Source organism: Pongo pygmaeus, chromosome 1 (assembly GCF_028885625.2).
Source record: "Pongo pygmaeus isolate AG05252 chromosome 1, NHGRI_mPonPyg2-v2.0_pri, whole genome shotgun sequence".
Lineage (NCBI taxonomy): Eukaryota > Metazoa > Chordata > Mammalia > Primates > Hominidae > Pongo > Pongo pygmaeus.
In genome coordinates, this window is record NC_072373.2 from 99,661,586 (window position 1) to 99,924,020 (window position 262,435).

The following is a 262,435-nucleotide window of genomic DNA, read 5'->3' on the forward strand; positions in this document are numbered from 1 at the left end:
GGAGAATCACTTGACCCTGTGAGGCGGAGGTTGCAGGGAGCTGAGATCATGCCACTGCACTCCAGCCTGGATGACAGAGTGAGATTCTGTCTCAAGAAAAAAAAAAAAGAAAAAAAGTTAGATAAATTGGACTTCTGTCAAAATTAGAATTTTTTTCTGCACCAAAGGACACTATTAAGAGAGGGTAAAGACAAGACAGAATGGGAGAAGATATCCACAAGTCATATATCTGATGAAAGAATTAATATCCAAAATATGCAAAGAACTCCCACAACTCTACAATAAGAAAAATTTAAAATGGGCAAAGGACTTGAATACATATTTCACCAAAACCGACATACAAATGGTGAATAAGCACATGAAAATATGCTCAGCATCACTAGCCTATAAGGAAATGTAAACCAAAACCATAGTGAGATACACTTCATACCCATTAGAATGGCTATTACAACAACAACAACAACAACAAAAAACCTGGAATATAACAAGTGTTGATGAGGATGTGAAGAAACTGAACTCTTGTACATTGTTAGTGGGAATGTAAAAGGGCGCAGCTGCAGTGGAAAATAGTGTGTTGGTTCCACAAAAACTTAAACATACAATTACCATAGAATCCAGCAATTCCACTCCTGGGTTTAGATCCAAAATAATTGAATGCAGGGATTCAGATACTCATACACCAATGTTCTTAGCAGCATTATTCACAAAAGCCCAAAGGTAGAAACAACCCAGTGTCCATTAACAGATGAATGGATAGCCTAATGTGGTAATATTCTACACAATGGAATATCATTCAGCCATAAAAAGAAATAAAATTCTGGCTGGGACGGTGGCATGCCTGCATAGTCCCAGCTACTAGGGAGGCTGAGGTGGGAGGATCGCTTGAGCCCAGAAGTTTGAATCCAGCCTGGGCAACATAGTGAAACCCCATCTCAGGTAAAACAGAAAGAGAGAAGAAAGAAAGAGGCCGGGCACAGTGCCTCAAGCCTGTAATCCCAGCATTTTGGGAGGCTGAGGCAGGTGGATCACTTGAGGCCAGGAGTTGGAGACCAGCCCGGCCAGTGAGGTGAAACCCTGTCTCTACTAAAAATACAAAAATTAGCTGGGCGCAGTGGCTCATGCCTGTAATCCCAGCTACTTGGGAGGCCGAGGCACAAGAATCGCTTGAACCCTGGAGGCAGAGGTTGCAGTGAGCTGCGATCGCGCCACTGCACTCCAGCCTGGGCGACAGAGTGAGACTCCATCTCAAAAAAAAAAAAAAAAGACTTTATTATTTAGCCATGTGATTCCAAATCAAATATTGCTCAATCATTTTGTTGTTATTCTTCTCTACTTCTCTTTTGGTCCATATTAGCAAATTCTGTCCCTGCCTCTTCAAAATATAATATGAATCTGGCCATTTCTCTCTCCCTCTACCATGAATGACCACACCGTTTCAGTTCCCTTTGTTTCCCCCTAGTCTTATGTGATAGTCCTCTAACTTCCCTACTTCTGCACTACACTCTGCCCTACAGTCTGTTTTTCCTTGTACAAAACTCTCCCATTACTGTTTCATTTATTTAACAAATATTAAGCCTCTGCTATGAGGCAGGCACTGTTCTGGTAATTCAACAGTGACAAAAATTCATGACCTCATTGGGTTTATATTTTAGTGAACTTAGAATATAATACAGAAGTCTTAAGTGGCCTACAAGCAGCGTGATCTGGTCCCAGGCTGTTTTTTTTTGTTTGTTTTTTGAGATTGAGTTTTGCTCTTGTTGTCCAGGCTGGAATGCAATGGCATGATCTCAGCTCACTGCAACGTGTGCCTCCCATGTTCAAGCGATTCTCCTGTCTCAGCCTCCTGAGTAGCTGGGATTACAGGTGCCTGCCACCTTGCCCGGCTAATTTTTGGTATTTTTAGTAGAGATGGGGTTTCACCATGTTGGCCAGGCTGGTCTCCAACTCCTGACCTCAAGTGATCACCCATCTTGGCCTCCCAAAGTGCTGGGATTACAGGCGTGAGCCACCAGGCCCGGACTTTTTTTTTTTTTTTTTTTTTTTTTTTTTTTTTTGAGACAGGGTCTCACTCTGTCACCCGGATTGGAGTGCAGTGGCACAATGACATCTCACTGCAGCATCGACCTCCCGGGCTCAAGCGATCTTCCCACCTCAGCCTCCCGAGTAACTGGGACTACAGGCACATGTCACCATGCCCAACTAATTTTTGTATTTTTTGTAAAGATGAGGTTTTGCCATGTTGCCCAGGCTGGTCTCAAACTCCTAGACTCCAGTAATCCACCTGCTTCAGCCTCCCAAAGTGCTAGGATTAACCAGCGTGAGCCACCATGCCCGGCCCAGGCCACCTGTCTGACTTCATTTCAGTCTGTGGTGTTATGGAAAGTGGTTATCTAAACAAAATTAGAATGCCGTTAGAAATGAGTTGTTCAAGAAATGCTCATGCCTGTATAAAAGAGTGCTTATCAACACCTCTTCCCCAGAGACAACCCAGGGCCTTACTTGGTTACTGTGTTCAACTCTAAGACCAAGATTTCTGGCTGATGATTTCTTTCTCAAATTTGGATATGGCTCCTTGAGGCCTGGCAAGCAGATGCTTAATATTTGTTAAATAAATGAAAGAGAAACGGGAGAGTTTCGTACAGGGGAGTGATGTGAACTGGGGTACAGGGAAGAATAGACTGTAGGGCGGAGTGTGGCGTGGAAGTAGGGAAGTTAGAGGGCTGTTACGTAACAGCGGGGAAATGGTGGGAACTTAAACTGTGGTCATGGTAGAGGGAGAGAGAAGTGGCCAGATTCGGTTATACTGGGTAAAACTTAAACTATCTTAGCCAATATATCTTTAAAAAAAATGGAAAGGAACAGAGTAATTACAATGAAAACTCTAATTCTGCAAAGAGGAGAATGGATGAAAAATAGCACACAGTTATTGTTGATCTGTAGCATAAATTATGTCCTGCTAGGCAGGAATATGGAAGACTCCCTGCCTGGCAGTAGAATGAGTTCCTTGGCGAGGTAACTGGGAAACTCGAGGCTCGCTCTCTATGGGGATCTTCTTTATGGTCTAGCATGGCTCCTGCTTCTTCCTGCTAGAGGATCTTACTTGTCTCTTATTCTCCATGGCTATGCCAGAGATGGGCACACGGAAATGCCCTTTCTGGGCATGCCCTACTCAACTTTAGTTGTGGTACAAATTGGAAACCTAGAAAATACAATAGATTGCTGGGCCTGGGGTTTCTTTGGCAATACGTTCCCATAAAAGCTCAGTAGCTTTTGGTCTGAGTTGTCACACCCAAAAAATGTTTTTCTAGATAAAATGTTTAAACCTGAGAATTTCAAACTCCTAGGAATCAACCTCAGTGCTGTGCCATCCCCTGACCTCCATTTAATGGTACTTGTCCTAAGTAGCTCAAAATAAAAGCCATAAGAGCAGATGTATACCCATTATCTGAGCTATGCCCTCTTTTCTGGGAAAATGCTTAGCTGGAGGTACATGACAGAAGCCTGGAACTCTGGTCTTATTTCTTGCTAAATCTTTTGCCTCCTTGCCTCTGCATTAAGTTTAGTTTGGTGCTTTTTATTTTTATTTTTTTTGAGATGGAGTCTTGCTCTGTTGCCCAGGCTGGAGTGCAGTGGTACAGTCTTGGCTCACTGCAGCCTCTGCCTCCTGGGTTCAAGTGATTCTCCTGCCTCAAAGTAGCTGGAATTACAGACTCCCACCACCACACCCGGCTAACTTTTGTATTTTTAGTAGAGATGGGGTTTTGCCATATTGGTGAGGCTGGTCTCAAATTCCTGATCTCAAGTGATCCGCCCACCTCGGCCTCCCAAAGTGCTGAGATTACAGGTGTAAGATTACCGCGTCCAACCAGTTTGGTACTTTTTCTACCCTATAGGGCTCTAAACTATGAGATTTTATATTGCAGGCTATAGGCAGAAAGAACTTCACTTAGCAAAGCGATATATTATTCTCTCTATGCTTTTATATAGAACACTTTCAGATTAAGTAACTTTCTTGTATTCTTTGTTTTTTTTTTTTTTTTTTTTTGAGACGAAGTCTTGCTCTGTTGCCCAGACTGGAGTGCAGTGGTGTGATCTTGGCACACTGCAACCTCTGCCTCCCGGGTTCAAGCAATTCTCCTGCCTCAGCCTCCCAGGTAGCTGGGACTACAAGTGTGTGTCACCACACCCAGCATGTATTTTGTAGAGAAGGGTTTTGCCATGTTGCTCAGGCTGTTCTCTAAATCCTAGGCTCAAGCAATCCACTTGTCTATCTCCCAAAGTGCTGGGACTGCAGGGGAGAGCCACTGCGCCCGGCACTATCATTTCTTCTCATACCACACTCCAGTGGGCCTGTGGTCTTACCCCAAAACAATAGGCAACAGATATTTCATGAATTCATAATTTCCAGTTTGGACTAGAGTCCTCATTGCCCTATCCCCACGCCCTCCATTCAGCCAATTCCACATTTTAGAGTTTGTAACTTCTACCAAATTCTGAGTCAGCCAAAATCGACTAGTCTTCTTTGCAACAAAGAACCTCGTGATACAGGTCTTGCAGGCTGTGATTGTGTCACATGCTCATTCCCCAACCAGTCATTGTAGCCGGAGGGATACAAAGCTTTGACAGGCTGGCCTTGGGTCCTATGCCCACTCTTGAAGCTAGGGGCAAGATTGGTTCTATCTTAAGCCCAGGAGTGTCGGGGTTTCCCCATTTTAAAATCAGGGTGCTGTTACCACGAGAAGGAGGAATGGAAGCTGGTGAAAAAAAAAGTATACTTCCAACATCTTTTAGCTTAGCTATTCTCAACTTTCCCATATTACTATACAGAAGACAGATGTTGTTCACATTTTTGACACACTTCCATGGACACGCTCACAAAATAATATCAGTCGTTGGTAGCTACCCATAATTCTCCCCTTCTCTCTCCCAGAAAGCATACTGGAATGCACATATATCAACATAATATTATTATAGGGATAATCTGCTGAATTGGCTCTAATTGTTAAACATATCACTTTCAAATGTTGGTACTTTTTTATTAGTAACACATTTCTCGTGACTTACCTTGTAATTAATTGTAACACATCAAATGTGTCACACCAATTGTTGTTATTCATTTGTTAGGGGAGGGGTCTTATCATTGGCTTCTAGAGTACTCCCTAATTATGTCTTATTTTGTTCTCTTGGTAAAATTAAGTTCCTTCTTTGAGCACACATTGCTAGGTGACAGGGAGTACTTGTAGGATAATGGGGGATGTCTACTAGGATCAAATAATGCACCAAGCAGATAAGCTACACAGAATATCAGAAAGAATATATATTTTCAATTCAGAACATTCCTATTTTCCCTAATGACTCAATAATTCTGTTTTCTTTCTTCAGAAAGTTATTGCATAATATTAACATAAATTGAGGGGGAAACTCAACATTATGGTAAAATTCTCTTTTCTAGTCCCATATTCTCCTATAGTCCATGAAGGGTATTCCCCACCTCACCTTCGTGCATTTCTTGGACAGTGAGGTCAGTAAGAAGTAAGCTATTTTATTATGAAAATAATGCATGTTATTAAATTCCTAGCACACTTGGGTAAATTAACAGAGACCAGAACTAGTATTGGAATCATCCTAAAATTCAAAATCCTTTTCTTTAAGACTAAATAAGGGTAGGGCGCAGTGGCTCACGCCTGTAATCCCAGCACTTTGGGAGGCTGAGGCAGGTAGATCACCTGAGGTCAGGAGTTCAAGACCAGCCTGGCCAATATAGCAAAACCCTGTCTCTATTACAAAAAAAAAAAAAAAAAAAAAATACAAAAATTAGCCAGGCATGATGGCGCGCCTGTAATCCCAGCTACTCAGGAGACTGAGGCAGGAGAATTGCTTGAACATGGAGGTGGAGGTTGCAGTGAGCCGAGATTGTGCCACTGCACTCCAGCCTGGGCAACAGAGCGAGACTGTGTCTCTCTCTCTCTCTCTCTCACACACACACACACACACACACACACACGCACAGACTAAGACAGAGAAACTTGAAGCAGCTGATTTTCAGGGGGCATGAAGCTAAGAGATGGTGACTTCAAAAGCTGGAGAAGGCACAACTGTAACACGTAGGGACAAAGCTTCCTTATTTTGCTTTCATTTCTCCTTTTCCACGTTATTCAGGAGATGTTGCCTCGTTTGTGATGAAAGGGAGTCTGCATTCCCGATAAGACTTAGTGTTGTGCAGCATTCTGGATAAGACTTAGTTGTTGCGCAACTGTTGTGCAAAACATTTGCCTTGTTTTTTTGTTTTCAATCGCTACTGAAATAAATTTGCAACAACAAGTGTGCCCCATTTCAGGGCAATTTACAGCTTTGGAAAAATCCAATTTACAGCTTTGGAATGTCACAGGATTATGTGTAAGTTTATAAAATACCTTAAGTGATACAAGGATAGATAACTAATGACATGTTCCCCTAATGTATTCAAACACTGTATGTGTTTACAGACTTTTGCATACCAGGAGGAGATTCAAAGAGAAATCTAAAGCTTAAAGCCTCGGAAGCCACTGCCAAGTCATGATGAACCAGAAATGAAGACAAACCATGTAGAATATTATAATTAGGAAAAGTTAATTCAACGAATGTTTATTGATTATTATCTAAATATATGTTAAGCCACAGTGCAATACAAAGATGAGTAAGACAAGATCCTGTGTTTTCAAGTTAGCTAGTGAGATAAAACTATCTTATGTGCTACAAATACAGAATCAGAATTTCGTGGTACAATTTGTGTCATGCAAGTATATCTAGAGGGAATAAGAGTTGGGGTAGTTAGAGAAGGCTCTGTGAGGAGGCAGTACTTGAAGTGGATCTTGCAGAACAAAGAGGCCAAGGAATGGAGAGAGCCATTCTAGAAAGGAGGCAAGAATGATTGGGCAACTGGGGAGGTCCATGGGACCAGCATGGCTACATCAGAGGCTGAGTTTTCAAAATCTGGGGTTTGGTTTGTTTGTTTGTTTTTGTTGTTGTTGTTGTTTGAGACTAGTCTTGTTCTGTCGCCCAGGCTGTAGTGCAATGGTGCAATCTCAGCTCACTGCAATCTCCGCCTGCTGGATTCAAGCGATTATCGTGCCTCAGCCTCCCAAGTAGCTGGTACTACAGATGAGGCACTAATTTTTATATTTTTAGTAGAAACGTGGTTTCACCATGTTGGCCAGACTGGTCTCAAACTCCGGGCCTCAAGTGATCCACCAGCCTCGGCCTCCCAAAGTGCTGGGGTTACAGGCATGAGCCATCAGATTGCCTGAGCTCAGGAGTTCAACACCAGCCTGGGCAACACGGTGAAACCCCATCTCCACTAAACTACAAAAAATTGGCATGGAGGCATGTGCCTGTAATCCCAGCTACTCGGGAGGCTAAGGCAGAAGAACTGCTTGAACCCGGGAGGCAGAGTTTGCAGTGAGCCAAGATCGTGCCATTGCACTCCAGCCTGGGCAACAGAGTGAGACCCCCTCTTTAAAACAAAAACAAAAACAAATTGAGTAAAATGCTCAGGAAAGGGGGCCAGAGCATGGGGAAAGAGCCTTGGAAGGCAGGGGCGCAGGACTTCATGCAGCAGGCAACAGAAAACATTTCTAGAAAATAGCATGATAAAAATGTGTTTTAGGAGCACAGTTTGGCAGTGATGTGCAGGATGAGATTCCACAACAGACTGGATTGAAGGTGCTGAAATAATTTAAATCATCAGAAAATATTTATTTAGTGTCTGCTGACCATCGCATCATATACTGTGGAGGATACGAAGAAGAGTAGGAGCTACAGGGTCCCTGTACTTTATGGGCTAACAGGTAGTTACATAAGGCAAAAATACAAATAATTATCATATTAGGCAGAAAATTAAGAGGATGGTTTTTCTGCACTCAGTCTATGTGTCTGCCACAAGGAGCCTCAAAGCCTCAAAGCTTGGCAGAAGCTCAAAAAGTGACATCAAGTTGGGGATAAAGAAAGGTTGTTTTTTTTTTTTTTGAGACAGAGTTTCACTCTTGTTGCCCAGGCTGGAGTGCAATGTGCGATCTCGGCTCACTGCAACCTCCAACTCCCGGGTTCAAGCAATTCTCCCGCCTCAGCCTCCCGAGTAGGTGGGACTACAGGCATGTGCCACCCCACTCGGCTAATTTTGTATTTTTAGTAGAGACGGGGTTTCTCCATGTTGGTCAGGCTGGTCTCGAACTCCTGACCTCAGGTGATCCACCCGCCTCGGCCTCCCAAAGTGCTGGGATTACAGGCGTGAGCCGCCGCGCCCGGCCGAGAAAGGCTTTTTGTAAGAGCAGAGATGGGCCATGAAGGAGGAGCAGAATTTCAAGAGGCACAAATGAGAAAAGGAAATTCCAGAAAGGCAACATAATAATTTTGGGAAAGCACTACTTTAAAAACAAGATTGGTTCACTTCTAGGTCAATGGACAGTTTTGTCCTCTTGAACAAGTTAGTCTCTCAGAAGTTTAACTTCTCCTCTGTAAAATGAGGATAATAATATCTACCTTATAGAGTTGTGAAGATTAAATAATAATGCACAAAGAGTCTAGCACACTCATTGGCATATAATTGGCATCCAACTAATGTTAGCTAGGACTATTATGATCATTAAGCAAGTCAACAGTTCAGAGGGTGACAAGCATAGATGATCTGGAAATACGAGGAAAACTAGTTGCTTAGAGTATAAGGTTCTTGTGTGAGGACAGCAAAGATGAAACTGCAAAGATAGGGCGATGCTTTTGTTTTGTACAGCATCTGAAATACTGGAATAAGGACTTTGGTTCAAATTAGTAGGCAATATGGAATTATTGAAGAGTTTTGACACAGAAAATATTTTTGTTTGTTTTTATTTTTTTAGAGGGAAGGTCTTAGTCTGTCACCCGGGCTGGAGTGCAGTGGCAACCTCCTGGGCTCAAGGGATCCTCCTGCCTCAGCTTCTCAAGTAGCTGGGACTACAGGGGTGTACCACTATGTCTGGCTTTTATTTTTTGCAGAGACAGGGTCTCACTATGTTTCCCAGGCTGGTCTTGAGAACTCCTGGCTTCAAGGGATCCTCCCTCCCTTGGCCTCCCAAAATGCTGGGATTACAGGTGTGAGCCACAGTGCCGAAACAGGAAATAGATCTATAATTATATAATAATATATTTTAAAAATATTATTCCATATCTATAGCTATATTTATCTCTATCTCTATCTATCTCTATCTATATCTTTTAAGACAGAGTCTCATTCTATCACCCAGGTTGGAGTGCAGTGACATGATCACGACTCACTGAAGCTTTGACTTCCTGGGCTCAAACAACCCTCCTACCTCAGCCTCCAGAGTAGCTGGGACCACAGGCGCATGCCACCACACCCAGCTAAATTTTGTATTTTTTGTAGAGATGGGACTTTGCCATGTTACCCAGGCTGGTCATGAACTCCTGGGCTCAAGCAATCCTCCTGCCTCAGCCTCCCAAAGTGCTGGGATTACAGGCACGAACCACTGCACCTGGCCAAAACAGGCAATCTTTTGATCAGAACTCTGCTTTTGGAAAAGCGATGAGGGCTTAGACCTGTGTGGTCTAATACAGTAGCCATTAACTGCAAGAAGCTATTGAGCACTTGAGATGTGACACTGAAAAGTTCAAATTGAGATGTGCTGTAAGTATAAAATACAAAACTGGATTTTTTTTTTTTCTGAAACAGCTTTTTATTAAATGGCAAAGCAGAATTGCAGCACAATTTAAATGTCTGTAAATGAGGTCACAAAAGGGATACAAAATGTTTGCAGTTTGAATATTCTAATTCATACAGGTAAAGTCATTCATCAACTCTTACACCAATGCATAAGATTATTCCATGATTAAAAGTAGCCCAAATCTAATAACCATAGGCTATATTAGTGGATCTCTTTTCCTATTATAAGATTTTAGCATTACTTCTGATACTGATTTCTTTACCAAATGGAACCTATAAATTTTTAAAATTTGAGGCCAGGCTGGGCGTGGTGGCTCATGCCTGTAATCCCAGCACTTTGGGAGGCCATGGTGGGCAGATCGCTTGAGTCTAGGAGTTTGAGACCAGCCTAGGCCACATGATGAAACCCCGTCTCTACAGAAAATAAAAAAATTAACCAGGTGTGATGGCATGTGCCTTTAGTCCCAGCTACTTGGGAAGCTGAGGTGGGAGAATTGCTTGAGCCTGGGAGGCAGAGGTTGCAGTGAGCCGAGATTGTGCCACTACACTCCAGCCTGGATGACAGAGGAAGACCCTGTCTCAAAAAATAAATAAAATAAGATAAAACTTGTTAAAGGATAATAACAAAGGATGACTGCAAATCAAGTAGTTGAGTTGACAGAAAATTCTGAGAGAACCAGTAAGATAAAATGCTGAGCAAGACTGTCAGTAAGCATATATGTGAAACACTCCTATTTAATTCACAATTCTAATACTACTGCACTGCAAAGGAATTTTGCAAAAGTTGATCTGCTGGGTACAAATAAATCTAGAGACCAAACTCTTTGTAACTGTTCTCTTCTAGATGTGGCTTACATAAGGTTAGTCAAACTTAATCCACTTTCATATATATTTCCCAAAAGATCTACTCTGTGCCAGAGATAACAAAATCTGGAGTGAAAATATTTACAGTTCGTCACTACTGTTTACCAAGTACTTTTTCACCCTATTTCTAGTTTTCCTCTAAATTTTGTAATGTAAACATACACATGACCAGCTTATCTTTCCAGATAAGATGAAGTGAGTTACTTTGTGCAAAAACAAATTTTTAACAACAAATCTTCCTAAGTTGACAATTCAGCCTCAAATAAAAATCTTTATTTTTATAGCTTCCCTTTGTTTTAAATGGATTAAAGAGAAACCAGCATTCCTGTCTTAATACTAAATATAAAAAATGACAAGCGCTAGCTGTTTCTCAGATACAGACACTTTCTGTATCTTATTTTGGTTAAGTTTCAACAATTAAAGTGCAGGTTACTCTCTGAGATGATTAACTATTAAAATGACTTTTACAAATGTGAAACCAATTCTTTCCTTCGAGGAAGGTAAAGAGGAAGAGGCAAGTGGAGAAGAGGCATAAGATGACGGACAGGGTACATGAGGCTGCGCATTCAGTGCATGATTCCGGTCAGTTTTTCACAACATGTGGTTATTTTTCTTGTATATCTTAGTAAGCCTCTAATAAAAGACAGTGCTAAATCTACAAATCAAGGAAAATTTGATAAAACATTCATCTTTAAGTTTCATAAATATATGCAATTCTTTCTTCTTTTTTTAAATGCAGTCTCGCTCTGTCACCAAGGCTGGAGTGCAACGGAGCGACCTCAGTTCACTGCAGCCTCCACTTCCCAAGTTCAAGCAATTCCCCTGCCTCGGCCTGCCGAATAGCTGGGATTACAGGCATAAGCCACCACGCCTGGCTAATTATTTTGTATTTTTAGTAGAAACGGGGTTTCACCATGTTGGCCAGGCTGGTCTCGAACTCCTGACCTCAGGCAATCCGCATGCCTCTGCCTCCCAAAGTGCTGGGATTACAGGCATGTGCCACTGCACCTGGCCAATATGTGCAACTGTAATGATAAAGTTTCTACAATTCATTTGCATGTTTTCATAGACTAATATAATATACAAACTTAGGGAAGTCTCCTGTTAATGCTGTTAATTTTGCCTCCCCTGACATTTTCTTCATAAATATTCAATGAAGCCACAAACAAAGGTGCTATAACTTTTTGGAATCTGTCCAAGTTTAAAAGAAAAAAATTATCAGCAGCAATTCTGTAAAACAGAAGTGTGTCAATTCCTTACTTTCTTTTGCTTTCTGTGTCAGTTGTTTGAAAAACACCAAAAGCTGACATGAGATTTTCTATATGTTGTCCAACAACTTGGTTTTCTGATTTTAGCTTCAGATTTTCTTCCTTACCTGCATTTGCTCTTGCAGAGAGATCTTCAAGTGTGTGTTGGAATTTCCACACTTGATTAATGAGTCACGTTTTTTTCCTCTAGTTCCACCTGATTTTCAGCATCAACTGCATCCATGTCAGCACTCATCATCTTGGGTAACAAACTTTTGAGCCTTGGACACAAAATGCATGATGAATGTTCTTCCAGTTTGAGGGGCCAGGAGTGGGAGGGTTCGGGCAGATGCCTCAGACCTGGACACTTGGACCAACTGACAACGGTGCTCTCCAAAACTGAATTTTGAAGATGATACCAAAAATAATCTCATTAATAATTTATTGATTATAAATAGAAAGGATAATGTTATGGATATTATCATTGAGTTAAATAAAATGTGTTTTTCTTTTTTCTTCTTTTTTTTCCTTTTGAGACAGAGTCTTGCTCTATCCCCCAGGCTGGAGTGCAGTGGTGCGATCTTGGCTTACTGCAACCTCCGCCTCCTGGGTTCAAGCGATTCTCCTGCCTCAGCCTCCTAAGTAGCTGGAACAACAGGTGCGCACCACCGTGCCCGGCTAATTTTTATATATATTTAGTAGAGACGGGGTTTCACCATATTGGCCAGCCTGGTCTCGAATTCCTGACCTCGTGATCTGTGATCTGCCTGCCTCGGCCTCCCAAAGTGCTGGGATTACAGGTGTGAGCCACTGCGCCTGGCCTAAAATGTGGTTTAAAATTAATGTTATCTCGCTTTTTTGTTTTCCTTTTTTTTTTTTTTCAGATGGAGTCTTGCTCTGCTGCCCAGGCTGGAGTGCAGTGGTATGATCTCGGCTCACTGCAACCTCTGCCTCCTGGGTTCAAATGATTCTCATGCCTCACCCTCTTGAGTAGCTGGGATTACATGTGCCCACCACCACGCCCGGCTAATTTTTGTATTTTTAGTAAAGACAGGGTTTCACCATTTTGGCCAGGCTGGTCTCAAACTCCTGACCTCAGGTGATCCACCCACCTCAGCCTCTCAAAGTGCTGGTATTACAGGCGTGAGCCACCGTGCCTGGCCTGTGTTTTACTTTTTAAACATGGCCACTAGAGAACTTAGATTTACTATGTGCCTTACACTGCATTTCTGTTGGACGGCGCTGTTTCAGAGGTCGTGGAGGATGGTAAAATCATGAATCAGGGACTCAGGGACTTGCCCTTCCAGCATGGTGAACTACATAATTCAAACCAGCCTTCCCACTGAGGGCAAATAGAAAAGCTGGAAAATACATCAAAAGTATCTACTTGAAGCCCTCAGAGACTTAACAAAATAGCAAGGACTTACTGGGACAGATTGAAACCTTACATGGCATTGCGGTTTGAAGTGTAATGATGGAATATTTAAGTAACCAGGGAAAGGCTAGCATCTTCCTAGCCTCAGTAGAAAATTCCATCTGCATCTTTATTTTATTGTTTTCATACCTGCTTCTGGATACCATGTGTCTTTCTATTGAATACCTTCTTACTCTAGCTATCATGAAAGTACACAAATTAATTTGTAAGACCCCCATCACTCAAAGCAGTAATAATTTATCACTTGCATTCAATAAAAAAATTCTGAGTATCTTCTCTATAGAATTGCATGATTACCTGCCACACCAACACACTCGAGAATTACTTTCCCTTTCCTCTCTATTGAATTAAAGGTTGATATGAAAGAAGCCAATTATATTTTAGTGAAAGGCAACATAACATAGTGGTTAAGAGCATGAACTCTGGTGCCAGGCAGCCTGGATCCTGATTCTGCCTCTTCCATTTACTAGCAAGGTGATCTTGAGCTAGGGTTAGGGCTTTTGTAAAATAGAGAAAAGAATAATACCTACCTCGCAGGATTTTTGTGGTGATGAAATGAGTCAACATATGTAAAGTTCTTAGAGCAGTGCCTGGCCAGAGTCAGAATGTCTGCTACATGAGAGTTGGCTACCACTGTTGAATCAGTGGGAATGAAATTCAGGCTCATTCAATAGAAGCCCAGTCTCAGGAGCTGCTGGAACAAGTCTAATTGAGGTCAAGTCTATTATGTTTACAGCAATATTTCTAGTACTGTTTTCCATTGTGTACACATAATTTTTCAGCTACATTATGGACTAAATCATATGAATTTTTATTGACATGTTTAAGAAAAAAATAACCACTTTATAATACTTCTTAAGGAGAGTATATTTTTGTTTTTTTTTGTTTGTTTTTGAGACAGAGTCTCTGTCGCCCAGGCCGGAGTGCAGTGGCACCATCTCGGCTCACTGCAACCTCTGCCTCCCAGGTTCAAGTGATTCTCTTGCCTCAGCCTCCCGAGTAGCTGGGATTACAGGCATGCACCACCACACCCGGCTGATTTTTGTATTTTTTGTTTCACCATGTTGGCCAGACTGGTCTTGAACTCCTGACCTCAGGTGATCCACCCACCTCAGCCTCCCAAAGTGCTGGGATTACAGGCGTGAGGCACTGCTCCTGGCCTCTATTTTTGGTTTTAAACAGCCTCTTTACATGTCTTTTAGAACACAACCCTTTTGCAAGTTGGAAACTGCTTGTATGTATAGGACTTAAAATACACTGGTTAAAGAAGGCTATTACTGGCCTGCACTTGAACTTTACAAATAAAATGAAGCAACTGTCACTCATCTTCAGCCTTAGCACCACCTTGGGTATCTTCACTTCCTCTGCCTCTTCTGTTATTGCTGCCATTGGTAACAGGTGCTTCTACCAAAGGGCTGGGCTGACTTACCACGTAGATGTAAGAAGGAGAAATGACTTGAAGGAAAGTTGTTCTGTGCTCATGTTTCGTGTTTTTAATGTTTGTGGCACTATGCCCACACTTCCACCACTTCCTTCCGCAATGATCTTGCTTAAGCCTCCCTAAGTTCCAGTTTCCTCATCTATAGAAGAGGGACACCGCTGCTACCAACACCGTCTCATTGGTACAGTTACAACTGATGTTTTCAATGTCCCTGACAATACAGTTAAATAGAAGCTTCAGAATCCTGCCTCATCATCGTACGTTCAAAAGCTTTCATTCTCATTGGTTCTGCAGATTCCTAGGGAAAATTAGTGAACCATGAAAAGACTCTCCCATTTCTAGCAAAGGCATTTCTAATATCTTGAATAAAGGCACTACATAGTTCTCTTAAAAGTAGAGCAACTAATTTGATATTAGTTGTCCTTGAGATTAAGCCATGTTTAGGCATCCATCTTCTATAACTCCCAACTAGATTTTTGCAACCTAAGATAGGATTTGTGCACTTTTTCTTTCATATCTTCTTAAATACTTCAAATATGTTAGCTGACTGACTAGCTAAGATGCCAAGTTGGGTAGCTTACACCTCTGGTGGCCAAACTTTAATCACCAGATTCCTGCAAATCCTTCATTCTTTCATTAAATATTTACTAAGTGCTAGATATTGTTCTAGGTGCTTGAGATACATCTGAACAAACAAAAATCCCTGTTTTGTGGGATATTTGTCCCTGACAGTATTTTCATTAGTCTTCAGTTAAATGATTAAAATATAGACAATGGAGTGAGACTTTTTTGTTCTGTTTTGTTGTTTTGAGACAGGGTCTCTCTCTCGCTGTCACCCAGGCTGGAGTGCAGTGGTGCCATCATGGTTCACTGCAGCCTTGACCTCCAGCGCTCAGATGATCCTCCCACCTCAGCCTTCTGAGTAGCTGGGATTACAGGCACACGCTACCATGCCCAGCTAATTTTTTGTATTTTTAGTAGAGACGAGGTTTCGCCATCTTGCCCAGACTGGTCTTGAACTCCTGGCCTGAAGTGATCTGCCTGCCTTGACCTCCCAAAGTGCTGGGATTACAGGTATGAGCCACCACACCCAGCTGGAGTGAGTTTTTAACAAAACTAAATATAATCAACATCTAAATTCTGAGATTATTTCCTTTTTATCTTTTTTTGGTGTTAAAATGCTCCTTCAATTTTGAAATGATGATGAGTGAAGATAATACATTTTAAATATCCTTATTTGATAAACTAAAAAAAAAAACTTAAGTTGGCCCTCTAATATTTTCTTCAAGTTTTACTATTCTGTAAAATCTGAAACTGAGAAACTATAGTAATTCAAGCCAGTATTGCGACTTCTTACAATGCCAAGTCTTGAACAAAATAAGAAAGATTCAAAGAAAAGGAACTTAAGCAGATGCTGTGCCTTCTGAGTCCAGCCCAGTTGCATGCTGGTAAGTGTTTAACAACTGGCTCTCCAGATTAAAACAATAAATAGGCTGGGCGCAGTGGCTCAGATCTGTAAACCTAGCACTTTGGGAGGCCGAGGCAGGCAGATCACTTGAACTCAGGAAGGTGGAGACCAGCTGGGCAAATGTGGTGAAACCCCATCTCTACAAAAAAATACAAAAATTAGCCGGGCGTGGGCTGGGCGCAGTGGCTCACGCTTGTAATCTCAGCACTTTGGTAGGCTGAGGTGGCAGATTACCTGAGGTCAGGAGTTTGAGACCAGCCTGGCCATTATGATGAAACCCTGTCTCTACTAAAAATACAAAAAACTAGCCGGGTGTGGTGGCGCATGCCTGTAATCCTCAGCTACTCAGGAGGCTGAGGCAGGAGAATTGATTGAACCCTGGGGACGGAGGTTGCAGTGAGCCGAGATCATGCCACTGCACTCCAGCCTGGGCGACAGAGTAAGACTCTGTCTCAAAAAAAAAAAAAAAAAAATTAGCCAGGTATGGTGGTGGGCAGCTGAAGCAGGAGAAGCACTTGAACCTGGAAGGTGGAAGCTGCAGTGAGCTAAGATCACGCCACCACACTCCAGCCTGGGTGACAGAGTGAGACTCTGTCTCAAAAAAATAAATAAATAAATAAAATAAAATAAAATAAGGGAGACCTGATTTGTAGAGTTTGCTTATTTTAAGCTACCAATGCAATGCTACTAAAGATGGCGTGAGGATGAAGTGGGTATAAGTAGCTTTCGTGAACGAGTGTCAATACAAGCCAGCTCTGAGACACCACTGCTCCAGCCTGGTATGAAATACAATATCTAGCCCAGGCATCAAGGATGTTGAAAATGGTGTGGACTTCGAGTTTCAGTTCCACCACTTATTTCCACAATGGTTTTAGACAAGGCTTTCTAAGTCCCAGTTTCCTAATCTATAGAATAGGGATACTATTGCTACCGCTACCACCTCATATGTTGTTGGGAGGATCAAATAAAATAATGGGCAGGAAAGAGCTTCAGTGCCCTGTACAATGCCTGGCACAGAAGATGCATAATATCTGTATTTAATTCATTAAAACATGTTGATTTGGGTATTTCCTCTTTTCCATATTTGCTAGAAACTTCCTATTTTGAAAAAAAATAACAGAGTTTGAGAGTTCAAAGATAAAATGCACAACTTAATATCATTTATTGAAAGCACAATTTTGCTGCAAGTGCTTTTCTAAAAAGAGTACTGCCAGAGTAGCTCAACAGTCTTTATTTAGTCCAAAAGATGGCCAAGTGCGGTGGCTCATGCCTGTAATCCCAGCACTTTGGGAGGCCAAGGCAAGTGGATCAACTGAGGTCAGGAGTTTGAGACCAGCCTGATCAACATGGAGAACCCCCACCAACTCTACTTAAAATACAAAATTAACTGGGTGTGGTGGTGAACGCCTGTAGTCCCAGCTACTAGGGAGGCTAAGGCAGAAGAATCACTTGAACCAAGATTGCAGTGAGCCAAGATTGCACCACTGCACTCCAGCCTGAGTGACAGAGTGAGACTCCATCTCAAAAAAAAAAAAAAAGGCGGGAAATACAGAACATCAAAACATCTCCTCTGATGTTCTTCCCTTTGCTTCTCGAGGTGGCAGCTTAGACCACTGATTTTTAGCCATTCTTCTTTTCTTTTTTTTTTTTTTTTTTTGAGACGGAGTCTCGCTCTCGCCCAGGCTGGAGTGCAGTGGTGCGATCCCGGCTCACTGCAAGCTCCGCCTCCCAGGCTCACGCCATTCTCCTGCCTCAGCCTCCCGAGTAACTGGGACTACAGGCGCCCACCACCACACCCGCCTAATTTTTTGTATCTTTAGCAGAGACAGGGTTTCACCATGTTAGCCAGGATGGTCTTAATCTCCTGACCTCGTGATCCGCCGGCCTCGGCCTCCCAAAGTGCTGGGATTACAGGCATGAGCCACCGCAACCGGCCTCTTCTTTTCTAATATATGCATTAAAAAGTTATAAATTTCTTTCTAAGCACTGGTTTAGCTGGATCTCACACATTTTTATTTGTCATTTAAAAAAATTATTGCTCAGTTCAAAATATTTTCTAATTGCCATTATGATTTCTTCTTAATAACCATGTTATTAAGAAGTATATCACTTAAATGGGAGGTTTTCTAATTACCTTTTGTTATTGGGCCTAGCTTAATCTCACTGTGGTCAGAGAACATACTCTAAATGACTTGAATATTTTATGGCCCAGCACATACAGAGTCAATTTTGTTAAATATTCTATGTGCCCTTCAAAATAAATATTCTGAGCCCAGTGCAGTGGCTTGGGGTTGGGGTCCCAGCTACTTGGGAGGCTGAGCTGGGAGGATCACTTGGGCCCAGCAGTTCAAAGCTGCAGTGAGCCATGATCCTGCCTCTGCTCTCCAGCCTGGGTGAAAAAAAAAAGAAAAAAAAAAAAAAAAGGATTCTGTTGTTGAGGACAGGCTCTAGATATCTTAATTAGGACAAATTCATTAATCGCGTTATTCAAATCTTCTGTATCGTTATTAATTTATTCCATTTGCTTATTCTACAAGCTATTGAAAGAGGTATCTCAAAGCCTCCCACTATGATTGCAGATTTTGTCTATTTTTCCTTTTAGCTCTGGCAATCTTTGCTTTATGGGACTCTGAGGCCATGTTTTGAGGAGCATACAGATTTAAGATTGTAATCTCTTCCTGGCGGGTCTCTTTATCATTTATTTCTTTATCATTATGAAAGTTCCCTCTTTAGCCTCATAATGCCTCTTGCTTTAAAGTCTACTCTGACTGATATTTGAATAATTATACCCACATTTTGCTGTTGCTTGCGTTTGTGTGATCTAGCTTTTAGCTTCCTATTATTGTCAACCTTTCTGTGTTTTTGTATTAAAGATGTTTTTCTTGGCCAGGCGTGGTGGCTCATGCCTGTAATCCCAGCACTTTAGGAGGCTGAGGTGGGCGGATCACCTGAGGTCAGGAGTTTGAGACCAGCCTGGCCAACATGGCGAAACCCCGTTTCTACTAAAAATACAAAAACTAGCCAGGCGTAGTGGCATGCATGTAATCCCAGCTACTCAGGAAGCTGAGAATCACTTGAACCCAGGAGGCAGAGTTTGCTGTGAGCCAAGATCGTGCCACTGCACTCCAGCCTAGGCGACAGAGCAAGGCTCTGTCTCAAAAAAATAAACAAATAAATAAATAAATAAAAATAAAAAATGCCAGGAGCATTAGTATTTCAAATGAATATCCTAAATGGTAGCACTTGCTCATAACCATCTATCTTAATCCTGAGTACTTTATTAGAAACTTGTTCTGCAAAAGGAACGGACTCAGGAATAATTAGTTGGAACTGTAAAATCTTACCATCTCATGGAGCGATATTATAATTACATTCTACTGCTGGTGTCTTCCACTGTTTATTTGCCACTAAGTCAGCATTTCCATACTTATGCATAGGGAAAGTGAGCCATGGGCATGTTAACTCACTTGCTCCAGGCCTTATAACCAATAGATGGCAGAACCAAGACATATGCAAAAGCTTTTAAGCTTTTTACTCAGCCCACGTCCTGACAACAGAAAATACAACAGCAGTTAATATGTCACTTGTTCTTTTTCTCACAAAAGGTAATTCATCTCTATTCTCCCTGCCTTCCATAAGTAAAATTTTGGTTTCTTCTACAACCTACATATTAACCAGGGGTCATGTATATCAGACAAATAAACACAGTCTATGCTTACTTACTGAGTCCAAAGGCAGGCTGGGAAGAAGTGGGTCTGTCCCTGAGAGCCCTGTTTCATTTTGGGACCAACTCAACTTAGTTTCTTGGTAAATCTGGAATTAATTTATGGATTTAGAAATAAACAAGGGAAGACATTTAGATGGCCGCTGCCGTCCTGAATCCGGTTTAGAGTACCATTAGAAAACACAATTAACCCCCAAATTTTTTCCCACTTGGTAGAGGATTACCGGAAACAGCTAGAGACATAATTTCATACACAATTCCATGTAGGCAATACCCAGGAATAGAGGCAGAAGGTGTGCTATTGCCTAATCACCACATTTATGCTCTGTACTGAGTGTAGATTTATAGACCTCATCAGACAGAGAAATAATGACTGGAAAAATACATGGTCCCTTGTAAAAGCAGTTGTCTACCATTTTAATCTTAATGGAAAGAAATTTGTTCCTATGCTAATTTCTCATTAAGGAAATTGAACTATCTATTTCTGTGGATAGAAATACATATGAAGGTATCAAGGCTAAAAGCAAAAAACATCAGGTATGAGATCAGATGTGTAAAGAAGGATAGAGAAGGCAATCTGAAATTATTGAGAGCTCCACAATAGCTTTCTTCTTGAGTTTCCTGTGTTCGCAGCCTGAGAAAAGCACCTTCCCCATTCTAGCTTCTGACACCCCACCCTTGCTTTTCCAAACGCAACACGGCTGTGGATGACAATACTGGGTTCATCTATCCGGGTACTACAGTTTATTTAAAATGTGCAGGAAGCAGCCGGGCGCGGTGGCTTGCGCCTGTAATCCCAGCACTTTGGGAGGCCAAGGCGGGCAGATCACCTGAGGTCAGGGGTTTGAAACCAGCCTGGCCAACGTGGCGAAACCCTGTCTCTACTAAAAATACAAAATTAGCCTGGCATGGTGGCGCATGCCTGTAATCCCAGCTACTTGGGAGGCTGAGGCAGGAGAATCGCTTGAGAAACCAGCCTGGCCAACGTGGCGAAACCCTGTCTCTACTAAAAATACAAAATTAGCCTGGCATGGTGGCGCATGCCTGTAATCCCAGCTACTTGGGAGGCTGAGGCAGGAGAATCGCTTGAACCCGGGAGGCAGAGGTTGCAGTGAGCCAAGATCGTGCCATTGCACTCCAACCTGGACAACAAGAGTGAAACTCCATCTCAAAAAAAAAAAAAAAAGTGCAGGAAACTCAAAGAACCTATGAAAGGCCAGAAAGTAGGTGAGGTTTGTTTATTGTGTAACCACAAACATCACCAAAACCACACAGAGAGGACTGCTCAACCTATGATGCCACTGAGCAGACACAATATTTGACATAAACACTACAGTTTGAACAGGTGACACTGGGGACCAGATGTTAGAATATCTGCTGCTGTTCCTGCTCCTGCTGGTGCTGCTGCTGCTGGGAGACATCTCTACTGCCATTCTCACCAAAAGGAGGATTTTACATACTCCTGGTTCCTCACTTACCCACTTGCAAAATGATGTTCTATACAGGTGTGCCTGACTGGCAAAGGCTAGGTCTCATGTCTGTGCCTTAACTGCATTGGAGCCTTGAAGATGGAGTTTTGGCTTCAACTTGGAGAAGCAAAATTTATAATGTGGGAAATTCTCCAAACATGGGAATATTGTTCAAAAGATGCTAGGTGGCCATAAAAATAAATGAACACTATATATACTACTGTGGAGTTATCAGGATTTAATTGCTATAGTTTCTAAAAAGCTGAGAACAAATATACAATGAACGCATCAAAGATTTTCTTTAACTCATTAATTAATAAGGGATCAGTAAGATTAAAGGTAGTTCAAATAAGAATTTGAGGCCGGGCATGGTGGCTCATGCCTGTAATCCCAGCACTCTGGGAAGCCGAGGTGGGTGGATCACCTGAGGTCAGGAGTTCGAGACTGGCCTGGCCAACATGGTGAAACCCTGTATCTACTAAAAATGCAAAAATTAGCTGGGCGTGGTGGTGCGCACCTGTAATCTCAGCTACTGGGGAGGCTGAGGCAAGAGAATCGCTTAAATCCGGGAGGCGGAGGTTAGAGTGAGCTGAGATCCAAGATTGCACCACTGCACTCCAGCATGGGCAATGAAGTAAGGCTGTGTCTCAAAAAAAAAAAAAAAGAATTTGACTGACAGAGATCTACGTTCTCTATTTCTCTATTCAGTAAAATCTACAATACAAAACTTATTTGCATTGCCATGTATAGGGAACATTTGCATAGTTATCAGTTTTTTACAACTTAACTCTAAAAAGAATCAAACAATTCCTGTAAAGGTCCACTAAATAATACCCAGCACATCACTGAAAGGACACCTGCTAATCTCTTTCGCCTGAATAATTTTTCTTAATAAAATGTTAAGTGATTGACTGAAATAAAAAAAATGCTAAGTGAAAAAACAAGATAAAGTATGTATAATGTTAAGTGTTCACTTAAGATGAAAGAATATTAATATATAGGCATATTTGCATATTTTTAAAAATAGGAAGATAAACCATAAATTGTTTAAATGATTACCAATTAAGGAAAAAAGGAAATCGTGTAAAACAGACAAAAGGAGAGGCTAGAGTTCTTTGAATATACCTTATTGTGTTGATTTCACTTTGGATCCACATAAATGTTTTACATAATTATAAAATGAAATTACATAAGTGTAAAAAGCAATCCCTAAAAGGAAGAAGTGAAATGAAACAAATAAACCTGTGCATGGAGGTGGAGCATAACCATACAGGGAACTATTCCAGGTGACTTCAAAACACAGTAGTTCACTTACATCGTTAGCGACATTTGGCTTAATGGAGAAAAACCTGTCCCCCTCCACTTAAAATCTCTAATTTGTTTTCATTAATAATCTTATTGGCGTAGGCTTGTTGTTGTTATTCTGCAATTTTACAGGATAAATTAAACAAGTACTTGAGTTGATATTTTAGAGAACCCAGATTTTTTAAGCATGTTTGAAAAGAACTGCAGATATAAGATTGATGGGGTGAGTAAACCCTGTAGTCTTGAATTTGAATTTGAATTAGTGTCAGCTTGTGATCTATTTAATTTTTTTAAAAAAGATATTTCTTAGCTCTGTCTACTGAAAAGGCTTAGCAACAATGGTCAATCCGCTATCCCAAACACTGTTAATTCCTAGATTATGGTATTTAAACATTGTTTCCACTAAAAGGAACCAGAGCTCCTTGGAGAAATGGCTGATTCCAGGTCTGGGGCAGGAATTGTTCAAGACAAACCTGCAATAGCCTGTCATATTAGAAAGAAAGGGAGCTTTTAACGAGTACTAATATTATGCCAAATATACAAACTCTGTCTGCACTAAAGAGCCAGTCTGAATAAATTCCTACAGACCAAAAATGAGACAATATGAGTATCAATAAGGATAAAACTGGAATGGATTGAAACACATCAAATATGTTTAAATCCATGAATTCATAATGAAATAAACATAACTCAATGCTTTCACAATATATGAAGCTTATTTAAATCTCAATTCAAACAAACTATTAAAAAATGTATAAGACAGTCCAGGAAATGTGAACATTGATAGGATGGCTGATGACATTAAGAAATTATTGTCTTAATTTCTTATGACAATAAAGTGGCTCACATCTGTAATCCCAGTACTTTGGGAGGCTGAGGTGGGCAGATTACCTAAGGTCAGGAGTTCGAGACCAGCCTGGCCAACGTGGTGAAACCCCATCTCTACTAAAAATACAAAAATTAGCTGGGTATAGTGGCACATGCCTGTAATCCCAGCTACTTGGGAGGCTGAGGCAGGAGAATCGCTTGAACTCGGGAGGCAGAGATTGCAGTGAGCTGGGATCACACCACTGCACTCCAGCCTGAGCTACAGAGCGAGACTCCATCTCAAAAAAAAAAAAAGAAAATTATTGTTCATTTATTTTAGATGTGATAATGGTATTGTGGTATTATATTTGTTTAATAGTCTCTGTCTTTTAAAGACACACTCAGGGACATTTACATATGAAATGATAGAATGTCTAGAATTTATTTAATATAATTCAGGTAGTGGGAGTGGGAATATAAATAAAATAAGATTGGCCATATACTGATCATTGTTGAAACAAGACAATGGTTTCATGGCAGCTCATTTTACTACTATCTTTACTTTTACATGTGTTTTAAATTTTCCATAAGAAGTATCTTTTAAAAAAAACTGTATGGCTACAAACACAAACATGTCTACTACAGCTGAGATGAATCAACATTATAATGATGTTACTTCTCCCTAAATTTATGCATATATTCAAATAAAAAGTCTAATAGCCAGATGTGGGGGCTCATGCCTGTAATCCCAGCACTTCAGGAGGCCGAGGTGGGCAGATTGCTTGAGCCCAGGAGTTTGAGGCCAGCCTGGGCAACATGGTGAAACCCCTTATCTACAAAAAACAAAAAACAAAATCAGCCAGGCATGGTGGTGTGCACCTGCAGTCCCAGCCACTCCAGAGGCTGAGGCAGGAGGGTCACTTGAGCCCAGGAGGTCAAGGCTGCAGTGAGCCATGATTGCATCACTGCACTGCAGCCTGGGTGACAGAATGAAACCCTGTCTCCAAAAGAAAAAAGCAAAAAACTAACAGAGTTTTTCAGGGAACTTGATAAACTGATTCAAAAAAATCATATAAAGAAGAGTTAACAAGTACAAAATGCAGACAATGTTTAAAAAGAAGAACAAAGATAGGGTGGCCTAGATGACTTGCCTCACCAGACATCAAGACATATTACAAAGCTGTTTTAATTAAAACTGTGTGATACTGAAGTAGCAAAAGATAAAAAGAAACAGCTTCATGAGCTCAGAAACTGACCTATCTATGTATGAGAATTTGGTGTACGATAGAGGTAGAATCAAAATTGGAAAACAAAGAAAATAAGCTCCCTACCTCATACCATACACAAAACTAAATTCCAGGTGAATTAAACACCTAAAAGCAGTAGCCACAGAAAAGATAAATAAAACACTCTCTGAAAGTATAAAAACAAGATGAGTGTATCTTTATTACATTTGGATGAGGAAAACTTTCTTATACAAAACACAAACAGTATAGATTGATTATATGGAAAAGCTGAATAAAATGTTCTACCTCAACATAAAAAAATTTCATATAGAAAAACTCACTATAAACAAGGCTAAAGGACAAGTGGAATTTCATAGGCTTATTCAAAGGAAGAAAAAATAAAATAAAAGACAAATGGAAGACTAAGGGAAGATGTTTTTAAGGGTATATAACTGTCAAAGATTAGAAGCCAGAATATATTTTTAAAACACATACACCTTGGCTGGGCACGTGGCTCACACCTGTAATCCCAGCACTTTGGGAGGCTGAGGTGGGTGGATCATGAGGTCAAGAGTTCAAGACCAGCCTGGCCAAGATGGTGAAACCCTGTCTCTATTAAAAATACAAAAATTAGCTGGACATGCTGGCAGGTGCCTGTAATCCCAGCTACTTGGGAGTCTGAGGCAGAGAATCGCTTGAACCTGGGAGGCGGATGTTGCAGTGAGCCAAGATCGCACCAATGCACTCCAGCATGGGAAAGAAAGTATGACTCCGTCTCGGAAAACACAAACACACACACACACACCCCTCCCACAAATCACTAAGAAAATGCAACAAGAGAAAAATGAGCAAAAAAGATGAACAGGAAATTCACAGAAAATTCAAACGGTCAATAAATGTGTGAAAAGATCCTCAACCTCATTAGTAATTAGGAAAATGCAAATTTAAAAGATGATAGTTCATCTTGCTCCCACCCCACCCAGGTAACCGTTCTCAATTGGATATATTTGAGTGTATCCTTTTTTCCATGAATATACTAACACACACACACATGCATATTACTAAACTATACATATAGTATATATTAATAAAGACATTTTGAGTTGATGAACGAAGTAATGGCTGAGTGAGAACCAGACAATATCAGATCATGAATGAGTTGTGTTAAAAGCAGTAAGACAGGTTCTCCTAGGAAATCATAGAAGGAGCTGGGATTTGGGGAGCTTTATCTTAATTTCTTTATAACTAAATGTTTTCCATGTAAAAGTTGGTGTTTTTAAAATTTAATTTAATTTTTTTTTGAGATAGGGTCTTGATATGTCATCCAGGCTGAAACACAGTGGCATAATCATGGCTCACTGCAGCCTTGTACTGCTAGACTCAAGCAATTCTCCCACCTCACCCTCCCTCTCAGCTGGGACTACAAGCATGCACCACCATGCCCAGCTAATTAAAAAAAATTTTTTTGCAGAGACAGGGTCTCGCTATATTGCCTAGGCTGGTCTTGAACTCCTGGCCTCAAGTGATCCTCCCGCCTCAGCCTCCCAAAGTGCTGGGATTATAGGCATGAGCCACTGGGCTCAGATAAGGGCTCTTCTTGATGGCTTACTGTATCCACTTTGTCCCCAAAACCATAGGGAAATGACTAGAGGTGACTGTACTAGCTAGATTTTAAACGAAACTGAAATGAAAGTTCACTTCCTCATTATGAGTACCTCATGTGACAAGTTCCAATTTCTTTTAAAGTCAATTTAACTGAAATCTCCTTGTTGCTTTGAAATCTTAGAAGAGAGCCCACTAATTCAAGGACTCTTACTGTGGGAGCACCTGCTGGTTCTATCACGTATGTACTGTTTGTCCTTTTTCTCCCATTTGGTCTTCAAACACTCTGTGTTTGTAACTTGTTCTGCCTGCTAGGTTTTAAATCTTTGGTTTCAGGAAGTAAACTAAAAAATTGTGTCGTTCAATTTGCCTCTTCTCTATTTTTAAAAAGTTAATGTCTGCTTGAGCATCTAAGCATCTAAGTTGAGACTGAAACATGGCTTTCTTTGGAATATAATGTAAAGGTTTACATGTTTAAAATTCTAGATGTTTTCAATTAAAAAGAAATGGAAAAGAAAGTAGAATCCAGTTTGAGGGAGCTAGTCGCTGAATTTCTGTTGAAGTCTCTTGAATTAAATACAGAAGTGGCATTTTAAAGAGTAGTTAATTGCCTCATTTGAAACAGATGTCTGATCGTTAAAAAAAAAAAGTAAAAAGGAAAATTACCTACCTAAAGATGTGAAAGCAATAGATGAGAATTGTCTTTTAACTATCTGTAAAGACTGTGGATATTTAAATAGGTCAGTTAAGAAGAGCCCATGTATTCAAAAATTCAGGAGATAAACTGATTTTTCAGAGGTTTGTCTCTCTTAAGGATTTTTTTTTTTTTTTTTTTTTGTGAGAGAGAGAGAGAAAGAGATTTCCTTTGATTAGATTTGTTGGCAAATCCTGGAAAGTCCCTGTTTTCTAACCCTCTAGATGTGTTTGGTTTACCAGATATTGGGAAATTCCTGGAAATCACTTTTTAAAGTGCTACTAAGCATTGGAAGTAGTATTTCAGACATAAATCTGCAGCTGTTCCCTGTGACTATATATCCGAGGAATTTTCCTGTATAATTCTGTTTATAATAGTCTGTCCCTTTGATAGACTTTGCATTGTTATTTTCTCTTATGAAAACATGTGGTCACAACATATGCAGCTAATAGCAACACTTCCTATATTACCTTTCCTTACACAGAATGAAACAGCTGGTTTGTGTGCTCTTGGTGTGCTCCTCTGCAGTGGCGCAGTTGCATAAAGATCCTACCCTGGATCACCACTGGCATCTCTGGAAGAAAACCTATGGCAAACAATACAAGGAAAAGGTAGATTGGATTGCCACTCGAGCGATATGCTTTTAAAGGAGTACTGATTTCTACCTCTCAAAATTGTGTTCTTACAGGCAGTGTTTTCAGTAAATATTTAGGCTAGGTGTGGTGGCTCGCGCCTGTAATCCTAGCCCTTTGGGAGGCCAAGGTGAGCAGATCACCTGAGGTCAGGAGTTCCAGACCAGCCTAGCCAACATGGCGAAACCCCGTCTCTACTCAAAATATAAAAATTAGCTGGATGTGGTGGTGGGCGCCTGTAATCCCAGCTACTCGGGAGGCTGAGGCAAGAGAATCGCTTGAGTTGGGGAGGTGGAGGTTGCAGTGAGCCAAGATTGTGCCATTGCACTCCAGCCTGGGTGATAGAGTGAGACTCCATCTCAAAAATAAATAAATAAATATTATGTACTTGTTTTTGCCAGATACTGTTCTTGGTACCATACAGCAGGAATCAAAACAAAATTCCTGTTATGGAGCTTATATTATAGTGAGAGAAACAGGAAATAAGAAGATAAACAAGCAGATATGTAGTATGCTAGATGGTGATAAGTGTTGTAGATAAAAATAACAGAAGGCATGGAGAGTAGGAAGTGCCCTGAGTGGTGGTGGTGGTAAGAAGTTTATCTATATGACAGGAGGGTTAGGGAAGACCTCACAGATAAGGGTGCCATTTGAGCAGAGAATTCATGGAAGCCAGGGAGCAAGCAAAATACATAATAGAGTGAAGGTCTCAGGCCAAGGGCAAACGAGCAGAAGCTTCTGAGGAAGGGCCACATTTGGGATGGCCGAGGAGCGAAAAGGCGTTATTACCCACATAATGTGGCCAGATATTGTTTCTTGACTATCACTTCCCATTTTGTACTTTTGTTTTTATTTCAAAGCACACTTGCTGATGTTAAGACCTTAACCCTACTGCTTTAAATAACTAAGTCCTGTAACTATGTAATATTTCTGTTTGTAAGCTAGCATCATATATTTATTTATTTGACATATTATTTTGCATAAAAATGACACTCTTAGGTCATACACTCTAAGTTTTATTTTTATTTATTTATAATTTAATAATTGTGTATATTTATGGAGTACAATGTGATGTTATGATACAAATATACATTGCAGAATGATTAAATTAGGCTAATTAACATATTCAGCACCTCACATACTTATCCTTTCATTGTGATAAGAACATTTAAAATCTACCCTTTCAGTAATTTTGACATATAAAATACATTATTATTATTATCTGTAGTCACCATGCTATGCAATCGATTGCTAGAATGTATTCTTCTTGTCAAATGAAACTCTGTACTCTTTGCCTAACATCTCCCCTTTCCCTGTCTACCCTCCTCCCAGCCTCTGCTAACCACCATTCTACTCTCTACTTTTATGAGTTCAACTGTTTTAGATTCCACATGTAAACGAGATTATGCAGTATTTGTCTTTCTGTGCCTGGCTTATTTCACTTAGCATAACGTTCTCTAGACCCATCCATGTTGTTGAAAATGACAGAATTTCCTTTTTTTTTTTTTTAAGGCTAAATAGTATTCCATTATGTATGGAACACAATATATACCACACTTTTTTATCCATTCATCTTTTAATGGACACTTTATAAGGTTGATTCCGTATCTTGGCTATTGTGAATAATGCTGCAATGAACATGGAAGTGCAGCTACCTCGTTGACATACTGATTGCGCTTTCTTGGGACATATACCCAGAAGTGAGATTGCTGGATGATATGGTAATTATATTTTTAGTTTTTTAAGGAACTTCCATACTGTTTTCCCAAATGGCTGTACTAATTTACATTTCCACTAACAGTGTATGAAGGTTCCCTTTTCTCCACATCCTCACCAACACTTATCTTTCATCGTTTTGATAATAGCCATTCTAACAGATGTGAGGTGATATCTCATTGTGGTTTTACTTTACATTTCCCTGATGACTGGTGATGTTAAGCATTTTTTTCATATATCTGTTGGCCATTTGTATGTGTCTTGCTTTGAGAAATGTCTATTCAGGTCTTCTGCCCATTTTTAAACAGGGTTGTTTTCTTGATAGTTACTTTGAGTTCCTTCTATATTTGGGATATTAGCCCCTTATCAAATGTATGATTTGCAAATATTTTCTCCCAATCTATGAGTTATCCTTTCACTCTGTTAATTGTTTCCTTTATTGTACAAAAGCTTTTTAGTTTGATGGAGTCCCGTTTGTCTATTTTTGCTATTGTTGCCTGTTCTTTAGGGGTCATATTCAAAAAACCATTGCCCGGACCAATGTTGTGGAGTTTTCCCCTATATTTTCTTCTAGTAGTTGTATAGTTTCAGGCCTTATGTTTATGCTTTAATTCATTTTGAGTTGATTATTGTATATGGGGTGACATAAGGGTTCAATTTCATTTTTCTGCATTTGGATAGCCAGTTTTCCCAATACTATTTATTAAACAGACTATCCTTTCCCCATTGTGTGTTCTTGGCACCTTTGCTGAAAATCGATTGACCATAAAGTTGCAGGTTATTTCTGGGCTCTATATCCTATTCCATTGGTAAACATGTCTGTTTCTATGCCAGTACTATGCTGTTTAAATTACTATAGTTTTGTAATACATTTTGAAACCAGGCATTTTGTAATGCCTCCAGCTTTGTTCCTCTTGCTAAAGATTACTTTGACTATTTAAGGACTTTTGTAGTTCCACATGAATTTGAGGATTGTTTTTTCTATTTCTGTGAAGAATAACATTAGAATTTTGGTAGAAATTGCACTGAATTTCTAGTTTGCTTTGGATAGTATGAACATTTTAGCAATATTAATTCTTCCAATCCATAAGCATGGAATATCTTCCCATTTATTTATTTTATCTTAAATTTTTTTCTTTCTTTTTTCTTTTTTTTTTGAGATGGAATTTTGCTCTTGTTGACCAGGCTGGGGTGCAGTGGCGTGACCTCGGCTCACCGCAACCTCTTCTTCCGGGGTTCAAGCAATTCTCCTGCCTCAGCCTCCTGAGTAGCTGGGATTACAGGCATGTGCCACCACACCCGGCTAATTTTGTATTTTTAGTAGAGTCAGGGTTTTTCCATGTTGGTCAGGCTGGTCTCAAACTCCTGACCTCAGGTGATCCACCTGCCTCGGCCTCCCGAAGTGCTGGGATTACAGGTGTGAGCCACCACGCCTGGCCTATTTTGTCTTCAGTTTCTTTTATCAATGTTTTATAGTTTTCAGCATATAACTTTTCAACTCCTTGGTTAAGTTAACTCCTAAGTATGTTTTAAATGCTGTTGTAAATAGAATTGTTTTCCTACTTTCTTTTTCAAATAGTTGTTAGTGTATAAAAATACTACTGACTTTTGTTATGTTGACTTTGTGTCTTACAACTTTATTGAATTCATATATCAGTTCTAATAGTTTTTTGATGGAGTCTTTCTTCTCTCTCTCTTTTTTTTTTTTTTTTGAGGCAGATTCTTGCTCTGTCACCCAGGCTGGAGTGCAGTGGCGCAATCTCGGCTCACTGCAACCTCTGCCTCCCAGGTTCAAGCAATTGTCCTGCCTCAGCCTCCTGAGTAGCTGGGATTACCGGCACAAGCCACCACACCCAGCTGATTTTTGTATTTTTAGTAGAGACGGGGTTTCACCATGTTGGTCAGGCTGGTCTCGAACTTCTGACCTTGTGATCCACCCATCTTGGCCTCCCAAAGTGCTGGGATTACAGGCATAAGCCGCCTTGCCCAACCTTCTTTTTTTTTTTTGAGATGAGATCTTGCTCTGTCACCCAGGTTGGAGTGAAGTGGTGTGATCATAGCTTACTGCAGCCTCAAACTCCAGCTCAAGTGATTCTCTTGCCTCAGCCTTCCAAGTAACTGGGACTGTAGGCACATGCCACCACACCTGGCTAATTTCTATTTTTGTTTTTTGTAGAGAAGGGGTCTTGCCATGTTGTCCAGGCTGGTGTTGAACTCCTAGATTCACACAATCCTCCCACCTCAACCTCCCAAAGTATAGGCATGAGCCACCACACCTGGCCAAGACTTTCTATATGATCATGTCATCAACAAACAAACGCAATTCCACTTCTTCCTTCTCTTATTTGGAGGTCTTGTATTTATTTTTCTTGCCTAATTGCTCTGGCTAGGATTTTCAGCACTATATTGACTAGAAATGGTGAGAGTGGGTACCCTTGTCTTTTTCTGATCTTAGCAGAATGGCCTTTAAATTTTCACCCAATTGAGTATGGTGTTAGCTGTAGTCTTGCCATATATGGCTTATTTGTGCTGAGGAACATTCCTTCTATATGTAATTTGTTGAGAATGTTTGTTATGAAAGGATGTTGAATTCTGTCAAATGCTTTTCCTGCATCTATTTAAATGATCATATGGTTTCCTTGGTGGTGATGAATTTCACCCTCACCCACACCCTTTATTAACAGGTTCCTCATTTCAAGATTGACTGGAGTTAGATGTGCAATTAGCACCACTATCTGGTTAAATGAATGCTATCCCTCTGTTTAATAATTCCAGTCCCTCAGGAGGAATGAACCTGACTTTTGATTCATATCCTACCTTTATAATTGATCTCAAAGTGCACTTTTTTTTTTTCCTTTCTTGCACTTAGTTAGATTTGTTTGCCTTTATACCATTGCTTCTCATCTTGTGGTTTGGAAGTAAGCCCATCACGCATGCCCATTATGTCCATTACTGGGGTAACAGTAAAACCTTGCTCCAAGGGAAAGAAACCTGCATCCAGACTTGCTACCCAGTGCCTCTGGGCCTGGGCTCACTCGCTCAATGAAATGAGGCAGAACGGAGTTGTTGCTGACTGCTCCCTGGGGTTCTAGCTTATTGGAAACTCTGGCTTCAGCTACTCTAGGAGGCACTATCCACCTTGCCTTCTACATCATTGTATTCTACGTAAATGAATCTCCTGAAGGACAAGAAAATCGTAGGTCAGCATGTAAATTCACTCTGAATAAAATTAAAATAATAGAACCAAAAATGAATTTTCAAAAGACTATATATAAAGGAATAATATGCACACTAATGGCCAAGAAATAAATCAGAAATCTTGAAAATAAAAAATATTGTCATTGCAATAAAAATCAAAAGGATTTCCAGACTGGGAAGAGCTGGATAGAATCAGTAATCTGAAAGATAGTACTGAGGGATTCACCCAGAATGCAGCACCTAGAAATAAAAAGAAAAATATATGAAAATGCAAGTAAGAGAGATGAAAGAGAGTTTGAGGCTCCAAAATACTTCGGATAGGAGTTTCTGAAGAAGAGAATTAAGTGGAATGGTGGAGAAGCAATATATGTGGAGACACTGATTGAGAATTTTCCAGATATGAGAAAAGGTCCTGAGTCCTCCAATCAAAAGCACACAGCTGAAGGTAAATAAAGAAACCGACACCCAGATACATGTAACGAAGTTGTAAAACATCAAAAAGAAAGAGCAAATCATAGCTGGGTGTATGGTTCATGCCTGTAATCCCAGCACTTTGGGAGGCCAAGGGGGAAGGATCCTTTAAGGCCAGGAATTTGAGACCAGCCTGGGCAACATAGGGAGACCCTGTCTCTACAAAAAAAAAAAAAAAAAAAAAAATTAAAAATAAGCTGGTTGTGGTGGTGCAGGCTTGCAATCCTAGCTACTTGGGCAGCTGAGATGGGAGGATAGTTTGAGCCCAAGAGTTTGAGGCTGTAGTGAGCTGTGATCATACCACTGCACTCCAGCCTGGTGGGCAACAGAGCAAGACCCTGTCTTAAAAAAAAAAAAAAAAAAAAAAAAAATTGCTGGGCGCAGTGGCTCACACCTATAATTGCAGGACTTTGGGAGGCTGATAGGGGAGGATTGCTTGAGCCCAGGAATTCAATATGAGCCTACAACATAGGGAGACCCAGTCTCTACCAAAACAAACAAACAAAAAAACTGGCTGCAGTGGCACACACCAGTGATCCCAGCTATGCAGGAGGCTGAGGTGTGAAGATTGCGGGGTCCCAGGAGGTCAAGGCTACGGTGAGCAGTAATCAGGCCACTTCACTGCACTCCATCCAGCCTGAGTGACAGAGCAAGACTCTGTCAAAATAATAATAATAATAATAAATTTTAAAAAGAGAAGGAAATTCATGTTTATCATAAAATAATATTAAACCATCAAAGCAGTTAAGAGCAAGAATTAAGATTAATATGTGAAGTTAACAGTTATACTGGATATATTTATGTATTTGCATGCTCTCAGGCAGATCTACATTTGGTAGAATGCTTCAAAAGTGCTATTTTTGGGCGGGTGCAGTGGCTCACACCTGTAATCCCAGTACTTTGGGAGGCCGAGGCAGGCGAATCCCCTGAGGTCAAGAGTTTGAGACCAGCCTGGCCAACATGACGAAACCCCATCTCTACTAAAAATACAAAAATTAGCTGGGCGTGGTGGCACAGGCCTGTAATCCCAGATACTCGGAAGGCTGAGGCAGGAGAATCACTTGAACCTGAGAATCGGAGGTTGAAGTGAGCTGAGATCGTGCCACTGACTCCAGCTTGGGTGACAGAGTGAGACTCCATCTCAAAAAAAAAAAAAAATGCCATTTTCATCATCAAACACTTATTTGTCCAGGATGCAGTATGACTATGTTCGTCTTCATTATGTTTCAGAATGAAGAAGCAGTACGACGTCTCATCTGGGAAAAGAATCTAAAGTTTGTGATGCTTCACAACCTGGAGCATTCAATGGGAATGCACTCATATGATCTGGGCATGAACCACCTGGGAGATATGGTAGGTACATTACAAGGAATCCCACTTTCATGTCTGGGTAAATATCATTTCCTTTCTGTCTCCCCAAAAGCAATTTGAAGGTAAACAACAATAACAAAGGAATGTATAGTACAAAGTTGGAAAACAGTAGAATTTAAGGACATAAGAACTTGTACAGAAATTTCTTACTTAGTTCTATTTTGACTGCTTTCTTTCTTTAACAAATCACTTCTTTAGAGGAAATTTTAAACTCACAGACTACCATTTTTTTTAAAATAAATTCTAGAAAGTATTACCTAAAGACTATTGACAGGCTTTTATAGAAAGTTGCTATACTTATTTAAGTCTAGATTGACAATTTAGTATGATCCATCTGCTTTCTTAATGGGAGCATGTGAGTATTTAATATCACAAATAATCCTCTGTTGGTTTTCAGATTCTGTTCTGTCCTACAAAACTTTACCACTGTTGCCAAAGTGAAGAAGGGAACGCCCTAGGTAGACTAAATTCCTTCTTAAATGCAGGAATCTCCTTTGTCATTCTTTCTCACATGGGAAACCAGTTTAGTTCACTTTTTAGACAGCCCTTTTATAAAATTCTGCCTTACTTTGCAACAAAAATCTGCCTCCCTGTAACTTCTAGTTTTTACCATTCTCTTTTTCTCCTTCCCCATGAGGGTGTCTAACTGGGATGCTAGTGCCAAGAATGAAACTAAACAAACCCAGGTAATTCACCCCACCAGATCCTAACGGAACCTGTGTTGGTCACAACTATTACTGGTTTTTCTCAGTTTTTTTATTCCATGGCAGTTTTTAAATATATTCACAGTTACAGTTATTAGAATATTAGAAAGTAGGATAGGCTGGGCACAGTGGCTCACGCCTGTAATCCCAGCACTTTGGGAGGCCGAGGTGGGCTGATCACCTAAGGTTGGGAGTTTGAGACTAGCCTGACCAACATAGAGAAATCCCGTCTCTACTAAAAATACAAAATTAGCTGGGTGTGGTGGAACACGCCTGTAATCTCAGCTACTTGGGAGGCTGAGGCAGGAGAATCGCTTGAACCTGGGAGGCAGAGATTGCAGTGAGCCCAGGTCACGCCATTGCACTCCAGCCTGGGCAACAAGAGTGAAACTCCGTCTCAAAAAAAAAAAAAAAAGAAAGAAAAGAAAGAAGGATATAAGTGAAAGAGATACATAGTCATGTGTCATATGCATTTTAGCCACTGATGGACCACATATACCATGGTGGTCCTTTAAGATTATGATGGAGCTGAAAAGTTCCTCTTGCATAGCTAGTGATGTTGTAGCCACCATAACAATGTAGCACAACACAGTACTCACTTGTCTGTGGTGATGCTGCTATAAACAAACCTACTGCTCTGCTAGTGGTATAAAAGTATAGCACACAAAATTTTGCACAGTACAAAATGCTTAATAATAATAAATGACTATGTTACTCGTTTATGTATTTACTATACTATACTTTTAATTGTTATTTTAGAGTGTACTCCTACTTATACTTTTAAAAAGTTAACTGTAAAACAGCCTCAGGCAGGTCCTTCAGGAGGTATCCAGTAGAAAACATTGTTATCAGAGGAGATGACAGCTCCATACGTGTTGCTGTCCCTGAAGACCTTCCAGTGGGACAAGAGGTGGAGACGGAATGCAGTGATACTGATGATCCTGACCTTGTATAGGCCTAGGCTAATGTGTGTGTGTGTGTTTGTATTTTAGTTTTTAACAAAAAAGTGTAAAAACTTTTAAAAAATTAAAAACAGAAAAAGCTTATAGAAGAAGGTGATAAGAAAATATTTTCGTACAGCTATACAATGTGTTTGTATTTTAAGGGGTTACTATAAAAGACAAAACATTTAAAAAATTAAAAGTTTATTAAGTAAAAAAGTTGCATTAAACTAAGGTTAATTTATTATTGAAGAAAGAAAAATGTTTTAACAAATTTAGTGTAGCCTAAGTACACCGTGTTTATAAAGTCTACAGTAATGTCCTGGGCCTTCACATTCACTCTCCACTCACTCACTACCTCACCCAGAGAAACTCCAGACTCTTCATAGTAAATGACCTATATAGAAGTACCATTTTTACTTTTTTTTTTTTTTTTTTTTGAGATAGAGTCTCACTCTGTCGCCCAGGCTGGAGTGCAGTGGCGTGATCTCAGCTCACTGCAATCGCCGCCTCCCAGGCTCAAGTGATTCTCCTGCCTCAGCCTCCCAAATAGCTGGGATTACAGGCATACACCACTATGCCCAGCTAATTTTTGTATTTTTAGTAGAGATGGGGTTTCACCACGTTGGCCAGGCTGGTCTCGAACTCCTGACCTCAGGTGATTTGTCTGGCTCAGCCTCCCAAAGTGCTGGGATTGCAGGCGTGAGCTACCATGCCCAGCCCCCATTTTTACTTTTTATACTGTATTTTCACTGTACCTTTTCTATGTTTAGATATATTTAGATACACAAGTACTTCATATTGTTCTACAATTGCCTACAACCTTCAGTACAGTACCATGCTGTGCAGGTTTGTAGTTTAGGAGCAATGGGCCCTACCATACAGCCTAGGTATGTAGGCGCCAATACGCTCTAGGTTTGTGTAAGTACATACTATGGTGTTTTCACAATGACAAAATCACCTAACAATGCATTTCTCAGAACATATTCCAGTCATTAAACGATGCCTGACTGTATATTTGCTTTGTAGACCAGTGAAGAAGTGATGTCTTTGATGAGTTCCCTGAGAGTTCCCAGCCAGTGGCAGAGAAATATCACATATAAGTCAAACCCTAATCGGATATTGCCTGATTCTGTGGACTGGAGAGAGAAAGGGTGTGTTACTGAAGTGAAATATCAAGTGAGTATTGCCATCCCAAGCCTCTGAACCCTAGGTAGAGCTCTTTAAATGCTTAGTCTAGCTACAGAATTTGACAATGAATCTTACAGTCCCATGTGTTACTTTCTAATTATTTTTGTTATTCTTGTCTTCCCAACTAAATTGTAAGTTCCTTAAGGGCAAGGATCACATATTTTTTTTTTAATTTAATTTTATTATTATTATACTTTAAGTTTTAGGGTACATGTGCACAGTGTGCAGGTTAGTTACATATGTATACATGTGCCATGCTGGTGTGCTGCACCCATTAACTTGTCATTTAGCATTAGGTATATCTCCTAATGCTATCCCTCCCCCCCCCCCACCCCACAACAGTCCCCAGTGTGTGATGTCCCCCTTCCTGTGTCCATGTGTTCTCATTGTTCAACTCTCACCTATGAGTGAGAACATGCGGTGTTTGGTTTTTTGTCCTTGCGATAGTTTACTGAGAATGATGATTTCCAATTTCATCCATGTCCCTACAAAGGACATGAACTCATCATTTTTTATGGCTGCATAGTATTCCATGGTGTATATGTGCCACATTTTCTTAATCCAGTCTATCATTGTTGGACATTTGGGTTGGTTCCAAGTCTTTGCTATTGTGAATAGTGCCACAATAAACATACGTGTGCATGTGTCTTTATAGCAGCATGATTTATAGTCCTTTGGGTATATAGCCAGTAATGAGATGGATGGGTCAAATGGTATTTCTAGTTCTAGATCCCTGAGGAATCGCCACACTGACTTCCACAATGGTTGAACTAGTTTATGGTCCCACCAACAGTGTAAAAGTGTTCCTATTTCTCCACATCCTCTCCAGCACCTGTTGTTTCCTGACTTCTTAATGATTGCCATTCTAACTGGTGTGAGATGGTATCTCATTGTGGTTTTGATTTGCATTTCTCTGATGGCCAGTGATGGTGAGCATTTTTTCATGTGTTTTTTGGCTGCATAAATGTCTTCTTTTGAGAAGTGTCTGTTCATGTCCTTCGCCCACTTTTTGATGGGGTTGTTTGTTTTTCTCTTGTAAATTTGTTTGAGTTCATTGTAGATTCTGGATATTAGCCCTTTGTCAGATGAGTAGGTTGCAAAAATTTTCTCCCATTTTGTAGGTTGCCTGTTCACTCTGATGGTAGTTTCTTTTGCTGTGCAGAAGCTCTTTAGTTTAATTAGATCCCATTTGTCAATTTTGGCTTTTGTGGCCATTGCTTTTGGTGTTTTAGACATGAAGTCCTTGCCCATGCCTATGTCCTGAATGGTAATGCCTAGGTTTTCTTCTAGGGTTTTTATGGTTTTAGGTCTAACGTTTAAGTCTTTAATCCATCTTGAATTAATTTTTGTATAAGGTGTAAGGAAGGGATCCAGTTTCAGCTTTCTACATATGGCTAGCCAGTTTTCCCAGCAAGGGATCACATATTATATTTTATTTATACAGTTGGCCCTCCATATCCACAGGTTTCACATCTGCAGATCCACCAACCATGGATCAAAAATACCCAGAAAAAAATGAAAATAAAAAATAGGCCAGGCGCTCATGCCTATAATACCATTACTTTGGGAGGCTGAGGCGGGCGAATCACCTGAGGCCAGGAGTTCCAGACCAGCCTGGCCAACATGATGAAACCTCGTCTCTACTAAAAATACAAAAATTAACTGGGCCTGGTGGCACACGCCTGTAATCCCAGTTACTCAAGAGAGTGAGGCAGGAGAATCACTTGAACCTGGGAGGCAGAGGTTGCAGTGAGCTGAGATCACACCACTGCACTCCAGCCTGAGCTACAGAGCGAGACTCCATCTCAAAAAAAAAAAAAAAAAGTAAGTAAAGTATAAGGGAGGGCTGGGCGTAGTGGCTCATGCCTGTAATCCCGGCACTTTTCCAGGTCAAGGGAGGCAGATCACTTGAGGTCAGGAGTTCGAGACCAGCTTGGCCAACATGGTGAAGTCCCGTCTCTACTGAAAATACAAAAATTAGCCTGGCGTGGTGGTGGGCGCCTGTAATCCCAGCTACTCGGGAGGGTGAGGCAGGAGAATCACTTGAACCTGGGAGGCAGAGGTTGCAGTGAGCTGAGATCTTGCCACAGCACTCCAGCCTGGGCGATAGAGTGAGGCCCTGTCTTAAAAAAAAAAAAAAAAAGCGTATAGGAGGATGTGTAGGTTATATGCAAATAGTCATTTATATAAGGAACTTGAAAATTCTTGACTTTGGTATGCTCAGAGGTCCTGGAACCAATCTCTTGTGGATTCTGAGGGACAACTGGATTCTCCACAGTGGTTTTTGTTTTGTTTTGTTTTGTTTGAGACAGGGTCTCCCTCTGTTGCCCAGGCTGGACTGCAGTGGTACAATCTGGGCTCACTGCAATCTCTGCCTCTTGGGCTCAAGTGATCCTCCCATCTCAGCCTCCATAGTGACTACAGGCACACACCACCACTTCTTTTTTTCTTTGTATTTTTAGCAGAGATGGGTTTTGCCATGTTGCCCAAGCTGGTCTCAAGCTCCTGAGCTCAAGTGATCCTCCCACCTCCACCTCCCAAAGTGCTGGGATTATAGGCATGAGCCCTCGTGTTCAGCCCCCACAGTGCTTTTCTAAGTGATCATAGAGCCACCTACTTAGACAAACACTGAACTAAGCAAATAGGTGTTTAACACAGACTTTTATTGCTCACACTACGCATTGACTGCACTGGACTCTCCAATAAGCCAATTGCTTGAGAAGCAGTGTTGCGTGAGAGAGCCCTGGTGATCAGGAAGTTTCTCCATTTCACTTGTGAATTTCAAAGTTGAAGGAGAAGAAAGAACTAGAGCTAGAGTGGTCTATAAATTGAGCCACTCAAGTTAATTCATGGCTAGTCTTGCATCGTTAGAATATGAAATATGTGCCTTGTAAAATTATTGTTCCTATGCTGTTGTATTTTCCTTTAGTTTGCTTGTTTTAAAAAATTGCAAAAATCCTAAATTAGTTAGAGGTAAAACACATGTATCACCATAGAGGTCAGGGTAAGTGAGAGGAATCAAAGCATTCTGAGCAGCTACCCCAGCTTGTGATCAACGAAGAAAGTAAAAATTTATTAGGAAGTAAACGGTGGCCAGTCACAGTGCCTCACATCTGTGATTCCAGCACTTTGGGAGGCAGAGGCAGAAGGATCGCTTGAGCCCAGGAGTTAGAAACCAACCTAGGCAATATAGTGAGGCCCTGTCTCTACAAAAAATAAAAATAAAAATTAGCCAGGCATGGTGCACTCCTGTAGTCCCAGCTACTTGAGGGGCTGAGATGGGAGGATCGCTTGAGCCTGGGAGGTTGAGGCTACAGTGAGCCATGATCACACCACTGCACTTCAGTCTGAGTGACAGAGGGAAACCCTGTCTCAAAACAAACAAAAAAAAGAAGTAAGTGGTACTGCTAATCTCTTATTCTTTTCCGCCTACATATTTTTCTTTCAATTAGTTTTGGATTTCTTACCCGAGGTTCTCTAAAATAACAGCTTTTAGAAGACCCAATAAACCACATATTTAGATGTTAACTCTGAGTAAGTTAATGAGCTCCTTTCTCTGGGTGCTTGCATTTTAATGAAGAATTTTGCTTCAATCAAAAGCAATGTCAGTTTGCTTCCTTTGGGTGGAGAGCAAGGTGGGAGGAGGGAAGGAAAGAGAAAGAGAATAATTATGATGGGGCTCTGGACACTCTGCCCCTTTTAAAACTAAAGCAGCTTTGCCTTTGTTTGTTTATGCCTCCTTGTAAAATATTTTTTGATCAAAAAAATTCTGAAGTTAACAAAGGTTTGAAAAATGCCAACCTAGGATTAAACTTCTTATGTTTCAGGCATCATTTGACAGGAGAAAGGGTACTTTAGGTCAAGGAAATCATCCTAGCTCTCTCAAAATCTCATTACTGTAGGCAACTATCTCCCTTACTTACGGGAGAAAATAGGTGCAATTTGGTACATGCTCAGTGAGTATTGTTTCTAAGTATATTTGAATATGGCCATTATGTTCTGAGCTTGGCTGATTGCAAATCTCTATCAAGGTTGGACCTTGCCTAGATAACAATCGAGTTAAATTTAGTCTTCATTCCCATTGTTAAAGACAGAAGGAAACTGTAGTGGGGGAGCTCTTTCTGGGAACTAGGGACAGAATTGATGTAGCTGAGCGTTGTCCAGTTTGGGTTATGGAAGTCATTCCGAATGATTTTCTGTGATTTGCGTTTGTGACCTTGTATCTGTTTTAGGGTTCTTGTGGTGCTTGCTGGGCTTTCAGTGCTGTGGGGGCCCTGGAAGCACAGCTGAAGCTGAAAACAGGAAAGCTGGTGTCTCTCAGTGCCCAGAATCTGGTGGATTGCTCAACTGAAAAATATGGAAACAAAGGCTGCAATGGTGGCTTCATGACAACGGCTTTCCAGTACATCATTGATAACAAGGGCATCGACTCAGACGCTTCCTATCCCTACAAAGCCATGGTGCGTCTTAAGCAAACTTTTTGTGCTGCCCCATGATCTCATGATCTCTGACTGACTGCACTGGGCTTGCCACCATGCCAATTGCTTGAGAAGCAGTATTGTGTGTGAGAGAACCCTGAAGAGGAATTCTTAAATTCTCAAGAGTTCTGTTTCTGATGAAGTACTCTTCTTAATATATCAGTAGTACAAATAAGCAAGTAGCATTCATGCTTAAAAACAGATTTTAATGACTGGGCGTAGTGGCTCACACCTGTAATCTCAGCACTTTGGAAGGCTGAGGTGGGTGGATCACCTGAGGTCAGGAGTTTGAGACCAGCCTGGCCAACGTGGTGAAACCCTGTCTCTATCAAAAATACAAAAATTAGCTGGGCATGGTGGTGCATGCCTGTGGTCCCAGCTACTCGGGAGGCTGAGGCAGGAGAATCGCTTGAACTCAGGAGGCGGAGGTGCAGTGAGCCAAGATCATGCCACTGTACTCCAGCCTCGGCAACGGAGCAAGACTCCGTCCCAAAATGAAACAGATTTTAAGCAAACTATCCTTAAAATTATTTCTCTGTATTTAAACTTTTTCTTCTGCAGCCTCCTATGCTCAGCCTTATTCTCAGTTCATTAACTACATCATTCTTCCACCCACTGAGAAGCTAAATAATGCTCTCCTCTTCCTTGCAAATTCATTATACATTTTGATATAACGATAACCTAAGGATTGTGTCCATGTTACAGAAGATTTTAAAAATATAAAAATATCACTCAAAAACCTTCTACCTTAACCACTATTGTTTTGGTTTATTTCTTTCAAGTTATTTTCTTGTTAAGCACTTAAAAAGCATAGTTGGCCAAGTGTGGTGGCTCACGCCTGTAATGTCAGCACTTCGGGAGGTCGAGGTGGGAGGATTGCTTGAGCTCAAGAGTTTGAGACCAGCCTGTGCAACATAGTGAGACCTCACCTCTACTAAAAATCAAAAAAATTAGCCAGGCATGGTGGTGGACACCTGAGTAGCAATTCCAGCTACTCAGGAAGCTGAGGTGGGAGAATCACTTGGCCCAGGAGTTGGAGGCTGCAGTAAGCCATGATTATGCCACTGCACTCCAGCCTGGACAATGGAGTGACAGCCTGTCTCAAAAAAATAAATAATATAAATAAATACAAAACATAGTTGTATATACAACAAACATGAATTTGTAACTTTCCTTTTCCCACTTGAAATACACTTGTGTTTCCCATATTATATGGTCTTTATATACCATCATTTTAGCTGCAGATCATCTTGCAGGCATCAAAAAGATTTTAAAGCTCTCATCTACAGCTTATTATCTCTATGTAATATTTCCCTACAGTCCACCTCAAAGTCTGAGGGGCCATTGTCCTGGCAAGTTTTGCATGTATGAGGATGTTCACAATTTGAAAGAACAGAATAGTTCTGTATTTCCTCCATTATTGCTGAAACCCGGGACTGTTAGGATTTGGAAGATTTGCAAAGGAAGGAGCCTTAGACACATGAAAAAGTTAAAGAAAGGAAGGAAGACGTTTAAAATCCAGGCTTAGGATGCTGGTGATTTATAAAGGAGTTGAAGTATACTTCTTTATCTGATTTATACTTCTTTTTGCAGGATCAGAAATGTCAATATGACTCAAAATATCGTGCTGCCACATGTTCAAAGTACACTGAACTTCCTTATGGCAGAGAAGATGTCCTGAAAGAAGCTGTGGCCAATAAAGGCCCAGTGTCTGTTGGTGTAGATGCGCGTCATCCTTCTTTCTTCCTCTACAGAAGTGGTAAAAAAAAAATAAATAAATAGAATTTAAAGAAAGAAAGAAAGGATTTTGGCTGAGCACGGTGGTTCATGCCTGTAATTCCAGCTTCGGAGGCTGAGGTGGGAGGACTGCTTGAGCCTGGGAGTTTGACACCAGCCTGAGCAACATCGCAAGACCCTTATCTCTACAAAAAATACAAATAAAAATTAGCCAGATATGGTAACACTCACTTGTAGTCCCAGCTACTTGGGAGGGTGAGGCGGGAGGATTCCTTGAACCCAGGAATTTGAGGTTACAGTGAGCTATGATCATACCACTGCACTCCAACCTGGGCAACAGAGTGAAAACCTGTCTCTAAAAAACAAGGAAGAAAGAAAGAAAGAAGAAAGAGGGGCAGGGCAGGGCAAGGCGGGGTGGGGCGGGGCGGGGAGAGGCGAGGCAATTTTAAACCTCATGAACCAACATCTGCTGGCTTCAAACTTTTCTTCTGCAGCTTCCTCGCCTCTCAGCCTTCTTACAATAGAAGAGAGTTAGGGTGTTGTTCTGGATTAGGTTTTGGCTTAAAGGCATGCTGGGCTGGCTTACTCTTTTATCTAGACCACTCACATTTTCTCTGTATCAGCAATAAGGCTGTTTCACTTTCTTGTCATTTGTGTGTTCAGCAGAGCAGCATTTTTAATTTCCTTCAAGCACTTGTCCTTTACATTCACAGCATGGCTGACTGTTTGGTACAAGAGGCCTAGGCTAGGTTCTGGCCTGTCTTGGCTTTCAACATGCCTTTCCCACCAAGCTTAATCACATCTAGCTTTTGACTTAAAGTGAGAGATATGCAACTTTTCTTTTTATTTGAACACTTAGGAGCTATCATAGGGTTATTATGTGGCATAATTTCAATATCATTGTGTCTCAGGGAACAGGGAGGCCTGAGGAGAGAGACAAGGGTGTGGCCAGTCCGTGGATCAGTCAGAACACACACAACATTTGTGGGTTAAGTCTGCTATCTTATATAGGTGTGATTTGTAGCTCACCCTCAAAATTATAAAGTAACATCAAAGATCATTGATCACAGATGACCATAAGAGATATAATAATGATGAGAAAGTTTGAAATATTGTGAGAATTACCAAAATGTGATACGAGGACACAATGTGAGCACATGCTTTTGGGAAAATGGTACCAATAGACTTGCTAAATGTAGAGTTGCCACAAACCTTCAATTTGTAAAAAATGCAATATCTAGCTGTGTGCAGTGGCTCATGCCTATAATTCCAGCGCTTTGGGAGGCCAAGGCAGGAGGATGACTGGAGCCTAGGAGATTGAGGTTACAATTAGCTATGATCATACCACCTGTATTACATCCTAAGCAACAGAGCAAAACTCTGTTCCTTAAAAAAAAAAAAAAAAAAAAAAAGCTAATATCTGCAAAGCACAATAAAGCAAAGCACAATAAAATAAGATATGCCTGTATACACAGAGAATTAAAATAACTGATTGTATGCAAGTTTAAAAATACTTAGAAAAAAACAAAAAAGAAAAGAAAAAACTTAGAAAAAGGTGGTGTGCTTATCAAAGAAGGTTTCTGGGGGAACTATGATTGGAGTGATGCTAAGCTTGGCAAGAACACTGACAAATACAGCATTGGTGGCAAATAATTATGAGCCCTAGTTTATGCATGAGAGTATATGTCCTTAACTTTTTTTTTTTTTTTTTTAAGATGGAGTCTCGCTCTGTTGCCAGGCTGGAGTGAGGCGGCACGATCTCAGCTCACTGCAACCTCTGCCTCCCGGGTTCAAGCAATTCTCCTGCCTCAGCCTCCTGAGTAGCTGGGACTACAGGCGCGTGCCATGACGCCCAGCTAATTTTTGTATTTTTAATAGAGATAGGGTGTCACCATGTTGGCCAGGATGGTCTTGATCTCTTGACCTTGTGACCCGCCCGCCTTGGCCTCCCAAACTTCTGGGATTACAGGCATGAGCCACCATGCCTGGACATGTCCTTAACTTTTTAAATTAACCTTGCTATGTATCCAAAGCAGGCTAATAAAAAGTAATACCGTTTTAAAATGCCCTTTATTATCCTATAGTATTCACTCTTTTTTCCCACCCATATTTGATTCTCAGGTGTCTACTATGAACCATCCTGTACTCAGAATGTGAATCATGGTGTACTTGTGGTTGGCTATGGTGATCTTAATGGGAAAGAATACTGGCTTGTGAAAAACAGGTAATATATTTACACTTTATATTTAATTGGAACCAGGAATTTGAGGGAGTTTCAGCAAATACTCTCATGATTTTGATGATGATCATTATGATCACGATATTGACAATGATGAACTTTATAGCTTCTTACAAAGTGACATTCTAAATTACTCAGTGCCCCCATCTTTTCACTTACGATTCTGCCTTCATCGCTTTGTTTTCCTGGTTTATCTTCTGTACTACTTCTCTGATTATTCCTTCTCAGCCTCTCTTATGAACCTATTCCTCTCCTCTATTTAGCCCAAAAATGTTAGTTTTCCCCAGGGCTCTATCCTCTGCCCATTCCTCTTCTTACTTTATTTTTTCTTGGGTGCTATAATTCCACTCTTAGGACTCTAGCTATAACCTTTATATGCCAATAGCTTTTGAATCTCTAGCTCTAGTTCTGACATCTTCCCAGAACTTCAGACTTATCTGGACACACCCACTTACATATATCTTAGTCTCTCCAAACTCAATACATCCAAATAATTCAGTACTCTCTCCCCCATACTGTTCCTCCTTCAGAATTTCCCATATCAGTAAAGGGCCACACAACACAATCACCCAATAAGATATGATGGATTCATCTGAGACCTCCCCAAGTCCAACCAAGCAACCAATTAGTCAAACCAATTTTACCTCATCTATGTCCTTGATTCTGTTCCTTCTCTGTTTCTTCTATTACGGCTCTAGTTCAGGCATCTCTAGTGTGGACTATTGCTGTACCCTTCTAACTGGTCTCCTTTACTTTCTATTTTCTTCCCCTTTACCCTCAAATCCATCTTTCATACTGCTGCCAAACTTATTTGTCTAAAATATGAACAAGTCTGGGCTTATAACTCTTCTACTGAGTTTCATTCGGTGTAAAATTAATGTTCCCTGACAGAAGACAAATCCTATAGGCTGTGCTCCCTGCCTTGCCAGCCTCACCTCCTGGCATTTGTTACCTCCTATTTTCACTCTGGTTATATTGCACTATCCACAGTTGTAGTTCCCATACATTCCACTTTATCTGTAATACCTTCCTTCATATCTCGGTTTGTGTTCCCTCTGCCTAGAACATCCTGTCTTCTCTTTTGGTTTACTTCTTCTTTTCTTCAGAAGCAGCTCAGGCACAATCTATTCAGAAAGTCTGTCCTGAATCCTTGGGCTTAGCAAAATGTCTTTTTTCTATGCTGCCAAAATGTCCTATGCATACTGGATCACAGCATTTTAGGCATTATATTTAAATTGTATATTTACCTGTCTGTCACTCCAATGTTCTGTACGTGCCTTTGGGGAGAGATTATGTCTGGTCTTCGTATTCGCAGCACAGACTAAGTGGGTGGCACCTAAAGGCCCCTCAATATATGCATTGAACTGACATCTATATCACTCATAAACAAAAGGAACATAACTTCTAGAGGGAAAAAATGGAGGAAATATGAAGTGTTGAGACTTTGGGGCACACCTGGAGTTTCTCTTTGTGTTAGTTTGCTATGGCTACCATGACAAAGTGCCACGAACTGAGCAGCTTAAATGACAGAAATTTATGTCTCCCAGTTCTGGAAGCTGGAAGTCTAAGATCAAGGTGTTACTTCCTTCTCACGCTGTGAGGAAGAAAATATTCGTGGACACAGGAAAAAAAAACAACTGTATGATCTTACTTATATGTGGGATCTAAAAAAGTCAAACTTACAGAAACAGACAGTTGAATGATGGCTGCCAAGGACTGGAGGCTGGGTAAATGAGGAGATACTGATCAAAGAGTGTAAACTTTCAGGTATAAGATGAACAGGTTCTGGGAATCAAAGGTACAGCACAGGTGGAGATGGATGCGTTATTTCATTTGATTATGGCAATCATTGCACAATGTGCACATACATCAAGTCATCACACTGTATACCTTGAGTTTATACAGTCTGTCAATTAAATATGTTCTTTTAATTAAAAAAAAATATGTTTGATGCCTCTCCCCTAGCTTCTGAAAGTTTGCTGGTGATCTTTGACTTTCCTCAGCCTTTAGAACCATCACCCTGACCTCTGCCTTCATTTTCACATGACATTCTCCCTGTATGCATTTCTGTCTCTATTCATAATTTTACTTTCTTCCCCTTTTTGAGACAGGGTCTCACTCTGTCACCCAGGCTCGAGTGCAGTGGGGTGATCAATGTTCACCGCAGCCTCAAACTCCTGGGCTCAAGCAATCCTCCCACATCAGCCACCAAAGTAGCTGGCACTACAGGCATGCACCACCACACCAGACCAATTTTAATTTCTGTTTGTAGAGACAGTATCTCTCTATGTCTCCCAGGCTGGTCTCAAACTCCTGGGATCAAGTGATCCTCCTGCTTTGGTCTCCCAGAGCACTGGGATTACAGGTGTGAGCCACTGCGCCTGGCCAATTTTCCCTTTTCATGAGCATCGTCCGTGTTGGATTAGGACTCACCCTAATGACCTCATCTTAATTTAATTAATTATGTCTACATCAACCCTATCTCTAAATAAGTTCACATTCTGAGGTACTGGAGGTTAGGATTCCAACATGAATTTTGCGGGGACACAATGCAACCCATAACACCCCTTAAATCTTTACTTGAAGTACACAGTCTACAAATCAAACAAAAGGTGCCTTCCTACCCTTTTCCCATTGTGGCACACATAGAAGATGATGATATTTGTATGGCCCATGGGGAAAGTAGCTGAGGGGATCAATATCTTGGTTCACTGATAACCTATTCACAGCACTGATCAGCTTGGGTGTAGACCAGTGATAGCTTTTTAAAATGAAACCATTTCCCTCATATCTTATTGACTCTCTAAGGAACTCCCTACAGCAGGTGTTCTAAATTCCCTTCTCTACTGAAGTTGCTCTTGAAGATCATCTATAACTTTTAGTGTTGAAATTCAAATCTGCTTCTCTTCACTCATTCATTCAACAAGCACTTACTAGGCATCTACAATGTGACTGGCATTATCTAGGCCCTGGAGATACAAAAAATAGTAAGAAACCATCCTGTCCTAAAGGCACGCACAATCTAACATGAAGAAAATATATATTATATATTATATATACATACATAATATACATCATGTATGCATACATGATATATATTATACATACTATATAATACATAATATATAATATATAATACATAATATACATACATAATATATAATATATTATGTATACATACATATAAATCTCTCTCTCTCTCTCTCTTTCTCTCTCTCTCTCTCTCTCTCCTCTCTCTCTCTCTCTCTCTCTATATATATATATATATATATCCCAGCCTCCCAAAGTGCTGGGATTACAGGCGTGAGCCACCACCGCACCCAGCCTAGATATATTTTTAAACGATACAAAAAACACATCGTGGTATAATGATACATGTCTAAATGGCTATGGGACTATTGAAAAAGAAATGCCTAACAGCCTAAACCTCCACAGAGAAGACACTATTTGCATCAAGTTTTCAGATGTATGGAATTGTTCATGTATTGGAGGAGGAAAGTGTGTTAGAGGTTGGAAAGTTGCTCTCAATGACCCAAAAAACATATGCAATGGCACATTTCTCACTATCTTGATTCATTTTGCTACATCAACTTTAGCCTCATATCTTACATTATTTTATCCACCTGTCTGTTACATGAGTTTGCTATATCAAAGCAAACTCATCTATATCAAAGCAAACTCATCTGCTCCTTCAGTTTCAACTATTGCCATTATGCAGATGATCCCCAGTTCATAATCTCTGAAAATGACCTCCTAAGTGACAGACTTCCTTGTCCAGCTTCCAATTTGGCAGCTCTCCTTGAAAAATCCAAACTCCCCACCTACATCACTCTACTACCAACATATACACACTCTCATACTCAATAAGTTTACAATGTTCTTCTCTTCCTTTCATCCCTCATCCCTGAAAAGGATTTTCAAACAAGCTCAAGGGAAAACTATTCCTTACTTTGGGTAATATATTACCATCTTCAGATTATTAAAGCCTAAGCATCATCTTGGCCTTCCCCTTTTTCCCCCTCAACCCACACAGCCCTATCCATTTAGCCTGTGAATCATATTTTATATGTATTTTCTCTTTGCCATCCCCAATGGCGCTGCTGTAATTCAGATTCCATTCTACCCAGCTATAGAGGTATCTTCTTAAAATATAGATCATGTCAACTCCTGCTCAAAAATTCTGAATAGTTCACCATTGTCTAAAAATGAAGTCCAAACTCCCGGCCAGGCATTCCAGGTACTCCATTATCTAGCTTTTAACATAACCTTAGACATTTCTTCCACTATATTTTCATATACCCACAGTCATACTCTGGCCACAGTGTACTTATTCATCATTCCCTAAGTTTACAGATACATCCCTACCTCTGTTTCTTTATATATGCTGTATCTTTCTGAAATGCCTGTGAAGTCCAATGCTGTCTACAGAAATCCCACCTGTCTTGGTGAAATGGGCATTCTTATACAGTTTGATGGAAAAGTAAGCTGTATTTATTCTTTTTTCTTTTTTTTTTTTTTTTTTGAGACGGAGTCTCGCTCTGTCACCAGGCTAGAGTGCAGTGGCATGATCTCAGCTCACTGCAACCTCCGCCTTTAAGGTTCAAGCAATTCTTCTGCCTCAGCCTCCCGAGTAGATGGGACTACAGGCATGTGCCACTATGCCCAGCTAATTTTTGTATTTTTAGTAGAGATGGGGTTTCACCACGTTGGATGGAGTTTCACCATGTTGGCCAGGATGATCTCAATCTCTTGACCTCGTGATCTGCCCACCTCGGTCTCCCAAAGTGCTGGGATTACAGGCATGAGCCACCCTACCCTGTCTATTCTCTTTCTTGAAAGCAATTTGACAATATGATAAAGAACTTTTTAAATGTTCATATTCTTTTTCCCTTTTTTTTTTTTTTTTGAGACAGAGTTTCGCTGTCTCCCAAGCTGGAGTGCAGTGGCACAATCTCAGCTCACTGCAACCTCCGTCTCCCAGGTTCAAGTGATTCTCCTGCCTCAGCCTCCCAAGTAGCTGAGATTACAGGCACCCACCAAAACACCTGGCTAATTTTTGTATTTTTAGTAGAGATGGGGTTTCACCAGGTTGGCCAGGCTGGTCTACCAACTCCTGATCTTGGGTGATCTGCCTGCCTTGGCCTCCCAAAGTGCTAGGATTACAGGCGCAAGCCACTGCGCCCAGCCAGTGTCCCATTACTTTTATTTCTTGGAATCTATATGAAGAAAATAATCCTAAATATGGGAAAACTTTCATATACAATTTATGTGAATTGTAGCACTATTCTTTAATAGTAAAAACTAGTAAGTAGCCAAAAACGCCTAACAATAGGTATATGATTAAATAAACTATTGTATTGATTAAATAATCAAACTATTGTATTGATTAAATAATCAACTCCATGCATTAGAATTATTCAGACTATTATTAATAACCTAAAAAAATACTTGGAATATATATTTAAATGAAAAAAGATACACATAAATACAAAATTTATATGTAGAGTAAACATTAGTTGAATGTGGTAAGCTCATGCTTATAACTCTAGAGCTTTGGGAGTCCAAGGCAGGAGGATCACTCGAGGCCAGGAGTTTAAGACCAGCAACATAGGGAGAACCAGTCTCTACAAACAAATTTAAAAAATTAGCTGGGCATGGTGGCATGTGCCTGTAATATCAACTACTCCAGAGGCTGAGGTAGGAGGATTTTTTGAGCTGAGGAGTTTGAGGCTACAGTGAGCCATGATCACACCACTGCCCTCTAGCCTAGGTGACAGAGCAGGACCCTATCTCAAAAAAAAATTTAAGTTAAACACAGTATGTCCAACCAGGCTTAGTGGCTCATGCTTGTAATCCCAGCACTTTGGGAGGCTGAACTGGGAGCAGGCATGGTGACACACACTTGTGGTCCCAGCTACTTGGGAGACTGAGGTGGGAATATCACTTGAGCCCAGGAGGTTGAGGCCGCTGTGAGTGAGCCATGATCATGTCACTCAACTCCAGCTTCAGTGACAGAATGAGACCCTATCTCAAAAAAAAAAGGAAGGAGGCCGGGCACAGTGGCTCATGCCTGTAATCCCAGCCCTTTGGGAGGCCAAGGCAGGTGGATCACTAGGTCAGGAGATCAAGACCATCCTGGCTAACACGGTGAAACCCTGTCTCTACTAAAAATACAAAAAAAATTAGCCAGGCATGGTGGCACATGCCTGTAGTCCCAGCTACTCGGGAGGCTGAGGCAGGAGAATGGCATGAACCTGGGAGGCAGAGCTTGCAGTGAGCCAAGATCACACCACTGTGCTCCACACTCCAGCCTGGGTGACAGAGCGAGACTCCATTTCAAAAAAGGAAGGAAAAAAAGAAAAAAAGAAAGGTATTAATTTTAAAATGAAAAAAAAAGTCATTACAAATCCTATTCATTTTTTAAATCCTGCCTCAAATACTATCTCCTTCATACCCCATTCACTTAGAATTGTTTCTCTAATTCCTAAGCTTTGGCAATGCTTTATGAATTCTATTATAGTATTTTACAGATATCCCTTGTGTTATAGCTATTTGTGCAAACCATGCTCCATTCACTAAAATGTAAACTTCTTCAAGGTAGGATAGTCTCTTGTTCATTTTTGCATCTTCATTTGGACACTGATTCAACAAACATGTATTGAGTACCTACCACGTGCCAAGCTAGGAACTAGCGATTGGAAATGAAAAATGCAGCTCTTCTACCATACCTCAAGGTACTCATAGTCTAATGGAGTGAAGGAAACAGGCAGGTGCATGTGTAGTCCATTGCAACTCAATGTGATAAATGCTAAAATCGAGGTGGCATAGGTTGCATGGGAGGCATAGAAGAACTTCGGCAGGTTATTTAACTTCTTTAATTTTAGTTTCATCAGCCTTCTTACAGTGGAAGAGAGTTAGGGCCTTGCTCTGGATTAGGTTTTGGCTTAAGGTCATGTTGTGGCTGGTTTGCTCTTTTATCTAGGCCACTCAAATCATATCAGCAATAAGGCTGTTTCACTTTTTTCTTTCTTTACTTTTCTTTTTTTTCTTTCTTTCTTTTTTTTTTTTTTTTTCCCGTTGTTGTTGTTGTTCAGACAGGTCTCACTTTGTCACCCAGGCTGGAGTGCAGTGGCACAATCTCAGCTCACTGCAACCTCCGCCTCCCTCCAAGTAGCTGGGACTACAGGCATGTGCCACCAGGCACGCATAATTTCTGTATTTTTAGCTTGTTGCCCAGGCTGGTCTTGAACTCCTGAGCTCAAGTCATCTACCCGCCTCAGCTTCCCAAAGTGCTGGAATTACAGGCATGAGCCACTGTACCTGGCCCGTTGTTTAGCTTTCTTATCATTCATGTGTTCACTGGAGTAGCATTTTAATTTCCTCCAAGAACTTTCCCTTTGCATTCACAACATGGCTAACTGGTTCAAGAGGTCTAGCTTTCAGCCTACCTTGGCTTTCACAAAGCATAATCATTTCTAGCTTTGATGTAAAATGAGAGATGTATAACTCTTCCTTTCACTTGAACACTTAGAAGCCACTGTAAGGTTGTTTTTTGTTTTTGTTTTTGGTTTTGTTTTTTGAGACAGTCTCCCTCTGTTGCCCAGGCTGGAGTACAGTGGCATAATCTCGGCTCACTGAAACCTCTGCCTCCCAGGTTCTAAGCAATTCTCCTGCCTCAGCCTCCAGAGTAGCTGGGATTACAGGCACGCACCACCACACTCTGCTAATTTTGTATTTTTAGTACAGACGGGGTTTCGCCACGTTGGACAGGCTGGTCTCGAACTCTTGTCCTCAGGTGATCCACCTGCCTCAGCCTCCCAAAGTGCTAGGATTACAAGCGTGAGCCACCGCACCTGGCCCATTGTAAGGTTATTAATTGGCCTAAGTTTAATATCATTGTGTCTCAGGGAAAAGGGAGGCCTGAGGAGAGAGAGAGAGATGGGGGAAGTGTCAGTTAGTGGAGCAGTCAGAACACACACCACTTATCAATTAAGTTTACCATCTTATATGCACGTGGCTCATGGCACCCCAAGACAATTACAATAGTAATATTAAAGATCACTGATCCCAGCCTGGGCAACATAACAAGACTCTGTCTCTACAGATAGTTTTTTTTTTTTTTTAATTACCCGGGCATGGTGGTGCATATCTGTGGTCCCAGCTACTTGGGAGGCTGAGGCAGGAGCCTGAGCCCTGGAGGCTGAGGCTGCAGTGAGCTGCGATTGTGCCACTGCACTCCAGCCTGGATGACAGAGTGAGACCCTATCTCAAAAATTTAAAAAAAAAATCACTGATCACAGACAACCATAACAGATTTGCTAATAATGAAAACAGTTGAAATATTATGAGAAATGCCAAAATGTGACACAGGGACACAAAGTGAGCACAGGCTGTTGGAGACATTGTGCTGATGGACTTGCTTCATGCAGGGTTGCCACAAACCTTCAATTTGTAAAATATGCAAAATTTGCAATGCACAATAAAGCAAAGCACAATAAAACAAGATATGCTTGCACTTCTCAATACCTCTACTGTTACCATTAGAGTTCAAGCCACCATCCAATCCATCTCCTGGTCTATTGCAATGATCTCATAACTGGTAGCTGCTTCCCTCTTGTTTGCTTGGAATCAATCCTCTACACAGTAACCAGAATTATCTTTTTAAAGCATAAAGTAGATTATGTTACCCTTCTACCCCAAACCCTCTAATGGCTTTCCTTCCCACTCAGAATAAAACCCATGACCTGAAAAGCATGACATTATCTGGCCTTAGCCTGCCTCTCCAACTACCTCTCCAACTACTCTCCCCTCTCTCACTCAGCTCCTGGCACATTAGCCTTTTTGCTATTTCTTGCCATGCCCTTTATCCAGGTCTTTGCCTCACTTGCATCTTTGCTCAAACATCCACTCAGCGAAGCTTTTCCCGACCATTCCACCTAAAATTGAGCCCTGTCTCCTAACACTCTGTATCCCTTATCCTGCTTTATTTTTCTTTATTGTACTAATCATATATATCATCAAGTATTTCTTCGTTTATTGTATGTTTCTCCTCTAGAACCTAGGCTTTAGAAAGACTTTGTCTCTGCAATCCTTATGCCTAGAAGAGTGTCTGGCACAGCCTAAGAAGCCCAGGACTTCATTATTACAAAGGAAACTGGCATTGATTTTAGAAGGAATAATAAGTTAGTAGCCTTATAATATGCAAGGAGAAGGTAGGGTGATCAACTTTCCCACTTTGCTAAGGGCTACGAGGCTTTCTGGGACATAGGACTTTCTTTTTAAAAACAGGACAGTCCCAGGCAAACTGGGACTGGTGATCACCCTAGAAGAAGGCTATATATTTTTTTAAAAGTAGACAGACTCAGCCCGGCTCGGTGGCTCACGCCTGTAATCCCAGCACTTTGGGAGGCCGAGGTGGGAGGATCACCTGAGGTTGGGAGTTCGAGAGACCAGCCTGGCCAACATGGAGACACTCCATCTCTACTAAAAATACAAAATTATCCAGGCATGGTGGCGCACGCCTGTAATCCCAGCTACTCAGGAGGCTGAGGCAGGAGAATCACTCGAACCTGGGAGGTAGAGGTTGCAGTGAGCCGAGGTTGTGCCATTGCACTCCAGCCTGGGCAACAAGAGTGAAACTCCGTCTCAAAAAAAAAAGTAGATGGACTCTACTTGAGTCCAATCAGATGTACTCATACCTGGATAATAATAAAAATAGCTACCTTCACTTAGTAAGCATTGGCTATATACCAAATATTGTGTGAGTACTTTAAATATATTTTCCCATTTAATTTTTAAAGTACTCTTATGAGATAGGCATTTAGTTAACAAACTTACCTAAAGTTGAACAGTTTGAGTGAAAGAGCTATAGAATTAATAAAAATATACAACTTGATAAGTACCGAAATGAACATTTGGGGCAGATCTTGTATAATTCTGAAGGCAAGACTTTGTCCTCAGATACTTTATTTAGCTTAAGATTTTTTTTTTTTTTTATCAGTTTCATTGTTTAAGGGAAGTTAGCAGGACTCAGTCAAAAAGAGGTCTGGGATCTTTTGCAAAATTGGGGGCAATTGATCTTGGTCAGTAAAACTGAGAAAAGTAAATTGTCTAGATGTTGAATGGGGTCTGGGATTCCTTGGTCCCACTGACTGAATTCATACTGCTAGTACTAGACCCTCAATTCAATTTTCATACTAGAACTCAGGTCCAAATTCAGTTCACCTAAAATGATTTATTTTACCTATTATTTAAGGCAGTGACCATAGTAGGATATAAATTACATGAGATCCTAGATGTACTGGTCTGAATTTCATTCCCCATATGACTTCACTCACAGAGATAACTGTAGGGATTGGCATAGATAAAAGCTTGAGTGGGCTTTGGAATGAATAAAATAATCCTAGATTTGAACTCCGGCTTCACAATTTACTATCTACGTGACTTTTGGCAAGCTACTTTACCACTCTGCCCTTCCGTTTTTTTCTTTAGTAAAAGAAGATAATATTCACCTCACAGGATGATGATTAAATTAGATAATTTATGTTAATCTGTTTGGCACAGAGTAAGTGCTAAATAAGTGGTGTCTATTAATATTAATAATAGCCTGGCCAGATTATTGTTATTGCTTTTGCTTATCAAACTAGATACTAAAAGAGCATTGCTACAGCCTGGGCAACATAGTGAGACCTCTTCTCTACTAAAATAAAAAATTGGGCTGGGCGCAGTGGCTCACGCCTGTAATCCCAGCACTTTGGGGGGCCGAGGCGGGCAGATCACAAGGTCAGGAGATCGAGACCATCCTGGCTAACACGGTAAAACCCCATCTCTACTAAAAAATACAAAAAAATTAGCCGGGTGTGGTGGTGGGCACCTGTAATCCCAGCTACTGAGAAGGCTGAGGCAGGAGAATGGCGTGAACCCGGGAGGCGGAGCTTGCAGTGAGCCGAGATTGTGCCACTGCACTCCAGCCTGGGCCACAGAGCAAGCCTCCATCTCAAAAAAAAAAAAAAAAAAAAAATTGGCCAAGCATGGTGGTATGCACACGTGGTCCTAGCTACTTGGAAGGCTGAAGCAGGAGGATTGCTTGAGCACAGGAAGTCGAAGGTGCAGTGAGCTGTGATTGCACCACCACACTCCAACCAGGGCAACATGGTGAGACTCTGTCAAAAACAAACAAACAAACCCACTACAGCCATTGGTTGATTAGAGGTGACGATGGAGTTTGAATTTTATTGTAAAGGCATGGAGAGCCATTGACAATTTCTAAGCAGTGGAGTGGCAATTAAGTGAAAGGAAGTAAAGAAAGGAGCTCATGAAAATGTTTGAGAAGGAATGACCAGAGACAGATAAGAAAATCAGAACGTAGTAATGTCTTGAAGCCAAGAGACCAGTAAGGTGGGAGTAGACAACTGTGTTAAATGGTACAGAGAGAAAAAAATAGGACCTGCAAAATGTCCAGTGAGGGCTGATACATAGAATATTTAAGGCCTCTTAAAGCACAGTCCTTTTAAATGGTGTCATTTGTCTTCCAACAATAAACCAGCATTTCTTAGGTTCTCCGCTGCATGCAAAAACACAACCTTTGAGTCCCTGAGCCAAAATTTATAACAGCTTCCCTTTGCCTTTGTAATTGAAGTACATGTTCCTCCACCTGCTGTTCTGTTGACAACATGGCCCCAAACCAGCTTTCTATCCTCTTTTTCCACTATTCTACTAAAGATATCCAGTTTTCCTTTCAACTAAATTTCTTACTGCTCTCCAGACACACTAGGCATTTTCTCAATTTCACACTTTTATTTGTATCCTAGAGGACTTAATGAATTTTGCCTTGTATGATATTTATATACCTACCACTATAAAATCTCAGAATGATAAAGAGCTTCAGAAATCATTCCTCTTACAAGGATTTTCTAAGTTTTTTCATCAGTCTTGGTAAAGTAAGAAAAATAAGAATATTTTGGTGACTTTTTCATTAATCTAAATTTATTTACTCAAAAGACTATCCTTAAAATAGAGATTATGTCTTTGGATTTTTTGCTTTTGGTGTTAAAATGTATTTTCTTTTACAACATAATGGTGACAGTAAGTAGTATGGTTTTTATTTATTTTCTTTTTTTGAGACAGTCTCACTCTGTTGCCCAGGCTGGAGTGCACAGGCGCAATCTCGGCTTACTGCAACCTCTGCCTTGCCTCCCAGGTTCAAGCGATTCTCCTACCTCGGCCTCTTGAGTAGCTGGGACTACAGGCTCACGCTACCATGCCCAGCTAATTTTTGTGTTTTTAGTAGAGTCGGGGTTTCACCATGTTGGCCAGGCTGGTCTCGAACTCCTGACCTCAAATGATCCGCCCATCTCTGCCTCCCAAAGTGCTGGGATTACGGGCGTGAGCCACCATGCCCGGCCAATAGTATGCTTTTTAAAAAAATGTCCATACAGTCGGGCATGGTGGCTCACACCTGTAATCCCAGCTCTTTGGGAGCCCGAGGCGGGTAGATCACTTGAGGTCAGGAGTTGGAGACCAGCCTGACCAACATGGAGAAACCCTGTCTCTACTAAAAACACAAAATTAGCCATCGTGGTGGCACATGCCTGCAGTCCTAGCTACTTGGGAGGCTGAGGCAGGAGAATCACTTGAACCCGGGAAGTGGAGGCTGCGGTGAGCTGAGATTGCACCATTGCACTCCAGTCTGGGCAACAAGAGCGAAACTTCATCTCCAAAAAAAAAAAAAAAAAAGTCCATACATGCTAATTTTAAAATTGATAACTGTATATCGATCTGTAAAAGCTTTCTGAACTCCTCTAAGTCCATTAAATCAAAAAGTGAAACACTGATCTACTCGAACCCTAATCCGACCCATGATTTCTCTCTGCAACATCTCTAACAAGTAGCCTCCGCTTGCTTGAACACGTCCAGTGCCAGGTAGAAATATTCCCTTTTTTTTTTTTTTTTTTGAGACAGGGTCAGGCTGGAGTGTCAGGAACGCAGAGGTGCAATCATAGCTCACGGTACTCTCAAACCCCTTGGCTCAAGTGATCCTCCCACTTCAGCCTGCAGAGTAGCTAAGGAATACAGGTGCATGCCACCATGTCTGGCTAATTAAAAAAAATTTTTTTTTGTAGAATCAGGGACTTGCTATTTTGCCCAGGCTGGTCTCAAACTCTGACCTCAAACAATTCTTCCACTTCAGCCTCTCAAAGCACTTGGATTACAAGTGTGAGCCCCCATGCCTGGCTCATTTTTCAATAGCTTTAATTATGAGAAAGTCTTATCTCAGCTCCACTTCTAGATCAAAAAGCTCTTTCAGAGCTGCATTTTTGTTATTTGCTTTAGAATTCCCTGCCCTATACCTTTTTCATAGTAGTCACTCAAAAATATTTCTTAATTGACATTCTCTAGAGGAATTTAAGTTTGATAGAAAATCATTACACATGATACTGTTATCAAAAAATTTAGAGATAAAGCCTTATAAAGGATACTAATACTCTTTCTTTAGAGAAGGCATATTTGCAAAGTAGGAGGATTAAAGGACTGGGATGGATCTTACTATAGTTTTCCTTAGGTATTAAGTCTATTTATCAATATAGCACTAAAGCTTTCCAAACCATTATTTTGAGTTGCCTGAAATCCCTGGAGAAATTATTATATTATTGCATTCTAATTTTGTTTTACGGCCTTTCATATGTAATCACTTATAGGAGAAAAACTATGAGATAAAAAGTTGATAACATGATTTGATTGTAAGCATTTCTAATTTTGTGTTATTTCTTTTTCTAAAGCTGGGGCCGCAACTTTGGTGAAGAAGGATATATTCGGATGGCAAGAAATAAAGGAAATCATTGTGGGATTGCTAGCTTTCCCTCTTTCCCAGAAATCTAGAGGATCTCTTCTTTTTATAACAAATCAAGAAATATGAAGCACTTTCTCTTAACTTAATTTTTCCTGCTGTATCCAGAAGAAATAATTGTGTCATGATTAATGTGTATTTATTGTACTAATCAGAAAATATAGTTTGAGGCCGGGCACGGTGGCTCACGCCTGTAATCCCAGTACTTTGGGAGATCAAGGCAGGCATATCAACTTGAGGCCAGGAGTTAAAGAGCAGCCTGGCTAACACGGTGAAACCCCATCTCTACTAAAAATACAAAAAATCAGCCAAGCACAGTGGTGCATGCCTGTAATCCCAGCTACTTGGGAGGCTGAGGCACAAGATTCCTTGAACTCAAGAGGTTGAGGCTGTGGTGAGCTGAGATCACACCACTGTACTCCCGCCTGGATGACAGAGTGGAGACTCTGTTTCAAAAAAACAGCAAAGAAAATATAGTTTGATTCTTCCTTTTTTTTAAATTTGCAAATCTCGGGAAAAAGTATGCTAAGTAAATTAGTAATGTACTATAGATGTAACTGTACAAAAATTATGCAACCTAAAACAATCTGTCATTGCTCATTGTTTTATTGTATACTCTTTGTCTTTTTAAGACCCCTAATAGCCTTTTGTAACTTGATGGCTTAAAAGTACTTAATAAATCTGCCATTTCAAATTTCTATCATTGCCACATACCATTCTTATTCCTAGGCAACTATTAATAATCTGTCCTGAGAATATTAATTGTGGTATTCTGGTGATGGAGTTTAGCAACTTTGATGGGAGAAAATATTAGGCTATAAATGTCCTAAGGACTCAGATTGTATCTTTGCACATAAGAGGATTCAAAACGCCACGTGTAGTGGCTCATGCCTGTAATCCCAACACTTTGGAAGGCTGAAGTAGGAGGATCGTCTTGAGCCCAGGAGTTCAAGACCAGCCTGGACAACATAGTGAGACCTTGTCTCCACAAGAAGAAAAAGGAAACTATCCAGGAGTGGTGGTGTGTGCCTGTGGTCCCTGCTATGCAGATGTCTAAGATAGGAGGATCACATGAGCCTAGGAGGTTGAGAATGCAGTGAGCTGTAATTGCACCACTGCACTCCAGCCTGGGTGACGGAGCAAGACCCTGTCTTAAAAAAAGAGGATTCAACACATATTTTTATATTACGTTAAAGTAAACAAATGCATAAAAGACAAGCACTTTGGAAGAATTATTTTAATGATCAACAATTTAATGTATTAGTCAAAATTATTTTTACCTAGTCATCAACAATTTGACCAGGGCCTTTTTTTGGCAAATAACTGAGCCAACCAGAATAAAATAACCAATACTCCACTACTCATATTTTTATCTAATTCAGATGGATCTTCCTTACAACTGCTCTAGATTAGTAGATGCATCTAAGCAGGCAGCAGGAACTTTAAACTTTTTAAGTTCATGCCTATGACATGAACAATGTGTGGGATAATGTCATTAATATATCCTAAATTAACCTAAACTAATTTCACTAACTCTGGCTCCTTCTCCATAAAGCACATTTTAAGGAACAAGAATTGCTAAATATAAAAACAGAAATAATACCGTAATACATGGCTATCATCAAAAGTGTATAGAATATTATAGGTAAAAAGTATTTAGTTGATTACTTTTCAGTTTGGTTTTTTTTTTTTTTTTTTTTTGAGATGGAGTCTCACTCTGTTGCCCAGGCTGGAGTACAGTGGCACCATCTCAGCTCACTGCAACTTCTGCCTCCCGAGTTCAAGCGATTCTCCTGCCTCAGCCTCCCAAGTAGCTGGAATTATAGGCATGCACCACCATGCCCAGCTAATTTTTGTATTTTTAGTAGAGACAGGGTTTTGCCACATTGGCCAGGCTGGTCTCAAACTCCTGACCTCAGGTGATCCACCCATCTCAGCCTCCCAAAGTGCTAAGATTACAGGCGTGAGCCACTGAGCCCAGCCTACTTTTCATTTTTTAACATAATTTTTGTTTTATCCACAACTTTTCAAGTATTGAAAGTAGAACAAAAACATGGGTTCTTAGTCTTTAGCTATCTGATAAAGCCTATGAATGCCTTCTCAGAATCATGTTTTTAAAGCATAAAATATATAGGATTACAAAGGAATCTAATTATATCGAAATACAGTTATTAAAATGTTAAAAGATAAGTTTGTTATACACTAATATGCATGCTTCTTTATAAGTGCATTAAATAAGAGTTAATAGCTATCCTAAATTTGAAATAGTGATGAGCATAATGAAAATAGATGCAAAAAAGTAATGTGATATGAAAATATCTGGGTTTTCTTTTGATGATGAAGTATTGCTAATATTACTGTGGTTTATGAACTATGTTCAGAATTGAAGAAAATCCTAACTTTCAGTTAGAGGTTAGTGACGGGGTTCAGGACACCCTACACAAAATATAGCATCTTGACATATTGAATATTTTAAGCTGAAGGCATTTGAGGAAATTGCAGAAGCAGGAAGGTGACTCTGACCTTCTGCTTGCTGTTCTCCCCAGAAGCAGCCATAAAACCTGGGAAGGATTTTCTGACCTTCCCCTGAAGTAGATCGTAAGACTCTCATGTAAGAGGTGCTCTCCTGGCACCCAGAGAAAAGGAGTATCCTTACCTCCAAAAGCACAGGGACACAAAGAGGAATCTAAACAAACAGGCCTGCTCAGTTTCCCCCAGTTTATTACATTTAGCTTGTTCACACTTTGCCCTATGACATTTCTCCATCACTGATTGCTCTTCATCAAACCTACTATAAAAAACATTCAAGTTCAACTGTTTCTTTCAGCATTTATTTCCTTACGGAGGCCCTTGTGTCACGTAAAATTTATATTAAATAAATGTGCATGTTTTTCTCTTGCTAATCTCTCTTTTGTTATAGAGATCTCAGCCCTAAACCTAGGATGGATAGAAGGAAACATATGTTTTCCCCTACATTAGTAAAAATAAAAATGGAATTTTTTACCCATACAAATTCATAAATTCCCTGAATTCTATCCAAGGAGACTTTGAGAGTTGTGGCTCTCAAGTAAAGAATGCCTGAACTAAGCAAGTAGAATAATAAAATATTTTTAAAAAATCTTCACTGTATGCCCAATATAAAGGGAAATTATTAACAATAAGTAATTTCAAACTTATAAAAAATTATCTAAAAATATAAATTTAAAACAAAAACATTTAGAACTTATTCTCGAACAATTTCTAGACAGTAGTATGCAAGACGATTTGAAGAAAATTTTTTAAAAGCCAGGTGCAATGGCTCACACCTGTAATCCCAGCACTGTGGGAGGCTGAGGTGGGAGGATCACTTGAGCCAGAAGTTCAAGAGGCTGGTCTCGAACTCCTGGGCTCAAGTGATTCTCCTGCCTCTTGTTATGAGCACATAAAAAGATCTCCATCTCTACAAAAAATAAAAAAGTTAGCCAGGTGTGGTGGTATGTGCCTATAGCCCCAGCTACTAGGGGAAAGGCTGAGGTGGGAGAATCACTTGAGCCCAGGAGATTGAGGCTGCAGTGAGCCATGATAGTGCCATTGCACTCCAGCCTGGGTGACCTTGTTTCAAAATAAATAAATTGGCAAATAATAAAATAAATAAAATTTAAAAATGAGACAACCTAGTCTGGGCGTGGTGGCTTACGCCTATAATCCCAGCACTTTGGGAGGCCAAGGCAGGCAGATCACTTGAGGTCAGGAGTTGGAGACCAGCCTGGCCAACACAGTGAAACCCCGTCTCTACTAAAAATACAAAAATTAGCTGGGCATGATGGTGGGTGCCTGTAATCCCAGCTACTCTAGAGGCTGAGACAGGAGAATTGCTTGAACTCAGGAGGCAGAGGTTGCAGTGAGCCGAGATCATGCCATTGCACTCCAGCCTGGGTAACAAGAATGAAACTCTGTCTCAAGAAAAAAAAGAGACAATCTAAAAGATATTCTAGTGGTCTATATGTGTGGTGATAAAGCCCTAAACTAACTAAATATATCATTTCTGAAAACAGCAAAAAAATAAAAATAAAGCAAATCTGGGAGCCATCACAGAGTAAAAGTTGACAGAATTTTAAAACGTATAATAAAAGTAAAGAAACAGTGCTCGCTTTGGCAGCACATATACTAAAATTTGAATGATACAGAGAAGATTAACCAAAAAATTTGAAAAATTATATTAAAAAAAGAAACAAGAAGATTTAAATATTCCAGAACTAGGCATCCATGAGACAATGCCATTAAAACATGTAACATAAATATGACAGATACTTAGTATTTCCTTTCTCTTGTCTTTTTTCCTTTCTTATCTTTTTTTTTTTTTTTTTGAGACAGGGTCTCGCTCTGTCACCCAGGCTGGAGTGCAGTGGTGCCATCGCTACTCACTGCAGCCTTGAACTCTTGAACTTAAGCTATTTTCTCACCTCACACACCTTCCCCACCCCTCCAGTAGCTGGGACTAGAGGTGCAAGCCACCATTTCTGGCTTATTTGTGTGTGTGTGTGTGTGTGTGTGTGTGTGTGTAGAGATGGGAGTCTCATTATGTTGCCCAGGCTGGTCTCCAACTCTTGGCCTCAAGTGATCCTCCCACTTTGGTCTCCCAAAGTACTGGGATTACAGGCATAAGACTTATTATTTCTTTGAATCAAATTATTATTTTCTGACTCTTCTCTTCTTGATGATGCTTCAAGTATGCATACTCTAAGTTAGCAGAAAGACTATAAATCAGAACATGTAACAAAGGGGGCCAGGTGCAGTGGCTCATGCCTGTAATCCCAGCACTTTGGGAGGCCAATGCAAGCCGATCACCTGAGGTCAGGAGTTCGAGGCTAGCCTGGCCAACATGGCAAAATGCCGCCTCTACTAAAAATACAAAGATTAGCCTGGCGTGGTGGTGGACGCCTGTAATCCCAGTTACTTGGGAGGCTGAGGCAGGAGAATTGCTTGAACCCAGGAAGGGGAGGTTGCAGTGAGCCAAGATCATGCCACTGCACTCCAGTCTGGGTGACAGAGCAAGACTCTGTCCCCAAAAAAATGAAAATAGGCCTGGCATAGTAGTTAATGCCTGAAACACTTTGGCAGGCTAAGGCAGGAGTATCACTTAAGGCCAGTAGTTCAAGATCAGTCTACATAACATAGCAAGACCCTGACTCTACAAAAAAATTAAAAAGTAGCCGAGAGTTGTGGCACACACCTGCAGTCCTAGTTGTTACAGAGGCTGAGGAGGGAGGATTGCTTGAGCCAGGAGTTTGAGGCTGCAGTGAGGTATGATTGCACCACTGCACTCCAGCCTGGGAGACTGAAAGAGACCCTGCCTCTAAAGAAAAAAAAGTGGCTGGGCACAGTGGCTCACGCCTGTAATCCCAGCATTTTGGGAGTTCAAGGTGGGCGAATCACCTGAGGTCAGGAGTTCAAGACCAGTCTGGCCAACATGGTGAAACCTCGTCTCTACTAAAAATACAAAAATTAGTTGGATGTGGTGGTGCATGCCTGTAATCCCAGCTACTGGGGAGGCTGAGGCAGGAGAATCCCTTGAACCCGGGAGGTGGAGGTTGCAGTGAGCCAAGATTGTGCCACTGCACTCCAGCCTGGGCAAAAGAGTGAGACTCCGTCTCAAAAACAACAACAACAACAACCAAAAAAAAAAATACACACACAAAACAATGACTTAATTATAATTCAAAATAATTATTAGACCAAGATTTTCACTATTTTTAATCCTAGTAACAAGGTTCTAGTCTTCATTTTTCTCCTAGTTGAATGACTTTGGGCAAATCTTTTCATATCTAGTGGCTGTTTTCTCCTTTGTAATGAAGATATGTCAAAGTTTATGAGTACAGGCTTATCTTGTTTTATTGTGCTTTGCTTTATTGTGCTTTGCAGATATTGCTTTTTTTTAATAAATTGCAGGTTTGTAGCAACCCAGCATCAAGTAAGTCTGTCAGTGCCGTTTCCCAACAGCATATGCTTACTTCATGTCTTTGTGTCACATTTTGGTAATTCTTGCAATATTTTAAACTTTTTCATTATTATTATTATCTGCTATGGTGATCTGTGATCAGTGATCTTTGATGTTACTATATAATTGTCATAGGATGTCAAAAACCGCACCCATGTAAAATGGCGAATATAATCAATAAATGTGTGTGTTCTAACTGCTCCATTTACTGGCTGTGTCCCCATCTCTCTCCCTCTCCTTGGGCCTCCCTATTTTCTAAGACACAACAATATTAAATTAAGCCAATTCATAACCCTACAATGTTGTCTATGTGTTCAAGTGAAAGAAAGAGTTGCATGCCTCTCACTTAAAAGCTAAAAATGATTAAGCTTAGTGAGGAAGGCATGCCAAAAGCCAAGATAGGCTGAAAGGCCTCTTGTGCCAAATAGTTCACCAAGTTGTGAATGTAAAGGGAAAGTTCTTGGAGGAAATTACAAGTGCTACTCCAGTGAACACATGAATGATAAGAAAGTGAAGCAGCTTTATTGGTGATATGGAGAAAGTTTGAGTGGTCTAGATAGAAGATTGAGCCAGCCACAACATGCTCTTCAACCAAAGTCTAATCCAGAGCAACGCCCTAACTCCTCAATTCTAGAAAGGCTGACAGAGATGCAGAAGCTGCAGAAGAAAAGTCTGAAGCTAGCAGATGTTGGTTCATGAGGTTTCAGGGATGAAGCCATTCTCCATAACACAAAAGTGCTGAGATCGCGCCACTGCACTCCAGCCTGGGCGACAGAGTGAGACTCCGTCTCAAAAAAAAAAAAAAAAAAAAAAGTGCAAGGTGGAGCATCAAGGGCTGATGTGGAAGCTGCAGCAAGTTATCCAGAAGATCTAGCTAAGATAACTGATGCAGGTGGCTATACTAAACAGCACATTTTCCACATAGGTGAAACAGCTTTGTGGAAGAAGATTCCACTGAAAACTTTCATAGCTAGAGAAGAGAAATTAATGCCTTCAAAGCTTTAAAGGACAGGATGAATTTCTCATACGAGGATAATGCAGCTGGTGACTTACATTTGAAGCCAATGCTCCCTTAACATTCTGCAAATTCTAGGGCGGTTAAGAATTATACTAAATCTACTCTGCCTGTGATCTATAAATGGAACAACAAAGGCTGGATGACACCACATCTGCTTACAACATAGTTTACTGGATATTTTAAGCACATGGTTGAGACCTACTGCTGCTTAGGAAAAAAGATTCCTTTCAACATATTACTCATATTGCTCATTGTCAATGCACTTGGTCACTCAAGAGCTCTAATGGAGATGAACATGGAGATTAATGTTGTCTTCATGCCTGCTAACAAAAAGACCATTCTGCAGCCCATGGATCAAGAAGTAATTTTGACTTTCAAGCCTTATAAGTTAAGAAATACATTTTAAAAGGGCTGTAGCTGCCATAGTGATTCCTCTGATGGATGTAGACAAAGAAAATTGAAAACCTTCTGGAAAGGAGTCACTATTCTAGATGCCATTAAGAATATTTGTGATTCATAGGAGGGGGTCAAAATATCAACATTAGCAGAAGTTTAGAAGAAGTTACTCCAATCCTCATGGATGACTTTGAGAAGTTCGAGACTGCCATGGAGGAAGTAACTGCAGATGTGGAAATAGCAAGAGTACCAGAACTGGAAGTAGAACCTGAAGATGAGAAGATGGGACTGAATTGCTACAATCTCATGACAAAATTTGAACTGCTGAGAAATTGCTTCTTTTTTTTATTTAGATGGTGTCTTGCTCTGTTGCCCAGGCTGGAGTGCAGTGGCATGATTTCAGCTCACTGCAACCTCAGCTTCCTGGGTTCAAGCGATTCTCCCACCTCAGCCTCCCTAGTAGCTGGGATTATAGGTGTGCTATCACGCCTGGCTGATTTTTGTATTTTTAGTAGAGACGGGGTTTCACCATATTGGCCAGACTAGTCTCAAACTCCTGACTTCGTGATCCACCCGCCTCAGCCTCCCAAAGTGCTGGGATTACAGGTGTGAGCCACTACTCCCAGCCGAATTGCTTCTTATGGATGATTGAGGAAAGTGATTTATTGAGATGGAATCGATGGAATCTACTCCTGGTGAAGATGCTGAGAACAAGGTTGAAATGGTAACAAAGGATTTATTTAGAATGTTACATAAACTTAGTTGACAAAGTAGCAGCAGGGTTTGAAAGGACTGACTCCAATTCTGAAGGAATTTCTACTGTGGGTAAAATGCTGTAAAACAGCATCACATGCTACAGAGAAATCTTTTGTAAAAGGAAGAGTCAATCGATGTGGTGAATGTCATTGTTGTCCTAATTTAAGAAATTGCCACAGACATCCCAACATGCAGAAACACTTCCCTGATCAGTCAGCAGCCATTAACATCAAGGCAAGACCCTCCACCAGAAAAAGATGATTATTCAGATGATCATTAGCACTTTTTAGCAATAAAGTATTTTTAAATTAAAGTATGTGCGTTGTGTTTCTAGACATTATGCTCCTGCACACTTAACAGACTACAGTAAGCATAAGATATGTACAATAAATATATTAAGATATTAATAGTGTAACTATAATTTTTTTTTTTTTTTTGAAACAAGAGTCTCACTCTGTCGCCTAGGCAGGAGTGCAGTGGCTCAAACAGGGCTCACTGCAACTGCAGACTCCTGGGCTCAAGGGATCCTCCTGCCTAAGCATCCTGAGTAGCTGGGACTACAGGTGTGTGCCACTACCTCTGCCTAATTTTTTTTATTTTTTGTAGAGACAGGGTCTCACTTTGTTGCCCAAGCTGATCCCTAATTTCTGGCCTCAAGCAATCGTTCTGCCTCAGCCTCCCAAAGCGCTGGGATTATTGGCATGAGCCACCACATCCAGCCAACATAATCTTTATACATATGGAAAACTAAAAAATTGTGTAATTTGCTTTATTGTGTTATTTGCTTTATTGGATGGTCTGGAACTGAACTTGCAATATCTCCAAGGTATGCCTGTAATTGAATGTTTACACTGGTAAGAAATGTATTTGGATATATAATAATCTGTAAACTAAGAAGCTTGTACTACTGAATAATCTCCAACTATTAATACCTACCCACTCTGATTTTATTTTATTTCTAAATGAGACAAATTACATTCAAAGCTATCCATTGTCCCCAATGACATAACACAGTGGAAGTGGCTAAGTAGAAGACTGCTAAAGCAAATGGTTTCCTGAAGATACAGGAAAGGTGGGAATGCAATTTGTGGTAGTTCCAATAAGAAAATCAAAAGTCAGCCGGGTGTGGTGGCTCACGACTGTAATCCCAGCACTTTGGGAGGCCGAGGGAGGCAGGTCACCTGAGGTCGGGAGTTTGAGACCAGCTTGGCCAACATGGCAAAACCCCGTCTCTACTAAAAATACAAAAATTAGCTGGGCGTGGTGGCGGGCGCCTGTAATCCCAGCTACTTGGGAGGCTGAGGCAGGAGAATCACTTGAACCCTGGAGGCAGAGGTTGCAGTGAGCCAAGATCATGCCACTGCACTTCAGCCTGGAGGACAAGAGCAAAACTCCGTCTCAAAAAAAAAAAAAGAAAGAAACAAAATCAAAAGTCAGAAAACGATCAGAAATTCAGTAACTGCACATGCAGTTACTTAACCTTCCCCCTTCTGTCTGGCTTTTCTCCTCCCTGAGACGTGGAGCTGAGCCTTCCCGTGTCTGAGGCTCCCAGTGCGCCTTGCGCTGCGCTTGGCGGGAAAGGTGACCTCGACCAGGGATCAAAAAGCCACTGTCGCGCCCCAGCGGGTGACCGTTGAAGGAAAGCGCATGCGCGTCGGGCACAGCGCGTGCAGCCTCGTGCAGCTCTTCTGGTCTCCGGCGCCCGCCCCTCAGACGTAATGTAATATATATTAGTGTGTATATATGTGTGTGTGTGTGCGTATATTTTACTTTTTAATCTCTTTGTCTGTCAGCTTCCCCCTCCTTTTAAGTTTCTTAAGGTCTTAGTGGTAAAACATTTGCGGTAAAAATGTATACCCACTTACTTGTCAACAGAGGTTCTTGAGATGGGGTGAGTACAGACGGCGAATTCAGGATTTGTCGGGATAAATTTAAACGTTTAACGTAAATAGGTTCTTCTATGAAGTTTGCCTCTTTAGTAAACTCTTCCAGCTGAATTGTCTGATTAAGAAAAGTGAAATTGGGGCCGGACACGGTGGTTCATGCCTGTAATCCCAGCAAGTTGGGCGGCTGAGGCCGGAGGATCATTTGAGACCAGCCTGACCAACATGGCGAAACCCCGTCTCTACTAAAAATAGAAAAAAAATTAGCGGCCGGGCACGGTGCTTCACGCCTATAATCCCAACACTTTGGGGGCCGAGGCGGGCAGATCACGAGGTCAGGAGTTTCCTGGCCAACATGGTGAAACCCCGTGTCTACTAGAAATACAAAAATTAGCTGGGCGTGGTGGCGCGCCTGGAGTCCCAGCTACTCGGGAGGCTGAGGCAGGAGAAACGCTTGAACTCGGGAGGCGGAGCTTGCAGTGAGCTGAGATCGCGCCACTGCACTCCAGCCTGGCGACAGAGCGAGACTCCGTCTCAAAAAAATGAAAAATAAAAAGAAATAAAACTGAAAAAGTTTAGAGGGTTTGCCAGGCAATTTTTCATTACTGAATACCTACCTGTACAATGTTATCATTGTTTGAATATGTATAGGGAATAAAAATAGGAAGATTGTGCCTTTTTAAAAAGTTCTCTTAAACAGTTTCTTAATAACCCATTTGTTTGAGACTTGCTAGTCAAATGGCTTCAAATCAGGACCCTACTCAAAATAGTTCTACTGCAATATCGACCTGTACGTTTTTGAAGACTCTATTTTAATTAAAGAAATTCAAATTTATTCACATAAAATTGTTTTGAATTTTATATGTGGTAAACTGAAATGTTAGAGGAAAAAAATGAGCTCTAAGTTAAAGCTTGTATTTGTGTCACAAGGTTGAATTAAAGAAAATACTTTATCAGAAGAAGATGGCCACTGCCCAGTTGCAGAGGACTCCCATGGTATGATTTCTTGTATTTTGGTATATCTTAATATAGCTGCTTTTATTGTTTCTTGAAGTCTCAACTACTCTGTTGGAAGTTAGGGCTCAACTGTTTGAGGGTTTTATGATACCAGGAAACTACATGTTTTAAGAAATGAAGATATTTGCTAAAGTATTTTGAATTAATTGAGACTTCTATTGGATGTTTGCTGCATTGCATTAAATTGCTCATTCACATTTAATTTACATTAGGTATTAATGAATACTGCTTTATTGCTTTGATTGTTGTTCATAGCAGTCCACCTCCAGAACATGAATGTTCAATATATAAGCAGAATAAAAATAAATAAATAAGAAAATGAGGCCGGGCACGGTGGCTCACGCCTGTAATCCCAGCTATGAAGGTGGCTGAGGCAGGAGAATCACTTGAACTCAGAAAGGGGAGGTTGCAGTGAGCCGAGATCACACCACTGCACTCCAGCCTTCTTTTGAGACTCCGTCTCAAAAAGAAAGAAAATGAATGTTTGTAACCCAGAGACAAATATGCATTGCTATATTTGTATAGGATTTTGCATTACACTTAACCTCTGTTAAACCTACTCAGTGACCAAAGAGAAAAATCAATGTAATCTATCCATGTGTTATGCATTTACAGACAGTTAATCTGCAAAGGGATTCTTAAGATTTTTAGGTACTTTTTGAGCTGAGACTGAGGTGAGAGGATCGCTTGAGCGCAAGAGTTTGAGATCAGCCTGGGTAACATAGTGAGATCTCATCTCTACAAAAAAAAAAAAAAAAAATTAGCCAGGCATGGTGGTGCATGCCTGTAGTTTCAGCTGCTTTAGAGGTTGTGCGAGGATATATGAAATGTCATATATGAAATGTCTAGAATAGGCAAATTTATAGGGACAGATAGGCTAATGGGTAGGACATGGGATGGGATAAGGGACAGGGAGTGATTGCTAATTGGTATGGGTTTCCTTTTTGGGATGAAGAAAATGTTATGAAATTGATGTTGATTGTTGCACACATATTTCTGTGAATAAACTAAAAACCATTAAACTGAAAAACACTTTATATGGGTGTCCCAAAAAGGCGTTTTTAAAATACCAGCCACTATTAACATTTGTTTTATTCATCCTCAAAATACTAGCATTTGATATATTTGAATATAATCTGAAGAATTATATAATTATTATATACTTTTTTTTTTTGAGATGGAGTCTCGCTTTGTCACTCAGGCTGGAGTGCAGTGGTGCGATCTTGGCTCACAGCAACCTCTGCCGCCTGGGCTCAAGCAATTCCCTGCCTCAGTCTCCCGAGTGCTGGGATTACAAGAGTAGCTGGGATTACAGGCGCCTGCCACCACGCCCAGCTAATTTTTGTATTTTTAGTAGAGACAGGGTTTCACCATTTGGCCAGGCTGGTCTTGAACTCCTGACCTCGTGATCCACCCGCCTCAGCCTCCCAAAGTGCTGGGATTACAGGCGTGAGCCACTGCACCTGGCCTCTACTTTTTTAATGAAATACTTTGTGCCCATCAACTTGCATCCAATGGAGGTTGTAGGCAGCTGTGATCGTGCCACTGCACTCCAGCCTGGGCAATAGAGTGAGACCCTGTCTCAATTTTTTAAAAAATAAAAAAAAATTTAAAAGATTTTTAGGTACTTTTTGCATATGTCCTTTAGGCTATTACCCTAGAAATACCCTCACATTTTACATGCCGCTCTGACTTTTTGGGGATTACTAACCAATATAGGGAGGAATTCTTGGGGCGAGTACTATGCTTATACAAAATTGGATCTATGTTAAGTCAAGAGAAACTTTATTTTTAATAAATTTAAATAAAGTGTTCTACTTTCCCTTGAATTTTAGAGTGCACTGGTATTTCCCAATAAGATATCAACTGAACACCAGTCTTTGGTGTTAGTGAAGAGGCTTCTAGCAGTTTCAGTATCCTGTATCACGTATTTGAGAGGAATATTCCCAGAATGCGCTTATGGAACAAGATATCTAGATGGTAATACAATATTTATTTTAAAGCTTTCTTTTAAAATGGTATTTTTATTTTTGCTTGCTCTAAAACTATAATTTTTGACTTAGAAATTTTATTTTAATAGAAGCTTTATTAATACAATTCACATAACTGACAGTTCACTTGTTTAAAGTGTACATTTCAATGATTTTTTTTTTTTTGAGACGGGGTCTCGCACTGTCACCCGGGCTGGAGTGCAGTGGCGCCATCTCAGCTCACTGCAAGCTCCGCCTCCTGGGTTCACACCATTCTCCTGCCTCAGCCTCCCGAGTAGCTGGGACTACAGGCGCCCGCCACCACGCCCGGCTAATTTTTTGTATTTTCAGTAGAGACGGGGTTTCACCGTGTTAGCCGGGATGGTCTCGATCTCCTCACCTTATGATCTGCCCGCCTCGGCCTCCCAAAGTGCTGTGATTACAGGCGTGAGCCACCGCGCCCGGCCCATTTCAATGATTTTTAATAAATTAACAGATTTGTACAACCATCACCACAGTCAGTTTTAGAACATTTCTTCATCCCAAAAAGAAACTCCATACCCCTTAAGCTACTATGCACTTCCCCTCAACCTTCCCAGTCCTAGGCAATCACCAATCTACTTTCTGTCTGTACAGATTTACTTATTCTGGACATTTCATATAAATGAAATAATATAAAATATGGTCCTGGCCGGGTGCAGTGGCTCACGCCTGTAATCCCAGCACTTTGGGAGGCCGAGGCGAGTGGATCACAAAGTCAAGCGATGGAGACCATCCTGGCCAACATGGTGAAACCCTGTCTCTACAAAAAATACAAAAATTAGCCAGGCATGGTGGTGCATGCCTGCAGTCCCAGCTACTTGGGAGGCTGAGCAGGAGAATCGCTTCAACACGGGAGGCGGAGGTTGCAGTGAGCCCAGATTGTGCCACTGCACTCCAGCCTGGCAACAGAGCAAGTCTCAGTCTCAAAAAAAAAAAAAAAAAGTGGTCCTTTGTGACTGGCTTTCACTTAGCATGTTTTCAAGGTTCCTCCATATTGTAGCATGGATAAGTGCTTCATCCCTTTTTGTTGCTGAATAATGTTCTATTGTATGGCTGTACCACATTTTATTTATCCCTTTATCAGTTGATGAACATTTGGGTTCTCTTTTTGGCTATTATGAATAATGCCGCATTGATGTACAAGTTTTTGTTTGGATACCTAAATGGTTTTAAAATATATACATATATATATTCAATACCTTTAGAAGCACTTAATCATAAAATTTTTCCTCAGTTTCTCAAGTATAATTTTACCTGAAATTATGCTTATAATGATGAAAGAAATCGATAGAAAACATACAGTAGTAGTGTATGTTCTTGTGCTATTTTAAGGAATTAAAAATAATACAGCCAGGGCCAGGCATGGAAGCTCATGTCTGTAATCCCAGCACTTTGGGAGGCTGAGGCAGGAGGATCACTTGAGGCCAGGAGTTCAAGACCAGCCTGGTCAACATAGGGAGACTCCATCTCTATTTTTTTAATTAAAATAATAATAATAATACAGCCAGTTTATTCTACAATAATAACTTATTTCTCAGTACATTATACATGCATACTATTGTACACCAGTTATGTGCTGGGCAATATGGTAAGCACTATGTTATGTACGATATCTTATTAATTCATGTAACAGTCCTACAAATACCTGTTTTTCAATTAAGGAACCTGAGGATATGAGATATTCTCAGTCTTTTCCACTGTGTTACATGTTGCTTCTTTGCAGGCCTCTTTGTTTTTGATAGCCAGTTAACTTCTTGGCCTTTACAAGTATTTTACTGGGATAAGATTCTAAGATTCTTGTATAACAATGGCATGAAAGCAACATATCTAATTTCATGGATTCTATAATTTTTTTACGAAATATTTTTGTACCCATCAACTTGCATCCTAATTATCATGATGGCATCTTATAATAAATATTAAAAGACTACTTTCATATAACCTTTCTTCCTTTAATTACATTAATAATATTAATTATTGCTATTAATAATTTACCTATGCTGGGCAAGGTGGCTCATGCCTGTAATCCCAGCACTTTGGGAGGTTGAGGCAAGCAGGTCACCTGAGGTCAGGAGTTCGAGACTAGCCTGGCCAACATGAGGAAACCCTGTCTCTACCAAGAAATACAAAAATTAGCCAGTCATGGTGGCGCACCTGAAGTCCCAGCTACTGGGGAGGCTGAGATGGGAGAATGGCTTGAACTTGGAAGGCAGAAGTTCCAGTGAGCTGAGATCATGTCACTGCACTCCATCCTGGGTGATAGAGTGAGACCCTGTCTCAAAATAATAATAATTATAATAATAATTTGCCTGTAATACACAGCTGAAGAAAATAAACTTCATTTAAAATTTCTAGTTGTTTACTTTTCCTAAGTAACTATATTTCATCATTTTTGTGTTTAGATCTTTGTGTCAAAATACTGAGAGAAGATAGAAATTGCCCAGGATCTACACAGTTAGTGAAATGGCAAGTAAAAGAATACCTAAAGAGAGAAAATTATTTTTTTCTCATTTTACTTTTTTTTGTACCTTGGATACCTTTTGGTGTTTAACCAAATTTTAGTGAATCACCCTTTAATGCTAGATAGCATTTTTGTAGGTCATTAAATTTTCCACTGAAGTTTTCCTCTCCTTGAAGTCTGGGTATTTGGAAGAATAAATTTTAAAAATAAATGTTTCTTTATTTTATGCCCCATGCAAGCAGGCGTTATTTATTTTATTATCGTTCCCCACAAATAGCTATCAGATATTTTGTATTTTCCCTTCCATCTCTATCATCATTTTACATTTCTGCCACATTGTTTTTTATGTTGTCTTGTTTTAAGCTAGTTAATAAGAAGGGAGCTTTAATAAGACATTTTTGTATTATTTAGTAATGAGATAATATGGAAATTTATGAAAATAACTATTTTCTGGAAATGCATTCAGTCTAAAAATGAATCCTTGATTTTTTTTTTTTTAGGATGCTAGGATGTTATGATGCTTTACAGAAAAAATATGTAAGTCTTGCAATCTCTTTATCCTTTTTTTCTATAGTTTATGATCTACAAATATAACTGGAATTATCATGTAGTAAAACATTCATTTGAACTAACTTGAGTGTAGGTCAGTCTGAGTTACTGAAAAGCCTGAACATTTGAATATTTTAAAGACTAATCATCAACTCATTTAAAGCTAATGGAATTAATACTAAACAAATTTTTCCAAGCTATTTTTTTAAGACTTATTTGTATTAATAACACATGTTAACTTATAAAAAAATTAATGAATTAAAGAGTCTTTTCAAATAGTTTATTCATTAGTTTCACATGCGTTCTACAAGCTTGTTTATACTAATAATTTAATAAATTATTTCCTTGTTAGGGTTCAAAAATAAATTTCCACATAATCTAGGTTAAATTGTCACAAATTCTGAATTAGCAAAATTAAGAAGGTTTTAAGATGTATTGTAATCCTTTTTGCATACTTAGTATAATTTAGTATCAACATGCACAATGAAGTCCAGCACTAGGCTAATTGTGAAGAAGATGAATTTTTTTTTTTTTTTTTTTGTGTTGGAGTCTTGCTCTGTCGCCCAGGCTGGAGTGCAGTGGCACCATCTCGGCTCACTGCAAGCTCCGCCTCCCAGGTTCATGCCATTCTCTTGCCTCAGTCTCAAGAAGATGAATTTTTATTCATGGTTCCTAACCTTCCCCCTTAAGGCGTAGTAAATATTGAGCACCTGTTATGTGCTAGGCATCTCTTCTGGGTAGGAACTGGGTAAGCTAACAGTGATCAACAAAACAAAAAGGGTCCCTTGTATCGTAGGAAAACAAGTAGTTAATAAAACAAATCATATATTTTTCAATAATGTTAAATTGCCATTAAAATTTTTAGCAAAAGTATGTGGTAAATGGAAAGGTGAAGTAACTTTAGATGGGATGGTCATAGGAGCTTCTCTGAGGAAGTGACATTTAAGAGACCTGAATGAGAAGAAACCAGCCAGGCGTTGATTTTAGGAGAGAATATTCCTGGCAGAGCAGCAAATGCAAAGAATTGGAAGGAAGTTTAGAGAGTTCCAGGAACAAAAAGAAGGCCAATATGACTGAGGGCAATTGTGCAGTGGGGGAGAATAACATGAGATGAGCCCGGGCAGATAAGCAGGGCCAGAGCACTCAGTGGCTTTTATTTTAGGTGCAAAGAAAAGCCATTCAAAGGTTATACATACAAATGTAATATTTGATTTACATTTAAAAATTGTTTTAGGCCAGGCATGGTGGCTCACGCCTGTAATCCTAACACCTTGGGAGGCCAAAACAGGTGGGTCACCTGGGGTTAGGAGTTTGAGACCAGCCTGGCCAACATGGTGAAACCTTGTCTCTACTAAAAATACAAAAATGAGCTAGGCGTGGTGGCGTGCCTGTAATCCCAGCTACTCAGGAGGCTGAGGCAGGAGAATCGCTTGAACCTGGGAGGTGGAGATTGCAGTAAGCTGAGATCATGCCACTATACTCCAGCCTGAGTGACAGAGTGATACTCTGTCTTAAAAAAAAATTGTTTTAAATCACTTTCCCACAACTTAGAGAATATGCTGTAGAAGAAGAATAAGATTGGGAGTAAGGAGAATAGCACCTAGGCCATTACTGTAGTACTGGTGAGAAATAATGGTTGCTTAGACCAGGATAGCAGAGAGAGGAGATTCAGGATAGATTTGGCAGTAGAACTGATTGGATTTGTTGATGGACTGGCTGTGTAATACAAGGAAAAGATCAGAATCAAGGTTGACTCTTAGATTTTTGGCAGATCACTTGATTAAATTATTTTCTATGATTTTATTTTCCTATGGTCTCCAAAACTTCCTCCCTCTGTTAAATTCATAGGGCCCTCAACTCTGCTTTTTCTTTTTTCAAAATCAGTTCTCATTGTTTTCAGTATAACACATATATTGTGTTATTTCACAATATATATATTTTTTCCTTGTAACTGGCAGTAATGTCCTTTTTGCTTAAGTCAATGAAATAAAGTGCTGACATGAATTTCAATCATCAGTAATTTTAGTAGCAATAGATATTTCAGGGGATAGGGAAGCATATCTAAGGTACTGCGTTATAGGCATTGATCTTATGCAGTCAAGATCTGCAATGATTATTTGTTATTAGGAATACATGTTGAAATAGGACAAAGAATTCTTATGATTCGTAATGAAAAAATATTTTACAGACTACAAGTAAGATTTTTGTTCTTTGTTGTATTTCAGCTAAGGATGGTTGTTCTGGCTGTAAGTATTTTTAAATTGTGTGTTCTTTTCTTAATACTGCCAAATTTGGCCTTGCTTAATTAAATGACACTAAAACTATCAATTGATTATGTCACATTATTCAAATAACTGATCTATTCAATGGAATGAAAAAGTAATATTTTGGGTGGTCATTTTTATTTGTTTGTTTTGCTGAGTTCACATGAAGTTTAGTCTAAACATCTAATTTAGTTCTTGAATACTTAGCCTTAGATAACTCAATTGTAAATTGTTTTTAAATAGGTATACACAAACCCAGAAGATCCTCAGGTAAGTGTGCTTGAGTTACTAAAGAAACATAATGCCTCTAATATCTAAAAATAACACGAAACATAATATAAGAATATCTTATGCTTTTAATTATGCTTTAATCAATATACTTTCATATATATTTTCACATTTGAACTTCATAAAACTCTTCTGAGGTAAGGCAGGGCTTGGATTGTTACCTTTAAACAGATTAGCATGACAGAGATTATATGACTGATCTTAGGCCACAAAGCTTACAAACTGTTAGAAATAACTTAAATCTCCTGACGTCTAATTCTTTACAGTATTTTTTATACTATATTTTAGAATTATGAAAGGGCTTGAGTTTTAGGAAAGTAAGAAGGTCATCCTTAGACTTCGAATATTCATCCCAATCCATTCATAGCTACCTATTTATCTTACCATTAAAGGAGAGAAGGGAGAACATGGAAGGGAAAACCAGAAGATAAAAAACAAGGGGGAAAGATCTACTGAGTGCTTACTTTATATTAGGCTCTGTTCTTTGGGGCTTTATGTGCATTATCTCATTTATTCATCCCAACCTTCATGAGGTAACCACTATTAGCATCTCCACTTCACAGATTAGGAAATCTAAGTACAAGGGGTTTCTTGCCTAAGGTCATAGTGGCTGAAGTGGCAGAACGAGGTTTTTGAACCTAGGAAGGCCAGTTCACAATTTGGGTGTTTACCCATTAGGCTATAGCTGTTACAATATAATGTTTCATTTAGTCAAGCAGAGGTAGATTTAAACTGGTGTTAAAAATAGATGTTTAAAAACATCACTATGTAAACAATGAAATATAAAGAAAGCAATAAAAGTATTCACGCTTCAGGAGGGCTGAGAATGTGTCTTTTCTTTGATACTCACACCTGCAATTAATGCTTAATATGTGTCCATGCTGACAAAGCAGATCATTTGGGTTAAGGCTGTGAATTAATAGATTGTGTTCAGAAAACTAATTGATTGTTCAGAAAATGTTCATTTATTTTCATATGTTTTATAATTGTGCATTTTTTCTATCAGTAAATTAGCAACCTTGTTGATACAATAATAATATTTATTGAATGTTTACTATATGTCAGGCACTTTATAAAGTACCCTGTATAAATTATCCCATTTGTGAATATTTATTCATAACTACCAATGAGATATGTACGGTCTTTAATCTCTTTTTTAGCTGGGGAAACTAAAACTTAAACTAAGGCTTAAGTGGCTTGCCTGTGGTTACAGTATAGCAAAGATTTAAGCCCTGTGTTAGCCACTCTGCTGAGGTATGTTGCCTCCCTTATCTTCCTGCTAAGGAGTTCCTTCCATGTGGTATAAATAACTGAAGGGGTGGCCTGCCCCTCCACACCTGTGGGTATTTCTAGTCGGGTGGGATGAGAGACTGAGAAAAGAAATAAGACAGAGACAAAGTATAGAGAAACAATAGTAGGCCCAGGGGACCGGCACTCAGCATACCAAGGACCTGCACCGGCACCGGTCTCTGAGTTCCCTCAGTTTTTATTGATTATTATCTTCATTATTTTAGTAAAAAGAAATGTAGGAGGGCAAGATGATAATAAGGAGAAGGTCAGCAACAAACATGTGAGCAATAGAATCTATGTCACAATTAAGTTCAAGGGAAGGTACTATGACTGGACGTACACGTAAGCCAGATTTGTTTCTCTCCACCCAAACATCTCAGTGGAGTAAAGAATAACAAGGCAGCATTGCTGCAAACATGTCTCGCCTCCCACCATAGGGCGGTTTTTCTCCTATCTCAGAATTGAACAAATGTACAATCGGGTTTTATACCGAGACATTCAGTTCCCAGGGGCAGGCCGGAGACAGTGGCCTTCCTCTATCTCAACTGCAAGAGGCTTTCCTCTTTTACTAATCCACCTCAGCACAGACCCTTTACGGGTGTCGGGCTGGGGGACGGTCAGGTCTTTCTCATCCCACGAGGCCATATTTCAGACTATCACATGGGGAGAAACCTTGGACAATACCCCGCTTTCAAGGGCAGGGGTCCCTGCGGCTTTCCGCAGTGCATTGTGCCCCTGGTTTATTGAGACTAGAGAATGGCAATGACTTTTACTAAGTATACTGCTTGTAAACATTTTGTTAACAAGGCACGTCCTGCACAGCCCTAGATCCCTTAAACCTTGATTTCATACAACATATGTTTCTGTGAGCTCCAGATTGGATCAAAGTGGTTGGGTCAAAGTGGCTGGGGCAAAGCTACAAATTAACAACATCTCAGCAAAGCAATTATTTAAAGTACAGGTCTTTTTCAAAATGGAGTCTCTTATGTCTTCCCTTTCTACATAGACACAGTAACAGTCTGATCTCTCTTTCTTTTCCCTACAATAACATACATTACAATGAGTTGGGAAATAAATGTCTCTCCAAGACTGAAGCCCCAAACCCAAACCATGAAAACTGACTATGAGGAATCAAAAGCTTCAATGGATCAATAGGGATTAATATAGCAGAAAAAAGTATTGACTAAATGTTGAGTCATACAAAACAGAATATAGCTATTTAGCAGCTAGTACTGAATATCAGAAGCATAACTGCAATATTTTCTATTTAAGACAATTTCAGAATGTTACCAATTCAAATTCAAATACACCAATAATGGACCACTCATGGACTTCATAAGGTATTGTTCTGTAGTTTTTTGTATTACAGATTGCCACTTATTCATATTAATGCTATATAGCTAAACTTCAGGATTTATTCTGAAACTGCGGGGACATCCCCAATTAACCATCAAGCTGTGGCTATGCAAAATGGAGTGGTGGCTTGGAGTAGCTTCAAGCCAGGATTCTGTGGCTAATAATAAGCAATTTTAATTGTGGAAAGAGAACTTAGGTGATTAGAAATATAGAAATATAATTTTAAAACATCATTTGCTTTCTTTAAACACTTCATATAAAATGCACTTAAGTAAAACTAAGTTATTATTTATAGCAATGATATTAATATTAAAATTTTATAATAGTAACATTAAAACACAAGGTAACTTTCAAGTTAACAGCTTAATGCTATAATAGAAATAAGAATCTCAAATAGTTAAAATGTAAAGTTATGATATTAGAAGCCACAGGTTTTATAAAATAAATTAATATGTGATTCTCTTCTAGTAAAAACCAAAGCAACGAATCTAGCATGTCATCTACTGACACCAAGAAAGCAAGCATTCTCCTCATTCGCAAGATTTATATCCTAATGCAAAATCTGGGGCCTTTACCTAATGATGTTTGTTTGACCATGAAACTTTTTTACTATGATGAAGGTACTATTTGCAGTACATCCTGTTTCAGTTGGTACCTATGTTTTATCATTATTGAAACAATTGGTTTCCATTCCAAATATTTTTAGCACCTAAATTTTTTGAAATTATAAAATTTACACTTAATATCACTATTCAAGAAAGAAAGATTTGCAAAATTAAGCTTTAAAATAGATGCTTCTCTAGTGATAGGAACATATCCATGTGAAGTATAACCTCACTCAAATTTAACAATGAGTTAACAGTTTTCACTTATCGGATTGGTAAAACGTGTTAATCCGTTATTGATAAGGATGTGGGGAAACAGGAACTTTTTTTTGTTTGAGACAGAGTCTTGCTCTGTCTCCCAGGCTGGAGTGTAGTGGCACAATCTTGGCTCACTGCAGCCTCCACCTCCTGGGTTCAAGCGATTCTCCTGCCTCAGCCTCCTGAGTAGCTGGGACTACAGGCACTCGCCACTATGTCTGGCTAATTTTTGTATTTTTAGTACAGACGGGGTTTCACCGTGTTGGCCAGGCTAGTCTTGAACTCCTGATCTCAAGTGATTCACCCGCCTTGGCCTCCCAAAGTACTGGGATAACAGGCGTGAGCCACCACACCCGGCCGAGCAGGCACTTTTATACACTCGAGGGACTGTATGCAGGTGCAACATTTTTAGAGGACAATTTGGCAGTATCAAAATTTTAAATGCACATTATCTTTAATCCAGAAATTCTATAATGAGAAAAATATATTGAAAATATAATTGTGCAAATATGCAAAGTTATATAAGGATTTTGATTATAGCATTGGCTAAAATAGGAAAAAAATGGAAACAGCTTGAGTGTCCTTCATTGGGGAGTGAGTAAATAAATTATGATCTATCTGCATAATAGAATACTACACAAGCTGTTAAAAAGAAGGTGCTGATAAATTACGTTATCCAAGATATATTATTAAGTTAAAACCAGCTAGGTATGGAACGGTATGAGCTCATTTGTGTTTTTTAAGGAATTTTATATATATTTCCTAAAACCTCTGTAAATATGAAATATCTTTTATTATATGCATGTCTTCTAGAAGAACATAAAGCAACAAAAATAACAACTAACATTTATTGAGTATTTACTATGTGCCAGTTCTGTTCTCAACATTTTACAACACTTTATTTTATTCCCACAATGACCCTATGAAGTAGGTACTATTATTTTCACCATTTGACAGATGAGAAAATCAAATCAGGGATGATGAATAGTTTACTCAAGGTCACAGACAATCAAAGAAAACAAAGCTTACCTTTAGGGAATAAAATGGGGACTTGGACATAGTAGGAGAGTAATTCTTATGTTTTACCTTGAAATACCTGCAATCTGCATGTGTTTTTATAATAATAATAATATTTTCTTTAATTTCATGAACAGCACAGTTTACACTTACTTTTTTGCAGTTACACCCCCAGATTACCAGCCTCCCGGTTTTAAGGATGGTGATTGTGAAGGAGTTATATTTGAAGGGGAGCCTATGTATTTAAATGTGGGAGAAGTCTCAACACCTTTTCACATCTTCAAAGTAAAAGTGACCACTGAGAGAGAACGAATGGAAAATATTGATTCAACTATACTATCACCAAAACAAATAAAAACACCATTTCAAAAAATCCTGAGGGACAAAGATGTAGAAGATGAACAGGAGCATTATACAAGTGTAAGTGTATTTCAAGAGTTATAAAGAACAATAATAACAAATGTTTGACTCAATTCTGAAGATTTTTCATAGCTCCCATTAACGTTTGTGTAAATTCTGTGTTATAATCATAAACTCAAGGTTGAAAGGGACCTTAAAGTCTAGGCCTATGGTTTTAAAACTTTTTACTTAGCCCAAACAACATTGTACTAGAACTTAAAAGCACAACTATTCTGGTTGAAGTAGGGAATGTTCCTGGAGGCTCTGCCACTCCCTATGTCACTTACCTTCATAGTGGACTCTGAGGAAACCCCTAGGACTCTAGGGCATAATTTGAAAAGCATTGCACTAGTCTAACTCCTGGCTAATGATGGAATCTTTTCTACAACATGTCTACTAAGTGTTCAGGTAGGCTGTGCTTGAATTTCTCTAGGGCCTGGAAAGTCACTGTTCTGAAGCAGCCTGGAAGTTCCTGGAAGTCAGGAAAAGTGTCTCATTCAACTTTTTAATCATCCTGTGCCTAGCACTTGGATTTCTAGTTAGTGCGTCCTAAGTATTAGTCGAGTGAATGGATGAATAGAAGTATAAAAGAGTTTTTTTGTTGCCTCACTTCCAGCAATTGTGAAAGTCATTATTGCTTTAATCTTTCAAGCATTAACATTATGTTCTTTAATCTCACCTCTCTTGTATTCTCTGTCTCAATTTATTCTAAATTATGACTACAGTACTTATGTACAGAGATTCACTATTCTGATTAGGCTGTCTTACCACATCTTTACACATGGAAAATTCAATCAATTTTCAACCAATTCAGTCAAAGAAAAAAACTTTTTTCTAAGACCTAAATCCCAGTCTTGCTTTATAACAAATACAGCTGAGGTGTTTGTAGCATTCTTTAAAATATTTAAATCTCTTTCACATGTATCACAAAGGGAACAATAATTGTAATGTAGACATTAAACCTGTTGCAATTTCTACCATAACATGACTGAGCTTATCCTTCAATAACTCTCTGAAGAGTTTTTGTTTATTACTTTTTTCTTTGAGACAGAGTTTCACTCTTGTTGCCCAGGCTGGAGTGCAATGGCACGATCTCAGCTCACAGCAACCTCCTCCTCCTGGGTTCAAGCGATTCTCCTGCCTCAGCTTCCCAAGTAGCTGGGATTACAAGCATGTGCCACCATGCTTGGCTACTTTTGTATTTTTAGTAGAGACAGGGTTTCTCCATGTTGGTCAGGCTAGTCTCGAACTCTTGACCTCAGGTGATCCGCCCACCTCTGCCTCCCAAAGTGCTGGGATTACAGGCATGAGCCACCACACCTGGCCGAAAGTTGTATATTTTTATCATTTGTCCTTAAAGCAACCCTGCAAAATAAAGAAAAATAGTATTTTGTACTTTATTTGGATTAATAAATTGCCTTTTGATAGAAATTCTAGGAACACTTTTATTTCTAGCAAGCATAAGGTAGTTGTAGGTTTTTGGGGTTTTCTGGTTTGTTTGTTTTGTTTGTTTTGTTTTTTGAGACAGAGTCTTGCTCTGTTGCCCAGGCTGGAGTGCAGTGGCAGATCTTGGTTCACTGCAACCTCTAGCCTCCTGGGTTCAAGGTATTCTCCTGCCTCAGCCTCCTGAGTAGCTGGGATTACAAGCGTGTGCCACCACGCCAGGCTAATTTTTGTATTTTTAGTAGAGACGGGATTTCACCATGTTAGCCAGGCTGGTCTCCAACTCCTGACCCCAAGTGATCTGCCCACCTCAGCCTCCCAAAGTGCTGGGATTACAGGCGTAAGCCATTGCGCCCGGCCTAGGTTTTTTTGTTTGTTTGTTTTTGAGTCAGGGTCTCGTCCTGTCTCCCAGGCTGGAGTGCAGTGGGATGATCACGGCTACTGCAGCCTCAAACTTCTGGGCTCAAGCAATCCTCTCACCTCAGCCTCAGGTGACAGAAACATGCCACCACACCTGGCTAATTTATAAAATTTTTTCATAGAGATGAGGTCTCATCATATTGCCCAGGCTAATCTGGAACTACTAGTCTCAAGCAATCCTCCCTCCATGGCCTTCCAAAGTGCTAGGAATACAAGCATGAGCCACCATGCCCAGCCAGTAGTTTTATATTGTATTTAGTCTTCACATGAAACAAATTTGTTCATAAATGCTTTCTGCTCAGTTGTTTTAATACCTTTTTGAAATGTGTCAATTTTTTTCTTCACATAATTATGTAGGATGATTTGGACATTGAAACTAAAATGGAAGAACAGGAAAAAAACCCTGCATCTTCCGAACTTGGAGGTAAGAAGTTAATGAAAATGTACATTAACTCGCTTCCAACTCAATTTTATACCCGTGTAACTTTTTTTTTTTTTTTTTTTTTTTACAGAACCAAGTTTAGTTTGTGAGGAAGATGAAATTATGAGGTCTAAAGAAAGTCCAGATCTTTCTATTTCTCATTCTCAGGTATAAACTTGATAGTTCCATCTCACTTTTGTTTTGTTCACAGGACAGTTGCTTATATGCTATTTTTTTATTTTTCAGATTTTCTTATTCCAGGTCTTTAGAATAAAATTCAATATTTAGAATGCTTGTTATTAACTAAATCTGGAAATTATATGTTGATGAATTTTGAGTATATTACTGGTGGATTTGTTTAGTAATAAACCTAAATACTATTGGTAGAATCTGAGAATTTCAGAGCTGGATGGAATCTTACGCAGTTATTTATTCCGCCCTGCTTTGTATTTATAAGTGGAATATATAACACATTTGTGTTGCCTTGGAGCATACATGTTTTATTTTGCTTTTCAAATACAGTAAAATCCTGAAATAAGAGATTTAGGTAATATGAACTTGGAAATAATATGATTGATGATTGATTGTCTGTATTCCTCTGCCCAGCCCATTTCTCAAATAAGTAGACTAAATTTCTTGTCTTCTGGAAGGGTGGTGCCTGGTAATCATTTGGTACTTTCTCAGTTCAGTGGTTGGCCAATTATGTAAAGTGTCAGTTTCACTATCTTTAATTTGTGCTTTTTGAACAGTATGAACCAACTCAAAATTATTGGTTTTAACTTGACAAGACCCTAAATTTTATGTGGTTAAATTTTTGGACCCCATTTATTGTGTTATGAAAAGGTTTTATTATACTAAGTTATATTTTTTGTAATTATTTTCTTTTTTAGGTTGAGCAGTTAGTCAATAAAACATCTGAACTTGATATGTCTGAAAGCAAAACAAGAAGTGGAAAAGTCTTTCAGAATAAAATGGTAAATATCCCTTTAGGTTTGTTTTCCATTGTAACCTTGCAATTCTCCCTCATATGTGAGTTTATTTTAATATTTCATTTATTAGACCAGTATTTTTTAAGTACCTATTATGTGTCAGGTACTTTACTAGGTGCTTAGGATATAACCTGAATAACACATACTTCTTGGTCTTAGCTAAAGTTTAGTAACTGGAAATAAACAAACAATGATATAGAGCCGTTATAGAAGTCTGAATAGGCTACATAGGCACAAAGAAAGGAATGGTTAATTTTACTGAAGGTATATTAAAGAGAGGGATCCAGGAAAGGTTTTGGGAAGAAGTGATACTATCATCCAGACTCCCAGAGAAATTTCCTAGAATGCCAGAATGTTCCCATGCTTGATCTTTTTTTTCTTTTTAAATTTCATTTAATTTAAATTCCAAGATACATGTGCAGGACGTGCAGGTTTGTTACACAGGTAAACGTGTGCCAGTGATTTGCTGCACCTATCAATCTGTTACCTAGATATTAAGCCCCACATGCATTAGCTATTTATCCTAATGCTCTCCCTCTCTCCAACCCCCTGACAGGCCCCAGTGTGTATTGTTCCCCTTTTTGTGTCCATGTGTTCTCATTGTTTAGCTACCACTTATAAGCGAGAACATGTGGTGTTTGGTTTTCTGTGCCTGTGTTAGTTTGCTGAGGATAATGGCTTCCAGCTCCATCCATGTCCCTGCAAAGGACATGATTTCATTTCTTTTTATGGCTGCATATTTTCTTTATCCAGTCTGTCACTGATGGGCATGTGGGTTGATTCTGTCTTTGCTATTGTGAATAGTGGTGCAGTGAACATATGGGTGCATGTATCTTTGTAATAGAATAATTTATATTCCTCTGGGTATATACCTAGTAATGGGATTACTGGGTCAAATGGTATTTCTGGTTCTAGGTCTTTGAAGAATCACCACACTGTCTTCTACAATGGTTGAACTAATTTACATTCCAACCAACAGTGTAAAAGTGTTCCTATTTCTCCATAGCCTCGCCAGCATCTGTTGTTTCTTAACTTTTAATAATCACCATTCTGACTGGCATGAGATGGTATCTCACTGTGGTTTTGATTTGCATTTCTCTAATGATCAGTGATGTTGAGTGTTTTTCATATGCTTGTTGGCCACATAAATGTCTTCTTTTGAGAAGTATCTGTTCATGTCCTTTACCCACTTTTTAATGGGGTTGTTTTTTTTTTTCTTGTAAATTTGTTTAAGTTCCTTATAGATTCTGGATGTTAGACTGTTTAAGTTCCTTATAGATTCTGGATATTAGTCAGATGGATAGATTGCAGAAATTTTCTCCCATTCTGTAGGTTCTTTGTTCACTCTGAAAAATATGGAATGCTTCATGAATTTGCATGTCATCCTTGTGCAAGGGACATGCTAATCTTCTCTATATTGTTCTAGTTTTAGTATATGTGCTGCTGAAGTGAGCACCATGCTCAATCTTATAAATTGAGTATCTTGTTAATAAGACATTACAAATTAATCTTTTGTATATATCTTGTATAAAATGAATCTCATATTCTTAAGGGAAAAAAATCACTGCTTTATTTTAGCTTTTGGTATGAATTATACTAAATCAAAATTCACATTTGATTTTAGACCTTTAAGTTGCTCTCAAAGGTTCATTGGGTGAAGAAAAGCATTCTGTAAAATACATAAAATATCCAAAGTTTAGGAAATAAATAGCTCACTCTGTTAGTGGTGTGCTAGAACATTTCTTCCCAACTCCTCACTCGGAGATATCATGTTGGTAGCTTAAATTGGACATGTTGGTAGTATTCACAGCACAGAAATCAGCAAATGCCTCAGGTTTGTTTCTCTCCTAGAGCTGGTTATTAAACATTTATCGGAACACTACTCGTTATAGTGCCATTTTTAAGTGTCTTCCCCCACCCCTATTCTCAATGGGAAGTTAGAACTGGCAGAAGGCAGCATTCAAATGAGTATCTCATGAAAGCAAGAGATAAAGGAATGTCAAGATTTACTACTTCTAGAAGCAAAATGTTCATCCTAGCCAGTTTATATGTAGGATGAATAACCTTTGCTAGGATATAGGGATAGAGACCAGCATTTTAGAAATTATTAAGCAAGATCTCCTTGTAATGTAACATTAAGATGCTTTGGGGACATAAATTTATTTCTGAAATTGCACATGTTTTTGGATATGAACTCTGAGCCAGTGTACTCCTGATTTTGAGAATTATTACTGAATTGTGGTTAGAAAATGGCAAGAAATGAAAATATTCATTATTATATATACTAAGGAATTATCATTGGAAAGCTCATTTCAAGCATCAGAAAAGAAGTATGTCCTTTTAGAGAATAGTTATATGACACCTAATCATTAGTCATTTTCCAATATTCATTTTAATAACTATATATACAGCATTATTCACAATAGCCAAAAGATGGGAAAAGCCTAAATATACATCAGCAGATGAATGGATAAAAAAATGTGGTATATTCATACAATTGAATATCAGCCATAAAAAAAATGAAGTGCCAATACAGGCCACAACTTAGATGAACCTTGAAAACATGCTAATTAAAGGAAGTTACTCACAAAAGTCCACATATTGTATTATTCCATTCATTTGAAAGTCAGAACTGGGAAAGTTATTGAGACAGTCTTAAGGCTGGTGGGAGGATGGCAGAATAAGAGAGTGATAGCTAAGGTATATGGGGTTTGTTTTTGGGGTGATGAAAGTGATCTAAAATTGATTGTAGTGATGGTTGTACAACTCTGTGAATGTACTGAAAATCATTGAATTGTACACTTATAAATGGGTGAATCATATAGTATCTAAATTATATCTCAATAAAGCTGTTTTTTAAAAAAATTGTATATCCAGCTGGGCACTGTAGCTCATTCCTGTAATCCCAGCACTTTGGCAGGCTGAGGCAGGAGGATCGCTTGAGGCCAGAAGTTTCAGGCTGCAGTGAGCCATGATGGTGCCACTGCATTCTAGCCTGGGTGACAGAGGGAGACCCTGACCCTAAAAAGTAAATAAATAAATAAATATTGCATATCATTGCATAAGATTGAAAAATCAAATGTTGGCTGTTCTTTGAGAAATAACCAATTAGTAATTATTCTATCTTTGTGGAGGCAAATGGAAATCAACCAGTAAAATCTTCCAAAGAAAATCGGAAGAGAAGTCAACATGAATCTGGGAGAATAGTAAGTCTTATGATAATGTATAGTTTGAATACAATGGCAAGGATCAGAATATCATTACTACAGATTAAATTTAAAATGACGAATTTGATATCTTTCGATGTACCTGAGAGTTCTGATATTCAAATTTTGTTTAAATATATTTTGTTCTAAAAATCGAGGTGATTTTCAAATAAGATGCCCTATGTTGGTTTATTAGTTTTTTCCATGTAAACATCTCCTGTCTCATTCCATGAATGATTTAAATTGGAGGAATTTATAATATATAAATTAAAAATCGGCTGGGCGCAGTGGCTCACACCTGTAATCCCAGCACTTTGGGAGGCTGAGGCAGGTGGATCACGAGGTCAAGAGATCGAGACCATCCTGGCCAATATGGTGAAACCCTGTCTCTACCAAAAATACAAAAAAAAAAAAAAAAAAAATAGCTGGGCATGGTGGCGCACACCTGTAGTCCCAGCTACTTGGGAGGGTGAGGCAGGAGAATCGCTTGAACCTGGGAGGTGGAGGTTGCAGTGAGCTGAGACTGAGATCACGCCACTGTACTATAGCCTGGCGACAGACCAAGACTCCGTCTTAAAAAAAAAAAAAAAAAAAAAATCAGTGCCAGGAAAAATATAAGAGAATATAGAATGAGAAAGTGACAGTACAAGAATACTAAGGCCATTTTGTTTATATAGAACTGAAATTGGGCCACAAATTTGATCTGAGCTTTCTAGAAACCAAAACTGAAGTAGAAGGAGGATAATTTACTAAATACATGTGTTCCCTAAAAATATAGGGTCTCCTCCTAGTACCTCTGGAGAAAAAAATCTTTTCCTGACTTAAACCCTATAGTTGTTTCATATTTAGAACCTTATTTTACCAAATCAGATAATGTATTTGCCATTTCTGAGATGATTATTCATATTTTTCCAACTAGATATTTTAGTATTATTAGTAGGTTAGAATTAGACAACTGAAAACCTAAGACTATTTTTAAAACTCAAATGTTAACGTCTCAAGAGTACAAAAGCAAGACATTATTTAAATCTTACATGATTCCAAGGTAGAATGTTTTTCTATTTGTAGTTCATTTTTAAATCTTTTTTCCCTTCTTATTGCTCTGAAATATTTGGCTATTTTGAGGACATAATGTTAAATCTATCTTCTCACTTCTACAGCAACCCTACTGAAGATTATACATTTTGCAAGTACATACTTGCAGCAGCCATTGGAAGATGTTAATAATAAATTTTACTCTACTTTTAAGAAACCCAGATATAGTTATGCTAGGTATGCTAGGCATAAATTTTTTAAAAAAGAATAGAAATCTCAGATACATGAAAAAATCTACAATTAAAGATATTTAAACAGGAAAGTATCTATTCTTAGTAGTTGTTTTCTTTTGACAGGTCCTCCATCACTTTGATTCTTCTAGTCAAGAGTCACTGCCAAAAAGGAGAAAGTTTAGTGAACCAAAGGAACATATATAAAAATTATTTTTGTTCTGCAGGCTTGCAGAGTTCTTCTCAACATTTAAACTGAAGGACCCTATATTATATTTCCCTAACTCTGAAGATGTATATGTAGTTTAAAGCAGTTTGTATACTAAAATTAAGTTTTTGGCTGACTGTCATATTGTGGTCCTTAATCTTGAGATAAATCCAATAGAACTTTTGAATAAAAGCAAGAGTACAAATGTCATAATTGATTCTGTAATAAGTAAAATTTCAAAATTGATTTTGTTCATTACCTACTTAATATTTCCTTTAAATATATACTGTTAAGGCCCTCTAATGCCATTTTTCTAAACAGTAATGTTTACTTTGTTATTAAAATTTGGTATGGATTCACTTTTTACTTATGTTAAAATTATACCATTTAACTGGCTCTTTTGTCATTGTGCTGTTATTAAAACAATGTTCTTCAATATTTTGATATAATGTATTAACATTTTAATATATAATGTACAATTTAAAAATTGGTGCTTTACCTTTACTATACTTTTTTTACAGGACAAAAAGACTGATTTTTAAAGTATGGCATTTTTTGCAGCATAAATAAAATATTGTTCAGTACGTAGGTCCTTTCATCGCTTCTAATTTTTGTTTAAGTAGCAGGAAATATGGCTCCATTCATTTGAAAGGCTGGTAGGAGGATGGGGTGATAGGGAATACTAATTTTTAGATGATTTCGGTAGCTATTACTTTGCAAGAAGAGTTGAGCACACTTTCTAGAATTTTTGAGTGGTAGTATGAAAAATGCTGTGCTTTTAATGAGAAACCTGGGAGCTAGTTCCAGCCCTGCCTGCTTTCTTTGCTTTAGAAAAAGGAAGACTCAAAACTTGGTCTGTTTGCCTCTTGTAGTTTCAGCAGCCATATTCCAAAAACATACACATCCATGGGTTTGTCATTAATAAGCGCTATAGGGAATGCTGGTAGGTATGCGATGGTAGAAATGTATTCATCCTGTTTAAGGTAAACCACATAAACGTACACAAACTGATCCAGATCATGTTTTTCTGGAACAGTCGTCAAGGATAAACTGACTGTCAGAAACAACCAATGTAAAAATATTTATTTATTCTTAGCTGTATTGCTTGGATCCCAACACATCTCACTTAATTGTCCCGGTATACGTTACTACAGCAACACACCTGCTACACTGAAATTAACCAACAGAAACCTTTCGAGATAGGCAGCCCAAGTTAGCTCACTCAGCGCTTTGATTGGCTGATTTAATGGGGGTGGGGAGCGCAGCCCTCTTTCCTCTCTTCCACCAAGGTTCCTTCATTGGATTGACCAGCTGTCAGGTTGAACGCAAACCTGCCTCCTTTTGGTGGTGTTTGTCTGGATCGCAACAGAATAGCTGGGGGAGAGCCTCCCCCTATGAGCTCCGATTGGCGGGACTCAACCTTGGTGATTTCTGATTGGCCCAATGAAGAAATACCAAGGTAGGTTGCCTAGTGATCCTGAGGAAGCTGATGTGTTATTCCTTCTCTGCATCGAAGGATCAGGAAGTTTGTGCTCTCTGCGTGGCTAAGTTTTTCACCTACTAGGACGGGGGTGGGGTGGGGGGAACAGGTGTCCTTCTAAAATACAGCACAAGCTACAGCCTGCGTCCAGCCATAACCCAGGAGTAACATCAGGTAAGCAACGAGAAAATTACATTTCCTAACGTCCCTTCCCCCCACCAAAAAAACCCCTCTATTTTTTAAAATTATTATTTTATGGGAGGGAAAGGTTTTTATTCATTTGGGCCATTTGTTTTCTTTCAAGTAGGATTTTTAACTAGTAAATGTCCAGATGAAACTAATTTCTCAAAGAAACCGTCCCCCCGCCCCCCCGCCCCGCGAAGGTTTAAAGTTTCTTGGATTGGTTTAGGAAATAGTCCCTATTCACAGTGCCAGATAGGCTTGGTGCCCTTAAGCATTTATTTCATGGTTCTCTTCCTCCTTCACTTTTCTTCCCACCTCCCATAACAAATTATATGTGAAATATACCCTTGTACAAAAAACCTTTTGTAGCTCACTTCATTTGTATTTCTATTTTAAATGTTCACATGCACTTCTGAGTATTCATTTTAATCAGTATAAATTTATTGAGCAATTACAATGTTAAAGACACTGGTAGTTGCTATGGAGAATATATAAACCCAAGAAGACAATATCCCTGTTCTTAAGTTTACAGTTGAGAGACAGCTATACCAAGAGAAAGACTATAATAAATACTTTAAAGGAAGTGAGTATAAATAAAGCTCTGTGAAAGTACAGCTGAGGGAGTGGCCATGAGACACATAGGTAATAGAAAAGAAGAAGTCACTTAAAGGCCTTCACAAGGCCTTTAAAGAATGGGTAGAATGTAGAGAGGAAGAGAAAAGGGTGAGGACCCCAGCAAGTACAGAGGAGCAGAAGCAGAAAGAAACCATGAGACATTTTTGAGAAAAAGTCTGGCAACACTACTTATTAGGAGTAATGGGAAATATTGCTAGAGGAGTAGAAACGAGTCCAGTCATAGCAACTCTTAAATACCATTATTTTGATCTTGAAAAAGATGCTCTTTTATATAATTGCGGATTTAAAATATTTGTTGTATATTATCTTAAAAACTGATATCTAGATTTATATAAAATAAAGTATGCTAACTATAAACTTTATCACAAATGATTTAGTGCAGTTTCTTTTGACCGTAGTACATAGAATAAAAGACATGTTCTTTGATTTTTTTAAAAAAAATTGAGAACATTTGTTAATCTTTCAACACTCTCTTGCCAGTAATTTTGGTTTGCAGCTCCTTGTGTATTTGCAAGATATGGCTAGCTAGGACTAGAGCTGCTAAGTTTACTGACTGGAATTACTACACATGATTTTCTGAATGTTATCGTCTAGACTTGTGGTCTCCAAAGTGAATACATGAAATGAGTCATTAGGGTATGGGAAGAAAATCTAGAACATGTATTTCTATTTAGTTTTTCGTATTCTTTTTTACTTTCTATTTTTTGTGTATGTTTTATAATGTGGTACCATTGAATGTTTATAGAAATTAGATACAAATTATTATATGCATTTTCGGGCTGGATGCTCACAATTTTTTGTTGTTCCATCTTACTTAACTTGGGATCCATTTTGTGAAAGAGGAGTGACAATAGTGGACATTCACTCCTTCTTTATAGATTATGCAGAAAAAATCAGCAGGCTTGGCTGGGCCTGGTGGCTCGTGCCTGTAATCCTAGCACTTTGGGAAGGCCAGGCAGGCAGATTACTTGAGGTCAGGAGTTCAAGACCAGCCTGGCCAACATGGTGAAACCCCGTCTCTACTAAAAATACAAAAATTAGCCAGACATGGTGGCGCACACCTGTAATCCCAACTACTCAGGAGGCTGAGGCACAAGAATCACTTGAACCTGAGAAGCGGAGGTTGCAGTGAGCCAACATCGCACCACTGCACTCCAGCCTGGGCAACAGAGCAAGACTCCCTCTCGAGAAAAAATAAGAAGAAGAAGAAGAAAAAAAGAAGTCAACAGGCTTGAAAGATGACCATTTCTACTGGAGTTTAGAATTACTCATTTGATCTTTTGTCAGTGCCATCTGTGAAGTCCAAGCTATTGTACTTTGGAAAAGATACTGTATTACCCACCCATTTTTTTCTGGTCATTACTCCTTCCTTTCTTTCTATATTTAAATCTGTAAATATTTCCTATTTGTATGGATGTTTAGTATGCATGTATGAATATATGATTTATTTACGTAAGCATACACATGGATTTTTTTTTTCACCACTCCCTCCAGAAACAGGTGAGAATGACCACTTTAACTCACCGGGCCCGTCGCACTGAAGTAAGCAAGAACTCTGAAAAGAAGATGGAAAGTGAGGAAGACAGTAATTGGGAGAAAAGTCCAGACAATGAAGATTCTGCAGACTCTAAGGATATCCGCCTTACTCTTATGGAAGAAGTATTGCTTCTGGGATTAAAAGATAAAGAGGTAATGCAGTTAGGTTTGCTAGGCTATCTCAAAGACTATTAAATATTGGAATGTTTTAGGAAGTAATCTAATGGAATATATTTAATAATAAATTGGTCTTAGAATTGTGCTCCAACCATCTGGAAGATGGAGGAGTTGGGACAGTGACCGATACTTGGAGGGTAAAAATCCAGAAATAGAATTACGTGAAGTGTATTTAATTACAAAATTACTCCAAAATTTTAGAAGATACAGGACAGGAGGATATAGTATAAAGTTTTGTACTTGTAGTTTCCCAAGTCAGATTAAGGCGAAATAATACCCCTTATTAAAGTAAGAACGAGGGCCCACACATTGAAGTCTTCTTCAGCTTTGAGGAGAAATAGTCTTTTACATGAAAAGACAAGGAACATGTGTGATTAGTTGCCTTACAGAAATAGACAATTGGTAGGTTTCTTATAGCAGAAATAATTTTTTATTTTCCTCTGTGCATCTTTATAAGTCAAATATCAACAATTGGATCGGGCATGGTGGCTCACGCCTGTAATCCCAGCACTTTGGGGAGCCGAGGTGAGTGAATCACTTGAGGCCAGGAGTTCAAGACTAGCCTGGCCAACATGGTGAAACTCCGTCTCTACTAAAAATACAAAAATTAGCCGTGTGTGGCAGCGGGTGCCTGTAATCCCAGGTACTCAGGAGGCTGAGGCAGGAGAATCCCTTGAACCTGGGAGGCGGAGGTTGCAGTGAGCCAAGATTGCACCACTGCACTCCCGCCTGGATGACAGTATATATATATACACACACATACACACACACACACATAAACAATTGAGGATTATTTTAATTTTTGAAAATTTTTAAAAATAATTTTAGCTTTTCCCTTTTTTCCCTAAATGTCTCCTATTTAATGGAACATTTATTTTATAGTACAGTTAGTCTTAAGGTCCTGAGTCTTGTGATATAACCAGAAATTTTCCTGGCTTTTCTACTACTAATATACATCATCATCCTTCATTCGTAACTTTTTACTGTGTTTTCTCGTCACACTATTCCCTCATGAAGAAGTTACGAAGGTAACATTTTAAACAATCTGCTTTCTTTCCAGGAAAGCCTTAGTAAATAACCGCCCCCACCCGCCCACCACCTGCAAAAAAAGAAAGAGGTATATTTATTACTGGCCTCAGTTTTGAAAACATACAAAATTAGAATGTTATTTTAGATTTTAAAAGTACTAAATTTGGCTTTGATAATTATCCTTAGCTAGAAGTGAATTGGCTGCATACAAGTAGTAACAGCTCTTCTTTTCTACATCAATTCTTCGACTTGGGAATACCATTGTTGTTTAGATTTTGCCTTTCATTTATTTACTATTTTCCTTTTTACTTTTTTTCTTGTTAAATTACCAACTTGAACAAAATTTACAGACCAGTTATAGTCTGTGTATTGTTAAAACTAATATTAGAGACATGCTTATGTGTACCTGGCCAAGATATAGGTATATCAGAAATTCTTGCCCGGAAATATATTTTCCTGTTTGCTGAAAAGTTGATGAGGCTTCAGTTTTATAAAAGGCAAATAAATGAAAAGGCAAAACCAGCTCTCCAAGAGAATGTCAGAATAGGACTGAAGATTAGGTGGTATAAATACTCTTTTGAGACGTTTACACATTACCTAGGAAACAGTCACTGACTGTATAAAAAGAGGATATAGAACTAAAAGCTATTTGGTTTGTTTTAGCTTTGAATAGGAATGATTAATTTCCTGCTGAGCTTATGCACTGGAATTTTTGCTTTGGGGCTTGTCTTCATGTGTTTATAATGGTTAATATAAATTTTAGGAAATAGAATAAAAAATAAAGCAGCTCATTAAGAGCTATGGCCATGGTGAGTACTTAACATATTGGTGAGATACTGTACAAAATAAGCAGATGGCTGGATGCAATGACTAATTCCTGTAATCCTAACACTTGGGAGGCCAAGGTGAGAGGATTGCTTGGGCCCAGGAGTTCAAGACCAGCCTGGGCAACATGGTGAGACCCCATCTCTGCAAAAAATTTAAAACAAAAAAATTAGCTGGGCATGGCGGCACATGCCTGTAGTCCTAGCTACTCAGGAGGCCGAGTCAAGAGGATTGCTTAAGCCTGGGAGGTCGAGGCTTCAGTGAACCGAGATTGTGTCACTGCACTTCAGCCTGAACAACAGAGCAAGGCCTCAAAAAATAAATAAATAAATAAGAGCACATAACAATTAACCACCTTTTGAATTGCTCTCATTTTATTTTTGAGGATAGTTAACAAATATTTAGCTTTCATTTGGCTCAGGAAGAATAAAAGACAATAAATCCTTAGGTATAAATGAATAGAAGAGGTGAAACCTTGTGATTTATTTAAATAGTAGTAGTTACAAAAGGCCAGTTACATAACTATCTCTAAAAATATTAAATTGATTCGCAACTGTACTTATTTTTTTCTTACCTCTCAAACTATCAATAGATTCATTTAATCAATATTTAATGTGATTGAGGACACCCTTTATGTGCTTAGGATTATGCTAAATATTAATACTAAGGTAAATATAAAATAGTATAGTATATGGTCCCTGCCTTCAAGAAACTTGCATTCTAGCTGGAGAGACAAAAAGATACATACTTTTTAAAAGTTAAGTAACCGAAAGGTCCATCAACAGCAGAATGGATAAAAATGAATCATCAAAAAAAAAAAAGAATCATCTATTTGTTTAAATGAGTATAAATATGTTTTCTATACAGAATGAAAATGAACATTGTTATACAACATGTATATTTCTCACATTATGTTCAATAAAAAAAGCCAAACACAAAAATATACATACTGTATGATTCCATTTATATGAAACTCAAAAAACTATTGTATCTGAGGTTGCATATTTAGGTGGTACAATTATAAACAAAATCAAGCCAGGAATTACTATAGTTTTTAGAATAGTGATTATCTTTTTGTAAGGGACAGGGGAAAGAAAAGGGTGTTAGTGATTAGGAAGGAAAATGAAGAGGATTTCTAGATAGTAACAATTTTCTGTTTCTGGACCTAGAGGAAGTTTCATAGTTTTGTTTTTGTTTTTGTTTTTAAGACAGAGTCTTGCTCTGTCACCCAGGTTGGAGTATAGTGGCACCATCTTGGCTCACTGCAACCTCCGCCTCCCGAGTTCAAGCAATTCTCCTGTCTCAATCTCCTGAGTAGCTGGGATTACAGGTGCCCGCCACCATACCTGGCTAATTTTTGTATTTTTAGTAGAGATGGGGTTTCACCATATTGGTCAGGCTGGCTTGAACTCCTGACCTCTCAGGTGACCCGCCCACTTTGGCCTCCCAAAGTGCTGGGATTATAGGTGTGGCCTTCCAAAGTGCTGGGATTACAGGCGTAAACTACTGCTCCTGGCCTTTTATATTTATTTATTTATTTTTGATACGGAGTCTTGCTCTGTCACTTCTGGCTAATTTTTGTATTCTTAGTAGGGAAGGGTTTTCACCATGTTAGCCAGGCTAGTCTTGAACTCCTGATCTCAAGTGATCCACCTGCCTTGGCCTCCCAAAGTGCTGGGATTACAAGCATGAGCCACTGCACCTGGGCCATAGATCTTCACTTTGGAATAATTAAGCTTCTTACTTTGTTTTGTTTATTCTTCTGTGTGTACCTTATATTTCACAATGCAAAATATTTTTTTTTTAAGTAAACAACAATAAAAAGCAAGTTTTTGCATGTTAGAATGAGCCAAGGGAGTTAGAGAGAGGAGAAACCATCATGAGATAGAGTAATTCGGGGAAGAATAGAAAAAGGCAGTAAAACAAGCCATGCCTTTAAAAATGGGAGGATTAACATGAATGGAGAAAAGGAAACACGTTCTGGATGAGGGAACCTGAGTGAGCAAAGGTATCATGAGCTTGGTGAGTTTGGGAGATAACTGTGAGTAGGCCAGTATGACTGAAGTAGGTGGAGAACAATGGGATTCAAAATCAGTAAATTCGATTTGGACCAGATTATAGATTTTGTTACCAGGCAGAGACTTTTAGACTCTTTCCTTTAGGGAAAAGAGAATCAGCCTAATGAAAACAGCAAAGCCCATTTAATTTTTGTGTCCAAATTAAGGACTTAATGACATTTTTATGTTCTTTGTGAGTATATGTTTTAATGTGTATGTAATTGCTTGTTTTTACATGGTTTGAGATTTATGACAAGTCAAAAAAAGAAAAAATCCTAAATGTTAAATTTTGTGTCCCAAACTCCCAAACTTTTACTGGAGAGTTCCCTAAGATCCTCTGTTTAGAACCCAGTATTATCATTTTTTTAGAAACTATGTCTCTTTCAAGCAGGCACGGTGGCTCCTGTCTGTAATCCCAGCACTTTGGAAGACAGAAGGATTGCCTGAGGCCAGGAATTCTAGACCAACCTGGGCAACATAGTGAGACCTCATCTCTACAAAAAATATAAAAATTAGCCTGGCATGGTGTCACACACCTGTAGTTTCAGCTACTTGGGAGGCTGAGGCGAGAGGATTGCTTGAGCCCAGGAGTTCAAGGCTGGAGTGAGCTATGATTGTGCCACTGTACTCCAACCTGGGTGACAGAGTGAGACCCTGTCTTAAAAGAAAAAAAAAATTCTTCTGAGGGGTAACTACCACAGACTGGTTTTAAAATATTAAGCATCTGGCCAGACGCAGTGGCTCACATCTATAATCCCAGCACTTTGGGAGGTTTGAGGTGGGCAGATCACTTGAGGCCAGGAGTTCAAGACCAGCCTGACCAACATGGCGAAACCCCATCTCTACTAAAGGAAAAAAAAAATTAGCTGAGCGCGGTGGCATGCACCTGTAATCCTAGCTATGCTGATGGGAGAATCTCTTGAACCCAAGAGGCAGAGGCTGCAATGAGCCAAGGGTCACACTACTGCACTCTAGCCTGGGTGACAGAGTAAGACTGCCTCAAAAAATATAAACTAATTAAATTGAATATTAAGCATCGTTGTCTTATAAAAACAATCAAGAAATTTAAATATAATTTGAAGAGTGTAACCTTTCAAGCACAGTTAAAATTAGATACTATCTCAGTTCAATAACACTGACCTCAACTGAGAAAGTAAACATTGAGCACAAGCCTGACCAAAATAAAATAGGTTTATCTCCTGTTGAAATCAGGAATCTGCTTATTTGTTATTATTGCCTTTGATAAGAGTTTTGATGTAGATTATTAACTCATGAACAGTGTTTTAATTGACTTGCTAATATATAAAACTTTTCATTTATTAGAATCGTTTCTTAAGTTACCTGTAAGGGGAGTGAGCCTATTACTGCTTTTGACTCCTAGTGATCTTTTCATTTCTCATCTATTTAATTTGTGGATAATGTTTTTCAACTGTCCTCTCTTTCTTGGAAAGCTTTCTCCTAGCAATGCCATTTATTGAATACTTACTACTTACTGTGAAAGAAAAGCTTTTCATCATATTTCTCATGTCACTGTAGTAAAAATTGGCAAGAAGTATTATCCATTGGAAATATGGAAATACATTTTCACTTATTTGTTTAATCACCAGAAATTTTATTGAATGCCTCATGTGTCATAGAAAGAGAGAACAAAAACAATTGTCCCTGCTTTTGAGGTCAATTTATGGTTTAGTGGCATAGGGATAGTTGGAGATGCTGGGAGTAGAAGCCAGAAAGTCAGCAGACCATTTCAGGACAATGTGATATGTGTATAAGTGTGTTCTGAGTAGGAAGGAAACACAGAGGAAAAGCACGTAAGTCAGATGGGTGGTGGGAAGGAGCAGTAGGAGAGGGAAGGAGAAGAGATGTTGGGAAAGACTTACAGGAGGTGATAACTCTTTTTCTTGTTGTTGTTTGTTTGTTTGAGATGGAATCTCATTCTGTCACCCAGGCTGCAGTGCGGTGGCTTGATCATGGCTCACTGCAACCTCCACCTCCTGGGTTCAAGCGATTCTGCTTCCTCAGCCTCCCAAGTAGCTGGTATTACACGCACCTGCCACCACCCCTGGCTAATTTTTGTATTTTTGTAGAGACGGGGTTTCACCATGTTGGCCAGGCTGGTCTCGAATTCCTGACCTCAGGTGATCCAACCGCCTCGGCCTCCCAAAGTGCTGGGATTACAGGCGTGAGCCACCACACCCCACCGGGAGGTAACAACTCTTAACTGGAATAAGAGTGAGTTAGTCTGTAAAGAGACAGGTTCTAGGAAAAAAGAACATCAACTGGATGTTCGTAATAATTTCAGTGATTTGCAACTGGAATAACCACAGATGTCTGAAAGCATCCCATCTCCTTTTAATGAACGCCAGTGTTTTAAAACTGAAGTATCAGAGCTGAACATCCAGTTACATGCTTTATTGTTTAAGTTTTCTAAAATTGTGAAATACAGTGTATCCAGAAAATTGTATAAAGCACATATATACAGTTTAACAAGTAGTTTGAAAGCCAACAGTCATGTAATCACCAATAGAACAATATCAGCATCCTGGAAGGCTTCTCTTATGCCTGCCCCTAATCACATGCTGCCCACCTCCCTGTAGTTTTGACATGTATGTATATCCCTAAACAATATATTTTAGTTTTGCCTGTTTTTAAACTCTATTATATTGGGTTAATATTTTAGTGTATTCTTTTGATCAATATAATGTTTGTGAAATTTATCCATGTTGTTGCATATAATTTAATTTAATCCAGTTCATCCTGATTAATATTTCATTATGTGAATATACCCCTATTCATTCTATGGGTTAATGCACATTCAAGAGTTCATTATGAACAGTGCTGCTAAAATTCCCCTGGTACTTGTCAGTTATCTTTTTTCAAACAATCTACTATTATCCACTATATGTATGGGAATTATACGTATGAAATTCATATGTATTTTTAATTATAAAGTATGTTAATGCTACGCTTTTTCAAGCTGCTAATGATCCTCCATCAAGTATAGTTCATCTTTATTAGCAATAGATTAGAAGTAAAAGCTTCTTTAAAGCTGGTAAAAAAAAATTCACTAATCAAAAAGTTTTTTTGTTTTTTTTTGAGACAGAGTTTCGCTCTTGTTACCCAAGCTAGAGTGCAGTGGCACCATCTTGGCTCACTGCAACCTCTGCCTCCCGCATTCAATTCTCCTGTGTCAGCCTCCCCAGTAGCTGGGATTACAGGCATGCACCACCACGCCCGGCTAATTTTTTGTATTTTTAGTAGAAATGGGGTTTCACCATGTTAGCCAGGCTGGTGTCGAGCTCCTGACCTCAGGTGATCCGCCTGCCTCGGCCTCCCAAAGTGCTGGGATTACAGATGTGAGCCACCGCGCCCAGCCCAAAAAGGTTTTTAAAATCTGTCACAGTCAGTCAGTGTCCAACTTGTCGATTATTGGCTATGAATGAAGAAAATTGCTCTCCTTAAAAAGTGACTCAATCCTAAAGCATTTTATTATAATTAAAATATTAATAGCAGGCTGAGCAAAGAACAAGACCTTGTCTTAAAAAAAAAAATTAAAAGTCTAATTTAAGTTACTACCTGGTCTTTCCTTTTAGTTTCCTGATTGCGCAAAATGAACAATAAGTCTCCCAGTAGTTACTGCGATTGTGAATAGGGCAACTGTATCAGAAGGGCTTGTTTGTCAGGTTTTTTTCTTTAAACATAAGCTGTTAAAAAAAATTAACTTTTGTTTTTTATTATATCCAGGCATATTAACCCCAAATAACTATTTACTATTGGTATAAAAGGAAATAAACTGGAAGACCAAAGACCTGTTTTAATAGTAGGAAAATATAGCTTAAGCTATTTCATTAAGATCTTGTCCCTAATTCTCCCAATCCCCAAATGCACACAGTACTCTTCCAAAATATAAAATATCTAGTATTGATATTGAGACAAAGCTGCCCACTTGAATTTGGGATTTTGGCTGTAACCACTGTGCCTATAAACTTGCTGTCAGCCATTTCATCACTTTTGCCTCCATATTTTGTTTGTATAATTTATTTTCAAAACATTTTGCAGTTTCTATTGTTTAATCCTGCAAGGCAGGTATCATTCTCTTTATAGGAGTCAAAGTTAAATGATCATTTGGGCAATAAATTGTGGAATTTACATTCAAACTGACTCTGCAACTGGGCGTAGTGTTTCACTGCCTGTATTCCCAGCAGTTTGGGAGGCCAAAATGAGAGGACTGCTTCAGGCCAGGAGTTCAAGACAAGCCAGGACAACAAAATGAGACCCAGTCTCTACAAAAAAATGAAAACAGCCCTGCGTGAACCTATAGTCCCAGCTACTCAGGAGGTTGAGGTGAGAGGATCACTTGAGCCCAGGAGTTCGAAGCTGCAGTGAGCTACGATCACAGCACTGTGCTCCAGCCTGGGCCACAGAGCAAGACTCTGTCTCAAAACAGGAAAAACAAAACAAAAACAAATATCTGACTTTGCAGTTTAAAAAGGACATGCTGGCTGGGTGCGGTAGCTCACGCCTGTTATCCTAGCACTTTGGGAGGCCGAGGCAGGCGGATCATGAGGTCAGGAATTCAAGACCAGCCTGGCCAATATGGTGAAACCCCATCCGTACTAAAAATACAAAAATTAGCCAGGTGTGGTGGCGCGAACCTGTAATCTCAGCTACTCGGGAGGCTGAGGCAGGAGAATTGCTTGAACCAGGGAGGCAGAGGTTGCAGTGAGCCAAGGATGCACCACTGCACTCTAGCCTGGGCAACAGAGCAAGACTCTGTCTCAAAAAAAAAAAAAAAAAGACATGCTTACAAAGCAAGTTTCACATGTTTCTCTGTATTTCTTCCTGAAATAAAGAGAATTGTTCAGGATCGTTAACTGTTTAGTGTGACCCAAATAATTTCACCTCCTTGAGTAGATTCATATGGATTTTATTTTTTATATTTTTATTTTTTGAGACGGACTCTCATTCTGTTGCCCAGGCTAGAGTGCAGTGGTGCGATCTCAACCCACTGCAAGTTCCACCTCACGGGTTCAAGCAATTCTCTTGCCTCAGCCTCCTGAGTAGCTGGGACTATAAGGTGCATGCCACCATGCCTGGCTAATTTTTTATTTTTAGTAGAGACAGGGTTTCACTATGTTGGCTAGGCTAGTCTCAAACTCCTGACCTCAAGTGATCCACCTGCTTCAGCCTCCCAAAGTGCCAGGATTACAGGCGTAAGCCACTGCATCTGGCCAGATTCATATGGATTTTAATTTATGCCTCCTATTAAGATAAAAGATTATTATGTTTCACAATAATATTTGGCATATGAGTTATTTTTCATATCCATATCTTTCTTGTTCAAATGTTTAATACCCCAGCAAAGCTCACTCCTGGAAAAAGATTTTGGGATCCTATAAAAAACATTAACTAGGCATCAGTAATGTCAGAAAAAGGGAAAATACTACTGTAAGGAATTCGGAATGATTTTATTAGTTTTATTTTTACTTCAAATTTTCCATTCCATTGCCTCAAATATTAAGGAGGAAATAGGAAAATTCTATACATTATTTTTCCCTTCTCCTTTTTCAAACAAGGTATTCTAGTCATAAAGGGCAGTAAGTCCAAGTAAGAAGTTTGAATAACCCAACTGGCAAAAGGAAGATACGTTTAAAGAAGAAGTAAATAATATTTAATTATAATTATCATATTATCACCGGGCACGGTGGCTCATGCCTGTAATCCCAGCACTTTGGGAGGCCGAGGCGGGTGGATCACCTGAGGTCAGGAATTCGAGACCAGCCTGGCCAACATGGTGAAACCCCATCTCTACTAATAATACAAAAATTAGCTGGGCGTGGTGCTGCATGCCTGTAATCCCAGCTACTTGGGAGGCTGAGGCAGAAGAATTGCTTAAACCTGGGAGGCGGAGTTTGTAGTGAGCTGAGATCACGCCATTGCACTACAGTCTTGGCAACAAGAGTGAAACTCTGTCTCCAAAAAAAATTAAAATAAAAATAATCACATCAGAAGGTCTAGTGTACAGTCATTATTTTTCTTGTCAGTTCACTCTTCAGTTATAGATTAGAACCCATGTCACGCATGTTCCTTATGGAAGGAAGGAGAGACCATTATACTAAAAAGAGATAAATATGAGTAAGCAAATAGTTATTTTTTCTTGCATCTTAAAGCTTAAAACCAAGGCTGGGCATTGTGTCTCACGCCTGTAATCTCGGCACTTTGGGAGGCTGAGGCAGGAGGATTGTTTGAGCCCAGGAGTTTGAAACCAGCCTAGGCAACATAGTGAGACTCTGTCTCTAAAAATAAATAAAACATTAAAAAAGCTTAAGACTAAATGAATAGACAAGCCTCTTCTTGATTTTTCTGTGAGAGTAGGATTATATTAGTTTGCTAAAGATGCCGTGCTAAAATACCACAGACTTAGTGGCTTAAATGACAGAAATTAATTTTCTCACAGTTCTAGGGATGAGAAGTCCAAGATCAAGATTGATGGGTTTGGTTTCTTCTGAGACTTCTCACCTTGCCCTGCAGTCTTCTTGCTGTGTCCTCTATGCAAATGCCTTCCTGGTGTCTCTAGGTGTCCAAATCTCCTCCTCTCAAAAGAACACCAGTCAGATTGGTTTAGGGCCCACTGTAACACCCTCATTTTAAGTTAATCACCTCTTCTAAAAGCCCTATCTCCAAAGACAGGTGTATTCTGAGGTACTGGGGGTTATAACTTCAACATATGAAATTTGAGGGGACACAATTCAGCTCATAACAATGATTTAGAAAGGTTTTAGAAAAAATAGGTTATGAAGATAATTGCATAGTTATTTATGTACATCGGCCCGACGGGCAGCTCACTCTCAGGAAGTATCATTAAATTGTCTAATGATGTGATTTTTTTTCTTCAGCTCAAGTCAGCCAACATTTATTGAGTATCTCTTTTTCTGTTTTTTTGAGACGGAGTCTCGCTCTGTCACCCAAGCTGGAGTGCAGCAGCGTGATCTTGGCTCGCTGCCTCCGCCTCCTGGGTTCAGGCACTTCTCGTACCTCAGCCTCCCAAGTAGCTGGGATTACAGGCTCCCACCACCAAGCCCAGCTAATTTTTTTTTTTTTTTTTTTTTTTTGAGACAGTCTCTGTCACCCAGGCTGGAGTGCAGTGGCGCGATCTCGGCTCACTGCAAGCTCCGCCTCCCGGGTTCACGCCATTCTCCTGCCTCAGCCTCCCGAGTAGCTGGGACTACAGGCGCCCACCACCATGCCCGGCTAATTTTTTGTATTTTTAGTAGAGACGGGGTTTCACCATGTTGACCAGGATGGTCTCGATCTCCTGACCTCGTGATCCGCCCGCCTCGGCCTCCCAAAGTGCTGGGATTACAGGCGTGAGCCACCGCGTCAGGCCAATTTTTGTATTTTTAATAGCGATGGGGTTTCGCCATGTTGCCCAGGCAGGTCGTGAACTCCTGGCCTCATGTGATCTGCCTGCCTCGGCCTCCCAGAGTGCTGGGACTACAGGCATGAGCCACTGCACCCGGCCTTGAGTACCTCCTTGATGCAAGGCACTGAGAAAAGTAAGGAAAATATAAAAGTAAGTAAGATGCGCTTATCTTCCTACAGAAGCATAGGGATTTGATAGAGGAGAAAAGATATTTATGCAATAACCATACAGCTAGACACAGTATGTAAGTACTAGGAGAAAGGTACCAAAAAAGTGCTATAGGAACATGGAAGAGGAAGAAAGTCCGTGCCAGTTATTCTTTATTTTCTCTGTTTGACCTTACCTATTCACAGTTGTCCAAGAAGTTTAAGGTAGGAATGGCAAATAGAAAAAAATACAGAATCAAAGGGTTTGAAGTTACTGTATTCTTTTTTATTTGTTTTCTTTTTTTACTTAGTTTTTAAAATTTGTCTAAGATATAAAAGTAATTTTATTACTTTCTGATATTTTAAAAGTGAAATACATTTACCCTGAGAAATTCAGACAGAGATCTACATGAGAACACTTTTTTTTTTTTTTTTTTTTTTTGAGAAAGAGTCTGTCACCAAGGCTGGAGTGCAGTGGCACTATCAGGGCTCACTGAAGCCTCGCCTTCCCCAGGAGCAGGTGATCCCCCTGCCTTAGCTTCTCAAGTAGCTGGAACTACAGGTGCAGGCCACCACGCCCAGCTAATTCTTTGTAATTTTTATAGAGATGGGATTTTGCCATGTTGCCCAGGCTGGTCTCAAACTCCTAGACTCAAGTGATCTACCTGCCTCAGCCTCCCAAAGTGCTGGGATTACAGGTGTGAGCCACCGCTCCTGGCCCTCCATGAGAACACTTACTGGGATAATAGAAGTGTTCCAGATCTTGCTTGGAGTGTGAGATAACATGGATATATGCTTCTGTCAAAACTCACTGAACTTAACATCTGTGCATTTCACTCTATGTAAATTATACCTTTTTTTTTAAAGGTGTAAAAAAGAAAATAAAAACCACCTATAATCTTGCACCTTTACACCTGTAATCTATACACCTTTATACCTATAAAGGTGTAAAGAAGAAAATAAAAACCACCTATAATCTTGCTTCCCAAGATGGGATTACAGGCGCCTGCCACATACTCGGCTAATTTTTGTATTTTTAATAGAGACAGGGCTTTGCCACGCTGGCCAGGCTGGTCTCGAATTCATGGCCTCAAGTGATCCACCTGCCTCAGCCTCCCAAAGTGCTAGGATTACAGGTGTGAACCACCATGCCCAGCCGCAGATGCATAATTACCAAAAAATTGATTATAATCAGACATATCATTTTGTAGCCTTCTTTTTCCATGTATTATAATGTGGACACATTTTATGCCAATCAATATAAACATGCCCCATTATTTTTAATGGTTTCATAGGATTCCATTGAATAAATGTATATTATTATTAACTTTAAGGTTAGTCTGCAACCTCCCTGAGGGCAGGACTGTGTTTTCCTGGCTTTCTAAGCCCCACTTCATCTGACTAACCTTATTTCTTGCTGCTCAGTCTACTTACCACTCCAGTCCCATTTGTCTGTTTTATATATTCCTGCCATGTTTCCTTCCCATGTTTTATTTTAAAGCCCATCACAAATCCAGCACTGAACTTTACATTCTCTGAATTCTCTTGCATTTATCATACCTCTCAGTGTGCTTAGTAACCATCTTTTATTTTCTAATTTTTTTATTAGCAGTGGATAAAAGCACAGGCTTTGGAATCAGACACATCTACATTCAAATCCAAGTTCTACCACTTATCAGCTGTATGACTTGGGCTCCATTTTCACATTTTTTCCCTTCATTCTTATTTAATAGAGATAATATTGACTTGATAGTGCTATTGTAGGATTAGATTAACTAACTATATAAAAAAAAAAAATTTTTTTTTGAGGCGGAGTTTCGCTCTTGTCACCCAGACTGGAGTGCAGTGGTGCGATCTCAGCTCACTGCATTCGCCTCCCAGGTTCAAGTGGTTCTCCTGCCTCAGCCTCCCGAGTAGCTGGGATTCTAGGTGTCCACCACCATGCCTGGCTAGTTTTTGTATTTTCGGTAGAGACAGGGTTCCACCATGTTGCCCAGTATGGTCTTGAACTCCTGACCTCAGGTGCCTCAGCCTCCCAAAGTGCTGGGATTACAGGCGTGAGCCACTGCGCCCAGCCTGATTATATAAAAATTTTAACTCAGAGCATGACACATGTAAATGCTCAATAAATAATAACCATTATTATTATGTTTTTGTTGTTGTTTAAACCATTAGTCTTGGCTCTTAATTAAATGGTCATTTTCTTATGGCCAAAGAGACCTTAGTTGAATGCTGGGCATAAATAGCCACTTACATGCTTTAAAGTAAATATCTGTAGGATAGCCTTAAACTTTCAAAGCAGTAGTTTCTTATTTTAGACTTGAAAATGATCAGTTGAATCAGCTCTTACAAACTGAGCAACCAATGGCCTGACCTTAGTTGTTGGAACAAAAGGGCACTGAAAAATGTTTCCTAGAAGAGAGCCTAACCTAGTATTCTTAGTAATCTTTGACTTTTATTTCAGTGGCCTCACACATAGGATGAAAAAAAGTAAATACAATTGTTCACTATTTTCTTACTTGGATAATGTATCATCCTTTAAAAAAAACTCTAAATTTACTTGGGGATATAATCTGGGGGATAGAAAACCCACTTGATATCTGAATTAGTTCTGTGTGGCTTCTAGGGATTTTAGATGAATTATTGAGGTGTAGAGGAAGGGTAACAGTTTATTTTGTTTTCATATACCTCTCTCTGGGTACTGGTGGTAGTTCCAGAGTTGGAAATACATAAAAGAATTCTTGCAGTCTTAGATCTGCACTCTTTGCCATTAATACCTCCTTTCCATTCCCATTTTTGCTTCTTTATTTTATTACCTCCAATCTAAACTGTTGCAGAAGCGTCCTGTTGAAACTCCCTACTTCTCTGGATTTTGTTCCCTCTGCTAAATAAGGAATCATTTCTGTGGAGTCTAGCTCTTAAATTCATCTGAATTAGGATTCGATAAAAATTTAGCAATAATCATTTTATTCTTTATTATTATTCTTTTTTTTTTTAATAGAGACAGGGTTTCACTGTGTTAGCCAGGTGGGTCTCGAACTCCCAGCCTCAAGTGATCTGCCTGCTTCAGTCTCCCGAAGTGTGGGGATTACAGGCGTGAGCCACCACACTTGGCCTTTTTATTATTTTTTTTTTTGGGTAACAGTCTCCACTCTGTTGTCCAGGCTGGGGTGAACATGCCTCACTGCAGCCTCCACCTCTTGGGCTCAAGGGATATTCTCACCTTGGCCTCCCAAATAGCTGGTACTACAGACGTATGCCACCATGCCGGGCTAATTTTTTTTATTTTCTTGTAGAGACAGGGAGTTTCACTTTGTTGCCCAGGCTGGTCTCTTAACTCCTGACCTCAAGCAGTCCTGCTTTGGTCTCTCAAAGTGCTAGGATTGCAGGTGCGAGCCATTGCACTCAGCCCTTTTTATTATTTCTAACCAGCTTTAAATTTTGGCTAATTAACTTTTGAGATAAGATTTGTGACTGCATGCAATTAAGTTTTGGGGTCTTTCATTTTGGTAATAGGTGAGGAACTTAAATGTCTGCCAGAAGACTAAATTCTAGATTTCATTTTCAACTTTAATCTAGAATTTCTGCCTAGTAGAATAGTGAGAAAACTGTGCTGTGATTTCTGAGCTTCTGTACATTGCTATTTGGGGTAGTGCTTTGGGTTGGTCAAGTAGAATACTGCAGACATAATACCACTGCCCATTCTATGTATGCATCTAATTGTACTATTTATGCTAACGTGATAAATTTTTCTCAGCACTATCACCCTTTTGACATTTTCACTCATAAGAAAGATTTAAAGGAATAATACCGGTCTTAAAATTGTGAAGGTTCACACAAACTTATTTTTCCTGTTTGTTTTAGGAAAAAAATGCTCTTGATAAAGAATTTAAGCAATAAAGGGAAGTATAATTAACAACATTAAAAAAAAGAAGAAATCTTACTTCCCAGAAATACTGTAAATATTGTTAAACTTTTTTTTTTTTTTTTTGAGACGGAGCCTTGCTCCCTCGCCAGGCTGGATCTTGGCTCTCGGCTCACTGCAACCTCTGCCTCCCACGTTCAAGCAGTTCTGCCTCAGGCTCCTGAGTAGCTGGGACTACAGGCGTGTGCCACCATGCCAGCTAATTTTTGTGTTTTTACTAGAGATGGGGTTTCACCATGTTGGCCGGGATGGTCTTGATCTCTTGACCTTATGATCTGCCTGCCTCGGTGGCATGAGCCACCGCACCCTGCCAAACATCATTTTTTAGTTTAAAACATTCCTTTTTTTCTAAATTACAAATAATTCAGGCATACAAAAATGTGTAAAAAACAATATAATAAACTCTTATGTAACCAGCATCAGCTCTCTATGCATACATTCAGATAAAGTAGAGCAGATCTGGTGAATTATAGTTATAGAATAGAATATACATATTATGAGTCTCCACAGAATAAAAGTTTTAAAATTGGGAAGTAAGGTAATAAAATATGGGAAGGATATTAACTTGTATCTTTCACAATAAGGAGTCACTTAGACATTATCTAAAATTGAAACATCTAGTTTTTAAAAATGACCCCAACCTCTTAATAATCTCTTTTTTAAATCTTAGAAAGAAATTTGTAGGACATTTGTCCTTTTTTTTTTGAGACGGAGTTTCGATCTTGTTGCCCAGGGCGATCTCGGCTCACTGAAACCTCCGCCTCCCGAGTTCAAGCGATTCTCCTGCCTCAGCCTCCCGAGTAGCTGGGATTACAGGTATGTGTCACCACGCCCAGCTAATTTTGTATTTTTAGTAGAGACGGGGTTTCTCCACGTTGGTAAGGCTGGTCTCGAACTCCTGACCTCAGGTGATCCGCCCCCATCAGCCTCCCAAAGTGCTGAGATTACAGGCATGAGCCACCATGCGCAGCCACATTTCTCTTTAAAAAAATTTTTTTTTTCCCGTTTACTTGATAACACATAGCCAACATCATGACATATCTCTTATAATAAAGAACTGTTTGAGGCCAGATGTGGTGGCTCATGCCTGTAATCCTAGCACTTTGGGAGGCCAAGGTGGGAGGATCACTTGAGTATGAGTTTGAGACGAGCCTGGGCAACATAGCGAGACCCTCATCTCTAAAAGAATTAAAAAATTAGATGGGCATGGTGGCATGTGCCCGTAGTTCCATCCACTTAGGAGGCTGAGGTGGTAGGATTGCTTGAGCTCGAGAGGTAGGGGGTGCAGTGAGCTACGATTATGCACTCCAGCGTGGGTGACCGAGTGAGACCCTGTCTCAAATTAAAAAAAAAGGAAAGAAATGTTTGAAGTTTAGTAATTGTTTCACTTCATTTTTTTTCTGTTAAGTAAAATTATATTTCATTTTACTTTTAAAATTACACATGTAGGCTGGGCACGGTGGCTCATGCCTGTAATCCCAGCATTTTTTGGAGGCTGAGGCAGGTGGGTCACCTGAGGTCAGGAGTTCAAGACCAGCCTGGCCAACATGATGAAACCCCATCTCTACTAAAAATACAAAAAATTAGCCGGGCACAGTGACATAACGCCTGTAATCCCAGCTACTCAGGTGGTTGAGGCAAGAGAATCGCTTGGACCCAGGAGGCAGAGGTTGTGGTAAGCCAAGATCAGACCACTGCACTCCAGCCTGGGCAATGGAGCAAGACTCTGTCTCAAAAATAAATAAATAAATAGGCCAGGCACGGTGGCTCATGCCTGTAATCCCAGCTACTCAGGAGGCTGAAACAGGAGAATTGCTTGAACCTGGGAGGTAGAGGTTGCAGTGAGCCAAGATTGTGCCACTGCACTCCAGCTTGGGTGACAGAGCGAGACTCCATGTCATAAATAAATAAATAAATAAATAAATAAATAAAATTAAACATGTAGCCTGGTACGGTGGCTCACACCTGTAATCTCAGCACTTTGGGAGTCTGAGGCCCCAAATGAAATGAAATTATATTTCATTTTACTTTTAAAATTACACATGTAGTGTGGGCACGGTGGCTCACACCTGTAATGCCAGCATTTTTTGGAGGCTGAGGCAGGAGGATCACCTGAGGTCAGGAGTTCAAGACCACCCTGGCCAACATGATGAAACCCAGTCTCTACTAAAAATACAAAAATTAGCCAGGCTTGGTGGCGGGTGGCTGTAATCCCAACTACTCGGGAGTCTGAGGCAGGAGAATTGCTTGAACCTGGGAGGCGGAGGTTGCAGTGAGCCAAGATCGAGCCATTGCATTCCAGCCTGCTAGCCTGGGTGACAGAGCGAAACTCCATCTCAAAAAAAAAAGAAAAATAGAATGTATGAAATCCAGAAGACTAAGTATGGACTTTGGCTCCGGATTCAAACAAAGCAAATGTAAAAAAAAATTTACTAAACAATTGATGGAATATGAAGGCTTACTGGAGTTCTTATTGGGTTGTTTTAGGTATGATATTGGTATTACAGTTCTTTTTTTAAAAAATCCTAATCTCTTGGGGAGAATATGCAGTATTTTTTGGATGAAATTACATAGTAGCTGGAATTTGTACAGAAATAATCTGGGTTTGGGTGGGGTGGGTGATAAAGATGAAAGATTATATTGATAACTGTTGAAACTAGGTGATGGCTACGTAGAGCTACATAATCTCTCTACTTTGTGTATGTTTGAAACTGTTGGCTGGGCATGGTGGCTCAGCCTGTAATCCCAGCACTTTGAGAGGCCAAGGCGGGAGCATCACCTGAGCTCAGGAGTTGGAGACTAGCTTGGACAACATCAGGAAACCTTGTCTCTGCAAAAAATACAAAAATTAGCCAGGCATGGTGGCATGCGCCAGTAGTTCCAGCTAATTAGGAGGCTGAGGCCAGAGGATTGTTTGAGCCTAGGAGGTTGGGGCTACAGTGAGCCATGTTCACACCATTGCACCTCTACTGCAGCCTGGTTGAGTGACAAAGAGAGACACAAAAAAAAAGGAAGGAAGGGAGGGAGGGAGGGAGGAGTTCAATCAAAAATGTTAAAAAAAAATTGGGGTTGTGTTTTCTTACCACATTACTCAGTTTTAGACAATATCCTACTGACTCCCTGTAGTGAAAGATGATGAAATCAGTACTCTTCACCGTTTCTTCTATCTCTACTCCTCAATACTTTTTTTTTTTTTTTTGGAGAGAGAGTCTCTTTTACTCTGTCACCCAGGCTGGGGTGTAGTGGCGCAAGCTTGGCTCACCGCAACCTCCACCTCCCACCTTCCAGATTCAAGCAGTTCTCCTGCCTCAGCCTCCCAAGTAGCTGGGACTACAGGCACATGCCACCACACCTAGCTAATTTTTTGTATTTTTAGTAGAGACGGGGTTTCAACATGCTGCCCAGGCTGGTAATATTTTGTTGAGGTTTATAACATATATCATACTGTTGTTCTGTAATTCACACAAACTTTTGCTATGAAGGGACGCCCCAGAATTGGGGTTGGGAGAGAAGGAGATGGGAAAATAGGTTGATGGGTAGAAGATACATGTATTTTATGTATACAGAAAAGTTTGGTTGTACATACAGCCATATGATACAGCCATATGATACAGCCATATGATCATAGGGTGATCAAAAATTTATGGGTGATTTTTATTTTTTATGAATTTTTTTGTTTTCAAATTTTCTACAATGTGTATATGCTAGTAATCAAGGAGAGAAAAGCTATTTGACCATAAAAAAAAAAAAAATCTACACTTACCTAGTTTTGCTCTTCTAAGGTTTGAACGTAACATAATTGCTTGTGTTTCTAAGTCCATTTTAAATCATTGGAAGCCAGGCCAGGTGGCTCACATCTGTAATCCTAGCTACTTGGGAGGCTGAGGTGGGAGGATCACTCGAGGCCAGGTCTTCAACACCAGCCTGGGCAACATAGCCAGACCCTATTGCTACAAAATTTTTTTTTTTAAATTAGCCAGACGTGGTGGTGCACACCTGTAGGCCTAACCACAAGGGAGGATAATTCAAGCCTAGGAGTTTGAGGCTGCAGTGAGCCATGATTGTGCCACTGTACTCCAGCCTGTGTGACAGAGTGAAACCCTGTTTCTCTCTTTTTTTTCCTTTGAGACAGGGTCTCACTCTCTTGCCCAGGCTGGAGTGCAGTGGCATGATCATGGCTCACTGCCCCCTTGACTTCCTGGGCTTGAGGGATCCTTCCACCTCAGCCTCCTGAGTAAGTGGGACTACAGGCATGCGCCACCACTCCTGGCTAATTTTTTAAATTTTTTATATAGATGAGGTCTCAGTATGTTGCCTAGGCTGTTTACGAACTTTGGGCTCAAGTGATCCTCCTGCCTCAGCTATCCTCCCGCCTCAGCTTGGCAAAGTGCTGGGATTATAGGTAGGAGACGCCATACCAGGCCAAGACCTCATCTCTTTAAAAAAAAAGAAAAAGGCCGGGTGCGGTGGTTCACACCTGTAATACCAGCACTTTGGGAGGCCAAGGCAGGCAGATCACCTGAGGTCAAGAGTTCGAAACTACCCTGGCCAACATGGTGAAACCCTGTCTGTACTCAAAGTACAAAAAAAATTAGCTAGGCATAGTGACATATGCCTGTAATCCCAGCTACTGGGGAGGCTGAGGCAGGAGAATCGCTTGAACCCAGGAGGCGGAGGTTGCATTGAGCCGAGATCATGTCACTGCACTCCAGCCTGGGTGACAGGGAAAGACTCCATCTCAAAAAAAAAAAAAAAAAAAAATTCTCCCACTCTGTAGGTTACCTGTTCACTCTAATGATAGTTTATTTTGCTCTTTTAACAAACATATGAAAACTTCTGTATTCAAAAGAGTACTGCCTCTTTTGAAGTTGTCCCTTAAGATGGCTAAATACTTATTGTAATGATACTATAATTGGTCAAAATATGCTTGGAAATATTTGGACTACCATTTATAGATATATTGCTTTGAGAATCCTTATATAAGGAAAAATGTCTTTTGGGGATGGATTTTAATTTCTAAAATTTCCATAAGTCATTCAGAGTCAAGCTAAATATAATGGATGAATAAATTGATAAATATTTTATTGTTTAAAAAAATCACTGAGTTGTGGGGAGATAGAGCCTGGACATGTTTTCCATTTTTTTTCTCTTTTTTTTTTTTTTTTTTTTTTTGGAGATGGGAGTCTCACTTTGTCACCCAGGTTGGAGTACAGCGGTACAATCTCTGCTCACTGCAACCTCCACCTCCCGGGTTCAAGCAGTTCTCCTGCCTCAGCCTCCCAAGTAGCTGGGACTCGCAGATGCACCCGGCCAGTTTTTTTTGTATTTTTGGTAGAGACAGGGTTTCACTGTGTTGCCCAGGCTGGTCCTAAACTCCCGGGCTCAGGCAGTCCTCCCACCTTGGCCTCCCAAAGTACTAGGATTACTGGCGTGAGCCACCGAGCCTGGCCTGTTTTCAAATTTTTGCTCCCCCTTCTCAACTTTCTCTTTTCTTCTGTTTTCTTTTGTTTTTTGTTTTGTTTTGTTTTTTGAGACGGAGTCTTGCACTGTCACCCGGGCTGGAGTGCAGTGGTGCGATCTCAGCTCACTGCAACCTCCGCCTCCGGATTCACACGGTTCTCCTGCCTCAGCCTCCCAAGTAGCTGGGATTACAGGCACCCGCCACCACGCCCAGCTGATTTTTTGTATTTTTAGTAGAGACAGAGTTTCACTATGTTGGCCAGCCTGGTCTCGAACTTCTAACCTTGTGATCCGCCCACCTCGGCCTCCCAAAGTGCTGGGATTACAGGCGTGAGCCACCACACCCGGCCTTTCTTCTGTTTTCTTTGGACAATGTGTAGCAATTAAAATTCCTTTTTCTGGCCAGGTCACTCCAGCCTGGGTGACAGAGGGAGACTATGTCTCAAAAATAAAAAATAAAAAAAATAAAAATTTTTAGAGTAAGACAACTAATGATATTTTTACTGACCAGAATGAGATTTAAAGCTTATATAGGAATTCAGAGATGACCAGTTGCTTTCCTTTATTTTGCATTTCTCTTTCACTGACAATACATTAGCATGTTGTTTTTATTTGCTAAACTTTTGATAAGGAAAAAAAAAAACAGAAGCCCTGCAAAAACTAATAAACTGATCATTGTAACTAGCTTTGCATCTTTCTACCCACCTTTTAAAATAAACCTGAAAGGATATAATCTTCATTTTGTTCATTGAGAAATCCTGTCCATTTGCCTATATTTATAATCCATTCCTCACGATCAGGCTGAAATTATCTGTTAAACCAGAACAACATCAGGTCACAGTTCTTCATTCTCCAGTAGGATTAAACAGAGTGGGCTTTTAATGCTTGATCTATTTTATAAAATGTCTTGGCCAGGAGCCATGGCTCACACCTGTAATCCCAGCACTTTGGGAGGCTGAGGTGGGTGGATCACCTGAGGTCAGGAGTTCGAGACCAGCCTGGCCAACATGATGAAACCCCGTCTCTACTAAAAATACAAAAATTAACTGGACGTGGTGGCAGGCCCCTGTAATCCTAGGGAGGCTGAGGCAGGAGAATCGCTTGAACCCGGGAGGCAGAGGTTGCAGTGAGCCATGATTGTGCCACTGCACTCCAGCCTGGGCAATAGATTGAGACTCCATCTCAAATACATACATACGTACATACATACATACATACATACATACATACATACATACATAAAATGTCTTTATGAGCTGTGTGGATGTAGATATAGGAATTGGAGTTTCGATGAATCACATTAATTTGTAAAAGAGGAATTTACATCAAATCCTAAATACCACTCTTTTAATAGAGTGATTCAAGGACAAACAGTACACTAACTTTTCTTAGAGTAATTTTTTAGGAGGAAAAAATAATAAAATTAGTTTTGCTTGTAGAATTTTTGATAACCCCTGAAGATCATTATACTTTCCTTTGGCTTTGGAATTGGGCAGATATAAAAGGGTTCAAAGCAACATGATAACATTCCTTCTCTCGTGGAAGGTGAAGCAATTTTAATGTTAAATCTTCAGACTTGGGGAGATGGAAGGGTTCTTTTTTTCTGAAAATTTTCCTTTAAAAAGTGATATTTTCTCACTGTAGATAATTTGGAAAGGTTAAAAAGCCATGTTTTAATGTAGACATTATTTTATATCATTGTAATAATCCTGGATACTCAATTATATATCTGGCTATTTTTCATTCAGCTTTATCACAAGTATTTGCTAATGTTATTTTAAAAACTCCTTATGAGCATATTTTTTAATGATGCTTTAAGTTGTTTTGTTTTCTTTCCTTTTTTTTTGAGACGGAGTTTTGCTCTTGTTGTCCAGGTTGGAGTGCAATGGTGTGATCTTGGCTCACTGCAACCTCCGCCTCCTGGGTTCAAGCGATTCTGCTTGTCTCAGCCTCCCGAATAGCTGGGATTACAGGCATGCGCCACCACGCCCGGCTAATTTTGTATGACAGATTTTCACCATGTTGGCCAGGCTGGTCTCAAACTCTGACCTTAGGTGATCCGCCCGCCTCAGCCTCCCAAAGTGCTGGGATTACAGGCGTGAGCCACCGTGCGGCCCTTCTTTCCTCTTTTTTTGCCAAGCAGGCAACTTTTAAGATCTTTAACCTTCAGAGTTGTTTTAAGGTGTGTCTTCAAGGAAGTTTGAATAAGGAAGGGCACTTTGAATACTTGACTAAGTGGAAATTCAGCATAAAGTGTTGACTGTCTGAATTTATTGAATTCCCACTGTACAGTCTTTAAAGTTTAAATATGTGTAATATTTGACCCAGAATTTTCTTCTAGGTATTCAACAGAAATACACACACAAACGAATACTTCTTTACTTTTTTTTTTTTTTTGAGATGGAGTCTTACTCTGCCGCCCAGGCTGGAGTGCAGTGGCACGAACTCACCTCACTGCAGCCTCTGCCTCCTGGATTCATGGGATTCTTCTGCCTCACCCTCCCGAGTAGCTGGGATTACAGGCACGAGCCACCATGCCCAGCTAATTTTTTTGTATTTTTAGTAGAGACTGGGTTTCATCATGTTGGCCAGGCTGGTCTCAAACTCCTGACCTCAGGTGATCCGCCCACCATGGCCTCCCAAAGTGCTGGGATTACAGGCTTGAGCCACCATGCCCAGCCAACATTTTTTAATAATAGCAAAATACTGTCAGCAACCTAAATGTACATCAGTAGGGGCTTGGATAGATAAAATTATAGTGCATCTAAAATGCAATACTATGCAGTCATTACAAGGGATGAAGAAGTATATTTACTGATGTGGAATGATACCCAAAATAATGGGTTAATGAAAAAAGTTACCACTCAGTGTAATGCCATTTCTATAAATAATATTAATAAGTGTAAACATAGAATATGTATATAAAAATCTAGAAAAGTACCCATTAAACTGTTAATAGTGATCCTCTAGAGGGGATAAGATTCTAGAACACTTTTACTTTCTAAAGTCTACATTTCTTTTTATTTATTTATTTATTTTTTGAGACAGAGTCTTGCTCTGTTTCCCAAGCTGGAGTGCAGTGGTGCAATCTCAGCTCACTGCAAGCTCCGCCTCCTGGATTCATGCCATTCTCCTGCCTCAGCCTCCCGAGTAGCTGGGACTACAGGCGCCCACCACCACGCCCGGCTAATTTTTTGTATTTTTAGTAGAGACGGGGTTTTACCGTGTTAGCCAGGATGGTCTCGATCTCCTGACCTCACGATCCACTCTCCTCAGCCTCCCAAAGTGCTGGGATTACAGGCGTGAGCCACCACACCCAGCCTAAAGTATACATTTCTATAATGGGATTTTTCTTTCTTTTTTACAATTTTTTTTTTTTTGAGATAGAGTTTCAATCTTGTCGCCCAGGCTGGAATGCAGTGGCGTGATCTCAGCTCACTGCAACCTCCGCCTCTGGGGTTCAAGCAATTCTCCTGCCTCAGCTTCCTGCGTGGCTGGGATTACAGGCGTCTACCACCACGCCTGGCCAATTTTTGTATTTTTAGTAGAAACGGAGTTTCACCATGTTGGCCAGGCTGGTCTTGAACTGCTGACCTCAGGTTATCCACCCACGACAGCCTCCCAAAATGCTGGGATTACAGGCGTGAGTGACCACGCTGAGCCTGCAGTTTTTTTTTTGAGACGGAGTTTTGCTCTTGTTGCCCAGGGTGGAGTGCGGTGGTGTGATCTCGGCTAACTGCAACCTCCGCCTCCCAGGTTCAAGCGATTATCCTGCCTCAGCCTCCTGAGTAGCTGGGATTACAGGCACGTGCCGCCATGCCCAGCTAATTTTTGTATTTTTAGTAGGGATGGGGTTTCATCATGTTGGCCAGGCTGGTCTCGAACTCCTGACCTCAGGTGATCCACCCGCCTTGGCCTCCCAAAGTGCAGGGATTACAGGTGTGAGCCACCATGCCCGGCCTACAGATGTATATTAAAGTACACTATCTGAATATCTTATTCTGCAAATTCTCTGAGATTCTCCATTAGTCATGAGACAATGTGCAATTCCATCTGTGTTGAGTAGGTCCTAAAATTTTCTTTAGATAGCCTTTGGTAATGAGATTTAATGATCAAATGGTGAAGTTTAGTATGTACTGTTAGGTCTTCCTGCTCAGACATACCAAAGCATTGGCCCTTTAATATAGAATCTTTATTATGAATGGCTGGAGAATTCACTAAGTTAGACAGATACACTAAGAGGAAAATGACCTTTAAATATAAATAATTGTATTTTCCCTTACCTCCAGGCTATTCTGCACCTAAATTTGTTTCAGTCTGTTCTAAGCTATTACTATAGATTACAATATTATAGTCTTTATTGGTCATATGTACCCACAGTACAGGGGGACATTTACTATCATGTTCTCTCTTTTCTCAGTTATTTTCTTTTTCTAAATCCAGTCTCTTTCTTGTAGTTATACAGGTGTTTGTTTTATAATTATTTTCTTAAAACTCTACATATATGTTTTTATACTTTTGTCTATTATTGCATATTCTTAATAAAGTTACGAACTCATTTGGAAAGTTTTGTATGTTTTGAGATGCTACAATAGGAAAGTGTGACATTCAAAAATGTAGTTTCTTTATCCTGATCTTCGTCATTTCCTTATACTGCTTCTCATTTATAGTTTTTTGACAATCTGATGTCACTGTCACTGAAACAGAAGTTACATGGTCAGGAGGAAATGAGACAACAAAAGAAAATTTTCTTCCAGTTGCTTTAATATTGGCTAAAATGTTTGCACACCTGTTAAGATTTATTACCAGAATAAATAATGCCTACATAATTATGTGTTCTGAAGGAAGTTATAGTTTAACTTTAATTAGGTAGCTAAACTATAAAAAAAAAAACAAGTGTTAACCTAAAAAAATAGCCTACCCCCTTCCTTAAAGAGGAGTCACAAATATGAGTTGGGGCCAAGCACAGTGGCTCACACCTGTAATTTTAGTACTTCAGGAGACTGAGATGGGCATATCACTTGAGCTCAGGAGTTCGAGACCAGCCTGGGCAACATAGCAAAACCCCATCTCCACTAAAAATACAAATATTAGCTGGGTGTGGTGGCACGCTCCTGTAGTCCCAACTACTTGGGAGGCTGAGGTGAGAGGATTGCTTGAACCAGGGAGGTGGAGGTTGCAGTGAGATGAGATCATGCCACTGCACCCCAGCCTGGGCGACAGAACGATACCCTGTCTCAAAACAAAAACAAAACCAGAAAAACAAATATGACTTGGAGTAGCCATGAGGCAGTCAGGGGAGGGAACTAATCCCAACCTTGAGTCAAAGATCAGACCCTAGGAAATTTGGAGATGTCTAAGGAATATTTTATGGCTCAAGCTGAGCTTTTGCCAGGTTAACATTTACTTTTAAGCATAAATTTATGCTTTCAAAAATATTTTTGAGGCATAAGGGATATTCTCTCCTTAAGGAGTTTGTAGTCTGGTCAGGAGAAATAGTTGATTGCAATATGATATAGTAGAAGTTATGAGAGAAGTATGTATGGGCACACCCAGGTGCAGAACCTAATACAGAGGGTGGAGTGGAGAAGTAAAAAATGTTAGAGAAGGTTATGTGGAAATGTGACCTCTGTACTTAATGCTTAACTACAAGGAGGAGTTGTGGAAGGAAGAATATTGGTTCTTCTCAACAGAGCAGTGTGTGCAAAGGCCAATAGGGGAAAGAGGCCAAAGAAAAGACTAGTGGGCCGGGCACGGTGGCTCACGCCTGTAATCCCAGCACTTTGGGAGGCCGAGGCAGGTGGGTCACGAGGTCAGGAGATCGAGACCATCCTGGCTAATACGGTGAAACCCCATCTCTACCAAAAATATAAAAAAATTTAGCTGGGCGTGGTGGCGGGCGCCTGTAGTCCAAGCTACTCGGAGGCTGAGGCAGGAGAATGGCGTGAACCCAGGAGGCGGAGCTTACAGTCAGCCGAGATTGCGCCACTGCACTCCAGCCTGGGTGACAGAGAGAGACTCCATCTCAAAAAAAAAAAAAGAAAAGAAAAAAAAACTAGTGAATAGCCACTTTTGTTTTGTTTTGTTTTTAGAGACAAGGTCTCGCTATGTTCCCAAAGGCTGGCCAACTCTTGGCCTCAAGCAATCCTCCTGCATTAGCCATTTGGATTCCATCCTGAAGGCTGAGAGGAATGTTTGAAAGATTTTTAAGCATGAGGGGAGGGAGTTATATCATTACACTTGATGTTAAAGATTACCCTGGCTATAGCAGGACAAATAGAATTAGAGGTCCTCTAGCCCTGGCAGTATGGTGGTCAGATATTAAGTCTTGAATAAGCTTAATTTTTAATGTACTGAGTCTTGGAAAGTAGAAATAATCTTCAAGGGGCCCCCAAACACCAAAATTAAAATCCAAGAGGTGAGCAATAAAGATAACATGAAGATCAAATTACCCTGGGGCAAATTACCAAATCAATCTTGAGATTCAAGAGTTGGTTGGTCAGGAATAAACTTAATAGTTGAGGTAAAGTGGGGAAACTAGGCTTAAATGTGCTCCCAGTTGTGTGGCACTCCCACGATCCCTCTGTACTTGGCTCTCAGCAGAAACAGATCTTTCCCTCTGAAGGAAGATGTCCTCAATTTAGGCCTCCAGAATCTCATGAATTCACAAAACGTTAAACGTGAACCTCTTAATCAAAGATCATCAAACATACAAACAAGGAAGAAGTGACAAAGTCCTCAGATATTGTCAGATATCAAGGACCTCATATATTGTCCCATACTAAAATAATCAGACTAAAAATATGACATTTTTAAAGAAATAAAATAATCACAAAATAAACAGCAAAAAATCACAAATCACCAAACAAATGTGAAAAATAACTAAATAAAACTTTTACTAATGAAAAATTGTTGAAATCAAAATCTCAGGGTTAGTTTGAATTAGTAAATAGGAAGCCAGATATTTTTTAAAAACTCTCCAGAGGCCAGGCGTGGTGGCTCATGCTTGTAATTCCAGCACTTTGGGAGGCCAAGGCAGGCAGATCACCTGAGGTCAGGAGTTCAAGACCAGCCTGGCCAACATGATATAACCCCTTCTCCACAAAAACACAAAAATTAGCTGGGCGTGGTGAGGTGCACCTGTAATCCCAGCTACTTGGGAGGCTGAGGCAGGAGAATTGCTTGAACCTGGGAGGCGGAGGTTGCAGTGAGCTGAGATTGTGCCATTGCACTCCAGCCTGGGTGACAGGTGAGACTCCATCTCAGAAACAAACAAACAAAAGCTCTCCAGAAAGCAATATAGAGAACAAGCAAATGGAAAATATAAAAGGTTAAAAGACAGGGGGTTAAAATAAGAAAGACTGAAGTCCTAGAAAGACAGAAAAAAGAAAATAAAGGAGAGCCAAAGTGCTTAGAGACCAAAGAGCTAAGAATTTTTGAAGCTAAGAAATGAAACCACAGTTATGGGAAGCACAACATATACCAAACAGAATAAATAAATTCATGCACAGTCATGTTATAGTAAAACTGCAAAACACCAAAAGAGAAGATCTTAAAGGACCAAAGAAAAGATACACCACCTACAAAAAAACCACAATCAATAAGAAAGATAGATTTCTCATTGCTATATTAGAAGCTGGAAGAGGAGGGCATACTATCTTCATAAGTATATGAAGAGGCAATGATCAACCTGGAATTTTATGTCCAGAGAAACTATCTTTCAAGGATGATGGTGAAATACAAAGACGTTTCAGATAAGCAAAATAGAAACTGCCTCCAACAGACTTTCACTTAAGGAAATTCTACTTTAGGAAGAAGGAAAATGGTGCCAGAAAGGAAGTCTGAGATACAGGAAGGAACGGTGAGCAAAGAAATTCATAAGCACCTGTGTAAATCTAAACAAGTGCTACCTGTATAAAATGATGATGATGATGATATCTAATTTATGAGGCTAAAAAAAGAAAATACTGGATAACTAAAAGAGTGGTTAAAATATTAATATTTAAAATTTAGGTTTTATGTTAATTTTAAATTAATGTATCATGCATGTTAAAATTTCAAGGATAACTCCTAAAAGAAAAGTACATAACTTCCAAGCCAATAAAGAGGAAAATTGAATTTAAAAATTTTTTTAAATAAAAAGTTATTTTAGCTAGGTGCAGTGGCTCATGCCTGTAGTCTGAGCTACTCAGGAGGCTGAGGCAGGACAATTGTTTGAGCCTCAGCCTCCCGAGAATTGTTGAGTTCAAGTCTACAGTGAGCTATGATGGCCCCACTGCATTTCAGCCTGGATAACGGAGCAAGACCCCACCTGTCTCTTAAAAAAAAAAAAAGTAACCCCAAAATACGCACAACTATGATCTATCAGTAAAACAACACCAAAAAAACAACCACTTAAAAATTTCTGTATTTAGTTTTGTGACCTCTGTTATGCTGTATAACCTCTGTAAGCCTTAGTTTTCTCATCTTTAATGTGTGGGTACTAGTAGTACTTCCTTTATAGGGTTGTTGTGAAGATATAATCAGATAGTGCATGTAAAAAGCTTAGCACAAATCTAGTACATGATAAGTATTAGCACATATCTAGTATATAATAAGTATTCAATAGACATTAGTAATTAGACGTCACTGCTGTTTGACAATACCAGTGGCTCTCTTATATGTATATTCCCTATACAAAGGGAAGGGGAGCTAACATTTTAAGTGCCTGCTATATGCTAGGCACTATACTAAATACTTTCTTATATATTGTATCTCATGTAACCCTCACAACAATCTTGTGAAAATATATTTTAGTGTCTGCATTTTATAGATGAGGACAATGTACTTCAGAAAGTTTAAGTAACATAACCAAGGCACTTAATGACAGTAGGTTTCTACTGTACCTCCCATCAAAAGAACTTCAAATTGGCCGGGCACGGTGGCTCACTCCTGTATTCCCAGCACTTTGGGAGACTGAGGTTGGTGGATGACGAGGTCAGGAGTTTGAGACCAGCCTGACCAACATAGTGAAATCCTGTCTATACTAAAAATACAAAAATTAGCTGGGTGTGGCAGTGCACACCTGTAATCCCAGCTACTCAGGAGGCTGAGGCAGGAGAATCGCTTGAACTTGGGAGGCAGAGGTTGCAGTGAGCCGAGATCACATCACTGCACTCCAGCCTGGGCGACAGAGCAAGCCTCCATCTCAAAAAAAAGAAAAAATAACTTCAAATTAATACATATCTAGGAGGATTAAAAGCTCAAATGCTTTTTACTTTTTTCTGACTTATTTTACCCCACTCTGAAATTTAGTGTCATGGAAACAGATTTCAAAAAAGCCAAAATTCTCAAAAATTAAAATTGTGCATGTCAAGCCAGGCGCAGTCACTAATGTCTGTAATCCCAACACTTTGGGAGGCCAAGGTGGGAGGATAGCTTGAGGCCAGGAGTTGGAGACCAGCGTGGGCAACATAGCAAGACCTTGTCTCTACAAAAAAAATTTTTTTAAAAACAGCCAGGCATGGTGGCACATAAATGTAGTCCCAGCTACTCAGGAGGCTGAGGTGTAAGGATTGCTTGAGCCCAGGAAGTCAAGGATGCAGTGAGCCATGATCATGCCACCGCATTTCAGCCTAGGGGAAAGAGCGAGACCCTGTCTCAAAAAAAAAAAATTGCACATCATTTATTGACTGACAGCAAACCATGGGAATTCACTAAAGATCTTGAAGTCAGACAGAAAATCATATTTGGGGGTGTTTAAGAGGATTAAAGAAACATCCTCTTACTCTATACTTTACTTTGAGTTCGTGTAGTATGATGTGAAACGAATCACAACAAAGTGGCCTGTTCTTAGGGTGCCTGCTGGAAGTCAGTATTCCTCTCAAAACATTCTTTCTCTTCTCTTTTCTCCTTTCCTAGGGGTACACATCTTTCTGGAATGACTGCATATCATCAGGCCTGCGAGGGGGCATCCTGATAGAGCTGGCCATGCGGGGTCGAATCTGTCTGGAACCCCTGACCATGCGTAAGAAGCGACTACTAGACAGAAAGGTACTGAATCCTCTGTGAACGTCCATGGCTTATGGAAAGGCAAATACCAACAGTACATTTGGGAAGAATAGAAAGATTTGAGTAGTAAGATAAAATAAATATCACTGACTCAGCAGTTCCATTGTCTAAACAGGTTAATTACCCTATAGCAAGAGGGAGAAATCAAAGTATCCATAGTCCAAAGAGTTATAGGAAGCTCCTGGTTTTGTCTTCCTTTTTTATGCAGAAAAATCATACTTAGGATGCTGTTGATTAAACTCCTCCTATATCTATAGCTATAACATTATGAAATAGCCGGGCACAGTGGCTCACGCTTGTAATCCCAGCACTTTGGGAGGCCGAGGCGGGCGGATCACGAGGTCAGGAGATTGAGACCATCCTGGCTAACACGGTGAAATCCCATCTCTACGAAAAATATTAAAAAAAAAAATTAGCGGGGCGTTGTGGCGGGCGCCTGTAGTCACAGCTGCTTGGGTGGCTGAAGCAGGAGAATGGCGTGAACCCGGAAGGTGGAGCTTGCAGTGAGCCGAGATTGCGCCACTGCACTCCAGCCTGGGGGACAGTGCAAGACTCCGTCTCAAAAAAAACAAATTATGAAGTAGAGTATAATGTAGGGGGAGGGACTCATATGGATCAGGTCAGTCATTGATTAACCCTGGTTATTCTCCAATAACTATTCTGTTTCCTTCCATTTACTGCAAGTCCTTTTCAACCATACTCCTGTATCCATTTTCTTACTGAATTTTTCCACTCACAACTTCTTTATCATCCTAAGCACTCTACTTAAACTACATTCTTAGGTATCACCAGCTTCTTTCAGTCTTTGATTTATTTTTCTCTTTTAACCTATACGTGGCATTTGACACTTTTTATCACTTTGAAACTTTCTTCATTCTTGGCCTTTGTTATTATCTTATTCTCTTGCTTCTCTGACTATACACTGTTTCCTTACTTCTCCATTCCTTAGCATCCAAGTCTCAGTTTGTTTCACTTGAGTGATTTTCTATCCTTTCAGAGATATCATTTACCTTTATAGCTTCATCTGTCACCTTCATGAGATTAATTTTCAAATTTCTAGGCAGGTCTTGTTTTTCCACCTCCAGAAACATATTTAACTATTGGCTAGAAATTTCAACTTGGCTATCCCATATCATTTAAAACCAAACTTAACAAAAAAGAAAGAAAACCAAATTATCAACCTTTCCCCAAAACTGACTTCCTTTTCTGACTTTCCTGCCTCTGTTTATTTATTTATTTATTTAAATTTTTATTTTTTTAATAGAGAAAAGATTTTGCCACGTTGCCCAGGCTGGTCTCAAACTCCTGAGCTCAGGTTATCTACCCGCCTCAGCCTCCCAAAGTGCTAAGATTACAGGCATGAGCCACTGAGCCCAGCTGTTTCCTACCTTTATTAATGGTTTCAAAAGTTGGTTTCCAGACTCAAAATGAGTTGTTATTAAAACTTTTCTCCATTATCATTCATATCCAGTTTGTCACTAAGGGCCGACTTCAAATGTTATTTTTGTCTTCACACTATCACTCCATACTATATTTTAAACTTCTTGAGGACAGGGACAGTATATTATGCTTCCTTACATTCTTGCAATTTTTAACCAGTAACATATACATGATATATTGAAAGATTTTAACTTGAATGAAGTGAAGGAATCAGGGTTCCTTCTTTCTCCTTTTCTCAAAGGTACTGCTAAAGTCAGACAGCCCAACAGGTGATGTTTTACTGGATGAAACTCTGAAACACATCAAAGCAACTGAACCCACAGAAACTGTCCAAACATGGATAGAGCTACTCACTGGTAAGATGACTTAAGATAATTTATGAATTTCACACTTCGTTATCTTTATCCTACCCTGAAATTTAGTAAAAGATGTACCAAAATTCATCATGCTGGATGAGATAGATGTGGTTCACTATTTAATTTTAATGAGGGACAGAAAAAGCATGGTTAATTGATACCTAAAGTTTTCCAAAGCTTCACCTTATCTTCTGCCACCCCACCCTGAAAGCTCTTAAACAGTATTCTTCACAAGAAACTTTTAAAACATCTTTATTGAGAGGACAATGAGAATATTGGCGTCGATGCAATCTATTATTCTAATTAGAATTTCCCAGTTTTAATTCGTCAGATAATTTTATTGCATGGCCATACCACATTTGTTTATCCAGTCATCAGTTGATGAATATTTGAGTTATTTCCACATTTTGGGTATTGTGAATAATGTTGCTGTGAACACGCATGGACAAGTTTTTGTTTGAACATGTTTTCATTTCTTGTGGGTATGTAGCTAGGAGTAGATAACTGGGTCATATGGTAAATCAATGAGTAACATTCTTATTGTGGTAAAATATACATAACATTTATTATTATTATTGTTTTTTCGAGATGGAGTCTTGCTCTGTCGTCCAGGCTGGAGTACAGTGACACAATCTCAGCTCACTGCAACCTCTGCCTCCCGGGTTCAAGCGATTCTCCTGCCTCAGCCTCCCAAGTAGCTGGGATTACAGGCACGTGCCACCACGCCTGGCTAATTTTTGTATTCTTAGTAGAGACGGGGTTTCACCATGTTGGCCAGGCTGGTCTCGAACTCTTGACTTCGTGATCTGCCTGCCTTGGCCTCCCAAAGTGCTGGGATTACAGGCGTGAGCCACCGCGCCCAGCCAACATTTATTATTATTTTAGCCATTCTTAAATGTACAATTCTGTGAAATTAAATATATTTGCAATATTTTGTAACCGTCACCTCTATACTATACCCAAAGCTTCCTCATCATTACCCATTAAAACTCTGTACCTATTAAATGATAACTTCCTCTTTCTCTCTCCCCCCAGTCCCTGGCAACCTCTATTCTACTTTCTTTTTCTATGAATTTGCTTACTCTAGGTACCTCATGTAAGTAGAATCATACAATGTCTGTCATTACTTTGCCTAGCTTATTCACTAAGCATAATGTTTTCAATGTCCATTCACGTCACAGCATGTATCAAAGTTTCATTCCTTTTTATGGCTGAGTGATATTCCGTTGTATGTATATAACACTTTTGTTTAACCATTCATCTGTTGATGGACACTTGCCTTGTTTCCACCTTTTAGCTATTGTGAATAATGCTGCTGTGAACATTGATACACAAATATCTGTTCAAGTTCCTGCTTTTAATTCTTTTGGATATATACATAGGAATAGAATTGCTGGGTCATATGGCAGTTTTATGTTTAACCTTTTGAGAAATCACCAAACATTTCCACAGAGACTGCACCATTTTATATTCCCACCAGTAGTGCACCAGGGTTCCAATTTGTCCACATGCTGATTACCACTTGTTCTTCTCTTTTCTTTTTTTAATTATAGGCATCCGAGTAGGCCTAAAATGTTATCTCATTGTGGTTTTGATTTTTATTTTCAAATGAAAATAGTTTTCATGTCATTCCTAATGACTAAAAATATTGAGCATATTTTTATGTGCTTACCATTTATATATCTTCTTTGGATAAACATAAAATACTTTTCCCATTTTTAAGTTTAATTGTTTTGTTGTTGTTGAGGTTTTTTTGTATTTATTTATGAGATGCAGTCTCTGTCACCCAGGATGGAGTGCAGTGGTGCAATCTCGGCTCACTGCAACCTCTATCTCCCGGGCTCAAGGATCCTCCCACCTCAGCCTCCCGAGTAACTGGGACTATGGGCGCGCACCATCACACTTGGCTAATTTTTTGTATTTTTGGTGGAGACAGGGTTTTGCTATGTTGCCCAGGCTGGTCTCTGAACTCCTGAGCTCAGACAGTCTACCCATCTTGGTCTCCCAAAGTGATGGGATTACAGGCGTAAGCCACCGTGCCTGGCCAGAAGTTCTTTATATATATTCTGGATATTAATCTTGCCGAGACCAGCTTGGTTATGGAGACCCTAACCCAGCGGCACTAGAGGAATTAAAGACACACACACACAGAAATATAGAGTGTGGAGTGGGAAATCAGGGGTCTCACAGCCTTCAGAGCTGAGAGCCTTGAACAGAGATTTACCCACATATTTATTGACAGCAAGCCAGTCATAAGGTTTACTAAAAGTATTCCTTATGGGAAATAAAGGGATGGGCCGAAATAAAGGGACGGGCTCTGGCTAGTTATCTGCAGCATGAACATGTCCTTAAGGCACAGATCTCTCATGCTATTGTTTGTGGTTTAAGAACACCTTAAGCGGTTTTCTGCCCCGGGTGGGCCAGGTGTTCCTTGCCCTCATTCCAGTAAACCCACAACCTTCAGCGTGGGCGTCAAGGCCATCACAAGCATGTCACAGTGCTGCAGAGATTTTGTTTATGGCCAGTTTTGGGGCCAGTTTATGGCCAGATTTTTGAGGTCTATTCCCAACATGTCTCCCTTCTTTGTTTTACAAAGCAATAAAAGCAAAGGCAGCTTTGTCAAGGTGAGCTACTTCTCACAGGAGTCAGGATCCGCATCTGCAGACTATACAGAGACAAACAATACGATTAGTAACACAGTCATCATTGAAATCAAAGGGCTTCCAAGTGTTTTTATCCATTTTAATGGGTTACTAGCTGTTAATCTATCTGCAGCTCCTTCAAGCACTCCAGTTCCTGGCATTAAGGTCAGGTGTGCCTGGGATGCTTTAAATATTTGTTCTTTTAATTTTGCAATATCCAAAGACAAGTTTGTAGAGTGTCCTTCTAGATGCTTTTTTATTCTTTCCCAAATTTGGATCTTATTAAGAGCCATTAATAGTTTCCACAAATCCTTATGTTTAGCTCCTACAGCGGGCCATATCATTTGAGGTTGAGGTGCCACTCTACCGCCATGTTTCCAGATAATAGGAATTCTTGCCATACTTCTTACCATTTCTACCATCTGACCATTTTGTTTAGACCAGCTGAACATAGTGTGGCCATGACACGCAAACTGAGAGGTGCAATTCAAGCTAAACATCCCCTTAGGGGACCAATCAATAATGATTCCGTAGGAATCATTGCGCAGCACCTCTTCCTGTTCTGCAATGCAATCTTCCTAAACAAGTACGTTCATTTTCTGTGGCCAGGTTCAATTTTGTTTACAAATAGGTTTTTGAGGGCGGTATGCCTCAATTATAGGAGCAGATTTATTATGGTAAATACTGAGATCAGAAAGCATGTGTAACTGTGTCATAGAGCGATTACATCCAGGCATTATTGCCAGCCAAGATTGATAAATATGCCCAATGAGTATAATTGTTCTCTGTGTCAGCCCTTGTTGAAGGAATACTCACAGCAATGGTGATCACCAGTATCATAGCTACCATTAAATTACTCATTGTGACTGGTTGTCCCGATTTCCTCAGGTTTTTTTCCTCCATCTGTGACAGCTTCTTGATCTGCCCTCAGGTGAGTGGCTGTGTTCAACGGGTGTTGCTCGTGACATTTGGGGTCCTCCTCAGCATCAGTCTCAACATGGCTGCAACCGGGGGGTCCTCGGGATCCTCCCGGAATCTCTTCCTCGGCATCTGGCTCATGATAAGGTTTCAGGTGTCTTGATGGTATCCAAATCAGCTGTTGATCCGGTCCTGGAGAAACACAAGCATAACCTCTACCCCAAGTTATTATTTTACCTATTTCCCAACTTTTTGTTATCGGATCTCTCCACCAAACCAGTTGTTTTGCTTCTGTCTTTGCAGCTGGTTAGATGCTGTTCAGCTGCTGCTAACATCTGGTCTTTAGGCAGGCTCAAAAAATTTAAAGTTAACGATGCTAGATTCAGTTGTATATGGGGTGTCCCATAATCCCTGTTTCCCCCCATGTTTTGTTTTTCCAACTGCTGTTTCAGGGAGAGATTCATTCTTTCCACTGTGGCTTGTCCTTGAGAATTATGTGGGATACCAGTAATGTGTTTAATATTCCATATAGAGAAAAATGTAGCTAGAGCTTGGCTAGTATAGCCTGGGGCATTATCTGTTTTAATAGAAGCTGGAATGCTCATCACCACAAACACTGCAAAAGGTGACATTTAACACAGGCAGGAGAGTCTCCTGATTGGCATGTAGCCCAGACAAAGTGAGAAAAGGTGTCCACACATACGTGTACATAAGCTAGTCTCCCAAATGAGGGAACATGTGTGACATCCATTTGCCAAAGAGAATTAGGTTCCAGTCCTCAAGGATTAACTCCTCCTGTAAAAGATGAGGAATATACCATTTGACAAGTTGGGCATCGCTGGATAATAGCTTTAGCTTCTTTCCAGGTAATGCTGTATCTGCGTTTGAGACCAGAGGCATTAACATGAGTTAAATTGTGAAAGTATTTAGCATTAGATATTGCATTAGCAGCTAGGCAATCAGCCATTTGATTCCCTTTGGTTAAATGTCCGGGAAGATGTTTATGAGCCCTAATGTGAGTGATGTAAAAAGGGTGCATTCTACTCCTAACTGCTGTTTGCAACTGGGTAAATAAAGTCATCATTTGTTCATCTGTATGAAATCGTAACTGAGCATTTTCAATTAACTGTGTGGAATGAACCACGTATGAAGAATCAGAAATCACATGAATAGGCATATTAAAAGCAGTCAGTACCTCCGTTACAGCTACAAGCTCTGCTTTTTGAGGTGAAGTATAGGGCGTCTGGAAAACTTTACCTTTAGAGCCAGAATAAGAAGCTTTGCCATTACCAGACCCATCTGTAAAAACATTCTCAGCACCTTCAATTGGTTTAAATTTAGTTATTCTAGGGAGAATCCAGTTAATTTCAAAAATTGAAAGGAAAATGATTATCAAGAATACCCACAAAGTCAGCTAAGTGGGTTTGCCAAGTAAGATTATTTATAAAAGCTTGCTGTATTTGTGCCTTCGTGAGACGGACAATAATTTTTTCAGGATCATATCCATGTAATTTAACAATCCGAGTTCTCCCATTTCCTATCATAGTAGTGATTTGATCCAAATAAGGAGTTAGAGTCTGTGAATTAGTATGTGAAAGAAAAAGCCATTCTACCAAGTCCTGCTCTTGGACAATAACACCAGTAGGTGAATGCTGAGTTGGAAAAATTAGCAAATCTAGAGTCTTCTTTGGATCTATTCTATTTATTTTAGCTTTATGGACTTGCTTTTCGATTTGCTGCAGCTCTGCCTCAGCTTCTTTTGTTAATTGCCGAGGGCTAGTGAGACTAGGATCTCCTCTAAGGATAGAAAATAGATTGCTCATGGCATAGGTAGGGATGCCTAGAGCAGGTCGTATCCAATTAATGTCCCCTAGTAATTTTTGAAAGTCATTTAATGTTTTCAGTTGATCCCTGCGTATGGCTACTTCTTGTGGCACAATGGTAGTATCATTTACTGAGGTCCCCAAGTAGGAGTAAGGCGTAGTAGTCTGAATTTTGTCAGGAGCTGTAATTAAACCAGCACGAGAAATCGAAATTTGCAAGTGATCATAACATTGGAGTAATATTTCTCGAGTGGGGGCAGCACAAAGTATATCATCCATATAATGAATAATGTAACACTGTGAAAATTTTTTACGAGTAGGTTCAATTGTTTGCCCTACATAAGTCTGGCAAATTGTTGGACTGTTTAACATGCCTTGTGGCAACACTTTCCAGTGAAAACGCTTAGCAGGCTGCAGGTTGTTTACTGCAGGAATTGTAAATGCAAACCATTCACAGTCTTGCTCAGCTAAGGGGATAGTAAAGAAACAGTCTTTTAAATCTATGACTATTAAAGGCCAATATTTCAGAATTATAGTAGGAGAAAGCAGTCCTAGCTGTAATGCTCCCATAGGTTGTATAACTGAATTGATGGCTCTAAGATCTGTTAACATTCTCCATTTACCTGATTTTTTCTTAATTACGAAAACTGGAGAATTCCAAGAGGAAAATATTGGAGCTATGTGTCCGTTTTCTAATTGTTCATTAACGAAGTCCTTTAAAGCCTCTAGTTTCTCTTTACTTAGTGGCCATCGTTCTATCCAAATTGGCTTATCTGTTAACCATTTTAAAGGTATAGGTTCTGGAGGCTTAACAATGGCCACCATCAAAAATGATATCCTAAACCTTGGCGGGAACTTTGTCTTTCCGCTTGAAGCAGTTCCTTCAAACCTTGCAAATTTTTTCCTAGTCCCATACCAGGGACATGCCCCATTTCATGCATCATATGTTGATTTTGAGGGCTATATAATTGCTCTGGAATTAGAACTTGTGCTCCCCATTGTTGTAATAAATTTCTTCTCCATAAATTTATCGGTACATAAGTTATAACTGGTTGAATAGTCCCAGGTTGTCCATTGGGCCCTTCACAATGGAAAATGTGACTACTTTGATACACTTCAGGGGCCTTACCAACTCCAACTATGTTAAATTGAGCGGGTTGAATTGGCCACGCAGACGGCCAGTGCTGTAGAGAAATGATTAAAATGTCTGCTCCTATAGCTACCAAACCTTTAAATTTCTTTCCCTGAATAGTTATTTCACAGGTAGCACATTTATCAGTAATTTGATTCATCCAATAAGCAGCTTTGCCTTGTTTATTTGTGCTTCCAAATCCTCCTGTTCATTTAATTTCACTTTTCCCCATTTCCACATACGGTACAATCAGGAGCTGTGCTATACACTTTCCTGGCTCTGCTTTCCAGGGAACACAAGTAGATATAACAATTTGAATTTCCCCACTGTAATCTGAATCAAGGACTCCTGTATGTATTTGTACTCCTTTTAAACTTAAACTAGATCTTCCTAGAAGTAACCTTATCGTTCCCGCTGGCAAGGGTCCACAGACTCCTGTTGGGACCTTTTGCGGGGGTTCCCCAGGCAGAAGGCTCACAGCTTTTGTGCAGCATAAATCTACTGCGGCACTACCGGCTATGGCGGGGGACAGACATTGTACAGGGGTGAGGGAATGGCCTAAGCTGGAAATGCCCTGGTTTGGAACGGGCCCCAGATGGGCCCCTCATGGCATTTCCCAAATTTAAAAGGAAAAGGCTCAAATGTAGCTATAATATTTCCTTGTTGATCTGGAGGGTGTATCCTAACGGGGAATTGATTGCTGATTATTTCTTCTGCTTCTTCAAATTTGTTTGTTTTTCGTTTTTTTTTTTTTTTTTTTTTTTTTGCAACGGAATGTCTTGCTCTGTCTCCCAGGCTGGAGTGCAGTGGCACAATCTTGGCTCACTGCAACCTCTGCCTCCTAGGTTCAAGCACTTCTCCCTGCCTCAGCCTCCTGAGTAGCAGGGATTATAGGCTCCTACCACCACACTGGCTAATTTTTGTATTTTCAGTAGAGATAGGGTTTCCCTATATTGGCCAGGCTGGTCTTGAACTCCTGACCTCAAGTGACTCACCCACCTTGGCCTCCCAAAGTGCTGGGATTACAGGCATGAGCCACCACGCCTGGCCCCCCATTATATTTTTTTATTTCAGTTATTATAAGTTTTAGCTCCAGAATTTCCTTTTGGTCCCTTTCTCTATCTCTTTATTGATATTATCATTTTGTTTATACATTATTTTCCTGTCTTTATCCATTTTTTTAATATTTGAGCATCTTTAAGACAGTTGTGGCCGGGCACGGTGGCTCACACCTGTAATCCCAGCACTTTGGAAGGCCAAGGCAGTTGGATCACTGGAGGTCAGGAGTTCAACACCAGCCTGGCCAACATGGTGAAACCCCATCTGTACTGAAAATACAAAAGTTAGCTGGGCGTGGTGGCGGGCACCTGTAATCCCAGCTACTTGGGAGGCTGAGGCAGGAGAATCACCTGAACCTGGGAGGTGGAGGTTGCAGTGGGCCAAGATTGTGCCGCTGCACTCCAGCCTGGGTGACAAGAGTGAAACTCCATCTCAAAAACAAAACACAAAAAATAAAAGATAGTTGTAGTGGGTGTGGTGGCTCACACTTGTAATCCCAGTACTTTGGGACACTCAGGTGGGAAGATCACTTGAGTCCAGGAATTTGAGACTAGCCTGGTCAACAGTGAGACCTCATCTCTACAAAACATAAAATTAGCTGAACATGGTGGTACATGCCTATAGTCCCAGCTACTCAGGAGGCTGAGACGGGAGGATCGCTTGGGCTGGGGAGGTGGTGGCTGCAGTGAGCCAAGATCACACCACTCCACTCCAGCCTGGCAACAAAGCAAGACCCTGTCTCAAAAAAAAAAAAAGTTGCTTTCAAGTCTTTCTCCAGTAAATCTAACATAGGAGGCTGAGGCAGGAGAACCACTTGAACCCGGCAGGTGGAGGTTGCAGTGACCCGAGATCGCGCCTTTGCCCTCCAGCCAGGGCGACAGTGCGAGACTCCGTCTCAAAAAAAAAAAAAAAAAAAAAAAAAAGATTTATACCAAGTTTAATTCCAAGGAAACTTTACTTCTATATAACTCTATTCCCTCTCCTTTTTGTGTTAATATTGCTATATGTTTCTTTTCTTTTTTTTTTTTTTGGCTTTTGGGGTTTTTCGTTGTTGTTGTTGTTGTTGTTGTTGTTTTAGACAAAGTTTCACTATGTTACCCAGGCTGGTCTTAAACTGCTGGGCTCAAGCAATCTGCCCATCTTGGCATCCCAAAGTTCTGGGATTACAGGCATGGGACCACCATGCCAATATTGTTACACGTATTACATCTCTATGTGTTACAAATTCAACAATTCATTGTTGTAATTATTAAAGAAGAGAAGAAAGCACAAATATATACTTATAGAGTTTGTTATATTAACCTCCTTATTTACCATTTCTGGTTTTCTTCATTTCTTCCTGTGGATTCAAGTTACCATCTGTTGTCATTTTCCTTACTTCAACACAACTTTTTTCCCGCCCTCTTTCTTTGTGCTATTATTACATTTCTATATGTTATAACCTTGTGCAAAAGTTTAAAAAGTTAAAAATTATAACTCAACAATAACAATCATATAAATATTGTTTTGTGCAATTGCTTTATAAATCAGTTGAGATGAAGTAAAACATAATTACTTTTACTGTTTGTTCATATGGATTCAAATTACTGTCCAGTGTGTCCTGCTCTCAGCCTTAACAACTTCCCTTTAGTTTTAGTATTAATATTTCTTATAAGGCAGGTCTGCTAGCAGTGAACTCTTTCAGATCTAGGAATGTATTTATTTTTTCTCCTTTTTAGAAATTTTTCTTTGCCTTCATTTTTGTTTTGGTTTTTTGGGTTTTTTTTTTTTTTTTTTTTGAGACAGAGTCTCACTCTGTCACCCAGTCTGGAGTGCAGTGGCATGATCTCAGCTCACTGCAACCTCCACTTCCTGGGTTCAAGTGATTCTCCTGCCTCAGCCTCCTGAGCAGCTGGGACTACAGGTGCATGCCACCACACCTGCTTTGCTTTTATTTCTGAAAGATAGTTTGGCAGTTATAAGATTCTTGGCTAATAGTTTCTACCCTCACTTTGAATAAGTCTACTCATTCTTCTGGCCTGCATTTTTTCTAATGGGAAGTCAGTTATTAAGCTTACAAAGTTCCACTGTGATGTGATAAGTCATTTTTCTCTTCTGCTTTCATGATTTTCCACTTATTTTTGGTTTTCAACATTTTTACTACGATGTTGGATATGGGTCTCTTTGTGTTCATCCAACTTGGAGTTTGTTGAGCTTCTCCAGTGTGTGGTTGAGTGTTTTTCATCATGTTTGGCAAGATTTTAGCCATTACTTCCTTGAGTATTTTTTCTGCCTCTTTCTCTCCTTTCCTTCTGGTGCTTCCATTTTATGTATGTTTGTCAAGTTGATGATATTGTATATTTCTCTGAGTCTGTTCATTTTTCTTCATTCTCTGTTCTCCTTGTTCTTCATATTACATAATTTCTTTGATCTCTAAGTTTGCTAATTCTTTATTTTGCCAGCTCAGATCTCTTGTTGGGTCCCTTGAGTGAATTTTTCATTTTGTTTGTTGTACTTTTTTTTTTTTTTTTTTTTGAGTTTCGCTCTGTCGCCTAGGCTGGAGTGTAATGGTGTGATCTTAGCTCATTGCAACCTCTGCCTCTTGGGTTCAAGTGATTCTCCTGCCTCAGCCTCCTGAGTAGCTGGAATTACAGGCGCACACCACCATACCCAGCTAATTTTGTATTTTTAGAGGCAGGGTTTCACCATATTGGCCAGGCTGGTCTCAAACTCCTGGCTTCAAGTAATCCACCCGCCTCAGCCTCCCAAAGTGCTGGGATTACAGACATGAGCCACCATGCCCAGTCTGTTTGTCGTACTTTTAAACTCTAGGATTTCTAAATGGTTTTTTTGTTTTTGTTTTTTTGAGATGGAGTCTTGCTTTGTTGCCCAGGCTGGAGTGCAGTGGCGCTATTTCGGCTCATTGCAGCCTCCACCTCCCAGGTTCAAGCGATTCTCTGCCTCAGCCTCCTGAGCAGCTGGGATTACAGGTGCCCACCATACCCGGCTAATTTTTGTATTTTTAGTAGAGATGGGGTTTCGCCATGTTGGCCAGGCTTGTCTTGAACTCCTGGCCTCAAGTGATCCACCCACCTCAGCCTCCCAAAGTGCTGGGATTACAGGCGTGAGCCACTGCACCCGGCCTAAATGGTTCTTTTTTATAATTTCTGTCTTTATTGATATTCTCTATATGATAAGTCATGGTTTCCCTTAGGTCTTTGAACATATTTATAAAAGCTGCTTTATAGTCTTTGTAAAGTCCAACATTTTAGCGTTCTCAAAGGCAGTTTCCATTGCCTGCTTTTTTTCTTCTGAATGGGTCAATGGGTCACAATTTATTCTTTGTATACTTCATACGTTTTTGTCAAAAACTGGACATTTTAGATAATTGTGCAACTCTGGATACTATACTGCAGCTGTCCCCAACCTTTCTGGCACCAGGACAGGTTCCATGGAAGACAATTTTTCCACTGGGGTGGGGGACGGGGGGATGGTTTCGGTATGATTCAAGTGTATGCATTTATTAGAGTCTCACAAGGAACATGCAACCTAGATTCCTCCCATGTGCAGTTCACAATAGGGTTCACACTCCTGTGGGAACCTAATGCCACTGCTGATCTGATGGGAGGCGGAGCTCAACTTTACTCACCCATGGCTCACCTCCTGCTGTGCAGCCAGGTCCCTAACAGGCTACAGACCAGTACCAGTCCATGGTCCAGGGGTTGGGGACACCTGCTATACTGGTTTCTCCTTCCCACTAGAGGTTGATTGTGTTGTTTGCTTGGTCATTTGTTTCCTTAGTGACTTGCCTGCAGTAGCTCTCTGAAGTCTGTTTCTCTTGTAGTGTGCAGCCTCTGATGTCACTGCTCATATTTTCTTGTTTTTATCTTTTAGCCTAACTCCCTGTGTGTTGCCAGTGGGTCAGTAGAAGCCACTTATTAGTCAAAGGTTGTGCTTAAGACCTTTTAGCCAATTAAATTTTTTTATCCTTTACTGTTGGATATGTGTGTATGATTTTGACATAGCCATCACAAATCAGGGAGTTTACATTTTGCCCCACATTCAGTGAGGAACTAGCAGCTTGGAAGTTCCCTCTCTGATTTCTTCTCGGAGAGAGTACATCCTTGGACATACACCAGGGGTGCATGTGATTTTTTTAATTTTATTTTTATTTTTTATTTTTCATTTCTTGAGATGAAATCTCGCTCTGTCACTCAGGCTGGAGTGCAGTGGCACAATCTCAGCTGACTGAAACCTCCGCCTCCTGGGTTCAAGCAATTTTCCTGCCTAAGCCTCCAAGTAGCTGGGACTACAGGTGTGTACCACCACACCTGGCTATTATAATTATTTTTAAGCTTAGCTTCCTAGGAGTTGCCTCTGAGTTAGAGTAGCTTATTGTTCAGCCAGTGTTGGTTCAGTGGTTGTGCTTTAGCCCTTGGTGCCAGTGAAGCATCCACCCTTTTTTGATAGATCTATGTGTGGTCTGGGGAATACTCTCAACTCAAGCCCCACGTCCTGCTCTGATTGCTCCTGAGTGGGTGCAGCCTGGTGCAAGCACAGTCTTCCCAACCCCCAGTGTTGGTCATGATTCCAGAAGGGCTTTTCTTGGCTTTCTGTTTCTCTGGTTCTGCCTGTTAAACTTCTGGAGGCTTTGCCATTTGGGTTTGTCATACCAGTGCCATAGAGCTAGCAGCACCTTGTAATTGCTCTCCACCAAGATCTCTATGGTTTTCAACACCCTTAGGCATAGAATTCTCCACACTGTGTTCCAAATAAAGTCAGTCCTCTCAGGCAGAGCTTTGGAGCTCTTCATTCTTCAGGCCATCCTTCCCTCCTGGGCAGAACTTCTGCACAAGGGCCCACTTCTACAGTGATACCCACCTGCTGTATGAGTAAGTGCTGGGGGAAAGAGGTGTTAGCCCCTGGTCTTCTTGACTTGCCTTTTCTGTTGCAGAATCTCTAATCTATGAACAAGCTGGAATGGGAGCAATTGAAGTCTAAATATTGTCAGCCTACCAGGCCTGGGATAGAGCTTCTGCTCTACAAATAGGGTAGGGAACCTCAGTCCTCTCAGCTTCACCAGCAAATAGAACTTCTGCAATACAGAGTAGAAATCATCTGGGAGAGACTGGTGTCCTAAAGAGAATTTGAAAAATACATAAATAATTACAGTGTCACAGAGAGGTCACATAAGAACAGAAATAAAGTCCATAAGCTCTAGCAATATGGAAGTCCTTGGTGACATTTTTTGAAGCTGGTTTAATGTGAAATATGGTTGGAGTCAAAGCCAGATTATAAAGGACTAAGGATTAAATGAATTGAGGAATGAAGATTATGCTTTTAAACATTTTAGCCATTCAAGGTTCCAAACAACTGCATATTTCATTTTGTTTTTCTCTTTCTGTTCACTATATCCTATTTCTTTTTTCTCATAGGCGAGACCTGGAACCCCTTCAAATTACAGTACCAGCTGAGAAATGTACGAGAGCGCATCGCAAAGAACCTAGTAGAGAAGGGTATTCTAACCACTGAGAAGCAGAATTTCCTGCTATTTGACATGACTACTCATCCAGTGACCAATACAACAGAGAAACAGCGACTAGTGAAAAAACTTCAAGATAGTGTACTAGAGCGGTGGGTAAATGACCCTCAGCGTATGGACAAGCGAACACTAGCACTCCTGGTGCTAGCCCACTCCTCTGATGTGCTAGAGAATGTCTTCTCCTCTCTGACAGATGACAAGTATGATGTGGCAATGAATCGAGCCAAGGACTTAGTAGAACTGGACCCTGAAGTGGAAGGGACAAAGCCTAGTGCCACAGAAATGATCTGGGCTGTGCTGGCAGCCTTCAATAAATCTTAAAGCCAGCAGGTGGATTTTTCCTTTTCCCCTGATGGCTGGTGACTGTCAGAGACCCCATCACTGAGTTTTGTGTGATGAGATGTTTTCATCATTTTTGTTTCCTTTTCTTGAATCAGACTTGTGATTTGGGGAGAGCAACTTCAGGGCTTCTCCATAGACCTTGACCATTATAAGCAGACTTTATTTCTCCCTACACTTCCACTCCATAGGTGAATAGACTGGGTGAACCCACACACACCCAATGAACATTTTCTCCCACTTCATGGTTTAGTTTCACTCAGTGTGCTTTTGGATAAGTAGAAATATCTAAATGGGATTTTGAGTTCTCCAGCTATAGAATGTGAATGAGATAAAAAGCGAACTATTCTATTTTTCTGAGTTTGTTTTCTATCTTAAATACATGTTTTCACAGCCTTTGTCTCTCAGACTCTGCTAAATAATGTAGCTTATTGAAATAACTGTCGCTGACTAAGGAGCAATGAGAAACAAAACTAATTTTTGGAGCAGATGGTCTCTGGAATTGCATATCCTGCTAGTGATTTTCTCATCTTTCCTTTTCTAACCTAATAAGAATGTCCCAGATTCAATTACCTGGATCTCAAAGTCCTAGAGCCAGAAATACATTCTCTCATCCCTCTTAGCATTCTCTTGCTCCCTCATTCACTAGGGCAAAAGTCTAAATGAAGAAAAGTCTCTCTCAACACCTCGTTCATGCAATCAGCATTAGAATTTGTAAGGAAGGAAGGGAGGTGGCATGAAAATTTCCATTCTTGGGGTATATGACTGTCCTGTTTCCCCCAGGCCACTTTTTTTTCTTTTTTTCTTTTGAGACAGGGTCTTGCTCTTGCCCAGGCAGGAGTACAGTGGTGCAATCACAGCTGACTGCAGCCTTGACCTCCAGGGCTCAAGGATCCTCCTGCCTCAGTCTCCCAACTAAGTGGGACTACAGGCATGTGCCGCCATACTCAGCTTTTTTTTTTTTTTTTTTTTTTTTAAAAAGAGAGACAGAGTCTCGCTTTGTTGCCCAGGCTGGTCTTGAATTCCTGGGCTCAAGCAATTCTTCCACCTCAGCCTCCCAAAGTGCTGAGATTACTGGCGTGAGCCACTGCACCCACCCCTCCAGACTACTTTAAATGTCTCTGCTCTGACTGAATTGAAGGAATTGTAAGTTTCAGTTGCTGAATATATCAGTATATCTGAACTCCAGATCTTTTTATTTCCTATTTTTGGCTTCCTACATAAATTAATAAAGTCTGTCTATATTTAAGGGTTCTGGGAGTAGTTTTGTCTATATTTAATCCATAGATGTGCTCCTAGTCATCAGTCTTATTTCAGTAAAACCATCTTTCTGGCCAAATCTCTAACATGTTTTTTACTTCAGTAGTGAGGGCAATGAGAAGCTTTATTAAGAAAGATCCTATTTAAAGGGCTAATTTGGTATTGAAAGCATGCTGATATAAAGTCCAGTATTTGAGGATATAAAGAGGACGTGCACTGAACTGTGCTGATGTTAAGCATTTATTATACTTTAATGGGATAGTGCTTCTTGACCATTATAGAACAACAAACTGTCAAAGGGCTAATACAGATGACCCAGACTTGACATTAAATCCTCTTGATTAGAAATAATTAAATGAATTATTTATTCATTTCTCTCCTCTACCAAATCTACTTAGCCCCACAAAAATTCCCCAGCTCAGTTAACATTTTTTTGTTTTTCACTTTAGTATCTCTTAGGCAAATAGAGATATAAATTGTAATAGGAAACAAACTCTAAATGTGAAGCTGAATACAGCTTCAGTCTGGCTCTCTAATAGGACAAAAGCCAGTCCATGTGTTGTCTCTACCTGATTTAGCTTTTTCTTTTCTTTGAACAATTCAGCATGAATTGAAACCAGGTTTTCCTGTGGAAAGTTATAGCTTGATTGGGGGGTAGAAGTTGAACTGAGTTCTTTCTTGCAACTCTTAGTGTTTATTTTTATATCTCAATAAGATGAGGATCTCTTCAGTTTGAATCTGCATAATGTTCACTGCCAAACTCCTTCTCATTTAATGCTTATGGCCTTCACATTTCTGTATAATAAAGATCAATTATCAGCTCTCTGGTCTCTCTGTGCACAATTTTACAACTTAAATTGTTTTAATTGGAAATAAGGACTTTCCATACACGGCTAGTAATGCCTCCCCCTTTACACTAGCATACCAGCCTGTTTTATCCTATGTAGAAAATGAGGGATACAAAAACAATTGTAACATGCATAGGCTGAGGGGCAGGACACATCAAAGCTGACCACGTGAACACTAGCTAATACTATAAAGCCTAAATAGTGTCTCCATCTCAATCAAAATAAATTAAGAAATTATACCATTATTACCATGAAGAGAATACTAATATCTACTTGCAATGACACCTGAATTTAGGAGCTGAAAGTCAAGTTCCAAATGTAGGTGACATGCCTGACTATAACAGAGTTAACATGTAAAAATGTAAGTGTGCTTATAATTGGCTTATTGTTCTCCCTTTCTTTATCTATAGCACAAGGGACAATAATACATTTGTTTACTAGGATTGTTTATACTTTTCTAATATTTTTATTTAAGACAAAGTACTGTTTACATAAGTCATGCTTTATACAATGTTTCTCAAAGTATATTGCAAAGACCATTGCACCAAAATGTGTGTGTGAGATAGGAGGGTACCTTGCTAAAATGCAGATCCTAGTAAATCAGTCTCTGGAGTTAGGAGGAAGCTGCATTTTAAAGAAATTCTCAGCCAGGCACGGTGGCTCATGCCTGTAATCCCAGCACTTTGGGAGGCTGAGGCGGGCGGATCATCTGAGGTCAGGAGTTCAAGACCAGCCTGGCCAACACGGTGAAACCCCATCTCTACTAAAAATACAAAATTAGCTGGGCATGGTGGTGCACTCCTGTAATCCCAGCTACTCGGGAGGCTGAGGCAGGAGAATTGCTTGAATCTGGGAGGCGGAGGTTGCAGTGAGCCGAGATCGTGCCTCTACACTCCAGCCTGGGTGATAGAGTGAGACTCCGTCTCAAAAAAAAAGAAACTCTCTAAAAGCTTGCATGTTAAAATTTGAGAACGCCACTCTATATCTTATTGTCTATAATTCATTCATTAAAAAAATATTGAGTACTTACAAATTGATGGGCACTTGCTAGGCACTGACAATAAAACATTGCATAGGGCACCATTCTAGCTCCCAAGAATGCACATTTATGTGGGCAAATAATATAATTTGTGACAAATGCTCAAATAGAAGTATAAACATAATATTTGGAAGCACAAATAAATAGTATTCTCCCCGGGAATGTTAGGGAAGACTTTGAGATGTTGTATTTCTTTATTATGGTTATCATATATTGAGTACTTTTGTTGTGAGGTAGGTACTATGCTAACTGCTTTGTATATTATCTCATTTATTACAACACTAAAAAAAAAAAAAAACTCTACAGTGTTCTTTTAAAGAAAACTCAGGTGACTGGGTGTGGTGGCTCATGCCTGTATTCCCAGCACTTTGGGAGGCCAAGGCGGCTGGATCACCTGAGGTCAGGAGTTCAAGACCAGCCTGGCCAACGTGGTGAAATCCCATCTCTATTAAAAATACAAAAATTAGCCCGGCGTGGTGGCACATGCCTGTAGTCCCAGCTACTCGGGAGGCTGAGGCAGGAGAATCGCTGGAACCCGGGAGGTGGAAGCTGTAGTGAGTCAAGATCGTGTCACTATACTCCAGCCTGGGTGACAGAGCAAGACTGTGTCTCAAAAAAAAAAAAAAAGAAAGAAAGAAAACTCAGGTAATGAGGCTTGCCTGAGGACATAGTGCAGAGCTTCAGTTCAAACACCTACTTTTTAATCACTACCCTTTCTTGCCTTCATTTGAACTAAATCTCAAAGGATCAGCTGGGCCAAGGTGGCTTATGCCTGTAGTCCCAGCACTTTAGGAGGCCAAGGTGGGAGGATCACTGGAGTCCAGGAGTTCAAGACCAACCTGGGCCATAGCAAGACCTTGTCTCTATTTTTTAAAAAAATTTTTTAAAGTCTCAAAGGGTCTTTTCAGACTAAGAGGGAAGAGCCAAGGCTACCCTTTGCAGAGGAAATAATATGTACAAGATAATTGGTGATGTGCTAGAATTTCATGAATGCATGTAGTTTTCACATATTTCCAGAAAAAAAAAATTTTTTTTTTTTTTGAGATGGAGTTTCACTCTTGTTGCCCAGGCTGGAGTGCAGTGGCACGATCTCAGCTCACTGCAACCTCCGCCTCGCAGGTTCAAGTGATTCTCCTGCCTCAGCCTCTTTAGTAGCTGGGATTACAAAAAGTAGGTGTTTGAACTGAAGCTCTGCACTATGTCCTCAGGCAAGCCTCATTACCTGAGTTTTCTTTTTTTTTTTTTGAGACACAGTCTTGCTCTGTCACCCAGGCTGGAGTATAGTGACACGATCTTGACTCACTACAGCTTCCACCACGCCTGGCTAATTTCTTATATTTTTAGTAGAGACGGGGTTTCACAATGTTGGCCAGACTAGTCTCAAACTCCTGACTGCAGGTGATCCACCTGCCTCAGCCTCCCAAAGTGCTGGGATTACAAGCATGAGCCACCGCGCTCAGCCCAGAAAATAAGAGAATATATTCAAGTTGTAAACTAAACAAAGGATTTTGAAACTGGCAGCTCTTTGTTTAGAGATGGGGTCTCACTTTGTTGCCAAGGCTGGAGTGCAGTGGCTATTCACAGGCGCTGTCATAGCCCAATAATGCCTCAAACTCCTGGCCTCAAGGGATCCTCCCGCCTCAGCCTCTCCTGGGATTACAGGCAGGTGCACCACGACAAGCTAAATTTTTTTGTTGTTTGTTTACCTTTACTTATTCCTTTCCTGTTGCTTTTCTTCATATAGAACTGAGTTTCCAGCCAGGCGCAGTGGCTCACACCTGTAATCCTAGTACTTTGGGAGCCCGAACAGGCAGATTGCCTAAGGTCAGGGGTTCGAGACCAGCCTGGCCAACCCGGCAAAACCCCATCTCTACTAAAAATACAAAAATTAGATGGGTGTGGTGGTGGTCACCTATAATCCCAGCTACTGGGGAGGCTGAGGCAGGAAAATTGCTTGAACTTGGAGGGCAGAGGTTGCAGTGAGCCAAGATCGTGCCACTTAATTCCAGCCTGGGTGAAAGAACAAAACTCAAAAAAAATAGAACTGAGTTTCCTACTTATCATTTTCCCTCTCTCAATAACATTTCTTACAGAGCAAGTCAGCTGGACATGAATTCCCTCAGTTTTTGTCTAAGAAAGTCTTTATTTATCCTTCATTTTTGAAGGATAATTTAACTGGAAATAGAATTCTAGGTTGGGCTAGGTACAATAGCTCACACCTGTAATCCCAGCACTTTGGGAGGCCGAGGCAGGAGGATCACTTGAGGCTAGGATTTTATGACTAGCCTGGGCAACATAGCCAGAGCCCCAGTTCTACAAGAACAACAACAACATAAATAATTCTAGGTTGGTGGGTTGTTTTTGTCTTTCAACACTTTATATATTCCACTGTCTTGCATGTATGCATGTGTGCTTTCTGACATTAAATTACAACAAAACTGAAATTTAATTTAGATTCTAACAGATAAAATTTGTTCTTCCTTTTTGCCACACAGCTAAAATGCCCATAAGTGTATATTCATATTATTTCTTAAAATGTGTGTTACTCTCCCTAAAGAATAAAAATAATCACTTTAATGCTGAAATGTTAGGTAACACTGCTTTTTTGATATTTTTCTATTATCTGTTACATGTGTGTATGTACTCTTTGTTTCTGTGTCCACAATTCTTCTCAAAGCCTTGATCTGTCTTATTTTTCTCCTCAGTGAGTTCCAAGTTGTCTAGGTAATTTGGAAAGAGACAAACCAAACATGCTTTTTTTGTTGTTTTGTAGAGGCGGGGGAGTCTCCCTATGTTGCCCAGCCTGGTCTCAAATTCCTGGGCTCAAGGGATCCTCCTGTCTCGGCCTCCCAAAGTGCTAGGATTATAGGCATGAGCCACCGTGCCCAGCTGAAAAGTGACTTTTTATTGATAATTGGGGGAGCCATCTCTCCCAGAAAGCAGTAAAATTTTATCGAATGCAAGTCAAAGCGAGAGTCACTTCCTGGCAGAAATCTCCGTTTTCTAGCAGCCCAGCTCACTTACCGTGTCAGTTTTCCTTTGCATTCCAAATTGTAAAAAAGTAAATTGAACCAGAGGGGAAAAACCAAATATTCGCTAAGAGCTCTGAAGACAGACATCTTTTGTGTAGAATTTTTCCCCAGAGTATAAATAATCTGGCTACCACTTTGTTTTTCTTAATCTAATTCAACCTCCCAAAATATGACAGATTTATCTGAATTTACTTCAGAAGCTTACCTGGGAATCTACGGCCTTCTACTCCTTCAGAAGGGCTTCTTGACTGAATCCATGTTTCTGCCACAAGAAGAAAATCAGTCCAATAAATGTACATTATTTTCCTGATTTAATGAGAAAGATTTTAAGCCTAAGTTTTTCTTGTATTTCAGAGATACTGAAATGTTTCCTCCTTATCTGAAAGTGAGACTTCTTCAAAGACTTATGGATATTTAAACCCATAAAATACCTCAAAATATTTGTAGGTTAGCCTTAATAATAATAATTATTATTATTTTCCCCCTAGTTCTATCACCTCACTTTCATGCATGTCTGTGTGAAGAGACCACCAAACAGGCTTTGTGTGAGCAACATGGCTGTTTATTTCACCCGGGTGCAGGCGGGATGAGTCCGAAAAGAGAGTCAGCAAAGGGAGATAAGGGTGGGGCCGTTTTATAGGATTTGGGTAGATAAAGGAAAATTACAGTCAAAGGGGAGTTGTTCTCTGGCGGGCAGAGTGGGGGGTCGGTCACAAGGTGCTCAGTAGGGGAGCTTTTTGAGACAGGATGAGCCAGGAAAAGGAATTTCGCAAGACAATGTCATCAGTTAAGGCAGGAACAGGCCATCTGGATGTGTATGTGCAGGTCACAGGGGATATGATGGCTTAGCTTGGGCTCAGAGGCCTGACACTCACCTTCTCTTGAACCCCCAAGTAGAGGCCAAAAAAGTCTTGAATAAGTTAGATTAAACTGATTTATATTAATCCAAAGTAGATATTTTTTCTTTTGGGGAGTAGGGAAGAAATGGGTCTAATTGAGGAGGGGAAGGCTGGAGAAGGGTGAAGATAACAGAATAGCCAAATGGATTCTCAGGAGCATTATGAATATTTAAAAGGCTGAACATTCAATCTGAGAAAGCTGATTGAAGAAAACACTGAATAAATTTTCTTTTTGTCTTTGAGACAGAGTCTCTCTCTGTCACCCAGACTGGAGTGCAGTGACACCATCTTGGCTCACTGCAACATCCACCTCCCGGGTTCCAGCCATTCTCCTGCCACGTTGGCCAGGCTGGAGGCTTCAAGTGATCCACTTGCCTGGGCCTCCCAAAATACTGGGATTACAGGCGTGAGCCACAGCGTCTGGCCAAAAAATACTTTTTAAATGCTGAAAAAGTAATAAAAGACTTTTTTTTTTTTTGAGATGGAGTCTCACTCAGTCGCCCAGGCTGGAGGGCAATGGCACGGTCTCGACTCGGCAACCTCGCCTCCCAGATTCAAATGATTCTCCTGCCTCAGCCTCCTGAGTAGCTGGGATTACAGGCCTGCCCCACCGCACCCATCTAATTTTTTTTTTTCCTGAGATGGAATTTTGCTCTTGTTGCCCAGGCAGGAGTGCAATGGCGTAATCTCGGGTCACTGCAACCTCCGCCTCCCAGGTTCAAGCAATTCTCCTGCCTCAGCCTCCCAAGTAGGATTACAGGCATATGCCACCATGCCTGGCTAATTTTTTTTGTATTTTTAGTAGAGACAGGGTTTCTGCATGTTGGTCAGGCTGGTCTCGAACTCCTGACCTCAGGTGATCCACCCACATCAGCCTCCCAAAGTGCTGGGATTACAGGCATGAGCCACTGTGCCCAGCCTAATTTTTTTTGTTTTCTGTTTGTTTGTTTGGTTTTGTTTTTTGTTTTTTGTTTTTGAGACGGAGTCTCACTCTGTCGCCCAGGCTGGAGTGCAGTGGTGCCATCTCAGCTCACTGCAAGCTCCACCTCCCGGGTTCACGCCATTCTCCTGCCTCAGCCTCCCAAGTAGCTGGGACTACAGGTGCCCGCCACCATGCCCGGCTAATTTTTTGTATTTTTAGTAGAGATGGTGTTTCACCGTGTTACCTAGAATGGTCTCGATCTCCTGACCTAGTGATCCACCTGCCTCGGCCTCCCAAAGTGCTGGGATTACAGGCGTGAACCACCACACCCGGCAACTAATTTTGTAATTTTAGGAGAGTTGAGGTTTCACCATGTTGGCCAGGCTGCTTGACCCCAACCCGCCTTGGCCTCCCAAAGTGCTGGAATTACAGGCGTGAGCCACTGCACCTGGCCAGGTAATACTATTTTAAATGAGGTGGCTAGCTGGGAATGGTGGCTCACTCCTGTAATCCAAGCACTTTGGGAGGCCGAGGTGGGAGAACTGCTTGAGGCCAAGAGTTTAAGACCAGCCTGGGCAACATAGTGAGACCCTGTGTCTATTTTTAAAAAATGAATAGTGAACATATATAGCCAGCACCCAAATCAAGAAACAGATCATTACCAGCACCCTAGAATCCCCCCTCATACCTTTTCCCAGTTGCTATTTTCTCCCTTAAAGGTAACCACAATCTTGACTTGTAATACCATAGATTGGTTTTGCTTTTGAGGTTTATACAAATGAAATTATGAAATATGTATGTTTTGTGACCATGAATTAACTATTTTACTTTTTTTGAAGATTTGATTGACCTAGTTTGGGGCAACTATAAATAGAACTACTATGAACACGTGTTTTGGTATAACGTAAGAATGCATTTCTTTTTTAATTTTTTTTTTTTTTTTTTGAGACAGAGTTTTGCTCTTATTGCCCAGGCAGGAGTGCCATGGCACGATCTCAGCTCACCGCAACCTCCACCTCCCAGGTTCCAGTGATTCACCTGCCTCAGCCTCCCGAGTAGCTGGGATTACAGGCATGCGCCACCACGCCCGGCTAATTTTGTATTTTTAGTAGAGACAGGGTTTCTCCGTGTTGGTCAGGCTGGTCTTGAACTCCCGACCCCAGGTGATCCACCCGCCTTGGCCTCCCAAAGTGCTGGGATTACAGATGTGAGCCACCATGACCGGCCTCTTTTTTAATTTTTGTGGATACATAGTAGGTGTATATATTTATGGGTTACATGAGATGTTTGATATAGGCATGCAATGTGTAATAATTACATCAGGGTAAATACAATGTTCATCACCTCAAACATCTACCCTTTATATTTCAAACAATCCAATTATACTCTTAGTTTGTTTGTTTGCTTGTTTGTTTGAGATGGAGTTTCACTCTTGTTGCCCAGGCTGGAGTGCAATGACAATCTTGGCTTACTGCCACCTCTGCCTCCCGGGTTCAAGCAATTCTCCACACTCAGCATCCTGAGTAGCTAGGATTACAGGCACCTGCCACCATGCCCAGCTAGTTTTTGTATTTTTAATAGAGACAGGGTTTCACCATGTTGGTCAGGCTGGTCTCGAACTCCTGACTTTAGGCAATCCACTCTCCTCGGCCTCCCAAAGTGTTGGGATTACAGGCATGAGCCACCGCACCTGGCCGCTCTTTTAGTTATTTTTTAATGAACAATTATTTTTTACTATAGTCACCCTGTTGTGATAGCAAATACTAGATCTTACTTTTCTTTCTACTTTTTGTGTACCCATTAACCATCCCCTCTTTACCCGCATTGCAAAGAATGCATTTCAATCGGGTATATATACCTAGGAGAGGGATTGCAAGGTCATGGGTTTTGGATTATGTACAGCTTTAGTATATATTGCCACCAGCTTTCCAAAGTATGTTGTACCAATTTATACCCCAACCAGCCATACTGCAGGTCTTTGGAACTGTCAAGTCATATATTTATGAGCATATGATTGTGCTGAGCAGAAATCTGGATAAATAAAAGCCACTGTTAATTCCTGTGACCTTGCTTTAGTTTTATAGAAACTGAGCTGCATTGGTTGGTTTCAGGGGATCTATGTACATCCTAAAATATGTATAATATTGCATGTATGTATTTGTGCTTAAGCACATTTGGGGGACAGAAGAACCATAGTTTATACCAGATTCTCAAAGATCAGATTTGGAAAAACTGGTGGCAATATATACTAAAGTAAACATAATGCAATACTTTACGCACACCACCCCCACCCCAACAAAAAAAAAAAATTAAAAAGCTTAAGAATCACTGCTTTATGGGAGTCCAACAATCAAGAAACTATTATTACTCAGGAATACTTTGCTTGTTATTAGCAAATACTGTTCCAGGTTGGTGGTGGTCTGTTGACACAGACACACAGTCCAAATAGCCAGGTTTCCTGTGGTTAACAGAGAAGGATTAGCACTCTTGACTACTTAATTTTCCTTTTATTTCTAGTAGGTTAAAATATTTTATTAAAATAGCTTCTGGTGTGGGGGGGGAATAGCTTCATAATGCTTTTCATAATTATATATTTTCAATAACTATATTTTTAGAATAGATTCATTGTGATTATAATTCACATACCATATAGTATACCCATTTAAAGTGAATAGTGGTCAGGCGCAGTGGCTCACGCCTGTAATCCCAGCACTTTGGGAGGCTGAGGTGGGTGAATCGCCTAAGGTCAGGAGTTCAAGACCAGCCTGGCCAATATGGTGAAACCCCATCCCTACTAGAAATACAAAAAGTAGCCGGGCATGGTGGCGGGTGCCTGTAATCCCAGCTACTCCGGAGGCTGAGGCAGGAGAATCGCTTGAACCTGGGAGGCAGAGGTTGTGGTGAGCCGAGATCGCGCCACTGCACTCCACCCGCCTCAGCCTCCTGAAGTGCTGTGATTACAGGCTTAAGGTACTGCGCCCGACCATTTATTGTTATTAACAAATAATATTCCAATGTATGGATATACCATAGTTTATCCATCAGTTGATGGACCTAGTAACTTTTAAATTATGTCTGTATTGAATATAATGTGTCCATAGCAAAATCTATATTTTCCCTCCTAAACCTTCTACTTAAGGCCTCCCGTCTCAGTAAACGATGTTATCATTCACCTAGTTGCTCAGACCAAAAACTCGAAATCATCCTTGAGTCTGCAAATGCTGTTGGTGGTACCTTTAAAATAGATCCCACATCTAGCCATTTTCAACCATCTCCATAGCTACTACACCCTAGTCCAAGTCACTGTCATCTCTTAACTGAACTGTTGTAAAAGCCTAATTGATTTCCTGCTACTACTTCCCCTCTTGGTCCCCATGGAGCAGCGGAAGGATCAGTTTAATACCTAAATCATTTTGTGTCAGTCCCCTGCTCAACACCATCTGATGGGTGCCCATTACACAAGAAATAAAATCCAAGTTCTTACCATGACCTAAGAAGCCAAGAACAATCTCATCCCTGCCTGCATCTCTTCTCTTATTCCGGCTCTTAGCTACATTGACCTTCTCGCTGTTTCTCAAATACACCAAAAATATGCTTTTGCTTTAGGAGCTTTGGATTTGCTGTTCCCTCTGCCTGAACCAGTTTCCCTCCAGATAACTGTTTGGCTCACTCCCCACCCAGATCTCTGCTCAGATACCTCAGGTCTTCCCTAATCACCCGATCTACAGCCCAGAGTGGTGGCTCACACCTGTAATCCCAGCACTTTGGGAGGCAGATGGATCACTTAAGGTCAGGAGTTCAAGACCAGCCTGGCCAACATGGTGAAACCCCATCTCTACTAAAAATAAAAAAATTACTATATATATATACCTCTTCCCACCCAGTCACAAATAGAATAACCTGGGCCCCAGACATTGTGCTAGTTTTTGTGAAACCTCACTCATATTTTACAGGCTGAAAGTTCCACCTTTCCTAATGCTCAGTAATTTAGCTATATCAAGGATAAATGGGCTGGGCAGGGTGACTCATGCCTGTAATCCCAGAACTTTGGGAGGCCCAGATGGGTGGATCACCTGAGGTCAGGAGTTCAAGACCAACCTGGCCAACATGGTGAAACCCCACCTCTACTAAAAAAAAAAAAAAAAATTAGCCAGGCATGGTGGCGCGCACCTGCAATCCCAGCTACTCAGGAGGCTGAGTGAAGGGGTGGCCTGCCCCTCCACACTTGTGGGCATTTCTTGTCGGGTGGAACGAGAGACTTAAGAAAAGAAGGAGACGCAAAGACAAAGTATAGAGAAAGAAAAGTGGGCCCAGGGAACCCGTGCTCAGCATACAGAGGACCCGCGCCGGCACCCGTCTCTGAGTTGCCCTAGTATTTATTGATCATTATCGGGTGTTTCTCGGAGAGGGGGATGTGGCAGGACAATAGGGTAATAATGGAGAGAAGGTCAGCAGGAAAACATGTGAACAAACGTCTCTGCATCATAAACAAGGTAAAGAAAAAAGTACTGTGCTTTTGATGTGCATATACATAAACATCTCAATGCCTTAAAGAGCAGTATTGCTGCCAGCATGTCCCACCTCCAGCCCTAAGGTGGTTTTCCTCTATCTCAGTAGATAGAACATACAATCAGGCTTTACACCAAGACATTGCATTGCCCAGGGACAAGCAGGAGACAGATGCCTTCCTCTTACCTCAACTGCAAAGAGGCCTTCCTTCCTCTTTTACTAATCCTCCTCAGCACAGACCCTTTACGGCTGGGGGATGGTCAGGTCTTTCCCTTCCCACAAGGCCATATTTCAGACTATCACATGGGGAGAAACCTTGGACAATACCTGGCTTTCCTAGGCAGAGGTCCCTGTGGCTTTCCACAGTGTATTGTGTCTCTGGGTACTTGAGATTAGGGAGTGGTGATGAGTCTTAACAAGCATGCTGCCTTCAAGCATTTGTTTAACAAAGCACATCCTGCACAGCCCTTAATCCACTTAACCCTGAGTTGACACAGCACGTGTTTCTGGGAGCACAGGGTTGGGGGTAAGGTTACAGATTAACAGCATCTCAAGGCAGAATAATTTTTCTTAGTACAGAACAAAATGGAGTCTCTTATGTCTACTTCTTTCTACACAGACACAGTAACAGTCTGATCTCTCTTTTCCCCACATTTCCCCATTTTCTTTTTGACAAAACCACCATCGTCATCATGGCTCGTTCTCAATGGTCGCTGTCTCTTCGGAGCTGCTGGGTACACCTGCAGACTAACAACAGACAAAACAGGCACACAAGGATTAATATGAAATTTATAATAGTAGTACTTCCGATGGTCTTAACCCAAGTGACAGGGTTAAGATTTGCGAGGCCATCAGCAACTCCTGCGATTGCCTCAGTTTCTGGTACCAAATTTAAATGGGCTTTTGATGCTTCAAAAATTGGTTCTCTATCTTAAGAGCAGACTCAGACTTAAATAGTAAGAGAATATTAACCCCAGAGGCAACAAAAGAAATTAAATTAGTGGAAGAAAAAATTCAGTCAGCGCAAATAAATAGAATAGATCCCTTAGCCGCACTCCAACTTTTGGATTTTTGCTACTGCACATTCTCCAACAGGCATCATTGTTCAAAATACTGATCTTGTGGAGTGGTCATTCCTTCCTCACAGTACAATTAAGACTTTCACATTGTACTTGGATCAAATAGCTACATTAATTGGTCAGGCAAGATTACAAATAATAAAATTATGTGTAAATGACCCAGACAAAACAGTTGTCCCTTGAACCAAGGAACAAGTTAGACAAGCCTTTATCAATTCTGGTGCATGGCAGATTGGTCTTGCTAATTTTGTGGGAATTATTGATCATCATTACCCAAAAACAAAAATCTTCCAGTTTTTAAAATTGACTACTTGGATTCTACCTAAAATTACCAGACGTGAACCTTTAGAAAATGCTCTGACAGTATTTACTGATGGTTCCAGCAATGGAAAAGCGGCTTACACAGGGCCAAAAGAGCAAGTAATCAAAACTCAATATCAGTCGGCTCGAAGAGCAGAGTTGGTTGCAGTCATTACAGTGTTACAAGATTTTGATTGTACCAGATTCTGCATATGTAGTACCGGCTACAAGGGATGTTGAGACAGCTCTAATCAAATATAGCATGGATGATCAGTTAAACCAGCTATTCAATTTATTACAACAAACTGTAAGAAAAAGAAATTTCCCATTTCATATTACTCATATTCGAGCACACACTAACTTACCATGGCCTTTGACTAAAGCAAATGAACAAGCTGACTGACTGGTATCATCTGCATTCATAAAAGCACAAGAACTTCATGCTTTGACTCATGTAAATGCAGCAGGATTAAAAAACAAATTTGATGTCACATGGAAAAAGGCAAAAGATATTATACAACATTGCACCCAAGTCTTACACCTGCCCACTCAAGAGGCAGGAGTTAATCCCAGAGGTCTGTGTCCTAATGCATTATGGCAAATGGATGTCACGCATGTACCTTCATTTGGAAGATTGTTATATGTTCATGATGTAACAGTTGATACTTATTCACATTTCTTATGGGCAACCTGCCAGATAGGAGAAAGTACTTCCCATGTTAAAAAACATTTATTATCTTGTTTTGCTGTAATGGGAGTTCCAGAAAAAATTAAAACTGACAATGGACAGGATACTGTAGTAAAGCTTTCCAAAAATTCTTAAATCAGTGGAAAATTTCACATACAACAGGAATTCCCTATAATTCCCAAGGACAGGCCATAGTTGAAAGAACTAATAGAACACTCAAAACTCAATTAGTTAAATAAAAAGAAGGGGGAGACAGTAAGGAATGTACCACGCCTCAGATGCAACTTAATCTAGCACTCTATACTTTACATTTTTTAAACATTTATAGAAATCAGACTACTACTTCTGCAGAACAACATCTTACTGGTAAAAAGAACAGCCCACATGAAGGAAAACTGATTTGGTGGAAAGATAATAAAAATAAGACATGGGAAGTAGGGAAGGTGGTAACGTTGGGGAGGGGTTTTACTTGTGTTCCACCAGAAGAAAATCAGCTTCCTGTTTGGATACCTACTAGACATTTGAAATTCTACAATGAACCCATCGGAGATGCAAATAAAAGCACCTCCACGGAGACAGAAACACCGCAATCGAGCACCATCGACTCACAAGATGAACAAAATGGAGTCTCTTATATCTACTTCTTTCTACACAGACACAGTAACAGTCTGATCTCGCTTTCTTTTCCCCACAGCTGAGGCAGGAGAATCACTTGAACCTGGGAGGGGGAGGTTGCAGTGACCCAAGATATCACATCATTGCACTCCAGCCTGGGCAAGAAGAATGAAACTCAGTCTCAAAAAAAAGGATAAATGTATAATTTAAATCAATCATTCCTTTAGCAATCATAGTTTTTACACATTATTCTTAAGCAGAGCTTGGAATTAGAAATAGCTTGATCAGAAAGTATTTCCCAAAAGAATTTTTCATCTTTTAGATATTTCAACTAATCTCTTAAACACATTCATAATGTATTTTCACCATAATTGCCTAAACCTGCATTCAACCAATAGTGTCCATTTTCTTTCTCCACATCACCTAGCATAAATATAACCTGACTTATTTTATATCGCTTTCTTAACCTTTTTTTTTTTTCTTTCTTTCTGAAACAGGGTCTCGCTCTGTTACCTAGGCTGGAGTGCAGTGGTGCAATCATGGCTCACTGCAGCCTCGACCTCTCGGGCTTAAGCCATCCTCGAACCTCAGCCTCCCAAGTAGTTAGGACCACAGAAATGTGCCACCACACCTGGCTAATTTTCTTTCTTTCTTTTCTTTTCTTTTTTTTTTTTTTTTTTTTAGAGAAGGGGTCTTGCCATGTTGCCCAGGCTGGTTTCAAACTCCTGGACTCAACCAACCCTCCTGTCTTGGCCTCCCAAAGTGCTGGGATTATAGGCATGAGGAGCCACTATGCTCAGATTTTTTTTTTTTTTTTTTTTTTTGAGACAGAGTCTCACTTTGTCACCAAGCAGGCTACAGTACAGTGGTGTGATCACAACTCCAACTCCCTGCTCAAGCAATCCTCCCACCTCAGCCTCCCAAGTAGCTGGGCCACAGGCCTGCACCACCATGCCTGGCTAATTATTTTATTTTTTATTGTAGAGATGGGATCTTGTTGTGTTGCCCAGGCTGGTCTCAAACTTCTGGGCTCACATGATTCTCCTGCCTTGGACTCCCAAACTGCTGGGATTATAGGTATGAGCCACCCACCCAGCTACTCCTTTCTTATATCCAACTGAGCTAGTTCTGTCGATCTTTTCTTTTTTTCTTTTCTTTTTTTTTTTTTTTTGATACAGAGTTTCGCTCTTGTTGCCCAGGCTGGAGTGCAGTAGCGAGCGATCTCGGCTCACTGCAACCTCCGCCTCCCGGGTTCAAGCAATTCTCCTGCCTCAGCCTCCCGTAGCTGGGATTACAGGTGCCCTCCACCACGCCTGACTAATTTTTGAATTTTTATTAGAGACGGGGTTTCGCCATGTTGGCCAGGCTGGTCTCGAACTCCTGACCTCAGCTTATCCGCTGTCCTCAGCCTCCCAAAGTGCTAGGATTACAAGCATAAGCCATGGTGCCTGGCCCTCTTAGTTCCCTTATTTTTATGAGTTATGATTTTATCTTTTTGAAATTTACCTTTAACCCTGCACTATTCTGATTACTTGGCTACTTTCCTTAAGCTACATTTAAAGACAGCCCTGACTGCAAAGGAGACAAGGACAGTACAGGACTTGATTACGTTCCTGGTATTCTCAGTTTGGCCCATCAGAGGAATGGTATGTGTTTTAAACCCAGCCATTGGCTGGGCACGGTGGCTCATGCCTGTAATCCCAGCACTTTGGGAGGCCGAGGAGGGTGAATCATTCAAGCCCAGGAGTTCAAGACCAGTCTGGGCAACATAGTGAAAACCTGTCTCTACAAAAAATACAAAAATTGGCCAGGCGTGGTGGCACCCACCTGTGGTCCCATCTATTTGGGAGCCTGATGTGGGAGGATCACCTGAGCCCAAGAGGTAGAGGTTGTGGTGAGCTGAGATCAGACCACTGCACTCCATCCTGGGCAACAGAGCAAGACCCTGTCTCAAAAGAAAAAAAAAAGTTAAACCCAGCCATTTCTGTAGTCTCACAACTTTTTTTTTTTTTTTAAGACAGAGTCTCACTCTGTTGCCCAGGCCGGAGTGCAGTGGCACGATCTCGGCTCACTGCAACCTCTGCCTCCCAGCACTTTTAATTCCAGCTACTTGGGAGGCCAAGGCGTGAGAATCCCTTAAACCGGGGAGGCAGAAGTTGCAGTGAGCCGAGATCATGCCACTGCACTCCAGCCTGAGCAACAGAGTGAAACTGAGACTGTCTCAAAAAAAAGAGAAAGAAGAGAAATTAGAGGCTCCCTTTGTCTTCATAAAACCCCAGTACTCTAGCATGATTATCAAGGCTTCTCAGGACCCCAGCAACGTGAAAAACTTCGTGTTGCTACTTCACACAGGTTCCCGGATCAGCCTTCTTTTCCAACTTTCCTCCGGGAGCTTTTCAAAAATATGTATTTCCAGGCCCCACTGTAGAGATGCTGACTCAATTGGAGTGACATAGGGTCAAGAGTTTCTGTATTTTTATAAAGTTCCCTGGGAGCTTCTAATCAAACAAGTTTGAGAACCAGGGATCCACATGGAGGTTTCTTATGGTTTTGTGTCTTTTCACATGAAGCTCCTTCTGCCTGAAAAAGTCTTCCTCGCCTTCTTTTCTTTTTAATCTGAATTATTACTATACTTCCTTCAAATGTCACATTCTCCTGGAAGCTGCCTTTGATACCCTTTTTCCAGTGTAAACTGTCTTTATCTCCTCACTCACCTGTGAACAACTTGAAAAGACCGTCCATTATCTTTGCATCCACAGTGCCCAGAACAATACCTAGCACATAGTGAATGCTCAGAAAGTTTGTTGGATGAAAGGAGCCTCTTGCTGCACTAGCAGAACCTCATTCCCTCTAGGGAACTCTTGCTACAATTTCCCTCTTCTTTTCCTACTGTCCTCTGTCAGGGGTCAGTCACCCTCTGTCTGACCTTTTATAAGATGAGGTGGTCCTCTAAATTGTCTTCCCTTCCTCTCTCCCCTTGCCAGTCTCCAACCTTCCCATTCATCCTCATAATCCCGGCTTAGTTTCTATCCCATCTGAAATGTTCCGTAACCACCTTGCCCAGAAATGATCCTTTAAACACTGAACATACAAATCATTTGATAAGGGTTGTACAGTTGTTTCTACATAGTATGTGTTGGAGATATACAGCTCATGCCCAAATATGGGTCATGGTCACCCTATCCTAACCTCCTCCCAATTATTATGCTCTAGGACTTCAACATTTGCAGCTTCCCACTTACTTGATTACATGAAGTGACTTTTTTTTTTTTTTGAGACGGAGTTTAGCTGTTGTTGCCCAGGCTGGAGTGCAGTGGCGTGATCTCGGCTCACTGCAACCTCCACTTCCCAGGTTCAAGCGATTCTCCTGCCTCAGCCTCCCAAGCAGCTGGGATTACAGGCATCCACCGTGCCCGGCTAATTTTGTATTTCTAGTAGAGACGGGGTTTCACCATGTTGGCCACGCTGGTTTTGAACCCCTGACCTCAGGTGATCCACCTGCTTTGGCCTCCCAAAGTGCTGGGATTACAGGCGTGAGCCACCATGCCAAGCCATCAAGTGACTTTTTTTTCAGATGGAGTTTTACTCTTGTTGCCCAGGCTGGAGTGCAATGGCTTGATCTTGGCTCACCGCAACCTCTGCCTCCCAGGTTCAAGCAATTCTCCACTTCAGCCTCCCCAGTAGCTGGGATTACAGGCATGCATCTACATGCCCGGCTAATTTTTTTGTATTTCTAGTAGAGACAGGGTTTCTCCATGTGGCCAGGCTGGTCTCGAACTCCTGACCTCGGGTGATCCGCCTGCCTCCGCCTCCCAAAGTGCTGGGATTACAGGCGTGAGCCACCGCATCCGGCCTATCAAGTGACTTTTATAGCCATGCCATATCTGCCATCAATTATCGTTATTATGGGATAAAGCTTAACATAACCTGTAATTTCTCTACCTCCCAAGATATAAACTAACATTTTAGTCTCATTGCAACCTCCTACTCTTCAGCCTCTCTCACTCATTCCCACCAAATCTGTGCTTCATCTGTCTCATGTTCTTCATGAGACAGTTCTTCAACACCTTCCTGTTCTCCTAGTTCATCTGTCTCATTCCATCTTTTGTAAAGAGCCTAGATGCCGTGGTCAGCTATTTCAACAAACTGCAAACCAATCTCTAGACTTCCTTATTGCCCTCCTCCCACTCTTTCCTCTCTACTAGTCCTGTTTTTTCCATTCTAAAGCAGCCAGGAGTTACTGACCAAAGTCACAAAGCCATGCTGATTGGGACTACTATAAATTCTAATCTACTATTTAATCTCAGCTCTTTCTTGCTATTTGGAATCATTGCCATTTTCTATAGAACTATTTCCAACCTCTATTTTTTCCTAGATCCTCTATCTCACCCCCATCCTTTTTATTTTGTTTTTTTTTATTTTTATTTTTTGAGATGCAGTTTCGCTCTTGTTGCCCAGGCTGGAGTGCAATGGCGCAATCTCAGTTCATTGCAACCTCCACCTCCCGGGTTCAAGTGATTCTCCTGCCTCAGCCTCCCAAGTAGCTGGGATTACAGGAGTGAGCCACCACGCCCAGCCATTATTGCCTCTGTAAAGTAAATAATTACATTTTTAGTTTTTCTCTCTCAATCAGCTCACTCCCCTTTTCTTTTCCTTCTTTTTATTTTATTTTTATTTATTTATTTATTTTTGAGATGGAGTCTCACTCTGTCGCCCAGGCTAGAGTGCAGTGGCACGATCTCAGCTCACTGCAACCTCCACCTCCTGGGTTCAAGTGATTCTCCTGCCTCAGCCTCCTGAATAGCTGGGATTACAGGTGCATGCCACCACCCCGGCTAATTTTTTTATTTTTAGTAGAGACAGGGTTTCACCATGTTGGTCAGGCTGGTCTCGAACTCTTGACCTCGTGATCTGCCCACCTCAGCCTCCCAAAGTGCTGGGGTTACAGATGTGAGCCACCACGTCCAGCCTCATTCGCCTTTTCTAAAAACATGCTTGAGTCTTGCCTATTCCCCAAAAGAAAATCTGCTGCTACAGCTCTGCCCTTACCTTGCTTTACTGTTAAATATTGCTACCACTTTTCAATATTGGTACCACCTCCTCGCTCCTTAACGTCTTGCGATTCACCTCTATCACCTCCATCTTTAATTTCTGTATCACATTTAACATTGACAACCTGCCCTCCCTTTCTTCATTTGCTTTCCATGGCTCTTCTCTCTTCTAATTCTCTCCCTAACACTCTGATCATTTGTCTGTATGTCTTTTGCCAACTTTTCCCCACGTTTCTGTCTTGGGAGTTTTTTTTTTTTTTTTTTTTTAAGAGACGGGTTCACTCTGTTGCCCAGGCTGGAGTGCAATGGCACAATCATAGCTCACTGTAACCTCAAACTCTTGGCTTCAGGCGATCCTCTCACCTTGACCATCCAAAGTGTTGGGATTACAGGTATAAGCCACCGCACCTGACTGGAATCTCTTTTTTTCCTACATTCTCCTTTGTGATCCCATCAACTTCCACAACTTTACTTAGATTTACGTGCAAAAGTCCAAAATTTGTACATCTTTAGCCTCTACTTTTCTCCCAAACTCCCACACTTAAATTTCCTAGAACCCTAAAATTTCAGATATGGAGATCTTAGAGGTCATTTATCCTAAGTCTTCACTGCCTGGATGTCGCCACCAAATGGTTCATTCGCTTTTAATAAAGTCCATGTTTTCAGGCCGGGCACGGTGGCTCACGCCTGTAATCCCAGCATTTGGGAGGCCGAGGCAGGCAGGTCACCTGAGTTCAGGAGTTTGACACCAGCCTGGCCAACATGGCGAAACTCTGTCTCTACTAAAAATACAAAAATTAGCCGGGCATGGTGGCGCGCTCCTGTGGTCGGGAGGCTGAGGCAGGAGAATCACTTTAACCCGGGAGGCAGAGGTTGTAGGGAACCGAGATTGTGCTACTGCACTACAGCCTGGGTGACAGAGCGAGATTCCGTCTCAAAAAAAAAAAAAAAGAAAAGTCCATTTTTCCAAAACTGAATGCCTCATTTTCTCTCTGCTTTTCAGTTCCATTCCCAAATTGACTCCTCTTCTTGAATTTATTGTTTCTATAAATAATCACCTTGAGGCACACAGTCTTCTCATTCTCTATTCAATCAGCTGCTAGTCTAGTGGATTGCATTGTCACAGACTCTCTTGGTTAGGTTCACTATTTTCTATTCTTAACTACCACGTTTCTAGGTTAAATCCTAATTATCTCCCACCTAACGTTTGCAGAGGACTCCGCTAGACTGTTCATCTCTGGTAGTTTTCTGCTTAGAATTCTGAGTCTTTTTATTTATTACCACCAAATTATCTCCATAAAGAGCAATTCTTATCTGCCACTCTTTTTTTTTTTTTGAGACGGACTCTCACTCTGTCACCCAGGCTGGAGTTCAGTGGCGAGATGCGATCTCGGTTCACTGCAACCTCAGCCTCCCAGGTAGAAGCGATTCTCCTGCCTCAGGCTCCTGAGTAGCTGGGACTACAGGCGCACGCCACCACGCCTGGCTAATTTTTGTATTTTTAGTGGAGACAGGGTTTCTCCATGTTGACCAGGATGGTTTCTATCGCCTGACTTCATGATCCACCCTCCTAGGCTTCCCAAGGTGCTGGGATTACAGGCGTGGGCCACCGCGCCCAGCCTTGTTTTGTATTTCTAGTAGAGACAGGGTTTCACCATGTTGGCCAGGCTGGTTTCGAACTCCTGACCTCAAGTGATTCGCCCGCCTAGGCCTCCCAGAGTGCTGGCATTACAGGTGTGAGTCACCGCGCCCAGCCAGGCCTGTAAGCTTTCTAAGGGCAGAGACTGCCTTACTATACACGTACCCTCCCAACTAACACAGTACCATCCACATAGACGCCCAGGAAATGCTAAACTGTAATTCTGGATAGGTTAACTAGTATTAACCGTATTTACTACATGTTTACTACATACTTACACTGTCCTCCTTGTTTCAAGGAGCTTAGTCCCCAAGGGATCACCCTGATGGAATATAAAAACTACACATAAAAGTTAAATTACGGAACGTAAGCCATTAGTGTTTTGCAAGACAACTCGGGTTGAGACTCAGTCTCTCTCTCTCTGCCACAGGCCAAGTGACACATAGTAATACCATTGGTACCGTTTTATTTTATTTTTATTTTTCGCGACAAAGTCTCGTCCTGTCGCCCAGGCTGGAGTGCAGTGGCGCGATTTCGGCTCACTGCAACCTCCGCCTGCAGGGCTCAAGCGATTCTCCTGCCTCAGCCTCCCAAGTAATTGGGATTATAAACGCCCGTCACCACGCCCGGCTAATATTTGTATTTTTAGTAGAGACGGGGTTTCACCATGTTGGTCAGGTTGGTCTCTAACTCCTAACCTCAGGTGATTCGCCCACCTCGGCCTCCCAAAGTGCTAGGATTACAGGCGTGAGGCACCGCGCCCGGCCTGTTAGTACTATTTTAAAATCGAATCTGACCTCCAAATCATTTTCTGGAGCTCGATCATTTTCTGCTAACACCGCAAAGCTTAATCCTCTCCACCTGAGAATAAAAGGTTCCATCCTTCCGCTCTCCAGTTTGACGCCCTGCTAAGTCTCTCAGACGCGGGGGGCTGAAGAGAAGGAAGCTGGAGCCCACCAAAGCTGCAAAAATACCACAGCCAGCAGCCCCGCCCCCGATATCTCCCACAGGCTTCCAATTGGTCCTTGTGGCTCACTCTCTTTCCAGGTTGGTGTTCCAGCTTGCCGGTCGCCTCTATAGAGCCCACCTTTAGACGGCGACTATTGGTAGATCGTTACGTCATTGCCCTACCTAGCTCACTCTCACTGGCTCTCATAGGAAGGGGCGGTCGCAACGTCACGGGCAAGGGCCGCCATTTTGACTGAGCAACCCTAGTGACAGGAGCCGAAGCAGCAGCGCAGGTTGTCCCCGTTTCCCCTCCCCCTTCCCTTCTCCGGTTGCCTTCCCGGGCCCCTTACACTCCACAGTCCCGGTCCCGCCATGTCCCAGAAACAAGAAGAAGAGAACCCTGCGGAGGAGACCGGCGAGGAGAAGCAGGTGAAGTGGAGGGGGTGCGGGCGGGCGGACGGGCGGGCGAGCTGGGGAGACCGTGATGGGGCGGGAGACGGTCTCCCACCAGTGCGGATTGGTCGCCATGGTCTCAGGCTCCGCAGGGGTTGGCCACTTTTTGCGTCACGCGGGGTGAGCTTCAACACGACCTGCTGCTTTGGCGCTGGTTAGTTGGGTCGTTTGTCACTCAGTAGTGTACTCTTCCTGATTGGCCAATAGGCCTACCGCTCATACCTTGGACGCTGTGCTATAATTGGCCGAGCATGGACGCAGGGCGGGTGGTTGGAAAGACGGTGAATGGAAAGGGGATGGCTGGTGGTCTTGGGTGTGATGTGTGTTATTTGGTTTGTAGAGGTAAGTGACCCAGCAACCGGGCTGGGGCCCGCAGCCTCAATCCGCAAAGATAGGGGTCGAGGTAAAGACGTTTAAAAAAAACCAGTATTGGGGGAGGGGATAAGTGTAATTATTATAATGGCTAGTTTAAGGCGGCAGCTTTCTCAAGAGACCTATTTTAGTAGCTAAGGATGGTCTATTGCTCGCTTTCAATGAGGAACCAACAAGATTGAAGAGGGCTAGAGTTCCAAACAGAATCATGGTGATTAAACTTGGAAAAGACGCCGACAGGGTCGTGAGAAAGACACTACTCTCTTCCCCTAGACTTCAAGGCAGGGACTTAGTGCACCTGCGATTCCGTGATGGAAACACTAACGCCAAATAAACCGCTTATTGGGGTTTGTATTTGACTTTTAAAATTTAGTACTGGGTTCAGGTACTCATTAAATACACTTGATGTTATATCTGTGCGTAATTTTCAAGAGAAAGGAATATAATTCCACTAAAAAGAGCCATACGTTGACTTCATATCTTTTCAAAAAGTCACTAAAGGGCAGCAGGGACCACAAGAAACAAAAAGATTGACTACAGTAGTGAGAGCCCCTGCACCACCAGGGTAGGTATTGATTTTTTTGATGAAAGCTGATGGGTAAATACTAGTGAGCCTACTGTATCTTTGTTTTCCTGAGGTTAAAAACAGTATCATTTTCCTGTTTATCAGCTTGCTACCATAATATTTGTGGAAATGTTGAAGCAAGGCTGTGCCATTACTCAGGTGGAGATCTTTGGAGAAGGCCACATAGCTAGCCGCCTCCACAGGGAGACCTAACAGGTGGCTTAGACCTTGAATAAGGAAGAAACTGCCTTGTCGTGTAGCAATTTTAAAAAAGAAAGAAAAAATGAATAAGGAAACATTTAGCAAACTATTTTTTGTTGTTGTAGAGACGGGGTTTCAACATATTGTCCAGGCGGGTAGTGAATTCATGAGCTCAAGTGATGCACCCGCCTCAGCCTCCCAAAGTGCTGGGATTACAGGCATGAGTCACTGCTCCCAGCCCAAAACTATTTTTTTTTTAATTTCTCATGTGACATGTAGGAAAACCTAGGGAACCCTGCTACTCATCCTCTACCACCAGAAGCCCTGCTAGCTCTTTTTTCTCTTTGTCTTTCTTAGCATTTGTGCTGAGTGATATGGCCCACTCTGTGATTAAAGTATTGTGTTTAGTATTACCTTTAGCCCAATACGCACAGGTCCCTGGCTGGTTCCTTGGGTGGAGTGTGAGAAGCAGCTTGTCTTTTTCTTCTCACAATAGTCACCTTGAGCTTTAGGGATTTTAACAAAGGTCTAGCTTTAACAGCAGAGTAGAGATAGCATATTTACAAGTGGGTGGATCTCCAGGAGAAGTTGATAGTATAGTTGTTATCAGATGTGAGAAGCAGTTGTTTCTCAGTCTTTAATTTTATTTGGCTCATTTGTTTTCTCCAGGACACGCAGGAGAAAGAAGGTATTCTCCCTGAGAGAGCTGAAGAGGCAAAGCTAAAGGCCAAATACCCAAGCCTAGGACAAAAGCCTGGAGGCTCCGACTTCCTCATGAAGAGACTCCAGAAAGGGGTATGGGGCGTAGTCTCTTACCCTCTTTCTTTGGAGCCAAAGGGGGTTCTTGGAATGAAGTCTGTAGAGGTTCTACTGGATCCTTTTCTGGAGGTTTTGTTGTTGAACAGAAGTAGAGGCGAATTTGAAATTTGAAAAGAGCAAGTCAAATTAATGTAAATCCCTGATGTGGTATCAATTCCCTCCTGATTTTCCATGTAGGAAATTAAGGCCTAAATTGGAGCATTTGGGTGTGTGGGGAAATGAGGGAAAGATGTTAGAAACTGAAATGCAGACTGCCCCCAGGCATTTGCCTGTTTGAATGTTGGAGATTTTAGGATTGTGCACTTTTTAAGCATTAGAGATAAATTTTGGGATGCATCATTTCAGAAGAAGATCGAACCATCTCTCCTACAGAAATAAATCCTCAACTTGAAATGAATCAGTTTCTTCATACCCTTGAAGTGAGCACCAGCCATTAATTATACTCCTGCAACAAATGTATTTTTCTTGTTCAGAGGGGTCCTCCTCACCAAGAGAGAGTCTACTTTCATAGCCATGTAGCTCCTGATCAGCTTTTAGTTCCCAGAGGTACCTAAAGCTGACTGAGGGATTATATTATCTTTTTTTAAAAAAAAATTTGGCCAGGCGCGGTGGCTCACGCCTGTAATCCCAGCACTTTGGGAGGCCAAGGCGGGCGGATCACGAGGTCAGGAGATCCAAGACCAGAGTGAAACCCCGTCTCTATTAATAATACAAAAACTTAGCCGGGCGTGGTGGTGGGCGCCTGTAGTCCCAGCTACTCGGGAGGCTGAAGCAGGAGAATGGCGTGAACCCGGGAGGCAGAGCTTGCAGTGAGCCGAGATCGCGCCACTGCACTCCAGTCTGGGCGACATAGCGAGATTCCATCTCAAAAAAAAAAAAATTTTATTTCCCTTACTCTCCTCTGCAATGACTGTAGGATTATAAGTCATTACATTGGAGTGTGCTTCTCTGTGTGGATGAAATGGAGGGTGAAACATCCCTGTGGAGGATCCCAGTTATTGAGTCTTAGTCACAGATGATAATGTGATGCTGATTTGCATTTACCTTGCTGGAGGCAAGGCAGGCGTGGGCAGGCTGTCACAGTCGTGGAACATGTGTGGGAGCTGTGAGAGTCAGAAGGAAAATACATTATCCTCATGAACAGGCCCAGTTTCTATTCCTGGTCTAGGAGAATAATCATTTTGAGGTTGTTGGCTTGTGGTTGATCTCCTGGTGGCTAGGATAGCCCCATATTTATCCTTCTCTATATCTTATTCATTTCTGTTTCTGCAGTTCCAGGCCATTGCCCTGTACCCAGTAAGGTCCTCAGTTACCCTTTATGAACAAGTGATTTTGGTTGAACGATCCTATACTGAGTGGAGTACAAAGGATGGCAGGGGCTATCCCTTGACTCCAAAACCGTATACTCTAGCTGGGAAATTGCTTACGTACCTGAAAAAGTCAGAACACACTGGGGAGAAGACATAAGTACATGTAATTAATGTTAAACTGTGTATGCATGAGGTTAATCAGGGAAGACTTCTTGAAAGATCTGAGTGTGCATGAGGGTTTATAATGGATGTGAGATGTGAGTCTCCTTGTTTTTGAGGAAGGCCAGAGTGCCTCACTCACCTAAACCTCCCTCTTATCTCTTAGCAAAAGTACTTTGACTCAGGAGACTACAACATGGCCAAAGCCAAGATGAAGAATAAGCAGCTGCCAAGTGCAGGACCAGACAAGAACCTGGTGACTGGTGATCACATCCCCACCCCACAGGATCTGCCCCAGAGAAAGTCCTCGCTCGTCACCAGCAAGCTTGCGGGGTAACCTGAGCCCCCCTCTCCTCCCCTTCCTCAACCACTGGACTTTTATATATTATAGGCAGGGATGAAATGGGCACCTAGTCAGATCTTCTCAGCTTGCTAGCCAGAAATGACTGTGATTCTGCTGGGGGCTGCTGAGAAGGTAATGTAGGTTGAAAAGGGGCTCTAAGTTTATTTATTTCGTTAGATTGACACTTCCACACACTCCCTGTAGTCCAGGTAGGGCCCAGAAATAGGAAAGGCTAGGATTGGATAATGCTGCAAATGCTTTTTTTGTGTGAGAAACTGGAGAGGTGTGATTTCTCCTTTTGGGAGAGAATGTCCCAAAATTGATTAGGCTGAGCCTTGGGAATAATTTGGCAGGTTTAACATCCCGAGGCTAACCTAACATAGTTGGCAAAGGTAGATTGAATGAGACATGTTTTCTGTGCTTCTAAGTGTTCTGTCCCTTAGGCTGCTATTGCTTCATGTTTCCATTATGGCAGGTTTAGAGAATCCTTAAAAAGAAAAATTGACTTGCTTGCCTACAACTACAGTTCCCCCTTAGCCTCCATTACTTAGTATCTCTTACAGTTTGCTCTGGCTCTCAAATAATATAAAGATTGATGAACATTATTCACAGAAAATGGGCACCTTCTCTCTCTTTTCCAGCATGTTGCTTTTGAAAGTATCATGGGATAGTGGGACGAGCACTGGTTTAGGAGTCAAGATATCTGGGTTCTCACTCTACTCGGTCCCAGCAGAGCTGTTGTATAACCTTGGTTAAGTCATTTAGCCATCTCTGGATTTCTATTTCCTCATCTGTAAAATAGAGTTAAATGTATGTAAGATTGATTCTGATTCTGAAGTCATAACTGCCAGCAGAAAAACTCCGTACTGTTCATTGTAAAACTAAAAGTGAGGAAGGCTCGTGGGTGGTGAACCTCTGCTCTGTAATACTGGGAAAGTACTACAGAGGGGAACCATTTGAGGGATACATGAGGAGAGAGTAAATTGAGGTTTGGGGATTATAAATTCAGGCAAGAGAACCTTATAGATACCACAGTCTTGAGGGTCAAAAAAAAAAATACTTAGGAAGCTAGCCATGGAACCTTCTTGCCTCTGACCCAGCCCACTTTCCCAGCCTACCTCTGGGCCTTAGCTGCTAAAAAGCTTCTCTGGCAGCGGAGCTGCAGGCCTGAGGAAACATGCTCAGTCATGCACATATGTTGACCCATGTTTCAGATGCAGTCTGATGTCAGGTATATTGTTAGGGAAAGAAGAAGGGTAAACTGAGCTAGCCCCTGGGGCTGAGTACTCTTGCAGGGCTGGAGGAGCAGGTTCTTAGAAGATGATTCACCTTGGAGGAAGCTGGGGAAAGTGGTTAGGGAGGGAGAGGAGGAAGACTGAGAAATCTCTGCATTCCCAGAACTCAGCAACCCAGCTCTTTTATGATGAGGAGAGGTAGCCATGCTGACTCATGAACAGGTGGAGGAAAGGGGTTGCAGGTGACCAGCATCTTCAATCTAGTTATCACCAGCTTGGCTAGAATCTTATTGAACGCAACTTGCTAGTTATGACAGTGAGGGCCAGGGTGAGAACTAATGTTCTAGAGAGCAAGATTCTGTAATCCTCTTGCCCTCTCACATCACAAATTCTGATATGCCAAACATTTGGCCAAATGAGAATGACTGATAGACTTGCTGATGTGCATGTGGGGGGATGAGGTGTGTATATACTTTTCTCCTGACTGGCCATTTAGTGTTCAGGCTGTCATTCAAATTGGATAGGAAAAAGTTGGTGAGGAAGGAATGGAGAGAGCAGGATCCCTGGACTCCCTGGTCCCCAAACTCCTTGACTGTCACTTGTAATTGTATATAATTTTTGTGTTTCTTGCTCCATTTCCTCATGCTTTCATCCTTAAAGTCCATGTGGGAAGGGGAAAATGCTGAACACCATTGTATAGTTTCTTCAACTGTCCCAGCCATGTTGTACATAGATATGTCATGTTATTATATATATAAATATATATATAATTTTGTACGTTTTCTTCATCTCCGATCTTCTCGAATTCTGTACTTTTTTTCTTTTCTGTCTGAGCTGCCTTCTCTATCATTCAGCTTGAGTCCTCAAGACTACTGGTCACAATGAGTCTGATTTTTAGGAAGGAATAGGAGGAGCAGGGAAATCAGAAAAACTGTTGGTCTCACTCTGTCTCTCTACCTGGTCATCTTCAAGGCTAAGAAAACAAAGAAACAAGCTACATTCTGTATTTGCCAGTTGCCACAGCATGAAGTACATAGCTTCCTTAGCAAGGAGTGGTCATTCCAAAATGCAAATGCAAATTGCTTTGATTAAACCTAGATTATTAAATCCATTCAGAACAGCATGTGTGTGGTCTGGTTCTGGCCTCCACACAGTCACCACCTCATCACTGTGCTACCTCAGTCTTTGCAAGTAGCTGTGGCCATGCCTCTGAAACAGCCTGCTCAGAGCCAGGCAGCTTACCCACCTGGAAACCTCCAGTTATTTTGATCTTATCTAAAGAATTGTTTTTCTATGTTTGTTATCCATGGATATCCCAGAAAGGCAGATAACGTTTCGTGGATAGGAAAAGACTGAAATTCTATTTTTTGATTTTTTTTTGCAACTCCCTTATGGATAGGATTGAGACAAGCCAGGTAGCCTAATGGTTGTTAAATGTGGAGGAATCATAGGGTAGAGACTGGGTTGGAGTTCAGGGTTTTTTCCCCTATTACTTGACAGTGTTTTTTTTTTTTTTTCTTCTGTGTTCGTCCACAGTGGCCAAGTTGAATGATGCTGCCCGGGGCTCCGCCAGATCCTGAGACGCTTCCGCCCCCCGCCCCACCCGGGTCCTGTGCTGGCTCCTGCCCCTTCCTGCTTTTGCAGCCAGGGGTCAGAAGGTGGCTCGGGTACGGGCTGGAGAGGCAGAAGCCCTTGCCTGTTGGTGTCCCAGCACATGGAGCCCCTTGGGCTGAGCACCAAGACCTTGAACCTTTTTTGTTTTACCTTTTTTCCAAATAACAGTTGGGAGAAATCTCAGTGAAATTCTGGGGGTGGGGGTGGGGTTGAAAGGGTGGGGTGGGAGATACGGAGGAGTATGAATTAGGGCTTGGAGTTGGTAAAAACATTCCTGACTATCCTTCTTCTTAACCCACGTGGCTGATGTGGGGTAGGTGTAAGGGGAAGGAAGTGGAGTAGCCTAATGAAAAGGGGTTCTAGTTGAGCTCTGTAGATAAATGCCTTGTTTCAGTGTGGTTGGAGACCTGGTGTCACATAAAAGAAACTCCATCCACACAGACAGATGCAAACAGCTCCTCTGGTTCTGCAGAGCTAGTTGATAACTCAACATTAATCATTTTAAAAAGTACTGTCCTTGAAATAGATTTGCTGTGGGGAGAAGAGCAGTGAGTGTGGGAGAAAGGAGCTGTGAGCATGGGGAACCCCACAGAGCCCAAAGGACTTTTTCAGTATTCGAAATAAACAAAACAAAAATCCGTGAAAAAACCCAACCCAGAAATACTCTGAAGCAGTTGGTGTCTTTTATTGGGGTTTGGGAGGGGAAGAAAACAATACTGAAGACATTGTTAATGTGAGATGCGGCTGAGTTCCCCAATACCATCACTTAGGGAAAGGGAGCAGGAATGTTGGCATAAACCTTGCCCATCCCTTTGTTTCTGTAACTAATGTAGAAGATGCATCAACCTCAGTTTGTGGCTCACAAGATGAGGCATTTAAGGTATTTGATCTAAATGGTTTCTTGACACCTAAGCCTAGTCCAGGCTTAGCAAAAAAGGAGGCCCATTCTCCTTTTTCTCTCTGTCTTCCATTCCTTTTCAAGTTCCCATGTTCGTGAGGGAGAAATGTGACAAACCAAAAGAAATATATTATTTCTTTGTAATAAGCCAAAAGAAACTCAAGTCTTTCTGCTGGTGGCCAGCAGGAGGCAGAGTGATTTCTTTCCTCATGATGTGCCAATCTGCATTGCTGGAAACCTGCTACTGAAAGAAGTTAAAAGCTGCCTGTGAATGTAATGTACAAAAGAAAGGTTACCAAAGGAGAAACAAACTCCAGCGGGTATACGGTGGCTCACACCTGTAATCCCAGCACTTTGGGAGGCCAAGGTGGGTGGATCACTTGAGGTCAGGAGTTTGAGACCAGCCTAGCCAACATAGTGAAACCCCCTCTCTACTAAAAATACAAAAATCAGCCGGGCGTGGTGGCACATGCCTATAATCCCACTTACTTGGGAGGCTGAGGCAGGAGAATCACTTGAACCCAGGAGGCAGAGTTTGCAGTGAGCCGAGATTCCCTGGTTTGTGTTTGCTAGCTGGGGAATGAGGTGAGGTCTGTGAGGCTGAATGTGGGATCATTCAATTTCTTTCCTTTTTTTTTTTGAGGCAGGATCTTGCTCAGTCACTCAGAATGGAGTGAAGGGTGCAAACACTCACTGTAGCCTCAACCTCCTGGGCTTAAGTAATCTTCCCATCTCAGCCTCCCAAGTAGCTGGGATTACAAGCACACGCCACCACACCTGGCTAATTATTTTTTGTAGAGATGAGGATTCACCATGTTGTCCAGGTGAGTCTCAGAACACAGGCTTAAGCACTCCTCCCATCTCAGCCTCCCAAAGTGCTGGGATTACAGGAATAAGCCACTGCGCCTGGCTGAGAATATATTTTATTCCTTTCTTTTGTAGACAGGATCTCGTTTTGTTGTGTAGGCTGCTCCTGAACTCCTGGCCTCAAGCAGTCTTTCCACCTCAGCCTCCCAAAGTGCAGGGATTACAGTTGTGAGCCACTACACCCAGCAGTTAGTGCAATTTCATTTTAATACAAGTGAGGAAGTTAAGGTATAGAGATAAGTTACTTGTAAAGTAGAAAAGCTAGTTAGCTGAAGAGCTTGAGTTAGTATCTTAGGCTTTTATATTATTTCTTCCCACTATTCCTGGCTTCCCTGGTCCTCAATTTTAATTTGTGGCCTTAAGAAGCCTGGGGTGCCAAAAATGTTTGGGACTATCTGTATTTCATGTTACTCCTTAGCCTTTTTTTTTTCCTTTTAGTTCTTCACCACTGCACACTTGGCAGGATGTATTTCATTTTAAAACTTGCCAGTTCATCTCCTTCACTCCCATGCTATAGGGCTAGGCAAGCAAAGCAGACTGATTCTGCAATGCTTCTAATAGTTATTCCTGCTCATTATTTTAGCTAGATGTATTCTAAAGTCTTTATCCCAAAGAGTTGAATCAAAGGTTCTTCCACTCCTCCAACATGATTGTGCTGACAAGCCTCTAAGCTGAGCCATCTAATATACAGGGTGGCAGGGATGAAGTCACCATTACTGTCCAACAGTTTTTATTTTAAGCTGGTGTGGGCTGGGCATATCAAAGACAGGCAAAGAAAAATAACTTGGAGAGTTGCCATTGAGGATATATCCACAGTGAGCCAACAGCACCCACACAAGCAGCCCTCGTCTGTATAATGCCCTCTACTGGGTCTTGAGGGAGATTAAAAAGAAAGATCTGTTCCACCCTGGGGAACCTGAGATATGACAGTAGCACACAAATATAGGCAGATTTATAGTTCTGAGCAGAGTTCCAATAGCTAAGCTAAGGGAAGGAGAGTCAGGAGATAAGCTGTTAGCTGAATTTTATTAAAGACAGATGACTTTACTAGTAAAGATAAGGTGGGACCTCCCATGGTTGGGCTGCAATATTTTAAGTCCCAAGTGACTGTTGAATACTCGCTTTGCAGTTGGAAAAATAAGCTGGTTTTGGCCAGATAAACAGTGTAAGAGGTCATTTCTGCTCTAGAGGAACATGTAACCTAATTGAGACACTAATACATATAATGCAAGATAGCATATGGTTAGTCAGGTAGTAGAATTCTGAGAAGAGAAAATCTGACTGGACTCATTAGGTAAACACAAGTGGTGGAAATGGAAATTTAACTGGGCCTTGAAAGGTGGGTAGTATTTAAACAGTCCAGTTACTTAATAAGTGTCCACAATATGCCTGGCATTGTGCTAAAATACAAGGTAAATGGTATGTGGCTGCCTCTTTCAAGGAGATTACATTGTAGTGACCTACACATGAAGAAATCATATTACAGTGTTAAACTTGCAGCAGTGGTGGTCTAGCTATACATAGGAATAGGGACAAGTAATTAATTAATAATAGTTGCTTTTTTTTTTTTTTTTTTTTTTTCCTGAGAATCTCACTTCGTCACCCAGGCTGGAGTGTAGTGGTGTGATCTTGGCTCACTGGAACCTCCACTTCTGGGTTCAAGTGATTCTGCCTCAGCCTACCAAATAGCTGGGATTAGAGATTGTGCCATCATGCCCCACTAATTTTTGTGTTTTTGGTAGAGATGGTGTATCACCATGTTGGCCAGGCCAGTCTTGAACTGCTCATCTCAAGTGATCCACCCACCTTGGCCTCCCAAAGTGCTGGGATTGCAGGCTTGAGCCATTGCTCCTGGCCTGTTTGGTTTTTTTTTTTCTTTTTGTGACAGAGTCTCACTCTTGTAGCCCAGGCTGGAGTGCAGTAGCGAGATCTTGACTCACTGCAACTTCCGCCTCCTGGGTTCAAGCTATTCTCCTGCCTCAGCCACCTGAGTAGCTGGGATTACAGGTGACTGCCACCATGCCTGGCTAATTTTTGTACTTTTAGTAGAGACGGGGTTTCGCCATGTTGCCCAGGCTGGTCTTGAACTCCTGACCTCAGGTGATCCACCTGCCTCAGCCTCCCAAAGTGCTAGGATTACAGGTGTGAGCCACTGTGCCCGGCCATGGTTTTTTGTTTTTGTTTTTTGTTTTGTTTTTGTTTTTGTTTTGAGGCAAGGTCTTGCTCTGTTGCCCAAGCTAGAGTGCAGTGGTGTGATCTCAGCTCACTGCAACCTCCACCTTTTGTGTTCAAGCGATTCTCGTGCCTCAGCCTACCAAGTACCTGGGACTACAGCCGCGCACCACCATGCCCGGCTAATTTTTGTATTTTTAGTAGAGACGGAGTTTTGCCATGTTGGCCAGGCTGGTCTTGAACTCCTGACCTCAAGTGATCTGCCCGCCTTGACCTCCCAAAGTGCTGGGATTACAGGCATGAGCCACCGCACCTGGCCTTTTTTTTTTTTTTTTTTTTTTTTTTGATACAGGGTCTCTATCCCCCAGGCTGGAATGCTGGAATGCAGTGGTGTAATCATGGCTCACTACAGTCTCAACTTTCTGGGCTCAAGTGATCCTCCCACCTCAGCCTCTTGAGTAGCTGGGACTATAGGCTCAAGCCACTGTGCCCAGCTAATTTTTGTATTTTTTGTAGAGACAGGGTTTTGCTATGTTGCCTAGGCTGGTTTTGAACCCCTGAACTGAGTTCAAGTGATGTGCCCTCATCGCCTCCCGAAGTGCTGAGATTACAGGTGTGAGCTGCCACGGGGGCCTAGTATTTTGAGTACTTAATATGTGTCAAGCCCCATGCTAAGTGCTTACTTTACATCTCATTTAATCCTTACAACAATTTTATGAAGTATATACTCTTAGTATGTCCATTCTACAGATGATAAAACTAAGACAAAATAACTTGCCCAAGCCCTAAGTTACACAGTTTCTGAGAGCAGTGACAGGATTTACTCCACTGCCTGCAGAGGGATAGGGAAAAGAATGGTCAGGAAAGGTTTCATGGAGAAAGTTCTGAAGGATGAGCAGGATTTCTCCAGAAGGGTAAGGTGAAGGGGCATTTTGGTGGAGGGACCAACAAGTAGAGAAGGATGAGAAGGATGGACTCTTTGGTGTTTCTATAGTGGCAGTATCAAGTGAGTCCTGGAGAGTGTCTGGAGACCTGGCCAGGAAGGTAGACAGGAGTCATGTTAGTAGAGGATATGATACGCAGGCAGGCCTACATTACAAACAAGGGATATAGTCAGATTTGTGTTTTAGATAGGTTGCTGCCAAATTGTGTGGAAAAGGTATTTAAAGGGGGATGGATTTAGTGATGGACTGGTTCTAGCATTAGGCTGCCTGGTGTTAAATCCTGATTTTGGCTGGGCACGGTGGCTCACACCTGTACTTTCAGCACTTTGGGAGGCCGAGGCAGGTGGATCCCCTGAGGTCAGAAGTTCGAGACCATGGCTAGGTGTGGTGGCTCACGCCTGTAATCCCAGCACTTTGGGAGGCAGAGGTGGGCGGATCACGAGGTCAGGAGATTGAGACCATTCTGGCTAACACGGTGAAACCCCGTCTCTACTAAAAATACAAAAAATTAGCCGGGCGTGGTTGCAGGCGCCTGTAGTCCCAGCTACTCGGGAGGCTGAGGCAGGAGAATGGCCTGAACCCAGGAGGCGAAGCTTGCAGTGAGCCGAGATCACGCCACTACACTTCAGCCTGGGCAACAGAGCGAGACTCCGTCTCAAAAAAAAAAAAAAAAGTTCGAGACCAGCCTGGCCAACATGGTGAAACCCCCATCTCTACTAAAAATACAAAAATTAGCCAGGCGTGGTGGTGGGTGCCTGTAATCCCAGCTACTCCACAGGCTAAGGCAGGAGAATCACTTGAACCCAGCAGGCGGAGGTTGCAGCGAGCCGAGATCAAGCTACAGCACTCTAGCCTGGGCAATAAGAGTGAAACTCCATCTTGAAAAAAATAAATAAAATTTTAAAATCCTGTTTTTTTTAATAACTCTGGACAAGTTTCTTTAACTCTCTGCCTCAATTTACTTACTTGCATAATAGTAAAGACATGGTACCTACCATGAGGGTGGTTGTGATGATTAAGCAAGATAAGGCTTGTAAAGTCCTTACTTCAGGGACTACAGAAGTGCGTAAAACATGGTTCCGGCTGGGCGCGGTGGCTCACGTCTGTAATCTCAGCACTTTGGGAGGCCGAGGTGGGCGGATGGCCTGATATCAGGAGTTCGAGACCAGCCTGACCAATGTGGTGAAACCCTGTCTGTACTAAAAATACAAAATTAGCCAGATGTGGTGGTGCATGCCTGTAATTCTAGCTACTTGGGAGGCTGAGGCACGAGAATTGCTTGAACCCGGGAGGTGGGGGTTGCAGTGAGCCGAGATTGCGCCACTGTACTCCAGCCTGGGCAACAAGAGCGAAACTCCGTCTCCAAAAAAAAATAAAACATGGTTCCTGCCCTCAAGGAGTTTACAGCCTATAGAGGGATATAATAAAAACAGATAGATAAGAAATTAGAAGGGATTGGTGCTAAGACAGGGACAAACACAAAATGCTCTAGAAGCACAGAGTGGGGGAACCTACCCAATTTGAGGAGGTGGCGGAAGGACAGGAAAATCCTGTCACAGAAAATAGCTTCTAAGCTGAGATGTGATGAAGTAGAAGAATTTATTCAGGTAAAGGGGTTAGATCGGGAAAGGGGTCTTCTGGGTAGAAAGAACTATGTAAAGTGATTCAGAGTTATTACATTCTGCAAACTGGGAATAATTCAGAGTAACTGTAGTAAGCATCCAAGGGGCAAGGCCAAGCTGGGAGTAGTGGCAGGTGCCTGTAATCCCAGTTACTCAAGAGGCTGAGACAGGAGAATCGCTTGAATCCGGGAGGCGGAGGTTGCAGTGGGCCGAGTTAGCACCATTGCACTCCAGCCTGGGTGACAGAGTGAGACTCCGTCTCAAAAAATAATAATAAATGAAGTAACAATGGTGAAGTTTGAAGTAACTCAGGTGAAGTAACACCTAAGTGGAAATTCCATACTCCGCTCAGTAAATCATTACATTGGGCTAGTTGAATTGTAAGACACTTTATTATGTTGCTACAATATTTCAAGTGAGAGATGATTAGGAACCAAGGAAGGTAATGACCGTGGGTATAAAGAAGAGTAGACAGGGCTGGGCATGGTGGCTTACGCCTGTAATCCCAGCACTTTGGGAGACCGAGGGGGGGGGGATCACCTGAGGTTGGCTCGGGATCACCTGAGGTTGGGAATTCAAGACCAGCCTTGCCAACATGGTGAAACCCCATCTCTGCCAAAAATAGTAAAAATTAGCCGGGCATGGTGGTGGGTGCCTGTAATCCCAGCTACTCAGGAGGCTGAGACAGGAGAATCACTTAATCCAGGAGGCGGAGGTTGCAGTGAGCCAAGATCTCACCATTGCACTCCAGCCTGGGCGACAAGAGCAAGACTCCGTCTCAAAAAAAAAAAAAAAACCCAAACACCAAATACAAAAGAAAAGGGACTAGAGTATCCATTTGATTTGGCAGTTAGTAACCTTTTTGAGACCAATTTCAGTGGATTTGTAGAGGTGAAATCTGGCTTGTAGAACTAAGTAATATGGAGAGGTTTTGTGGTTGTTTTAGGATGGGAACAATTCAGGCATATTTATTGAAAGAGTGAAAGGAATAAGTAAAAGCTGGAGCTCAGTAGAGAATGATAATAACCAAAAAGCAGGGTTCTGAAGAGAAAGGAGGTGAAATGAGCACAGGTGGATGTGATTTAGTTACATGGTCTACTTCTGCAGACATTTGCTGAGCACTTACCATGTGCCAGCCACTCTACTAGGTGGTGGGGTTAGTCTAGTTGGGAAGCCAACTGAGTAAGAAAGTGGTCTCAAGTAGGACTATATATGCTTCATCCTGCTGGAGACTCAAGGTGAAAATATAACAGTAAACTCCCAGCTGATTGTTTTTGACTGGGGCTAAGTAATTTATAGGAGTCCTTGTCTGACAGCTTTAGTCAGACTTGTAAAGTAGGATGTTAGAGAGGTGGGAGTGTAAAAAGTATAGCCATAAAAGGACATAGAAGAGAGGAGGGGCTGGGCCCAATGACTCAGGTGCCTATAATCCCGACAGTTTGGGAGGCTGAGGCAGGAGGATTGCTTGAGTCTAGGAGTTCCAGACCAGCCTGTACAACATGGTAAGAACTCATCTCTACAAAAAATAAAATTAGCCAGGCATGGTGGCACACGCCTATAGTCCCAGCTACTTGGGAGGGTGAGGTAGGAAGATCTTGAGCCCAGGGGTTCAAGACTGCAGTGCACAATTATCGTGCTTGGGAATAGTCACTGCACTCCAGCCTGGGCAACATAACCAAACCCCATCTCTTAAAAAAGGTGGGGAGGAGTGGTTAGGAAGCAAGCAATGTTGAGGTTCTAACAGATTGGTACCATGAACATGTAATGGTACCAATCCATATCTTTGTGCTATTTTCTCTAGAAGCACCTAGCTCCCTGGATACAAGAGCAGGGAAGACATTATCGTTTAGATCCTGGGTTGTGATTTGTAGACAGATAAAGTATACTAAGAAGGAAGCAAGGGGATGAAAGTGCTGGTGAAAGATTAAAGAATCTCTCTGATTATAGCTAGATAAGAAAATAGGCTAAGGAAGTTGTGATAAACTGGTCAAGCCAGGCACAGTGGCCCACACCTGTAATCCTAGCACTTTGGGAGGCTGGGGTGGGTGGATCATGAGGTCAGGTCAGGAGTTCGAGACCAGCCTGGCCAACATAGTGAAACTCCGTCTCTGCTAAAAATACAAAAAATTAGCTGGGCGTGGTGTCATGCGCCTGTAATCCCAGCTACCAGGGAGGCTGAGGCAGGAGAATCTCTTGAACCCGGGAGGCGGAGGTTGCAGTGAGGCAAGATTGCACCATTGCACTCCAGCCTGGGCAACAAGAGCAAAACCCTGTCTCAAAAAAAAAAAAAAAAAAAAACTCTGGTCAAGAGAATTCTTTGTTTCTTTCTTTATTATTTATTTATTTTTAGGAGAACTCTTTATAAGGTCAAAGAGCAGATGATTTAGAAGCAGAAATGATTAACCTGGAAGTTGAAGACATTGTAGCAAGAATATAAAATTTTAGATTGGACCCAGGTGGTGGCTCATGCCTGTAATACCAGCACTTTGGGAGGGGAAGATTGCTTGTGCCCAGGAGTTCCAGACCACCCTGGGCAACAAAATGAGACCCCCATCTCTACAAAAACATTAAAAAATTAGCCATGCGTGATGGCATGCACCTGTGGTCCCAGCTACACGGGAGGCTGAGGCTGGAGGATAGCCTGAGTCCAGGAGGTGAAGGCTGCAGTGAGCTGTGTTTGCACCACTGCACTCCAGCCTGGGCAACAGAATGAGACTCTGTGTATAAATCAATAAAACTAAGGGAGTTCTCACATCCAGCTGTGAAGGTAGTTTGCTAATACATCTGGGGTTTTGCTGTTATCTTTTGTTAAAAATCAACTTGCTGGGGTGAGGTGGCTCACGTCTGTAATGCCATCACTTTGGGAGGCTGAGGTGGGAAGATCACTTGAGTACAGGAGTTTGAGACCAGCCTGGGCAATGTAAGGAGACCCTGTCTGAAAAATTAAAAAAAATTAGCCGGGTGTGTTGTCATGTTCCTGTAGTTCCAGCAATGGCAGGCTGAGGTGGGAACATCGATTGGGCACAGGAGGTTGAGGCTGCAGTGAGCTGTGATTGCACCGCTGCACTCCAGCCTGGGCAACAGAGCAAGACCCTGTCTCAATAAATAAAATAAAGTAGCATCAAATTGATACATATCCTAGAGTAGTTATCTTTTTTTCCTCTGAGCTCCAACAAGAAACAACAGTATTTACATTTTTAACTGGAGACAAAACTCTGCATAGGAGAAATTCAAACCTCCGCAGACACATGAGGGCGTTTTTTGGCAGAGGCAACTTACTGTCAATAAAGTCACCCCTGGTGAATGCCACCTGCTCACATGTACAAACGGGAAGTCATTTCGTGATCATGAATCCTGGTTTGACATTAAGGTCCATGTCTGAAGTGTTTATGATTAGGGGAGTGTGAGTCATCCTTAGGCTTCCTCTATTGCATTTGAGTCATTTCCTTTTCTACAGACCCAAACTGTACAGCCCAGGATATTTCTTAAATGTCCAAAAGTACAGAGTTTTGGAACTAAAGGGACATTCGAGATCACTGAGTTCAGTGTACTCATTTTACAAATGGTGAAACTAAGGCCAAGAGGAGCATGCCCTTTGCCTGATTGCATAGCTTCTGTGGGGCAGTTTTGCCTATACCAAGAAGGGTATAGGAAAAAACCCTATTCTCTAGAACCAGCTGATTTCACAGCAAATTTGGATTCTGGCTTGAATTTATTTTTGTCAGAAGTAAGCTAAAAATACTTGGTCTGAAAGTCTGAGAGGGACTCATGGCCCAGGGGAACAAGCAGGCATCTCTGGTATATCCCCCTCAAATAGTTTTTTGTTTGTTTGTTTTAGACAGAGTTTTGCTCTTGTTTCCCAGGCTGGAGAGCAATGGCGCAATCTCGGCTCACTGCAACCTCCACCTCCTGGATTCAAGCGATTCTCCTGCCTCAGCCTCCCAGGTAGCCATCACATCCGGCTAATTTTTTGTATTTTTAATAGAAACGGAGTTTCATCATGTTGGCAAGGCTGGTCTCGAATTCCTGATCTCAGGTGATCCACCCACCTTGGCCTCCCAAAGTGTTGGGATTACAGGCGTGAGCCACCGTGCCTGGCCCCCCTCAAATGGTTTTATCTGTCACACTGGTGCTCTTGCAATGGACAAAGGAGACGTTTCCTGTAGGACCAGCATCTCTTTACTTAGGTTTTTCAATCTTGGAACTGCTGACATTTTGGGCCAAGTAATTCTTTGTTGCAGGGACTGTCCTGTGCATTTCAGGATGTTTAACAGCATCTTTGTCCTCTACCCATTAGTTGCTTAGTCAGAATAATCAGAAAAGTCCCCAGACATTGCCAAATGCCCCCTGGAGTTGCCTGGTTGAGAATCACTGTGCTTAAGAAAGGGGCTCTTGTTGTAATCCCAGCACTTTGGGAGGCCGAGGCGGGAGGATCATGAGTTCAGGAAATTGAGACCATCCTGGTTAACACGGTGAAACCCCATCTCTACTAAAAATACAAAAATTAGCCGGGCGTGGTGGCAAGCGTCTGTAGTCCCAGCTACTCGGCAGGCTGAGGCAGGAGAATGGCGTGAACCCCGGGAGGTGGAGCTTGCAGTGAGCCGAGATCGCGCCACTGCAGTCCAGCCTGGGCGACAGAGAGAGGCTCCATCTCAAAAAAAAAACGGGGGTAGGGGGCTCTTTTAACTCAGGTCTGGGCCCATTTAGTCCTCATGGCAGTATCTATTCTTATTCCTGCATCCCCATGCCTAGCTGCCTTTTTCTCACCTTTCTTTCTGGGGCTACCACACCTTTATCAGATGAGATCCTCCAACCTCTCTCTACCCTCAGTATCTCCAAAAGTGCCACCTGGGTTGAAAATGAGAAGCAAAAGCATCTACCCTTCCCCCTTTTGCACCAAGGGTATCCCCTAATTAGATAGGAATTTACATAATTGGTAAAAATAAGATATCATGGGCTGGCCACAGTGGCTCACACCTGTAATGCCAGCATTTTGAGAGGCTGAGGCAGGAGGAATTCTTGAGCCCAGGAGTTTGAGACCAGGCTGGGCAATACAGTGAGACATTGTCTCTACAAAAAATTTTAAAATTAACCGAGTGGTGGCAGGCGCCTGTAGTCCCAGCTACTCGGGAGGCTGAGGCAAGAGGATTGCTTGAACTTCGGAGGAAGAGGTTGCAGTAAGCCAAGATCACACCACCGCATTCCAGCCTGGGTGACAGAGCCAGACTCTGTCTCCAAAACAAAAGACAAAGTACGTACAAGGCTCAGCTCTTAGCAATGACTGCTGTGAATCAAGGAAAGACCCCTTCCTTGAGGGTGTGCTGGAAGGGGATAGATGAGGGCATACCAAGAGAACCTTTGCCTTTTTTGCACAATTTCCCCTTGACTCAGCGGTCCCACTTCCCTTCCCCAGCCCACACTTGTCCTCACCAGTGCCTGTATTTAGAAATGCAAGCCCGTGTTGTCATAGAAAAACAGAAACCAGATGGTTGCTATGGAGATTTGTTTAAATACACACCTAGAACATGGCCCAGACTCTGGCAGTGGTGAGTAGCAATTCTTGCTAGGACCTGCATTTTTCTTCCTCTTAATTTGCTATTTCCCCACCCTTTTCTATTCTTGCTACATTTTCATGCTTCTCACTCCTGCTCCGAAATGCCACTTCCCACCTACCAGTACTGTTCTTAAACATCCCCTGTGTCTCAGGAAGTCACTGTTTAAGAACAGACTTATTTACCCTTTGAGCCTTAGTCCCTTCATCTGTCATGTGGGAATAATGACAATAAAAACTTTATATGGGGCCAGGTGCAGTGGCTCAAGCATGTAATCCCAGCAATTTGGGAGGCCAAGACAGGTGGATCACTTGAGGTCAGGAGTTCAGGACCAGCCTGGCCAATGTGGTGAAAACCTGTCTCTACTAAAAATACAAAAATTAGCTGGGCGTGGTGGTGCGCACCTGTAATCCCAGCTACTGGAGAGGCTGAGGCAGGAGAATCGCTTGAACCCGGGAGGCAGAGGTTGCAGTGAGCTGAGATTGTGCCACTGCACCCCAGCTTGGGCAACAGAGCAAAACTCTGTCTTTAAAAAAAAAAAAAAAAACGTATATGGGCTGGGCTGGGCATGGTGCCTCATGCCCACAATCCCAGCATTTTGGGAGGCCAAGATGGGAGGATCACTTGAGCCCAGGAGTTTGAGACCAGCCTAGGCTACAAAGTAAGACCCCATCTCTACAAGAAAAACGTTAAAAATTAGCCAGGTGTGGTGGCACGCACTGTGGTCCCAGCTGTACCAGAGGCTGAAGCAGGAGGATCCCTTGAGCCCAGGAGGTCAAGGCTGCAGTAAGCCATATCTACACCACTGCACTCCAGCCTGGGCAACAGCCTGTCTCAAAAACTAAACTAAAAACCTTATATGCTTTTGTTAGAATTAAATTAGATATACAAAAAGAGGGGCCGGGCAGGGTGGCTCACGCCTGTAATACCAGCACTTTGGGAGGCCGAGGCAGGTAGATTACTTGAGGTCAGGAGTTCGAGACCAGCCTGACCAACATGGTGAAACCCTGTCTGTACTAAAAAATAAAAAAATCAGTCTAGCATGGTGGTGGGCGCCTGTAATCCCAGCTATTCGGGAGGCTGAGGCAGGAGAATTGCTTGATTCCGGAAGACAGAGGTTGCAGTGAGCTGAGATCATGCCACTGCACTCCAGCCTGGGCGACAGAGTGAGACTCCGTCTCAAAAAGAAACTTGTATCATGGCTGGCAAAGTGGAATTTGGTTTTATGCTAAAATAAAATTCTAGAGCCAGGTGTGGAGGCGAGTGCCTATAATCCCAGCTACTCAGAGGCTGAGGCAGGAGGATTCGTTGAGCCCAGGAGTTCAAGACCAGCCTGGGCAATATAATAAGACCTCATCTCAAAAAAAAAAAATAAAGTAAAATAAAATAAAAATCGTACTCTAGGGCACCTGGGAACCAACCAGTGGTGCCTCTGTAAATCTTGGTTTATGCTTCCTCTCTGACAGTAGGAAAAAGCTATTGTGAGAGTTTCCCCTGCCATGTAGAGTGATGGAAGAGCAGAATTGTGGAGGAGCAGGGTTGCTTTGTTTTGTCTTTGTTGTACTCAGCTGGAAAGCTGTTTAAGGAAAGAATCTGGTCATATGACCTCCTTTCTGCAATTGGAAGTGAATGCCACAGGGAACAGAAGATATAAGACACAGAATCCTCTTTGCCTGGCTAAAATGGAAGAGGACAAAGGAAGCAGAATACTTTCTGGGCTTTTGGCTTTTGCTACCCTCCTCTGGCAGACCCCTGTCCAAGAGGCTGGCTGTGTTGTGTGCCAGGCTAGAGCTTGTTCCTACTGTAAAATCTGTGTGTGATGTCTGTTGAGTTTTTTGGAAAACAAAAAACTTGTATTTTAAAATACAAGGTATTAGAGGGCAGATAATTCCACCCTTGGAAATAAAAAAGATTTTCTTTTCTTCAGCTTGAATGTACTGTACAGCTGTGTTTCTGCGGAACGAGAAAAAGGAAAACATTACCCACTTTGCATTTCACTTCTGTTCTTTTCCTGTGAGACAGATACTACTATCCTATTTTTATGGGTTAAAAAACACAGATCAATTGAAAAAGAACTGGAAGGATAACTACTAAACTGAGAATTGTTACAGCCAGGCACGTTGACTCACGCCTGTAATCCCAACACTTTGGGAAGCTGAGGCAGGTGGATCAGGAGGTCAGGAGATCGAAACCATCCTGGCCAACATGGTGAAACCCCGTCTCTACTAAAAATACAAAAATTAGCTGGGTGTGGTGGCATGTGCCTTAATCCCAGCTACTCGGGAGGCTGAGGCACAAGAATCGCTTGAACCCAAGAGGCGGAGGTTGCAGTGAGCTGAGATCGTACCACTGCACTCCAGCCCGGCAACAGAGCGAGACTCTGTCTCAAAAAACAAAAAAAAGAATTGTGGTTACTTCCAGAAGAGAATTAGGGGAGTGAGATTGGAAGTGGTAATCGTAGGAACTTTAGTGTTATCTATATTTTCCTTTTTTCCAAGGAAAATATTCATGTATTAATTGTTTAATTAAAAATTAAATTTTGGCTGGGCACGGTGGCTCACGCCTGTAATCCCGGCACTTTGGGAGGCCGAGGTGGGTGGATCACGAGGTCAGGAGATCAAGACCATCCTGGCTAACATGGTGAAACCCCATCTCTACTAAAAAATACAACAAAAATTAGCCGGGCATGCTGTCAGGCGCCTGTAGTCCCAGCTACTCTGGAGGCTGAAGCAGGAAAATGGCGTGAACCACGGAGGCGGAGCTTGTAGTGAGCCGAGATCATGCCACTGCACTCCAGCCTGGGCGACAGAGCAAGACTCCGTCTCAAAAAAAAAAAAAAAATTTTAAGTTTTGTGCAGTGGCAGTATCATAGCCAATGAGATTTGTCCAATGTACAATTATTGCTAATTGAAAACGTTTCAGGCCAAGCATGGTGGCTCACGCCTATAATCCCAGCACTTTGGGAGGCCGAGACAGGCGGATCATGAGGTCAGGAGATCGAGACCATCCTGGCTAACACGGTGAAATCCCATCTCTAGTAAAAATACAAAAATTAGCTGGGTGTGGTGGCAGGCGCCTGTTAGTCCCAGCTACTTGGGAGGCTGAGGCAGGAGAATGGTGTGAACTCGGGAGGCAGAGCTTTCAGTGAGCCGAGATTGCGCCACTGCACTCCAGCCTGGGCGACAGAGCAAGACTCTCTCCCAAAAAAAAAAAAGTTTCAAGCCAGGCACAGTGGCTCATGCCTGTAATCCCAATACTTTGGGAGGCCAAGATGGGTGGATCACCTGAGGTCAGGAGTTCGAGACCAGCACAGCCAACATAGCGAAACCCCATCTACTAAAAATACAGAAATTAGCCGGGTGTGGTGGCACACGCCTGTAATCTCAGCTATTCGGGAGGCTGAGGCAGGAAAATCACTTGAACCTGGGAGGTGGAGGTTGCAGTGAGCCAAGATTGCACCACTGCACTCTAGCCTGGGCAACAGAGTGAGACTCCAGAGTTGAGACTCTGTCTCAAAAGAAAAAAAAAAAGAAAAGGTTTCTGTTGGGCCAGGCCCAGTGGCTCACACCTGTTATCCCAGCATTTTGGGAGTCCAAGGCAGGCAGATCACTTGAGTCTAGGAGTTTTGAGACCAGCTTGGGCAACTTCGAGAGACCCCATCTTTACAAAAAATTAGCCAGACATGGTGGCACGTGCCATGGAAGGATCACTTGAGCCCGTGAAGTCGAGGTTGCAGTGAACTGTGATCTTGCCACTGCACTCCAGCCTGGGTGATGGAGACCATGTCTCAAAAAAAAAAAAAAGAATTTTCACATATCCCACTGTGATGACTTACAATATAGTTGGCATTGGCAATTTTTGAGAGTCTCTACAGAGACTGACTTTTAAAAAATAAATAAATAAATTTCAGGTTGGGCATAGTGGCTCATGCCCACAATCCCAGCACTTTGGGAGGCCAAGGCGGGTAGATCACCTGAGGTCAGGAGATTGAGACCAGCCTGGCCAATGTGGTGAAACCCTGTCTCTACTAAAAATACAAAAATTAGCTGGTGATGATGCACACCTGTAATCCCAGCTACTCGGTAGGCTGAGGCAGGAGAATTGCTTGAACCCAGGAGGCAGGAGGTTGCCGTGAGCTGAGATTGTGGCATTGCACTTTAGGCTAGGCGACAAAAGTGAAACTCTGTCTCAAAAAATAAATAAATAAATTTCAAATTGAAAGGTGAGGCTATTTTATAAATTTTTTTTTTTTTTTTAAATTTGAGACAGAGTCTCGCTCTATCATCCAGGCTAGAGTGCAGTAGTGCAATCTCGGTTCACTGCAACCTCCACCTCCCGGGTTCAAACAATTCTCCTGCCTCAGCCTCCCAAGTAGCTGGGATTATGGGCACCCGTAACCACACCTGGCTTATTTTTGTATTTTTAGTAGAGATGGAGTTTCACCATGTTGGCCAAGCTGTCGAACTCCTGACCTCAAGTGATCTGCCTGCCTCAGCCTCCCAAAGGCTCATGCTCACAGGCATGAGCCACGGTGCCTGGCCCTATTTTATAAAATTGTAATGAAGCTGAGAAAAGATAATTCATCTAAGACCACTTGATAAATGACAGACTCCAAAGCCCATGGCTACTTGACCAAATCACTTTGCTCTGTGTACATCCTTATAGAGAACTAGGTTTAGAGCCAAGAGGGACTCCTGATTTATCCCTCTCATGGGCAGTAGGTTTGTTATAGTGGGCCCTTGGCCTTAGCTTGGTTTTCTTTATCAGTAAAGAAGAGCATGACCAGATCATGCCATACCAACTTGATGGCCTAGGCCTAGGGCTTGGCTTGTGAGGTGTGACTAAATCACATAGCCTCAGATAAGGAATGAGGGAAGATTTAAAGCAGGATTGATAAAGGAGATTATGTTTTACACTTAACAAAATCTTAAACTGGATGTTTCAGCTGGGGTATCAAGATCTAATAGATATGAAACTCCAAAGGGAGACAGCAGATGTAAATGCAGTATTTTAAAGGAAACCAAGGACCAGTTGCACAACTCTTGAACCCCCTCACCCATTTCAAGAGTATAAAAAGTGAAAATAGAAGGCCAGATGCAGTGGCTCACTCCTGTAATCCTAGCACTTTGGGAGGCTGAGGCGGGAGGATCACTTCAGGCTAGTTCAAGACCAACCTGGGCTACATGGTGAGACCTTGTCTCCACAAAAAAATTAAAAAATTAGGCCAGGCGCGGTGGCTCACGCCTGTAATCCCAGCACTTTGGGAGGCCGAGGCGGGCGGATCACGAGGTCAAGAGATCGAGACCATCCTGGTCAACATGGTGAAACCCTGTCTCTACTAAAAATACAAAAAATTAGCTGGGCATGGTGGCACGTGCCTGTAGTCCCAGCTACTCGAGAGGCTGAGGCAGGAAAATTGCTTGAACCTGAGAGGTAGAGATTGCAGTGAGCACCGAGATCACACCACTGGACTCCAGCCTGGTGACAGAGCAAGACTCTGTCTCAAAAAAAATAAATAAATAATTTTAAAAAATTAAAAAATTTAAAAAAATTAAAAAGGCAGGGGCAGAGGCTCATGCCTGTAATCCCAGCACTTTGGGAAGCTGAGGCCAGGCGGATCACTTGAGGTCATCAGGAGTTCAAGACCAGCCTGGCCAAATGGTGAAACCCCGTTTTTACTAAAAATACAAAAATTAGCAGGGTGTGATGTGGGCGCCTATAATCCCAGCTACTCTGGAGGCTGAGGCAGGAGAATCACTTGAACTCGGGAGGTGGAGGTTGCAGTGAACTGAGATTGCACCAGTATACTCCAGCCTGGGCGACAGAGCAAGAGTAATCCATCTAAAAAAAAATAAAATTAGCCAAGCATGGTGGCGCATGCCTGTAATCCCAGCTACTACTCAGGAGGCTGAGGCAGGAGGATCACATGAGCCCAGGAGTTTGAGGCTGCCATGAGCCATCATCATACCACTGCACTTCAGCCTGGGCCACAGAGTGAGACCCTGTCTCAAAAAAAAAAAAAAAAACAACAAAAAAGCGGAGATTGGGTTTATAAAAGAGCTTTCTTTGGAGAGAGCTACTACCATGCTGTGAGCCCTATTCAGTCCCAAAGAGAAGAGGTGGGGAAGGGCCAGGCGAGGTGGCTGACGCCTGTAATCCCAGCACTTTGGGAAGCTGAGGTGGGCGGGTCACCTGAGGTTAGGAGTTCGAGACTAGCCTGGCTAACATGGTGAAACCCCGTCTCTACTAAAAATACAAAAAAATTAGCCAGGCGCGGTGACGGGTGCCTGTAGTCCCGGCTACTCAGGAGGCTGAGGCAGGAGAATCGCTTGAACCCGGGAGGTGGAGGTTGCAGTGAGCTGAGATCGCACCACTGTAGTCCAGCCTGGGCAAGGGGAGCAAAACTCCATCCCAAAAAAAAAAAAAGAGGTGAGGTGAAGAGTAATTCTATCTTCTCAATCCTAGAGACAGTGGCTTCAAGACCACTGAAACATTTTGTATTTGTCCTTGGGTAAGGGATAATCATTAGACTGTGTATGACTCACGGTAGAGGAATTTCAAGGCAAAGGCTGACTAACAACAGAGCCTGATGTAACAAAGTAGAGAGTCACATCCTGGAAGTCACCACACTGGCTTCTGATAAAGGGTCAGATATACATGAATCCTGTGGAATATGTGTGGAGCCAGTTTAAATCCTACTCAAGAGAACTGCCTGGATGCATAATGGGGCTCTTCAAGTGGAAAAAACACTGGAAAACAAAAGGATAATGAGAGAGTGGTGGCTATAGAAATAGAATACATCACCTCACTTCAAGAAGTTGCCACTGCCTTTGGAAAGCGCCCCCAGGGAAGCCTCTGATGGAGCCATACAAATGCTCATGAGATAATTCTTAACATCAGCCAGGCCTAGACAGCATGAAGCCACTAATAACCCTTCCTCTTCATTCTGCCCCATTCCTAGAAATATCAGTGTAGCAAAAGGAGAGAAGCCAACTACCCCTCTTTCACAGAGGCGAGCTGGCTGGCTCTGTTGACCCTAGCTGTGGAGTAGACAGATTCTTACCTATGATGAAAACTGATGTGTTAATATATTTCTGAACCAAGAGTATGTTTTGCTACTTAAAGTGATTGCAAAGACTGTTACCTAAAGGTGATCCACATCTGAGGAAAACCTCTCCCACTGAAATAAATTGTGCAGAGACAGGGGAAAACAAATTAAACTTTAACTTTCATTACATTTCTTCAGTTGGTACTTGTTAAACATTCCAGTTATAGTCATCTTTGTATTCTCTGAGGCACTTAATTGGCACTCATGTTATTGAGATTATTCCTTCCGGATTGTAGTGTGTAACCTGGTTAATATCCTCTCTATAATAAAACAAAAGACAGTTTTAAGGACTTAAATTTCAGTAAATCTGGTTGAAGCCAAGGAAACTTGAAATACATTGAAATAAAGTTAGTTGGAAACTAACTTTAAGATCATCTAGTTCCAGGCCAGACACGTGGCTCACCCTGTAATCCCATCACTTTGGCAGGCTGAGGCAAGCGGATCTCTTGAGTTTAGGAGTTAGAGACCAGCCTGGGTAACATAGCAGAACCCTGTCTCTTACAAAAAAAAAAAAAAAAAAAAAAAAAAAATCTAGTTCCCACGAATGCCTCCTCAGTGAATCTTTTTCACAGTATCCCTGGAAAGTGAACATTTAGTCTCTTGAATAACTCCAGTATCTTGAAATCTACTATCTTCACCCTCATGAAAACGTCAAGAGTTTGAGGACCACCTCTTTCTACATCTACTAGCCTAAACATTCTCCCTCCCTTTAGCTAGTCCTCCTTGACATAGTGTGGACTCCTGGCATCACCTTGTCTACTCTCTGGATGAGCTCAAATGTGTCAGTGTGCCTGTCTAACTTTGGTCCAGATGTGGCCTCACCAAGCCAAATAGAACTAAACCATTACCTGCGTGCTTGTAGACCTGGACCGTAAGAGAGCCCAAGGCCCCCTTAGGTTTTCTTTACTACTTATGCTACTGACTCATATCAAACTGACACCTAAGCTGGACATGGTGGTGCACACCTGTAGTCTTAGCTATTCGAGAGGCTGAGGCAGAAGATAGCTTGAGCTCCAAGAGTTTGAAACCGGCCTGGGCAACATAGAAAGATGCCCATTTGACAACTGACAAAAACCTACAGGTGTTATTTTCGGGGTAAGGTAGGGTTGTTTTGATTTCATAATAATAAATTAATGCATTAATTTTATACAACATATAACATTAAAAACCTTCATTCAAAAAAATAACAAAACAAAACTACAGGTTGGACGTGGTGGCTCACGCCTGTAGTCCTAGCACTTTAGGAGGCCAAGGTGGGCGGATTGCCTGAGCTTAGGAGTTTGAGACCAGCCTGGGCAACATAGTGAAACCCCATCTATACTAAAATACAAAAAATTAGCTGGGCATGGTGTACTCCTATAGTCCCAGCTACTCGGCAGGCTGAGGCGAGAGAATGGCTTGAACCCAGGAGGTGGAGGTTGCAGTGAGCCGAGATCGTGCCACTGCACTTCAGCCTGGATGACAGAGCAGGACTCCAACTCAAAAACAAAAACAACAACAACAAAAAAAGCCGGGCATGGTGACTCATGCCTGTAATCCCAGCACTTTGGGAGGCTGAGGCCGGCCGATCACTTGAGGTCAGAAGTTTGAGACCGGCCTGGCTAACATGGTGAAACCCTGTCTCTACTAAAAAAAAAAAAAAAAAAAAAAAAAAAAAAGAATACAAAAATTATCTGGCCGTGGTGGCAGACACCTGTAATCCTAGCTACTCAGGAGGCTGAGGCAGGAGAATCGATTAAACCTGGGAGGCGGAGAGGCGGAGGTGCAGTGAGCTGAGATGACACCACTGCACTCCAGCCTGGGCGATAGAGTGAGACTCCTCAAAAACGACAAAAAAAAAAAAAAACTACAAACAAGGCTTCCTTGCCATTATTCCAAGTCCTGGTCCTTTCCTTCCAGAGATAAACACTGTTTAATATTGATTATATATCCTTCCAGCCCTTTTTCTATATATTTACATGTAGAAATAAATGAGACTTTTTTTTTTTTAGATGGTCTCACTCTGTTGCCCAGACTGGAGTTTAGTGATGTGATCTTGGATCATTGCACCCTCTGCCTCCCGGACCAAGCAGTCCTCCCACTTTGGCCTCCAGAGTAGCTGGGACTACAGGCACATGCCACCACGCCTGGATAATTTTTGTACATTTTTTGTAGAGACAGAGTTTTGCCATGTTGCCCAGGCTGATCTTGAATTCCTGGACTCAAGCAATCTGCCTGCCTTGGCCTCCCAAAGTGCTGAGATTATAGGCATGAGCCACCACACCTGGCTAGTTATATGAGACTTTTAAAACATAAATGGACCAGGCATAGTGCCTCACACCTGTAATCCCAGCACTTTGGGAGGCTAAGGCAGGAAAATCACTCGAGGCCAGGAGTTTGAGACCATCCTGGGTAACATAGTTTTGTGTCTACAAAAACTAAAAAATAGCCAGGTGTGGTGGCACACACTTGTAGTCCCAGCTACAGGGAGGCTGAGGTGGGAAGATTGCTTGAGCCCTGGAGGTCAAGGCTGCAATGAGCCATGATAGTGCCACTGGATTCCAGCCTGGGCAATAGAGCCAGACCCTGTCTCAAAAAAAAAAAAAAGTATCACATGGTTTGTATTATTCCAGATCTTCTTTTTATGCTTAACATGTTTCAGAGAACTTGCATCTCAATACGTATAAAGATGTCTCATTCATAAGAACTGTTATATTGTATCCTATAGTATGAATGTATCACAGTTTACTTAACCATTCTGTTGTTGGACATATAGATTGTTTCCAATTGTTTGCTATTACAATGTTTCAGTGAAAATTCTTTATGCCTCTTAGTGCTATATGGGAGTATTTCTCTATAGTAAAATATAAATATATATAAATATAAATATATAAATATAAATATATATATATATAAAATATTGTTTTATTTTATTTTAGGCAAAGTTTTGCTCTTATCACCCAGGCTGGAGTGCAATGGCACAATCTCGGCTCATTGCTACCTCAACCTCCCGGGTTCAAGCGATTCTCCTGCCTCAGCCTCCCGAGTAGCTGGGATTACAGGCATGCAACACCACGCCTGACTAATTTTTTAATTTTTTGTAGAGACGGGGTTTCATCATGTTGGCCAGGCTGGTCTCGAACTCCTGACCTCAGGTAATCCACCTCACCTCGGCCTCCCAGAGTGCTGGGATTACAGGCATAAGCCACTGCACCTGGCCTCTCTAGGGTAAATATTGAAAGTTGCTAAGTCACAGGGTATGCACATTTAAAATTTTTTTTTCTTTTTAAAGGGATGGAGTCTTGCTCTGTTGCCCAGGCTGGAGTACAGTGACTCAATCTTGGCTCAATGCAACCTCCGCCTCCCGGATTCAAGTGATTCTTCTGCCTCAGCCTCCGAGTAGCTGGGCCTACAGGCGCGTGCCACCACACCCAGCTAATTTTTGTATTTTTAATACAGACGGAGTTTCACCATATTGGCCAGGCTGTCTCAAATTCCTGACCTCGTGGATCTGCCCTCCTCGGCCTCCCAAAGTTCTGGGATTACAGGTGTGAGCCACTGCGCCCGGCATTTAAAATTTTAATATGTACTTTTTGCAACCCAGAACTCATTGTTCAGTATGGGTTTTGATACATATAAGAAGGGATATTATGATACCTGAGACAGTTAACTGATGGGAGTATTGATAGCCATAAAGGTTGGTTCCAGGCCAGGCGCAGTGGCTCAAGTCTGCAATCCCCACACTGAGGTGGGTGTATTACTTGAAACCAGGAGTTCAAGACCAGCCTGGGCAAGAAAGTAACAAACACCTCATCTCCACAAAAATTTAAAAATTAGCTGGGTATTGGGGCGTGTGCCTGTAGTTGCAGCTACTCAGGAAGGGGAGGCTGAGGCAAAAGCATTGAGCCCAGGAGTTGGAGGCTGCACTGAGCTTTGATGGCACCACTCTACTCCAGCCTTCATAACAAAGACCTTGTCTCTTAATAAAAAAAGATTGATTCTAGGACTGTAGAATAGATAGTTAAACAGCATGGGATATGAGGGAAATCCTTAGCAGTATTAATTTTGCATTCCAATTTCATGTTGACGATACATACGATGGCTTTTTGTTTTAAAAGCTTTTATCTTGAGAACATGATGTCTGGAGTTAAAGGTATTGGCATATTCCACACATCTGTACTATTCTTGAGTGTGATCGCTTAAGGTGTCAAATTGATAACCTGGCAGATCCCCATCACCTACAGTATAAAGGACCCTAAAGTAAATTGGTTGAAGAAATTAGATCCCAAAGATTCTTGGTGAATTTTGAAGTCTTCATCAGTATATCCATATTAAAAGGAGATGACAGGAAGCCAAAGTAATTATGGGCTGACAGGACAACTGGATCAGTTTCATTAAAAAGGCTAACTTGAAGATAAATGTTTTGACTCCAGCTCTTTAGAGGATCTAAAGTGACCTTGATGGACAGTGGAAGAAATCACAACATGGAATTCCTTGAATAAAAATTTATTTACTTTAAATAATTTTGTCTAATGTTACATATACACAATTTAAAAACTATTTACAGCCGGGCGCAGTGGCTCATGTCTGTAATCCCAGCACTTTGGGAGGCCAAGGCGGGCAGATCACAAGGTCAAGAGATCGAAACCATCCTGGTCAACATGGTGAAACCCTGTCTCTACTACAAATACAAAAATTAGCTGGGCGTGGTGGCAGGCGCCTGTAGTCCCAGCTGCTTGGGAGGCTGAGGCAGGAGAATCTCTTGAACCCAGGAGGCGGAGGTTGCAGTGAGCCAAGATCATGGCATTGCACTCCAGCCTGGCAACAGAGCAAGAACCCATCTCAAAAAACAAAAAAAAAACCTCTTTACACTGTTGAAAAAAAATTGTAATATGTACTTACAGATTGCCCTAAATTGATTTATATTCCCACCAACCTTGTAAGACTGCCATAGGCCATTTGCCCACTAATACTTGATATTAGATATGAGTGGTCATTTAATTTGTTATTATTATTATTATTATTATTTTTTTTTTTTAGAGACAGAATCTCACTCTGTCACCCAGGCTGGACTACAATGGCATGATCTTGGCTCACTGCAACCTCCACCTCCTGGCTTCAAGCAATTCTCCTGCCTCAGCCTCCTGAGTAGCTGAGATTACAGGTGCACGCCACCATGCCTGGCTAATTTTTGTATTTTTTAGTAGAGACGAGGTTTCACTGTATGTTATCCAGGCTGGTCTCGAACTCCTGACCCCAGATGATCCGCCTGCCTCGGCCTCCCAAAGTACAGGGATTACAGGCATGAGCCACCGCGCCTGGCCTAGTCATTTACATTTTTGCCAGCATGAAAGATAAGCAAAAGTTATACATACACGCATATACATACATGCATGTGTAGAGATTATGGGTATATGTGTATGGGCATGTATGTATATACCATTTGTATTGTCCTCCATTTTAACTGCTTATTTTGCCCATATTTTTGTTGTCTCTCCTAGGTTATTTTTTAGAGACAGGATCTTGCTCTGTCACGCAGGCTGGTATACATGGGTGAGATCATAGCTCACTGTAGCCTTGAACTCCTAGGCTCAAAAGATCCTCCCACCTTAGTCTCTCTCAAGTAGCTAGGACTACAGGCACACAACATCTCAAGATCCTGGCCTCAGGTGAATCGCTTGACCCCAGGAGGTGGAGGTTGCAGTGAGCCGAGATCGCATCACTGCTCTCCAGCTTGGGCGACAGAGACTGACTCCATCTCAGAAAAAAAAAAAAAAAAAAATCCCGAACGCAATTGATTCTCCTGTCTCAGTGTCCCAAAGTGCTTGGATAATAGGTGTAAGCCACCATGCCCTGACACTTTATTTTTATTTATTTATTTAGTTAGTTAGTTATTGAGACAGAGTTTCACTCTTGTTGCCCAGACTGGAGTGCAATGGCACGATCTTGGCCCACTGCAACCTCTGCCTCCCAGGTTCAAGCAATTCTCCTGCCTCAGCCTCCTGAGTAGCTGGGATTACAGGCATGCACCACCATGCCCAGCTAATTTTGTATTTTCAGTCGAGACAGGTTTTCTCCATATTGGTCAGGCTGGTCTCAAACTCCCGACCTCAGGCGATCCACCCGCCTCGGCCTCCCAAAGTGCTGGGATTACAGGCGTGAGCCACCGCGCCCGGCCACTTTATTTTTTTTTAACCTTTGCATTGAACTTTGCATTTGACCCATTTAAACTGCATCTTAGCTAGATGCAGTGGGGTATGCCTATAGTCCTAGCTACTTCAGAGGCTAACGTGAGAGGATCATCTGAGGCCAGGAGTTTTAAGGCTGTAGTGTGCTATGAATGCACCTGTGAATAGCAGCTGTGCTCCAGCATATAGAGACCCTGTCTCTAAAAAATGAAAAAACAAAACAAAACAAAAAAAACCTACCTCGTTAGATTTGGTCCTGCCTGCCAAGATCTCTTTATATTCTGATTCTGCTATCCAACATATTATCTCTACCAGATTATTGATGTCTACAAATGTGATACTCTGTCATCAACGTTCTTAACTAAACCATTTGTACAAACATTGAATAGGACAGCACTCAGAACAGTATGCAGTAGACATTTCTAATTTAATATTAATCCATTGTTAGTTAATAGGATTCTGAGTATTGTTTGCATTGCCTGCTCAGCCAATAGTAACTGGGAGCCTAGTTCAACTGGAACGTGCAGCTGCAGGCCCCATAGACTTCACAGAAGAGAGATCTGAGTTCTGTGTCTCAAGCCAAAAGGAGAAAAAAAAATTTTTTTTTTCTTTGAAACAGCGTTTTGCTCTTGTTGCCCAGGCTGGAATGCAATGGTACGATCTCGGCTCACCACAACCTCTGCCTCCCAGGTTCAAGCAATTTTCCTGACTCAGCCTCCTTAGTAGCTGAGATTACAGGCATGCGTCACCACGCCCAGCTAATTTTGTATTTTTAGTAGAGATGGGGTTTCTCCATGTTGGTCAGGCTGGTCTTGAACTCCCAACCTCAGGTGATCTGCCCATCTCGGCCTCCCAAAGTGCTGGGATTGTAGGTGTGAGCCACCGCGCCCATCCCAAAAGGAGAAAAATTTTAATTTAATAGTAAACAAGTTTTCTACCCATTTCTTGGGCTTATGTCATCTGAGTCATTTCCTCTAAAGATCTGCTTCTTTCATTTCAGAACCCACAAATTTTCTAAACACCTATAAATTGTCATTCATTCTTCAATTTTGTATCACCTAGTTTGGGTCAACTACAGTTCCAATCTACCACATCCTTTCTGGCTTCACTTCTTTCCTTATCCACCTTGGACTTCATGGACAATGATCTCAAGACACTTTTACCACACCCTCAGTTACCTTTGTCTTTTGTTCTTTGGTCCCAACCACCTCACCCCTCCCCAGTTCTAGATCAATGTAACCTTTATGTTTATTTGCTCATTCAAGAAATATTTATTGAGGGCCTGTTGATATGCCAACAGTTGTTCTAGGTATTGAGGACACAGACGTGTTTTCTCCCGTTCTGAGTGTTGGCTTCTGTTTTATAGGAGAGCATTAGTTAATCATGAGTCGGAACTGGTACCAGTATGTGGTTTCCAGCCTTAACTTGGCAGTCCTCATGGGGAGCCAAATGCCTTGTCAATTTCTCACAGCTGCTCTCCTTAAGCACCTCTTTCTAGTCCCAGCCTCTGCCTTTTGTAGACCACCTTACAGTCGACCTCAAAAGGATAATAAACCAGTGCCGCATTCCCCAGCGTTCTTCCCTTTCCTTTTCCTTTTCCCCCTCCCCTCCCCTCCCCTCCCCTCCCCTCCTCTCCCCCAGGCTGGAGTAGTACAGAGGCACAATCTCAGCTTCCTGCAACCTCTGCCTCCCAAGTTCAAGCGATTATCCTGCCTCAGCCTCCCTGGTAGCTGGGATTACAGGCACCCGCCACCACATCTGGCTAATTATTTTTGTATTTTAGTAGAGACAGGGTTTCAAATGATCCACCTGCCTTGGCCTCCCAAAGCACTGAGATTACAGGCATGAACCAGCACACCTGGCCTCTTCCCCCCCTCCCCTCCCCTCCCCTCCTTCCCCCCTCCCTACTCCCTCCCCTCCTTCCTCCCTCCCTACTCCCTCCCCTCTCCCTCCCTCCCCTCTCCCTCCCTCCCCCTCCCCTCCCTTCTCTTCTTTTTTTTCCTCGCTCTGTCACCTAGGCTGGAGTGCAGTGGCACGATCTCAGTTCACTGCAACCTCCACCTCCTGGGTTCAAGCGATTCTCCTGCCTCAGCCTCCGGAGTAGCTGTGATTACAGGCACCCGCCACCACGCCCGGCTAGTTTTTGTGTTTTTAGTAGAGAAAGGGTTTTGCCATGTTGGCCAGGCTGGTCTCCAACTCGTGACCTGAGGTGATCCACCCATCTCGACCTCCCAAATTGCTCTTTCTCTCTCTCTCTCAATCTCTTCTTTCCTTCTTTCTCTCTCTCTCTCTTTTCTCTCTCTCTCTTCTTTTTCTCTCTTTTTTTCCGCCAGACCAGGTCTCACTCTGTCACCCAAGATGGAGTACAGTGGCGCCATCACAGCTCACTGCAGGTTCAACTTCCCAGGCTCCAGCAATCCTCCCACCTCAGCCTCTGAGGAGCTGGGACCACAGGTGCACATCGCCACACTTGGCTATTTTTTTTTAATGTTTTTTTAGAGACGGGGTCTCACTATGTTGCCCAGGCTGGTCTCCTGGGCTCGAGGGATCTTCCCGTCTCAGCCTCCCAAAGTACTAGGATTACACACATGAGCCACTGTGCCCAGCCACATTCCTCCTTTTGACCTCTAAACTATGAGGGCACCCATCTGTATGTATCTTCCTGCCTGGCTGAAGAAGAGGATCTCCTTACAAAGGCCTTATAACTCAGACCTTTACCCACCCATCTGTCTCTTCTGAAATACTGCACCCTAACACTTATCCTTTCTCACTTTTATAATGTATTTTATTCTGCATGGTCATTCTCTTTAACTTACAAATATGTTTGATTCCCTCCTTCTAGATAATCTTTCTTCAACCCAACCACCCTTCTGCTTTCTCTTCACTCTCACATTTCTTGAAAAAAAAGTTTTATTTTCTTTTGAGATGGAGTCTCACTCTGTCAACAGGCTGGAGTGCAGTGGCGCAATCTCGGCTCACTGCAACCTCCGCCTCCCGGGTTCAAGCAATTCTCCTGCCTTTGCCTCCTGAGTAGCTGGGACTACAAGCGCGCACCACCACGCCCAGCTAATTTTTGTATTTTTAGTAGAGACGGGGTTTCACTGTGTTGGTCAGGATGGTCTCGATCTCTTGACCTCGTGATCCGCCCACCTCAGCCTCCTAAAGTGCTGGGATTACAGGCGTGAGCCACCATGCCTGGCCAGAAGTTTTATTTTCATTTTATTTTATTTATTATTATTATTATTATTATTATTATTATTTTGAGACAGAGTTTCACTCTTGTTGCCCAGGCTGGAGTGCAATGGCACGACCTCGGCTCACCACAACCTCCATCTCCCAGGCTCAAGCGATTCTCCTGCCTCAGCCTCCTGAGTGGCTGGGATTACAGGCATGCACCACCATGCCCGGCTAATTTTGTATTTTTAGTAGAGATGGGGTTTCTCCATATAGGTCAAGCTGGTCTTGAACTCCTGACCTCAGGTGATCAGCCCGTCTCAGCCTCCCAAAGTGCTGGAATTACAGGCGTGAGCCACCGCATCAGGCCTGGAAGTTTTATTTTCTTCCTTTTTTTTCTTTGAGACGGAGTCTCGCTCCGTCACCCAGGCTGGAGTGCAGTGGCGTGATCTCGGCTCACTGCAAGCTCCGCCTCTTGGGTTCACGCCATTCTCCTGCCTCAGCCTTCCGAGTAGCTGGTACTACAGGTGCCCGCCACCATGCCCCGCTAATTTTTTTGTATTTTTTAGTGGAGATGGGGTTTCACCGTGTTAGCCAAGATGGTCTGTATCTCCTGACCTGATGATCTGCCTGCCTCGGCCTCCCAAAGTGCTGGAATTACAGGCGTGAGCCACCGCGCCCGGCCGGGAGTTTTATTTTCTATACCTTCTTCACTTCTGTCAACCCACTGAAATTAAGCTTTTATCCTTATGACTTTACTACATCTATTCTCAAAATGCCTAATTGCCAAATACAATAGCCTATTTTCAGTCCTTATCTGAATTTTTTTCCTCTCTTGTCCTTTTAGGAACTCCTGATTTTCTTCTCAATTTCATATACTCAATGAGACAGGGGTCCCCAAACCCTGGGCTGCAGACCAGCACCAGTTCATGGCCTGTTAAGAACCGGGCTGCACAGCAGGAGATGAGTGACTGGCAAGTGAGCATCACGGCCTGAGCTCCGCCTCCTGTCAGATTAGCAGACATTAGATTCTCATAGGATTGCAAACCCTACATGAACTATGCATGCAAGGGATTTGGGTTTCATCCTCCTTATGAGAATCTAATGCCTGATGATCTGATGGAACAGTTTCATCCCAATACCATTGCCACCTCCTGCACCCCTGCCCCCAGAAGATCCATCGAAAAATTGTCTTCCACAAAACCAGTCACAGGGCCAGGTGCCAGAAAAAGAGTGGTGAGGCCAGGCACGGTGGCTCATGCCTGTAATCCCAGCACTTTGGGAGGCTGAGGTGGGCAGATCACTTGAGGTCAGGAGTTCAAGACCAGCCTGGCCAACATGGTGAAACGCTGTCTCTACTAAAATACAAAAATTAGCTGGGCATTATGGTGGGTGCCTGTAATCCCAGCTACTCAGGAGGCTGAGGCAGGAGAATCACTTGAACCCAGGAGGTAGAGGTTGCAGTGAGCCGAGATCACGCTGCTGCACTCCAGCCCGGGTGACAGAGCGAGACTTCGTGTCAAAAAAAAACTATATATATATGTATATATATAGATATATGCATATATATATAGATATGCATATATATGTATATATGTGCGTATATATGTATATATACGCGTATATATGTATATATGCGTATATATGTATATATATACGCATATATACACACACACACACACACACAAACACACACACACATATATATATATACACACATACAGTGAGCAAGATAAACCAAGCTTCTGTTCTCATAGAACTAACGGTGGAGGTATAAACATTCACCAAAGAATCAGACTTCCATTTCCAGCAATATAACAGACTAGACACTCTGAATAATTATTCTACTATAAAACACCCAAAACCAGGCCGGATGTGATGGCTCATGCCTGTAATCCCAGCACTTTGGGAGGCCGAGGCAGGCAGATCACGAGGTCAGGAGATCCAGATCATCCTGGCTAACATGGTGAAACCCCGTCTCTACCAAAAATACAAAAAAATTAGCCGGGCATGGTGGTGGGCGCCTGTAGTCCCAGCTACTCGGGAGGCTGAGGCAGGGGAATGGCGTGAACCCGGGAGGTGGATCTTGCAGTGAGCCAAGATCGCGCCACTGCACTCCAGCCTAGGCGACAGAGCAAGACTCCGTATCAAAAAATAAATAAATATAACACCTAAAACCACCAGCTTGAATATAAAAAGCAAAAAGCATGAATTCAAGACACATATGGCTGGAACTGGCGACAGCTCTAGGGGAATGTGCCAAATCCCCAGTGACAGAGCTTCAACTTTAATGAGCTTCAACTTTAATGCAGTGGGCACAGGCTCCGCTGTCAATGAAAGGGTAAACCAGGCCGGGCGCGGTGGCTCACACCTGTAATCCCAGCACTTTGGGAGGCCGAGGCGGGTGGATCACAAGGTCAGGAGATCGAAACCATCCTGGCTAACACAGTGAAACCCCGTCTCTACTAAAAATACAAAAAATTAGCCCGGCGTGGTGGCAGGTGCCTGTACTCCCAGCTACTCGGGAGGCTGAGGCAGGAGAATGGCATGAACCTGGGAGGCGGAGCTTGCAGTGAGCCGAGATCGCACCACTGCACTGCAGCCTGGGCGACAAAGCGAGACTCCGTCTCAAAAAAAAAAAAAAAGAAAAAGAAAGGGTAAACCAGTAAATACCCATCTTGAAAAAAGAGACAGCAAGGAAATGTCCCTACCGCAATCTTGGCTCTGAATCAGGGGTGGAAGTCAGGGATTGTGAAGACCTCCCCTGGGTATTCACAGGCTAGTCTTCATGAGTTTATAGTCTAAGTTTATACTACCTGAATAGACAGAAACACTTCAAGCCCAGAATTTCATTTATTTATTTATTTACTTGCTTACTTACTTACTTACTTACTTACTGAGATGGAGTCTCCGTCTGTTGCCCAGGCTGGAGTGCAATGGTATGATCTTGGCTCACTGCAACCTCTGCCTCCCGGGTTCATGCCATTCTCCTGCCTCAGCCTCCCGAGTAGCTGGGATTACGGGCACCCACCACGATGCCCGACTAATTTTTGTATTTTTAGTTGAGACCGGTTTCGCCATGTTGGCCAGGCTGGTCTCAAACTCATGACCTCAAGTGATCTGCCCACCTGGGCCTTCCAAAGTGCTGGAATTACAGGCACGAGCCACCAAGCCCAACCAAGCCCAGAATTTATTTTAAAGTAGTTACAGGGTGATAGTAATCTAATTGTCAGGCACTGCAGAGAACGAAATACAAATCCTCTCTGGAGAAAGTCACCTTCAAGGCAAACCTAAAAAAAATCCCTGGAGTTCAGATGGTAAACTATAAGGAAAAAGAAATCCCTATTGTTAAGTTCCTTTGAATATGTGTTCACTAATAAAAATCCCACAAACACAAAGCAACAGGAAGTAGGCAACCATGAATGAGAATGAGCAGAAATCATAAATAGCAGAATTACGCCCACAGAGACTTTGGATATTAGAATTATATTGCTGCATATAGAGAAGTATGTTTGCCAGGAGCGGTGGCTCACACCTGTAATCCCAGCACTGTGGGAGACCGGAGGTGCGTGGATCACCTGAGGTCAGGAGTTGAAGACCAGCCTGGCCAATATGGTGAAACCCCGTGTCTACTGAAAATACAAAAATTAACTGGGCATGGTAGCACGTGCCTGTAGTCCTGGCTACCTGAGAGGCTGAGGCAGGAGAATCACTTGAACCTGGGAGGCGGAGGTCGCACTGAACCAAGATCATACCACTGCACTCCAGTCTGGGTGACAGAGCAAGACTCCATCTCAAAACAAAACAAAAAAGAAGTATGTTTAATATATATAAAAGCCTGATTCAAGCACCGGACAGAAAAAATAATGTATCACTAGGGAATAAATGACTAAAAATGACAAGACTTCCATAACCATTGCTTGGTTTAAAAAAAAAAAAACAGGCCAGGTGCGGTGGCTCACACCTGTAATCCCAGCACTTTGGGAGGCCAAGGCAGGCAAATCAGGAGGTCAGGAGTTCAAGACTAGCCTGGCCAACATGGTGAAACCCCGTCTCTACTAAAAATACAAAAATCGGCCAGGCGCGGTGGCTCACGCCTGTAATCCCAGCACTTTGGGAGGCTGAGGTGGGAGGATCACGAGGTCAGGAGATCAAGACCATCCTGGCTAACACAGTGAAACCCCGTCTCTAATACAAATACAAAAAAAAAAAAAAAAAAATCAGCTGGGCATGATGGCACATGCCTGTAATCCCAGCTACTCGGGAGGCTAAGGCAGGAGAGTTGCTTGAACTCGGGAAGCAGAGGTTGCAGTGAGCCGAGATCATGCCATTACATTGCAGCCTGGGTGACAGAGCAAGAATCTGTCAAAAAAAAAAAGATTTTTAAAGGAACAATTTCTAGAAATGTAGATACAGTAATTCAACAAATAACTAAAGAAATAATTACATATATACTATGTCTATGTGTGTACGTGTATGTATATATAATATATACTGTGAAGGAAAATAAAGGGTGCCATGAAAACATATCATAGAGTGTTAGGGACTGAATTTTGCCTCCCTTCTCCCTACCCAAGATTCCTGTGTTGAAGTCCTAACCCCCAGTACCTCAGTCTGGGATTGCATTTGGAGAAAGGGTTTTAAAGAAGTAACTAAGGTTGGCCGGGCACGGTGGCTCACGCCTGTAATCCCAGCACTTGGGGAGGCTGAGACAGGTGGATCACCTGAGGTCAGGAGTTTGAGACCAGCCTGGCCAACATGGTGAAAACCTGTATCTACTAAAAATACAAAAATTAGCCAGGCATGGGGGCATGTGCCTGTAATCCCAGGTACTTGGGAGGCTGAGGCAGGAGAATTGCTTGAACCTGGGAGGCAGAGGTTAAAGTGAGCTGAGATTGCACCATTGCACCCCAGCCTGGGTAACAAGAGTGAAACTCCATCTCAAAAAAAAAAAAAAAAAAAGGGCACTGGACAAGATACAGCCATTTACAAGAGGCCCTAGAAGAAACAACCTTTGTACCTTGACCTTGGACTTCTGGCCTCCGGAAGTGTGAGGAAATAAATTTCTGTTGTTTAAGCCACTTAGCCTTTGGTACTTTGTTATGGCAGCCCCAACAAACTAATACTTAAACAATTCATCTCTGGTTCTTCTTTCTCTTTTCCTGCCCAGCTCTTAAACATTGGTATTCCTCAGAGTTCTACATGGTCCTCCTTTCTCCTGTTACATAGTCTTCCTGGATAAGAAAGGGCTCTACAATTAGACTTGAATTCAAATGCTAGCCATCAATTAAAAGCTGGCTATAAATTCCCACATCTACATTTAATTTTCTTTTTGTGTAAAAAATGGGGATAAGAATATGATATGTTTCTCTTAAGAGTTGTTGGGAGGACTAATAATAATAATAGGGTGGGTGAGGTGGCTCATGCCTATAATCCCAGCACTTTGGGAGGTTGATGTGGGAAGAGCTCTTGAACCCAGGAGTTTAAGACCAGCCTGTGCAACAAAGCAAGACTCTGTCTCTACAAAAAAAAAAAAAAAAAAAAAAAAATTTAATTACCTGTGTGTGGTAGTGTGTGCTTTTAGTCCCAGCTACTTGGGAGGCCAAGGCAGGAGGATCACTTGAGCCAAGGAGTTCAAGGCTGCAATAAGCTATGATCAAGCCACTGCCACTGCCCCTTGCCTGGGCAACAGAGTGAGACCGTATCTCAGAAATAATATCTTTTCTTGGCTGGGCGCAGTGGCTCACATCTGTAATCCCAGCACTTTGGGAGGCTGAGGCGGGCGGATCACAAGGTCAGGAGTTTGAGACCAGCCTGGCCAACATAGTGAAACCCCGTCTCTATTAAAAATACAAAAAAATTAGCCGGGAGTGGTGGCAGGCACCTGTAATCCCAGCTACTCAGGAGGCTGAGGCAGGATAATGGCTTGAACTCGGGAGGCAGAGGTTGCAGTGAGACAAGATTATGCCATTGCACTCCAGCCTGGGTGACAGAGTGAGACTCCATCTCAAAAAAAAAAAATAATAGTAATATCTTTTCTTCAGTACTAATTATGTGAAGAGACTGAACTAATTGTTTACTTTCATTATTCATTTAATCCATAATAACCCAGCAAGGTTGTTGTTTTATTCATTTTATAGCTGTGGGAACAGACCAAGAAGGTTAAATTACTCAGGCAGGGTCACTCAGCTAGTAAGGGGCAGAAGCAGATTCAAACCCACATCTATCTGGCATCAAAGCCTATGCTCTTCAACTGTGAATATAGCTAAATTTCAAAGGTAAAGTAGAAAAGAATTCATCTTTGATTTCCATTTCATTGGAAGAAGAGAGCATCACCAAAGACAGGAGCATCCTCTACAAGAATGATAAAGTGGTGAAGTTCTAAAGGAGCAGTCCCAAACTATTCTCATCAAGACTGCCTAAATGCCCCACCCGCTAGCCCCTTAGAGGGTTTCTCTTTCTTTCTTTTTATTTTTTATTTTTTTGAGACAGAGTTTTGCCCTTATTGCCTAGGCTGGAGTGCAATGGCGTGATCTCGGCTCACGGCAACCTCTTCCTCCTGGGTTCAAGCTATTCTGCCTCAGCCTCCCAAGTAGCTGGGATTACAGGCATGTGCCACCAGGCCCAGCTAATTTTGTATTTTTAGTAGAGACAGAGTTTCTCCATATTAGTCAGGCTGGTCTCGAAATTCTGACCTCAGGTGATCTGCCCACCTTGGCCTCCCAAAGTGCTGGGATTACAGGTGTGAGCCACTGCGCCAGGCTGAGGGTTTCCCTTTGTTTTTTTTGTTTGTTTGTTTTTTGAGATGGAGTCTCACTCTGTCACTCAGACTGGAGTGCAGTGGTGCGATCTCAGCTCACTGCAATGTCTGCCCCCCGGGTTCAAGCGATTCTCCTGCCTCAGCCTCCTGAGTAGCTGGGATTACAGGTGTCTGCCACCGTGCCCAGCCCAGGCTAATTTTTGTATTTTTTAGTAGAGACGGGGTTTCACCATCTTGGCTAGGCTGGTCTTGAACTCCTGATCTTGTGATCCACCCACCTCAGCCTCCCAAAGTGCTGGGATTACAGGTGTGAGCCACCGCGCCCGGCCGGGTTTCCCTTTCAAAGAAAATTGAGGCCATCAATTATGAGTGTCCTACCCATGCACAAACACCAGAATGTCTGCCATTTAACAGATGCTCAGTAAATGTTGTCTTCTCATTTAACTACAATCTACCTCTTGATAACTCCTGAAATATTTCTGTAGCCCTGGCCATTCCTGTAGCCTTAATCCTGCATATCTAACTGCCTGTTGGATTCCTTATCTACTGAGTCTCACAGCACTTCTGGCTCAGTATGTATCATCTTTCCCAACAAAGCTTGTCTTCCAAATATATACACCCTTATTTAAAAGCATCACTTGGCCGGGCACAGTGGCTCATGCCTGTAATCCCAATGCTTTGAGTTCGAGACCAGCTTGAACAACATAGCAAGACCCTGCCTCTACAAAAAAAAAAAAAAAAAAAAAAGTAAGCCAGGTGCAGTGGCTCACTCCTGTAATCCCAGCACTTTGGGAGGCTGAGGCAGGTAGATCACTTGAGGCCAGGAGTTCAAGACCAGCCTGGACAACATGGCGAGACCCATCTCTACTAAAACAAAAATTAGCCAGGTGTGGTGGCACACACCTGTAGCCCCAGCTACTTGGGAGGCTGAGGCAGGAGAATTGCTTGAACCCGGGAGGTGGAGGTTGCAGTGAGCCAAGATTGCGCCACGGCCCTTAAGCCTGAGCGACCGAGTGAGACCTGTCTCAAAAAAAAACAAATTAAAAATGAGCGTGGCCAGCACCTGTAGTTCCAGCTACTAAAGAGGCTTAGGCAGGAAGATTTCCTTGAGCCCAGGAGTTCAAGGTTATAGTGAGCTATGATGGCATCGCTGCACACCAGCCTATGTGAGACAGCAAGAACCTGTCTCTAAAAATATATAAAAAATAAATAAATAATTGAAAAAGCATCACTAGTTACCCTGCCTCCCATTATGGAAATCTTTTTTTTTTTTTTGAAGCAGAATTTCACTCTTGTTGCCCAGGTTGGAGTACAATGGTGTGATCTCAGCTCATTGCAACCTCTGCCTCCCAGGTTCAAGCAATTCTCCTGCCTCAGCCTCCCGAGTAGCTGGGATTACAGGCACGTGCCACCATGCCCAGCTAATTTTTTGTAATTTTAGTAGAGACAGGGTTTACTCCATGTTGATCAGGCTGGTCTCAAACTCCTGACTTAAGGTGATCTGCCTGCCCCGGCCTCCCAAAGTGCTGGGATTACAGGCTTGAGTCATCGCACCCGGCCGGAAATCTTGGAAGTTATCTTAAACTTCTTCCTTTCTCTTTGGTCACACATCCAATTGGTCATCAAATCCTGCTGATTCTACCTTGAGAAATACTTCTCAAATCAAAGTCCTTTCATCCTTTCCCATTCTTTTTTTCTTTTTTCTTTTTTGAGACAGAGTCTCACTCTGTCACCCAGGCTGGAGTGCAATGGCGTGATCTTGGCTCACTGCAACCTCCACCTCCCAGGTTCAAGCGATTCTCCTGCCTCAGCAGCCTGAGTAACTGGGATTACAGGCGCCTGCCACCACGCTTGGCTAATTTTTGTTATTTTTAGTTCACCATATTGGTCAGGCTGGTCTCATACTCCTGACCTTGTGATCCGCCCACATCGGCCTCCCAAAGTGTTGGGATTACAGGCGTGAGCCACCGCGCCTGGCCCCTTTCCCATTCTTGATAAATTTGTTCAACTCCTTGTCAGATTTTCCCTAGACAATTGCAACAACTCCCTAGCTAGATTCCCATGGACCAGCCTCCCCACCTCTTTGCCCACCACTCCTAGACTTGGCTTCCTAAATTACAAAATTCGATCGTGCCATCCCTGCTTAAAATTTTATCAATAGCACTGAAAGCCCTTCACAATCTGTCACCAAACTTCAAACTTTGCCCCCACCACTCCCCTATGCACTTACTACATACTAACAGGTACTACTGGCTGGACAGGGTGGCTCACACATGTAACCCAGCACTTTTGGAGGCTGAGGCAGGCGATCGCTTGAGCCCAGGAGTTTAAGAGGGGGTAGTGGTGTACACCTGTAGTTCCAGGTGGCCAGGGGAGAGGGGCGGCTGAGGTGAGAGGGTGGGAGGATCACCTGAGTCCAGGAGGTCGAGGCTGCAGTGAGCCACGATCATGCGCCACTGCACTCCAGCCTGGGCAACAAGAGTGAGACCTTGTTTCCAAAAAAAAAGCTACTACTTATTTGAGTGTTTATACGTTAGATACTGGGATAAGCAAGTATATATATCTTTTTTTTTTTTTTTTTTTTTTTTTTTTTTTTGTGATGGGGTCTCACTCTGTCACCCAGGCTGGAGTGCAGCACTGCAGCCTCCACCTCTAAGGCTCAAGAGATCCTCCCAACTGGGACCACAGGCGCACACCACTGTGCCCAAGTAATTTTTTATATTTTTGATAGAGACAGGGTTTCATCATATTGCCCAGGCTGGTCTCCAACTCCTGAGCTCAAGTGATCCCTCTGCCTCAGCTGGGATTACAGGCATGAGGCACCGTGCCCAGCCTATATATACTCTCATGTATCAGTGTTTCTCAAATGTTTTTGTCTTAGAGCCCCTCTATATTATTATTTTATTTTATTTCTAATTAGTATTTTTAGTAGAGACAGAGTTTCCCCATATTGGCCAGGCTGGTCACAAACTCCTATCTCAGGTCATCCACCCGCCTCAGTCTCCCACAGTGCTGGGATTACAAATGTGAGCCACTGCGCCAGGCCTTTAATTTTTTTTGTAGAGACAGGGTCTCACTGTTGCTCAGGCTGGTCTCGAACTCCCTTGCTCAAGCTATCCTTCTGCCTCAACCTCCCAAACTGGAGATTTGGGATGCTGGGATTTACAAGTGTCAGCCACCATGTCTGGCCTATATTCTTAAAATGTATTGAGAACCCCAAAAACCTTTGTGTTTATGTAGGTTGTATCTACCAACATTTGTCCTAATGGAAATTAAAACGGAAAGACTTTAAAAATATAGAATCAAAAAAATATATAGACAGAATTAGAGCCAGGTGCGGTGATTCACGCCTGTAATCCCAGCACTTCGGGAGGCCGAGGCAGAAGCATAGCTTGAGCCCAGAAGGTCTAGACCAACCTGGGCAATATAGTCAGACCCTGCCTCAAAATAAATAAATAAATAAATAAATAAATAAATAGAATCAGATTTTGAATCCAAAAATCCAAAATCTGAAACTTTTTTTTTTTGAGACAGGCTGTCTCTAACCCAGGCTGGAGTACAGTGGCACGAACACGGCTCAGTGCAGCCTCAACCTTCTGTATTCAGGGGATTCTCCTACCTCAGCTTCCCTAGTTGTTGGGAACACAGGTGCATGCCATCAAATTTTTTATAGAGACAAGGTCTTGCTATTTTGCCCAGGCTGGTTTTGACCTCCTCAGTTCAAGCAGTCCTCCCTGCTCAGCCTCCCAAAGTGCTGAGGTTACATGCATAAGCCACCATGCTCAGACAGGTGTTTTTTTGTTTGTTTGTTTTAATCATGCATGGATGTTGAACTTTATTTAATGCCATGTTGTTTTTTTAACTATTAATTGCATGCATAGGCTGGGGCAAGGTGGCTCACACACCTGTAATACCAGCATTTTGAGAGGCTGAGGTGAGAGGATTGATTGTTTCACCAGTCTGGACAACATAGCGAGACCCTGTCTCTACAAAAAATAAAAAAATTTAACCAGGTGTGGTGGTGCACCCCTGTGGAACCAGCTGTTCGGGAGGCAGAGGTAGGAGGATTACTTGAGCCCAGGAGGTCAAGGCTGCAGTGAGCCATAGTTGTGCCACTGCACTCCAGCCTGAGTGACAGAGCAAGACTGTCTTCAAAAAATTAATTAATTAATTTTTTTGTTTTTGTTTTTGTTTTTTTTTAGATGGAGTTTTGCTCTTGTTGCCCAGGCTGGAGTGCAATGGCACGGTCTCAGCTCACTGCAACCTCCGCCTCCCGGGTACAAGCAATTCTCCTGCCTCAGCCTCCTGAGTAGCTGGCATTACAGGTGCCTGCCACTATGCCCAGCTAATTCTTTAGTAGAGACGGGTTTCACTATGTTGGCCAGGTTGGTCTCAAACTCCTGATCTCAGGTGATCTGCCCGCCACAGCCTCCTAAAGTGCTGGGATTACAGGCGTGAGCCACTGCATCCCGCCCATGACAAAGTTTTATTAACATTTTCAGGGTGGCAAGGGAGTCATGGAAAGCTAAGCACATTGTGATTCTGAAAAAAAAAAATGGGGTTCTGTCAGAAAGGAAGAAAGGGAGGATAAATATTGGATAAGACGGCTGGGCGCAGTGGCTCACACCTGTAATCTTGGCACTTTGGGAGGCCAAGGCGGGTGGATCACGAGGTCAAGAGTTCAAGACCAGCCTGGCCAAGCTGGCGAAACCCCGTCTCTACTAAAAATACAAAAATTAGGCCATGCATGGTGGGTCATGCCTGTAATCCCAGCACTTTGGGAGGGCAAGGTGGGCAGATCACAAGGTCAGGAGTTCGAGACCAGCCTGGCCAACATGGTGAAACCCCATCTCTATTAAAAATGCAAAAATTAGCTGGGTGTGGTGGCGGGTGCCTGTAATCGCAGCTACTTGGGAGGATGAGGCAGAGAATTGCTTGAATCCAGGAGGCGGAGTTGGTGGTGAGCCAAGATCTCGCCACTGCCCTCCAGCCTGGGTGACAGAGTGAGATTCCGTCTCAAAAAATTAAAAAATAAATATTGGCTAAGACAAGTAGCAATGTCTATTACACCTCCTGAGAGGCTACTGAACTCTAGTTATATGCTAGTGTTACCTGGGGAGACTTGGGCCTGAATTTTTTTTTTTTCTTTGAGACAGAGTCTTCCGCTTTCACCCAGGCTGGAGTGCAGTGGCACAATCTCAGCTCACTGCAACCTCCGCCTCCCGAGTTCAAGCAATTCTTCTGCCACAGCCTCTCCAGTAGCTGGGATTACAGGCACCCATCACCACGCCCAACTAATTTTTGTATTTTTAGTAGAGATGGGGTTTCACCATGTTGGCCAGGCTGGTCTTGAACTCCTGACCTTAGGTGATCCACCCACCTCGGCCTCCCAAAGTTCTGGGATTACAGGCGTAAGCTACCACGCCTGGCCAAATTATGATCTTATATGTGAAATTGATTGAGTATGTATAGATGATTGATTATGGTGGTGTGATGGGAGATGCTGTGCTGGCAGCCCAGTAGTAGGGCATAGGCTGGGCACGGTGGCTCACGCCTGTAATCCCAGCACTTTGGGAGGCCGAGGCGGGAGGATAACTTGAGGTCAGGAGTTTGAGACCAGCCTGGCCAACATGGTGAAACGCCATCTCTACTGAAAATACAAAAATTTCTGGCGGCGTGCACCTGTAATCCCAGCTACTCGGGAGGCCGAGGCAGGAGAATCGCCTCAACCCGAGAGGCAGAGGTTGCAGTGAGCCAAGATTGTGCTAATGGACTCCAGCCTGGGCAACAGAGCAAGACTCCATCTCAAAAAAAAAAAAGAGAATATGGCATAAACAGGCCTTAGAGATTAAAGGCTAAAGATTAGCCTCAAGTTAGGAGAAGAGAACATGGTGCTCCAATAGTTCCAGAAATTTCTATCAGCAGAGTTGAGAGCTTCCCAAAGCACAAATTATATATAGGGCCTAAAAAGGAAAAAAAGAAAAACACTGCTTTACCAGGCTAAGGAATAAAGGAGTGGAGTAATTAAGAGGGGCAATCGAGATAAGAACAAATAGTTTTTCAACTAGAAGATAGGGGAAGGCAACATGAGATATTAAGTATGTCCAATTTCAGGCTCCCAAAGCCTGGAGAACAAAGCTATTGAGTACATCTTAGTTCCTACACTGGGGCCTAATTTTTTTCCTGTTTTGAAAAAAAAATGATGTAAATGAATTCTCTGAAACAAAGATACATTTTGAGGAGGAAATGTGCTCCCAGTTTGTGGAAGTTTCAAAGGATTCCTTTTTTTTTTTTTTTTTTGAGACAGAGTCTCGCTCTGTCACCCTGGCTGGAGTGTAGTGGCACAATCTCGGCTCACTGCAAGCTCCACCTCCCAGGTTCATGCCATTCTCCTGCTTCAGCCTCTCGAGTAGCTGGGACTACAGGCGCCCGCCACCACACCTGGCTAATTTTTTGTATTTTTAGTGGAGATGAGGTTTCACCGTGTTAGCCAGGATGGCCTCGATCTCCTGACCTCGTGATCCGCCCGCCTCAGCCTCCCAAAGTGCTGGGATTACAGGCGTGAGCCACTGTGCCTGGCCAGGATTCTTTATATATATATATATGATTCAGTATGTAAAAATGATCGATTATGGTGTTGTGATGGGAGGTGCTGTGTTGGCACAGTATGAGCGAGTAGGGCATGGGCCAGATGCAGTGGTATATATATATATATCTATCTCACTATATATATATATATATATATATCTATCTCACCATATATATATATAAAAATCTTTTTTTTTTTTTTTACTTTTTACAAAAGGTAGGCTATGTTTATTAGAGTCACAAGCAGTTCACTGTCTCAGCGTGACTCAAGACCACAAAAAACCCATTTCTCCCTCACTTCATTCTGAGTCCTGGGGTTGAGACCTAGACTGGCAGGTGAACTGCCTGGGGCCCATTCACAGGTTTACAAGTTTCTCATTGAGGGCAATCTGTGACTGTGTGAGATTGGCCAGGTAGGTCACCATCAGCAGGTCATTGATGTTGCTGTTGAGCATGCTCTCGAAATCACTGGTAACTATTTTGGGTACTTGCTTAACCAGGCTTGTTAAGAAGTGGTCCACAGTATTGTCAGCTGACATCTTTCCAGACAGTACATCCTCTGCATATTGCAACACTGTGCCTAGGACATCCCAGATGCAAGCTGATGCCCCTCCTACTTGCTGCAAGTCACTTGAGAGTTTGATCCCTTAGTTGGGGTTAAAACAGGTCTTCATAATCAGGTCAACTCCAAGGCATTCAGTGTCATAGTATGTATATATCACCGTCAGAGGTGTGAACATCACTCCCATGGTCCTCCCAGGTACACCCATTAAAGTACTGACATAGGGTTTGATGCTCATGTGAAGGGGTGGGTTGCCCCTCCACACCTGTGGGTGTTTCTCATTAGGTGGAACGAGAGACTTGGAAAAGAAAAAGACACAGAGACAAAGTATAGAGAAAGAAATAAGGGGGCCCAGGGGACCAGCGTTCGGCATACGGAGGATCCCGCCGACCTCTGAGTTCCCTTAGTATTTATTCATCATTCTTGGGTGTTTCTCGGAGAGGGGGATGTGTCAGGGTCATAGGATAATAGTGGAGAGAAGGTCAGCAGATAAACACGTGAACAAAGGTCTCTGCGTCATAGACAAGGTAAAGAATTAAGTGCTGTGCTTTAGATATGCATACACATAAACATCTCAATGCCTTACAGAGCAGTATTGTTGCCCGCATGTCCCACCTCCAGCCCTAAGGCGGTTTTCCCCTATCTCAGTAGATGGAACATACAATCAGGTTTTATACCGAGACATTCCATTGCCCAGGGACGGGCAGGAGACAGATGCCTTCCTCTCGTCTCAACTGCAAAGAGGCATGCCTTCCTCTTATACTAATCCTCCTCAGCACAGACCCTTTACGGGTGTCGGGCTGGGGGACGGTCAGGTCTTTCCCTTCCCACGAGGCCATATTTTAGACTATCACATGGGGAGAAACCTTGGACAATACCTGGCTTTCCTAGGCAGAGGTCCCTGCGGCCTTCCGCAGTGTTTGTGTCCCTGGGTACTTGAGATTAAGAAGTGGTGATGACTCTTAACGAGTGGTGATGACTCTTCAAGCATCTGTTTAACAAAGCATATCTTGCACAGCCCTTAATCCATTTAACCCTGAGTTGACACAGCACATGTTTCAGAGAGCATGGGGTTGGCGGTAAGGTTATAGATTAACAGCATCTCAAGGCAGAGGAATTTTTCTTAGTACAGAACAAAATGGAGTCTCCCATGTCTACTTCTTTCTACACATACACAGTAACAATCTGATCTCTCTTTCTTTTCCCCACACTCATGCAGTGGTTCTGGAGACTTCTGACCACAGTGAGGTGGATGGGGTTGGGGGCCATCAGGCTGTAGTACTTATGAATCAGCACAGAGTGTTCTGTGATGTCATGACCTGTAGCCTACCAGTCCAGGATGAGCTCATTTTTTATGCAGTTCATACATGTTCTTAGCAAATTGCATGCCAACAGCCACTTCATCTTCTGACTCATTGTGCAGCACTGAAAACCAATTGGTGACCACCACTGAGTGTTTGTTGACAATTCCCAACAGGGTCCCAATAACTCAGGCAGCTCCCTCATTGCATCACTCTTAGCTGTCCACAATGGAGGCCAAAATGACAGGGTGCAGCCTGACCACACAGCCCCGGGGAAAGGGTCCTAGGATAGCAGGACCAGACAGAGCAGGCACTGGAGTCTGCGCTGGAGCTTGCGCTGAGGCTGGGGTCTGGCCCGGAGCTGCAGTCATAGCCGCAGTCATAGCCGCTGTTGCTGTAGGGTCTGAAGATAAGGCTGGCATTGTGGCCAGAGCTGGAGCTGTAGCCAGTGCTGGCGCTGGGGCTGGGAACGAGGCTAAGGCTGCCACTGGGGCTGGGTCCGGCATAGCTGGAGGAACACTTGCTGGTACCGCCAGGGTGGCCATCTTGTCAAGAGAGAAGCTATATATTAATTATTATTATTTTTTTTTTGAGATGGAGTTTCGCTCTTGTTGCCCAAGCTGGAGTGCAATAGCGTGATCTCAGCTCACCGCAACCTCTGCCCCCCAGGTTCAAGCGATTCTTCTACCTCAGCCTCCCTAGTAGCTGGGATTACAGGCGCCCACCACCAGGCCTGGCTAATTTTTTTGTATTTTTAGTAGAGACAGGGTTTCTCCATGTTGGCCAGGCTGGTTTTAAACTCCTGACCTCAGGTGATCCTCCTACCTCAGCCTCCCAAAAGTGCTGGGATTTACAGGCTGAGTGACTGTGCCCGGCCTTTTTTTTTTTTTTTTGAAACAGAGTCTTGCTCTGTCGCCCAGGCTGGAGTGCAATGGCGCGATCTCGGCTCATTGCAACCTCCGCCTGCAAGGTTCAAGTGATTCTCCTGCCTCAACCTCCCTAGTAGCTGGGATTATACTTATGCACCAACACATCTGGCTGATTTTTGTATTTTTAGTAGAGACAGGGTTTGCAATGTTGGCCAGGCTGGTCTTGAACTCCTGACCTCGTGATCTGCCCACCTTGGACTCCCAAAGTGCTGGGATTACAGGTGTGAGCCACTGCACCCGGCCAACAATGGTTTTTTGTTTTTTGTTTTTTGAGGTTCAGGACTGTGGCCAAGATATTTATCTTAAGAATAAGAGACATTCTTAGGGAATGTGGACAAACCCAGAGGTTCCTATGACTAACTAATACTAAGGACCAGGAGACCTAAGTGAATTAAAATTCCCTGAGGACAGGCCCTCCCAAGAGATCATGCTGACTCCTTGCCTCCTTGATGCACTGGGTGAGAGCACTGGTTGTCTAGGGCAGTCCATAGGAGTCGAGAAGGTGGTCTGCCTGCTGATCTTGTATAATATGATGTCTATCTGATGATATGTTACACTCTGTTATGTTATCTTCTTAGTCATCATGGCCTATAGACCCTGCTCCACAGTGTCTCTAAATGTATCTTTTCCATTTCTACTGCCATCACCCAACTACATGTCACCATTATTTCTTTTTTCTTTTTTTTTTTTTTTAATAGAGATGGGGCCTTGCTATGTTGCCTGGGTTGGTCTTGAACTCCTGGGCTCAAGCAATCCTCTCACCTCGGCCTCTCCAAGTGCTGGGATTACAGATGTGAGCCAGCACACCCAGCCCTAACATTATTTCGTGACTATGATACTGCAGTAGCCTCAACATTTATTTCTTTGCCTCCAATTCTCTCTCCTTTAATCCATTCTAAAGCCCACCATTAGAGTAATGAAACTAAATTAGACTATGCATCATGGTACTCTAGGGCTTAGTGGTTCCCAATTGCTTAGAAAAGTTCAAAACTCTTTGACTTTCAAAGCCCTCAATAGTATGTCCCCATCTTTTTTTTTTTTGAGACAGAGTCTCACTCTGTCCCCAGGCTGGAGTGCAGTGGCACGATCTCGGCTCACTGCAACCTCTGCCTGCCGGGTTCAAGCGATTCTCCTGCCTCATTCTCCTGAGTAGCTGGGACTACAGGCGCACACCACCATGCCCAGATAATTTTTGTATTTTTAGTAGAGATGGAGTTTCACCATGTTGGCCAGGATGGTCTCAATCTCCTGACCTCATGATCCGCCCACCTCAGCCTCCCAAACTGCTGGGATTACAAGCATGAGCCACCGTATCCAGCCTGGCCCCCATCTCACTTTTCTATATATCCCATGTTGTTAAACATTCAGGTTCATCCATTCAACAGTGGAGTGTCTGCCATGGGTCAGGCATGGCTGGGGTTACGAAGAGAAGTACATTAAGTGCTCTCATCAAGTGGACAACCAGAGAGAGTAATAAAATTGAAGAGTAGCCAGTATAGAAGAAGGGAAATCAGGAGTGTGTGGTACCCTAAAAAGCACAGGAAGAAAGTGTTTCCACACAAGAATGATCAACCAAGTCAAATACTGCTGAGAAGTATAAGGAGGCCTGCAAATTGACCACTGAGATATGGCAATGTAGAGGTCATAGATAACCTTGACAAGTTTCAGTGGTGAGAATCAAAGCTTCATAGGAGTGGGTTCAAGACAGAAAAGGAGGTGAAGAGGTTGCTATACAAAGGAACATCAGGCTGGGCACAATGGCTCACACCTGTAATCCCATTTTGGGAGGCCGAGACGGGAGGATGGCTTGACTCCAGGAGTTTCTACTAGCCTGGGCAACACTGAGGCCCCATCTCTGCCAAAAATAAATTTTAAAAAATTAGCTGGACGTGATGGTACATGCCTGTAGTCCTAGCTACTTGGGAGGCTGAAGTGCTCAGATGTTCAGTGCTGCAGTGAGCCATGATTGCACCACTGTACTTCAGCCTTGACAGAGCAAAACTCTGGCTCTGCTGGGCGTGGTGGCTCACGCCTGTAATCCCAGTACTTTGGGAGGCTGAAGCGGGTGGATCATGAGGTCAGGAGTTCAAGACCAGCCTGGCCAACATGGTGAAACCCCATCTCTACTAAAAATACAAAAATTAGGCTGGGCATAGTGGCTCACGCCTGTAATCCCAGCACTTTGGGAGGCCGAGGCGGGCGGATCACGAGGTCAGGAGATCGAGGCCATCTTGGCTAACACGGTGAAACCCCATCTCTACTAAAAATACAAAAAATTAGCCGGGCACCTGTAGTCCCAGCTACTCGGGAGGCTGAGGCAGGAGAATGGCGCGAACCCGGAAGGCGGAGCTTGCAGTGAGCCGAGATAGCGCCATGGCAGTCCAGCCTGGGTGAAAGAGGGAGACTCTGTCTCAAAAAAAATACAAAAATACAAAAATTAGCTGGGTGTAATGGCACGCACCTGTAGTCCCAGCTATTCAGGAGGCTGAGGCCGAATTGCCAGAACCTGGGAGGTGGAAGTTGCAGTGAGCCAAGACTGCGCCATTGCACTCCAACCTGGATGGCAGAGCAAGGCTCCATCTCAAAAAAAAAAAAAAAAAAAAAAAGGCCGGGCGCAGTGGCTCACATCCGTAATCCCAGCACTTTGGGAGGCTGAGGCGGGTGGATCACAAGGTCAGGAGTTTGAGACCAGCCTGGCTAACATAGTGAAACCCCGTCTCTACTAAAAATACAAAAATTAGCCGGGCATGGTGGTGCGCACCTGTAGTCCCAGCTACTTGGGAGGCTGAGGCAGGAGAACCGCTTGAACCCAGGAGGTGGAGGTTGTGGTGAGCCGAGATTGTGCCACTGCACTCCAGCCTGGGCAACAGAGCAAGACTCTGTCTCAAAAAAAAAAAATAAATAAAATAAAATAAAATAAAATGTATTTGAAACTCGGTGTCGTGGCTTGTAATCCCAGCTATGCAAGAGGCTCAGGTGGGAGGATCCCTTGAGGCCAGGAGTTGAAGACCATCCTGGATAACATAGCAAGACTTTGTTTCTTTTTTTTTGAGACAGAGTCTCGCTCTGTTGCCCAGGCTGGAGTGCAGTGGCACGATCTCGGCTCACTGCAACCTCTGCCTCCCGGATTCACGCCATTCTCCTGCCTCAGCCTCCTGAGTAGCTGGGACTATAGGCACCCGCCACCACGCCCGGCTAATTTTTTGTATTTTTTCTTAGTAGAGACGGGGTTTCACCGTGTTGGCCAGGATGGTCTCGATCTCCTGACCTCGTGATCTGCCTGCCTCGGCCTCCCAAAGTGCTGGGATTACAGGTGTGAGCCACCGTGCCCGACCAAGACTTGTTTCCTAACAAATAGGGCCAGGTGCAACGGCTCATGCCTATAATCCTAGCACTTTGGGAGGCCAAGGAGGGCAGATGGCTTGAGGCCAGGAGTTCAAGATTGGCCTGGACAACATGGTGAAACCCCATCTCTACAAAAAAAAAACAAAAATTAGCCAGGCATGGTGGTGCTGGCCTGTAGTCCCAGCTACTTGGGAGGCTGAGGTAGGAGGATCACTTTAGCTCAGGAGGTCAAGGTTGCAGTGAGCCGAGTTTGAGCTCCAGCCTGAGCAACATGGTGATACCCGTCTCAAAAAAAATAATAATAAATAATGAATAAAATGCAATTTATTTTAAAGTGAAACTTGCATTTCCTTTTTTAGCCTCTGTACAAGGAAAAATCATACTCTTCCTATTTCCTCAATCTCTTTCCACTTTACCACCTGATAAAACTTTACTTTATAAAGCATGAGAGCAAAGCTACCTCCTCCATAACACTTTCCTCTAGCTCTCTCAGCCCAAAGTGAATTTCCCAACCTCTTAACTCCAAAATGAAGTTGTTAATGCCTTGTGTAGAGCATACATTCCATCTCACATTATGGTTAGTTGCTGTACAAGATCAGACATTCCTTAAATAGAGAAACCATTTCTTATTCACTACAACCACAAAATGCTCTATCCTCGCCGCTCATACTATAAACTCCTATGGTTCTAGGTCCTGCCCAAAACATAAATGGGTGGTATGGACGCCGTATCACCTTACTAAACTGTGACATTTTGGGGATTAGGAACTTTTGGCCAAGAGGGTGACTCACGCCTATAATTCCAACACTTTATTTATTTATTTATCTTTGAGATGGCGTTTCGCTCTTGTTGTCCAGGCTGGAGTGCAATGGTGCACTCTCAGCTCACCACAACCTCCGCCTCCCAGGTTCAAGCGATTCTCCCGCCTCAGCCTTCCAAGTAGCTGGGATTACAGGCACATGCCACCACGGCCCGGCTAGTTTTGTATTTTTAGTAGAGATGGAGTTTCTCCATGTTGGTCGGGCTGGTCTCAAACTCCCGACCTCAGATGATCTGCCCGCCTTGGCCTCCCAAAGTGCTGGGATTACAGGTGTGAGCCACTGCGCCAGGCCTCATTTTTTTTTTTTTTGAGACCGAGTCTCGCTCTGTTGCCCAGGCTGGAGTGCAATGGCACTATCGTGGCTCACTGCAACCTCCGTCTCTTGGGTTCAAGCAGTTCTCCTGTCTCAGCCTCCAAAGCAGCTGGGATTACAGATGCGCACCACCACACCCATCTAATTTTGTGTTTTTAGTAGAGACAGGGTTTCGCCATGTTTCCCAGGCTGGTCTCAAACTCCTGGGCTCAAGCGATCCACCCACCTCAGCCTCCCAAAGTACTGGGATTACTGGCATGAGGCACAGAGCCCGGTCTGTAATCCCAACACTTTGGGAGGCCAAGGTAGGAGGATCACCTGAGTCCAGGAGTTCAAGACCAGCCTGGGCAAAATAGCGATACCCCATCTCTACAAGAAATAAAAAAATTAGCCAAGCATGGTGGCATGCACCTGTGTTCCTAGCTACTCGCGAGGCTGAGGTGGGAGGATCACTTCAGCCCAGGAGCCCAGGAGGTTGAGGCAGCAATGAGCTCTGATGGTGCCACTGCACTCCAGCCTGGGTGACAGGGCAATACCTCATCTAAAAAAAATAAATAAAAAGTGAGCTTGCTCACCTTTCCTATGTCTCTCAGCACCTTGCTTTTGAATTTTAGCTATTATTTTTACAGATCTTTTAACAAAAAGGCTGCTTTAATTAACGTTAACTAACATACATGGCATATAACAAGATCCTTGTTCTCAAGGGCTTTTACAAACGTCTAGAATCAAATGTGCCTTATTATCAGTACAAAAATAAATGGTGTCAGCTGGGTGCGGTGACTCACGCCTGTAATCCCAGCATTTTAAGAGGCTGAGGCAGGTGGATGACCTGAGGCCAGGAGTTTGAGACCAGCCTGGTCAACATGGTGAAACCACATCTCTACTAAAAATACAAGAATCAGCTGGGCTAGGTGGCTCACAACTGTAATCCCAGCACTTTGGGAGGCCGAGACAGGCAGGTCACTTGAGGCCATAAGTTCGAGACCAGCCTGGCCAACATCGTGAAAACCCCATCTCTACTAAAAAAACTAGCCAGGTGTGGTGGCGCACGCCTGTAATCCCAGCTACTTGGGAGGCTGAGGTACGGAATCGTTTGAACGTGGGAGGTGGAGCTTGTAGTGGGCCGGGATCGCCCCATTGCACTCCGGCCTGGGCAACAGAGCTAGACTCTGTCTCAAAACAAACAAAAATGGTGTCAAGACTCTCAGACGAGATGCTAATGGATTAAAGCGTATATGTAAATAGCGCCAAAGACTATGGAACAGAGATGGGAGAAGCAAGCAGGGAGGCAGGAATAGTTTAGCTGTGGCAGTTTTACCTTAGTCCACTTACATAAATAGTTCTTTAGGGTAGCACATGGAGCATCCTCATTTCCAAACATTGGACTGAGAGTAGAGAGCTGTGCAAAATAACCACAAGTCCCCAACTATGCCCTCTTAATTATCCCTATCATCTAACACTGTTGTTCCCAACCATCACTGAACTTCCCCGTCCTCTTCCTTCAACCCGTGTTCGTCAATGGTTGAAATTTTGATTTGGTAAAAAAAAACCTCTGGCGAAAACCAGCAAAAAGAGCTCGCAAATCAGGTCTCAGGGAAGCACAGAGGTAGCCACGAGAAGGCCCGAGGTGCACACGGAAAGAGCTCGAGCCCAGGAGGAGCGCGAGCCCAGGACACCAAGCGCTCGGAGCCGCCGTTACGTAACCGGCACCCAGAGCCTCCGAAGACCGGAAGGCCCCGCTCAGGCCCCGGCCCCGCCCCGGCCCGGCCGGGCAGCCGGTAGGTGCCGTGCGCAACCCTCCGGAAGCTGCCGCCCCTTTCCCCTTTTATGGGAATCCTTTTTAAAAAATAAGAGTTCGCTGACGCCACCCCGTAGGACTGGCCGCCCTAAAACCGTGATAAAGGAGCTGCTCGCCACTTCTCACTTCCGCTTCCTTCCAGTAAGGCGTCGGGGTCTTCCCCAGTTTTCTTAGCCAGGCGGCGGCGGCGACTGGCGATGTTCGGCCTCAAAAGAAACGCGGTAATCGGACTCAACCTCTACTGTGGGGGGGCCGGCTTGGGTGCTGGCAGCGGCGGCGCCACCCCTCCGGGAGGGCGGCTTTTGGCTACGGAGAAGGAGGCCTCGGCCCGGCGAGAGATAGGGGGAGGGGAGGCCGGCGCGGTGATTGGCGGAAGCGCCGGCGCAAGCCCCCCGTCCACCCTCACGCCAGACTCCCGGAGGGTCGCGCGGCCGCCGCCCATTGGCGCCGAGGTCCCCGACGTCACCGCGACCCCCGCGAGGCTGTTTTTCTTCGCGCCCACCCGCCGCGCGGCGCCGCTTGAGGAGATGGAAGCCCCGGCCGCCGACGCCATCATGTCGCCCGAAGAGGAGCTGGACGGGTACGAGCCGGAGCCTCTCGGGAAGCGGCCGGCTGTCCTGCCTCTGCTGGAGTTGGTCGGGGAATCTGGTAATAACACCAGTACGGACGGGTCACTACCCTCGACGCCGCCGCCAGCAGAGGAGGAGGAGGACGAGTTGTACCGGCAGTCGCTGGAGATTATCTCTCGGTACCTTCGGGAGCAGGCCACCGGCGCCAAGGACACAAAGCCATTGGGCAGGTCTGGGGCCACCTGCAGGAAGGCTCTGGAGACCTTACGACGGGTTGGGGATGGCGTGCAGCGCAACCACGAGACGGCCTTCCAAGGTAAGGGGGTTCATTAATCGCCAAGGCCTCACTCCCTTTTTTCCATCTCTCCCGGGACTCACCCGCCAAGGGTGGGTGGAAACCGAAACGAGTCAGTGTTGAAACGTGTCTCATCCTATTCCTGAAGCCAGAATATTCTGGCCATGAGTCATTGTTTCCGCCCATCTTGATTCTTTTGGAAATGGCAGCTCTTGTTCAAAGACCGGAAAGAGTGGGATGTCAATTTCAAGTGGGGTCGACCTGAGTTCTATAAATCCCAGTAGCGACTTTCCCGCCGCGGGTGGGCAGGCGAATCTTGCGCCGGTTTAGACAAAGGAGGCCGTGAGGACCTGCATGCTTTTCTTCCCCAGGCATGCTTCGGAAACTGGACATCAAAAACGAAGACGATGTGAAATCGTTGTCTCGAGTGATGGTCCATGTTTTCAGCGACGGCGTAACAAACTGGGGCAGGATTGTGACTCTCATTTCTTTTGGTGCCTTTGTGGCTAAACACTTGAAGACCATAAACCAAGAAAGCTGCATCGAACCATTAGCAGAAAGTATCACAGACGTTCTCGTAAGGACAAAACGGGACTGGCTAGTTAAACAAAGAGGCTGGGTAAGTTTGCCTTAAGGATGAAAGGGGCAGGCCGGGCGCGGTGGCTCACGCCTGTAATCCCAGCACTTTGGGAGGCCGAGGCGGGCGGATCACGAGGTCAGGAGATCGAGACCATCCTGGCTAACACGGTGAAACCCCATCTCTACTAAAAAATACCAAAAAAAAAAATAGCCGGGCGTGGTAGCGGGGGCCTGTAGCGGAGGCAGAGGCAGAGGCAGGAGAATGGCATGAACCCGGGAGGCGGAGCTTGCAGTGAGCCGAGATCGCCTGGGCGACAGAGCGAGACTCCGTCTCCAAAAAAAAAAGGGTGAAAGGGGCCTTGGAGTGGAAGTAGAATGAAGGATTTTTTTTTTAGAGAGGTGATAGCTAAAGGTTTTTATGACGCACGGCTGTTTGCAGGCTCTAACTAAAGGACCATTGTTTATTTGATGTTGATTTAAGTAGTGGATCCTTAGAGATAGTGGTATGGCGGTCTTGAATTGTATCAAAAATCTTGGTTTTCTCTAGGCTATTTTTTGTTCCAATTCAGTTGAATACTCTTCAGTGGAGTCAAACCATGAAAAAATAAGTCACCAGGGGAGGATAGCTGAAATAATTCCTAAGGCGCTTCCTGTTTTAATTGAGAAGATATGGGGTGGAGCCTGCGTTTTAAACAGAAACCAGATCCGATGCAGGATGTACTTAACTACGTTGAGAAAAACTGATCTGCGCAGTTGAGGTGTTACTGAAATATTAGGTGGCGGAGATTTGAGAATAAGGGTTTTCGTTTTTTACCTCATGGGAACTCTGGAAGTCCCTTTGTTAGGATAAATCCTAATAAGACGGAGATAGTACTGTAAAATGAAGTTTAACTGTCATGGGTGCCCGCTTAAGAAACTGAAGAACTTATTTTCTGTCTTTTTTTTTTTTTTTTTTTTTGCCCCGGGGTGAATAATAATTGGTTTACTATTGTTTTAGGGGAAAACCTTAGATATTTTAATTTACCTTCTCTCTGGATAGTAGTGTTGTTAAGAGAGCAGAAACCCATACTTGAAAATGTGCTTTTCTTTTTTGTTTTCTAGGATGGGTTTGTGGAGTTCTTCCATGTAGAGGACCTAGAAGGAGGCATCAGAAATGTGCTGCTGGCTTTTGCAGGTGTTGCTGGAGTAGGAGCTGGTTTGGCATATCTAATAAGATAGCCTTACTGTAAGTGCAATAGTTGACTTTTAACCAACCACCACCACCACCAAAACCAGTTTATGCAGTTGGACCCCAAGCTGTAACTTCCTAGAGTTGCACCCTAGCAACCTAGCCAGAAAAGCAAGTGGCAAGAGGATTATGGCCAACAAGAATAAATACATGGGAAAGTGCTCCCCATTGATTGAAGAGTCACTGTCTGAAAGAAGCAAAGTTCAGTTTCAGCAACAAACAAACTTCATTTGGGAAGCTATGGAGGAGGACTTTTAGATTTAGTGAAGATGGTAGGGTGGAAAGACTTAATTTCCTTGTTGAGAACAGGAAAGTGGCCAGTAGCCAGGCAAGTCATAGAATTGATTACCCGCCGAATTCATTAATTTACTGTAGTGTTAAGAGAAGCACTAACAATGCCAGTGACCTGTGTAAAAGCTACAAGTAATAGAACTATGACTGTAAGCCTCAGTACTGTACAAGGGAAGCTTTTCCTCTCTATAATTAGCTTTCCCAGTATACTTCTTGAAATAGAAAGTCCAAGTGTTCAGGACTTTTATACCTGTTATACTTTGGCTTGGTTTCCATGATTCTTTCTTTATTAGCCTAGTGTATCGCCAATAATACTTGACGGAAGGCTCAGTAATTAGTTATGAATATGGATATCCTCAATTCTTAAGACAAACAACTTGTAAATGTATTTGTAAAAATTGTATATGTTTTTACAGAAAGTCTATTTCTTTGAAACGAAGGGAGTATCAAATTTACATTAGTTTTTTTCATACCCTTTTGAACTTTGCAACTTCCGTAATTAGGAACCTGTTTCTTACAGCTTTTCTATGCTAAACTTTGTTCTGTTCAGTTCTAGAGTGTATACAGAACGAATTGATGTGTAACTGTATGCAGACTGGTTGTAGTGGAACAAATCTGATTGATAAACTATGCAGGTTTAAATTTTATCTGATTTTGGTAAGTATTCCTTAGATAGGTTTTTCTTTGAAAATCTGGGATTGAGAGGTTGATGAATGGAAATTCTTTCACTTCATTATATGCAAGTTTTCAATAATTAGGTCTAAGTGGAGTTTTAAGGTTACTGATGACTTACAAATAATGGGCTCTGATTGGGCAATACTCATTTGAGTTCCTTCCATTTGACCTAATTTAACTGGTGAAATTTAAACTGAATTCATGAGCTCATCTTTAAAGCTTTTACTAAAAGATTTTCAGCTGTTCCAAATGGAACTCATTAGCTATGTGCATATAAAAAGATCACATCAGGTGGATGGAGAGACATTTGATCCCTTGTTTGCTTAATAAATTGTAAAATGATGGCTTGGAAAAGCAGGCTAGTCTAACCATGGTGCTATTATTAGGCTTGCTTGTTACACGCACAGGTCTAAGCCTAGTATGTCAATAAAACAAATACTTACTGTTTTGTTTCTATTAATGATTCCCAAACCTTGTTTCAAATTTTTGCATTGGCATCTTTGGATTTCAGTCTTGATGTTTGTTCTGTCAGACTTACCTTTTATTTCCTGTCCTTCCTTGAAATTGCTGCTTGTTCTGCTCCCTCTACAGATATTTATATCAATTCCTACAGCTTTCCCCTGCCATCCCGGAACTCTTTCTAGCCCTTTTAGATTTTGGCACTGTGAAACCCCTGCTGGAAACCTGAGTGACCCTCCCTCCCCACCAAGAGTCCACAGACCTTTCATCTTCCATGAACTTTATGCTGTTAGCAGGTGGTAATACCATGGGTGCCGTGACACCAACAGTCATTGCTTTATCCTGTCTTTGGGGGAAATGTGTCAAAAGTCCCCTCAGGAATTTTCAGAGGAAGAAACATTTTATGAGGCTTTCTCTAAAGTTTCCTTTGTATATGAGTGTGCTCACTTAAATTTACAGAAAGAGGTGAGCTGTGTTAAACCTCAGAGTTTAAAAGCTACTGATAAACTGAAGAAAGTGTCTGTATTGGAACTAGGGTCATTTGAAAGCTTCAATCTTGGAACATGACCTTTAGTCTGTGGACTCCATTTAAAAATAGGTATGAATAAGATGACTAAGAATGTAATGGGGAAGAATTGCCCTGCCTGCCCATCTCAGAGCCATAAGGTCATCTTTGCTAGAGCTATTTTTACCTATGTATTTATCGTTCTTGATCGTAAGCCACTTATTTATATCATGTATCTCTAAGGACCTAAAAGCACTTTATGTAGTTTTTAATTAATCTTAAGATCTGGTTATGGTAACTAAAAAAGCCTGTCTCCCAAATCCAGTGGAAACAAGTGCATAGATGTGAATTGGTTTTTAGGGGCCCCACTTCCCAATTCATTAGGTATGACTGTGGAAGTACAGACAAGGATCTTAGTTGATATTTTGGGCTTGGGGCAGTGAGGGCTTAGGTCACCCCAAGTGGTTTGGGAAAGGAGGAGGGGAGTGGTGGGTTTATAGGGAGAGGAGGAGGCAGGTGGTCTAAGTGCTGACTGGCTACATAGTTCGGGCAAATCCTCCAAAAGGGAAAGGGAGGAGTTGCTTAGAAGGATGGCGCTCTCAGTGACTACTTTTTGACTTCTGTTTGTCTTACGCTTCTCTCAGGGAAAAACATGCAGTCCTCTAGTGTTCATGTACGTTCTGTGGGGGGTGAACACCTTGGTTCTGGTTAAACAGCTGTACTTTTGATAGCTGTGCCAGGAAGGGTTAGGACCAACTACAAATTAATGTTGGTTGTCAAATGTAGTGTGTTTCCCTAACTTCCTGTTTTTCCTGAGAAAAAAAAATAAATCTTTTATTCAAATACAGGGTGTGATATGGGTCTTTTCTCATCGACGCCTCTTTTTCCTTCCCTCTTAGGCAAACCTTTTAGAGAAGTCAGCTGAGCAAATATGTATAGGTGAATTCAAAGCAAAAGCCTCACAAAGCTGATTTGCCTTAGAGCAAAGGACAGTTCCTTTCTTCAATTCAAATTAGAGGTGTTGGGTTTTTAATTAAATATATTACTGCTGTACTTGGAGGAGTTCCTAAACCGCCAAGTAAAAAAATAAAAAACCTCCTTAAAATCAAAATTTCTGTCTTTATTTATTTATTTATTTTTTTTTTGAGACGGAGTTTTGCTCTTGTCCAGGCTGGAGTGCAATGGCACGATCTAGGATTACACCTGTAATCCTAGCACTTTGGGAGGCGGGGGCGAGAGGGGATCACCTGAAGGCAGGAGTTCGAGACCAGCCTGGCTAGGCTAACATGGTGTAACCCCGTCTCCACTAAAAATACAAACATTAGCCAGGCTTGGTGACACATGCCTGTAGTCCCAGCTACATGGGAGGCTGAGGCAAGAGATTCACTTGAACCAGGGAGGCAGAGGTTGTAGTGAACCGAGATTGCACCACTGCACTCCAGCCTGGGCAACAGAGCAAGACTCTGTCTCAAAAAAAACAAAACAAAACTGTGTATATTGGTGTTCCTTTTGTTGCAAACAATAAAACCGAATTCTGGATAACTTTTTTGTCTTGCCTTATTGCCCAGGCTGGAGTGCAATGGTGAGATCTCGGCTCACCGCAACCTCCGCCTCCCGGGTTCAAAGGATTCTCCTGCCTCAGCCTCCTGAGTAGCTGGGATTACAGGCATGCGCCACCACACCCAGCTAATTTTGTATTTTTAATAGAGATGGGGTTTCTCCGTGTTGGTCAGGCTGGTCTCAAACTCCCGACCTCAGGTGACCTGCCCACATCTGCCTCCCAAAGTGCTGGGATTACAGGCATGAGCCATTGCATCCAGCCTCTGTCTTGATTTTTTGAATCACCAGTAGTATGTTTTGTTTTGTTTTGAGGCAGAGTCTCACTCTATCGCCCAGGCTAGAGTGCAGTGGCGCAATCTCGGCTCACTGCAACCTCAGCCTCCCGAGTAGCTGGGATTACAGGTGCCTGCCACCATGCCCGGCTAATTTTTGTATTTTTAGTAGAGACGGGGTTTTGCCATGTTGGTCAGGCTGGTCTCGAACTCCTGATCTCAGTGATCCACCCGCCTCATCCGAAGTGCTGGGATTACAGACCTGAGCCACTGTGCCCAGCCTTGATCTTGAGGTAAGAGGGTACTGTACAGCAAGTTACTCTACCATAACACCTAAATAATACCTAAAGTTCAAGAGTTTTGATGTTCTTGGCAGCAGTGCTTTTCCCCTTCTATTTTCCAAAAGGAGGTAAAAAGAACAGTCAATTTCAAAAACCCCTATCCTTTATTTTCAGCTACCTTTAAAGTGAGCTGAATCACCATGGAAATGTGCAAATGTGAGGTTTGCATACTTGGTTTTAAGCCCTGAGCACCATATGCTAATCAGGATTCTGTACCTCTCTGCAGTCAGTTGCATTTCTATTTAAAAGTGCATTTTGGTTTGGAAGCCCGTTTCTGGAGCCTAACTACCAAAAGGCAGCAACTTTTTGTATCATTACAAATAAAGCTGTGTAAGTGCACTCCCAAGCAAAGGCGTGGTAGGAGAGTAGCGCCCACAGAGGACCCAAGCCCAAGTCTTGGCCTGAGTTAAGTTAGTGCTATTGCTCCCGTTGACGTTCTATGATGTGAAGCCGTTTCTGGTACAGTGTTCCCTTTCTCAGCACCTTAAAAGCTTGGATTTAATAGTAACTGGGTAACCTTAATCACTAGTCAGAATAATCAACACTTTGCCTTATTTGACACAACCAGACTTTCTCAGTTCCTGTTCTGTGTCTAGAGCAAGGTCTTCATACTGTTTTCTTTCACAAAATTTTTATTTAAAACAGTTGTGACAGCTGAAGGATTTTTTTTTACAAAATTAAAATGAAATAACTTGTAGAACTGGTGTGTAGCATGGCTCCAGCCAGATGCCCAAAGCACTGGCTATTAGTTTTTGGAGTTCAGATGGTCAGTTGAGTCTATCCTAGTGCTTCACTTGTTCAATCATTATGGAACTTTGTTTCTAGAACGCTGCCACTCTTCAAAGGCTTCTCAATTTCAAATTTGAAAACTTAATTCTCTCCCTCTTAGTTTCAAAGTTGTTACAGTGTTATCTTACCTATGTGAAGTATGTGGAAAGTTGGGGGCTGGGGATTTTCCTCCAGGCCAATTAAGAAACGGCTCTCAGGGCCGGGCGCTGTGGCTCAGGCCTGTAATCCCAGCACTTTGGGAGGCCAAGGCGGGCGGATCATGAGGTCAAGGGATTGAGACCATCCTGGCCAACATGGTGAAGCCCCGTCTCTATAAAAAATACAAAAATCACCTGGGTGTGGTGGCAGGCACCTGTAGTCCCAGCTACTCGGGAGGCTGAGGCAGGAGAATCGCTTGAACCCGGGAGGCGGAGGTTGCAGTGAGCTGAGATCACGCCATTGCACTCTGGCCTGAGCGACAGAGCCAGCCGCCGTCTCAAAAAAAAAAAAAAAAAAAAAAGGCACGGTGACTCACACCTGTAATCCCAGCACTTTGGGCCGAGGCGGAGGGATCACAATGTCAGGAGTTTGAGGCCAGTCTGGCCAATATAGTGAAACCTCATCTCTACTAAAAATAAAAAATTAACCGGGCGTGGTGGCCGGCACCTGTAATCCCAGCTACTTGGGAGGCTTAGGCAGGAGAACCACGTGAACCCGGGAGGAACCCTGGAGGTGGAGGTTGCAGTGAGCCGAGATCGTGCCACTGCACTTCAGCCCAGGTGACAGTGTGAGACTCTGTCTCAAACAAAATAAAAGAAATACCTCTCTGGTGCGGTGGCTCACGCCTGTAATCCCAGCACTTTGGAAGGCCAAGGCGGGCTGATCACTTGAGGTCAAGTTTGAGACCAGCCTGGCCAACACGGTTAAACCCCATCTCTACTAAATACACAGAAATATTAGCCATGGTGGCGGGCACCAGTAGTCCCAGCTATTCAGGAGGCTGAGGCAGGAGAATCGCTTGAACCCAGGAGGTGGAGGTTGCAGTGAGCCAAGATCATGCCACTGCACTCCAGCCTGGGTGACAGAGCGAGACTTCCTCTTAAAAAAAAAAAAAAAAAAAATGCTGGGTGTGGTGGCTCATGCCTGTAATCCCAGCACTTTGGGAGGCCAAGGCAGGCAGATCACCCGAAGTCAGGAATTCGAGACCAGCTTGGCCAACATGGTGAAACCCCGTCTCTACTAAAAATACAAAAATTAGCCGGGCATGGGGTCATGCACCTGTAGTCCCAGATTGCAGTGAGCCAAAATCACGCCACTGCACTCCAGCCTGGCGACAGAGCGAGACTCCATCTCAAAAAAAAAAAAAAAAAAAAAAAAAAAACACCTCTGAAAATTTGGTGTCCTTTACTAATAATTCTTGGGAAGTAGGAAAAGGATATACGTAGCAAGCTTTTGTTCCCACACTATACTTTGTTTATTTGCAGTTCCCTTCTTGACCTGCATAGAATAATAGTTATTTTCCATTGGGAAATGAGAAATCTTCAACATTGAGGTAAGCTGAGATTTTTTTTTTTAAGAGGTGGGATCTCACTCTATTGCCCAGGCGGCAGTGCAGTGGGACTATCACGGTTCACTGCAGCCTTGAACTCCTGTGCTCAAGCAATCCTCCCACCTCAACCTCCAAAGTAGCTGGGACTACAGGTACCCCACCATGCCTTGTGTTTTGTTTTGTTCATAGAGATGGGGTCTTGCTATATTGCCCAGGCTTGTCTATTTAGCAGGAGCTCTAGGCAGCCAGATGTTGAGAGTGTCTTCATTTTTCCATTACATGACAGTAGACTGCTTATTATGTATCATGAACTGTTAGATAATGGAATTATAAAAAGATCATTCTTCCCCTTAAGAAACTCAAAAAAAGAGGGGTGTGGTGGCTCACGCCTATAATCCCAGCACTTTGGGAGGCCAAGGCGGACAGATCACAATGTCAGGAGTTCGAGACCCGCCTGGCCAATATGGTGAAGCTCCGTCTCTAGTAAAAATACAAAAATTAGCCAGGTGTGGTGGTGGACGCCTATAGTCCCAGCTACTTGGGAGGCTGAGGCAGAAGAATTGCTTAAACCCGGGAGGCCGAGTTTGCAGTGAGCTGAGATCGGGCCCCTGCACTCCAGCCTGGGAGACAGAGCAAGACTCTGTCTCAGGAAAAAAAAAAAAAGAAAGAAACTCAAAAAAAGATTGGGGAATAGTTCAAAAGAAACATGACAACTAACTACACATGTCAAAAAGCTATAAAGGACATGGGGACATTTGCGGAAATTTATGGATTGTATAATATTAGTACTGTATCGATGTTAAATTTCTCGAGTATTATACCTTGTTTTTAGGAGATGCGTGCTAAAGAATTTATGCATAACAAATCCCATAATGAGAATGCAAATGTGGCTAGATGTTAAAGTTTGTGATCTAGCTGGGCGCAGTGGCTCATGCCTGTAATCCCAGCACTTTGGGAGGCTAAGGCAGGCAGATTGCTTAAACCCAGGAGTTTGAGACCAGCCCGGGCAGCATGGTGAAACTCCATCTCTATAAAACATAAAAAAAATTAGCTTGGCATAGTAGCACGTGCCTGTGGTCCCAGCTACTGGGGAGGCTGAGGTGGGAGAAGCTCTTGAGCTTACGAAGTCAAGGTTGCAGTGAGCTGAAATTGTGCCACTGCACTCCAGCCCAGGCAACAGAGTGAGACCCTGTCTTATAAAAAAAGAAACACACACACAAAGTTTACAATCTAGTAAGAGTCATAGACATGGACAGAAATAATTAGAAGGCACTGTACAAAGCATTATAGGGTTGGGAAAAACGAGGGTGACAACTTCTAGACGTAGAGGGTGGTAAAGAAGGCTTCATGAGAAATGTGAGGTTGGACCTTAAAAGATGAGTAACGAGGCTGGGTACGGTGGCTCATACCTGTAATCCCAGCACTTGGAGAGGCTGAGGTGGGTAGATCACCCGAGGTCACCAGTGTGGCCAACATGGCAAAATCCCGTCTCTACTAAAAACACAAAAATTTGATGAGCGTGATGGTGCACACCTGTAATCCTAGCTTCTTGGGGGGCTGAGGCCGGAGAATCATTTGAGCCCGGGAGGTGGAGGCTGCAGTGATCCGAGATCATGCCACTGCACTCCAGCCTGGGCAACAGAACGAGACTCAAAAAAAAAAGATGAGTAAGAAACACGTACCAAAGCATGGAATTGGGAAAGACCCTCTGGGTGTATGGAGATGGGAGAAGCAGGGATGGACTGTGTAGGTAATTTTCTTATTCCATCTTCCTTTCCTGCCTTCTTTCTCCGCTCGCCGCTCTTGGTCAGTGAATACTGTATGTCTTCAGTTTTCCCCATCTCAGGCCTTATATAAAAATATTAGAGCCAGGCGTGGTGGCTCATGCCTGTAATCCCAGCACTTTGGGAGGCCGAGGCAGGCAGATCACCTGAGGTCAGGAGTTCGAGAACAGCCTGGCCAACACGGTGAAACCCCATCTCTACTAAAAATACAAAAAAATTGGCCGGGCGCGGTGGCTCACGCCTGTAATCCCAGCACTTTGGGAGGCCAAGGCGAGCGGATCACAAGGTCAGGAGATCGAGACCATCCTGGCTAATGCGGTGAAACCCCGTCTCTACTAAAAATACAAAAAATTAGCCGGGCGAAGTGGCGGGCGCCTGTAGTCCCAGCTACTCGGGAGGCTGAGGCAGGAGAATGGTGTGAACCCGGGAGGCGGAGCTTGCAGTGAGCCAAGATCGCGCCACTGCACTCCAGCCTGGGCGACAGAGTGAGACTCCGTCTCAAAAAAAAAAAAAAAAAAAAAAAAAATTAGCTAGGCGTGGTGGCTTATGCCTGTAGTCCCAGCTACTCGGGAGGTTGAGGCACCAGAATCACTTGAACCCGGGAGGCAGAGGCTGCAGTGAGTCGTGATCACACCACTGCACTCCAGCCTGGGTGACAGAGCGAGACTCCATCTCAAAAAAAAAAAAAAAAAAAAAAAAAATTGGCTAGGCACAGTTGTACATACCTATAGTCCCAGATATTCTGGAGGCTAAGGCAGAAGAATCACTTGAGCCCCGGAGTTCAGGGCTATAGTGTGCTACGTTGATCTGGTGTTCACGCTAACTTCTGCATCAATATGGTGACTTCTTGGGAGTGGGCGACCACCAGGTTGCCTAAGGAGGGGTGAACCTGCCTAGGTTGGAAATAGAGCTGGTCAAAACCCCTGTGCTCATCAGTAGTAGAACTGCACCTGTGAATAGCCACCGCCCTCCAGCATGGGCAACATAGCAAGACCCTGCCTCTTAAGATAAAAATTGGAAAACTGGTAGGAAAAAAAGGCTCTTTGGTCTAAATAAGTCTGGACTGGGTATAAATGACACACAACTGGATGGACTGTGTTTAGGAAGTAGAAAAGACTCAATTGCTTCCTGTATCATGTTAAAGTGGTGACCCTAAACACACAATCTCAGGATCATAGCCATCTTTGGATCTAGACTGAAGGAGTTGGCATTGACAGGCCTGGTTTAAATAAAGTTGCCCTTTTAAGAGCATCACCTAAGGTAGGTCACTGGAGCCTCACTGGTCCTTCACCCTCTAGGTTTTACATAGTCAGGGAAAGGAACCAAGGTTTTGCCTAAGAGCACTGTGCTGTCTGCAGAACAGAATTTTAATAAGAGCTCCCAAAAGTTATTTAATTGAAACCCTAAGATACTGAATGATGGCTTCCACTCTCCCTGATCCTGTTCCCGTGGGAGACTCAACTATTGCTATTCCCATCCTGATTCAAAAAACCAGTTTGCTCTAGCTGCCCAGACTTCCCCACAGGCTGCATTCTTGCCCATGAGCTCATTGTTTTGGCTTCTTTGCCTGTATAAATCTACTGCCAGTGCCAGAGGTCTCAGCCCGGGGCCCCCTAACTAGCTGGGGCTGCATTCCATTCAGAATTTCACCACCCCCACTTGGTGTTCTTCCCGCCCTCATGTGGTCACATGTGTATGTTTACTCAAGTTAGCCTGGGACAAGGTGTGCTAGGATAGAGAGCCAAGGAAGCAGAGAAGGAAAAGAATGTTTAACTGTTAGGTTTCATCCTGGATTAGATTTCAGTAAAAATGCTTTCAGTTCTGTGCCCTAAAAAGTGTTAATTTTCTTGTCTGGTAGGAGGAGCTGGTTTTGAAAATTTTGCTATACATTTCATAGTCTACCCTACTGGGCTGGTTATGACCCTCAGGTATTCAGATGTGAAGGGGAGAATGCAGTTAATTCTCCCTGGGAAACACCGCATTCACATGCATTTTATTCCTGAAGCTCCTATGCCCAGATCTATCAGGCCTGCCTTTCTCAGCTCACACAGCCATCCTTTAGGTTGCCTGGAGCAGTTCCCACCATCTCCGGCCCTTGGTGGAAATGGGGGGAGGGGAGACAGCTGGCCTGCTGCAAGGGAGCAGCTGTTCGGTTTCACTGCTTTGTTACTGAACTTTCCTGAGGGGAGGATACCTTGTTTATTTCCTTTTGCATGAGAGCCCAGATCTAAGGAAAGTGGGGCACACCTCAGGTAAAGGGCTATGGGAAGAGCATTTCTCTTTGCAGAGTTTTGGATTAATACTAGATGCTTAAGTGGTATACTCCTTTCCTCCACCCCCCTCTTCTTCATCTGTAAAAACAAAACCAAAAAACAAAACTGCAGGCTGCGGCTGTGGGAGGTGACTTTTTTTCATTTCTCAGAAATCCCTCATGAGGCAAAGCAGAGAAACAGAAAGAGGGAAACAACTTCGTGTCAAAATGAGGTTGTGTGTGTGTGTTTTGAAATGAGGTGGCTTGTTGTCAGCTTTAAGGAACAACAGCTCTGCAGAGGAGCCTGGTGATGGTGGGGAGGAGTGCTGGGCTACCTGCTTCCTTGCCCCTTGCCCCACTTCAAAGCTGGGTAGTTGGGGTCAGGTATGAAACAGGATGGAAGTCACTGTATCTTCCCTTCCCCATCATGAACCATGAAAGATGTATCAGTGCTACTGTATGAAAGAAAAATTTGACCAGTTGTGGTGGCTCATGCCTGTAATCCCAGCACTTTGAGAGGCTGAGGCGGGTGGATCACCTGAGGTCAGGAGTTTGAGACCAGCCTGACCAGCATGGCAAAACTCTCTCTCTACTAAAAATGGGTGTGGTGGTATGCACCTGTGGTCCCAGCTACTTAGGAGGCTGAGGCATGAGAATTGCTTGAACCTGGGATGCAGAGGTTGCAGTGATCCTAGATCATGCTGCTGCACTCCAGCCTGGGCCAGTGAGGCTATGTCTCAAAAAAAAAAAAATTAGTAAATGCTTGTGGCTTACCATTATACATAAGCGTATGTTTGCAAGACAGTGTACCTTAAACAAAGACCAGGAATACTGTCATTTCCTGGACCCAGGAAAATTGGCCAGGCGCAGTTGCACGCGCCTATAGTCCCAGATATTCTGGAGGCTAAGGCAGAAGAATGACTTGAGCCCCGGAGTTCAGGGCTATAGTGCGCTATGTTGACCTGGTGTTCATGCTAAGTTCCGCATCACTTTGGTGACTTCTTGGGAGTGGGGGACCACCAGGTTGCCTAAGGAGGGGTGAACCTGCCTAGGTTGGAAATAGAGCTGGTCAAAACCCCTGTGCTCATCAGTAGTAGAACTGCACCTGTGAATAGCCACCGCCCTCCAGCATGGGCAACATAGCAAGACCCTGCCTCTTAAGATAAAAATTGGAAAACACTGGTAGGAAAAAAAGGCTCTTTGGTCTAAGTAAGTCTGGATTGGGTATAAATGACGCACAACTATCATGAATTTGAAAGCATTTCTAATTTCTTGAAAGTTTGAAAAAGTTTAAACAGACTTTTAGCTGAAAAGTCCTGAAAGACATTTGAAAAAAAAACATCAAAAACACTTAAAACTATTCAAGGTTTGGGCTGGGCACAGTGGCTCATGCCTATAATCCCAGCACTTTGGGAGGCCAAGGTGGGCAGATCACTTGAGGCCAGGAGCTCAAGACCAGCCTGGCCAACATGGCGAAACCCCTTCTCTATTAAAAATACAAAAATTAGCCAGGCATGATGGTGTGTGCCTGTAGTCCCAGCTACTCAGGAGGCTGAGGCAGGAGAATCACTTGAAGCCAGGAGGTTGCAGTGAGCCGAAATTGCATCACTGCACTCCAGCCTGGGTGACCAAGTGAGACTCTGTCTCAAAAAACAAACAAACAAACAAAAAACTATTCAAGGTTTGGATCATTGAGACCAAAATTATTTTGATAACAAGATGCCCCGTGTGAATGAAACTGAGTAATAGAAGGCTCATGGCCAGTAGTCGTAGCTACTAGGGAGACTGAGGCAGGAGGATCACTTGAGCCCAGGAACTTGAGGCTGCAGTGAGCTGTGATTATGCCACTGCATTTCAGCCTGATGACACAGCAAGACCCTGTCTCAAAAAAAAAAAAAAGAAAAGAAAAGAAGGAAGCCAGGCACCGCATAGACCCAGCTATTCAAGAAACTGAGGCGGGAGGATTGCTTGAGCCTAGGAGTTCAAGTCTAGCCTAGGCAACATAGTGAGACCCTGTCTCTTAAAAATATACATATAATTTTTAAAAATTCTTTTATTTTTACATAAATGGAAACAGGGTCTCACTGTGTTGCCCAGTATGGTCTTCAACTCCCGGACTTAGGTGATCTCCCTGCCTTGGCCTCTCAAAGTGCTGGGATTACAGGCGTGAGCCACCTTGTCTAGCCAAAAATAAATTTTTAAAAGTGTTTTTGGCCAGGCATGGTGCCTGTAATCCCAACACTTCGGGAGGCCGAGGCGAGTGGATCACCTGAGGTCAGGAGTTCGAGACCACCCTGACCAACATGGTGAAACCCTGTCTGTATTAAAAATACAACATTAGCTGGGCATGGTGACACATGCCTGTAGTCCCAGCTACTTGGGAGGCTGAGTGAGGAGAATCGCTTGAACCCGGGAGGCGGAGGTTGCAGTGAGCCGAGATCACACCATTGCACCCCAGCCGGGCAACAAGAGCAAAACTCCATCTAAAAAAAAAAAAAAGTGAAGAAACTAGATCTGAAGCCTTAATTTTCTCCCCCATAAACAGGACTTAATGATACTATCAGCTATCTTATTACCGCAAAGATTTAAAGAGAGACTACTGATACACGTGCTTTGTGCTTTTACCTTAAAGCACTATACAAATAGAAGGAGTTTCAGGACTGTCCCTTAAGGGTTTACTCTATTAACCATTTTCAAGTCCTTAAATTCCCTAGGAGAAGCAATTAAGAACCAGGCATCAGTACAGTATGTTGAATTAAAAGGTTCTACAGCTGTATTTTGAGGCCCGGAAGAGACACAAACAGGACTTTCTATGGCTAGGCAGAGCAGGAGTCACCAGTTAGGAAAAATCCCCAGGGTCAGAAACCACCTCCTTGCCAAATTTGCCCTACTGCGTTTTTGTATGGCCCACAAGCTAAGAATCATTTTGGTATTTTTAAATGGTTGAAAAAAATGGGCCAGGCACAGTGGCTCCTGCCTGTAATTCCAGCACTTTGGGAGGCTGAGGTGGGAGAACTGCTTGAGCCCAGTAGTTCAGGACCAGCCTGGGCAACACAGTGAGACCCTGTCTCTACAAAACAATTTTTTTAAATTAGCTGGGTGTGGTGACCTGCACCTGTGGTCCCAGCTACTCGGGAGGCTGAGGCAGGAGGATGGCTTGAGCCCTGGAGGTCAAAACTGCAGTGAGCTATGATTGCGCCCCACCCCCGCACTCTACCCTGGGCAACAAAGCAAGATCCTGTCTCAAAAAAAAAAAAAAAATTAAAACTTTAGTGTCACAAGTCTGATTGGAACACAGCTACGCCCATTTGTTTACTACTTATCGTCTATGGCTGCTTTGTGCTGCTACAGTAGAGAAGCTGCAACAGAGATGATAGGGCCTGCAAAGCCTAACATATTTATCATCTACTCCTGTAGAGAAAAAGTTTGCCCAACCCTCTACTAAAGCTAAAGAGGAGTCTCATTTTGTGATGAAAGAGGCAGGCAACCAATAGTCAACAGTAAGGAGGAGAGGAATGTAGCGATGGGAGAGAGGAAGGGTGACCTTGTTCCAGGGGAGATGATCTCTGCCTGTCTCATCAAGGGCCTTTTAGCCTAGGGATCCCAGGGGTACAGTCTGCTCCTTTTTTTATAATCCCACCCTCTTTCCCCCAGTTTCTTTTCCTCTTCACTCAAAGTTCAGTGGAGCTATCTCAAGAGATTCAGGTAAGGCTCAGAAGAGCACAGCATACAAACATGCCGACCCAACCTAGCCGTCCTCCCCCAGCACAGGGCTCTTCCCAGGCCTCTCAGCACAGCTCTCCAGTGCTCACAGGAGAAATGCTCTGCTCTGGCCAGCTTCCAGCCAACTCTGCAGCTCCCCTTCAGCTGGCAGAGCTGATGGCTCCCTGGCATCTGACTGCCATATCTCGTGCATCCCTTGTTTTGGACTAATCTTATACATTCCTTCCTCAAATCCTTTCTTCCTTCAGACTCAGCCCTGAAACACCCTCTTCTTGAGTTTTCCCAGTCTCCTAGGTCAGGAAGCCCAGAAGTCAGATTCAGGGTTTATGCTGGCTACTTTGAGGTTAACCCAGACTTTTTCTGTCTCTTGTTGACAGACTTAGACTTAGGTACTTTCCTGAGGCTCTCTACTTCCTTTAGACGGTGTCTCTGCCCTTTAAAGCTGACACCTCTTCATCACCTACCTGTGGCAAACCACCTCTACTTGAAACACACACCTCCCCAAACCATAATTTCTACCGTAGCATGATTCTCCATGGTTCAAAGAGAGGAGAGGGCTTCCTGGGTCAGTTTACTCTGGTGGGGAAGATGCTAACATGAAGTCTCTATTTGTAAACCTGGGGACAAGGGAAGAGCAAGGAATGAGAGAGGGTCTGGCTGGAGAGAATCTGGAGGGAGGCTCTCCTGGCATCTTGTTCTCTCTACACCCCACCACCTTCCATGTCCATCTAGAGTCTCCCACTAGAGCTCTTCTCTTACAGGTTTCCTGGGAGAAGGTGGCTTAAGGCTGAGACACTTATGCCCTGGGCCGGCCACTGGGTTCCTGTGCTCTGCTTCACTCCTAGTTACCAGAAAGGTGGAATCTGGATAAGTGGAGGTGCGGAGAAGGTTCAAACTCTCCACCAGACCCATGCTGCAGCTGTGAGCACCTGCTTACAGGGAGGCCTGGGGGTTGGGGAAGTCCAGGAGCTAAATTTAGTCCAAAAGCTGCAACTTAAATTGGGTGGGTATTTACCCTGGGGAAGCTGGGAGGGGGAGGGGTGAGGAATCCTGACCCAGCTGAACTTGTGAGAGCACAGATCACCCCTAGTGTCACTGATACTCAAACCACAACCCCCTCCCCCAGCACACCCTCAGAAAGGAGGCATCCTCAACAATTTGCAGGCCTTTTGCATGCTTGATCTCTCTTGTGCATATCAAGTTTGTTCCTATCACTACCCCACCCTCAACTCAATTCTCAGGGGTCCAGTTCCTCTGAGTCCTTCCCTAAATTCCCACTACTGCACCAAACCCAGAGGCCCTCCCCACATTCCTCTGCCCTCAGGCTGCAGCTTCTGCTCTCCCAAGTCCCTCCAGAGGGTTTCAGAGGTCAGCGAACAGGTGTCTGGCCACACTACTCCCCTCTAAGGGGCCAAGAAAAGGGGTTGCTTGGGGTCGGGTTCCCTTTCCTGAGAACTTCCACACTGACCCCATAATGACCTCAGTGACCAGAGGAAGGAATCCTTAGGGGCTGCACTGAGTCCTAGCTCTAAAAGAAGAGGGGAAAGGGAGCAGACCCCCAGATGAGATCTCACCTCCTGAGAGGTCAGAGGCGGGAGGCCGAGAGGGAGCTCAGGGGCTGGCAGAAAGAGAAAGAGGGTGCTGAAGCCGGGGCGCCCTGCGAGGGGCTGCGACCGCACCTCCACCTGCGATTGGTTCTCAGGCTCAGGGCAAACGCCAAACCTGCCCAGCAACAGCCCTGAGCAGAGGGAGGGGAGCTTCGGGGAAGTCAGCTGAGCCGGCGCCGCCCAGCTCTGGGCTTCCAGGAATCGCTGGGATGGCCCCAGCCTCCACCCCACCCCTCCCTGGGTCTCAGGACTGTGCCTTCGGCCTTCTATACCTACTGGGCGGGCTCGGATCCGTTTCCCTGGCCCCCTACATCTGTGATTCCCTGCTGAGGCCTCTTTAGGCTCAGCGGAGACGTTGGAACTGGGCTTTCCTTGTGGCCCCCTTTCCTCGCTCCCTGCCCTGGGCTGACGTCAGTTTTATCTTCCTTCTCCATTCCCTTTTGCCTCCTTCCCCACTCGCTCTCCTCTTAAGATGTCCAAATTCTTCCTTCTCAGCCACTTTCAACCCAGAGAAAGCCCGAGTCCCAAAGCAACAGGAAGATGTGCGGGAGACCGCGAGTGTGGGGAGATCCTGCCGCCTCGGGCAACTCTGTCGTCCCCCACAGGGTCCAGGTGCTCAGAAAACAGCAGCCACTGAGTTCACTGTTTCCACAGGCCCCGTATTCCCGGCCGTGCTCAGCTGGGCTTGTGGAGCCGCAAGCGGGGGCGCTCCTGCGGCACCGCCCCTCCCGGGCAGCCCGGCTTCCAGGAGAGACTCGGCCTCAGTCTCCGAATGGCAGGGGTCTGGGAGAGGATGTGATGGCAAAGGCCTGCCCCTCTCAGGCCGACTCTAGCAAGTTCTCTACCTTGAGAGAAGCGAGTAGGAGGAGGAAGGAGGCAAGGCTGAGCCATCTCTGAGGAATGTGGCTTTGGCAGGACATCCAGTGCTGCCCCGCTCCTCCCTCAGTCCCGCCCAGGGCTCCGGAGCCGGGCCGGGCTCCTCCTCCTCCAGGGGAAGGGCTCGGGGCAGGAATCCCTTCCCTTTCACCACCCCAGGAGAAGCCCCAGAGCGTAGGGAAATGCGTACGGCAGAAAGGGAGACAGAAGGCAGGGCTAGAGAAAGGGAACAGGAAAAAAGAGCTTCGACAAGCCAACTGCCCTTCGCTCAGGCCCCAGCGGAAAGGGGCAGATACCCGGAGACTTCCCAGAGAGACTCGACCCACCAAAAAGCGCACCACGGCCGCGCAGCCCTTCCTTCAGCTCTGGAACCCAGCGCCCCACACCTCAACTGGGAGAACTGGTGACCTCTAGTGGCCCATGACCAGTCTGCAGGGCCTGGGGCTGGCGGGGATTCTCTGAGCCAAACTCTCCTCCTGGGCTCTAATGCTGTTCCCCTGCCCACCCCACCTTCTGCCTTCACACTGCTGAGGGGTCCGTAGCCGACAAGGAAGAGCCCGTTTCTCATTTGTCATGACCATCTTTAATAAAAAATAAATTAGTTCTGGGAGGGAACCATTTCAGGAGGCAGGGAGTGGGGCTACGGGCTGGGTGGGCGGGGCAGGAGGGGGGGCGCATGCTCACATTTCTCTTTTTCACCCTCTGCCCAGCTGGGCCTTGCTCTGGAGAGGGAGTCTCTTTCCTCCTGCCTTCCTGGGTAAGGCAGGATTGGCAGTGGCTGACCCCAGCCCTAGCTAATTAGGGAGGCAGGGGCAGAGATACTAGGCAAATGAGAAGGGGTCAGAGACACAGGGCGGCTTAGAAGATGTGAGGTCTGAACATGAGAAAGGAGGCTTAGGGCACAAAACTGGAGTTGGTGGTGAGGAGACCACACTCTAAGTAGCTCAGATTAGCAAGGAACTGCGGACTTGTTTTCCTCTCCACCTAGGAAAGTCTCAGGGAAACAGGTCTTGTCCTTCTCAGTCTGTGTAACTTCTTTTTGAAAAGTGATACACGTTTGAGCACACACATATCCATGCAGTCCCAAAAGCACACCTGAGGCATATGTGTACACACCCATCACATCACCACATGGGCCTGACCACAGACCTGAAAGTCACTTTCTGTCAGTCACCTTGCCACCCTCTGTCACCTGGAGGACATCCCTGCTGAGACTGGGACAGGCTGGAGAGCCAGGGGGTTCTGAGTGGGCCGATCAATGGGTGACCGATGGTGGCACAGAAAACCGTGAGGGTGCCCCGGACCCCTTTCAGGAGGGATCCTGGGGAGACCGCTCCAGGACATGTGCGCAAGAGCGGCAACAGGTGACTGTGTAGTAGGGGTAGACGCAGAGCCGGGCCTGTACCACCAGGGGGCAATGTGGAGAGCTGTCCTTGCATTGATCATCTGGGGACAGAGGAGGCCAGTGGGCACAAGAGAGTCACCAGGACCCACCCGTCTGGGAATGGGTGTGCTGCCCATTCCCACTGGTCCTTTCTCATCTCCTCCCATACTTCAGCTAATCCACTGTATTGGGGATTGGCGAGAGGGGGTTCTTTACCAGGGCGCTGGCTGCAGGGTTGGCTGTTACAGGGGCGCTTCCTGGAGGGCCGCAGTTGAGGAGGGCATCGGGTGCTGAGGGTCTGGTTGGCGCTCAGGCACTGGACCTCCCGTGTCTGCGTTCCCCCTTGGCAGGAGCGAGAACACTGGGGCGACCCCAGCCATCATATCAGACCTTTGCCAGGTCCTTAACCCCTGGCTGCCACTTTCCTTCCCAAAAGGTGGTGGTGGGGACACTCCTAGGACATTGTGAAATCCCAAATGGAGAGGGCCTGTCTTTCCTCCAAGTCTATAAGAAGTAGGACAGTGGTAACGCTTGACTGGGCTTATTCTGGGGCACAGAGAGACCTGGAGGGGGTACAGTGAGAGGAGCTCCCCTCCACTGGGGGACCAGGCTGAGCAGGGCAGGGCAGCGCAGCCAGGCACTCACCGGGCTCCAGGGCGTGGAAAACCATCGGTCCTGGCAGGTCTGCCCTTGACAGGGCTGCAGGGCAGGGGGCCTGGGGAGGTGAGAACAGTTGCTCGGAGAAGTCACGTTGAACTCCGTCCCCAGTTTGGATACACAGATGATGTCTCTACGCTGTGTGCCGGAGCCACATTCGGAGGAGCACTAGTGTAGGGGGAGGGCAGGGTGATGAGGGGAGGGGAGGACAGAGAGCACCCCAAGTGCCCACAAGGAATCCCATTGGGACTGGCACCCCCTTCCTGCTCTCAGCAGGCACTCGGCTTACCTCACCCCAGGGCCCTGTGTACCAGCGCCAAATCCTCTCACAGGGCCCCAGGCTGCAGGCGCGCATGTCAGGGGGCCGGCTTCCTGTTGGACAGCTCTGCCCAGTTCCTGCTCCTGCTTCCCCCTGGCCCGGCCTGAGGGCTGCCCCACTCCCAAGGCAGACAACAGAGCGCCGCTGGATTCCCGTCCCACACTCGGCTGAGCACTGCGGAGGAGAGAGGCCTGTGTGAGGGGCCTGCTGGTGACTGGCACAAGGGACAGTAGTGGGGCAGGGAGGGATGCATCCTGGGTCCAAATCCTGGGTGGTAGGGAACGTCCCCAAGTACCAGGCCTGGACGGGGAATCCTAGCCGGGCCCCTCATGGAAGTTGTTCTCACTTATCTCTGAGTTCCCAGCGTCAAGCATATAGCAGGTGCTTGATCAATACAAGTTTATTGAGCTGTGCTGGAAAGGCTGAGGTGTCCTGGGCATGGTTACCAAGGATGCAGCACATGGCTGGGGGTTCGGGGCTCACCTTGGAGCTCCAGTCGCTGTGGAACCAGGCGGTAGTACAGGGCCCCATGTCACAGGCCTCTCTGCTGGGGGGCTGCGGGGGGCCTGACGCGCACTCCTGCTCACTCACTTCATCACCATTGTTCCCAACACAGCGAACCTGCCGGCTTCTCTGGCCCCGGCCGCACCGTACGGAGCACTGAGGGGGCGAGGGGAATCCAGGGAGCTGGGCTTCCCACACCTTCTCAGCCAGCTTCCAGCTCTAGGACTTCAGAACCAGGCTCTGCCTTCGATCCCCAGCCCAGCAGTCACATGGCTTCGTGGGCTGAGGAGGAGGCTGAGCCCTAGGGCCCTGGGCCCCCAGTCCCTGGTTCAGTCCCTTATCTGACTTCTATATTGGGGGTCCATATGAAACCCTGTTTGTAAATAGTTTCTGCTGATGAAAAAGAAGTTGAAAAACCACTGCTCTTGTTCACCTGTGCCCATTCCCCTCCCCAGCACCTCCTTGCCTGGGCACACTCACCTGGCTCCAAGGAGAGCCAACTTCCCAATGGCCACAGAGGCGCAGCTGGCAAGACTGGGTGATGTTGGGCCGGGGGAGATGTCCACAGCGCTCCGGGGGCACCGAGGAGCCACCCCCCCCAAATTCCTGCCGGCACTGCAGCTGGCGGTGCTGGGTGCCGGGGCCACAGGAGCGGCTGCAGGATGTCCACTCGCCAGCCTCCCAGCTGCAGGCACCAGCAGGGCAGGGAAGAGGCGGAGACATAGATGAGATGTGTGGGGCTGCCGTGGCAGCAGAGATGGAAGACACATTGGACGTGGGGGCCTCAGAGGAGAGTGGGCATGTTTGGCGTTTGGAGTCTGGGTTCCTGGGGGGCTCAGCTTGCCATGGCTTTCTTCCTGCCTACCGAATGTCTGCCTTTCTAATCCAATGTTGTCTCTCTGCAGCCAGGAGATGTCGCGTTGAGTGCAGAGTTCAGGTAAGATTCTGGGGGCAACTGCTGTGTTTCCAGTACCCTAACCCTCCCCGTGGGCCATACTCACTATGGGGGACATGGGGTGCCGTGGCAGGGTTCAGGGGAGGCTGGGGGCCTGGCACCCGCGGCACAGTTGCGTTCATCCAGTTCCTCTCCCGACTCACGGGAGATGCAGAGGAAAATGGGGCGCCAGACACCTGAGTGGGTGAGAAGGCAGCCAGGGAGGCAGGAGGCTAGAGCCCAAGCTCAATGGTGTCCCAGACACAGGGTCAGGCGTGGCCCCACAATCCAGGATGCAGGATTAGGAGTGTCAGTTGGGGGGTTTGGACCGACGTGCAGGGAACACACTGCGATGTCTCACCTTTCCCACAGGACGCTGAGCATGCAGAGTGTCCCACTCGTTTCCAGTACGCAGCTGGAGACCCCAGGGGTGTCCTGGGATGGGGCGGGGCGGGCATCTGGGGGATCCGCACCTGACGCTGGAGGGTGCCTGGGGTCCGGGCTGGGCGGGGCGCCGAAGCGAGTGGGGGCTCCACCCTCAGAATCTCTGTGCAGGGGAGCAGGCGAATCAGATGCCACCCCACTGCCCCAAGCCAGCCCTGCAGCCTCTCCCTCCTCCTTCCAAGTGCAGGGGTCAGAGTCTTACCCGGCTGAAGCTGGGGGAAAGGGGGCTCTGGGGTGGGGTTCTCAAGGATTGGAGGAGGTGAAGAGATGACATACTGATAAAAAACGCCTGGGTTTTCCTCCTGAAAGATCATCTGGGGAGAAGAGAAGATAATGAATGTGTGAGGGTGGCCAGAGGAGGATGCCACCAGCTCTCTCTCCCATCTTGACAACCACAGCTCTGCCCTTAGAGGGAACAGCCTCCCTCCCCAGCATCCAGCTGCCCCTGGCCCCAGGCTCACATAGACATCCACAGGCTGGGTGGTGGGGCCTTCAGCCGACAGACTCTCCCCTTTGCCCTCCTCCCTGGGAGGACGGTTATATCGAAAGACGGTCCCGCCGGCCCTGTAGGACCCAGGGGGATCCACAGCCCAGTTTCCATTGATGATGGACCGGCCCCCAGGGCCACGAAGTGCTGCGGGTCAGAGGTGAGAGATTGGGAAATTCCAGGGTGATAATACCTTCCTTCTCCCACACCGTGTCCTTAGCCTATAGAAGCTCCCACCAGAACCTAAGATCCCCCCAAGCCCTCTCAGCTTCCTCACTCCTTCCACGAGGGGAGGGGCTAGGCCCTGGACTTCCCCCTGTTTGGCTTGCTCACTGCTCTGAGTGGGGGTATGGAGGGCCGAACAGAGATGGAAGTGGAAGGGGAGGCAGCTGGGTGCTCACCCAGGTAGTTGGAGCTAGGCCGGAGCTGGGCAATCTGGAGCCGTGAGGCTCCCGCTGGAATCCACAAGATCTTCTGATAGCCCAGGGGGCCCCCTCGGTCAGTGAGGTTCCCAGAAACAAGGCGACAGGTAGAATCATCACCCCCACAGACTCCACAGCCATCAGGACGCCTGCCAGAGCCAAGGATCCCATCACAGCCGGGGCTCTGGAGAGAGTGAGGTGAGACAGCGGCCACAGAACGCCAGACACCACCTCAACCCCACCCCGGTCCCCTAGGGAGCCTCAGCTCACTACCCTGCTTTTTGTGCCACAAGTGAGAGCACAAAAACAGCCCCACCATCCCCAGCCAGACCCAGGGACACGGACAGGCACCCGATCAGATCCTTCAGGCTCTGCTCAGCCCTGCTTGGCAGATGAGAATTCTCCCTTGGTGATCTCAGTATGGTGTTTTGTTGTTGAATTGATTGCGACTGTGCAAATACGTGTGTGTGCATGTGTTCATGCATGTGTGTCTACATGTGTATGCATACGTGTGTGCGCGCATATGCGTGTGTGCATATGCGTGTGTGCATGCATATGTGTGTGCATGTGTCCATGTGTATGCATGTGTCTGTGTTCATGTGTGTGCATGTGTTCATGCACATGCGCACATGTGTATGCATACATGTGTCTGTGTCCATATGCGTGTGCATGTGTGTGCATATGCGTGTGTACATGTGTGTGTGCGTGTGTGTGTGCATATGCATGTGTGTACGTGCTTGCATGTGTGCATGTGTTCATGCATATGTGTGTGTACATGTGTATGCATATGGGGGCATGTGTGTGTCTGTGTGCATATGCATGTGTGTGTATGCACGCACACACACACTGTCTTCCCTCACCAGACAGCGTCCAGCCACACAGATGTCAGGGGCTCCAGGCTGACACAGGGTCCCATCCTGGACCTTTTCGGTGTGACGGACATAGAAGCGGAAGCCACGGGGCCGGCAGTTCAGTTCACAGCGCTGGGAGCCCTGGACTAAGGGACAGGGTAGAAGGGTGGTTAGTGGGCTCCCTGGTGGGAGGTTAGCTGAGAGAGGCCCCAGAGGGGGCACCTTGAGGTTGCCCAGGTCACTGTGGATGAAGGAAATGTGACAACAGCACAAGCTGAGAAGGTGGTCAGGGCTGGGCACAGTGGCTCATGCCTGTAATCCCAGCACTTTGGGAGGCCGAGGTGGGTGCATCATTAGGTCAGGAGTTCAAGAGCAGCCTGGCCAACATGGTGAAACCCCGTCTCTACTACAAATACAAAAATTAACCAGGCGTGGTGGCACATGCCTGTAGTCCCAGCTACTCGGGAGGCTGAGGCAGGAGAATTGCTTGAACCCAGAAGGCAGAGGTTGCAGTGAGCTGAGATCGTGCCACTGCACTCCAGCCTGGGCGACAGAGTGAGACTCTGTCTCAGAAAAAAAAAAAAAAAGAAGGTGGTCAGGTCAGTCGAGGTCACCGAGACCATCAAGGGGACTCTGAACTGAGAGAGGAGCAATCCCTGATACCCATGATTCTCTGTGTTCAGAGCTCTTGAGTGCTTGTCTTGGTGTCAAGTTAACACAGGCCTAAAATGAAGTGGGTGGTGACCTGGGAGCAACCGATACGATAGTGCCCAGGATGCGTGGCACACCCCCACCTGGCTGTCATGGCTGGACAGGATCTCTCCCACCATGGCCGTCTTGTGTCATAGCCACCTGACCCCCGGTGATGGCCTTCCCAGAGGAGTCCGGACAAAGCGTGTCTCCCACACCTCCTCCTCCCACCCCCACCCCTCTGCAGACCACTCACCACCTGTGCTGTCTCCTGACCCAGCCCCAGGGTGAAGAAAGAAGGCATGGCGCAGGGGAAGCAGAGGGGCTGGAAGTCATTCAGGGCTGGGAGTAAGCAGGTGTCTCCTCTCCCCTTCATCCCCAATTCCAAGCCACCACTGCCCAGGGGTGGGCAAGAAACCTCACCTTCAGTGAAGGGCTCCCACTGGTACAGCTGGCCCATGAATTCCTGGGAGTTAAAGGCCGCGCACTGCAGGGCCCGGGGGTCTGGCTGCTCGGGGGGGCAGGGCTGCGGTGAGGGGTACAAAGGAGTCAGAGCTGGGGAGCAAAATGAGGGTAGGGTCAGGGCTGAACCTGGGGAGCAGGTGGGAGGCTCAGGTCAGCGGAAGAGCTCCAAGACCCCTGCCCTGAGGTGGTCAGATGCCAAGGCCCTTCTCCCTCAGGTGCCAAGCAGAAGCTGAGGACCCAGCTTCAGGGCAGGGAGGCCACACTGGAGGTCGGGGTTGGGAGGGGAGGCCCGAGGAGACTCACCGCTTGGCTGCAGGCTCTTAGCTGCTCACTCTCCCCAGAACATCTTGGGATAGGGCTACTGGGAGCAAAGAGGCTCCAGAGGGAGCTGGCGTGGGGGCCGTTTCTCAGCAGGGGCAGCCAGGCGCCTGGGTGCTGAGGGTCAGGCTCCAGGCGGGGCCCGTGAGGAGTCCCCCCCGTTCCCCAAGGCCCCTGGCCCTGCTGGCCTCGGCCCTGAGGGACCGAAGGAAAAGGATCAGGGTGTCTCCCTGCTACCTGGGGACTGGCCCAGCGCTGGGAACTTGGCCTTTGTGGCTGAGGGGATGCACGGAAGAAGCCACCTTCTCCTAAGGAGTGCGTGGGTGAGGGGGGCTCTGTGCCAGAGGCCTGGGCTCTGGGGTGGTGCCGTTGGGGGGCAGGCCTGGTTCTGGGGGCCACTTCTGTCTGAGCAGTTTCAGGGCTTAGAGGTTCTGCTGCGGGGGATGGGGTGTGGACAGACAGTTCTGTGGGAGGGAGCTCAGACTGGGGGCTGCCGTTTGCCGACAATGGCTCTGCTCTTGGAGTAGGGGATGGAATGGGCTCTTCCCCTCTAGAAGAGATCAGGGGCAGCTCAGATCTGGGTGGCCTCCGAGGGTGCCTGCGGTTCCGGTGCAGCGGCAATGCAAAGGGCACTCTCCCATAACCGAACATTCCTGGCTTGATGGGGTCTCGAAGCCGGGACCTGAGAAGGTGTTTCAGATGTGGGGGCACAGCTCTGACCACCTCTGACCCTGTTTCCCCAGTTTACTTCCTGGCACCAAAGACAAGCCCTCTGAAGCCACCCGTGCTCCCCTTTCCTTCATGCTAAGCCCCCACCTTGCCCAAGGCCCACCTCTTCCACCCAGGCCTCTCACCTGGCCGCTCGAATCTCCTGGGTCTCCTCTCTCCCTAGGTGGGAAGCGGGACCTCGAAGTGGGCCACCCCTTCCCCGAGACTGTGTCCTGTACAAGGGGAGGGTTTCTGGAGACGTCTGGGGTCTGGGACCCTGGCCCTGGAGGAGGAGGGCTTCTGGATGTCTTGGGGGCCGGGGAGGGAGGGGCAGACTTGGGCGGAGCTGCACTGTACGGAGCTGACATGTCCGGCTCCTGCGCTGCACCCCCACCCCGCAGGGCTGGGAGCAAGAGGCCCACTGGGCCCAAGGTCCCCAGACACCTTCGGGGCCCTGGCCCTCCTCTGTAGGTGTCTGAAGAGAGTGTCCGGACAACACCTATATAGAGAAAAAGGTCAGACAGAATTGGAATGATTCGAGGGAACTGTCCAGAGCGTCCATGTAGACCAACGCTGAGGCTCACGGAGTCGCTACCAGTCCAAGGTCACATTCAGCAGCAGAGGGAGAACTACACCTCGGCCTCTTGGTGTTATGAGGCAAGGAACTGGGGAGTTGGCAGGGGAGGTGGGTGGGCTGTGGGGAATGGAGGCGTGGCCTGGAGAGATGGGGTGGGAGCCCAGGGGGAGATGAAAGGGTGGCAGGCAGGCTGCAGCTGCTCACTTGTTCAAAGCTCACCTCCTGATCCAGGCAGAGCTGAGGGAGGGACAGAAGCAGCAGCAGATACAACCAGGGCCTGCAAACCAAAGGCCAGGGGAGGGACGTCAGACTGGAGCCAGAGTGGGTGTTGCAACACCACCCTCCGCCCCCAGCCGGCTCCCATATCCTGACTACCAACTTCTCAGAAAGCAGAAGTTACTCATCACTTCCCCTGCCCCTCCCAGTGGTCCCCTTTCCCTCACTTCCAGACACAGAGCCATCCCAGCACCCCCCCTTTTTCTCCTCCCCCCACCCGTGGCCCCTTCTCTCACCTGCCCATCCAGTTCTCCATCGCTCCCCCCTACTGCCCCAGGGGAAGGGAGGAGCTGACTGGTCACAAAAACTACGCAGGCATCTGGGCGTGGAGGGTCCTCTCTGCAGGGACAGAAGCCTGGTGGTTACCTCTCCAGTGTCCAGAGAGCTTGGGGCTGGGAGAATAGCTCAGAGAGTATGGAGGAGGGGGTGAAACTGGCCCATCCCTTTACGATTCTCAGGTTGGGAGCAGGGAGGATCACTGCCTTGTCCATCTGTAGAGGCTACATGGTCAGGGGCTGACCTCAGCCTTCCAACTAAGGCTCAGTTCCCCCCAACCCCTGGGCCCTGTAGGGGCTTCTTAGCTCCTCTCCAAATCCTACCTAGGGACTGTTTCTAGGCCGGCTCAGGCACACACAAAAGGCTTTTTTTTTTTTGAAATGGAGATCTCACTCTGTCATCCAGGCTGGACGGCAGTGGTGCCACCAAAGCTCATTGCAGCCTCAAACTCACAGGCTCTCCTTCTTCCTCAGCCTCCTGAGTAGGTGGGACTACATGCGTGCACCACCACACCCAGCTAATTTTGGTATTTTTTGGTGGAGACGGGATCCAGCTAAATTGCACAGGCTGGTCTCGAACTCCGGGCCTCAAGCGCTTCTCCTGCCTTGGCCTCCCAAAGTGCTGGGATGAGAGTGTGAGCCACCGCACCCAGCCAGAGGGCTCCTTCTAAAATGGTTGTCATGTGCTCCCACTCCTGCCCTCCCAGAGGTGCCTAGAAAGTAGAGGAGGAAGGCTCCACTGAGGATGCGCCAGACACTCTCTCTGAGGACCCACCAGAAGGCCCATCCTTGGGTCTTCCAGAAACAAGATCTTCCCCAGCCATCTCTCTGTCCTACTTGCCTCCTGGCTTTCTCTTCCCTTCTTAGATAAGCTCTTTAGGGAACATCCAGGCACATCTCAGACACTTTTTGGCCAAGGGATAAGCTAAATGGGTTGATGGTTTAATCTCTAGAGAAGAAGCCAGCAATGTAACATCCACTCTGGGTGCCAGCATCCGGAGTTGGTTCAGTGAGGGCTTGTTTCCTGTGCGTCTCTACCAGCTGGGGAAGCGGGAAGGAGAGGTGCAGCCGGGGCTGCCTCATGCCCCAGCCACAGGCCTCTCATTCTGAAGAGCCGGGAGGTCCATCTGAAGTTCAGCTTTGAACACTGGAGAAGTGAGGCTTGGAACCCACCCCAGCCACCAAGCCTGACTCTCTTTGCCCCCTTCTTCTCACTTTGAGTCCTTCCCACCCCTGCTCCTCATCCCACTCTTAGTTCTGCTTTCCAGGAAAAAAAAAAAATCTGTTTCTGTTGGATCTGAAAGGCACCCGGGAGAGGAATCCAGGGAGCCCTCGCATTGCTGAGGTGGGCCAGCTCTGGGGTGGAAAATGATCAAGAGAACGGTAGGAATGTGCTTGGGGGCAGACACTCAGCCCCACTGCCCTCCCTGAGACCTAGGGTTCGGAATTTGAGGGAGGGGTCAGAGTGGCTGAGTCAGAGCGGGCGCCTCAGGGCTTGGGGTTGGGGAGGGGGTTGCCAATGGTCACTCCTTCCCCTGGCTGGGCTGGCCACTGAGGTCAGCAACTCCGCCCTGACTGAAGGGGGGAGGCCAGGGTGTCCAGAGAAGGGCCCATGTTCCACCCAAGTCTTCAGGCTCTGCCTGACTTGTTACTCCAGCTGAGGGAAAAAGAAATGGGGTGACGGTCACTGCCTGCCCCTTCTCTGATGCCGACCCCTCTCCATGCCCTCTCTGCCTCTGCTTCTCTCTGCCACCGAGATCTCTTCTCGCCGCCCCTCTCCACGGGTCTACCCAGTACACATAATCCCGTCCCGAGCTGGGTTTGGCTTTGGCAGTTCCCTGGAGAAGTGAGGGGTGGGGGTGACGTGAGCTCCCGGGGCCGGGCCGGGCCAGGCCTGGCTCCCTCTCTGGAAAAGTCCCACCCCACCCTCCCCTGCGCAGCCCGGCAGGGGCCCATGCCCCCTCCTCTGCAGAAACACACGCACATTTATGCTTCTCACCCCTTTCCATGTCCCTCATTTGGTGTCGTTCCCAGCCCAGGACGAGGAAAGGAGAGGTCAGAGGTGGTCACTCTGGTGCCAGAGTAGACCCCGGTCTGGACAAACGTGGGCTCCTCCTGGCCACACCTCTCCACACTGCCCAGTGAAGACTAAGGAACAGAGACCTGCGCAGGGCTCACCCCTTCACCCCCAGGTCTCCCCGCTGGAGAGTGGCTGGACCTTGTGTTTCTGGGCTAGCCATGGAGAATCCCTGTCCTGAGTCCGAATTCCCGGGCCCTCACAGAGCCCACCATTCCTGGGTCTGGCAGGCCACCCCAACAGGTGTCTTTCTTTTTTGTCAACCTCTTCTGCCATCGGGCTGAGCTGGATCAAGGGCACCCACCTGCGTCCCTCGCGGCGACCCTGTCCTCCAAGTCCAGGAGTGCAGTGGGGGGCACACCGTCCGAAAGCACCCTCCTAGGGAGAGGGCAGGAGGCGCCGGCCGCGCGGGGAGGTCGTGGGTCTGTTTTCCAACTTTACTATGTGACTTAGGAGGAATTTTGGCTCACTCCCCGCCCGGGTGATGGGGCCAGAGTTCCACGGGATGAGACTCCCTCCCCAGGAATTCGACCCCAGGGGCTGGAAGATTGTCCCAGGCCACCGAAGCTGGGTCCGGGGTCGTGGCGGGGGCGCGGCGGGGGCGCGACCGCACAGCGCAGGGAGAGGGGACGACGCGGGCGCGCGGGGCGGGCGGTCAAACGGGACCCGGGAGAGGGGCGGCCGGTGCCGGGGTCCTGGGGAGGTCTCTACCTGCTCTGCGAGCCCCCGGTGGCCCGTTAACCCTTCTGCGCCCAGGCGCTCTCTCCAGGCAACCTCGCTCCGTGGCGGCCACTGCGGACCCTGAGCCGCGCTCCGGTCACGGCCGCCTCGGCCGCGACTCCGCCCTCGCGCCCGCCCCCGCCCCGCCCCGCCTTCCCCGTCCGCCACGCGCCCCAGCCCGCGCCCCTCGGCGGCCCCGGGGTGGGGACGGTCTGCCTCGCAGCCCCACTCGCCAGGACCACCCACCCCGGGCTACGCGCCGGGCGCCCCCCGACGGCTGCGTGAGCTGAAGCCCGGGCTGGCCCAGCCGGGGTCGGAGGGTGCCGTCGCTCCCGGGCGCTGTCCTCGTGCCTGGCTGAGACTAGGGAGTTAAGCAGCCCGGGCCTCCGAGTGGCTCGGGTGAGCGGTGCGAGCATGGCGCGGCGCGGCCCGGCGCGGCACAGGCGGGGCGGCCTCCAGGGGCGCCTGGAGCCAGGCGGCCTGGGAGAGCCGCTGATCCGGGAGGGCGGCGCCCTGGACTGAGGTGCCCGCGGCCCCCGATCCACGTGGGTCCAGGCTGTCCCCTCCACGCAGCCTCCCCTGCAAACTCGGTCACTTCTGCCTCTCCCGTGTTGAGCAGTAGTGGTTCCGATTTCTGGGACTTCTATGAGCTTCGGTTTTTTCCTCAGTAAGGTTTTACACTCGGGACTCAGCGAAAGGACAGCGTGCTGACTTCTGAGTCAGACAGATCTGGATTTGAATCTCAGTTCCAGCTCTTGCCAGCTGTGTGGTCTTCGACGAATACTTCCACCCCTGTGTGGTGCAGTTTGCTCATCTGCAAAATGGGACTAATCTAATATATATGATGGGCTTGGATATGTCTCTTTATCCATTTATACATGGAAGAATGCACCCCAAACTCAGTAGTATTGGTGACATCTGGGGAGGGGTGCAGTGTTGGGGGAGGACTGAAAAAGGTTTTTGCTTTTTACTCTGCGTTATGTTTATTATTTTTTTTTTTTAATTTTTTTTTTTGAGACGGAGTCTCTGTCTCCCAGGCTGGAGTGCAGTGGCGCTATCTTGGCTCACTGCAAGCTCCGCCTCCCAGGTTCACGCCATTCTCCTGCCCTAGCCTCCCGAGTAGGTGGGACTACAGGCGTCTGCCACCACGCCCGGCTAATTTTTTGTATTTTTAGTAGAGACGGGGTTTCATCGTGTTAGCCAGGATGGTCTCGATCTCCTGACCTCGTGATCCGTCCACCTCGGCCTCCCAAAGTGCTGGGATTGCAGGCATGAGCCACCGCGCCCGGCCTCTTGTTATTAATATTATTATTATTGAGACGGAATCTCATTCTTGTCGCCCAGGCTGGAGTGCAATGCCACGATCTTGGCTCACTGCAACCTCCACCTCCGGGGTTCAAGCGATTCTCCTGCTTCAGCCTCCTGAGTAGCTGGGATTACAGGTGCCCGGCTAATTTTGTGTGTGTGTGTGTGTGTGTGTGTGTGTGTGTGTGTGTGTGTGTGTGTGTTTAGTAGAGACAAGGTTTCTCCATGTTGGTCAGGCTGGTCTTGAACTCCTGACCTCAGGTGATCCGCCCGCCTCAGCCTCCCAAAGTGCTGGGATTACAGGCGTGAGCCACCGCGCCCGGCCGTGTAATGTTATTTTTGTGAATTTTTTTAACCACAAGAGCAATCCATCTATTAGGTTTTTTTTTTTTTCTTTTTTTTTGGAGATGGAGTTTCACTCTTGTTGCCCAGGCTGGAGTGCAGTGGCGCGATCTCGGTTCACTGCAACCTCTGCCTCCCAGGTTCAAGTGATTTTCCTGCCTCAGCCTCCCGAGTAGCTGGGATTAAAGGCATGCGCCACCACGCCCAGCTTATTTTATATTTTTTAGTAGAGACGGGGTTTCTCCATGTTAGTCAGGCTAGTCTCGAACTCCCGACCTCAAGTGATCCTCCCGCCTCGGCCTCCCAAAGTGCTGGGATTATAGGCGTGAGCCACCGCGCCAGGCTATTATTTATTATAAATAAATAATATATGTAAGCTGGGTGTGGTGGTGAAAGCCTGTAGCCCTAGCTACTCAGGAGGCTGAGGGGGGAGGATTGCTTGAGCCCAGGAGTTTGAGGCTGCAGTGAACTACGATTGTGCCACTGCACTCCAGCCCCTGCGACAGAGAGAGACCTCGCCTCAAAAAATAAACACATAAATAAATAAAATATGTAAAATGGCTGGCATAGAGTAGATAATAAATGGTCACTGCTATTTTTATATTTTTACTTTTTTTTTTTTTGAGAAGGAGTCTTGTCCTGACACCCAGGCTGGAGTGCAATGGCGCCATCTCAGCTCACTGCAACCTCTGCCTCCTGGGTTCAAGCCATTCTCCTGCCTCAGCCTCCTGAGTAGCTGGGATTACAGGCACGAGCCACCACGCCCAGCTAATTTTTTGTATCTTTAGTAGAGATGGGGTTTCACCATGTTGGCCAGGCTAGTCTTGAACTCCTGACCTCATGATCCGTCCGCCTCAGCCTCCCAAAGTGCTGGGATTACAGACATTAGCCACTGCGCCCGGCCTATGTTTTTACTTTCTATTTACTGACGCGTTGTATTTTGTTGCGTCTACTCAGTGTTTTAAAGGTTTTTGTTTGTTTTTTGTTTTTAAGACAGGCTACTTTCAAACTCCTGGGCTCAAGAAATCCTCCTTCCTTGGGCTCCTAAAGTGCCGGGATTACATGTGTGAGCCACTGGGCCCAACCTAAAGGCGCATTTTTTTTTTAATAACTTGTCAATACGTATTTTAAAACCTGGATATTTTAAAATTTCTCTTGAAAAACTAAAACACAAAAATAGAAGCTCTAACAACATTGTCCTGCATCCTCACAAAATATCGGAGGTCTTTAGTTCCCCTACCTGTCATTTCTTGGGCACCTTTTGCACTTGGTGTTGAAGGAGCAGCAAGAAGTCTCTGGCCTCAAGGAGTTGGGTCTGATCAGGCACAGACACTGCAGGTAATGAGGTCATGGGAAGGTTAATACTGGGCTCAGCTGAGGGAGATGTTATCTCTAAGAAGATGATGGATGTGAAAACATAAAATGCTTTCAAAATGTAGGAACTGGGCCAGGCACGGTGGCTCATGCCTGCAATCCCAGCACCTTGGGAGGCCAAGGCGGGCGGATCACCTGAGGTCAGGAGTTCAAGACCAGCCTAGCCAACATGGAGAAACCCCATCTCTACTAAAAATACAAAAATTAGCCCGGTGTGGTGGTGGGCGCTTGTAATCCCAGCTACTCAGGAGGCTGAGACAGGGAGAATTGCTTGAACCTGGCAGGCGGAGGTTGCATTGAGCTGAGATCATGCCACTGCACTCCAGCTTAGGTGACAGAGCAAGACTCTGTCTTAAAAAAATAAATAAAAGAAGAGAAAATGTAAGAATTGTGTCCCGAGCTGGGTACAATTGCAGGCACCTGTAGTCCTGGCGATTCGGGAGGCTGAAGTGGGAGGATCACTTGAGGCCAAGAGTTCAAGTCCAGCCTGGGCAACATGGCAAGACCCCATCTCTAAAAAAAAAAAAAGAAGAAAAAAGAAAGGAGAAAAAGAATTGTATCATTATTTGAAATTTAACATGCATATTTTTTCTCAGTAAATCACTAAGTTCTTTCAGGATAAAGGACTATTTGTGCTACTTTGTATCATCTATACTTTTTCCTGTTTTGTATTAGAGTTTTGTTTTTTTGATAAGTCACTGAAACAACAACAACAACTTGAAAACAGGAAGTACACCACGAAACTTGACGCGGGTCAGATCCACCTGCGCCTCCGGGAGGTGCCTCTCCTCATCCTCCATCCGGGTCCTGAGTTCCTACATGGGTTGAAAAGATAAAAGGTTAATGCCCCTCCCAGAGGAGTGGTTTATCTAGGGACTCCTGGTGACAACCTGGAGGCATATTTATAGTGCTAGCTTTGAAGGGGAAGCCCCTTTCCCCAGACCTCAGAGTATAATACAGATGATGAGAAGCCCAGCCTTCCGGGCAGAGGAGGATATTTTAGGCCAGCGACCCTTCAGTCCTGGCCCAGTCACACCCCATCAGCATTCACTTATCTACAGGGAGGGAAGCTGCAGGACAGGAGTGTGGGAGGGGAGCCTGGGAGGAGAGAAAAGGTCTGCCTTTGACATTTGTAACTGCTGAGAGCTGAAGGTCAGAAATAGTCCTTTCCACTAAGAAATGGCTGCTGACCAAAGAGCTCATGAGATTGGCTACTGCTGTCACCTCTCATGGCTTGGTGGTCTGAAAATGTTGTAAAAAGAGAAGAGTTTCCTATGCCTCAGGAGCGTGTGAAATACCAGATTAAGTTTGTGGACACTGTCTCCAGGATAAAAAGTTTTTAGGCTGGGTGCAGTGTCTCACGCCTGTAATCCCAGCACTTTGGGAGGCTGAGGTGGGTAGACTGCTTAAGCCCAGGAATTTGACACCAGCCTGGGCAACATAGCAAGACCCTGTCTCAAAAATAAACAAATACATAAATAATTTTTAAAAAGAAGTTTTTAAGGCCGGGCACAGTGGCTCACGCTGTAATCCCAGCACTTTGGGAGGCTGAGGTGGGTGGATTACCTGAGGTTGGGAGTTTAAGACCAGCCTGACCAACCCTGTCTCTACTAAAAATAGAAAATTAGCCAGGCGTGGTGGCGCATGCCTGTAATCCCAGCTACTTGGGAGGCTGAGGCAGGAGAATCGCTTGAATCTGGGAGGCGGAGGTTCGGTGAGCTGAGATTGCGCCATTGCACTCCACCCTGGGCAACAAGAGCGAAACTCCGTGTCAAAAAAAAAAAAAAAGAAGTTTTTAAAAAGATTATGTAATAAGTAGATGTTCATCCAGCCTGTAATCCTAGCACTTTGGGAGGCCGAAGAGGGCAGATCGCTGAGGTCAGTCTGGCCAACATGGTGAAACCCCGTCTCTACTAAAAATACAAAAATTAGCCAGGCATGGTGGCAGCCGTCTGTAATCCCAGCTACTAGGGAGGCTGAGGCAGGAGAATTGCTTGAACCTGAGAGGCAGAGGTTGCAGTGAGCCGAGATCGTGTCATTGCACTCCAGCCTGGGTGACAGGGCGAGACTCCATCTCAGAAAAAAGAAAAGTAGATGTTCATCCAAAATTACCTCTAAAGATTGGACAGATAAGGAAAAAAAGAGCGGACAGGCTGACATTGGTCTGACTTTGAGCTCAACATACTGATTTAATAATAATAATGTAGCTAACATGTATATAGCACTTACTTTGTGCCCCTGACCGGGCTGTTAGAAGAGCTTTACACACATTACCTCACCCTGTCCTCATTGTAACCCTGTGAGGTGGAGACTGTTACACCATTTACAGATTTGCAAACAAAGACACAAAGACAAATCCACTAATTTGTCTCTAATCTCTCAGCTAGAAAGTGAGAGAGCCAGGATTCTAAATTAGGCACTGTTATTTGTATACATTGTATGCAAATAAAATTTCCAGAAATTTAGCTGAATTTACTTAGTAATTTTTTCCCCTGGCAGGTAGCATAAGGAAGTTTTATAAATTAAATAACATTTTGAATGAATGCCTCATATAAGACGTTGTCCCTATTCCAAGATAATGCTGATGCTAATACCAATAATATGTACAGTTGGGGCCCAGAAATGAACATGCAGCTGTCTGTCTTTAGGTTTGTGGTCATAGCAACCATTTTCGGAAAGCCTGGTGTTTGCTTTTCTGCCTCTCCGAATCATGGTTGCTCAACTCCTTTGTTCCAAAACAGACACCCCATTCCCAATTGCTGCGCGCCAGGCTGGCCTCCAGCCGTTGAGTCCATGTCCTGTCATGCTGTCTCCACTGTTTTGTCTCACTGATGCTGTTCTTCTGACCATTCCGCTTTGGCTTGACCCAGCCGCCCATACTAGGCAGCTGCTATGAGAGCAGCCAGTGGTGACCTGTGCTCTTCCAGGGACTGGAGGGTGAGACCACCTTTCTGTGTTTACCTTTGTATTCACCACCTCACTCTGCACACAGTAGGCATTTAATGAATGCGTGTGGGGTGAGCACTGCCTCAGCTCTGGCCACATTCCAGCATTTTCTGGTTGTTGTCCTGCCCCCATCACGGCCCAACTGCCTTGCACCTGATGAAATGATGAAGAAACAGGATGTGATCCATTTGGTAAGATGAGGACCAAGACATGAATGGGATATTCTGGTCTCCCAGTCACCGCTATGTAGACTTTATGTCTTTATTTATTTTCTTTTTAAAAAAAGATATACTTGGTCAGGCGCAGTGGCTCACGCCTGTAATTCCAGCACTTTGGGAGGCCAAGGCGGGTGGATCATGAGGTCAGGAGTTCGGGACCAGCCTGGCCAACATAGTGAAACCTCGTCTCTACTAAAAATACAAAAATTAGCCGGGCATAGTGGAGGGTGTCTATAGTCCCAGCTACTCGGGAGGCTGAGGCAGGAGAATTGCTTGAACTTGGGAGGCGGAAGTTGCAGTGAGCCGAGATCGCACCACTGCACTCCAGCCTGGGCAACAGAACGAGACTCCGTCTCAAAACAAAAAACAAAAACAACAAAAAAAGATATACTCCTATATTTTTTTCTTTTTTTTTTTTTTTTTGAGATGGAGTCTTGCTCTGTCGCCCAGGATGGAGTGCAATGGCAGGATCTCAGCTCACTGCAACCTCCGCCTCCCAAGTTCAAGCAATTCTCCCGCCTCAGCCTCCCAAATATGTGCCACCACCAGCTAATTTTTGTATTTTTAGTAGAGATGGGGTTTCACCATGTTGGCCAGGTTAGTCTCGAACTCCTGGCCTCAGGTGATCCACCTGCGTCAGCCTCCCAAAGTGCTGGGATTACAGGCGTGAGCCACGGTGCCCGGCCAACTTCATAGGTTTTCATAAAACCCCAAATACAACTGATGGAATATGTATGAAAGCTGTGGAATCATATACAAAACGAAGGCAGCACTATTGTTAATGATGCTGTGCAAAATTATTTTGTAGCTGATGTTCTAGGTAGATCAAGACTGCATTAAAGGAAGACTTCAAGCTGCCCCTCTGTGATGCTTAGAGTTCTTTGCTGGGGATGCTGTCAGAGTCCAGCAAGACTCTGGTCAGGATTTGCCAGTGACAGAGAGGACATAATGTCTTTTCACAGTAGGCTGACAATAATGGCTCAGCCTGTGTGACAGGAATTGGGGGGAAAAATGATGCTGCCATCTGTACAGGACCTTTCTTTTCTTTCTTCTCTCTCCTCTCCTCTTTTCTCTTTCTTTCTTTCTTTTCTTTCTTTCTCTCCTTTTTCTTTTTCCTTTTTTTTTTTTTTTGAGACAGAGTTTCACTCTTGTTGCCCAAGCTGGGTGCAGTGGCGCAATCTTGGCTCACTACAACCTCTGCCTCCCAAGTTCAAGTGATTCTCCTCCCTCAGCCTCCTGAGTAGCTGGGATTACAGGCATGCACCACCACGTCTGGCTAATTTTTTGTATTTTTAGTAGAAACGGGATTTCATCATGTTAGCCAGGCTGGTCTCGAACTCCTGACCTCAAGTGATCTGCCCCCAAAGTGCTGGGATTATAGGCGTGAGCCACTGTGCCGGCCCTTTCTTTTGTTTCTTTCTTTTTTTTTTTTTTTTTTTTTTGAGATGGAGTTTCGCTCTTGTTGCCCAGGCTGGAATGCAATGGCATGATCTCAGCTCACTGCAACCTCTGCCTCCCCGATTCAAGCGATTATCCTGCCTCAGCCTCCCGAGTAGTTGGGATTACAGGCCCGCACCACTACGTCCAGCTAATTTTGTATTTTTAGTAGAGACAGGGTTTCTCCATGTTGGTCAGGCTGGTCTTGATCTCTTGACTTTGTGATCCACCTGCCTCGGCCTCCTAAAGTGCTGGGATTACAGGTGTGAGCCACTGCACCTGGCTTTTTTTTTTTTTTTTAAGATAGAGTCTCGCTGTGTTGTCAGGCTGGAGTGCAGTGGCGTGATCTCAGCTCACTGCAACCTCTGCCTCCTGGGTTCAAGCAATTTTCCTGCCTCAGCCTCCGAGTAGCTGGGACTACAGGTGCGCGCCACCATGCCTAGCTAATTTTTTTTGTATTTTTAGTAGAGACAGGGTTTCACTATGTTGGCCAGGATGGTCTCGATCTCTTGACCTCGTGATCCACTCGCCTTGGCCTCCCAAAATGCTGGGATTACAGGCATGAGCCACCACGCCTGGCCTTCTTTTTTCTTCATTTTTTTAGATGGAGTCTTGCTCCTGTCACCCAGGCTGGAGTGCAATGGTGTGGTCTCAGGGCTCACTGCAACCTCCACCTCCTGGGTTCAAGCAATTCTCCTGCCTCAGCCTCCCACGTAGCTGGGATTATAGGCACCCACCACCACGCCCAGGTAATTTTTGTATTTTTAGTAGAGACGGGGTTTCACCATGTTCGTCAGGCTGGTCTCGAACTCCTGACCTCAGTTGATCCGCCCATTTCAGCTTCCCAAAGTGCTGGGATTACAGGCATGAGCCACCACGCCTGGCCCCTCTCTTTTCTTATCTCTTTTCTTTTTCTTTCTCTCTCTCCTTCCTTCCTTCCATCTCTCTCTCTCTCTTCCTCCCTTTCTTGCTTTCTCTCTCTCTCTTTCACCCTCTTCTCCCTCTTTCTTTCTTTTTTTTTTTTTTTGGAGTCTCGCTCTGTCACCCAGGCTGGAGTGCAATGGTGTAATCTCGGCTCACTGCAAGCTCCACCTCCCAGGTTCAAGTGATTCTCCTGCCTCAGCCTCCTGAGTAGCTCGGATTACAGGTGTGCACCACCATGCCCAGCTAATTTTTTGTATTTTTAGTAGAGACGGGGTTTCACCATGTTGGCCAGGCTGGTCTCGAACTCCTGATCTCAGGTGATCCACCTGCCTGGGCCTCCTAAACTGCTAGGATTACAGGAGTGAGCCACTGTGCCAGGCCTTCCTGTCTGCCTGCCTGCCTGCCTTCCTTCCTTCCTTCCTCTCTCCCTTCTTTCTTTTCTCTCTCTCTCTCCCTCCCTCTACCTCCCTCCCTTCC

The 262,435-nt window shown here is 43.3% G+C and overlaps 7 protein-coding genes, 1 long non-coding RNA gene, 1 other non-coding gene and 3 pseudogenes across 26 annotated transcripts; 7 read left to right on the forward strand and 5 right to left on the reverse strand.

Annotated features, from left to right (window-relative positions):
- Window positions 1–11,811: 11,811 nt before the first annotated feature.
- Window positions 11,812–14,719, reverse strand: LOC129029705 (short coiled-coil protein B-like; annotated as a pseudogene).
- Window positions 14,720–26,231: 11,512 nt separating this feature from the next.
- CTSS (cathepsin S) lies at window positions 26,232–60,195 on the forward strand. The gene is made up of 8 exons (XM_054474534.2): window positions 26,232–26,520; window positions 27,458–27,584; window positions 34,221–34,343; window positions 37,036–37,185; window positions 41,430–41,657; window positions 43,269–43,434; window positions 45,534–45,636; window positions 59,430–60,195. The coding sequence occupies exons 2-8, from the start codon at window positions 27,459–27,461 to the stop codon at window positions 59,527–59,529; spliced, it is 996 nt and encodes a 331-aa protein (XP_054330509.1). The 5' UTR covers window positions 26,232–26,520; window position 27,458; the 3' UTR covers window positions 59,530–60,195.
- An 8,999-nt stretch (window positions 60,196–69,194) lies between these two features.
- HORMAD1 (HORMA domain containing 1) lies at window positions 69,195–91,583 on the forward strand. Of its 8 annotated transcripts, none has more exons than XM_054474625.1 (15): window positions 69,195–69,364; window positions 70,458–70,523; window positions 72,380–72,524; window positions 74,959–75,022; window positions 75,518–75,554; window positions 77,792–77,812; window positions 78,074–78,100; window positions 80,681–80,748; window positions 81,233–81,384; window positions 82,808–83,064; window positions 85,264–85,330; window positions 85,419–85,495; window positions 86,218–86,301; window positions 89,451–89,522; window positions 90,914–91,578. In XM_054474625.1, the coding sequence occupies exons 2-15, from the start codon at window positions 70,491–70,493 to the stop codon at window positions 90,992–90,994; spliced, it is 1,185 nt and encodes a 394-aa protein (XP_054330600.1). In that variant the 5' UTR covers window positions 69,195–69,364; window positions 70,458–70,490; the 3' UTR covers window positions 90,995–91,578. The 8 variants fall into 8 exon arrangements, with proteins under 8 accessions (XP_054330600.1, XP_054330604.1, XP_054330603.1 ...); XM_054474629.2 differs by lacking the exon at window positions 90,914–91,578 and adding an exon at window positions 90,683–90,893 and having other exon boundaries at window positions 69,256–69,364; XM_054474626.1 differs by having other exon boundaries at window positions 69,297–69,359.
- Window positions 87,666–87,772, reverse strand: LOC129029736 (U6 spliceosomal RNA). Its single transcript, XR_008500379.1, has one exon. It is a non-coding gene; the product is annotated as a U6 spliceosomal RNA (small nuclear RNA).
- A 608-nt stretch (window positions 91,584–92,191) lies between the features above and the next one.
- On the forward strand, window positions 92,192–143,233 carry GOLPH3L (golgi phosphoprotein 3 like). The gene is made up of 5 exons (XM_054474533.2): window positions 92,192–92,649; window positions 94,789–94,983; window positions 125,773–125,904; window positions 127,604–127,718; window positions 140,707–143,233. The coding sequence occupies exons 2-5, from the start codon at window positions 94,801–94,803 to the stop codon at window positions 141,132–141,134; spliced, it is 858 nt and encodes a 285-aa protein (XP_054330508.1). The 5' UTR covers window positions 92,192–92,649; window positions 94,789–94,800; the 3' UTR covers window positions 141,135–143,233.
- Window positions 143,234–164,193: 20,960 nt separating this feature from the next.
- Window positions 164,194–171,713, forward strand: ENSA (endosulfine alpha). Its single transcript, XM_054474525.2, has 4 exons — window positions 164,194–164,410; window positions 166,242–166,367; window positions 168,027–168,193; window positions 170,975–171,713. The coding sequence occupies exons 1-4, from the start codon at window positions 164,354–164,356 to the stop codon at window positions 170,988–170,990; spliced, it is 366 nt and encodes a 121-aa protein (XP_054330500.1). The 5' UTR covers window positions 164,194–164,353; the 3' UTR covers window positions 170,991–171,713.
- Window positions 171,714–193,763: 22,050 nt separating this feature from the next.
- LOC129029738 (small nucleolar RNA SNORA40) lies at window positions 193,764–193,844 on the forward strand (annotated as a pseudogene).
- A 19,321-nt stretch (window positions 193,845–213,165) lies between these two features.
- Window positions 213,166–221,776, reverse strand: LOC129029749 (eukaryotic translation initiation factor 3 subunit F-like; annotated as a pseudogene). The gene is made up of 3 exons (XR_010126072.1): window positions 221,507–221,776; window positions 214,682–215,328; window positions 213,166–213,704 (listed from the first exon to the last, which is right to left on the reverse strand). The product of XR_010126072.1 is annotated as a eukaryotic translation initiation factor 3 subunit F-like (transcript).
- Window positions 221,777–221,840: 64 nt separating this feature from the next.
- MCL1 (MCL1 apoptosis regulator, BCL2 family member) lies at window positions 221,841–227,416 on the forward strand. Of its 2 annotated transcripts, XM_054474478.2 has the most exons (3): window positions 221,841–222,857; window positions 223,208–223,455; window positions 224,517–227,416. In XM_054474478.2, the coding sequence occupies exons 1-3, from the start codon at window positions 222,170–222,172 to the stop codon at window positions 224,631–224,633; spliced, it is 1,053 nt and encodes a 350-aa protein (XP_054330453.1). In that variant the 5' UTR covers window positions 221,841–222,169; the 3' UTR covers window positions 224,634–227,416. The 2 variants fall into 2 exon arrangements, with proteins under 2 accessions (XP_054330453.1, XP_054330552.1); XM_054474577.2 differs by lacking the exon at window positions 223,208–223,455 and having other exon boundaries at window positions 221,924–222,857.
- A 13,804-nt stretch (window positions 227,417–241,220) lies between these two features.
- On the forward strand, window positions 241,221–241,871 carry LOC129029747 (uncharacterized protein ADAMTSL4-AS1). The gene has a single exon (XM_054474476.2). The coding sequence runs from the start codon at window positions 241,329–241,331 to the stop codon at window positions 241,716–241,718; it is 390 nt and encodes a 129-aa protein (XP_054330451.1). The 5' UTR covers window positions 241,221–241,328; the 3' UTR covers window positions 241,719–241,871.
- ADAMTSL4 (ADAMTS like 4) lies at window positions 241,865–253,516 on the reverse strand. Of its 9 annotated transcripts, XM_063663762.1 has the most exons (20): window positions 252,997–253,516; window positions 251,457–252,272; window positions 250,577–250,679; window positions 250,284–250,341; window positions 249,634–249,986; window positions 248,765–249,461; window positions 248,420–248,522; window positions 248,253–248,321; window positions 247,316–247,452; window positions 246,435–246,639; window positions 246,008–246,180; window positions 245,749–245,860; window positions 245,464–245,649; window positions 245,170–245,299; window positions 244,649–244,853; window positions 244,148–244,324; window positions 243,635–243,838; window positions 243,334–243,513; window positions 242,905–243,049; window positions 241,865–242,750 (listed from the first exon to the last, which is right to left on the reverse strand). In XM_063663762.1, exons 3-20 carry the CDS (start codon window positions 250,594–250,596, stop codon window positions 242,614–242,616), a joined length of 3,291 nt encoding a protein of 1,096 aa, XP_063519832.1. In that variant the 5' UTR covers window positions 250,597–250,679; window positions 251,457–252,272; window positions 252,997–253,516; the 3' UTR covers window positions 241,865–242,613. The 9 variants fall into 9 exon arrangements, with proteins under 9 accessions (XP_063519832.1, XP_063519823.1, XP_063519809.1 ...); XM_063663753.1 differs by lacking the exon at window positions 248,253–248,321 and having other exon boundaries at window positions 251,457–251,656; window positions 252,997–253,515; XM_063663739.1 differs by lacking the exon at window positions 248,253–248,321 and having other exon boundaries at window positions 252,997–253,515.
- Window positions 253,517–256,987: 3,471 nt separating this feature from the next.
- LOC134739441 (uncharacterized) lies at window positions 256,988–259,523 on the reverse strand. Its single transcript, XR_010126075.1, has 2 exons — window positions 259,395–259,523; window positions 256,988–257,248 (listed from the first exon to the last, which is right to left on the reverse strand). It is a non-coding gene; the product is annotated as an uncharacterized LOC134739441 (long non-coding RNA).
- Between the last annotated feature and the right edge of the window lie 2,912 nt (window positions 259,524–262,435).

Bases quoted from the DNA above. Each gene is read 5' to 3' on its own strand.
- HORMAD1 (XM_054474625.1), top strand. From the start codon at position 70,491: ATGGCCACTGCCCAGTTGCAGAGGACTCCCATG. The intron at 75,023-75,517 runs GCAAGTAAAAGA...TTTTTTTTTTAG, and splicing joins TCTACACAGTTAGTGAAATG to GATGCTAGGATGTTATGATG. The intron at 85,496-86,217 runs GTATAAACTTGA...TTTCTTTTTTAG, and splicing joins TTTCTATTTCTCATTCTCAG to GTTGAGCAGTTAGTCAATAA.
- CTSS (XM_054474534.2), top strand. From the start codon at position 27,459: ATGAAACAGCTGGTTTGTGTGCTCTTGGTGTGCTCCTCTGCAGTGGCG. The intron at 34,344-37,035 runs GTAGGTACATTA...TTTGCTTTGTAG, and splicing joins TGAACCACCTGGGAGATATG to ACCAGTGAAGAAGTGATGTC. The intron at 43,435-45,533 runs GTAAAAAAAAAA...TTTGATTCTCAG, and splicing joins TTTCTTCCTCTACAGAAGTG to GTGTCTACTATGAACCATCC.
- LOC129029747 (XM_054474476.2), top strand. From the start codon at position 241,329: ATGTGGCTTTGGCAGGACATCCAGTGCTGCCCCGCTCCTCCCTCAGTC.
- ENSA (XM_054474525.2), top strand. From the start codon at position 164,354: ATGTCCCAGAAACAAGAAGAAGAGAACCCTGCGGAGGAGACCGGCGAG. The intron at 164,411-166,241 runs GTGAAGTGGAGG...TGTTTTCTCCAG, and splicing joins AGACCGGCGAGGAGAAGCAG to GACACGCAGGAGAAAGAAGG. The intron at 166,368-168,026 runs GTATGGGGCGTA...CTTATCTCTTAG, and splicing joins TGAAGAGACTCCAGAAAGGG to CAAAAGTACTTTGACTCAGG.
- MCL1 (XM_054474478.2), top strand. From the start codon at position 222,170: ATGTTCGGCCTCAAAAGAAACGCGGTAATCGGACTCAACCTCTACTGT. The intron at 222,858-223,207 runs GTAAGGGGGTTC...TTTCTTCCCCAG, and splicing joins CCACGAGACGGCCTTCCAAG to GCATGCTTCGGAAACTGGAC. The intron at 223,456-224,516 runs GTAAGTTTGCCT...TTTGTTTTCTAG, and splicing joins TAGTTAAACAAAGAGGCTGG to GATGGGTTTGTGGAGTTCTT.
- ADAMTSL4 (XM_063663762.1), bottom strand. From the start codon at position 250,596: ATGGAGAACTGGATGGGCAG. The intron at 248,523-248,764 runs GTGAGTCTCCTC...CCCTCACCGCAG, and splicing joins TAAGAGCCTGCAGCCAAGCG to CCCTGCCCCCCCGAGCAGCC. The intron at 247,453-248,252 runs GTGAGTGGTCTG...CCTGTCCCTTAG, and splicing joins GTCAGGAGACAGCACAGGTG to TCCAGGGCTCCCAGCGCTGT.
- GOLPH3L (XM_054474533.2), top strand. From the start codon at position 94,801: ATGACCACTTTAACTCACCGGGCCCGTCGCACTGAAGTAAGCAAGAAC. The intron at 94,984-125,772 runs GTAATGCAGTTA...CTCCTTTCCTAG, and splicing joins TGGGATTAAAAGATAAAGAG to GGGTACACATCTTTCTGGAA. The intron at 125,905-127,603 runs GTACTGAATCCT...CTTTTCTCAAAG, and splicing joins AGCGACTACTAGACAGAAAG to GTACTGCTAAAGTCAGACAG.